General features: G+C 36.9%; 3 protein-coding genes and 1 pseudogene across 5 annotated transcripts; all 4 read left to right on the forward strand.

The window, feature by feature from the left end:
* Window positions 1-20625: 20625 nt before the first annotated feature.
* DSC1 (desmocollin 1) lies at window positions 20626-50781 on the forward strand. 2 transcript variants are annotated; one of them, XM_037806167.1, is made up of 16 exons: window positions 20626-20688; window positions 22873-22957; window positions 24239-24441; window positions 25654-25773; window positions 26591-26746; window positions 34875-35019; window positions 37096-37262; window positions 37737-37871; window positions 39313-39498; window positions 41395-41654; window positions 41806-41948; window positions 46172-46384; window positions 47483-47725; window positions 49033-49154; window positions 49464-49718; window positions 50584-50781. In XM_037806167.1, the coding sequence occupies exons 1-16, from the start codon at window positions 20626-20628 to the stop codon at window positions 50779-50781; spliced, it is 2694 nt and encodes an 897-aa protein (XP_037662095.1). The 2 variants fall into 2 exon arrangements, with proteins under 2 accessions (XP_037662095.1, XP_037662096.1); XM_037806168.1 differs by lacking the exon at window positions 50584-50781 and adding an exon at window positions 50457-50492.
* Window positions 50782-68005: 17224 nt separating this feature from the next.
* Window positions 68006-101281, forward strand: DSC2 (desmocollin 2). 2 transcript variants are annotated; one of them, XM_037806166.1, is made up of 17 exons: window positions 68006-68493; window positions 76054-76138; window positions 77620-77819; window positions 78758-78877; window positions 80173-80328; window positions 81295-81439; window positions 82377-82543; window positions 86378-86512; window positions 86761-86946; window positions 88368-88624; window positions 88753-88895; window positions 92988-93215; window positions 96075-96311; window positions 96713-96837; window positions 98046-98285; window positions 98824-98869; window positions 98957-99095. In XM_037806166.1, exons 1-16 carry the CDS (start codon window positions 68428-68430, stop codon window positions 98857-98859), a joined length of 2526 nt encoding a protein of 841 aa, XP_037662094.1. In that variant the 5' UTR covers window positions 68006-68427; the 3' UTR covers window positions 98860-98869; window positions 98957-99095. The 2 variants fall into 2 exon arrangements, with proteins under 2 accessions (XP_037662094.1, XP_037662093.1); XM_037806165.1 differs by lacking the exon at window positions 98824-98869 and having other exon boundaries at window positions 68007-68493; window positions 98957-101281.
* Window positions 101282-126130: 24849 nt separating this feature from the next.
* DSC3 (desmocollin 3) lies at window positions 126131-169330 on the forward strand. Its single transcript, XM_037806030.1, has 16 exons — window positions 126131-126199; window positions 134242-134326; window positions 135856-136055; window positions 136464-136583; window positions 140222-140377; window positions 141624-141768; window positions 144148-144314; window positions 146071-146205; window positions 146574-146759; window positions 155208-155467; window positions 155577-155719; window positions 157663-157887; window positions 159723-159950; window positions 162124-162245; window positions 166933-167190; window positions 169111-169330. The coding sequence occupies exons 1-16, from the start codon at window positions 126131-126133 to the stop codon at window positions 169306-169308; spliced, it is 2697 nt and encodes an 898-aa protein (XP_037661958.1). The 3' UTR covers window positions 169309-169330.
* A 105011-nt stretch (window positions 169331-274341) lies between these two features.
* Window positions 274342-279382, forward strand: LOC119511280 (annotated as a pseudogene).
* The last annotated feature ends 8976 nt before the right edge of the window (window positions 279383-288358 follow it).

A 288358-nucleotide genomic window follows, 5' to 3' on the forward strand; every position in this document is an offset into this window, starting at 1 on the left:
TGGATTTATTCTATTTGGAGTTCGCTGAGCATTTATGATTTGTGTATTTATGTTGTTTAGAAGATTTGGGAAGTTTTCCCCAACAATTTCTTTGAATACTCTTCCTAGACCTTTACCCTTTTCTTCCCCTTCTGGGACACCAATGAGTCTTATATTCGGACGCTTCATATTATCTATCATATCCCTGAGGTCCATTTCGAGTTTTTCAATTTTTTTCCCCATTCTTTCTTTTATGCTTTCATTTTCCATTCTGTCATCTTCCAGGTCACTGATTCGTTGTTCAACTTCCTCTAGTCTTGTACTATGAGTGTCCAGAATCTTTTTAATTTGGTCAACAGTTTCTTTAATTTCCATAAGATCATCCATTTTTTTATTTAGTCTTGCAATGTCTTCTTTATGCTCTTCTAGGGTCTTCTTGATTTCCTTCATATCCCGTACTAGGGTCTCATTGTTCATCTTTAGTTCTTTGAGTAGCTGCTCTAGGTGTGTCTCTTCTGGTCTTTTGATTTGGGTGCTTGGGCTTGGGTTATCCATATCGTCTGGTTTTTTCATATGTTTTATAATTTTCTGTTGTTTTTGGCCTCGTGGCATTTGCTGTCCTTGATAGGGTTCTTTTAGGGTTTGTAGACCAGTTGAAGTCCTTATCTCTAATTTATCAGATCTACAGCTTCGTGGAGTACACTTTCTCTAACTAACCAGCAGGTGGCGTCCACGAGCCACCTGTTCTCCACAAGCCAGATCTCCCCTGCTTAGCCTTTTTGGTGAGTGGGGGAGTGAGTCTTGTGGGGCCCAATTGGTGTCCCAAGCTTGCGTGTGTAGTTGGTGTTGCCTGCCCTGTATGTGGGGCGTGTTTCTGGGCAGTCGGGGAGGGGGGGTGGCCCTAACAATCAAATCTCCCTGATGATCCTAGAGTTTTAAAGCTACTGCAATAGTCTAATCCTTCAGTTCAGTCCTGCCACAGTTTGTCTCTGCCACTGACCCACAAGTCTTTGGTATTGGCGTATGGCTCCTGAGACTTGCAAGTGGGCCCCTCTTCCAGGCTGTGCACCCCGGGTCCTCTGTTGAGGGATGACTGTGCTATGTCACAGGTGAGTGCCGTCCCCCCAGGGCAGTTCTGGGCTGCTGGGCTGTGTTGGGAGGCTCCCAGTCTGCTCAAATGATGGCTGAATGGGGCTCTGTTAATTCACACTGCTCCCCCTTCCCAGCTCTGGGACATTCAGCTGAGGTTGCAGGGAAGGCTAATGTCCACGCCCAGTTTTGTGGTGTGTGCCTGTTATTTGAAGCACTTCCGTCACACTCGGTTGTCTGGGGCAGCTCTGGGCTATGGGGCTGGCGATGGGCAGGAGTGTTTCCTGTCCACCAGGATGGTGGCTGTGAGCGGACACCCCCCTTTTCTTGGGAAGTTGTGTTGTTTAGTGAATTTTCTCAGCCACTGGATTATTGCCTTTTGTCTCAGAGCTCTCTTATTTCTGCTCTTGACTTGACGTGCCCAAATTTCAATTCTTTGAAGCTTTCTGTATTGAGCTTCTTAGAGTAATTGTTTTAGAAAAAGCAAAAAGGATTTAAAAAAAAAAAAAAAAAAAAGGCCCTCCTCAGAGATCTAATGGGTTATTGAAATGCTAATAGACAAAGCAACCAGGGCCATTAAGGAAAGGTGCCCTGGGCAGAGAGATCAGCCTTGCTTCGGGATTTGCATATGCGCCTCAAGGCCTGATCTCCGCCCTTCCCCTTTCTGTGTTCACCAGAACTCCAAAAATCCTCTGCTTTTACTTTGGAGCTTCTCGTGTTGTTTTCCTTCTATGCCCGTCTCCTCTCTGCTGGGCTGGCTGCTCTCAGAGTCTCTGGTGTCTGGCCTCAGTCTATCTATGGTTGGAGTTTGAATCAGTAGAATGAGTTTCCGATGAGAGCAGCCACTGCAATTCTCCCTTCTCCTTCCCGGAGCTGACAGCCCCTCCTCCCCCGGGACTGAGCCTGGCAGGGAGGGGCGCGGGTCCCCTGGCCGCAAAAACTTACAGATTTCGCTGATCTCAGCAGTTCCACGTTTTCATGAGTGTTGTATGAAGTATGCCCAAAGACAGATTGCTCTGTGGTGTCCAGTCCACGCAGTTCCTGGCTTTTTACCTACTTTCCTGGAGGAGTAACTAAAACATACAGCTCACCAGTCTGCCATCTTGCCCCGCCTCCCGCATGTAAAGTATTTAACAGTGTCTGATACATAGAAACCGGTCAATAAATAATAGCTATTATGATTGTGGTGGTGATTATGATAATGGTAATGATAATTGTCCAATTCAGGCACATCACTTCATCTACTCTCTTACTTTTTGACCCTTGGGTTTCTGCTAGACCTGACTGATAAAACTCAAACCTGAATTTACTCTCTTCACCCCAGTAAGACTGTTGAGCAGAACTAGATTTAATAACCAAAAAAAGAGAGATTAGAGTTTATGCCTGTTCATGGTCTCCAGCTTTAGCTAGAGTGACTATTGTTTTTCACACAGCAGTTATTGCAGAGGTCTACTGCCACTGGCTTCTGTCCTTTTCTCACTTTTGGATGTGACGTACTTACTTATTCTGAGAGAGAATTGAAATCAAGGCCTATACTACCTCAAAGCTACCCTCTTCTCCTTGCTTCTATCCATATACTTTGGCATCTCCCTCCATCCTCCCCTCCTTCCCCGGTAACTCAGAACATACTTTGTGCCATTATCCAAGTGTAAGGATTCAACATTTACTCTGGAGCCCAGTGCATTCTGCCTCCTTCCCTTGCTTCATCAGATTGAGAAACACTATTGTTACAACCCAGATGTTCAAGGCAGTGGGGAAGAGCCTCCCTTAAAAGAGCCCTGGAACTCACTGCCTGGATTTAAATCTTTGCTGATCCGTGTAATATTTTGGCAAGCCATTTAGCCCCTCAATTTCTCAGTTTAACCTCTATTACGATGGATAATAATAGTACTTACCGTAGAGGGCGGTCGTGAGAATCAAATGAGTTAACGTATGTAAAGTGCTTAAATCAGGGCCTGGGATAAAATGACTGTATAAGTAACAGCTGTTTTCCTCTTGATCCTGTGAAGTAACTCACGTAATGTCACTAAACGCCTTTACTATTTATGTCAGTTGGTGTCTGTTTCTCTTTTGGCAGCCAGGGGCCCCGACGACTACAGTGACCTCTGGTCCTCCCGAAGCTTTCCCCTGCTTGACTTCTCCACAACACTCCCTTGTTCCAATCTGGAAATTCCTCAGACTCCCATTTTTATGACTTGCCTGTCAAACTCTTGAACTCTTTTTCTCTCTCTGTTGCTGGTTGGATTTCCTCTTTCTCTCATTCTGTACACTCCCTCCGATTGCCCTCATTCATGCTAATGTCTGTAAGGATTTCAACTCTGTATGCAAATGATCCCCATGTCTATTTCCACTTCAGCCTTCCCTACGAAGTTCCAGATGCAAGTTTTGATTTCCTACTTATTATATAACCTGGAAGAACTAACTGTCCCATCTTATACACCCAAATCAGCTCACGGCCCTGCACGCTCTCTTGGTAAATGCCACTATCCTCTCAGGACATAAACCAAAGTTATGCAGATGTCGTCCTTGTGTCCTTTTCCTCCTATTCTCCTCTCTTCTCCCCTCGCTGCTGCTTTACTTCAGATCCCTCATCGTCAGGCTGAACAACTGCAAGAACTTCTATAAACTCAGGCTTTTCAACTGCTAATTTCACGTTAGTCCCTTCCTCAACAGCTTTAGATAGTTCTATGCTTTCCTCCTGTCATGCCAAGTATTTCTAGTTAAATTATTTCAAATCAAAATGAATCATTTCAAGGACCTTTTTGGAGGCCTTTTAATGAAGTGGGAGGCAATAAAAATGCAAAGACACATAAAAATGATTTCTTATTCTTAGAGAGCTCAAAGTGTTTGGGAAAAGAAAAATGTGGTCCATCAGGCAAATCCTAGGTCTCACTTTAGATTTGTCCAATTCACCCTTCTCTTGTCTCTCCCCTAGATCTGCTTGGTTCTTGACAGACCTCACGTAGGCTCCTGGCCTCCTGCTACTTCCCTTTCCGATCCCAGCCACATACAGGTTTGGAGTGACTTCTAGCTTTTATATTGGGAAGCATCGTATTAATAAAATTCTCACAACAAACTCAGAGGATATTTTATTGAAATAATTACATCAAACAAATAAACATCCTAAGGATATTGTTCAACTATATTTATTAATGAGATTCCAGCAAGTCATTAAGTTAAAACTAGAGTTCAACATTTAATACCCTCAATAAAAGAAAAAGAAGCCAAATAATTTTTATTAAAATGTTCACTCTCTTACAAATGAAAAGGAAAAAAAACCCACCGGAATCTTTTGGCTTTACTTCAGAGGGCCTTTGCTGTGAATTGTGCTTACACTTAGGATCATCTATGAATAGTTGCTCACTACATCAAAATTCTTTGCCTATTTCGCTTGTGTGGTAACAATTCAAAAATGCTAGTCAATTGTGTCTATATTTCTTGGATTTAAAAAAATTTTGAAGTCTTTATTATGATATAATTTTAGACTTACAGAGTTCTCATACACCCTGCACTGACCTTCCCCTTAAAATACCATTCCTGAAAAAAAACTAAACTAAATTATGGTATTTTTTTGAATTTTGCCAATTTTCCCGCTAATGTCCATTCTTCTATTCCGGAATCCAATCCAAGATCTCATGCTGTGTTTAGTTGTCCTGTCACCTCAGGTTCCTCCAATTGATAACAGTTCCTTAGTCTTTTTTTGTCTTTCATTGCTTTGACATTTTGAAGAAGTTTGGAGAATTATTTTGTAGGATGTCCCTCAATTTGGGTTTGTCTCTTATTTTCTCATGATTAGAGTGGGGTGATTGCGTTTTGGGGAAGGATGCCAGCGAGGTGAGATTCCCTTCTCAGAACATCAAATCTAAGGCTCCCTGATGCTGACATCTATTATCGGTGCTGTTAACCCTGATCACATGACTAAGGTGTTTTCTGCCAGGATTCTTCACTTTCAAGTAACCCTTTTTCTATTTGTAATTAATATTTTGGGGGAGATACTTTAAAACCATGCAAATATGCTGTTTCTTCTTAAACTTTCACCCATGTGTCTTAGCATCCATCTGTGGGTCTTTCCCTGTTGCAGTTACTATTGTGGTATTCTAAAGGTGATTTTCTATTTCCCTCAGTCCTTCTACGTTTATTAATTGGAGTTCATCTGTAAAGAAGAATTATCTCTTTCCCCCCATTTATTTATCTGGTCACTTATATCAGCATGGACACATGAATTTTTATTTTATTCTTTGGGTTATAGCTTATTACATTTAGTTTATCATAGTATATTATGAAATATACTATAAATATATAATTATATCCTGTATAAAATGTACCATAAAAATGAAATATAATATAGTTTAATACATAAAACGTATTTAACATATTATATAATGTTTATCCTATTCTTTGGGTTAGTATGTAATATAGTTACATATTAAACCATGTAATTATTTTGTTACTCAAGTTGTTCTAACTTTGACTATTGGGAGCTCTTTCAGGTTGGCTCCTGTGTCCTCTTGGCACGCCACCTTTCCTTTTTCTTTTTTGAACACTTTCTTATTTTCTGACACCATAAGATGCTCTAGTCTCATCTTGTATTTTTCCAAGCCCAGCCTTGAAATCAATCAGTTTCCAAGATTTCTTGTTTCTTTTATTGGAGAGTGGTATTTAGAAACCAAGATCTGGGCACTAGGTATGCTCATTGCTCCTGGGATGGCAGAGATTACAGGAAAAAGATGGTGCAGAAGAGTCAAAAGGGACAAAGGAAATTTCCATGATAAAGAGATGTTTCAGGACATCAGCTATGCCAAGGGCCTAGAGTTCCATGAATCCAGCTTGGGGCTGAAGGATGGAAATATTCAGGAAATATGCCTATAGATAAAAATGGAACTGAGCAAGCAATCACTTGATATGTCTTATCTCCTTAACAGTTACAATAACACAGAGACTGAACATTGATTTAGCCAAAGTATGGGAAGGAAGTTTGGTAGGAAGTAGAGAATGGATGTGGGGGAGTGGTGTAGGTTGTAAGAGAGATAGACATTTTTTATAGTAGAAAGTCAATAAATATTTGTCTAAATTTGGACAATAATTCCTGTTTAAGCATATTATTTAGTAATATGGAATCAAATAGTAGAAGAAATAGTTACAATAATTGAGTATAGCTACTTCTAAGAAGAGAATTGTATTTGAGACCACACTCCTATATATTTTTATTAGCATATTTGATATTTGCAAACTACTTTGATATAAAAAATTAAATTTCAAAAGGGAAAAGAATACAAAGAAAGACACAAAAGTTACAATAGATAAAGATTGAAGGAGCTGCTTTTCTTGCAGGTAAAATAAATACAGAGACCCTCACTTAGATATACATTGGCAAAATTTTCAACTCCCAGATAATCCTAGACAAGTACAAGCAGAAATACATAAAAATTAAAATAAAATAAAATCATTTTGAGGAAAAATAAATAAGAGTATTGATCCTAACAAACGGTCTACCTTGTATGAACTCAATAATAATTTCAAATATTTTCAAATTCACCAATATTATTCATGTACCTACTCTGAAGAAAAATGTATTTTCAGATTTAATCTAGTTGAAAGCAAATTTCACAGATGAAGTAACTGATTTGCGGGGAAGTCATTTAACGTAAAGAAACATAGGCATAAGAGGCAGCACCACCATTTAAACTTGGGTTTGTTGGACTTTAACCATAATGCTAGGTAGTAGCATTATTCCAACAGCTTGGCAATTTCTTCTTTTACTTTTCCTCCTTCTTTTTCTTCCTCCTCCTCCTCCTCTTCTTTTCTGTCTTTTCGTCTCTATTTTTTCTGCTGAATAAAATCATAACAGATTCTTGGGCAAGGAATCCCAAACTGAAGACGCAAAAATCCTGTTAATCTTCTCTAAAAGTAGGAGGAGAGAAATAATGTGTTCATCTTTTCCCCCGAGTAAAACCACAGCAGCAAAAGGGACAAAGTGTGTGTGCTGGATAGTATGCTGGGTTCCAGGGATACAATGATGAAAAACTGACGTGGCTCTGCCCTAATAGAGGGTGGCATAGTCTAATGGAGGATATAGAAACAAATATACAAAAGTAAATAAAATACAATATTAGGTTGTAATAACTGCTATGGAGATACCAAAGGACCAGCAGGGAGAATAATGGAGAAAATGGTAATTACTTTAAATTGGGGGGCCGGGAGAACTTCTCTGAGGAGACAAGGTTTAAGTGGGCGGATTCATATTGGATGAGCATGAGCCATGTGCTAGCTGGGGAGGGGACATTCTAGACAGGGGGACAGGAAGTTGCCAAGTCAAGAAAAGATTGACTACCAGGGTGTTGATCCAGTGTGGACAAATTAATTTCTTAACATGTAAACTTGTTATTTTCAATCAGCAAACATTTATTTGGTTCCTTCCATGTGTGTGGCATAATTCCAGGCATTGGGGATATACAGTCTCTGAACATAAGGAGTTAAAGGTCCAGGAGGGAAAACTATAAGTCAACAGAACATAACTAATCAGACTGATGAGGACTTATGAGAAGAGCATGTAACTCTAATTTGGGTGGGGTAAGAGATGGAACAAAAGTTTGCCTGAGCACGTAATGTCTAAGCAGACCCTTGGAATTAAATAGAGGCTACATGTAACTGTATTAGTATAGCAAGAAAACTCAGAGGATGCAAATAACTTTTTGCATTGGATTGAGAGTTGAATGAATGACTTCAACATAACTCAGAAATACAGACAGCATTATATTAAATAAAATGAATGTACAAAAATGTATACCCTCATCTATAACTTGGCAATGCATCATAAAAACGAAAACTCAAACAAAAATGTTACATCTTGTTTCATAAAGCCTGTGAATTAGAAAAAGACATGAGAAATTTTAGAGTATATGAAGGCAAACTCAATCTTCTTAATTTACTAAGTACAGAGTTTGGTGTTTCTCCTCTGTCAAAGAAGAGAATCCCAGGTAAATATGTCAGCTTTGCAAGTTATATTCAGGAATTACATTAATTCAATATTTTATTGCATGAATGGTATTCACAATAAATAAAACACGAGATAAAAAAGATAAGGTTTCCTCAAACAATATTAACCCTATCCATGCCCTTTTATTTACCAGTTTATTTAATTATTAAAATTAAAGAGGATATTTTCTCTAAACAATTAGGTATGGAACGTAAAAGAAAATCACCAAATATCAAGTATATATTTGTATTCATAGCCTGTTTTCAACTCTAAATTGTTAGAATGAGTGAGATGTTGTCAGAGATTTTTAAATTCTCAAAATATACTTGAGAATTCTTCACCACGTTACTTCCTCCCTTCCTTCCTCTTCTCTACTACTCAAAAATGAATAAATGAAGTGACAAGAAGATGGAATAGATTCACCCCATTTGTGGTTATCAAAACATCCAGAAATCATCGAACAGGCTACTTTTTCTTCTAAAGTTCTGTAGATAGCCACAGATTTGACATGAGGCATTTTCTTATTATGATTTCATTGGTTCCTGTTTTAGAGTAGTGTCCAAATTTAGACAGGCCAGTGGTTCTCCATCTTGACAGCACATTAAAATCACCTGGAAGCCTTCTTAAAAATGCATGTGTTTGAGCTGCAATCCCAGAGATTCTGATTTAATTTGTCTGGGGTGGGGCCTAGACATCGGTAGTTTTTGTAAAACGCCCCAAATAATTGAAGTGTGTGGCCCAGGCTGAGAACCACTGATCAAGGCAGTGATTCTCACCTTGGCTACTCAACAAAATTTCCTGGGGCACTTGTAAAAATATAGATTCCTAGGCCACTCCCTCAAGAATCTGATTCAGTAAGTCTGAGGTAGTCTAAGGGAATCTGTGCTTTTTAACAAGCACCCCTGGGTGATTCTGATAAGGAGCCAAGTTTGGGAAACAATGATGTAGGGCAACCAATAAAAATACAAACAAGATAGACCGGTCTGTTTTTTGCTTAATGACAAAATCCCCTCAAGCTCATCTTAGTTCTGCCTATTTTTTTTTTTTTGTTTTGTTTTTTTTTTAAAAAAAAGGTTCCTTTTTAAATCTCCTACTGTTTCCCTGCATGTGTATGTGTATGTATTTGTGTGTGTGTGTGTGTGTGTTTAACTATCCATTAAATCCTTTCAGAGCATTCAACAACCAATTTGCTGTTCTTTACAATTATACATATATTGACACATGCACACAACATATAAAAACCAACTAAATAGTGTTAAAATATGTATGTATGTTTAATTACGCTGAACACTTAAGAATCCTTTTCAAATTATGTTATCCTTTGGGGATTATTTCTTTCTTTATAATCAGATACTACTTTCTTCATCAATTCTGAATCACCACATTCTATTCAGATTAATTTGGGATTCTTAATTGACATCCTTGGAGACTGGGTTTAGAATGCCAGATAATCAAGCACATTTCCTTCAAGTCTTTCCTGCCAGAATGCCTCGTTCTGATCTTCCTTGGGGAGATATCACTAACTGGGAGTGGGAAGGGAGTTCCACTGTGATGACCAGTCTTTTCCAGTGACTCTGCCCAGTGAGAAGCCCTTCAAGGCTGCCTCTTGTTAGATAGGTGTCTTTTAGCCAGGGATCACATTACAACTACAAAGTCAGGGCAGTGGGGGTGGAGGACAGGGGAGGGGGGTGTAATGCCTAATATACTTTCATAATTTAATATTATATGCAGTATTCTAATCTACAGTATTTGCTATGCACATTTGTACTTCTCAAATCAGCAGGGGGTTCTAGAAATACACATTTCACACAGTAAGTTCTCTTTGTAACCTATATTCAGGAGGTAAATTGCTACTTGCTGCTTTCCACTTTCAGCACACAAACAAATAAATAGAACAAACAAAAATTAATAAATAGATAGCAGCAGCAGCAGCCAGAACAAAACAACACATTTTCTTATAATGACTGGTGGGATTCTTGTTCTTTACTTTCTTTCTTCATCATACTCTTCCCTTATTTTACCCATGGGTATATTTTCATTTAGATCTCCAAATCCTGTGTGATCAGATTTTTTACTTAGGCTCAACATGTTTAATTCATTTGAACTTTTCCACAAGGAAGTAAAATATACTGAAGTGTTTTTTCCTTTTTTTAACTTGCAATTTGAGATATAATGAGATCTTTCAGGTCTAAAAACACAGCAAACAAAACAAAACAGAACAGAATAACTAGTTCTGTGCTGGTAAATGTTTAGCAGCAACTGACTCTCCAGAAAAACATAAAAATAATTTTGAAAAGCTCTGATTTAGAGCGTTTGATGGTTTCTGTGGTGCAAATATTCCCACCATAGCTAATTTCAACCTACCAACATGATGTCTCTGAGTGCAGATTTGGGAAGAGGTGTGTACAACAGGCTCTAGGGAAGCAGGATGAGCCGCTTCCGCATGCCACTGCGAAGGGGGAGGGGATTTACTGCATTAGTTCATTGAATCTTCATTATAAACTGATGAAGTAGGAAAAAAAAACCCCACTAAATTTAAAATCAGAAGAATTGGGTTTGAGTCTTGGCATGGCTACTTACTAGCCGTGTGAACTTAGACAAGTAAACTTCATTCTCTCTGATCCTTAGTTCTTCTTAACAATGTATTTTAGCCTTTCTCTTTAATTTCCTCCCTTTGGATAGTTTTTACTTCTTAGCATGTTTCCAAACAAGTGTAAGATAACTCATGTTGATACACATACCCTTGATATGATGTGAGGAAATGGCACTTTATACAGCCTAACCATGAGAAGAACCTCAGACAAACCCTATAGAAGGAACTTCTGTAAAATTCCTGATCAATAAAACTGTCAAGGATATCTGAAACAAAGCAAGTCTGAGAAACTGTCACAGCCAAGAGGAGCCTGAAAAGACACGATAACTAAATGCAATGTGGCATCCTATGAGACCTGGAAGAGAAACAGGGCATTAGGTAAAAACTAATGAAAACTGAATAACTATGTACTTTTGTTAATATTAATGTATGAATCTTGGTTCATTAATTATAACAAATGTGCCATACTAACATAAGATAGTAATAATAGTGCAAACTGGGTGTGAGGTGAATGGGAATTCTCCGTACTATCTTTGTGATTTTTCTACAAATCTAAAACCATTTTAAAACATAAAACACAGGCAACCAAAACTCAAGTGCAAGCTTTCCTTCATGTGGTAAACATTTGAAAACAGCTATTAAGTCCCATCGAATCTTCTTTTCTGGAGGATAAAAATTCTGTTTCTTTAAACATTCTTTACATGATAGAGTTTCAAGTTCTGCCTCCATCTTGGGTGTTTCTGCTCATTCCTTAAATTAGCTTTGCTCTTTCATCCTTTTGGACTTCGATTATATACTTCTCTGAACACGTCCTTCCTCCAGACCCCTTCACTCAGTTACCTTCTAGTCATCTCTCAAGAATCACTAAAATGCCCCCTCTTCCATTGTGACAAACCAACTCTAGTAACATCGCTTTCCTTATCCCCCATGCTGGATTAATTTTTCTCTTTCCTGCACTCTCACAGCAATTTGTCCATAGCTGCGACTTCATCTCATTGTGTTATTTTTTTCCCTCATCTGTCTCATTTATTACATTGTGAGTAGAGGCCCTGTCTATATCCCAAAAGCCTAGAAAAACGTCAGACACATAGAAGGGGCATGTTAAATAAGGGTAAATATAGTTGGTCCTGCATGGACTCAACCCTCTAAGTGATTTTGTTCAATCCCATGTTCACGTGTATTCCCATTTCTCTCCCATTCCAGGTGTCCTCCATCCTCCCTCTGCTCACCTAATCCCTACTTACTTTTCAAGTCTCCATTTACAGAAGAGACTAATCCCTTTCTGAACTTCAGTTTCACTTAGGCTCAGTGGGACACCATTGATTTTGTCTCTCATTAAAGAACTTTCAGTTTGTCTGAATTCGGGGCCTTTGACGTCTGCTATGATTGTGACACAGGTTATCTAGCATTTGACTCAATAGTACATGCAGATTGTCTGGTTTTCTGCTTCTGCCAGTGAATGCCTGAAATGCCTAAATTCTATACCAAAAAATTTAATATACGATTATATATTTCTTCTTCTATTCTCTAACTTGTTATAAATATACATTTTAATAACATAGTAAGCTACTTTATGGCATCATTGTTCTCCCCTATTTATTTATTTGCTTCTCTTGCATTCTCCAGCAGTATGCTAGATGCATAATAGATAATTCTTAATAAACAAGTAGTGGATTTCTTCTAAACTAGCACTTTTTAAAGGCATGGAAAAATATTGGGCCTATTGCAATCTGAATCCAAACTCTGAGAATGGAATCTAGGAACTCTTAAACTTAGCATTTTCTAGACTCATTTTCCCTGAATCATTTCTCTGCAGGGGAACTGTCTGTAACCAATTGATTGCAGACACACCTATAAGGGAATGATAATTTGAGGCCAGTGCTAAATGAGGCTATTTCATAAAGGGAGTATACTTTAAAATGTATAGTTTCTTTTGTTTAATGTTAATCACTCAATCTACACAGTTAACACAAATGTACGGTGTAAAAGTATTTTCTTAATAACATTCAGTTTAAAAAGATTCATGTGTTACTATCTCTCCTTTGTTTTTCCATCCCATGATTATTTTGCACATTATATACTATATCTGAAAGTTAAAAAAGTACTATACATTTTATCAATGAAAATTGAAATATAGAGGTATAAGAGAGAATTTCTTTCCATTTTATGTTTGTCTATTTGATACATGATACAACTGATAAATTAAAAGATTTTTCCAGTATTTGCTACTCCTTTTAACTGAAGTTTACTAAGAAGTTTGCAGAATTTAAAAATCCGAATAATATGATGAGACTCTATAGCACCTAACATCTAATTCTAGAAATTACTATCATGCAAAAAAAACCACTTATTTTATAGCATTAATTTGATATTTTCTTTAATTTATCCACTCAAACCAATAAGGTGGATACATGGACTTGCAGGCAAAAACCTGAATCTGGGCTCTGTCCAAGAATAATCGTGTAATCTTGGGCAAATCTGTTCTCTTCCTCATTTGGAAATTGGAAGATTAAAGGAGATATTTATAAAAAGGTACTATCAACTCTAATATGTTATCTTAACACTTTAAAGAAGATACATATTCTAAAAAATAAAATTTGAGGAAGAAAAAAAAATAATAATAAACCTGAATAACTAATAACCTTAGAGGTCTGGGTCTTTAGGATCAAACACCTGGGAAATTGATTCCACAGAGTTTACAGACCTTTGAGTTAAGGGTAATTTTAAGATAGTTTAGACATTACCAGGTGGGTTAGGTCATGGTTAAGGTGCACACTGCTGTGGGATTATTTCAGGTTGATTTATGGTATTTTCTTAATTGGCTTGGAAATAAACATACCAGTTTTATTGTTTACCTCTCTGTTCTAGCGAGAAGGGCTGCCTTGATCATTTTCTAAATCTCCCTCCCTCTCTATCTCTCTCCTTTGTGCCATTGTGTTTGTTGCTCTATCAACTTCAAATACTTTCCTCTCTTTCCTCTTATTTGACAGCACATCTTTCAAGACTCACTTCAAATGCTGTGTTTCTGGAAAGATCTCCCCGCCCCTTCAGCTCTGAGTTGGTCAACTCTCACTTCTTGTGCCCTCATCACATCCTGAGCTTATTGGGGTCAAGTCACTTTTCACTTTCATTTGAATTGAATCATTCTTCAGCCATCCTTATCTCTTCTTTGTTTTCTCATATCTTCTTTTTCTTGCTCCAATCTTTTATTTTACTTATTTTTACTATTTTAGTCAAGCATATTCTTTCAAAACTTATAATCTTGGGAATTTTCCAGTATTTTGTACACTATCACTATTGTCTCTAATTTTAAGCCACAGAATAAAAAATCCTGAGTGTTGTGGTTTTAATCGTTTTAGTACATTGAGGCATATACAATTATTTCATAAGGAAAAGACTAGAGTACTGAAATGCTTTATATTCCACTTTTTAAAAATAATACAGCTCAACTATTCCTTCATACTATATTCATATGTCTACATTTTCTAGCATGTTAGGTAAACAGGGCGTTTGTCAGGCTCCTCATGCATAAGTTACAGCCTGCTTCATTTCTGTGACCTGGTTTTCCTGGGTGTTTCTCTTCTTAGCTTTGGGCTCAAAATACACACACACACACACACACACACACACAAACACACATACACACGAACATGTATGTTTGTATATGTGTGTGTGTATAATTTTTTTACAACATAGGGAAAATTAAAGGAATTCAAAGCATGAAAATTCCTCTTAAGTCCAAGCAGAAGAAAGAAAAAAAGAGTCACAAGAAGCTGTTCATTGATCCTTTCTACTTCCTATCCTAGCCCAATACCCTGTCTTCAGTTGTTCATGTTGTGCATTTGTAATGCCCTTTCTCATTAGGAAAACTTATCTCCTAATACAGGGTTGAGAACAATCCAATATCTACCCTCCTAACCCCACCAGAGCAATCTATAAGACAGACGTACAACGATGCATTCCCTAGAATTCAAATTATTCAGTTTAAAATAACATGACCAGGGCATACTGTGCTTTCCACTTGGAATAGTCAGTACACAGACTAGAGCAAGCTGAGGCAAAGCTCAGCCTTTCCATTCTCCCTGAGACCCCTGATCTGTCTTAGAAGGAACACAAGTGTGCAGGTACCCACACACATCTACGGGGTACAGGCAAAAACTCTCAGAAACACTCCAGTTCAATTTCATATAAAAGAAGGGAAATTTTTACCGAAAGACAATACAATCTGCAAAGTGTTTCTCTGTCCACACAGGAAAAAGTGTTTTATTTGATCATGAAGAGCAGTTTCCATTTCTCATTCACATGTCTTTAATTACCTTCTAGTACATAAGAAATAGCAATGGCTTATTAGCAGCCATTGAAAAGACCGACAATCTAACCCCTATCTTTACGGTAAGACGTGCGAAGAGTCAGCAGGAGCATTAAGATTGCAGTTGATTTCTTTAATCTTGGGTAAGATCAAATTCTTAGGAGTATCTCATGAAATACTATACAGACACAGATCAATAGACTCATTTATTTTTGTTACATCTGAAACAAGCTGCAGGAACCTTGGAAGAATGCACTTTGTTTTAGTTCAAGAGCAAAAAAAATTGAGCCATTTCAGTAGAAGTGGTGCCTTGGAGTATGCACTGCATCTGGTAAGTAAATGACAACACTTATATTTCAACCTAGCCAACAAATGAATTTATAAACACATAGGTGAGTTTTTGTGGTTGTCATGCTTCAGAAAATACCATTAATTTCTCAGGAAAGATTAGGATTTCAATGAACTTATAAGGCAAACATCCTTTTGCCCTATCACCTGATTCAATCACGAAGAAATAGAAGACAAGAAAGTAAAGTATGTCTCAATTTTCTTATCTCAAAAAGAAGCCCCATTGAAGAGGGAGTTTTAGTTATTATTTGTTTTTTTCTAAATATGCTAATTTTCTCAAGGTTCCAAATACGTGCCAATATATTACAAGAGCATATATGTCATAAGAGGAAATTCAATGGCTTCACAATCATGGGAAAGTGCTCAACATTATCACTAGACAAATAATTCAGATTATAATAATTTCTTATCAAAATAGCAGTATTTTTTTAATGAAATGATAATACTCATTCCTAGCCAGGATACTCACTGTTGCATTCATTGTCAGAAAGAAGGTACATTGGTATTCTGCTTTTATGATGCAAGTTGGCTATATATTCCAAGAGCCATTGAAAGTCCATATATTCTGACCTAGAACTTTTGCTTGTGGGATTCTAGCTCAAGAAATAATCCTAAATCTAGAAAAAGGTTTCTATATAAATATAGTCTTTATAGTAATGAAAAATTGGTAACAGCTTAAATGCCCAATATTAGAAAGTGGTTAAATCAATTATGATGCAATTGTTTGAAGGAATTTGCTACCACTCTCTGCCACTCTATGACCATGTGATTCTGGCCCGCCCCTTGACTTTAGCTTTACCTACAAATTCTGGTTTAGCCAATCAAAGCACAAATGACTCAATCCAGGCCGATAATATCCTCTTTTGCTCAAAATAGTGGGAACAAGACATGCTTTTCCAACTATGACTTGCTTAAACAGAATGCAATCTTGGCACTCCGGGCAGCCATCTTTGCCTTGCCTGAGAAATTTGAATGGTAATCAGACCAACACAAAGAGAGGCAGAGCTAAGAGATAAAGGGATAATATCTTGGTTACATTTTTTTAAGCAACTGGCCCTGGCTATGCCTGGATCTAGTTTATCCCTGGATTTTCCCATTACATGTGGCAACGTATCCCTTTATCCTCAACAGGTTCTTCTTTTGTCTTGCTTAAACCAGCTTGAGTTAGGTGTTTGCACACTGAATAGAAGGAGTTCTAAAATATACAAAGATGCATGCTGAGATTTCTTTTTACAGATCAACAGTTTTGATAATTATGGGGAGTAGTCATTTGATGTCAAAATTATCCAGTATTCTGTGCAAAGTCTTAAGAAATCATCGTTAGTAAAAAATAAGTGCACACGAGTTGCTTAATATTTTTAATAATTCTTTCACCAAGATAAAAGACTTTGAGTCCAATGGAACTGAAGGAGTTTTCACTACAGCATAATTGAGCGCATGGTACCCAAGATGTCGTCTTTTATAGCTAAGACTTATTTTTCCTTTGTTCATGCATTTTTATCTTCTCATATTAATTTCACATGAAGTGCTGTTACTGCTGTAGATTCACAATCTTCATTCATGTGTATTGCACACAAAGTGCCTTGCTATGGCTTCATCAGTGTGGACAGCATTCCTACTAGACTGGAGTATTTTAGAAAAAAATAGGACCATCTGACAGAACAGCTTTATTGGTGAGTGGCTTTTCTGAGGCCTTGAATTTATTCATAACCAGTCATTTTTGCAAGTTAACCATGATAAACATCTGTTACAAAATTTCTCACTGTATTTCCATGATTCCCATTCTTTGAAATTCATAGGAACACGTTTTCTCTATATGCCTTAAGCTAGAAATTAAAGAAATTCAAAGTGATGGGGTCTTTAAACTTCAATCTTTCTCTGTATGACTATATCTGTGATGGAAAACAGATTATGCAATACTAGCATAAACAAAATAAACTCTTTTCTTCTACAGGAGTCTCTATAGTAAGAATTTAATCATTGCCTATTCTTAATTTCTCTCTAAATTGCTAAGAGGTATAATATTTGCTGAAGTACTTTTTTACCATCTCTTTTGAATTAGAACATGAACTGTATATTCTCCTCCACAAAGTGTGCTTTTGTTTAAACATAATATATTTGTCTTCTTTTTTCCTCCCTAAAACCTACATGGTTCTCCTCTCCTAAGCTGAGGTCAGAGCCCAGTGTATGGTCCCTTAAATATTTTTTTCATTGAATAAATCTGTCTATATGTCTTTGGGTGGCTTCTGCAAAAGAAAACTTGCTTTTCAATAATTCTATGTTTGTTTCATTTGAAATTCAGTCTCTTTAACTTTTTATTGCCCATGTGGGCAATTACAAGGTGTACAACATCAATGCTTACCATGAGCCAGACTCTCTCTAAGCTCTTTACATGTCATAACACATTTAATACTTGTAATAACATGAAACAGCAGCTATCATTATCCCCATTTTACAGTTGAAGAAACTGAGGCTCAGAGAGGTTCAGCAACTTATCTAAGATTGTATAGATAATAAGTAGGAATGCCAGGATTTGAGCTCAGGCAGTCTAGCTCCAGAATTCATACCTATTAATTTAGACACAGATTAAAACAAACAAATTGTAACAAACAAACATACAGATAAAAAAGTAGATTTCTTACCAAATAATCTGATGGGAGGCAATTGGAAGAAATTTATCTTGTTTTCATTTAACTTAATTTTTAGGTAGAGTCAATTTTATCATAATAATCAATTGTACTTTTCTTGTACAATCCTTAGGTCTTGGAAGAAACCTTTGTGTACAAGTAACAAATGCAGGAGAAATATTATTCACGTGACACACTTTCAGACCAAAGTTTTGGGGTTAGCTTTTGTATGAGTTTTTCTAGTGAGAATGAGACATAATGGGAGAGGAAAGTGTATAGCAGGCAGGCTAAAAGAAGTAGGCTCAAGAAAGCCAATTTTTTAGAAATAGGGAGAGTATTCTGGATTCACTTTAACTTAACAATGCATGGCATTTCTTCAACAGGCAATCCATCCTCTCTTTTCTAGTATCATCACTTTAATTTTTGCTCATGCATTCTTTTCCATTTCAATGGAAAATACCATATTATAGAAAGAGGGAATGCTGATTTCATTAGCTGAAAATGTACCTCCACTTCACAAGGTTTGTGAATTTAAGTCTTTTGTGTCTTTAATCTACAGGAATGCGCATATATAATTGGATATGTACTTAATTATGCTTAAATATACACAGAATTACACTTGGATCTACAAATACACTCTTAGATAGTTAACTCTTATTTCTGTGTTACCATTTTTTTCCTTCCAAAATATCAAATTTAAAGATATGACATTAAAGTGGTTTCATTTTCTGATTAATAAACCAAATGCCAATCCAGACACCAAATATGGAAGAGAGTTCTATTGGTGGGTAGGTACTAGGTAATCAAATGCTGCAAGATACCTTTTAGTTCTTGTTTCAAGGTTCTTTATTTCCCAAATCTTCCTGGTCTCTGAGTCTAAAGAAGCAGTTACACTATTATTTCCACTTCTACCTACAGGAAGGAATTGTTCCTACTGTCAAATGAGCAAATTGAAGGAAAATCTTTCGTCCCTCCTTTCTCAGCAAACTGGGCATTGGAATGTACCTTTACTTTTTAGTTGAGCATGAGGCAGAAATGTAATTGCAAGAGCAGGGAAAATAAGACCTTTTCAGAGTAATTTCATGTATAAAACTTCTAAAGTATTAGCTCAATAGCCATTTTATCTCAATGGCTCTCACAAAAGAGGCCAGAAAGACTACAGGATTCTAGAATGACTGGATGTTGTTAAGGGTTGTAGGTTATAACTGCTTCTGAACACATTAGTCTCAACCTGGCTATTTGTTTAGCAAACCTGAATTCTCGCCTACTTGACCATCATTTTCTGCTCTTCAATATATATTAGTTTCTGTGTGTCTTAGAAATGGCATAAGGGAGAAAAACCAGTAGTACTTTTGTGGCAAACAGACCTGGGTTCAAGTTCCTGCCTTCTCAATTTCTGCAGGCCCATTGGTGAAAGGTGATTACTTCCTCTCCCAGGGTTTCATCGTCTCATAAAGGGAGCCCCCATTGGGCTGTTGGGAAGGTTCACTAAAATGGCTGTCCTCAGTCCTGATTCCTAGCAGTGGCTCAGTAAATATGAATTTTAGTTCATATCTATGCCCAAAATTAAGTAATTAGCATTTGAAAATATTTATCTTCCTCCCCTAACTTCCATCACTCCATTTCAGTGCAATCGATCACTATTTAGCTCACCGAGTTGGGACAGAATCAATGATGCTAAAGTCCCCATTGCCAGGGTCATTAGTGTTTTTAAAAACACTTAAATTTGATGGAATTATTGTACTGTTAGGCTAGGATAACTTGCATGTGATGTGTGCAGTGATTTTGAAAAGACTTGGTTTCACAGATAGTTATCCTCCAATAAAACTACGCAAAAAGAAAAAAAAAAAAGACTTTATGCCTAACAGAAAGAAAGCAATTAGAAAATTACATCCCAGCTATTTCTTTATCTCTTACTTTGTTAATACCAACCACAGAACTAAATAGTATTTGGCTTTTATGAGGTCTTTGCACCCTGCAAAGTTCCTTGTTGATGTCCAGAGAACCAACCGTGGTGGACAGACACGCATCTCTGAAATTGCTGCTTTAGACGGGAATGCCAGATCTCCGGCAGAACTGCAATGCTCTAAGTGACAGACTACACCTCAATGCTTAGATCAGGAGATAACTCCAGATGGATGTGATTTCACATGTTTATGTCCCCTGATTTGCCAATCAACCAGGGAGGGAGGGTGATGACTCCAAACATCACTTCCTTGCACAGAGTTTGTGCACAGTTTATGCTTGTACCTGGGGGCAAGAAGGAGGGGACTATGTGGGAGTGGGTAATAACCAGGGAGGACTTCATAGCATCAACCTGGGGGAAAAGGGAGGAGGGCTGAGGATCGAGGGTGTTCCCTCCTGCTTCTGCTTATTTGTCAAGTGGAAGGAGAAATTTTGAAAGTGGCTGTGAGGAGGAGCTAGCGACTGGGTTTTGGGGTGTTGTGTACCCCACCCTTCCCACTTGTAGGGAAACCTCTTTACAAGAGGTGATAGAATTGGAAGGAGCAGGACGCCGGGGGGATAGGAGGAAAGCAATCCTGCTGTTCCTTCTCCTGTCTTCTATCTTTTGCTTCCTGACTCGCCTCCCAGCAAGCTCATCTGTGCCAAGCAGCCCCAGCAGTGGGCATCGGCTTCGCTGCCTCGTGCATCCCCAGCCACTCTGTTATCCAGCCATCGTCCCTGGCCACTGGGACTGCTTCTGATGGCTGTGGCCTCTGCCGCCCCAGGGAGTATCTTCTGTAAGCAGCTCCTTTTCTTGCTCCTGGTGAGTAACCATGAAAGGATTAAGGAATTCAAGCATGTTGCTACCCGTTTCCTCCCCCCCCAAGATTGGGCTTGAAAGAGAGTAGTGGTGGGGTGGAAGGCGGAGAAGGTAGCTTGGGAAAATGAAAACAGTTCTTAGAAAAACCCAAGGAAGAGTTGAGAGGCTTGAGACTCAGGATGGGAGGCGTGTAGCTTCCTCTTCCAGTGCCAACTGCCATGATGCACGAAGTTTTCAAGGGAATTCCCTGTTGGGTCTTGCTGTGATGTTTTTCTAAGGAGGAGGAGAGTGCGCTAACTCCTCAGACATTTAGCCCAGAAGGGTCTGAGGTTTCCTTTGCTAATAGTAAATAATCTGGTTATTGAATATGTTTAGCTTCACTGAGCCACAAGAAGAGGAAAAGAATTCTGGGTGAAGATGCGAATTATCCGGGCTTTCTTAATTTTACCCAGGACGAGCAAAGAGAAGGGCAGGGCTCTTAGTTCAAAATAAAGAAAAATGTGACAGCCATTGAAAAAATTACCATTAACTGGGCTTCCACTCAGATTTTTAAATTGCTTTGTAACTGTGAGCTAAGATAGTTATTTTTCTTTGGTGGGGGGCAGGGAGAGGGCAGTTGTCCCATCTTTCTATTTGGCACTTCTGAGCTGTGAATTTCCTTTTCTCTCTCTTTTCAATATTAATAAAAGATTTTAGCTTCTTATTATATTTTCAGAATGTTACGTTTTACTGCATGGAGAACAAATCCTTTCTCCATGTTAATAATATACATTGCAGGTTTCATAGTGAAGTTCTCAATCTGTAACTGACGGGGGAAAAGAACTCAAAGACCATCTTGGTTATCTATGAGTTAGTATTGATTAGGTAAAATGTGGTAAAAGCTCTCAGGGATTCACTCAGATTTCTTTGGCTTTTGTCTCTTGCCCTGGCCATCCATCAGCCTCACCCATGCTAAGACTGTCTGACTCCCATTTCCTCCAGATCACTTCAGCATTGACTTAACCTGAAGGCTGGAATAATGCTTAATGATTGCAAATCTTCATTGGCTCTGCAGCAAAGAAAGATGAGGCTGTGAGCATAGATGTACCTTAGGAGAATAAAGTGGTTGTATATATACATATAGATATATAGAGAGATTCTAATTATTTCTGATTACCAAATACTCTTTACAAAATACTCTTTCTGCATTATATATAAAGACCACTTGAAATTAGAATGCTAATTACAGAATTGGGCTGAGGTAGAAAAGAAGTGCACATCCCTTACAGGGATGATAATCCTTTCTCTTTCCTTCTCCCACACAATGGATCCCATAACTGGAGAAATATTTCATCAAAATAAAATTAATCAGAAAATTGACCAATCTTTTCCTGGGAAATCATGCTCTATTTTATATTTAAGTAATTAAAAGTAGTCATTTTGATAAACAGAAAGCATATATACAGAAAATACCAAGAAAAAGAGGGAAAATATCTTTTGAACTTACAGACACTTTTGATCTGATAGCTTTGTTTTTATTTTTCAGAGACTATCTGTCTTTCCTTGAACTTCTTAGCAATACTTGTATATTGAACTTAATTAAAAAGCTTTACTCTTTTGAAGATCATTCTCTATATTTTTTTTAGATTGGTTGTGTGATTTGAGATCATCTAGATTTGTATGTTAATGCCAACTCAGTGTAAAGAGTGATTTGAGTGCACTGAGTATGTCCAGGCATTGCTCATCACAAGATTAAAAAGAACCCTTGGATATTTCCTAGACTTTATCACCTACACCCTCAGATAGTTTGAGGCTGTGAAAATGATTATTTGAGAATTAGTACAAATATGTGATTATCATATTCCAGAGTTAAGCACTTTCTTCATGCTGAGAATCAGAATGACATTAATAAATGGACTTAAAAGAAAATCTGACTTAAAAGAAATAGTAACTTCTATATAAAGCCAGTGATTTGTAACACATTTTCTTGAAATAACACAATATGATTTAGGTTCCAAGATTCTAAATGACTGGGGTACCTCTAAAATTATTTTCTTTGTTGTTTCTTTTTAAAAATGAATATTAAAAAAAATGGAAGGATTGAAAGGTTAATTTGTTTCAGGAGTTGACAATATTTTATCAAGACAAAACTACAATGTGAAAATCTGTGATCAAATGTAATTCTTGATTTTTTTTCTTTCTTTTAAGGTTCTATTAATATTTTGTGATGCTTGTAAGAAAATTTCTCTTCGAGTTCCCTCTCATCTTCAGGCTGAAACACTTATAGGCAAAGGTGAGAAACTGTATTAAGAATTTCATAGTTGTAATTTCCTACATTTAGCTTTAGGCCATTCTTGTAAAGTTTGGGATAAAAATCATATAGTAGCTACCTGGCATTTAAATTGGACATACAATGAAAGATGGCTTTGCTTTTTGGTAGTAGTTAGAAACAAAGTACCAAAGTTAGTCACATGCTTTTCTTGCTAGAAAAATGAGCAAACATCAGAGGACTAAATGATCTTGGCTTAGTTCAGATGAAGCAAGGCATTATAAACAACAGTATATTTTAATCCATATCAATGAATATGCTTCCAAAACTCAAAGCCAAGTTTCTTTAATTTGTTAGACATGAAATGGAAATGTCAAATGTAAATGCCCCCAGATAAAAATTGCACTTGAGGTTGATTACAAACGAACAGCACCTACTAAAAATTGAATGTGATTTCACAGAATAACGTGTGTAATTCAAATAACATTTCAATGGGTCTTACCATTCCAGCCATCTCTGAATTATAGGTTGGTTGTTCTTCTGAGTCCAATGGTAACATTTCTTTCATCAACGTTTTTCACTGGCCTCCATTTTACATTTAGAAAAATACACCTTGAATGTAGAAGTGTTATACTTTCCAAAACAGACATTGTTTTGTCTCCCTCCCTTTCAACCCCTTACATCTTTTAAAAATATTTAAAAGATACAAATACTGTAAATATACATACTAAATATTCAAAATGTATTAAATACAAATATGTAGAGGAAATAATTTGATAAAATGACAATTTATATTAAGCATTGGGTTTACCAAACCTCAAAAAATACTATAAAAAGAATATTTGCAATATTACTGAGAAATATTATGTAGAAATAGACCAGCTTTATTATTTGTTGCAAGACAGTTTTAACTATCAAAAGATAATTGCGAATAAGTTAAATAAGTTCAAAATCTGTTAACTTTATACACCTATACTACATATGATATAAAACAACCAATTTATATAGATATGTATAAATCCATAAATAAGACTTAAAGTGGAAAGAGAATAAATCCAGCGACACTAGAAAAGATATCATATCTATTCATAGGCTAATTTATGGCAAAAGCAGTGGAAACATGACTCCATTAATTTACTTTTTAAATTTTTCATGGCTCCTAAGTTTTAGAATAGCAGATATTTAACAAATCCCAAGTTTAAGCTCTTTCTGCTTCTCATGCACTAACTCACAGCTGTCATTCCTGTAAAACTAGTTCTATTCCTTTTTCACCTTACAAATTATTGTGAAATGTCTTTCCTGCAGTGAATCTGGAAGAATGTCTCAAGTCTGCAAACCTCATTTTGTCAAGTGATCCCGACTTCAGAATTGTGGAAGATGGCTCAATTTACACAACACGCGGTGTCGTTTTGTCTTCCGAAAAGAAAAGTTTTTCCATATTACTCTCAGACAGTCAGAGGCAGGAACAGAAAGAGATAGAAATTGTACTGGCAGCAAGTGAAAATAAGGTATAACAGGCAAAGCCTTAAGAAGCTTGGCATGCTAATCTGCTTCCCTAGGAGCTTCATTTCACATACCTCCTTCCAGGCTAAAATCACTGCTCTTGAATGCTCACTTGCTTGTCTATTTGTCTACAACATTTATAATTTACATATGTAAATGCTGGATTGTTTTAAGGACTGTAGAGCTATTTACAAAATTGTATAAATGTGAGCAACTCTGTAGCAAACTCAAAATTTCAAAGGTTTCAGATAGCGTTTTGGGGTATGGCAGTAAGCACAGCCAATCTGGAGGGCAAGATGGAGATGTGGCACTCCACCCTGTGGGGCTGTCTCCCAAATGACTGTGGGTTTGAGTCATGTCTAGATGATATTGTCTAAGCTTTTCTCTCAATTTATTCAAAATTTCTATGGGTACCCACACTTCAGAGAGTGGCGGTGTGGCCAGGCCACAGGATTGTTTTGAGTGTTTTTGACACTAGGCTCATTTTCTTTCACTGAGTGGTGGTGATTGATCCAGGGAGTGGAAGGGGAGATGGTTACTGAAATTCACATAAAACTCACTGTAAGAAAATCAGCACAATGAATTTGGTTTTATAAAATCATTTATGAATAGGTGATTCACTTTATAAGAGGATTTCCCAGCAAAATTCCTTTTGATTACAAGAAAGCATCTTCACTGAAATTAGAATATGCTCAAAGCTTACAAAACATTATTTTATATACCTCTTGTAAAGAATCTCCACATTACACAAAATAAAATATACTTGAGCAAATACTGACCTGTGTTTTCATATAGGCATAAAAATGCTTTGCCTTCCAGCTACTGTTTCAAGAAATTTGACTGTCCTGCTTCTGATGGGATGAAATGAATTCTTAAATATTTGTTAATGGAGTATCTATTTTCCAAGGCTCTATAGCTCTCAAGGTGGCATCTTTCACCAATGTCCAATAAAGTGTGTCCAATGTCCAATAAATCAAGAAATTGGTGGAACTGGAGAGTAGAATGTATGAGGTCTTACTTATATGGGGGTTTATATGTGAATGAGTGCATGTGTATCATTACTAAAAAATAAAACAGTTTGGGGATTACCCATGACATTGCTATATGTGCCCTTCACTTGTTTTCTCCATGTTGATGTATATGTGAAAATCACAGTTCATAAAAAATTCATAAAGTGATAAGCAACAGTGTATTTCTTCCTCTCTCATCAAACGTAGGCTCGCAAGAAGAGACAGGCGAAAGAGAAGGTTCTCAAACGCAACAAAAGGCGATGGGCTCCTGTTCCATGCTCACTGATGGAGAACTCATTAGGTCCATTTCCCCAACACGTTCAGCAGGTCCAGTTCATCTCATTTTATTCTTATATGTGCTCATTTTTTATTGTTGTTTTGTTAAAACTTTCCACTTGAATTGCTCAGTTTATCAATCAGAGCTTTAGTCTATCGGTACTAATAAGGATCATTTATTCAACAGAACTAGAGGCATGCAGAAGTGAGCCAATATATTTTATCACTTTGTTTCAGAAATCATATTTAGACATTTAGAAATAAATTTTGTATTTTGAGTGTTTGATGCCCTTAGTTCTACCTCCAAATTTTCCTGAATGTTCTGCCAGACTTTGGCACTCGTATATAGAGGACATGACTAAAGATTTTGCTCAAATTAGCACTTATCCACCCAAAAGACAGCCTTCTGTTTGCCAAGTAAAGTAATGTCACTGTCCCATAGCTGGACTATAAATATAGGGCAGCTTTAAAATTAATGACTTCTTGAAGAATTAATTTCAGGAGGGGAGTTGCACTATTTCTACTTTTTAAAATCACACAATTTTCACTCCCAAATAATTTGAAATCACTGTAAATGTTATCAAACTATATATAAGAATAAGAATACATGGATAAAGATTTTAGAGGTGTATTCAACTCTACAAATTTATCATAAATAGGCAGATAACTCAAAAGGATTTGTGATCAAAGAGGTAACAGAGTTTGTAGCTTTGCACATGCAGAATATAAATATGAATTTGGAAAAAATGGGAGGTTGTAGGTGGAGGGAAGAGATATTAGGTGACTAGGAAAGAGAGGAAGTGACAAGTTTAAAGATGTTCATCATGACATATTTGTTTTATTCCTAAATTGTTACTTTTTGCTATAGATCCAATCTGATACTGCACAGAACTATACCATCTTTTACTCCATAAGTGGACCAGGAGTGGACAAAGAACCCACCAATCTGTTCTTCATAGATAAAGACACTGGGGATATCTTTTGTACACGAAGCATAGACCGTGAGCAATATCAACAGTTTTCGGTAGGATTATTAAATTATTTATTTAGATTTTTTTTATCAGTGGTTTAATATTTTCAATGCTTGCTTGTTTGAAGAATCAGATGTTTAATATTTTAAACATTGTTAATATATATTATATATTTCAAATTTCTATTGGTGCCATTGGTGACAAAAGATAGATGGTGGACATCATAAGGAAAGGAAAGAGGGAAAGATGTATAGAAAACACAACGACGGAATTTTTTTTTTTTTTTTTTTCATTTTGATCATTTATTCATCCAAAAAGTGCTCAGTAGGGACTAGACACTAGAGGAGATACAAGTAGATGACAGCACAAAAGTAAAAGCCCTGGCCTCATGAAGCTAGAGTCTGTTCAGGTAGATGGGAAAATTTACAAACAACAGTGAGGGCAAAAATAAAATGATACATGAAGTACAGGGTGCTGTAGGGGCACAGATTTTATGTCTGAAACAATTTCATAGAAGTGTTTTCTGGAGGAGGTATTGTCCTGGCTGAGACTGATATGCAGGAGTTAGCAAGGAAAAGTTGGTTGTGTAGCTAAACAGGAAAAGTGTGTGCAAAGATTGGGAAGACATGGACAAAGCCTGCTTTAGCTAAGTTAGTATAGATATCAGAGGGAGCTTCGGGAGTTGCTATGACCAGTATGGTCTTTTGGACCACAGTTGAAAACGGGAAAATGTGGTCAAGGATGTTATATTAACTCATGTCAGCTCATCATGATTTTTAAATCCTTATGTTGGGTTGTGGCTGGTATAAATCCCTGATCGTGTAGAAACATACTTTGGATCTTCTCGCTGAGAATAATAGACTAAATGTGATAATTTAATAATTTCTTATATCAAATATTTTCTATTTTTCCTTGTTTATAGCCCAAGGGAAAAAATACAAATAATACTGGATTCATATTATAAACAGAAAGCTGTTAGACTCACTACAAAGACATTATCTCTAACCACATAGATTTATGCTACCAAACTTCCCTTTTTTTTGAAAATTTTTTATTGAGATATATTCACATACCACACAGTCATACAAAACAAATCGTACTTTCGATTGTTTACAGTACCATTACATAGTTGTACATTCATCACCTAAATCAATCCCTGACACCTTCATTAGCACACACACAAAAATAACAAGAATAATAATTAGAGTGAAAAAGAGCAATTGAAGTAAAAAAGAACACTGGGTACCTTTGTCTGTTTCCTTCCCCTATTTTTCTACTCATCCATCCATAAACTAGACAAAGTGGAGTGTGGTCCTTATGGCTTTCCCAATCCCATTGACACCCCTCATAAGCTACATTTTTATACAACTGTCTTCGAGATTCATGGGTTCTGGGTTGTAGTTTGATAGTTTCAGGTATCCACCACCAGCTACCCCAATTCTTTAGAACCTAAAAAGGGTTGTCTAAAGTGTGCGTAAGAGTGCCCACCAGAGTGACGTCTCAGCTCGTTTTGGAATCTCTCTGCCACTGAAGCTTATTTCATTTCCTTTCACATCCCCCTTTTGGTCAAGAAGATGTTCTCCGTCCCACGATGCCAGGAATGACGGAATTTTAAAGGGCTGATTTGCTCTGCAGAATCTTGAGAAAACAACAAGGAATTGTACTGAGTCCAAAATTCTCTGTAAGAAAATAGCTCGATTATTCTCAGTTCTCACTTTTCATTGTAAGTCACCAGAGAACTTTTTTTAAAAATGCTGCAACTTGAGCTCATGCCCAATAATTCTGATTTAATTGTTCTGGGATAGGACTCAGGTGGTAGAAATCCTTTGACACTTTCCAAGGTAACTCTAAATGCAAAATAGTGTTGGGATCCACTGTTTAGCTTCTTGTACAGCATTGGGCTGGCTCAGCATGCATTCTTTTCTTCTCTTCTTTCTGGCTGTCATTCAGCCATGAGGTCCTTTGGAACCACTATATTTCTTTAATAATCCAGAATAAGTTTACCCATTTATCTTACTCTGTCTTATCCAGGCAATTGCAACTCTTCTGAAAATTAAACCCTCTTTTCTTTTTCCTATTTCAAACTTCACACATCTCTTTAGTGTTCTGATTTCTAATCTGACACACAAAAGAAATTCACAGTATGTGTTCGGGATGAAGGTGAATGAAACTAAGTATTTAAATCTTGAATTATAAAAGAGTGTAGTAAAGGTATTCTTTGCTAAAAGAGCAAAAAGAAAGATAAACCTGTTGTATGCTTAGGCAGCTCAGGGAGCAACATGGCAGACATTAAAATACGAGTAGTCAGTGGCCACGTATAGGCAGCAGTGAAAGACAGCGACTGGTGGGAGAGGGGGAACAGCTAAGTGTTTAAGGTAGAGGGATCAGCAATACAAAATCCAGAGGTTAAAAACAATTAGCAAGAACAACAAAACTCTGGCTGGAGTGCAGTTTGAATTAAAGGAAGGGTGTGAAATACAACCAGTAAAACACGAGGCGAAGGATGTTCTAGGTCATGCCAAGGAGGTGGGATCCAGCCTAAGAATGCCTGCCAAAACACGCTATGTGGCAGGGACAGTTTTGAAACAACATGAATGTTCAGTTTTATGGATTTCACAATTAAATACAATGGTGGAAGGAGTAGGACATATTTTCTTTATAATTCTATGCCACATCCCAAAGACTCTACGGTAAACATACAATACTCACAATAATACCAAATTGTTACTTTAAAAAAACGGCTTTCATAGGCTTTTGCAGGAGAAGTATATAAACCACCATTGTGACCATTTCTTCTTTCTACCATTTCATCTTTCTACCAATAAGCAAAATGAAGAATTGACAGGGAGTGTATAAGGGCTCTGTAGCTTTTACAGCTATTTCACCAGAGGAAAAGATCTAACAGTAGCAGCCACCCTTGCGATGAAATAAAAAGCTGCTTATTCTATATGCTGCAATGTACACTTCATTTCCTAATTTGCTGAGAGATTATTATCTTTTCTGTGGATTTTTGAGATCTTTGACTGCTTTTCACTGGTCAAACTGCTATCCATCTTTGCTTCTTATTGTTATAATTGCCAGAGAGAAAGGGGAGAGAATAGTTTAAAATAAAAAATAAGTTACTATGCGATTTTTACCATCTTTCAAAGGCTATGCAATTATAGAAGAGCTTGGAATTTTATACTCAAAGTTAGGCTTTTGAATGATTTTTCCTTCAGAATTACCCATGTGTCTGTAGTTCTCATTAACATGGCTATACTAAAGTTGACATTAAGTAACACCACTTGCAAATTAGTAAAATGCATAAAGGAAAGTATAGCAACCAATGTAAACCTGATGAAGTTATAAAATCACTTGAAGCAGTATGGAACAAAAGCCTTCTCTGTTGATGTAGAAGTTAACTAAAGTAATATGTCTTTGCTTTTTGATCAAATCAGATTTCACATTTTGTTTTATATAGGAAAGCTCATTTCCCTGGAAATTAGTAGATTAGTTTCTTCTGCTTTTCGTTTTAGCCTTGGACAAGTCACAACCTCCAAGAGCCTATTTTATTTTTGGTGTTTTGGGCTGCTATTCACTGTCTTACCTACCCCAGGATTGTTGTGATCATTTAATGCCATAATGTTGGTGAAATCACTATGTAAACTGTACAGCTAATTAAAAATATTTTAGCAGCAGATAAAAGAATGCACATCTTCCAGAATTTTGTCTGGAAAAGTGGAACATTTTTTAGGGATTCCCAGTTCTTTCATCTAACCCATATAAATGCTGAGCATTAATAATGGACTTTTGTTATTTGCTCTAATATTATTTCATATATTGTTTGAACATTAGCCATGGATCTAATTCAATGCATACCTTGAGTGTTTTCCTCTTCTTTCTCTTGGTCCATGTTGTATTATTTAATCTTGGCTTGTGAAGATTTTCCTGGTTAGTCTCACCATTAATGCAGTTCAGGGACCTTTATCTTAAACCATTAAATTCATCTACTGTTTCAGAGGTTGACATAGCCCATTTTCTTAGCTTTTCAATGGACAGGTGTATAGGAAGGGAACTCTCTTCAGTTATTCCAAGTTACTCTATGAAAGAAAGCAACTTCAAGCACTTCCTTTTTGAGTATTGGGTGAGAAACCATATCTTTTAAAAGTCAATAGAGAAAAAGCAATTTTAGTCTGACCCTTCTTACCTATTCATCAGAGCCTTACTATCTTATAACATGGATTTTCTTTTCCAGACACCCTGGTCTAGCCTTTGCCTTTATATATGTCCTGCTAATTCATACTCTGCATAGGCTCAGCCTTGGTGTCCCTGCTATCCTCATTCCTCTTCCCAGTCTACACCAGTCATGCCTCTCACTACAAAGCCAAACTCAAGTTCTAACTCCTATCTGCAATTCTTTGCATCTCCATAAAGTGCCTCGCATGGTGTTGCCACCATTCTTCTCGTTTAACAATTGCTAAAGAATTTTATTTAGGAATCATGAATGAATATTCTTGCTGTGCTAGGTGTTGTATGGCATTAAAGACAAATGAAAACGCTTTTATTGTTCTCTATTGGCTCTTAAGCTAGTTGGTCAAACAAGAAGTAAAAATCATTATAATATGGAGCAGGCTAATGTGTGAGGTGATTGATGTGTTAGATGTACCAGACATTCATGCAGATGGTTATGGAACTGAGGTTATGGAGGATGATATTCATAGCATGTATGGTGAGTCTCTAGGGATGGATTGGGATCAGAGTTAGATGTTGAATAATGAGTATAATATTGACATAACCGTGAAAAGTGAGGGAATTCCAAGTAGGAGAAACAACCTCAGGAAAAAAAAATACTGATGTTTGAAATGTATGCCAGCCCATGTGACTGGTGAGCAGGACATATGTGTCAGAGGTCAGAGAAGAACATAATGAGAGAAAGTAGGTGAACATATTATAGATACTATGAACACTAGACCAAGGATATTGAGTTTTTGTGTATATTCACATAAGGACATTAGAAGAGTAATTGAAGGTTTTATTAAGAAGGAGTGGCATAACAAGGTCTTCATTTTAGATGGATAACTGGAAGCAGTGTTTAAATTGGAGAAGGGTAGATCCTGCTTATAAGGACATGAGATAGGAAGCTGTTTCAGTAGTCCAGGTGAGAAGAGAGAAAAGGCAATGAGAAAGGGGGCAAATGTCATAACTATTTCAGTGGTTAACTCAACAAGATTTGTTGCCTGATAAAATGTGTAAAGTTAAAAGCATAAAAATATAGGACAGAAGATAGCTCTGAACATTAGAACTTGAAAACTGAGAGAATTGATGATATCCTTAAGAAGAGTAGACAATGAAAAATCAAGAGCAATGGAACTGAGAGCAGGGATTACCCTCCCGTCAGGTATGTTATGTTTGTGGCATAGCTGGGACATCTGTGTTGTCAAGGTCAATCAGACAATAGAAGTCTAAGAGTTGGTCAAGAGAAGTCAAGAGTGTGTATATTTGAGAGCTATTTGCACAGAAAGGAGAATAGAAACTTTTCGGGCAAGAACTTATAGGATAAGAAAAAGGTCAAGGTAGAACCTAAGGCAAATACCTACAGGCATGTGGTAACTAGAGAAAGGATCCAAACGAAGGAAGAGAGGTCTGAAAATTAATGGAGAATGGCAAAGGGCAGTGCCATGGGGACAAAGGGAATGGATTCAAGGCAGAGTGGCCAATAGCATAAATATAGAGAGTTAGACTTTATCTATATAGTTATTAGGATTGATTAGAAGTAGCATTCAGTGAGAACAAGGAAAAGGATGTTGGGTTTTAGTTTATTGCTGAGTATTTTTAGTAATATTATGGCATATTAAGGATGAAGAAAGAACAAAAGAGTGGCAATTGAGGCAGTGCATATAGACCATTTCAAAAATCTTTGAGCAAAAGGGATAGAAAAAGATAAGAAATTTCAGCAAAATGCTATATAAAAGGGGGTAAAAGAAATGAGGTATGAATATAGAAGAATTGAAGATGGAAACTTAATAGCACAATAACACACAAGAAATTTAAATAATGCTCTTCTTAAATATAGATCTAATTCTAAAGTATATTTTATATTATATTTACTATTATAATATTTAAGATAATATTACTTTTAACCTAGAATAATGGGAACTAGGCTGTAAAACCTTTATTTTTATTGAGTTCTTTGAAACTATTGCTTTAATGACTAAGAAAAATATTTATAATTAGAGTTCTTTTATTATATGAACCTAAGTGGATCATCCTAAGAACAAGGCTTTGCTTTAAAATTTAGCTACATTTCTAGTTTAGATCATTCTCTTTACAATAATGATTTTAATTTTGATTTACTTTGGAGATACTTGGCTCATTATTAGCAAAACAGTAAAACCAGAATAGTTCCTGAAAAAAAAATCACCAAATCTGAACCAGTAGAATTGGAAATAATGATATTTACTTATAGTTAAATATAAGGAAATATTATTATTTCAAATCCCCAATGATTATATGCTGGGAAGAGAAAAATTGGCAAGAGTTAGTGTAAATTATAGCAGGATGGACTCAGGTTAGTTAAGGAGACATTTTAATGTCAATGTGAAGAGGAAGCAGAAGGCATCATCACTGGTTCATTAGCATTTTTAGGACAATTTTTACAGAGGACAATTTCATGTGATTTCCTGTAGTTAATCTCAAAATGGCAGCAGTTTAAAGAAAGGAAAGTTCATGTCATCTACATGGGGGGAGGGGATAGGAGGGATTGTTAGGAAGAGTGAATAATCTAAGTGACATCTAGATGTGATGATGGTGATGATGACAGTGGTGGTGGTGACGTTGATGACAATGACTGTGGAGGTGGGTGTGGTGAAGTGGTGGTGATAACACTCCTGCATTCCGCTCCTGAGTTTAGAATCTATTGAGAAATATGAGATAGGGATAAGACTGATGGGAATCACAATATATATTTTATTACTGAAAAAGTCCACCTTTGAGTTTTAAGGACAACTAAGGGGGCAGAGAGAATGTAGACGGTTATTTCAGTACTTTCCATCTTAAAGAGTAGAGTGGAAATTCCTTCCCCTCCAGATTAGCATGAGAAACGAAATCAAAATCTTACCTTCTAAGACAACTGTGAGAATCTTGTGGTTACTTTGGGATCACTGGGGAATTTCATTAGGGAGTATCATGATAAAAGTTGAGCTTTATGGAAATTAATATGACTTTTCAGTGCTCCATAGATTGGAGAAGGGAAGTTGGTTAGGACAATGGCAGGAAGGCCAGTAGGAAAACATGCGGGAAACATTTAGAGACACACGAGTATGACAGTGGTGGTAATGGAAAGAAGACAGATGACGGAGACACAAACTTGGCAACTGACTAATAAAGCTAATGAGAGACAAGAGGAGTTAGATACCTGGGATTTGGGGCCTCGTTCACTTTGGAGGATGGTAACAATTGTGAAATCAGGACGTGCTAATTGTGAAGAACTGATTTAAACAGGGTTCACTTTTGGCAGGTTCAGTTTGTCTTATTAGTGAAGAAAATTTGTTTAATTCAACAGCTATTTAGGGAGCACTCACTATGCACTAAGCACATAAGAAGAGGGCAGAAATATTTTGATGGAATTTGAAAGAGAAAGGACATTAAATCCTGGCATTTGGGCCCAAGAGATATCATTTGAAAGAGGGGGGATTTAATATGGAGTTTAAGATATGTATATGCTTTTTTATTACACAAGAAATACATGCTTATGATAGAAAAATTAGAAAATTCAGGTAAATAGAGTAAAGAATCGACAATATAATCACCTGGAGATAATTGTGATTTACATATGGATGGATATATATACATATGTAAATAATTAGAATTATATTTTTTATAAACTTAAAAAAATACATGTTAATCACATAACTAGAGAAATTCTAACAAGTAGAATAGCCTACATTTAATTCAGGGAACGGAGTTGCCTCATTCAGGGGGAGTACAACATGCTTGGTGGGAGAATAATGAGAAATAATATGCAATTGAAGGCACATGGTAGGCATCTACTGTGTCCATGTGTTATCTTTCAATTGCATGATTTCTTATACATATAACTTCATGAATGATTTTTTTAAGCATTACATCTTTTCCCAACTACTAGGTTTAATTCTGTGCATGATTTGTCATTTAAGACAAGTTAATGAAGTTTTTCTCTTTCAGTTAATTGGCTATGCAACAACCCCAGATGGCTATGCTCCAGAGTATCCACTCCCCTTAGTATTCAAAATTGAAGATGATAATGATAACGCCCCATATTTTGAAAACAAACTGACTACCTTTAGTGTGTCTGAAAATTGCAAAACTGGTAAGTTTACATTTTAGAGTGGTATGATAAGTTTATTTATTACTTAATAAGTGTTATCATTTTTAAGTTTTTAACTTTATCATTGCTTTCCATGCTTTTTTGGTATTTCTAATTAAATACACATTTTCTATTATTAGAAATTGATGCTATTAAGGTCTTAAATTACTCTGAGCAAATTTTCTTAAATTTTGGCATATTTATAAGAAAAAATTCCTTATATTTTTCCCTTTATATCATGACTTTACAGTTCCAGTGATATTTATTTGACTCAGTTCTCAATATGGTGGGTTGTTACAGAAGTTGGTGTTTGACTTGCATGCATATGCATAGAAACTTTGTAGTGGTGAGAGGTTGCTCATTGTGGGAAGTTGTTCTATTATGGAAATTTAGTTGTTCAGTATAAAAGGGACCAGCCAGGATTTCGTAGAGATTATAACAAGGGGAGTTATGAATGGGCCAAGAACCATTTTGTCTTCTGGAGAAATGAGAGGTGATTTTTTTCATTGATTCATTCATGTATTCATTCATTCATTCCTTTGTATTTTTAATAATCATTTATCCTAGGATATATAAAAGGCTAGATTTAGGAAAAATTAATCTTTTCCAATTAGGGAAATAGTCCTAACAAGAATGATATAACAAAAAATATAGGAAAGTCCATTTTATGGTGCTAAACAATATTTTTAAATAGATATTTGCAATTCAAAGGACTGATTTTTCTAAGCTATATATGTATAATATCAGTTTTTCTTGAATTATTGCAATATGCATGTTGTTTTTCTGAATTCTTTTTATTGAATGACTGTTAGATATTAGCTCATGTTTTAGTCTAAGCTGATAACCAGTGTCCAATACGGTTGCAATTTTAGGGAAACATTGGATTTTTATTTCAGTTGCATTTCCTGTTAATGTTTTAATGCATTAGTGTAAAACATTTTAAAATACTGAATTTCAAGGATACACTATAAAAAAACTTTATAGTCATGTGAGGTCATACAATTTCAAAGACAAACTTTTTTGTACTTATTTTACTAGGCACATATAGAAGGCAGCTAACTGATACATATAGTTACTAACAAGTTAGATTAATCCACACGAATCTGTAGTATTTGACATTTGAATGCTGTTTCTATTCCCTTTATTTTTACCATGAATATATGTATCACATGGGTATTTATAGAACAATATATAGTTTGAATCTTTATAAAGAACTTCCAATACATTTTCACGAACTCATAATTATAGTATGGCATGGAAAGGCTTATCTGATTTATAACAAATACACATTGCTTTACTTGACGTATCTTCCAAAGAAATTTTAAAGTAGTTTAATAATTTGTGCAGTCAAGATGGTAGCCAAGCCATAACAAAGGACATTACAAGACTTGTCCAGTTTATTTTAAACATTGGTAAGAAATGTTGTTAGTTCTTCTGGCCCTCTCCATTCTATTACCATGTACATATGTATCTATAATATTGCTCTCCTCACAATAAGTGGTTTGCTAAAATAGCATTTCTAACACTTTGATATCTGGGCCATGAAGACTGCCCAAATGGTGCCCAGACTGGTATATAATAATGTTTGCATTATTTAAAAGTCTTTCCATTACTTTTAAATATTAACAAGTTAGCACATTTATTTTAAAAGTAAAAGCATAAAATCCTTGTTGCATATGCAACGCTCTGCTATTCCTCCAGTTAACATTATCAAGTTGGGCTGTAAAAGGCACGAGGTATACAGAGAAAGCCCTATCCAAAAAAATGGTCCATGAATTGGGGCAGGTGGTGAGGGGGAAGAAATTTGACCACTGTTACTAAAGGAAAACAACAAATCAAAACTCTTCTCCAATATGTAGAAATCAAATCAGGCAACAAATCGAAATTCACATATAAGATGGCGGAGCGACTTAGAGAAGCTTTGCAAAACATTTACAAACTTCTCAGCTTATCTGTAAAACTATTGTACATGTGGCCTTTGGGGAGAATTAGATACAGCAGTGCTTGGTCTTATTTTTGTTTGTAATTCAATTATATGACTTTTTCAAATTTTTGACACTATTGGGTTTATCTAAACAGGAACTTCTGTGGGACAAGTGACTGCCATAGACCTTGATGAACCTGACACTCTACATACTCGTCTGAAATATAAAATCTTACAACAAATTCCAGGGAGTCCAAAACATTTCTCCATACATCCAGATACGGGTGTCATCACCACATCTGCACCTTTACTGGATAGAGAAGTAATTAATTGATTAATTTCCCAGTCACTAAAATATATTTGAACTGATAATGGGCTCCCAAGAGCAGTGACAATATGGTCACTGGGATGTCCTCTCCAAGCATGCTTCTGTATGGCTGCGACTGGGGCTTCTGGAGCCTTCCTTTGTACCTACAGAGATGTTTGGAAGGTACAAGGTATTAGGCAAGATCTCACTTGAGATTGTTGTCCTTATTTGATGTGTTCATGCTAAAATAGCTTTAAAATTTGAAATGTTTTATTGGACACATCAGCTTTCAACTGTATTGATTGGCCAATCCCTTGTTCCTTATCTGTATTTATAGTGTTTTGTGTGTTTTTTTGAAAAAAAATAAAAATAAAAATAAATAAATAAATGCTTGCAAAATAACCAGAAGCTACACAGCAGCTATGAGAATTGCAAGTTATAGGAGATAGAAGTGTTCATCCATGTACCTTTTATCTTTTTTTTTTTCAGACATGTGATACTTACACATTGATAATGGAAGTGAGAGACATGGCGGGCCAACATTTTGGTTTATTTAATACAGGAACAATTACTATTTCACTTATAGATGAAAATGACAATCCACCATGTTTCACAAAAACTTCTGTGAGTATAATCTTTGTATTTGTTTATTTAGATTCATTTCCTTTTTTCAAAAATCAAATCTAGGAGTTGGTAACTGAGATCAAAAGCTGTTTTAAATAGCTACCACTTACAAACGACATAGGGGAAAATACGATTTCTGTAAAAATAATTGAAATGCCAACTATTGATGGATGCTAGAGAAATAACTCTTCTCTAAGCTACCTTGATGCAGTTTGTGTAATCAGTGTTTTCTTGGATGCCAACCTCTGGTATCTGATTCTTTGGACTTAAATTCCTTTTGAAGGGAGATGGAGAAGAGGTACTCTGTTCAGTGTTCTTTGTATTTCAACTTCTTAAGATGAAAAAGAACCTAGTTTTATATCCTGTTTTCATCTCCCCTGGTGGGAATTCAGTAGAACAAGTTGACCCACTGACTTGAACACACAGGCTCTTCCTGCACCATGTATCAACAAATATCCCAGTAGGCAGTACACAGTACAAGAAATACATATAGGATGGTACTTCTGGGAAACTATTCTTGCCTGAACTTTTAGTGAGTAACCTTTCATTTATTCGTTAGTCTACATGAGGGTACAAGTCTAAGAAGAAAGGCAATAGGAATTGTTGAAAACCTGGGTATAGTGATAGGCACATGAACATAATTTTTTACATTAATCTGAACAGATAACTTTTGAGGATGTATTTTATCCCATGTTTCATATAAGGAAGTAGAAGTTCAGTTAAGTAACTGTCTGAAGATCGCATACATGTAGGTCAAATGAGAGGAAAAACTAGAATTAGACTCTATATCTGTTGTGGTCCAATGGCTGTCATGTTTCTATGATTTCACCTTACATCTCTAGCAGATTCTGATTCACTTCTTTTCTTAGTCTTTTAATATCTTATGCTTCTGTAGCCATATTTCTTTTTTGGGGGAAGGGGCAGGGAGAACTATAATTTCTCAAAAAGGGGGCAAATTTTCCCATAAGGTATTTATCAGTGTGAATAAATGGAAATAAAAATAAAAGTAAATTTAAAAATGATTGCTGCGGTAAGCCATCCAGTAATAAGAAGAAATCAATACATGTTATAATTATCTAAAAATATTGAAGGCTTAATAAATATAAGGACATTTATTAAGTGCTTACTATGTCTAAAAAGGTCAATATTATAAGGGTTCAAAGTAGAGACAAATATGAGGGCTTGAATGTTCAGGAAAGTCTTCTTAGAGAAGTTGAGAAATTCAGACACGAATTAGTCTTTGAAGAATAAGTAAGATTTGAAAAAAAAAAACAGAATAGGGAGGAAAGAAAGAAGCTACCATTAAATTTGTAATTCTTTCCCAATATATGTGTACATATTTCCACATCACTTTATTTTACTCTTATTTAAATGCAAATTTTAGAACAGAAAATCACATTGTTAAAGCTATCAATTTATAATAATGAGACAATTGTTTCAGTATTTTTCAGAGGTAGAAGAAAACAGAATTGACGTAGAGATTTTACGAATGACGGTACATGACCAGGATTTGCCCAACACGCCTCACTCAAAGGCTGTGTACACAATCCTACAAGGAAATGAAAATGGAAACTTCAAAATTACTACAGATCCAAAAACAAATGAAGGGGTCTTGTGTGTTGTCAAGGTAAACAATAAAATAATCAAGCAACATGTTAAAGAATTCTGATTTACGTTTGGGAATAGATAATTTAAAAAGAACTCCTCTCTATATATGACTAGAATAATGCAGCATGATGCTGAAATGATTTACATTGGTTAATATAAAATTTTCTTTTCCATTAGAGGAAAGGTGTCATAGGTACATGTGCCGGTTTGAATGTATTGTGTCCCCCAAATGCCATTATCTTTGTGGTCTTGTGGGGCAGAGATTTGCTTGGAATGTGCCCCACCCAGCTGTGGGAGATGATTCTGATGAGATGTTCCCATGGAGGCGTGGCCCCGCCCTTTCAGGGTGGGCCTTGATCAGTGGAGCTATATAAATGAGCTGGCTCAGAGAGAGGTAACTCAGTGAGTACAGCTGGGAGTGATGTTTTGAAGAGGAGCAAGCTTGCTAGAGAGGAACGTCCTGGGAGAAAGCAGTTTTGAGGCCGGAGCTTTGGAGCAGACAACAGCTGCCTTCCCAGCTAACAGAGGTTTTCCAGACGCCATTGGTCATCCTCCAAGGAAGGTACCCGATTGCTGAGGTGTTACCTTGGATGCTTTGTGGCCTTAAGACTGTAACTGTGTAGCGAAATAAACCCCCGTTTTATAAAAGCCTATCCATCTCTGGTGTTTTGCATTCTGCAGCATTAGCAAACTAGGACAGTATATAACTCATTATTTAATACATGAGGAAAACCAAGGCAGAGAAATATCTAAGTAGTAATCTGATATTAGCCTTTGAAGGAGTCATCTTATAGGTGAAGAAAATAAGACAGAGAAATCAAAGAATCACCCTTTGAAATCAAACCTCTTGACTTTACACCTCCTTTCATGTTCATTTTATGTTTTTCTTTTAACTCTCCATAAGAGAGTTAAAGACAGACCATTGTGTTAAATATTCAACAGCTAGTCCTATTATCCAACACCCCCTCCTCCCGCCCCCATTTTCAAAGGAGCTAGTGCTTTGGATTGTTTTTGTTTTTGTTTTTTAATTTAATTGCAATTGTTGGCCCTAGAATGATTACTTTAACTGGACTTGGCTGCCTTTCTGAGTCCTTGTACACATAGCCTGCACTAACCTCTTGCATAGCTTCTGCCCTCCTTAATTTCTTAGAGACAATATATTTTCTTAGAAGCTATATGCAGAAATCGTGTTTTTCTACTAAGGTTTTTTAGAAAATATCCTATAATTATATTACCTTTAAAAAATTTTTTTCTAGGTTTCTTTCTCTAGCTTCTCCGTTTTTTATTATCCCAGTAGATTTTAGTGTCTAACCATTTAACTGTTGTTTCCGGGATTCTTTCTAATTACTCAGTTCAAAACTGAGGACTTTGATTAGGAACTAAGATGACCCAAATCTAGCATGTTTTGAAAAGTTTCATAGATGCTGTTAAATAATATTATTTTATCTGTTGACTCAAAATACTCAGAGTGTTTGCTCTATTCCAGCCAGACCCCATATCTTAGTAGTCAACTCTATTTATTTTATATATTTGACTTGGAGTGACTTCTGTTGTTTTGTTGTCAGTGTTATTCCAAATATTAAGTAATAAAATCATGAAGAATAAGTAGTTCATTTGAATTTTTTCAAACATTTATTCTGTGTTTCTCTTAATATTTAAACATGCATTGAAAAAATGAAGGCAGGATCTCCCCAAAGAAAAGCAAGAAGAAAAATTGGTTGAACCTTAAAATCAACAATTTTGCATTTAATAGTGTTTGCCATTATAGGAAGCTGAGTATTAGTCATTAACTATATTAGCACCAACTTCTGGTAACATTTTATGCACAAAAATGTTTTTCCCTTGTGCTAGATCTTGCAATCATGATCATAAGTAGTGTTATATGTTGACTAATAAAAGTATGTTTATTGAATAGGCATTGAACTTTGAAGTCCGTCATCAAATTGTTTTACAAGTTGGTGTACTTAATGAAGCACAGTTCTCTAAAGCAGCAAACTCAAAAACCCCTACTATGTGCACTGCAACTGTCACTGTTAAAGTTAAAGACAGTGATGAGGGCCCGGAATGCCAGCCACCAGTAAAAGTTATTCAGAGTAGAGATGGCCTTGCAGCTGGCACAGAACTCCTCGGATACAAAGCAGTGGACCCAGAATCGGGCAGTGGTGAAGGCTTGAGGTAACAGATTTTTTCTAAAAGGTCCTTATTTTTAATTGCAATGTGAATTGATTTCAAATTTAAGAAAGCTCTCTGTATTTTTTAAAATGACAAATTTTAAGATATGTCCCCTCTTTGGAATGACTGTCTACATTTGATTTCTAAAAATTAGGTATACGAAGACAGGAGATGAAGATAATTGGTTTCAAATCAACGAACAAACTGGCAACTTGAAAACTGTAAAAGTACTAGACAGAGAATCAAAATTTGTAAAAAACAACCAATACAATGTTTCAGTGGTTGCGAGGGATGCAAGTAAGTCCATTTTCTAGTAATAAAATAAAGTACAGGATATGTTTTTAAGGAAACCACGGAATGGAATCTACTTCCAGATCAAAACATAGTGCAAACAATGTTTAAAGTATGACTGCTCAATTAATTCAGAGCCATCCAATTTAGGTCCTAGTGCTAGTAAATACAAAGCCAGGGGTGGGGGGCAGGGACAGGGAGGAGGAATTGTCAAAGTCTAAATTTCAGGAGCCTCTGTGGAACGTGGTGGCAATACTCTGGGATTCCAATTTTCAGGAGAACCGGTTTAGCTTGTTATGATATGAACTTGCCGAAAGGGATCAACCCACCTAGAACTGCTGGCTTGTTCTGAGCCTTCTTAATTGGGAATAAAACATTTATCCAGTTCCTAAAGAAATGATAAAACTATGACTCAAACAAGTATGTTGCTGTGGTTTGCAATCTCTTTGCAAGGTTGACTCTAGAGCCTCTCTTGTTCTTCAAATACCCTTCAAATGTCATACAGGAGTGAGCTCAAAACCCTTCTGAGCATACACTCCTAGCAGGAAACTACCTTCAAATAAGTACCTTGATCTGTTTGCTTGCATGTTGATTTATATACATGTAGCACTAAGCTAATGTATTGTATATATAATTTAAAATATACAAAATAGATATTAAAAGAGGATGATAAGAAATACAGAGTTTTAATAGTTACTCACATCAAGTACGTGCACACTTGTTTGTGACAAACTGCCATCAGTTATAGAAATGAATGAACTGGCAGTTTTATGAGAGAGCCTATCCAACTGACTGCCGAATATACGAATACTTCCATTGTTTTTATCTGCATATGCTGGATGTTTAAAACAAACTAGCTGATTCAGACATGCTATGGTCTTTTTGTATAGAATCACTGAATTTTCTTTAGAAGGAATGGGTAAGTGTATGAATAAATACATGTCAAATTCCATGGGAATTAACAAAAAGTGGAAGTAAGTAGTGAACATTTTGTATTTGCTCATTTCCCACTGGATATTTTATATAATAAAGATAAATGTAGTCCTCACATATCACTCCCCTACTTTTTTTCTGTAGCTCTAACACTGAAAAGATGTTTCTCTGACAAGACAAAGAGTTAAATTAATGAAGATGTCAGCTGCAAACACTTTATATGGGCACGGCACGTCAATTCATATACATCTAACGCCATGCAGGTTTTTGCTTCCTCACTCAGTTTTTTCCCTTCCTGTTGCCCTTGGAATGGAATTATGGTGCTGTAGCTCCTTATCAGTTGGACAATCCAGCATTTTAAAGAATTCTCCCTATGAGCTGAAAACATTTAGGTTTCAAAATCTGAAACTTCTTCTGAAAGAAAACCTAAATATGAATATCACCACTTAATCACATATACTTATCTTCCATTCTTCTTGACACCTCTCACACAGACTATAATGTGGTTCTTTCAATGTAGGTAGGGAAAAAAAAAAAAAAAAAAAAACTACTGAAAAAGTAGGAAAAGAGTGGAAAAATATATTTAATTTTGCCAGTACTCTATAATCCTGGGTGATTTGCTGCTCTTTTATAAGTAATCTAAGTGGTTCTAGAACATGAATATTATGACAAACAAGGATTAATATTTCCTCCTCATTCATTCCACAAATGTTGACTGTTTATTAAGTTCCAAGTATGAGGGAAATTGCCATGGAAACAAGGATCCATAAGATAAAGCCAAATCCTCACATGATATCAATTAAAGGATTAACATATTCTCTTAAGAGATTCTAAAGGTTTGAAAACTTTCTTTCCCCATAAAATAATATGTGGATATCATCAGAAATGGAGATCAGTTAAGAGCTGCCCAAATTAAAGGATAAAGTGTCATGATTTCACAGAAATGCAGAGACTTAATGAAAGGATAATGAAATACTATTTGTAGAGAAGGAAAATAGAGACCAAAAATATAAGAAATTCACTTTGTCTCTTGGTGCTAAAAGATGATGTCTGTAAGCACTGTGAGCATAGTATAAAGAAATAAAAACCAAAGTCTTAACTGTCTGAGTATATACCCCAGGTCATGGATAACCTGGATGTGCTCAAAAAATAGTAAAGATAAGGATGTTACGTATGTTAATGGAAGACCATATGGTGACATGAAAGATTTTATTTCTTTGAAATTGAATCCAATAATATACACTTCCATGAGCTAAATACATAAGTAACTACTTGTAGTTCTGCATGAACATTTAGTTTTGATGCTCATAAATATTTCTGGATGATGATCTAGGTACTCTTCTAGCTTTCTTAGTAGCTCACTTATTTCATTTTATTTCTTGTGTCGAGCCTCTTTGTCCATCAGGCTGATTTCCTTGTTGGCATTCTAGAGGGTTTTGTATGCACTCTCCAGCTAGAATAGCATTGCCTCTCCGTTTGGAATCCAGGTCCCTCAGCTCCTTCAAATCATCTACAGTGACAGCATCCATGATTGTTCCTACTAGTCTTTGTTCCCTTCTTCTCTTAATACGTTTTGCATGCCTGTGCTGGGCATAATGTGAATTATCACATATGATGTATCCTCTCTATCAAAAGAAGCTTTCATTTTGCTTCTCATGTATATTCTGTTCCCCTAACTAGATTGATTGTGAACTCCTCTTGGTATAAGGATCCTTTTTCTTTGGTAGAGAGCCCCTTTACCATGCATCTGGGGCAGAGAATTTGGCATAGCATTGCTTAATGCAGGCTCTGGTCTCTTTCATCCCTCTGTGGTTTGGGAGTTCCCTGACTCTCCAAGTCCAGGCTGTGACTTCACTGTCAAGAGCTTTAGAATTATAGGGGCATAATTGACAGTTGAAACAATTGGCTTTCATATAGAAAATTGAGTTTAAAAGTTTAGAAAACACTTTGTTATATTTGGCTTTCTCTAAGAAATATTTTTCTTAAAATAGCAAACATTTAAGGGTTATCATGTGGAAGAGGTAAATATTTTATGTGTGTATAGTCCAAAAAGAATGTGAATGAATAGTTGGAAATTCTTAGGAGGCTTGTTGTGGCTTAATAAGACAGAATCTAAGAACTTTCTAACAATTAATTAATAAACTGTGCCCATGGAGTGGGCTGATTCATCATGCAGTGAGTTCTGGTTTCTGAAAGCATTTAGGTATTGGAAGGCTATTGGTTTTCAGAGTCCCTGTTGTGGACATGTTGCTAGGTCTAAGATGTGCTTTCCAGCTCTCAGACTGATACCTCTTATTTGCCATACGTGACATTTGCTTGTGTGCTTAATTTAAAGCAAGATTTAGAGGAAGTTAATCATACCCAAGCAGTTAACTTTTCACAGTCCTCAACCATTATCAGTAATTACTTGTTTTTTGCTTTCTTTCCTAGAGGTGAGATAAAAACTTAAACTTTCTTAGCTTTAGAAGCCTTCTAGGACTTTATTTTTAGCTCTGTCATTGACTACCATCCATTTTAACAATTTCAGGAATCACTCATTTCATTTTTAACAATATGCTTTAAGACTGCAATATAAAATAATAGTTATGAGACAAATGTTGATTGAATATAGGAATAAATGAGTGTTGATTTGCTTTCTGGTGGATGCCATGTTTCTTTATCAGATTTTTTTTTGAAGTGTACTTTCTTCTCTATTTTTCCTTAAAGAGAAACTGCTCCCTATTAAATTTTAAAAAGTACAATAAGAGCACACATGTTGACTTATATGTAGTGCCTTTAATTACATTTCTCAATACCCCACAGAAGCTTCTTTTTCACACTGCTCACTTTTTTGTTTGCAGATTTTGTAGCTTTACTTGTATTTAGAATTATTTGCAAATTCCTGGCAGTCTCAAATATTTATATGCTATTGCAGATTTCTTCTTATAGGAGCTAGATCTCTTCTCTTTCTAGCCTCTGTATTCTAAGGATGCATATATGCCCTTTAAGAAAGATGATGCAAGAAATCAACTTTATTTTAAACTGATTGTTCTGTAGTGACATTACTCAAAATTGCATACCTTTTCGTTTTGAAAAGCACCTCAAGAGATCAACTGATCCATACCCCAGTATTCAAGGAAGGCTGAAATGTCAATATTTTGCACTTGCAGCTATGGTGTCTGAGATCCAAGAAGTGTGTGTGTATGCCAAGCCGAGTTCACACAGCTGGTAGAAAGCAGATAACAATGATGTATTATAGAGAATGTTGTAAATAAATACGTTTTTAAGCCAAGAATTAACTTATTTGCTATTTTTAGGTGGCAGATCTTGCACTGGAACGTTAGTATTTCTTTTGGAAGATTTTAATGATCACCCACCACAAATTGACAAAGAAGTGACAATCTGTCGTCATGAAAACAATTTTGCTCTCCTGACACCTACAGATCTAGATGGGCCTGACAATGGCCCACCTTTTCAATTCTTTTTGGATAATTCTGCCAGAAAACTTTGGACTCTGAAAACAGAGGATGGTATGTAATTATGCTAAATTTTCTAATCAGTAGGAATTCAGGATGGCTGATGGTTTTGACTTTCACCTCAGTTGCCTTAATAAATAAATATTCATGTTAGGAGAAATTATTTTAATGATTTCAAAATAAAAGAAAGATAATACCTTGCTTTTTTTTTTTTTAATCTTCATTTTATTGAGATATATTCACATACCACGCAGTCATACAAAACAAATCGTACTTTCGATTGTTTACAGTACCATTACATAGTGGTACATTCATCACCCAAATCAATCCCTGACACCTTCATTAGCACACACACAAAAATAACAAGAATAATAATTAGAGTGTAAAAGAGCAATTGAAGTAAAAAAGAACACTGGGTACCTTTGTCTGTTTGTTTCCTTCCCCTATTTTTCTACTCATCCATCCATAAACTAGACAAAGTGGAGTGTGGTCCTTATGGCTTTCCCAATCCCATTGTCACCCCTCATAAGCTACATTTTAATACAACTGTCTTCGAGATTCATGGGTTCTGGGTTGTAGTTTGATAGTTTCAGGTATCCACCACCAGCTACCCCAATTCTTTAGAACCTAAAAAGGGTTGTCTAAAGTGTGCGGAAGAGTGCCCACCAGAGTGACCTCTCAGCTCCTTTTGGATTCTCTCTGCCACTGAAGCTTATTTCATTTCCTTTCACATCCCCCTTTTGGTCAAGAAGATGTTCTCCGTCCCACGATGCCGGGTCTACATTCCTCCCCGGGAGTCATATTCCACGTTGCCAGGGAGATTCACTCCCCTGGGTGTCTGATCCCACGTAGGGGGGAATACCTTGCTTTTTTAAAGCAGTGAATTTATTTCTCTTAAGCTGAGACTTTTGTTCCAATAACCTTTAAGAAAACGTGAATCCGTTAATAAGATGTTACATATAGATTAGTCTATTAAAGTATAAAACAATATCAAATATTTTTCCAGGAAACCAAAACCATTTTTTAAAAATAAAAATGAACTGCTAGGGTTTTCTTCTTAGCTAAAAGGTTTTTTCCAAGCACATCAAGTAGGAATGATATTGCTACTGAAAGGTCATGTCGATATTTTTTTTCTTTCTCTTTTCCTGCTAGGTAAAACTGCTATTCTTCGTGAACGGCAACCTCTTGATTATAACTATTATCCTGTGTCTATCCAAGTAAAAGATAGGCACGGGTTGGCTGCAAATCACATATTATCAGTGAGAGTATGTGACTGTACAATTCCATCTGACTGTAGAATGACTGTTAAAGATGAGAGAGATGTTAAGATGGCAAATGTAATTCTTGGAAAATGGGCTATTCTGGCCATGGTGTTGGGTTCTGCATTGCTGTTAGGTAAGTACAAATATCTACAATGTGCTAGCTAAGGTTTTACCTAATATTTCAAAGAACTTGTGATGGCTCTTTACATCAAAGACATTTGTAGCCTTTTCTATGGTAAATGCATGCCTTTTAAAAATCATGTCCCTATGACAAGACCTTTGGTTCTGAGTCACAGAAGAAAAAATCAGCAACAGCAGGTTAAATTTATAGTGAGTTGCAAAAGTTATAGTCTCAGGTCTTCCAATAATTAGCTGTGAGATATTGGGAAAATCATTTCCTCATCTTTGAGCCTAATTTTTCCACATGTAAAATGAAAAAGTTGGTCAAGATTATTGTGACGATTCCCTCCCCTATAAAACACTATAGTCTTTCAACCAGCCAGGTTGAAAGTGCACAAAAAGAATTAGTAAAAATCAGTAATTAAAAAATTTGCTTTGATGTTTATGTTCAATGTCAATGAACAACAACAAAAAAGTGATTTAGCATACATCTTAAGAAGGCTCCATTAAGTGGGAAATGGCCACTGAGGAAAAACTAATGCATGCAAAGCGTGTAAGATTTTGCATTCTACAAACTGTTGTTTAGAGATGGAAAAGTAATAGAAAACATTGTCTACAATTTTTTTTTTTTTAATTTTAAAATCTATCTGACTACACAGACCCATGAGCATTTACAGACTTTTTCCATAATCTTTACCATGTCCTATTTCATTGATTTGAATTTCAGGTTAAACTGGATGTTTATCTTAGCCCTATAATAGTTGATGCATACTTTCAAAACCATACACTGATTCTATGCAGTTGCCTTTCTTCTTTGTATTCATATCTAATGTGCTTTGCTGTTCTAAAGCCTTTTGAGTGCTGTATATTTTAAATACCAATAATACTAGCTTGTTGTATACCTTATTTAGGTGAAGAATAAGACATACGATATAAAATAGGAGAGGGAGGTCTGTCTGAGAGCTTAAACTTCAGTCAGATAAAGTTATCATTTCAATGTAGAAGAAAAAGAAACCTTTAAGTTAATTCTGAACCTGGGAAGAGAAGCTATTAATAAACTATGCTCATTTCATTCTTCTTACTTTACATTGATTTGTTTCTTGTGTAGCCTAATGATGTTATAGAGATATTCTCTATATAATATTACATTTGTTAACATCCTCCTTTAAATTGTTTAACCCAAAGTCGTCTCAATTTATAGAAAGAATTTTTTGAAGTGTTGTGAAGAAACTTTAGAAAATCCTATTGTTGAAATGATTTAATACACTCCGACATGAAAAAAAAATACTGTTTAATCTTAATCCTTTTATCTTTTTTTAGGTTCTCTGTTTACGTGTTTCTTTGTTACTGCTAAGAAAACAGTAAAGAAATGTTTTCCAGAAGATGTGGCCCAACAAAATTTAATTGTGTCAAATACTGAAGGACCTGGAGAAGAAGTGACGGTCAGTCAAATTTCACTTTCCTTCAAATTGTGTGGTGATTCACTGATGACGGTCTGATTGTAACATAATAACAGTAATAATAATAATAGCTAGTGTCTATTAAACATTTGGTATGCCAAGCAGAGTTCCAAGTGCCTTATGGATGTTAATTCATTTAAATTTCAAAGTCCTATTCGCATCCCGATTTTATGTATAGAGAAATGAGAGACCTGGCAATGAAGTGATTCACCTCTGGTGGGAAAAAGATGAAAGCAATTCATCAGTTTCAACTGGATTTGCTCCTTGTGTAACTCTAACTTTTATTTTTAGGAAGCAAATATTAGACTCCCCACACAGACTTCTAACATTTGCGACACAAGCATGTCTGTTGGCACTCTTGGTGGCCAGGGAATCAAAACACAACAAAATTTTGAAATGGTCAAAGGAGGCTACACTTTGGATTCCTGCAAAGGAGGTGGACACCAGACCTTGGAATCTAACAAGGGGGCAGGACAGTGTGTGATGGACACTGGCAAATACACATACTCCGACTGGCACACTTTCACCCAACCTCGGCTTGGTGAAGTAAGTTGCAGTTCCTTCAAGTTCAGGTTATGTTGTTCAAGCAACTAAATAGTTAAATACTGTTCATAATTTAGGAATACCCAGAAGTTTTACTCTTCATACACCTGGAAGGCAGAGTCTTTTTCATGTCCAATTATCATAGATGTGAATGTAGGGTCGAAGTTCAATTTTAAAAATCAAGTTTAGAAAACTATCCAGGCATAGCATACACAGATGCATTTAGGGAGGATAAAAAAAGATTGATAACTCTTTTCCTAAAAATTACCAGGAAAACCATCTGGGGTGAAATAGTCATTGTACAGTAATAAATAAATCATAAATTATAAATATTTTTATTGTGCTTAAGTCCTCTATGTGGTTATGAAGTCCTGGCTATCTAAATGGGCCACACAGACAGGATTTTATTTTGGGTTTGAGCTCCTCATTTTGTTTTATGTTCAGATTTATCAGTATAGGTTGATACTAGCCAGTTCAACAAATTACATTATTATAACTATATAATAGTATTTAATCATAAGAATCATAGCCTATATTATTTTACCCACATACATGAAGATGCTTCAGAGATAAAAATTTCAACTAAGCAAATCTTATGCTCAAATGGGAGATTTAAGTTAGTTGGGTGATATATGTATAGCTTTAATGTTCATGAATGCATTCACTAGGAACAAATATTTATTTGCTATATTTTAAGAATGAATATGATACAGACCAATCATGTGCATTTTTTATATGTAGGAATCCATTAGAGGACACACTCTGATTAAAAATTAAAGAGTAAAAGGTAAATCAAAGACATTATTTTTATGCTAATATATTAAGGTGTTTTTAAAAAAATAATAAAATGTGCTCTTTTTCACTACAGAAGGTGTATCTGTGTGGACAAGATGAGGAACATAAACATTCTGAAGACTACGTTCGTTCATATAACTATGAAGGAAAAGGGTCGATTGCCGGCTCGGTAGGCTGCTGCAGTGATCAGCAAGAGGAAGAGGGGCTTGAGTTTCTAGATCACCTGGAACCTAAATTTAGGACACTAGCAAAGTCATGTGTAAAGAAATAAATGTGCCTTCTAATAACAGTAATATCTATAAATGGATATGTAGGAGTTTATTGAATGTAAAATGATGGCAGCATCTGCTAATGTTTTTGTTTATTGGAGGTAAACTTTGAGTCATGTACAGATAAGATTTTAATAAATGCAAGGCTCCCCTAAATTTTCCTTGTCTGATAGAACATCCATGTTCTCTAGAAATAGAGATCTCATTTGCTAATTTTCTGTAATATGCATGTATTATTGCCCCTTTCAGGACTGTGCTATGTGCTTTCTTGTACCTTCTATTTGAAAACTTGAGTTACCTGTATGCTACAGAAGAGAATGTAGGAGAGCTGGGAATTGTGGAGGCTAATGAAAAATGAATTTTTCATGCTAGATGGGCAAATTAAACATTTTCTTCAAAATCTTGGGGAGAATTACGCTTTTAGAGATACTTTCTTTGGTGCCAGATAAATATTTCCTCTCTAAGCTAGTGGCTATAAATTGAAGGATTTTTAAGTCTTCTTAGGTGTAGTCTCTGATGGGTAAATACGAGCCAATTTCTCACTTCATTTTTCACCCTGTGGAGGTGTTCCCAGCACTATTTTCTTTCAAGCCTTCAGAGCCTGATCCTTGGATCTCTGCCACCTGGATGAGTTATCAGGTTCCTTCAGCCTCTAGAATTGTTGGAAAGACACAGACTAGAACAGGACACAACACCTTGAGCGGCAGAGGTTTTACAAGAATTAAATGAGAGGATTTCTAGGAAAGAACTGCAGCCCTGATGCCCATGGGTTGGTTGACTTAGGCTTGCAAATATGCTTTGTTTACCCAACATGATGTCCTGTTAACTTTTTAAAATAGAAATACCTTAGCAAGAACATGTACTCTCTAGGTTGACAAAGGCCCATGCATCTCTGTGGTTTCCACCTGGCATCTTCAAGCACTTGTACAATTAGCCAGGCAGGCTTCATGTTTACAACCCTGATATGCCGTGCTTAGCACTTTGAGTATGCCAAAAATTGAGTTGCCATCCATATTGGAACTTGATAACTCAGTCTACATTGGTAAATTAATTTAAGAAAATGAAATTTCAAAAATAGTGAGTAAATAGTGTATATGTTTTTTAAAAAATGAAACCTCTTAAAGCAAAACTTACCAAACTTCTCTTGAATGATGGACAAATGAATGGACACATGAGTAAATACATTATTTTCAAGGAATAAACTTTTAATAGGATATTATATTTTATTGATCAGAAATAATCTATATATTTAAATATTTTAGTAGCCTTTTGGGGCAGACTTTGTGTATCTATAACCAATAGCAGTTTACATCACAGAAATTTCTCTTCCAAACAAAAATTGTTTTCTTACATCTATTAACTATTGAGAAAAATGACTGGTTTCTAAAAATAATTGAGTAGTCTTATTGTCAGTTGCAGTTTCTAAGTAAATGGTTTTCTTGAATGAAATCAGAATTTGGAGCAGAAGGGAAAAAGTACTTTCAAGAAGTCAGGTTTTAAGGTATAATATGGACATAAAGTATAATTTGTGAGTAAAATAATAGCCATTGTGAGTAAAATAATTTATTAGGTAATGCAATTACTTCTGTCTGATGTGCATAAATTTATTCTGACAATGATACCAGTTCTGATATTGAATATATATTATAATAAAGTTGGAAATAAAACATCTTGATAAGCTATCTTCTTGAATGTAGGCTCAGAATGCTTTCAGAGCAATTAAAAGTATCATTAGCCAGAACATTAACTTATATGTTTGTGCCTTCATATTTCTCTTGCAATTGCTTAAATATGTAAAGGAAAATTTATATCTGAACAAAAAGTGCAATTAAATGCCAAAGGTGGATTTCTCAGTCAGTAAGAGAAGAAAGTCTAAAAACATTAGGATTATTGGAAAGTATGGGAAATGAATTTGTATTAGTCAGTTTCCGCTATTTAAAATGTTTTTGAAATATCATTAAAATGTATCTCATAGGGGGACTATGACTGCCTTTTGATTTATTTAGACAATTTAGTCATTCTCTATTTAGACCCAAAATTAAAAGTTAATTGTTTGATAGATGAAATTCATGCAACCCCAGCAGACTGTTCACAAATTCACTTTGTTAATAAAACATAAATAATTTGTTAATAAATTCATTTTGTTAATATATATGTTGGTGCATCTCTCTTGTCTCTTTTATCTGTTTTTTCTAATAAATATGAAGAAACATTGTGTTTGACCAGATGCTGTATTTGTCTTTCTACTTATGCAGGGAGAAGGGAAAAGAAGTACAGCAGGAGAAAACATTGCTGAGAATGGAGGAACCCTTGCATATTTTTGGGGGGGCAGGGCCAATAAAATTAAGTGAACACAATTTTTTAAAACTCTTTGAAAAGACAGTGCTGCATAATAAACTATTTTTATAAAACACACTTAAATGACCTCAAATCTATACTGCCAACAATAAAAGAATAACCACTTTCAAATATATGTGAAGAGACTAAGTGTATAAAAAGCATTATGAAAACAAATGTGCAAAGTTTATTCATAATATACAATTTCTGTGAAGATAAGCCAAATTATTCTAAAATCCCTATTTCTTTTTTTATCTTCATTTTATTGAGATATATTCACATACCACGCAGTCATACAAAACAAATCATACATTCGATTGTTCACAGTACCATTACATAGTTGTACATTCATCACCTAAATCAATCCCTGACACCTTCATTAGCACACACACAAAAATAACAATAATAATAATTAAAGTGAAAAAGAGCAATTGAAGCAAAAAAGAACACTGGGTACCTTTGTCTGTTTGTTTGTTTCCTTCCCCTACTTTTCTACTCATCCATCCATAAACTAGACAAAGGGGAGTGTGGTCCTTATGGCTTTCCCAATCCCATTATCACCCCTCATAAGCTACCTTTTTATACAATTGTCTTCGAGATTCATGGGTTCTGGGTTGTAGTTTGATAGTTTCAGGTATCCACCACCAGCTACTCCAATTCTTTAGAACCTAAAAAGGGTTGTCTAAATTGTGCATAAGAGTGCCCATCAGAGTGACCTCTCGGCTCCTTTTGGAATCTCTCTGCCACTGAAGCTTATAAAATCCCTATTTCTTATGTATAGTTTTTACTTGACGGGAATAAAATGCCTTTTGATAAAGTCAAACTACAGAGTAAAAAGTTGTTTATTTCCTAACTTCAGAGAGAAAAAGATTAGAAACCAATGTGGACTTCCATTAGTCTTGAGGTAGCCTGAGAATACATAGGATTTCAAAATGTTTCCAGTGCAGCAATTAATACCTCTAATTGTGGAGTTATTACTTGTCCATGTTTAGAGACTTTTAAATGATAGAAAGAGGCTTATTAACATTAAAAAAGAAACTTCAAGACTTCCTTTGAGAGATGTGAAGTTTTAGCTAGAATTCTTAATCAAATTCATGTAGAGTTATTTTCTACTGGGATTAGTTAAAGAAAAACCAAAAGCATCCCTGTGGTCCAGAGTGGAAATAAAAGAATTGACTTGCTCTGGCTTTGTCTGTCTACAATATATAGAAAACTTATGAATTAAGGTGGGATGACATTTATACAATTCAGTCTCCTGTAAAATCCAAGTTCACGACAGTATGTGCATGGTAGATATCCCAAGGGAGAGATGTCATACTGAGCTACTCCCATCACATTTCTTACCTCTTTGAGAGCCTAAATGCCTAAATCACTGGTTCTCAAAGTGTGATTCTGGACTAGCAGCATCAGTATCACCTGGGAACTTACTAGAAATGCAAATTCTTGGGCCCTCCTCAGATCTCCTGAATCATAAACTTTGGGGGTGGGCCCCAGCAGCCTATGGCCTAACAAGACTCCAGGAGGTTCTGACGCACCTGTCTTTGTTATGTCCTTCACCCCTAGCTCTTTGGTACTCAATTCTGTCTGCAGACCAATGGCATGAGCATCAACTGAAGTCTTGTTTAAAAAAAAAATGGGTCCTCAGGTTCCACCCCAGCCTGAGATTCCACACCAGATTCTTGAAACAGAATCTGCATTTTAACAACATTCTCAGGACAACCCTATGAACTTTAAAGTTTGAGAAGCACTGTGTAGTTGCCAGGTGGGAGGACAGGTAGCTAGTGCTAATAGTCAGGTGAGCAACAAAATTAGCGAATTAGCAGAATTAGCAACACAGCAACACAGGTAGCCTCAGGTAGCAGATCTACAGAAACCATATGGTACTTTAAAATTTGTCCCAGCTCAACTAGTAACCTCAATTTAAGACCCCTTCTCACACCCACAAAGCAGCAACCCCTACTCTGAACTTTTATGTACTTGGATCAGTATCTCTATAAACTTCATACCTAACAGGCCTATATATTGGAAGGTATAAGCTGACACATGGTGGAACTAAATTTAGATAAAGGTGATGCTCATTGTCACTTTACTTAGTAAATTTATTTTGCTAAAATTTATTAGCAAAATAAAAAATAAAATAAAAATTTATTTTGCCAGTCTACATAATTAAGAAAAATCACGTTTGACATTAGTTGTTTATGATTGGGTCTATCCAACAAAATTTACTAATTTATGTTTAAAAACCAACTTGAACAACTGGTAGTTTAAGCAACAACCTGCAGTAACCTGGGATAAGTTTAATAAATAGGTGCTGTCTTAGTTTGTTAGGGTTGCTGTAACAAAGTACCACAAACTAAGCGATTTAGAAAAGCAGAAATGTATTGTCTCACAGTTCTCGATGTCTCTAGGAAGAATCTGTTCCACTCCTCTATCCCAGCTTCTGGCACTCACCAGAATCCCCAGTGTTCCTTGGCTTGTAGATGCCTTCTCCTCTGTCTATGTCAAATTCTCCCCTTCTTGAAAGGACACTAGTCAGAATGGATTAGGGCCCACTCTTAACTTACTATACCTTCAAAGATCCTATTTTCAAACAGGGTCACTGTCAAGGAACTAGAAATGTATCTTTTGGGGACACCATTCAACCGAAGCAGGTGTCTCAGTGTAGCCTCTTCTTGAGCCAGTTTATCACCAAGTGCATTTTTAACGTTTCATTTTTGTGGGTGTAGCTGGGTTCCAGTATCATAGGCATAGCTAAGAGCCTGCCAGAACCAGATGTGTTATATTAAGTTAGCATATGCTGCCATAATCGTTTCTTTTTTGTTTCATATTGTGAAATCAGGTAGGAAAAAAATAAGACAAGTTTTTAGAGTTATTTTAATATTAAATCTATTTACAGGTAAACTTTTAGGTCTGCCACTGACAAACGCATGTCCCTTGGTATTTTGTGGGTGCATGGCAGAGACCACAGGCTGTCTACCAACTATCTCCTCACCCCTTTCTTTCTTAGACACGGAGTTTGGAATTTCACTCAAGGCAGCCATGTGTCTAGCCAAGAGGCCATTACTTCCCATCCCCTTTGAACTATGTGTGACTGTATCCTAAATTCTGGCCAGTGACAAGCAAGCGAAAGTGCTGTGTGTGAGACTTTTGTGTATATGTCGTAAAGGAATTTGATAGAGCAGGAAGATCTGTTTTTTTGCTCCCAACTCCACTTCATGATACCTAGAAGCTATCTGTGAACTTCCGAACAGAAGCCAGGTCCTGGGAATGGTGAAGGAAAGAGGTAGCAAAAAACTGCACCCCAAGGATTTGTGGATTCTTAAACCAGCCCTGGAGTTCCTGCCTCTAGACTTGTTTGTATGAGCAAATAAATCCTTATGTGTTTAAGCCAATGAAAGTTTAGGTTTTCTGTTATACATATTTGGATCTAATCCGCTACAGGGAGAGCACAGAGATTGAGTGGAAATAAACGATATACTCAAGTCATGATTCAATGAAGTTAATCCGCCTCAAGAACTCATTTTCTTTTGCCTGAGTGTTCTTCAAAAATTGTAAATCTTCATCATAATAACCATAGCTCTAATATAGTCCAGTGTACTCCAACACCTCAAAGTATGGGGAGTATTAATCATTTCATGGTAAAGAAAGAAATTATAGTAATGGGTCACTTGAAAATACTGTCTTCCATCCTCTTGAAAGTCAGAGGGCTGCCTTTGTAGGAAGCCAATGATCCAGGGGTTAGGAGAGCTGGATTACTCCATTAATCTACTGTGTGATCTTTATCAAGCCATTGAACCTCATTTATTTCAGTCTCTTCAACATAAAAGGGATTTTATTTGTTGCTTTTTCCAGACAGACTGTGATGTTCTTGAAAGCAAGGATGATGTTTTATGCATCATTGTATTCTCACACCCATGCTTGACAATCTTTTTTTTCTTTTAGTTCATGTACACAGCATTTAACATTTAACTGGTATATTAAATGAAAAATTGAAATGAAAACATCTTGCCTAAATGTACACATTTTTAAACAGAGGACACTAGTTCCATCATTTTGTTCTCTGTCCCTACTAATCATGTGATCAAAGAAAGGTGCTCCCTTATGTCTGAGATTCAATTTTTGGTTGCATTCTGATAGCTTCAAGGGTGTGTTCTCATTTTAAATTAGTCAATATAAAGGTAAATAAACCTAAGTAAAATTTATTTTTCCTATTAATTAATCCAATGAATTTTTATCACTATCTAAACTGCTGTAATTTTTTTTATGCCTACCTGAATAGACTTCAAAATGAGTAAAGCTGGGCTTAACAGACACACGGAAACAGAACTGTGGGGATTTCAGTGTGCGACAAAGAAGACAGTGACTTCACTGTATGACAAATGGTGAGTCCACATGCTAATTGAGTTGAAATTCGATTCCTCTACTTTATAGGTGACCTAAGAATGTATTGTTTTATAAATGATCCTATGAATCAGCTAGAACTTGCATTACGCTGTTGATAACAGAAACCCAAAATAATAATGGCTTAAACAAGGTAGACAGTTATATTTCTCTAACTTTTAAACTTAGAAGTTTAGAGTCTTGGGCTTATATGGAGGCTTCTGATGCCATCAGTATCCTCAGAGCCTTCTCTCTGCTCAATCATCCTTTGGACAGATCACTTTGCAGTCACAAGATGGCTACTACAACTCCAGCCATCACATCTGCATCTAAAGCAGAAAGGAAGAGGAAGTGGGAGGCCCTTCTTTATAAGCAGCTCTTCCAAAAGTCTCCCCAATGAGTTCTGCCTAAATATCCCTTGTCCTAATACACATGCCCACCACCCCCCACAACCCACCCCCCCATCTGCAAGGGAGAGTGAGACACATGGTTTTTCAGCTGGGCACACTGCTGCCCTAACAAAATCAGGGCTCTGCAACTAAGGAAGATGTTTCCTAGTAACATGGAGCAATCTGGAGGCAAATTTGCAGGAGGAATACTGCTTTTTATACATAACTAATATAACCTTGCCCCAGGACAATATAATTCTTACCAAAATAACTATGCCTTAAATAATAGTTAAGGGACTATATATTTATAGGGGAGAGATGTGCTCTTTCCCTTGCCAAGTTCCATAAAATACGGCAAACACTTTTGTTTAAAAATAATGTAAATAAAAAACTCATGCTCACCCTTTTCAGAAACTATAACCTGGTTATCAACAGGCTAAATGTGGCCTGCAAAACTATTTATTTGTTTGTTTGTATATTTATTTATTCATTTAGGTTTTTACAGTTTAAAACATCAATGAATAAATTTTCAGGAAATTTCACTTAAAATGAAAATTTTTACTTCTTTTGAAAAATTGGAAGGTCTGGTAACATTGACTCCATATTCCCAATGCCATCAATTGCTGGAAGTGGTAGTGGCCTTCCCTTTAGACAAGTCAAGCCCTGTATGGCTTCTCGTTCGTTTCCTAGAAAGGACGCCTGTCAATTACCATTTTATCATGACACTTGCATTGTTGTTTCCTGAAAGTATATTTAGGAAAAAAGAGACAGCATTTCTGTATTATTCTCTTTCTCCTAGTAGAATAATTTTTTAAAAATGGGGGAGGGCTGCTTTTTTCAACCTATTTTATTTATTTACTTTAGTTACTTTCCCGGCCCCTGCAGGATTGGAGTTTGTGACTACTTGCACTTCATGAATTTTCCATAGAAATGGATTAAGTTGCCATTTGGCAAAAAACACAATTTGCTTCTTCATCATGTTCATTGTCTGTTGTTTTCTCTCCCTTCCCTGCATTAGAGCGTAAGCTCGATGGTGGCAGGGATCTCTGTGCCTAGAACAGGACCCGGCCCATGCAAGGAACTCAATGTTTGTTGAAGAAATATGTGGAGCTCCTACTATGTGCAAGTATTATAGCATGTGTCCACAAATGTTATCTCTTTTAAAGCTATGAACAACATATTTCCAAGCTTAGGTGTTATTATCCCTATTACCAAAAAGGAAACAGTGGCTAAGAAACTATAAGTGACTTAAACAACATCAGAACTGCTAGGTTGTCACAGAGCCAGGATTTAAAATCAATTCTGACCAACGATTGACATCTGAAAAGTTCTTTGACATGGCCTTCTCCTATCTATAATTCATTAAGAAAAAAATGTACAGTTTCTGAATCATAAAAAAAGAAAAATATGCTTCCTAAAATTTTATGTTAAATACTTTACATACATTTTTCTACAATTTGAATTTTCATCTTTATGTGACAAGTTTCTATCAAAATTGTGCCAGGCCAATTCTCTCCATCCCAGAATCAATGAGGTCAGTCGATGGATTGCTTTTATTTGGAGTTGCACGACTATCTCTCCTAACACTAATCAAGTTTTCTCTAACTCTTTTGAATTCCACACTCCTGCTGCTTACTGATTTATTTCTACCTCGATGGCCTACAGAAATCTCAAACTCAGCATCTTGAAAAACAAATTAACACTCCATAAATGAGCACATTCTCTTGCTGTCCTCATCTTTGTTACTAACAATGTCATCCACCCAACTGTCCAAGCATATATCAAATCCAGAATTCTGCAATTTTCTGAGCATACAAAGAATAAAAGATTAATATGCTCCAGAGGAGACAGAGTTACAAATCATTATAACACTTTGATCGGCTGTTAACAACAAGGCACTTATCCAATTCTGTGACAAAGCAGCTTCCCCTGCCTGGGGCCCCCGGGGAAGGCTTCCTAGACAAGGCAGAAACAGGCGTTCTGGTTGAAATGGGAGTAAAGACACTCAAACCAAACGAAAACAAACCCAAGCAATCACAAGCGAAAAAAAACAAAGGAGTAACACTAAAGAGTTCCAAGAAGACAGATTGAACGCCCCTGTGGGGAAGGCTGGGATGGAGGAGTGGTGGAGCCAGAAAACCAGTTAAGAAGGTCCAGATGAGAGACGAATACAGAAGTGATTCTAGAGACTGTTTGGACGTGAGGGTGAGGCAAAGAAACAAAGAGAAGGTGCCTGGGATGACGCCCTCATTCCTTCTTTGACTACATGAAACCATGAACTATGATAAGGAGAAAAGCAAAGTAGTAGTTTTGTTATGGAAAGGGAATGGGTTCAGTTTGGAACATTTTGAGCTTGAGGTATTTGTGGGAGTTCCAGGCAGATACTTCATGTCTTAAAGTTGATGCCCCCTCTCTATTCCCAATATCCAATGTAATCCATCCCCTAAATACTGGAAGCTCTTTTTAGGGCAGGAACCACTTTTTATTTAGCTTTCTATCTAAGTGCCTGTGGTGTGAATACTTTTTTTCTGTGTGAATATTCACAGCATCTTTCATTTTTCTATTCAACATGGACAAGGCAGGCATTTCACCTCACACCTCTTTCCTTGTCCCCAGCCCCATGCCCACCCCACTCTAGCTTCTTGCTATGAGAATCAGGCTAATCACTAATAAAAGCTCCTATAAAAAAAGGAGGAGGAGGAGGAGGAGGAAAGGAGGAATAGAAAGAAGGGGTGAGAAAAAAAGAGATGAGCCCAGAGAAAGAGGAGGTAGTTTATTTTACTTTATTTGTTTTTTATTGTTCATCATTCATTTAGAAGTAGAAAGAGAGAAGTAGGAGACATGTAAATTTTCAGGAAGCAGCAGCAAACTATGTAAAAGATCTTGACAAGGTGAGTCATGGAGAAAAAAAAAAGATTTTAAACTGATTGCTGTGTATTAAGAATCCCTCCTGAAGAACCTAGGAAAGATTTGAAGTATTTGAACAAATTGTTGTTTTGCCTGACTGTGCTTCCTTGAAAGCCCACTGTGCTGAGACTGGATCAGGGAGTTGGGAGAAAGCTGGTAGCATTTAGGCAGGATCTGGCCTATAGCTCTGGCTCAGTAAATGTTTGCAGAATGGTTGGATTTGATCAATACCTAGGCCCTCTTGGTTTTGTCTACTGAATGCCACTTGATTCCATTTTCCCCACCTAAACCTCCTGCTCACAGCCTTATTCTAGGCCACTGTGACCCTTGGATTAACATCTCTACCTGTTCTTTACTCCTTCCGGACTCCCTCTTTTCCATGTTTGAACCTCATCACTCCAATGCGTTAAAATTTTTCAATGGCTCCCCATGTATGTAGCAGTGGTCAAAACTGGCAACTCTTTGGAAAATCCAGCCTATGGACAGTTTTTATGTGTTTAAATTCTTCTTTCTAATGCGATCGCTCTTAGGTGGTGCATGCATTCTTTATTTAGGCATGGCCCCAGCAAATTCTTCATATATCCTTTGCTTCAGTCACATGGTTAGCGACAAGAAAGACTCCTACAGACATTTTAATATGTGATTCCTTGGCATACAGGAAGAAGAAAGAAGGAAGAAATGAAATAAAGAAATAGAGAGGGAGAAAAAAAAAGGCAAAAATTCTATCTAATTTGGAAAGAATCAGTCTTTCATTAGGAGGTTTTTGATTAAAGGTGGCTGACTTCCTATAGGTAAGGCTAATGTATATCTGGGTTATATAATGTGTAGTTGAGCCACTACAAATTAATACAAATGATGCCAATTATCAGTTGTATCCTCAATATTCCTTAACAATTTGTTTATGGAATTTTAGTTACATCTCTTTATAAGTTTTCTCACAGCTATTCTACATTTTTTACCACACTTTTTAAGCCTCCACCTGCAATCCCACACACTTCCCTCATTTAACAGAAAACTTTGCTTCCTATTTCAGAAAAGAAAACACAAGATATCAAGTATGAACCACTTCCCCAAATCGGGTTACAGATTCACAATGCTGTATGCAAAATTCTGAAAACTTTAAAAAGCTCTAAAAACCTAAAGTTTTTTTTCCCCCTTTGGTAGTTTATTTGGCTGCAAAATCAGGCCTGAGCAGAACATAATTGATGGCAAAGTCTGAACTGAAAGGATGGGAGGGCATTTATGGTCTTTTTATTCCACTTAATGGAGTATTGATGTATTTGATAAAGAGGTCATGGTGGTCAAGAATGTTCCTTGCAAAGTATGTCTGGTTTCCTCCTTGGGAGCACAACACAGGACTCATTTCTCTGCCCCTTTGGAGTCAGACACCGCCACACGACTTGCTTTGGCGAATCAGTTGAAAAGAGAAAGAATGTGTTACTTTCAAGCAGAAGCTGTAAGAAGTAGGTCACCATTTGCCACTTCCCTTTCCCTGGTCTGACAATTTTGTAAGCATGTGCACAGTTGGAGACTCTAGAAATCTGTATCCTTGAAACTCTGTGCTAACCCTGAATTCTTTAATAAAAGCTAGTGATATTTTTGCTGATACAAAGGTACTGAACCTCAAAGGATGTGTGTTTTAATATAGAATATATATTCCTTATTACTTTTCCAAAATCAGAAAATTTCTGAATTCCAGTATATAACTGACCCTGAAGATTTTTTTTGTTTATCTATATTTTCCAAAATTTCTACAGTAAGCATGTATTACTTTTGCAATAAGCAAAATATCATTATTCTTTTTTAAAAAGTAGAATGTGACTAAAGGCTAGGAGGCAGTTAAATCTGTCCTAAGAGAGAAATACATAGCTTTAAATACATATATTAGGAAAGAAAAAAGACAATCAATAGTCTAACCTTTCTATCTTAACAAGTTAGAAAAAAAAAATTAATCAAACCCAAAGAAAGTAGAATAATGAAATAAATATTAGTTCAGAGATGAATGAAGTTCAACACAAATATAAATTAAAGAAAAATTTTTAAAAGCTCAAGATGCTATTTTAAAAAACTATTAAAATTCATAACTTACTGACAAGGAAAACCAAAAAGACAGAAAGGAAAAAAAATTACCCCTATCAGGAATCAAAAAGTAACATCCTTATAGGTCATATTGAAAACAAAAATATTAATGAGAACATTATAAACAATATTAAAGAAATTCATTAAACAATAGATGAAATCAATAAATTTCTTGAAATATCAAATCCAAATAGTCCTATATCTATTTTTAAATTTGAACTATAATTAAGAGCCTACCCACAAAGAAAAGCCCCTGTCCAAACTGCTTTACCTTTCAAGTCTTCCAAACCTTCAAAACTAACACCAACCTAACACAAATATTTCCAGAAAAATAAAAATAGAAAACAATTCCAGATCATTTTACGAGGCCAGCAAAAAGTTGTTATAAAAATCTGACTACAAGAATGAAAAATTCCAGAAAATTAATTTTGTGCACATAGATGCAAATAATTCATATAAAATATTAGCAAATAGAATTTATTTATATGTATACAAATAATAAGACATCATAACCAAATGGGTTTTATTTCAGAAATGTAAGAGTGGTATAATCAATATACCACATGAATATAAAAAAGGAGAAAAATTATCTTTTCTGCATGATAATTTCAGGGAAAGAATTTTATAATATGCAGCACCAGTTAATGATTTAAAAAAAATACAAAACTCTTCATAAACTTGGATTATATGGTAACATCCTTAACCTGATTTGTATATGTACAAAAAAGTCCACAGCAAACCTCATATATAATTGTGAATTTTGAAAGTTTCCCTTCTAAAATTGGGAACAAGATAAGGATATCTACAGATAACACTTTTTTTCAACATTGTGCAGGAAATCACAGCCAGGGAAATAAGGTAAATGAATGAATGTCATTGAAAAGCATAATAGTTGAAAACAAAGTAACAAAATTTTAATTATTTGTATGTGATATGATTGTGTATGTAAAAAAAAGATGAAATTAGAGATCAATGAATGAAAAAACATATAAAATAGTAGAGAATAATTCCAAAGCCTAAAGGTGGCTCTTTGTAAAGAATAATAAATTTGATGAATACTTACTTAGACCAATCGAGAAAACAGGAGAGAATTAAAAAATTACCAGTATCAGAAATTATATATTAAAATCACTAAGTATTCTACAGACATTAAAAGTATAAGGGAATATTATGCACAACCTCGTGGCAATAAATTCAACAGCACAGATGAAATGAACAAACTCCTTGAAAATTACAATTTACCAAAATTAGCATAAGAAATACAATATTCCATTAGCCATATACCTATCAAAGAAATTCAATTTGCCATTAAAATCTTCCAACATAAAAGCCTCTGACCCAGATACCTTCACTGACTAATTAAATCAAACATTAAAGAAAAAAAAAGACCCAATACAGACTCTTCAGAAAATAGAAGAGGAACTCAAGGAACTGTGGGACAAGAATTTTGAAATGGTCATCTAGATGTGTTTGAATTTTCTACTGCTGCTGTAACAAATTATCACGAACTTGACTTAAAACAGCATACATTTATCTTGCAGTTCTGAGGTCAGAAATCTGACCCAAATCTCAGTGGTCTAAAGTCAAGATGTTGGTAGGGTTGTGGTTCCTTTTGAAGGCTCTAGGGTAGAAAGTTTTCTTGCTCTTTTCAGCTTCTGAAAACTCTTCTCAGTTTTCTTGGCTCATAGCCCCATCCTCATCTTCAAAGTCAGCAACAGCAGGTCAAGTCTTTCTTACATCATACCGCATTGACACTGCTTCCATAATCATGTCTCCTCTGACTCTGACTCTTCTCCCTCCCTCTTCTACATTTAAGGACCCTTGTGATTACATTGGGCTATCCAGATAATCCAGGATAATTTCCCTACTTTAAAATCAGCTGATCAGCAACCTTAACTCCATAGACTATCTTTGCCATGTAAGGTGACATATTTATAGGTTCCAAGTAGGACGTGGGCATGTTTAGGAAACCATTATTCTGTTGTAAAAATTTACAACAATGTGCATATTGAAATCATCATGAATTACGAGAGGAGTGGTTTTAGAGAGTGTGACAATGAGGTAGGAGCTTTACCCTTTATGGACTGCAAGGCATGTGTCCTGGAAAAATCTGTAGCTGACTAAAAGAAATGGGGGCTGGGGGTGGGGGGAAGCTACAGTCTGGTGACATGGGAATCCATGCTGGGGAGGTGGCATTCAGGTGGTTGGAGGGAAATTATTTGGGAATAGAAATGAGAAAGCTAGGAGCACCCCTACATAACTTCTAGTTCAAAGAGTTGCAGAGAAGTTGTAGGAAAAGGGCCCCCCATGTGAGAAGGCTAGTCCATTAGAACAAGTTGCTGAGGGAACAAGAAAAAGTTGAGGATGTAAGAGATTTTGTTGAGTTCCAGAGTAACAGTGAAAGGATTTGGGGTGGGGTCAGAAAAAGGAGTATGTTTAGAGTCTTAGGGGGAATAGGGTCTAGGGGATGAGGGGTCCCTGGGGAACTAGGACTTCTTTTGAGGACTCACATGAACAGGATAAAGAACCTGAGGAGCTTAGGGCTATAGCCTCAAAATGGATAATGGTGGGAGACAGTGAGGGTTGCATGAGAGGGTGAAGATCTTGTCAGGGGCATGGAAATTTCTGCGACTCACACTTGACCCCTGCTGATGAAGGAGAGTAGAAATATGTAAAAATTTACAAATATACGTAAAGAAATAGAATATCTATGTATATATATATAATTTAATTCTACCTAAATTTTTTTGAACTAGATCATTATTACCTTCATTTTACAGAAGAAGAAACTTTCCTCATAGAAGTCATTGAGCATAATATTGATCAGACATGTTTTGAGGCACTATTTATCCTACTGCAACTATTTAAGGACTACAGACTCTCCATTAAGAAGTAGACTTGGAAATTGCCATTGTGTTCTAGGAGGTTGATCTTGGAGCTCTTGGAGCTGTACACACTTTAGATCGTACATTTACTCCAAAGATCAAATAACCAGGCAATAAGAGAAAGATAAGCTTGCCAACTCCATTTAGGAAGCATGGTAATATGTATGCCTATTACGTACTAGAATTCAGGCTAGGGACTATCCACATAGATTTGTCCTCCAGCTTAGGAGTTAGAGGCAGATTCTATACATTCAATTGACAGTGAGCAAGACCAAGAAAATGGGTAAGAAAAATAACTACAGCTTACATAACATATATAAAACCAAGCAGTCCTAAGATTAGGTCTCAATATAGAGTTGTATTTAAAAACAAAAAATGACAAAAACAAAAACAAACAAAAAGTCCAACAGAAATATATACTTGAAATAAGTTCGAATCTTTACTCAAATCTTGAGAACCTCCAAAAGGGGGTATTAATGATAAATACACATTTAAATATTAAAATCTTCCCTTACCCTTGGTTTCATGCATGTTTTATTATAGGACAACAGAAAATGAGTTCATGTCAGCAGAATTATCTTCATAGCCAAAAAACTATCATTTCCACCCATATTTCACTTCTCTTCAAATTTATGCCCAATGCTTCAAAACCTATGGAAGAATTCATTTCAAAGGCTGGATAGTCTAATCTAAATACATTAAATAATTGGGCCATTCATTTAGAGTAAGTAGTTTATACTTCAATCTTTGTTGTAAAAATGAAAAGATGTTCATGATGAATTAAAAAAAATCACCAATTTAATATCCCTCATCAGTTGCCCGGTGTAAAAGACGAAAATAAGTGTCTAAGATGAATTATTTTCAAATTGTTCCTCCACCCATTTCTGGAATGAGGAAAAGCATGAGATGTCCTTAAGGCATTAGAGGTTAAAGGCTAGACAATAGTTTGGAAATGTCTTATTGTCAAGAGCTATGATGACAGTTTGAGTAGATTTCTAGAACCTGAAACTAGTTAGCTTCTCTATCCTTGGAAAAGCGTCAGGCTGGAGAGCATGACATCATCGTTAATGGGATGAGGTGTGTTTATGATCATTGCTGGAAAAACATGAGGCTCAAAACGTGGAACCGGAAGGATGTCAATTACAGTCTCCTATGCCAACGGCCCAGGTTTAGTATTGGCAAAACTTAAATTATAATTTTATGGCTATGGAGATGACAGCACATGTGTGGCATTCACTAATAAAATAGCACAAAGGACTAATATCTAGAATATAAGGCATGTACCATTTGACACTGATTTTGAATTTAAATATATGCTCTATTAAAATAATTTTGATGCTGTTTAATGATATTAAGATAGTAAATGTTCTTAAATTGAAATAGTGTGTCATGGTTGGCTTTTCAAACAGGTTTCTCCAAACATCCTTGAGATTTAAATCAAACAAAGTAGAACTGACAAGTATCTCCTTTGTGGTTAGACTTACCTGGTTTAAATCAGTAATTGAAAAGAGGTGCAGGAGGATGAGTCAGAATGTAATGTCACTGCTTTCTGAAAACCTGAAAGCACCTGCTTTTATCATTTTCACTCTCCCATTTTAAGCACTGCAGCAATTCATCCAGTTAAGAACACTTCTAATCAAAATGGAAATTATCCCATTATTTTTCTTTACTCACCAAAAACTCTGGCGATGTCCGGATGTCTGAGAGTCTAAAATAAATTATTAGAAAGTCTGTGGTTCACCCACATTTAGCCAATGTCTAGGACCCCAAGACAATCATTTCCATACTAACAACTCACACTTGGTTTTATTATTTTCCCATAGCTTTGATTCCTTAACTTTTTTGTTTGTTTAATATGTATTTATTGCTTTTAACTTAAAATAATCTTCCTGTTTGATTGTCATATTGGCCACGAAATTTCTAAAATATCACTACCCCCCAAAAAAGGTGTGTGACAGATTATCCTCTCTGAACTTCACTTGCATGTCTGTAGTATGATGTATGAAATATTCTCCTGTAGTCAGTCCTCTAATACGTGGGCCACAGGCGGCTGTGCCATAAAGTCCCTTCTCTACAGCTCCCTGGCGGTCACCTGATGTGTAATTGACCCCACTGCTGGGCCCGCAGCTCTGGACAGGCCAAAAGGGCAGCGGGCAGGGCGGAGTCCGGCTGGGGAGCGCGCCTGGGCCCAGCACGCTGGAGAGTGAGTCTTTGTACAGTCAGGGCTTCTGCCGGGCAGGGCGGGCTCCTAATCCTTCCAGGCGGACACCGGGGCGGGGAGTAGGGGACATGGGGAATATAGGTGGCGTCCGCTGATGAGAAACACCTACCTAGCACAGGTAAGAAGGGTGGCGGCGAGAGGGAGTGCCCAGCTGCTGCATTCTTAAAGAGATGAAGACTTGAGAAAATACCAAGGAGGGGCCGTTCACAGCCTTTCGGACGCGCCTGGAGCCCCACCCCCGGTCCAAGGAAAAGCCCCTTGGGAGACGGGCCGGAGCTTCAGAAAAAACAGAGAAGAAAAGCGCTCTCACGCCGCTCCACCACCTCCGCCGCGCACTCCTCTGCTGACCTTTCCAGCTAGCGCCCGGTCGCGGCCCTTCTCCCGCCGAGCCCCCTTCCCACCCGGGCATTCCCGTGCCTCGGCCGGCGACCTGCCCTGGGAGCCCGCTCCATGGCGGCAGTCGGACCCGTAAGCTCCCCGAGCGGAGCCCTCTGCCGGCTTGTGCTGACCCTCACGGTGAGTGGCTGCCGGGCCACCGGCTCCTGGGAGGGAACACGGCGCAGGTGGACAGAGAAGAAGGGGCTTTGGCGCGCAGGGCTGGGATGGGCGGGAGAAGCTGGGGTTACTGGGCCTCGGGGAGGGCTGCAAAATGGAGTGGGTGGGGGTGGGGGAGCGCAGACAGGAAGAGGATACGACCCGCGCGCCTGGGTCACGGAGGGGAGGAGAAGGGTGGCTCCGGGAGATGTAATCAGCATAGGCATATGGAAGGCGGATCGAGCTGCTGACGCCCATTCCAAACCGTGGCCTCTGGGTACGCGCCGCCGAGCTGCGCGCTGGGGCTGCTCAGCGCCTCTACTCTAGTGCCTGGAAATTTGCAGACCGACCTCTGCCTCTGATCGCGATTCAGGCCACGGAAATAGGAGCTGCTGGGAAAGCGCCTGTCCTTGGCTGAAGAGAGGACTACCGGCCTTACGGAGATTGCTCTTGGTGGGGGGTGGGAGAGGGAAAATGGAGGTGTCTCGATCCTCTGCGCCTACGTGACCCTTTGTAGCGTGTCCATTGCTTGTCAGCCTTTGAGGTTCTGTCCCCTCAATCTTTGGGGAAATCATCATGCTGATCTCTTGTCCCCGGTGGCGTCTGGGTTCTTTCTTGCCACCCCACCCCGAACCCTCCCCGCCGCAGCTTCTCTCCCACTTGAAAAAAAAAAAAAAAAAAAAAAAAAAACAGAACAGAACGACTCCATCCAGTCAGCCCCTTTGCAGAGCTCGGAGCGAAAAGGGGTGGCCTGATTGGGACGGGGCAGCCCCCTACCCCACTACCCGCTAGCAGAAGGGAAGGCTGTCACCAGGGGCGGAGAAGGCACAGGAACCCGTGCGGGAGAGCAGCCCCTGGGGGAGTTTGGGATCAGTGGTGCCCCAGACTGGGCTTCCAAGGTCCCCTGAAAAGGGGAAAAGTTAAATCGACCAGTTGCAACAGCAGTGTCTACTCAGTGGTGTCCTTTCACTTTGAGCCTCAGGCGTGGAGGGGAAGGTCAACCTTAAATGAGGAATCCCGGGAAACAGCGGGAATGAGTCCTGGGGCTTGGAGAGACGGCGGCGCAGTACGTGTGCCCGAAACGCAGACTGTGCACCGCCAGGCGGAAGATCTGATTGCGCCGAATACTGGTCACTGGGGGTTGACCCGGCCCGCGGGCCCACGGCCCAGTGTGGGGACGGGTCCTCCGGAGTGAATAGCACTGAGAGGGCTGAAATATTCCGACAGTTTCCCTTTCTCTACTGCTCTCGTCTTACAGTGGATCCCTTAATTTTTTAAGTAACGAAGTTGTAGTTGTTACTACTATTAGAATGTCTCTCCCAAGGAACTCAGTGGACTTCAAACTGTTAACTGAATCTCCAGGGTTATAATATTAATAACATGGAAAGGGCTAGGGGCATAGCAGTTAACACTTTGCAGTTGAGGGAACCAGGAAGGGAATCAATAACCATCACCTAGTATGATGATAACAAAGCAATGAGTTTTGGTTAGATTCCTGATAAATTCGATACTTCTTTTTAAACGATTGATCATTATTCTTTGAAGGACAATAAATAGCATTGCCTGCTTATACTTACAAAACTTACTGTCACTTCAGATCCTTTTTAGAAGAAAGCAGGGTGTAAGTGAATAAACCAAAATGGCCTATGTCCCATTCTTTGGTGGGCCTTAGCAGGCCCTGGCTGCTCCCCTCATTCTGCTCCTTTCTGGCTGAAAGGCATGGAGTTGTACAGATCTAGGCCTAGCCCAAATGGGGGGTTGTGGTTATGAGCCTCAATGTGAAGACTGTTTAAGTGTAAGGTATTATTAAATGAGAATGGCTTTGGGGGCCGGGGGGAATCCCAAATACCCTTTCCATCTTCTGCTCCCCATACACCCAAGTAATACGTCATCATTCTGCAAGTCAGCTTTTCCTCACTTCCTAATATTGCCTCACCTCATCCATGTCTTAATCATCTGAATTCTGTCTTCTGCCCAATTACCTAGTGAAGCTTCTCTTTCTCAGGTCACCAGGAAACAATGTTGCTAAATCCAAACGATGCTTTTCATTCCTTACACAATTGCACTTGTAGATTGTGTCCTTATCCTTGAAATTCACTCCTACTGTTGTGTCTTTTGACCTCCATGATCACTCAGAATTTGACTCCCTGTCTAGTTCCTTTTCCTCCATTCTTAAATGTTCCTGCTCCCAGGGCTCTATTCTAAGCCCTATCCGCAGGACTTTGTACCCTCTCCCTAAGCCATCTCATTCACTATGGCTTACAATGTAATTTATTAGCTGACACCTCGTAAGTTACATTGTGAGTCCGGATGTCTGCCTTGAGCAATAGACCTTTGTATTTATCTACCTGCTATGATGTATCCACAATATTTTTTATTGTCCCAAACAATGAACTTTCTTTTAGTGTCCTGTATTTCAATAAATGACACTGCCATACACCTTGTTCCTCCAGTAGGAAGTGCAAAAACGATTTGTTATTCCCTGCTCACTGCTCGCTTTTGTCAGTCCATCATTAAGTCCCGATAAGTCCACCTTCAAAGTATCTCATGGGTCTGTTTACTTCTTCCCATCACCTCTGCTATCAATTTTTGTTATTACAAATAATGCCCAACAAATAAACTTCTATATAAGTCATTTCGTATATGGGTAGGGGTGTTAGTAGGATAGATTCCCACAAGTGGGATTGCCAGATCGAAGTATAAATGATTATAATTTTGGTAGATATTGCCATCTCCCTTTCCATAAAGACTGTAATTTTTACCCCCACCAACAATTTATGAGAGTTTCTGTTTCTCCACATTCTTGCCTATAGAACGTGTTAAACTTTTGGATGTTTGCTGATGAGAAATGACATTTTAATGTAACTTTTAATACACCTTTTCATATGACAGGTTGAAATAATTTTTATGTGTTTAAGGGCCATTTTTATTAATTTTTATGTGACTTGTTCATGGCCATTGGGATTGATGGAGTTTTTCTTCTTGATTTACAAGAGCTCTTAGAATCTTAGGGAGATTGACCTTTTTAAATCTGAGCTGCAATTATTTTTTCCAGTTTATCAATTAACATTTGACTTTGTTTATGGTGTTTTTGTTTATTTTGTTCTTTGTCATGTTTTTAAAATATACTTGATTTTTTTCAATTTTAATGAATTGGCTTTTGAAATTTGAGTCATGTTTAGGCCTTTTTGACTTTAAATTTATGTAGGAATTCATCATGTTTTCTTCTATTAGTTGGATGGTATATATTACATTTAAATCTTTGATCTGTTTGGAGTTTTATGTAGTGTTCTCTGTGTGATGTATAGATTCAACTTTATCTTTTGCCAATTTGCTGTCTAGCTCAAATGGTCTAAATACCATTCATATGTATATCTTCAAGATGTGAGATGCCATCCATCATAGAATAACTACTGTAAGTATTTTTTTCTTCTTCATCTATTCCTATACCAGTGCTGCACTGTTTTAATTATTGAGGTTTCATAGGATGTTTTAATATCTGCTAAGGCTAATATACTTTAATTGCTCTTCTTTTTCATAATTTTCCCTTCTATTCTTAATTATTTCTTTGTATTTCCTTATGACCTCTTGAATCAGCATGTCTAGTTTCTGAAAAAATTCTATTGGAATGTTTATGGGGGTCATATAAAATTCATAATTTAACTTAGTGAGAATTGATATCCTTATGCTGTTGATTTTTCTATTCAGATCACAATAATGTCTCTTTTTGTTCAAGTCTACTTTTGTGTCTTCAGAAATGTGTTCAGGTTTTCCTCAAATTGGTTTTGTGTGATTCTGGTTAAACTTACTCCTTGGCATTCTAGCTTTTCATTGCTTTGGAAAATTATTTCATCTCCTCTGTTATATTATCTAACTGTTTTTGTTTATGTATATGAAAACTAGTGATTTCTGAATTTTAATAGCTATTTCTTATACCTTACTGGATTCTCATATTGTTTTATAGTAATTTATTGGTTGATTTGCTTGAATTTTCCAGATAAACAGTCATATCAAACCCAAAAAGAGATTGCTTTGCCTCTTCCTTTGCAATATTTCTCTTGCCTTTAGACAATATTTCTCTTACCTTCAATTTAATGTTAATTATAAGTAGTGACCTTGGAAAGCCAGTCTTGTTTCTGTGTTTAGTGGGGCTGCCTCTAGTGCTTTTGTGTTGGGGTTGTGACTATAAAACATAAAAATCCTGTTACGGAAGTATTTATCAATTCCTATTTTTTGAGCTTTTTTTTCTTTTTAAAGAATTGGTGTTGAATTTGGTCATATGCATTTCTGCATCTCTGGAGTTGATTGCATACCAGACCTTCTTTAAACTAATAAATGGTTTGAGGTTTCTAGACCAAGCAGGTGAAGTGAATGTGGATCACAGATTCATGCAACGGCCAGTTTACTTCTGGCTCGACCTTACAGTGAGGATATAGCATTTGGAGTCCCCGATGAAAGTGAGAAGGGTCTTCTCTTAGACCTTGGGCAGGCCCTGTGCTGTGATTTCACTCTTCTTTTTTCAGGTCAGACATCGTGTCTGGGTTCCTCTTACCACTCTGTGTACCAGCACTATCTTCAGCTTTTACCTAGCATTTCCTTGCTATTTTGTCAGCTCTTTGATGCTTTAGGATGTTTATTTAGTATTTTGTCCATCAATTTTGGTTAGTTTTGGCAACGAGTTTGTCTGAATGACTTAGCCTGCCATTATTGGAAATGAAAGTTTGTTTTCCTGCAATCCATTCTCCATTCTGTTCAAAGTTATCTTACTCAAGCAAAGCTTTTTATGTTTTCTTTTTCTTTTTCAAAAAATCCTTGGTTTTTTATTATCTTTAGGAAAAAAGATCCACATTCTTTATTAACACTGCTCAGTATCTATTCCATACCTACTTCTCTGAATCCATTTCAGTCTTCTGTATGTGTCTGCCATTCTAGGTTTATTTTTCAGTCTGGGCCATATCTGGGCCTTCCCATATACTGCTTCCGTGTTTGGAACATGTAGGCTCTGTCTCCTCTTGACATCACTAACTTGTAGCCACTCTCCAGGTGACCTCACCTGTTTCTTGGGTTAGGCTGTTTCCTCTGCTCTGCTCCCCATAGCACCCTGTACTTCTCTATCTTAGTGTCTATCTTACTTGATTGAAGTTACAAGTATGTCTTATCCCTGGATTGTGTGTCTCATGAGGATTTTGTTTACTGCTCTGTACCAGCACTCAAGAAATATTTGTTGAATGCATGAATGAATGGGTATCCAGGGTCTGGCTATCCAAAGTATTTTGTTAATCCAGCTATTTCTTAACTTCTCCACTGTTATTATTTTATTCCGAGTCACCACCATCTGTCTCCTACATGCCTGTGGTAGCCTCCCAGTGGGTTCCTTGCTTCCCCTCTTGCTCCCTGACAGTCTGCTCTGCACCTTATCAACAGAGTCATCTTATGTAAATGCTCACCAGATTATGCCATTTCGCAGCTCCTAACCCATTTGTTGCTTCTCATTGCACTCAGAGTAAAATCTGCACTCCTTCCCATGGCCTTTTAGACCCTACGTGATATGCCCCTGACTGCTCTTTTGCTGTCGTCTTGTACCACTCTAACCTCACTGGGCCCTGCCTCTGTGGTCTCCATGTTGTTCCTCTAGCACTCCTGGCCAGGTCCTCTTTTAGGGTCTTGTTCTGTTTTATCCCCCACCTGGAAGAATTTCCCCAGTTAGTGAATTGATTTGCTTGCTCACTTTGTTCAGTTTCCTGCTCTTAACCTTTGTCACCTTCTCTCCCTGCTTTATTTTTCCCATAGCATTTGTCTCCGTCTGACTTGGCATTATGTAATATATGTGCATTTATTTATTTGTTGTGTGGCCCCCATTATGATGTCCTCTCTGAGAGGGTGAGGACATTGCTTTGTTCACTGCTCTAGCCTTCCGGCACTATCTAGCACTTCGTAAGCAACCAATAAATGTTTGCTGAATGAATAAGTGGGTGTATTTTTTTCGATCACCTGGAACTGGAATTCTCAGAATTATCTGATCCACTCCTGTTTTCTCTTGAATATGCAGCCAGTGAAAATCTCATTTTTAAGTGTACAATTCAAATAAAGACTCTTTAATGAATGCATTCCTTATTTCTGAATAAGACACAATCTCTCCCTTGCCAGATCCTTCCTACGTAATTTAAATTGGATAATTGAAGAGTCTTTAACATATATTGGAAATAAAAATTTTCATCCAAATTTTGATGATTTTAATTTAGTTTATAGACTGTGTAAATAATAGTATAAATAGTATAGTTGCCTCTGCAAAACTGTAGAAAAAAGAATATGAATCTTTTGGAAGCATACACTGTAAACTTTCAGAGAAAGCAGAATTAAATTTCAGCATGTTCAAATACATATTGTTTTGAAATTGGTTCACCATGAATCACCAAATCTTGTAAATATTTTTTTAAGTGAACTCCTTTCTAAAATGACTTTAACTCTTATTTATGAGTGGGTACACCTTCAAAAAAGTTCTTATTTCAAATCAGTGCGCTCATACAATATTTGTCCTTTTGTGTCTGGCTTATTTCACTCAACATGGTGTCTTCAATTTGAACAAGCAAATTCATAGTGACAGAATCTAGAATATTGGTTACTGGGGATGGGGTGGGAATAGGGAATGGGAAGTTAAGGCTTAAAATGTACAGGGTGTTTATTTGGAATGATGGAAATGTTTTGGTAATGGATGGTGGTAGTGGTAACACAGCATAGTGAACATAATTAACAGTAATGAAATATATATTGAATATGATTAAAAGGGGGAAATGTTAGATTGTATGTATGGTAACAGAATAGAAATTTTTAAAAATCCATGGAACTACTCTACACACACAGTGAACCCTAAGTTAAGCCATGGACTATATAGTTAATAGTAGAATTATAAAAATGTGCTATCACCACTTGTAACAAATATTCCACACCAATGCAAGGTGTTAATAATAGGGTGGTATGTGGGAATGCTGTATTTCATGCATGATTGTCCTATAAACCTACAACTTCTCTAATAAAGAAAAAAATTCATGTTTCAAAGTTATGTGCTTATTTGTGTGGGATAATATATAAATATGCTCCACATCACTCCACGGCAATAAATTAATGCATCTCTTTATAAGCATTGGGTTTTTGGTTAGGATGTTATTGATTTAGTACCATAGCTCACTTTCCTGTCTATTACCTGTCCTTCTTTCCTAAGGGTTTTGGGCTCTCTTGCATTTAGACTGTCACTTGTTCCTCATTGCACCCAGTAAATTTCTCAGTGAAGTTATTATTAACTTAATTTCACATAATAGCAAGGAAAGCCTAAAAGGGGAAGTAATTCTTGGAGCTTCGATACTTTGGGAAGGAAGGAGCCATGACTCTCAGTTTAGTGTTTTATTTTTCCCTGAGACAATTTTTTTTTTTCCAATTTCTTGATTCCAGTATATATTCATTTTATTTTGTTTTGCTCACTATGTAAATTGAAAGGTAAACTTTAAAAGAATCTTTTTTATGCATAATTGTGATTTTGTTTTTTAGATCTTAATGTTTGCCTGTGATGCCTGCAAAAATGTGATACTTCATGTTCCTTCCAAGCTAGATGCTGAGAAATTTGTTGGTAGAGGTAAGATACTGCCCAAAATATTTAATAAACTCATATTTGGCATAACCTTTTTTTTAAAAAATTCATTTTATTGAGATATAGTCACATACCATGCAGTCATACAAAACAAATTGTACATTCGATTGTTCACAGTACCATTACATAGTTGTGCATTTATCCCCAAAATCAATCCCTGACACCTTCATTACCACACACACAAAAACAACAAGAATAATAATTAAAGTGAAAAAGAGCAATTAAAGTAAAAAAGAACACTGGGTGCCTTTGTTTGTTTGTTTTATTCCTTCCCCCATTTTTCTACTCATCCATCCATAAACTAGACAAAGGGGAGTGTGGTCCTTATGGCTTCCCCAATCAGATTGTCACCCTTCATAAGCTACATTTTTATACAATAGTCTTCAAGATTCATGGGTTCTGGGTTGTAGTTTGATAGTTTCAGGTATCTACGGCCAGCTACCCCAATTCATTAGAACCTAAAAAAGGTTGTCTAAATTGTGCGTAAGAGTGCCCACCAGAGTGACTTCTCGGCTCCTTTTGGGATCTCTCTGCCACTGAGGCTTATTTCATTTCCTTTCACTTCCCCCTTTTGGTCAAGTAGATATTCTCCATCCCACGATGCTGGGTCTAGATTCCTCCCCAGGAGTCATTTTCCACATTTGGACATAACCTTTTTAAAGTTAATGAACATTTTTAGAAAGATAACTGTCTTAGGACCAATAGTTAAAATTAATATAGTACATTATCATTTGTAATACATGTAGTATCATTCCAATGAAAGGAATTTTGCTCTTCATTGAAAAGCATTATTATATGAAGTAGATAAGAAGGTTTAGTTTGAATAATAAAATTATTAATATTTTCATTAGGTGAAGGATATGATATGTATTATAAAATGCTTTTTTTAAGTTTAAAGTTACTATTTTTGGAATTTCATCCTAAAAAACTTTGGCATATTGTTGACATTTATTTCTACAAATTTTTCTTTAGCAATGAATGTTTTCACATAACTCAACTGTATGAGAAAGCACTGAACCGATGAGAATAAAAAAACTGATGACTATTTAGCAATAGATGTAAAGAGTTCAGTAATATTTTAATTTGTTACTACCAATTTTAATCAGCCAGATTCTGTTTAATTTACTCCAGGTGGTCTTATGTGTTCCTCTATAGCTTATTTCATTTAATAAAGTTAAACTTTTTTTCAGTGTCAGTTTAAATAATCAAACATTGGAGCTCAGGTGCCTTTTCCTCAGGACAAATGTCTCTTCCTTAAAAGGATGTTAAGTAGGTATTAGAAGTGATATTTATGTTTGAGCACAATTGAACCGTATAGATTCATATGTCCTTTTAAAATGCAAAATTTACAAGAATTAGTGTAATTAATTTTCAGTTTTGGGCTCCCCTTAGATTCACAGATTATTGGAAAACTATTTATGATTATGTTTTACCTTACAAATGATTTCTATGTATATTTTCTGCAGTTAACCTGAAAGAGTGCTTTAAATCTGCAAGTCAAATTCATTCAAGTGACCCTGATTTCCGACTTCTAGAAGATGGTTCAATTTATACAACAAATGCTATTGTTTTGCCTTCAGAGAAGAGAAATTTTACCGTATTACTTTCCAACACTGAGAACCAAGAAGAAAAGAAAATAGTTGTCCTTTTAAAGAATCAAACAAAGGTATACCAGCCTATATTAATGAAGTATAATGAAGTATTTTCTTCAGGTATATCTAACTTGACAAGGGAAGATGTGGAATCAAAAAGGATATGAGATAATTTAGCTTGAAGAAGAATGAAACTCATGAGGCACCTTAACTGTAGAAACAGAAAAGTGTTGCACAATGTAGGTTACTAGAGGTTGTTACTCTCTTTAATTTGAAATATGAAAAGAAGAATTGGGAGATGCTATAATATGAGAATTTGAAATTAGATGCAAAGAAGCATTTCCTGATCTTTACCTTAGAAAGGATTTCCAAAACCGGTTTTGAAACTCTTTATCTCTGGAGGTCTCATCCTATCTTAACACAAACTGTAGTGTTAGAAAATAGTTGACTATTTGGGGCTGAGTTTTGACCCTCATGGACACTTATGGTGCTCGGACACCAAGATCAAAATGATTTCTTTCAACCAGTGGCCGTCACTCACTGCAGCGGTTTGAGAGTTGTCACCTTGTTTCTCTCCTGGTTCTGACACACATCTTTCTTTGGGCTCCCTGCCTGTGCCTGGTTGCTGGTGAGTGGAAGACATTTGTGCTAAATTTAGAAGGGCACATGCTCTGCTTATTTTCCTTGCATATTTCTCCTTTCATGTTATTGCATGGCAATATGGAAATGGTAATTTCATTTTTTTCCCCCATTTTTCTTCTAGGCTTCCAATTCCATTTCTATCCCTTCCATATTACCACCCAGTTATTTTCTCGAGAGGATTTCTGTGGTAACAGTGTAGCTATCATTCCTCTTTTTCGTTTTGCAGTGTTGACATGTAGTTTGTGTTTTGAGCACTACCATTGTCCTACACATCCCAGTTAACCCTCATAGGAGAGGAAGAATGTGTCAGAGTTCTAACGTTTGAGAATAGAGTAGTCATTGACTTTCTTTTTCTGTCTTCTAAATTAAGGTACTAAAGAAGAGGCATTCTAAAGAAAAAGCACTCCGACGTTCCAAGAGAAGATGGGCTCCTATTCCTTGTTCAATGCTGGAGAATTCTTTGGGGCCTTTTCCACTTTTCCTCCAACAGGTACATTTTCATTTCATTCTGTGGAAGTCTATGATTTCCATCTTTTTTTAAAATTTGGGCACTGAGTATGTACTTACTTAAAAATAGTTGTGTATGGAATGAGTATGTGTATCATGCTTCAATACATGGGCATATATGTTTCTGCATCTGCATACATTTTGTGGCATAGTTTTAGTCATGCAAAGGTCATTTATAAAACTGTAAAGCATATCCAGTACTCTCAAGCACACGGTTCTTTAATGAATTCTCATATCAGCAAGGATATCACAGAGCCTGGGCATAGCCTAGAAAACACCCCAAAATACTACATAATAAGGGATGACAATTGCTAATAAAAAGCCAAATGCTATGAAGGAGAAAGATGCATACATCTTCCTATTGCTTATTCCAAAGTCTACTTCTCAAACCACATTGGATCTACATTTTCTCTCCCTTTTTCAACTTTTAGTGGAAACCCCAGCAATTTTTTCATGTCACTTTATATAATCAGAAGTCTATGGCTAGAGTATTTTTTCCCCTCAGTTTATAAAATGGTGAGCAAGAAACCTTCTTTATACCCCACCAACAAATTTAATGCAACTGAGAGAAGAGCATATTAAAGTTGAGAAAAAAGTTGTTAGAAAATACTTGTATTAGTAATCCTGATGTACAGAGAAGCAAGCTTTTCCTCAAAGGATGAACAGCTTGCTTTTTGAATCAAGAACCAGAATATCAACACTTGCCAGGATCTTACACTATTTCTACTCTCTCTCTCTCTCACACACACACATACACACACACACACATCCCACCTCCCATTCAGCTCCTATAATAGGGAAGTTGCTGACAAATAATAGAAACTAATTAAGGAAATAGCTTCCCAAGTTTATGCCCTGTAGTCAGTACACTTGATTCCCAACGTCTCAAATATTATGCCACATATGATAAAAACCAAGGTTTTATTTTAATTGCTAGGATCACTTTTTTTCCTATTCCTAAGGCAGAAGAGTGTCATCATTTAAAAACGTTTGTTCCATGTAGTGCTATTTACCCTTTAAAATGTTCCTCAGTTATTCCGGAAAACTAAGATGCCACTACATTATTTTTCACATGCCTTGATCTTTTAATTTCTCAATTCTTAGACTTCTTCATTCTATTTCAGCTTTTTATTTATACATGGTAATAAATGAAAAAAGGTAATTTTTTTCATGAAATTATTCATTGCAATAAAAATGGCAATGTGTTTGCCTAAGTATATAGGTGAAAGTTCTGCTGAAATAAAACTTTGTCTCATGTATATAATATCTACTTTCTAGGTTCAATCTGACACAGCACAAAACTATACCATATACTATTCCATAAGAGGACCTGGAGTTGACCAAGAGCCTCTAAATTTATTTTATGTAGAACGAGATACTGGAAACCTGTATTGTACTCGTCCTGTAGATCGTGAGCAGTATGAATCTTTTGAGGTAAAGTCTAAAATTTATGTATTGTAGTAGACATTATTAAGCTTGGCCATTTAGTCTTTCATTCTTAATTCATTTATCCTTTTCTGTTTCCTGAGTTTGTCATATCTCTGCTCTGTGTATATCTGATAGCACAGACTTAACTCAAAGCAAGGGAATTTTCATAGAATAAACAACATTAATTCTCTAGATTATTCCTGATATTATAACTTTTCTACTTTTTCTCAAGAAAAAAAGAGTACCACTTTGAACAGCAGCTATTTAGTTGGTAGAAAAGATCTGTGACTGCCTTTATGATGCAGAACTACCATAGGAAGTAAGTGAGACTCAGAAATTATACCTCAGTACCTTTGCAATATGAGAAAAAAATGCCAATTCGTGTTTATATTATAAAACCAAAAGAAATTACATTGCATGTGCAATTTACAGCCATTCATTTTATTTCTGAATCCCTCTTTTTATTTATTTAAAAAATTCTCACAAAAAGAATTTTCTACATGTAACCATCATTATGCCTAAAATCTTAATAAATAGAAAATAAAATAACATCTCAGTTAACTGTTCCTGGGGAATTTGGAATCCTAAGGAATCTGAAATTAATAAAGATGCCGAAAGTCATAAAAATCCACACATGTAAAATTTTCAAACAAAACAAAACAATCCTCAAGACTGTTTTGGGGAAATAATAATAAAAAATATTACAGTCATGAACAACACTAAAAACTGGTGAGGAACTAAAATGTCTATGCTATTATATTAGATAAATTTAAACATAAAATGCTGTCCTACACGATGAATTTAGCCACCTCTTTGGCATTAAATTTATGTCCACATCCAAAACCAGTAACAAATGGTGTGACTCTAACTGCAGTGTTGAACATTCTCCAAATTAAAGCCTAACAAATTTGACTATATCTTATTTTAATAGATTATTTTCCTTTTTTTCTCCTTATTTTATTTTCTTCACAGCTAATTGCCTTTGCAACAACTCCAGATGGGTATACTCCAGAACTTCCACTGAGCTTATTAATTAAAATTGAGGATGAAAATGATAACTACCCAATTTTTACAGAAACAACTTACATTTTTACCATTTCTGAAAACTGCAGAGTTGGTGAGTACCCACTTTAACAACATATGGCAACTTATAGTGTTTCCATTTGGCCAGTGGGAGGTAGCATATCCTAGTGGCAAGAAGGACTTGCCAGTCAGCTTGCTCTGGGCAGGGGGGCGGGGCGGGTTTACTCTGCCTTTCGCTAGCTATGTGACCCTGGGCAAGTTTCTGCATCTTAACAATCTCTGCAAAGTGAAATACTGATACACAAGACAGTGATGAATATTAAATGAAGTATTATATACATGAAGTACCAATCACAGTGCCTGAAAAATAGGAGTTACTTGATAATTGTTCCTTTGCCTTCCTGTGTGAGGCAAAACATAAATACTTTTAAGAGAAAATAGTTCAAAAGGAACAAGTCATTGAGCAATTGAAGACTTTGAAGATTGTCTACTAATAATCTATAGTGATTTAATGATTGACTACATTCTGGGCATTCTGATAAAGATGATTAAAAGTAATATGAGTATTTTCTCAATCGTGTGAAAATGATCCATTTTAGCTAGAAGTCAGAGTGAGGTTTTTGAGACTTCCTCTAGAAAGTTGTATCCAAACCAAGAATTTTCAAAGAAAACGGGCTCAAATGGCCAATTTAAGTACAGGCTTAACAGTAAAAAAGTTTAAATAATAATTATAATTCTTTAGTCTAGAAAGACAAAAGCCATGGAGGGATATGATCAACATTTTACAAATTATAAATTAAATATAGTAAACATGCATATGGTCATCAAATTCCAAAATGTTAGAACTTTAGAATATTTAAACAGAAGTGATACTTTACATAGCAATCTACAAACTTATAGAAGCCATTACTCTGAGGTATAACGAAGTGTTTCAAAACATTTTTGAGGCAGGTGGAGAAGAGTGGAAGAATGGGAAAAATTGAAAATGTTATAAAAGATTTGGAAATTAAAGAGGATTTTTCAATATATAGGTTCTACCGTGGGTCAGGTGTGTGCAACTGACAAAGATGAGCCCGATACGATGCACACACGCCTGAGGTACTCCATCATTGAGCAGGTGCCGGCACGGCCCACCCCGTTTTCCGTGCATCCTACCACAGGTGTGCTCACCGTGTCGTCGACTCAGATAGACAGAGAGGTAACTTGTAGACATTAATCTTAATAAAAACATGGGTATTTAATAGTATATGTATATCTCTTGATATAATGGATGTGTTTTTGAAAAGCATGTTGAATCCATTTTTAGAAAAATTATTTTAAAACCGTCAGTGGAGGTCATTAAGCAACCTTGTTTGTAGGAAACCAGTTTTGAAATGCAAACTTGCCTTCTCCTGATCTGTATGTCATATAAAGTCAAATCTCCTAATGTAAACATATTCACAATATAAGTACAGGAAAATAACAAATAAGAAAGTGAAACTTTTGGAAATGTTTGGAAATGTGCTATTTACAGATAAAGAAATGTTTCTTTTTCTTTCAACTCATCTAAATTCTTCCCCGTAGGTAGACGACAACAAAATCTTTTTCTCGCTAGTCTCTGCTTTTTCCCATTTTCAGTTGACTTCTAGTAATTCTTAATCAGATGTCTCAGGTACTAAGATGCAATCCATCGAAAATGGAACTCTTCTTTCATTCTAAAGTTGCTCCCCTTCCTATGTTTTCTGGTTAAAATGACATTAATACATTCTTTTCCTGTTAACTTTTCTATTGCCAACTTGGGTTTATGTTTTGGAAATTTTATTTGATATCTCCTCTTGCCCCTTAGATCAACTCATTTTTCAAGACATGTTGATATTACTTCCAGAATTATTTTGCATGTATATTCTGTCCATTTTCACTGCAGCTACCTTAGTTTAGTCATTCATTCACTTAATCAACTATTACTTCCTCCACCAAGCATTTATTCATCTGAATTCTTACAGCAATTTGTCTGTTCTATGTACTACATTTATAATCATTAATCTTAAAATATAGTAATGTATGTTTATCCATTATTTCTTTAATTCTTGAAACTTCATATTATATTCACTTTCCTTTCCTCTCCCTATTTCTTTTGGATTAGATCAGAGGTTCTCAAACTTTGGTTTCAGGACCCCTAACACTCTTAAAAATTATTGACAATTCCAAAGATCTTTTATGTATGCAGGTTATATATATAAATATTCACTCTGTTAGTATTTAAAAGTGAAAAAAGTCTGATATACATTTATTAACCCATTAAAAAATAATAAACCCACTACATGTTAACATAAATATTTTTATGAAAAATTAGTACATTTTTCAAAACAAGAAAAAGTTTAGCAGGAAGAGTGGCATTGCTATATATTTTTTCAAATCTCTTAATATAAGACGGCTAGATTCTCATCTTCCTTCTGCAATCTGTTGTAATTTGTATTTTCAGCCAAAGTACTTAAAGAAAATCTGGCCTGCTATGAAGTTAGAAAACAAAGATGTGTTTTAATAGTCATTTTAAAAAATTATAGATATTCTTCTTTGATACTATATAAAAATTTGACAAGTGGTAGCTTCCTGAAAGTTAGTTGCAATGAGGCCTCTGAAGCTGTAACAATGAACTTCTGTACTTTGTTGCATTAAGACGCATTGGTCTATCTTGTACTATGGGTGGATTTTTTTCCTGTTTATGATTTTGTAACAGCATGCATTGGTCATTTGGAAAACACTGAGTCACTGAGTTATGCAGATATTCTGAGCGTTGATACATCTCGTTAAACAATATTAAAAAATCATATCCTCATGTCCATGAATATCACAATGGTTGACTCCAAATTTTCGAGAATTCTCATTTTGCTTAGAAGCTCGAATTTGTCTTTGGCAACAAAGATCCGTTCCTTGAAGTGACACACTCTATGTTTTACAAAATGGCTCCTAAATACTCTGGTCTGAATAACCGTAATTGTTTGCCAGTCATTCTTTCAAGTAAAAATAATGGTGTTTCATGAAGAAAAAGCAGTCAGTTCAACTCACAAATCAAACCAAGTACTTTGCCTAGAGGTTTACGATATGATGGTTTACAGCACAAGTGCTTTATGCATACCTCCCATTTCTACACATAGAATATGGGTTGAAATTGACTAAAATTTACTAAAATTCATAATTTTTAGTTCTTTCACAAGGGCATTCTTAAGTGAAACTGGCATTTATTTTGTTACTTCTAAATGCATTTATTTTATTCAGAGTATGTGCCAGTGAAGAATACAATAGCTATAAGGGTAGTTTAGGCCACTGTCTTGATTCAATTGAAGTGCCAGCCCATTTCTTTTATACTGTCAGTGCAAATGTCAACATAGTGAAAAAGGCAGATAACATCTGAATATTATTATGAAAATAGTCTCGACCTCACAGACATTCCTATACGGGTTTCTAGGCTCCTCAGGGGTCTATGCACCACACTTTGAGTACCGCTGGCTTAGAACAACAGCATATACAAGTTTGCTGAATGAATGAATGAATGAATGAATGAATGAATGAATTGCTGCTGTAGCTCCCCAAATTGTACAGGCTCTTTTGGAATTTATATGCTCTTGAAAAGTAGATTATAAACCAAATCCTCTTTTGTCATGCAGTCTTGAATAGACCCTTCAGATAGAATCAGTTATAAATACTGGACTAATGAAGGGATCTTGGCGTATTTTTACCCAATAGTTCTTTGTGGCAACTTTTTGATCCCACGATTCTAATTTCCAGCTATTGCCTTCAACCCTTTAAGCCCTTTAAGCATTGGAATTTCACTTCTGTCTGAAGATATCACAAATTAGTACTTAAAGTTTCAAAATGTCATTTCTTTCTTTGTTTCTTCAGCCAATTGATTATTTCCAATAAATCTTAGTTCTCGACAAAAAAATAAGTATCCCCTTTTGAAAGTACACTAGCACAAGGTTTTGAAAATTTTTGAATGAAATAAGGCCTTATTTTTCAGCTGCATATGTGATTGGCTAAGAAGGAAGAATAAACAGGGAAATTATGCATGGAATAAATATAGAGATTGAGAGGAATTGTTAGTTTTATTTTAGGTAATGCATGACAACAAGAAAGTTTAGGAAGATATAGAATAAAGGGAAGAAATTGGCATTGTAGGAGAAGGGTCAACATTTAGAGGTAGAAGGTTAAGGATAGATTTTCATGTATTATTTTTTTTTTTTGTAAAGAGATGAATGAAGTAGGATAGGGGTTATCATTTTATAGAAGAGGAAACCAAGGTAAAGAGAACTTAAGTCTTCTAATGGGCAATCCGTAGGCATCATTAATTTTATTTTAATCCATCCATATCTCAGTTACTTATGATAGATGAAGCCATTATGAGGAGAAACACATTTTTATAGGTGGTGATGAACCCCCTGTAATCTCTGGGAAGGGCTGGGATGCAAAAATTGAAGATCAGTGTATTAGCCTATTGTATGTTGTAAGGGAAGCCCTAAGAGCCAGATTCTCTTTTGTTTAGAAAGAAAAAATTACATAGGCCCAGACCTTTGTTTTTATACTAGTTTAATATTTTTATAAATTTAATCTTTAAAAAAAAAAAATTTTTTTTTTTTTTGCAGAGGGATATTTCCCTTTATTGTCTTCATACAAGACTGGTATGAGTCACTTTTATGCATTTTTGGACATAAGGATGTACCTTGGATAGGGTGTAAGATTTTGATTAATTACCAGGGAATTTTAAATGTACTAATGGCTATAGCTCTTCTTTTTCTGTTGAATAAAGATAAAAGTAATTGACTCTCTATTATATGAAGTTGATAGCAAATGAACTTTGAGAAACTTCTCTTATTTTTATATATTACTTGAAAATTTTTAGCTGAGGAAATTATTCTTCTGTCATATACAAAAGCTATGAATTGTAATAATGTACCTCTTAAGTTATTAATGCACAGAACATTATATAGAGTATAAACAAATATTTCATTTATAATGTTGCTTTCACTCAGCAATTCAATTCTTACTTTCTTTTCAGGTAATTGATAAATACCAGTTGAAAATAAAAGTACAAGACATGGATGGCCAGTATTTTGGTTTGCATACAACTTCAACATGCATCATACATATCGAAGATGCGAATGACAACCTGCCAACATTTACCCGTTCTTCTGTAAGTGCATGGCATTAAAAAAAGAAAAATTGTAGTTAATATTCAGTGTTAACTGCTAAATATGCTTATTTTCAACCTTCCTCTATGGATTCAAATGAAGCACTGCCAATGACATGACAGCAGTTTGGTCTTAGAGTTTCAAGTTATATAAACATAGTGCTTTGGGAATTAGAAGAATGGGGCTTACTTCACATGGTGTTTGATTTTTGTGGGAGTTATAATGCAACCCTTTTTTTTTTTAATTTCAGTATGTGACATCAGTGGAAGAAAATACAGTTGATGTGGAAATCTTACGTGTTACTGTTGAGGATAAGGATTTAGTTAATACTCCTAATTGGAGAGCCAACTATACCATTTTAAAGGGCAATGAAAACGGAAATTTTAAAATTGTCACAGATACTAAAACCAATGAAGGAGTTCTGTGTGTGGTTAAGGTAAGAAGAAATTAGTTAATTAGTTAGCTGTAGTTTATAGTGTCATGGATTAGTGTGCTAGAGTTTAATGAAACAAAGTAATTCTGGTAAAGGTAGGAATAAAATAGATATATAGGTGCTATGTTCATCATATATGAAATGGAATGAATATATTCATTTTGGGGAATCTTTATAAGGGCATATTTTTTTTAAAATATCATTTAATATGTTCAATTAATATGACATAGTATCAGCTTTGTATTCAGTATCTCTTAACAATTCAAAAACTAGCACAGCTTTGATGCCAATTGGAGACTGCCCAGGTTCCATAACCCATATTTATAGTAGCTGGGGAAGGAAGCCTCAACTTACTGAATGGCCCAAATGACGTGTTACTTGTGGTCAGACCCCTACATAGGGGCTGTATATAGATCTGTCCATCTGTCAACACAGTATGTTGCGTCTTTGGCATCCAGGTTTAGAATGGAAATCCTCTGCCATTCAAAGATGCAAATACTTCTAAATCCTCTTTCTAATACTAATCTCAAAAGAGCTTGCTGTTAATTCAGGAGCATGAGTTAGCCCATGAAGTGATGTGAGCTTCTTTGGCCTTTGACAAAGTCATAGGCTTCCCTTTGTGGCATCTTTAACTGGAGCCTGATTCCAACATGGGTATAAGTGGTTTCCTTTTTGCACTTGTTCAGAGGAGTCTGAATCAAAAATGCAGAATCATTTTTTTCTTAACAATGATGAAACATACCACAGTTTATGGATTAATTTCTCTTTCAAAACAGCAAAGAAATGTCTTTCAATTCTTGTCTCCATCTTCACCCAATTCTTGCCCTAATCCTTGTTATTCTAACAAGGGAATTTGTCTTTGTGAAATACTAGAACTGATGAAATTTCCAGAGAGTGGCCTTACTCATTCTCATTACAACGACATATCTGGAAAAATAAACTAAAAACTTTCATCAAAGTTGGTACTGGGTACTACCAGTTTTTAAGAAAGTAACTGGGATGGAAGAGATAAGAAAGAAAGTGCAACCTCTATAAGCTTTTTATTCTCATGTCCCTCCCCTCTTAAGAACATTTTATAAAATTTTACCCACTTTTTGCACCCCCAAACAGGCACAAATAATACTATTCTCCCTTGGAGAGAGTTAGGACAGCTATCCTAAAATTAATGGAAAAGTAAATGACTTTTGGTTTTAATGAACTCACCAGGCACTTTCATTAAATACTTGCTGAAATCTTTATCAAGACAAAAAATGAGGAATCATTTTTTTCCTAACAATGATGAAACATAACCGCAGTTCATGGTTTGATATTCTCTTCTCAGCAGAACACTTTCATGTTTCCAAATGTAACTAGCCATGTACGCTAGTTAGCATTTCCAAATTTTAAATGACTTGCTTTGAATTTCAACACTTCTGCTTTTGTAGCCTCTGAATTATGAAGAAAGGCAACAGGTGACCCTGCAAATTGGTGTAGTTAATGAAGCTCCATATTCCAGAGAGTCCAGTTCAAGATCAGCCATAAGCATGGCGACAATTACTGTGAATGTAAAAAATGTGGATGAGGGCCCCGAGTGTAGCCCTCCAGTACAGACTGTTCGAATTAGAGAAAATGTCCCAGTGGGAACAAGAAATAATGGATATAGAGCATACAACTCAGAAACAAGAAGTAGCAGTGGCATAAGGTATTTAGAATTCTGTTTTATTTAACTTTGAATTTAGCTTGCTTTCCAAATGTATGCCTTGTTTTGATACCAGTATTATAATTTGGCTTAATATATTTTTTATTACCTTAATTAATCATTATTAACAGGTATAGGAAATTAAATGACCCAAGAGAGTGGGTCACTGTTGATGAAAATTCAGGATCAATCACATTACTCAGAAGCCTGGATAGAGAAGCAGAGACTATCAGTAATGGTATATATAATATTACAATCCTCGCATCAGATGGAGGTAAGAGCTTTGTTTTTAAGTCAACTGTATACATTCTCAGATTTTAAATCCATTGCGTATATTTTTAAGCCAACTGTATACATCTTCAGTTCTGTTTCTCCCCAAAATGATATTTAGCATCAATGAGAGGTTTGCTATAATTTATTAACTCAGGTCTGCTTTCTAACAGCATCTCAGTTTAAATGTAATTATAAAATATTTCATTCATGGAAATTATTGAAACCATTACTTATTAAAATTAAATAATCATTAAAAATTGATAAAATTACTTTAGTGAAATTAGCTTCAATTCATTCAGCCATCTCTTTTAAAATAGTCACTTTGGCAGGAAAGCTCATTACAAGGAGAACATGCTTATTTCCACATAGTGCACGCCTAGAAAACAGTTGTATCTTTTTATAGGAAACTAACAATACACTTGAAAATTAGGTTTCTCATTATGGACATTGTATAAAAACAATTTGTAGTCATGATTAGTAGTATCTTACAAATTAGAGAGACAAACTATGAATCCTTGAAATCATATAAAATATAAAATTATGTTCTGTAAGTCCTGTAAAATTGGCAGAAATATAGCACAGAAATGATTTATAAGACTGATTTAGTACATGAAATGTAATTTTAACATAGCATATGTTTGAACTTTGTACCTTTCTAAAATAAATATCTTAACTATAATAAGCCTAAATTATTACACTTCAGCTTGCAAAATTAGTTAGAAATGATTTTGGAAGATGTTTCAGGTATTCCAATTCTCTGTAAATTAATGAGAGATGCCTTACATGGTGCAAAATTAATGATGGTGGCTATTTTTTTCCATTGATTGAATTGGTAAAGTTGTAATCTTTATTGATTCACTTTCATCTACTTAAAGTTATCCTATAAGGGCTCAATTTCTTTTGTTCCTTTGCCATGACATACTTTTTGGTCAGGAGAAAGAATAACATGGACATCAAATCCATTATTTTTACATTTTTAATAACTGTTGGCAAATGGTTTGTTGATTGATGAGATAAAAATTTCTGTCTGAAATTGGAAATTTTAATTATAATTTTATTCTTCATCCTCCTCATTGCAATATATAATTGAGAGATCAAATACTTTTTTATGGACTTCAGATGCTGCATTTGGTAATCATCCTTGTGGTATATTTGTGCACTGGGGCCTTACAGGCTAATGTCCATTTGGGCCCTCCCTGCTTCTTCCTTATGAAAAATGCCCTCTCTTCATGCTATTGATATCCTTGGCCAATGCTCATGTCCTACCCTCCATCTTCTCCATGGCACTTGTCTCCATAGAGCGTTTCCCCTTTGTAAAACTCTCTCCCAAGGCTTTTATGTTTATGCTTTTCCATAGATTCCTCTCTTTTCTGCATGTTTTATGATTTTCTTTCTTCCTCTCCCCTAAACAGATATTTCTTAAGCTTCGAGTACACTTTGTCTTCTCTTCTCATTGCGGAGAGCTACTTTGGCAGTTTACCCAGTATCTTCTCTATAAATGAGTTTGGGGTTTCTACTTTTGTTGTGTTAGTGTGGCTTCTGGAGGGATAATTTAAAATATTTTAAAACATTTCACAATACAGTACCTTGTGAATAAAGCATGGAACCTTGGGTAGTGCACCTTATGTGACTTTATATTGGGAGCTATTGTGTTCCCATATAGAATTATATTAATATAGAAGGTGAGCATTCCATGTTTAGTATCCAGTGAATAAAATATTACCATTTTTTTCATCAACATGAAAAACACAGCTGCAAAACACTGTAAATTAGATACCTGAGATCTTTATTTAAATGTTCTATACCAGTAGTAATCAAAATGTGTAGAAAAACTGGAGTTTATGAGTAACACAAGACGTTTAATGTAAGAAAAAGTTAAACATTTAGAACAGTAGATGAGTGAACATTAAAAGAGTTGATTTTTGAAACAATGTGATTAACCAGATTTAAGAAATAAGACGTGCTCTCAACTCTGCCCATGAACCCAAATGGGAAGAAGACTGCATCCAGCAGTCCCAGTTATCAAAGAGAGCAAGAAAGTGCCATATAGCATGAACATAAGAGAGGTTGAGAGACAGATTATTCTACCCCATAAGAATGCCAGGTAGCTAAGATACATATCTCCCTGCTCCCATGTCTCATATAATACTCTTTATTTTTTTTTTTGAAGTTGTCCAAGGTGGGAGCTAGTTGCATTGTTTTTTGCATTTCATTTGTTCCCTCCTAGTTTCCTTTTCTTCTTGCACATCCGTACTAGTTCTTTCAAAGATGGAGTGTGGGTGATAAACTGTCTCAGTGTTGTTGTTCTAGAAAAATATTTTAAAAATTGGCCTCCCAATTAATTGATAATCTGACTTGGTTTAAAATAGTTCTGAATTGATGTCTATTTCCCCTCAGCATTGTACAGACATTACTTCCTATATCTTCTGGCATTTCTTGTTGATGAAGTATAGTCTACTTTCAAACTAGTTATCATCCCATTATGGGTAATTTGGCCTTCATTTCAGGTAGCTTTTATTCTTTCCTAAGTTGTGTTCTAAGATTTTAATACAACATGTATGCTGTGAATTTATTTTTATTTATCTAGCACCATGGTTAGAATATACTTTAAATCCAAAAAGATCCATGTTTTTCTTTACTCCTGGAATATACTCAGCAATGATCTCTTTAAATATTGCTCCCCTACCATTCTATCTGTTCTCTTCTTCTAGGATCCTTATTAGAGGAATGTTGTTGTTTTAGATATAGTAGAGTTTGAGCTGTAATTTCATTCTTGTTCAAGCAATTATCATTCTTTATGTCTTTGAAGACCATAAATATTCATGTTTCAAAGTCATCGTGCATAGAGTGAATTAATCTTCTGATTGGTGATTTTCTTGGCTTTCCTTCCTTCCAGTTAATCCTGTTTAATTTGGAGTTTTCATTTGCCAGTTTGCAAGTTGTTTGGTTTATTTTCTGTTTTTGTTTTTCTCCGTTATTCCACGTAACCCTGTCTTAGCAAGCAGTCTGTAGTTGCCCCCACCTGGTCCTTTTCTATGGCCCATGGTTCACAGCCAGTTCTTAACTTGGTGGCCTGGGCTCCAGGTCCATGATGACATTGAAAATATCCTAGGTCCTGTCACTAAGCCATAGTTACCCTGGTTGAGGCTGGGTCTGGTCCTCCAGCTTCCCTAGGTTGTCAGCTTCAAGGAAGATGTAGACCCAGGAAGTGGGTGGCACAGGGTTTTACATCCTCTTCCCCAGCCCTTGTGTTGGGCCTCTTTATTAAGGAGAAAGAGTAGAGAATTTAGAGACAGAGGTCCTAGATTTGTATTTGGCTTCAGACTTCGTAACCATTACTGATTCATGTCTAAGACCCAAGTCTGCTGTATCTTTTCATACCCCATATTTTGAACTACCTTGAGCAAGGTAGTTTTTCAGTAAGTTTTTATTGAATACATTGCAGAAAGATGAATTCCTTAGGCTACACTCCACAGTGACTATGTCAGTTTGTAAGCGATTTTCTGCTTCTGGAGTCTTGTGCCTCCAAGCATTTCCATGGACTATTTTTGTTCTAATCTTCCAAACATATAGCTTGTACCATTCCATTTCCTTGCCTCAAAACCTTAAGTGTTTTCTATATGTATATTAAACTCTAAGCTCCCTCAGCTGACTTTCAAGAACCTCAACCCTTCTTCCCAGTGTTAACTCCCACTTTCCTCTTCAGTGTCTGCTGATCACACTGTGCATATACCGTGCTTTCCTACTGCCTTGAATTTCCTAATGCTTTTAAATATACTAGAAATGCCTTGTTTGCACTCTCTTCCTATCTCCTTTTAGAGATGTCAAGACTCACCTCCAGAATAATGCCTATGTCTATTCCAGCTATTTAGTTGAATGAAAAAACCCAAATAGCAGTCATTGTCTATATAACCCACTTGAAAGTAATAACATCTTTCTTTAACATTTCCTGAGGACACAGCCTGTGACTGTGCTTGTCACTGTAGCTGACACATTATAGGTGCTTAATACATACTTTTAAACATTTCAATATATAATTTCCTGGTGAAAACTGAAAACATAAAAAATTATATTTTTATTTCTGTTTTTCTAGCTGGGAGAACATGTACTGGTACCCTGGGAATTTTACTTGAAGATGTTAATGATAACGGCCCATTCATACCGAGACAGACAATAATAATCTGCAGAACCACCATGTCATCTGTGGAGATTGTGGCTGTCGATCCTGATGAACCTACAAATGGCCCACCCTTTGACTTTAGATTGGAGAGCGTTTCCAATCCAGACATACAGAGAATATGGAGACTGGCAAGACTGAATGGTATGTGTTCCTTATCATTGCTTCGTCCTTTTCAACATAAGGATGGCTAATTTTTTTTTCATGATGCAATAGAAGAATAATTCACTGTGCGGGAACCACCAATGAAAGAAGGCAAGTTTCTCAGTTTTGATGTGGACGGAAGATGGCCTATGCAGTGTCTGTCTCTAATCACATGCCCTGTGCACTTAGATGTTGCATGAATTCTTACTCTCTGTCCCAGCACACACAACCCCTTAGACTAGATACAATCAGTTCCTGACCTGTGTACCTCCCACCTAATAGGCTCTGTACATATTCATAGCTTTCTAGGTCATAAGGGAATCCATCTGTTGCAAGTTTGGTTCCTCAGGAAGCAGACTCTGGGACAGAGCTTACTATGTAGATTTTTTATTAATGGATATGTTTGGGATCAATAACTATGAAAGGAAGGAAAAGCAGTACTGGACAGAAAGAGAAGTCAAGCTGCAGCTCAGGCCAAATGACAGCCTCAGCTAACCCCAGGGCAATCTGGTGCTCAAATGGCCCTTCAGAGTGATCCCTAGTGGAGCCTCTGTGCTTCCTCATTGTTTGGTCAATGGACTTTGGCTGCAGCCTTTGGCAAGAAGACACAATCACTGAAAGTGCTGAGAGCCCCCCAGCAGCTGGGGCAATCATTCCTTCATTGCAGGGGCATCTGGGCGTGCATGTCTGTCCCCCACAACACCTCTCCTCTGTCCCTGCATTGGTTTCTGATCATTTCTTCTCTGTTGTTAATACTTGGGAGTCTCCCCCAGCTTGGTTCCCAGTGCGTACTTCTGATTTTGGATCAGTCAGGATCTATAGGGGCAAGAAGAGCAAAAATGAAGTCTACTGGTCTCCAGCTATCACGGCTGCAAATCCAGTGTAAACTGAATGGGGTTTGACTTTGAAATGCTCTTGAGTGTTTTCCAACCCCATGCTTTCAATGAATGTGTCTCAATGTCTTCTTATGACAAATGAGAAAAGAAAGGTTGTAAAGAAGGCAAACAGAACAGGATGGGGAAGAAAAACAGGGGTGTGTAGAAGCTACAGGAACTACTGTGCCCCAAATCCTGCCCTGAGAAATGATGCTACTTTATGAAAACATTTTCAAAATTTTCTACAACAATCTTCCGGTGTGTACATGTGTTTGTGAGTGTGTGTGTAAGGTTGTCAACTGTTCTTTCTTGGAAAGAATTAATCTTATTCTTTGATTTTGCCCTTTCTACTTATTTGTTGTCAAAATATGGTTTCTTTTATAAATAATGTTAGAGACAGTAATTTTGTTTTTGGTTTTTTAGACTATTCCTACTTAGCAAAACAAAATGTTAGCTGTGTTACGCTGGTCAAAACTTAAGTATTTTAAAGTTCTACTGATCTGTGAAATAATTGGAAAGGCTGGGAAATACCAATTTCAGAAGAAGTTACCATAAAGAGGTTTTTGAAGTCACATTGTCTTGGCATTAAACCCCGGCTCCACCACTTCTTAGTCATGTAAATTTGGCTCTGTTGTTTACTTTCTCTGAGCATCAATTTACTCATGTGCAAAATAGGGTTCTTTGGAGGAATAAATGAAATAATAAATGCAATAGACCATGGCATATTATGAATCATAAGTTTTGGTTTTGTTAGTATCATTATTACTATGTCTTACACAATATGCTTAACAGATTAACCATGTTTTCTTTTAAAATTGATTTAATGGTATAATTTCTTTACCCAGATATTCAAATTTATATTTAGAGCTTCAAACACTATTGTAAAAAAATGGAAAAGTTACAGTGAGCAAGTGGGCTAGGGATTGTTTTCTGGCATGTGGCATCTGCATTCGGAATATTATTATATCTTTAGCTCTGTACCCTAAATAGAAATATCAAAACTAAAAAATGCAGTTTGTCCCCTCCAAGTGTCTTTGAAGACCACAAGATGGCATCCCAGCAGCATCGCTCATGGCCTGTGTCTGAGTTTTCCAGGGCTGCTATAGCAAATATTACAGACTGATTGGCTTAAACAAGAATTTATCATCTTACAGTTTTGGCGGTAGAAGTCCAAAATCAAGGTTTTGGCAGGCCAAGCTTTCTCCAAATTCTGTAGCATTCTGGTGGTGGCTTGCCAGGAATCCATAACTCAGTCTCTGCCTCTGTCGAGCAGCGATTTGTGTCCCCTTCTGTCTCCTACTACAACTGTGTCCAGTTTCCCCTGCTTTAGAGGTCTCTAGTCATATTGGATTAAGGCCCAGCCTGATTAAGGCCTCAGCTAAATAGGATCTTTGAAAATCCTGTTTACAGATGGGTTCACATCCACGAGACTGGAGGTTAGAACTTGAACATGTCTTTGTAGGGAACGTGATCCAGTCCCTAACAACCTGCTAATATCTTCAAGGGTGAACTGTGTTCCAAATTGTCAGAATAAATTTCTGGCAATAGATCACAAGGTTTATGGGGTTTATGTTTGTTTGGCATAATATATTAAATCAAAGTAGGGGAAATATCCAGAAATCCAGACTATTCCTAGCCACTGAATCATGTATAAAATATACACTGAATGGTTTAATTAAAAAGTTTTAAAAATAGGATAACAACCATTCTCTTAACAAGCCCATTACCTGTGATAGGAAGGACCTGTTTATGGACAGATAAAAATAACAATATAAAGCCAAAAGACTTTTTAGACAAACTATTATATGCAATATGTTTGGCAATGGTTGTAATTTAGTCCATTCTCATTTACAATCTCACAGCAGTTGTGTCATCCCAACAGGAATATCTATTTGTAAGGAAAAATGAGAAATACTCTACAGTTACTTATGCTTGGGAGAAAACTTAGTGACTTCATGTAATGGTTGGTTTTCTTTTCTTCCAGATACGGCAGCACGTCTTTCCTATCAGAATGATCTTCCGTTTGGACCATATCCAGTACCTGTCAGAGTTACAGACAGACTTGGCCAGTCTCAAGTCACTTTATTAACTGTTAATCTATGTGACTGCATCACCGAAAATGACTGCACACCTCATCCAGGTGCAAGGTCTGGCAGTGGAGAAGTAATATTTGGAAAATGGGCCATCCTTGCCTTATTATTGGGCGTAGCATTGCTGTTTTGTAAGTTCTCTTGTGAATTCAAATAAGACCCTTTAAAATAACTTTCAAGACACAATCTTAGAAACAACTTTATTAGCTGTAACTATTCATTTGCACTTAGCTATATTTCCACTCAGCACAAATGTATTAATTTATATGTCTTAATGTATTTGTTTATAGTCCTAGAGTGTTCTGAGTATATCCATAAAATTCAATGTACACATAAAGCATTTAGCGTGTGTTTGTTTGTCCCTATCGGTTTAGGGCAAACTTTTCTTACTATATACTACTTCTACACAAGCAATCATATTTATGTGCTCTTGAAAGCTGTCTCCTTTTTTTATGTTAACATTACTATTATTAGTATTTTAAATTCATAACTGCTTTTATAAGAAACTCAAATAATTTTTTCCTTCCTCCAGGTATTCTGTTTACTTTAGTCTGTGGGGTTTCTCGGACAGCCAAACAACCAAAAGTATTTCCTGATGATTTAGCCCAGCAGAACTTAATTGTATCAAACACCGAAGCTCCTGGAGATGATAAAGTGGTAAGTAATTTGCCTTTTTAAAGTAAATACAAAGATGAATTGGCCTTATCCCCTATAGTTATCTTTCTGACTAAAGTTCTTTTGATATCAGGTAACTTACAATATCTAAAATGTCATCCATCCTATGGAATAGATAAAATGACTTTGATTCTCATAGTGATAAATGTTGTTTCAATTTGGACATATGGTGTTATTTAATCATAAAAATCCTTTAGCATGTCATTATTATTTTCTACTTCAAATGTATTGTGGTTTCACTTTAGACCTGGTCTCTTGTATATTCCTAAACTGCTTATTCACAGATCACCAGCATAACTGCTTTCATTTTTTTTCCTGGCACCAGAAATAAAATCATGACAAGCTTTGATCAGTATGGAAGAATTTTAATGGATTCTTCATGGCCTTATGTGGGTTAGAAAGGAGATTGAAGTCAAACAGATGCTAGCAAGTGACTGCTTTGCTCCAACTTTTTTTCGAGCCCAGTGTGTGGAAGAGAAGCAATTAAATTCTTTATAAAGAACATAATCCAGGATTAGGGCAGGATAGATTAGGCAACAAAAGAAAGATGGCACCTAAGAAGAGAGCTAAAAAATAAAACTTAGAGTTTCCTACAAAAACACACCACAGAAATGAGAGGCCAAAGCTTTGTGGTCTTGTTATTTTCCCTACCTGTTTATCTTTGCGGAGGTTTATTATCGCAGTTACGATTTTTCTGGCAACTTTGTTTCTCTTCCTTTTATTGTAATCAAAGGGGAACTGGATTAGGCACTTAAAAAAGCTACTCATCGTTATTTGCTTCTGCCCTAGTCAGGTAAAGGGAAGTGACTTTAAGCTAAGCAGGGTAAATATATGTGAGACGATAGTGCTATGCTTCTGATTTTGAGTTGTGAGAAGCTGGAGGGATCTAAATGAAGTGCTACTGTATTTTAAGAAGGGTTTAAAGAAGTAATACACATCCAACTTTCTGCTCAGTTGAACTACAGACCACTTGACACCTGCAGTTTTTTTTTCTGTGTTAGCAGCTGTATCGAGTACTGATGTTCCAATAGTTAGGCACTCACAATTACCAAGACGTACCTGAGCCCTGCCTTCAGAAAGCTTACCTTCTAACACACAAAAAAATCACAGCATTATCTGCATGATGTTCTTCTTTTTCATAGTTCCTTGCTCACCTCCATCCTTTCCCAATGCAATCTGCTTCATTTCAGTGTTCCACAAATGACTTTACAACCCATGCTGTGGGCAGTTCTGCCCAGGGTATTGGTGGCATTATGGGATCAGGAGTCAAGACTGGAGGGCAGGAGACCATTGAAATGGTGAAAGGAGGACACCAGACCATGGGGCATCACCACACCCTGGATTCCTGCCGGGGAGGACACGTGGAGACAGACAACTGCAGATACGCTTACTCGGAGTGGCATAGTTTCACTCAGCCTCGTCTTGGTGAAGTGAGTTCGCCTAAGTGTTGCACAAACTTATTTTGATTTCTTTTAAACAGTCTCAATGATTACAATTTAGTGGTCTGATCTCTATTTCAACTAATTATTAATCTATTCATTGGAAAATTATTTTCCTTTACTGTTTGAGTTAGTCACTATTCAGATGTAAGTGGATATTTACTTTTCCTCAGATTTTGTTTTAAATTCTCTTACTGAAATAATGTGTGATGTTACAGAAATTAATTGTCTTATGATTTTGTGCTTGATTTCCTGCCTGACAACTCATGTCTTAGAAAACAAAGTGTGGCAGACACAATACCAGTATGCACAGTTGCAGTGTATGTCTGGAAATATCTGTGCCCACATCAGTTTGGGTTCAGTTTAATAGATCCATTTCAAATTTAGCTGTAATTTTGAAAGAAGAAGTAATGATTGCTTATAATGAACACTTGCATACTTGCTGGCACATATGTTAGAAACATGCTGTATACTGAATTTGTAGTGTGATTTATGAAATAGACCAATCATGTGCATTTTTTATATGTAGGAATCCATTAGAGGACACACTCTGATTAAAAATTAAACAGTGAAAGGTAAATCAAAGCAATTATTTTTATGTTAGTAAGTTTTGGTGTGTAAAATAATAATAATAAAATGTGTTGTGTTTTTCCTCTTGGCAGAAGGTTCAGCTGTGTAATCAGGATGTTGATCATAAGCATGCGCAAGACTACGTCCATTCGTATAACTATGAAGGAAAAGGATCTGTGGCTGGTTCTGTAGGTTGTTGCAGTGAACAACAAGAAGAAGATGGGCTTGAATTTTTGGATCATTTGGAACCCAAATTTAGGACATTAGCAGAAGCATACATAAAGAGATGAGCGTGTTCTATCTAATAAGTCTACAAAAGCAAGTGGCTTATCACTTTTTTTTTACAGTTACAAGCCAGGATTTTTTAAAACTAAAAGATGCTGTTTTGGGGGTTTCTTCTCCCACCCCTTATTTTGATGGAAGCTCTTTGGCCAAATGCATATTTACATAAAGACGTTGTAAATAAGTATACAAATTTTCCAATTTTTACATAGTTTTTGCTTCCTTGTCTTTGACCCAAAGAGATCTACAGATAGAAAAATTAAGGAAATCTACATTGTTGTTTACATTTACATTTGGATATAATGACAGCAGTCAGTTTATAGTGCAATAAAATTTAATTAATTCAAGTCTATTTTATAGACTTCTTGAAGTATAATCTACTAGAAGATTGCAGGGAACTTGCTTTAACATTATCTTCAACTAACCAATTAATTGATTGTGTGGTGCTTGAAAACTATATACTATATATATATATACACACATGTATATACTGCACTCTTGATATTGTTTTATTCTTGCAAAATGACCTTTCTTCCTCATGCAAAGGGACTATTCCAACCAGGCATTAACTATTAATACAATTCCATTTTGGTGAAGTTTAGTTTCTAAGTTTGATTCCATATAGAAATCCTGCACTGAATTTATATTTCCTTTTTATGCTGTTGGTGAAATTTAAGTTTCAAAAATTATTTTGGCATGTATTTCTACTCTTAGAAGTTTTTGGTCTCTGCAGTGCCAAGTGGCATCTCCCACTTCTTCCCCTCCCCCTCCCCTCCTCTCCCTTCTCTTCCCCCTTCCCCTCTTGTTCCCTCTCCCCTTTCCCCTCCCACTCCCCCCCACTCCAGCTCTCGCTTCTCCTCCCCCTCCCCCTCCCTCTTACCCCCACCCCTTTCCCTTCCCTTTTTGCTTTCCCTTTCTCTTTCTCTTTCACTCTCAATTTCTCTCCTTTCAGTCTTTAAAATGTCCATGTGGATTGGAGAAACAAAATATTTGTAAAAGCTATCACTTTTCTTCTCTTATAAAGTGAATTATTTCCTTTTGGTTTTGTGTAAGCATATGTATTCTTGGCTTTTCTTAAAATCAATGTAATTTTAACTTTAGTGTTTCAAATATTTTGGTGATTGTTTCATTAAGTTCTCAACAAAGAACCTTTAATTCTGTCATTGAAACTGTTAGGGTTTTACCAGAAGCAACATTCTATCTTAACAAAAGGAATGATGAATTAAAATTGGGATGTGGATATTTAATATATAATAGCACATTTACAGTTCATATCTTTAATGTAAGGATACAGTTTATAAATGCAAAACAGTGATGGTTTTTGAAATAAGCTTTGGAATAAAGGGGATCTTGAAAGCTATCAAGGGATAACTTTTATAACTTTTCAGATGAGATGGCTAGTCATATCTATGTGTTTGTAATGTTATTTTTTAATATTTGAAGATTATAGTTTTTTAAAAATGTAGAAATAGGCTAAACCATTTAAATTTTGAAATGATAAAACAAAATTATAATTAAAGCTAACAAAAATCCAGATCACATTTTATGGAAGATTTCAGCTAATGAACATTGTATGTATATTAATCATATTGGCTTTTAAAATATTTCTAATGTTTATGATTGCCAGTAATGTGCCTATCCTGAATTCCCAAAGACAGATAATAACAATTCTTTTTAATGATCAACACTGAGTAAATTATTCAGTAACCAGTTTTTTTAATAGTTTCATTATTGCCCAGTCAAAAATAAGTATTCCAAATGTTATTTTTAATAAATTGTATGCAAAATTCTTCTGTAATACTGTTTATGATAAAGTCATTCAAGCAGTTTTACAAAATTAGTGCGAGTTTGTTACTTATGTCTGATATAAGCTTAAGGGATTGTACTTTTCTTACTTAAAGAAGTGAGTCTTCTTCAGAATCCTGTATTATGCATGTTTTAGAACTTTAGAGTTTTATTTGGAGAGAACTTTGGTTCATTTTTATCACATTTATAGAATTATATATAATTATATAATTTTACTATTTTAAAGACTGATGTGATATGATAGTAGTTAAGTTACATAACTTTTCTGTGTATTTTTTTCCATCTTAAAATGGGGATAATAATAGAACTCATTTCACAGGGTTGTTGTAAGACACTTGAATAAAAAATGGTTTTTAAGTATGAAAGTCATACAGAGTGGTCCACCTAAAAAGCATCCCTTGTCATACTAAATGATTTTAAATAGGTCACAATGTACAGCACATTTCAAAACAAAATCAATTAAGAAAATAGGGTAATGGGAAGATTTTACTTTATAATGTTTGTCAGTGGAGGTCATATGTCTTTTCATACCGATCACTTGATGATTGGGTCTTATCTATCCAGTTATTCAAAACGAATATTGCAAATATTGCTGAAGCATCTGCATAGGATTGCCCAGTTTGAAGTGCCATGATGCTACATGGTTCAAATTAGATGGGAAGCAGGACATCCACTTTTAAAAATGGGCACCAATTCTAAAGCTCCATAAAAATATATATGATCAAGATTCATCCTGTCAAGCCCTCCTGCAGCTGTTCCTAGTTGGCCTGCTAGACCCTAGTGGTTGCTTGCCTGGGTATTTGGGACTCTGGCAGTTGCCATGGTAACCCTAAAAGCAGTGACTCTACAGTAAGCATGCTTTGATGCAAATTCCAGCTCTAGTTCCCTCACTTGTATGACCTGGGGTGAGGAGAGGTCAGGGAGAAGTCTACTTCACAGGACTGTTGCCTAAGTTAAAAGTCAATTCTTCAAAAGAGTTGGCACCAAGTTAGCACTCAGTCTATGCTAGCTGCCATGAGAAGAGAACACCTTAGTTAGGAATAATTGTAGCCCCGGTATCAACTCCACTTTACATTTGATGTCTTGTGATGATGCACCTGTTCATCTTTCCCAGAAGCCTGGCCAGTATTTCATTTATGATGGTCTTTGGGAACATCATGGCTTTTAAAATGGTTTCCAGGTCTCCCATTCTTGGGACTCAGGAAGCTACATCTTACTCAGTCGTAGCCCCCGAATCAGTGTGATATCTTGAGACTGAGCTGAAAGACAGGTAAAGTTCCCAAGGCAGGTAAAATTCATAATGGGCCATCTTTTGCCTCAAAATCTTAGGAATTGACCCTAAGAAATGGATGGTGCTTCTTCAATAGGAGGGAGGCAACAGGGATGTGCTGTTAGTACAATGCAGTTTGTATTTGGGGTTTCCCTGTAATCATTTTCTGCTTTTTTTTGTTTTAATCCCCATCTTAAGGCTGGTTTGTATCTTGGATCTCGGTTCTGTTGTGCAAAATTTGACTTTGACTGCAGGCTTGCCCTTTAAGCTCCACATCTGTCCTTTTTTCTGAGCTCGTTACTGAAGTCTTGTCCCAGACCTCTGCTATTCTCAACTCCTTAATTAGTTACGTTGGGAATTTTTTTTTAATGCTTTTTTTTTCCTTTGGTCCCCAAATCATATTTTAACCCTCTTTAAATAAATGAAGCCACAAAAAGTCTTATGACATCTAAGTAGATCTATAGCTCTTGTTCAGCTTTTCCATGAAAACACTGTTATCCTTCTAGCACTTTATATTCATTACTCAAAAAGACACATATATTATGTTCCTACATCAAGTCAAGTCCTCCCGGATTTCCTGTATAAATGGTGCCTTCCCTCTAAATATTTAGGCTTAGAACTGAAAATTCTTGATTCCTCTCCATTGTATAGTTCAAAACTGCCAAACTCTCTGAGAATTTTAGACACAAGTTCATTTGTTTATTTATTCTACAGGCATTTAATGCCTTCCCAAATGATCATGTAAGGCTTCCTTAACATAGATTGCTGGTATGAGGAGGTATAGGACAAATCAGTTACTCTCCCTGCACACACACTCTGGAACAGGACAAAATGTGGTGTCATTTTAAGTACATGGGCCAAGACATGTAAGGCATGTCACCTGATGCATGGCACATAGTAGGTGCTCAATGCACATAAAAATTTGGACCTCCAGTAGTTTTCGTATGAAGCAATTGCCAGAGAACTCAAAAGAGCTATAGGACTACAGTGAGTGAAAGTGTTCCTAAGGATGAGCATGCACCGCACTTTCTATCCCTTGTTCCTCTCTTCACCACACTTCTGCCAGCTCCCTTGACCAAAATCTCTTGGCATTGCTTAGCTCCAGTGACGTTTGTGTCTCCAGTCTCTTCCACTTACCTCCTTCCAGTTGCCATCAAAGAAAGGATGTGGTGAGAGCATTCTTCTGGTTAAGGGCTTTCTATAGTTTCAGAAGGCAGTTTCAAACTCCAAATCACATTCAAATCCTGATCTTGTACCCCATGCACGTTTTCTATCTGTGCCTTGTGCCTGATGGGTCCTATTTAAGGAAAGTCTTTACTCACTCTTTCCCTACTTTTCCTCTGTAAAAGTGTGTCTTTTTGAAGATCCGGCTCAAATACCATCTTCTGTAATGCGAAGACAGATGTGCATGTAGAACTCATTGCTTGTAAAGTGTTCACTTACAGGTTTGTATGTATGTTTATATGTGTGCATGTTTGTGTGTGTGTGTGTGTGTTTTCTCATGTGGAAAGCTCACTGAGGTCTAAGAAAGATGTTCACATTTTAAGGCCCATAGAATTCTGACCATGAATACCTTTTGATGAATCAGTTTGTATTGTCCAGGTCCCAAAGAGGAAAGGAAGGACTACAAAAAAACTAACACACTATAGTACTTTCTTTTGACAGGTTTTTCATTATAGACATGTATGTTAGATTCTGCATTGTATTTTTTTTCAATTTAGGGACATGGAATTCATAGAACATCAAACATTTGCTTTCACTATTAAGTACAAGAAAGTGAGCAGTGAGGTTTTGGAATCCCCCTCCCACCTTTCTCTTGGGGTGGTGGGGGTGGCAGATCCTGAGTGGGTATTGTGGTTTGGGTCAGCTCAACTCCCTCCTGCTATCAGTAATTGTACTCACTTGGTCCTTGTAACCAGCCACACCCCATTGAAATGTAACCACCAAGCGTCCTTGTCTGTCTTATTCACCATTACATGTGCAACTCAAGGAAAGTAGTCACTCAATATGTTTGTTGAATGATGACTGAATGAATGAATCACATATGTATTAGGTATCCAGTCAAGATCAGATTGCAGCTTTGCCAATAGAACCATTTTTTTTTCTCGGTGTAGAACTCAGTGTACATGAAAATCATATTTGTGTTCATCATCTCAGTATCACCATGTTCCAACACCGCAGTGAGAAAATTTTTACTAAAGGGTCCCTAACAACCTAAATTCTTAATGTAAAACAAACAGCATAATGCTAAAAAACAGAAAATAGAAGGAAATTTGTTCTTGGATATAGCTATCTACTGAGAGAAGAAGAGCACTTTGATCTTATTTTACTTTTAAAAATTCTTTTTTTAGCAGAATTTTATTGTTTCATGGCAATTTGGGCACATTCCCCTGGGGAAAAGCAACTAAAAATTGCTTATGTTTTAGGAATTCAAGAAATGATTCTTAAGGGTTTTCCAAAGCCAGGTTAATTATTTGTAAATTTGTGTGAGTCAGACCTTACTGGAAGTATTTTGAGAAACCAGAAGTCAAGGTAGGTGGCCCAGATCTAAGAGCTTCCTCCAAGTTAACATGGGAGAACACTATAAAGGTTCCCACAGTGCTCATGGATACAGTGAGAGAGGAAAACATCCAGTTGAAGACCAAAGGAAAGGAAGGGGATGTACAGCTGGGAAGGCAGTGACAGTATCATGTTGTGAGTTGATAATGCCACCTGGAGGGTAACACATAATATGGGGAGTTCTGCCCTGTTTTCTGACTTGCATGGAAAGAACAGGTCCATCCAGCTAATGGTGTGCAAGGCTTAGTAAACAGTGAACAACATGGTTATGCTTCTGTCCTATTTTTGGATAATTTGGATGGTCTCCTGTTATTTCATTTACCAAAGGTCTACATTTCTAGATCTGAGGACTGAAATCCCAAAGAGTGGGGTTCTGGTTTTCCTTCCTCCCTAACCACCTCATACTCCAGCAATGGTTAAGAGATATCTTAAATCACTTTTGCTCATTTTAAATTAAAACATGCAACATAGATTCTTAATGTAAAACAAAATAGCATAAATGCTAAAAAAATAAGAGGAAATTAGTTCTTTGATACAGCTAATTAGTGAGGGATATAGAGCATTTTGATCTTATTTTATTTACAAAATCTTGTATAGAGGAATTTGTTTCATGGCTTTGGGACATATCCTTTAATTTTTTTTTTTTTCATTTTTATTGAGATTGTTCAGATACCATACAATTATCCAAAGATCCAAAGTGTACAATCACTTGCCCCTGGGTACCCTCATACAGCTGTGCATCCACCACACTTAATTTTTGTTCAATTTTTAGAAACTTTTCATTACTCCAGACAAGAAATAAAATGAAAGATGAAAAAAGAAAAAAAGAAAAGGAAACTCTAATCCTCCCCTATCCCTAACCAACCCCCCTCAATTGTTGACTCCTAGTATTGATATAGTACGTTTGTTACTGTTTATGAAAAAATGTTGAAATACTACTAACTGTAGTATATAGTTTGTAATAGGTATATAGTTCTTCCCTATATGCCCCTCTATTATTAACTTCTAATTGTATTGTCATACATTTGCTCTGGTTCATGGAAGCAATTTCTAGTATTTGTACAGTTGATCGTGGACATTGCCTACCATAGGATTCAGTTTTATACATTCCGATCTTTTGACCTCCAACTTTCCTTCTGGTGACATATATGACTCTGAGCTTCCCCTTTCCACCTCATTCACACACCATTCGGCGCTGTTAGTTATTCTCACATGTTGCTACCAACACCCCTGTTCATTTCCAAACATGTAAGTTCATCCTAATTGAACATTCTGCTCATACTAAGCAACCACTCCCCATTCTTAAGCCTCGTCCTATATCTTGGTACCTTACATTTCATGTCTATGAGTTTACATATTATAATTAGTTCCTATCAGTGAGACCCTGCAATAATTGTCCTTATGTGTCTGGCTTATTTCACTCAGTATATTGCCCTCGAGGTTTTGTCATCAACCCATTTTTTTTTTAATATGGTTTTGTTCAGTCACCATCCATTCCATCCCAAGTAAATAATCGATGGTTCTCTGCATGGTCACACATTTATGTGTTCACCACCTTCACCACTATCTATATAAGGGCATCCACATTTCTTCCACAAGGCAGGAGGGAGAGTCAAAGAAGGTAGAGAGGCAAAAGAAAGAGGAAAAAAGACAGCTAGGAAGCAGCAAAAGGAAAAATAACCTTAAATCAAAGTAGAATAAAGAATCAGACAATACCACCAATGTCAAGTATCTAACATGCCTCCTCTATCCCCCCCTCTTATTTGCATTCACCTTGGTATATCACCTTTGTTACATTAAAGGAAGCATAATACAATGATTCTATTAGTTACAGTCTCTAGTTTATGCTGATTGCATCCCTCCCCCAATGCCTCCCCATTTTTAACACCTTGCAAGGTTGACATTTGCTTGCTCTCCCTCGTAAAAGAACATATTTGTACATTTTATCACAATTGTTGAATACTCTAGATTTCACCAAGTTACACAGTCCCAGTTGTTATCTTTCCTCATTTCTTGCGGTGTCTCACATGCTCCCCACCTTCCTCTCTCAACCGTATTCATAGTTACCTTTGTTCAGTGTACTTACATTGTTGTGCTACCATCTCCCAAAATTGTGTTCCAAACCACACACTCCTGTCTTCTATCACCCTGTAGTGCTCCCTTTAGTATTTCCTATAGGGCAGGTGTCTTGTTCACAAAGTCTCTCATTGTCTGTTTGTCAGAAAATATTTTGAACTCTCCCTCATATTTGAAGGACAGCTTTGCTGGATATAGGATTCTTGGTTGGCGGTTTTTCTCTTTCAGTATCTTAAATATATCACACCACTTCCTTCTTGCCTCCATGGTTTCTGCTGAGAGATCCGCACATAGTCTTACTAAGCTTCCTTTGAATGTAATGGATCGCTTTTCTTTTGCTGCTTTCAGGATTCTCTCTCTGTCTTTGACATTTGATAATCTGATTATTAAGTGTCTTGGCGTAGGCCTATTCATATCTCTTCTGTTTGGAGTACGCTGCGCTTCTTGGATCTGTAATTTTATGTCTTTCATAAGACATGGTAAATTTTCATTAATTATTTCCTCTATTATTGCTTCTGCCCTCTTTCCCTTCTCTTCTCCTTCTGGGACAACAATGATACATACATTATTGTACTTTGTTTCATCCTTGAGTTCCCGGAGACATTGCTCATATTTTTTCATTCTTTTCTCCATCTGCTCCTTTGCGTGTAGGCTTTCAGGTGTTTTGTTCTCCAGTTTCTGAGTGTTTTCTTCTGCCTCTTGAGATCTGCTGTTGTATGTTTCCATTGTGTCTTTCATCTCTTGTGTTGTGCCTTTCATTTCCATAGATTCTACTAGTTGTTTTTTTGAACTTTTGATTTCTGCCGTATATATGCCGAGTGCTTCCTTTACAGCCTCTATCTCTTTTGCAATATCTTCTCTAAACTTTTTGAATTGATTTAGCATTAGTTGTTTAAATTCCTGTATCTCAGTTGAAGTGTACATTTGTTCCTTTGACTGGGCCATAACTTTTTTTCTGTTGTCTAGGCATGGTTTCCTTGGTTATCCAAATCAGGTTTTCCCAGACCAGAACAGGCTCAGGTCCCAGAGGGAAGAAATATTCAGTATCTGGTTTCCCTGCAGGTGTGTCTTAGAAAATTGCTCCACCCTTTGATGCCTCAGGTCACTGTGCTTTTCTGCCCTGCAGGTGATGCCTGTTAGCCTATAATTCTTGACTGGTGTGAGGAAGTATGGCCATGTTCCCCCAGGCTCTGGGGTCTGGTTCTGAATGGAAAGGGCCCCACCCCTCTCCTCCTAGAGAAGACAGACCCCCCAGGTGGAGGTCATTAGCATTTCATTGGTCTCCCTCTCTGCTTGTGCTGTCTCCACCCTTCCCCAAGTCACAGCCCTGGAAACTGAATATGACTGGGGCTTTCTCCACTGAGCCGAAAAAGAAACAGATAGTCCCCTTCAGACCCAGTCCAAGGCGACCCTCCGGCTCTCCAAGGTCAGTCGTCACCCAAAGCCTCTGTCTGTTTTTTGGGGATGCGTACCTGTAGTGAGCAGTTCACACTCGCTACTTAAAACCCCAGTTGGAGCTCAGCGGAGCTGTATTCACTTGCTGGGAGAGAGCTTCTCTCTGGCACCACGAGTACTTTGCAGCTCGGGCTATGGGGGAGGGGGGTCTCACGACTTGGATCCGCAGGTTTTACTTACAGATTTTATGCTGTGTTCTCAGGCATTCCTCCCAATTTAGGTTGGTGTATGATGAGTGGATGGTCTCATTTGTCCCCCCACAGTTATTCTGGATTATTTGCTAGTTGTTTCTGGTTTTTTGTAGTTGTTCCAGGGGACTACTTAGCTTCCACTCCTCTCTATGCCGCCATCTTGCCCCGCCTCTCCATATCCTTTAATTTTAAAGCCATCATGTGTGTTCTAAATTCTATGCATATATTTGAAATTAGAGAAGAGGCTCTCACTGATGTCTCTCAGTATGGATAGTTGATGCATAGGAAAAGTCGAGGACTGTTCTGTGCCATCCTTTAACCCCCATGTGACTGTACCCTCAGGAACCTACAGAAAATCTGAGCATAGCTGAGAAACTAGAACTGCAGTTTCTGCTAGTTGCCTTTTTCTTTTAGTTAATATGTCAGGGTGCAGGAGAGAGGATCGAGCAAAATATTGTGGTTTTTGGTTTTTTTTCAGTTGACAGTTAGGTTGAACTTGCTAAAATATTTGTGTGTATGAGGGTGTTTCACAGATCACCTGCAGCAGAATCACCTGTGGGGCTTGTTAAACTAAAGATCCCGGGCCTATAAAATTAGAATCACTGGGAACTAGGGTAATGTGGGGATAGGGTACGGAAGACTTCCCTTTTTTGTTTCCTTGGTAATTTTTGCATTCTCAAAAGTTTGGGAACCATTGATTGGACTTTAATAACTGTAATTAGTTGGGGGGGGGCAGCTATGAAGCGTACATATTTTAAATGTGCTACTTCACATGAGATACATTAAGCAAAGTGCTCCGAAGAGTTGAAACACATTGATTAGTAAATTTCCACGATTTCAGTAAATTAGCCATTTTAAAATGTGTACTGTTTCCCATGATGTCTACTCACAAGACAGAGGTGAGCTGTGGCATAGACATAAGGGAGGGTGCTAGGAGTAGACAGTCTTTGAAGAGCACTTATGTAAGGCTGTCTGAGGGTATTGGCCAGAAGAAAAAGCTGATGTAGATGAAAGGAAGGAACAAATGTAAAAAGAATAAACCAAGACTAAAACTGTAGTGAGAATAAAAAAGTTGCTGGGGCACTTTGCCCCAAAGGACTAGGGGGCAGAATAAAGCTTAACATAAATACCAGTCAGTGGCAAGAGATATAGAACTAAGACAGAAAGTAGAGAGGGTTCAGTTCTTTCTGTGGGGCCCTTGGCTTATGCCAAGAGGGTATCGGAGGTTTCTTAAAAAATTGTGCTGAGATCAGTTGCTACCAGGTCTTTGCATTTTATCAAAATTCAAATAGTTTAAATGTGGTTTAGCTCCCCAAATCCAATATGGCTTGTTAAATTACACATACCGTATGTATCTAGTGACTTACCCAACTCACTCAGACTGTCACAGATGGTAGCATCACTAATGTCTAGGCCAGTGGTTCTCAAACTGGAAGAAACACCCTAGTCACCTGGAGGGCTTCTTAAAACACAGATTGCTGGCTCCACCCCAGAGTTCTGATTCAGGAGGGCTGAGGTGGGCCTGAGAACTGTCATTTCTAATAAGTTCCCAGGTACAGCAGATTGTGCTGTTCAGGGACAGTGATCTGAGAACCACTGCTCTACACAAATTGTCAGTATACAAGAGCCCATTCTCAACAGACTTAGAGTACATTCTGAGGTTTATGAGGGATGTTCAGTGAGAGCCAGTTTGAATTGTCATTTTCACCAATTTGAAAATCGTATGTTAAAGTGCCCTAAAACAAAATGCCTACATCTAATGAGCTATACTAGCACTAGAGCCAAAAAATAAAGGTGACATTTTAATAAGGTCTTGATAATAATATTTTTGAAATGTTTTTGTAAAACAAACTATAGGAATTCTGCTTCTTACATTTCCATCATCTAAGGTATGCTGGATAGTACAGTTACCAGCTCAGGTTTTGAAACCTAGTTCCATCATTTATTAGCTGTATGATCACTAGCAAATTACTTTGCTTCTCTAAGGCTTTAAATACCCATTTGTAAAGTGGAGATAATTATCTCTATTTCCTGGCCTGGTAGTATGGATAAAATGAAGTAATATTTCTGTTCACTTCCCAGAGTCAGACATATAGTAAACATTCAATAAATATTAATTTTGCCACATAAATGCTGCTAGTAGGTAAGACGCATACAATTTATGTTGCATGTATTCCAAAAACAAATCAGGATTCTTGAATCTGCGGAGACAAATAGGACTAGAAATGTCGATAGCAGGTGCAACAGGACTCTGCCCAGGAGCTGGCAGCTGGTGGACAGCTCTGGGCTGTCGTGGGGAAGCTATGTCAGGTCAGGTGACAGGTAAAGCTCACTGGGGTCCATGGTGGACAGGAGCTGCAGAAGGACCTTCAAAACAAGGAAGGGAAACAGGGGAAGAGCCAAGATTTTTCAGCTTGAAGAGGACCAACTGGAAAATTCCCAGGAACCAAAGACAACAAATGCACCCATAGAGAATGAGAAGCCCATAAAGACAGAGTTGAAAGGAGGGATGGGGCAATATACAGAGCTTTGATGCACAATCACAAGGCAGATCAGGAGAAAGGAATTGATCCTGAAGTAGGAAGAGAATGGTTCAAAGATTCCACACAGATGCAAGGATGTTTATCTCGGTGCCATTAAATATGCAAATAATTGGAAAAAAATTAAATGTCCCATGACAGGGAAGTAATTAAGGATTTATAATACATTACTGTGCTACAAAGTATCACAAGTGAGGATAGTTAGATATAATGGTTAAGGGCACTGATTTTGTAGTTAGATATGGATCTAAATTGTGACTTCATTTTCACTAATCAAGTAAACTTGGGAAGTCACAGAAGAGTCAGTTTTCTCATATATAAAATGGGAACAAAATAGGAATCAATATCAATATAGAGATAATTCATATAAAGATCCTAGCTTAATGCCTGGCTCATTAATATGTAAATAAATAAATGGCAGGCATCATTATTATTCTGATGATGATGGAATTTCATGGAATTGTTACTTTTTTCAAAGAATAGTTTTCGAAAAATATTTAATTAAATGGGAAAAACCATAAAAATAATGAAGGAGAATAAATTTCCAGATAAGTATAATCCCAAATTTATATAAAGATGACACTGTATGTGATATACTAAAATATTGATTGTTGATCACTGAGGGAGGGATGAAAATATTTTTTAATTATACATTTCTGTGTTTCCATTTTAAAATGAACATTTCTTGTTTATAAAGTCAGGAGAAAAATGTAATATAAATGAAATAAAGAGCAAGACAAAGTTCACAGGCTATACCATTTTTGGAGATTTCCTGACTTGTGAAGAAAACCTTTTCATCTTAGACTTAGCATGTAAAAACTACACTGAATATTTTATAGCTACAGTAAGTGATTGAATGTAAGCAAGAAAAAATATTTTATCATCTCATAATATTATAATTGCGTGCATTTAAATGCTTTTGGTCTTAAAAGTTTAACACAATTACTGTTTGTTCTCAATATCTTTTCGTGTACTGTCTAGTCAAAGAGTAATAAATTTACTAGAAAAGCCTAATTAAATATTTCAAACAATATTTGCATAATGAATGCAACTGTCAACCAATTATATTGTTTATCTGGTAGATAAAGAGAAGCTGCTCGCTGATTCTCCTGTCATAGACACAATCAGAGTTAACCTTTGCACAATGAATACCAAGCCGAGTCTCCATTAGTTTTTAAACATTTGCAGCCTGGTGGTCCAGTGTGAAGCTCGAACTTTTGAGCACTTGGAGATCAACAGGCTAAGTTCTATCACAAACTGTCTGTGTAACTTCAACCTCTCTGGTCTTCTGTTTCCTCATCTATGAAGTGGGGTAATTCCTACCTCATAGAATAGTGTGAGGAGTAAGAGAATTCATACAAATGAAGTCCTTAAAACAATAGCTGGAACACAGTTCTATATAAATGCTTGGTGTCATTTAAAATTTATTTAGTATCAATGACATGAGATAGAATATATTAAGTATCATATAAAAGATATTCAAAATATGGTTTATGCTCCCAAGAAATACATGGTCTCAGAAATGATATGAAATATTCATAGCACAAAGATGTACTATCAATAAGTGCCACAAGTAATTTGGAATGGAGAGGTCTGACGAAATATTTGTGTCTGTGTGTGTGTGTGTGTGTGTGTGTGTGAGAAAGAGAGACAGAGAGAGGGACAGAGAGACCGGGAGAGACAGAGGGAGAGAGAGAGAGAGAGAGAGAGAGATCTTCTTTAGCAAGAGTAGTACTCTTCTCTTCATAGTTTAAGCCAGGCCCAGATTCCTTAGGAATCATAGGGAATTGCCTCCCAGAGGAAGAGAAGGAGTACTGTGAGTAGCTCCTATTATTCAGCAAAGAGAGCTATGAAAAGAGCTTTCTTGTTTGCAGTTTTTAAATCGGGTTGTGACAGACATTGGTCATTTTACATCGAGTACTGGATTTTGTTTATTGTTAGACATTCTGGCAGGCAGTTTAAGTTACTTACTGGATCAACTGGATCCTTCTGAGGCTTGTCCTTAAGTTTTCTTAGTTCAGGTTTGGAATAGGCTTTGCTCTGGGGCTAATTTAGCTCCTTTACTGTGACTCTCCACCAAATGTCCGGAGGTTTCAGTGAGGAAAACCCTTCCATCTCCTCAGTTAGCAATATGTATGCTGCTCACAACAAAGCTTTAAGTGCTTGGGACTTTATTTGGAAAACAAGAGGCTCTGTTTCACATCCAGGGTGACACAGTATAGAATGGGGCACAGCACTCTAAGAAAACAAAATATTCACTCAATCGAACTAATAAAGAGGAAGGAAGAGATGAGAGCTGGGAGTGACTTGGAAAACAAGTAACTTTTTAGATTACCTACTGAATGTGGGAGGAAATCCAGCCTCCCTCTGCGCGTGGAATGGGACTACCTTCATTTGAATCTGAGTTACAGTAAGATCAACAGAGGTGGAAACCTGGGCAAGAAATTCCCAGGGAATTCTTCTCTGGTCATTAGCAAACAAAATTAACATTTGACGATAATAATGTAATTTTCTTCACTATAACTCTCCCATTCAGTGCAAAGGACCTACCTACAGTATAGAATGTAGTTATTAGGAAAGCTGACCTAGCTTTAGTTTAATTCAAAGGCCTGTTTACTCCAGTCTAAGGGCCCATCTCACCTTGATGTGATTCTAAAAGAAACATAAATTTATACCCCCACAATGCAGTTACTGGGAGTTTTTTAGGGAGTGGGGGGCTGGGAGCACAGAGCAATTACTATGCCTATCTCATAGCAAAGCTTCCTGAAAATCTGTTTTCCAGCAACAGAGGGGACATATGGATACCTTGGGGGAAAAATAATTTATTAGAAGGATATTTATTAGAAGTTTACAGATTTAATAGGTGCTTAATGAAAATATAAAGCAGAAAGAAGAGGTATCATTTTGTAAGAACGGTGGAATAGACCACCTTGTACTCTACTCGCCTTTCTCATAATGTTGCTTGAAATTTCTTTTGAAAAAAAGAAAAAGCATTTTCTTATTATTTTAATGTCTCCCTTATCTCAAAGTTTTTTATATTCTCATCAGTTAATTTAAATTCCAACTTGTTGCATAACACATATAGAAATTTTATGAGAACAGATATCATTATAAAAATACTTCTACATAAAAAAAATATTTCTAAAGCTCTGTATGTGGTTCATTGATTGTTCACAAGGTTTCAGACAAGTTCCAGGACAATGAAAGAATTTGGATAGTTTCCTAGAGGCCAGAACAGGATTTAACTTGCATTCACAGCTTTATCTCCTACAGATATTATTGAATGTATTGTTTCTTCCAAGAATAACATTAATAATTTAAATCCTGACAATACTTTTTAGGTTTAAGCAGAAAAGAAAGAAAGCAATACTAGCAGTATCAATCATTTAGGGTTTCATTAATAGATTAGTTTACCTCCATAAATTTTTTTCAGAGAAAGGAATAGGGGTTTAAAATTCTGGGGTTTTATCTCAGCCTTCTTAGAATTTGGCTCTGTATCTTTAGGTAGGTCTCTTCAACCTCCCTTTGGACATATATTTCATCAACAAGATGAGACCACAGTAAATATATCTGAGACTAAATATATAATCACATGTATTTATAACTTCCTATGTTTATGTTAAGTATGAGTGAAATGGTAATTAACTATTAGTATAGCATTGATTTCCAAACTTCCTCCAGGTCAAAGAGATTGTATTTCAAATGTCTGTGGTCTTTGGACTTGTGTGCCAAGGGTGGGGCAGGGATAGTTGGATGTGGTTTGGTGTTAGGTCCGTGCCTGCATGAAGCAGGAAGTGACCTTGATAACACATCTCTAATGTAAGTGACCTTGGTAACACATCTAACGTAAATGCAATGTTTTATCATTAACTCCACCACGAACATTCCAGGGCAAGCTACTTTGGCCTGAGCTACTACATTTCCCATTTTTTTGCTCTCTACAATCTGTTTTCCTTGAAGAAGCAACAAGTGATTTTAAAAACATATGCAAATCACATCATTACCCCACCCCTGCTCAAACTCTCTCAGTGGTTTCTCATGAACAGATGTAATCACCACAAAACCTAAACTCTTTAACAAGGTCTAAAAGTTTTTGTTAATCTTTTGTTGCCTCTTTTTACCACTTCACATCCTACTACCCCTAATGACCTCACTCCTTTCCAGCATGTCTAGGTTCTCTCTCTGTTCATTAAACCTCCCAAGATTGTTCTTGAATCAAGGCTTTTACACTGGTTGTTCTCTCACACAGGAATGCTTTTACTCTAGATCATTGGTGCCTCCTTTCACTCAGTTCTCCAATCAAAATTCACAAAGTTCACATCCTCAGGGAATCCTTCCTGCTTATTTCTAAAATATCCATTTCTCAGGCTATTTAAACTACCTCAGGTGACAGGGATATTTGGTCTTCCAAATGTATATGATGATCTCCTAGAAAGGGAGAAAACTTGTGGTTTCAGATATCATGCTTCCATGCTTGTCAAATATATGACCTTTCCCAGTTGGATGAGTGGGAAAGAAAGCCAAAAATTGAGCAAAGCATGAGGTAAAGAATAGATTTAAAAGCACACATGCACATAAACACAACATAACCTTCAAATGGAGATGAATAGAGCTATCTTCAAGAGAAGTAGGATTTTGCTTCAAGACTGGCATCCCCTTCTGAGAAATGGGATACTGTACTGCAGTGCTTGGTGTGAAGGCAACAGAACACTTATTTTTGTCCAAATTTTATAGTCTCACAATGCTAAGTATCTTACACGATAGTTTGGCTACTTCACTAGGAAAAGAACACCAAAATAATGGAGCACGTTTTGGAGCTAATTGCTAGGAATATAAAAAATAAATTGTGAGAATTATGTCTATTGCATTCAGAGGAAAACCTTAGCAACCTAGCCAGTTTACCTGGAAGCCATTCAAAATACAGAGACCATAGAAGTGGAACTCATATTCTTGCTTTTGGCAATGGAAAGCTTTCTGAGAATTCGTATCTCACCAAGGAAACACTGGACTTGAATGCATGTTTGGGAGAACAACTTCTTGACAGGTTCCTTTCGAAATTCACTTAAACTGAGGAAGAGACTTTGAAAGTAAGAATAATTATAAACAGATAACAGTGCAGGAAATGAAAAGATCAGTATATTCAGTATATATTCAATTCCTGCTTACCATGAAGGGACCTGACAGAATACATATGAACAGGTCTAAACCCTTCTTGTTAAAGCACAAAGGGGAGGAAGTGGAAGTCAAGTTGCTTTATCAGTGGAACTGGGGCAAAGGGGGCAATATTAATTGGAGAAAAGAACTATGAACTTGAAACAAAATTAAATATTTGGAGGAGACATACTTTTTTCTCTTCTTCTCATGAAGCCTAACATAAAACCCTGGACATTATAAATAAAACAAACATGAGGAGACTCTTAAAGATGGAGAGAAAAGGAAGACCAGTTAGGGACCTCAGAACTAAAGTATAACACAGTAGTGAGTTCCATGGGTTTTCCTTGCCTCATATAACGTAGACGTGAAGCTGAAGAAGCCTGCAACCCCCAAACACCAAAAGCACAGACAAAAAAGACCTCAACAAAAACCTGCTATCTCTAGCCGAAGGACCAGTAAAAGTAGTAGTGTAGCAAGACAGAAAACTTTAAAATAATAACCTCTCTACTCCAGTCAAATACCACAGAAAAAACTCTGGCACCACTGGCACCCATATCACCAAAGGCTGAGTGGGAGTCTAGACTTCCATTCTCACAAGGCTGTAATGAGGTGTCACAAACCCTACCCCCTTCTGAGGTGGTGTTAGTGAAGGGCCAGTAGGGGGCTCTTGGGGATTAATGAGGCAAAATCCCTCTGTAGTGTAAATGGAGACCATGTGGGGATCCTGGACTGCCCCCCACACCCTCTGAAATAATGAGGTGCCTTCCTCTCTCCCCTGAGATGAAGAAAAGTAGACCTAATGGAGAGTTAGGACTTTCACCACTGCCCTGGGGTCATGAAGACACACAAAAAGTGAACAGAGTCTCAGGGACCTGTGGGACTGCAGCAAAAGATCTAACAAGTCCCAGAAGGAGAAGAGTAAAAGGACAAACCTGGAAAAGTACATGAAGAAACAATGGCTGAAAATATGAGATTTAGGGGGAAAAAAATCAACCTTGAGATTAAGAAAGCTGAGCTAGCCCAAATGAGATAAACCCAAAGGAATACCAATACAAAACACTGTAATCAAACTTCTGAAATCTAAAGACAAAAAAAAATTTTGAAAGCTGTGGAAGAAAAATGACACCTTACATAGAGGGGGAAAAACAGTTTGAATGACTGTGTTTGTCATGAGAAACCATGGAGGCCAGAATGAGGTTGTACAGCATTTCTCAAGCACTGAAAGAAAGGAACTGTCAGTTCAGAAACTTATATACAATGAAAATATTCTTCAGGAATAAAAGGGAAATCAATACATACTCAGATGAAAGAACACTAAGAGAATTTGTCATTAGCTGACCTATCCTAAAGGAAAAGCTAAAGGAGTTTCTTTAAATAGAAAGGAAACAATACAAGAAGGAACTTGGAAACACCAGGAGGAAAGAAAGAACATGATAAGCAAAACTATGGGTAAACACAATAGGCTTTCCTTCTTGTCCTGAGTTTTCTAAAGTATGTTTGGCAGTGGAAGCAAAAATTGTAATACTGATGTGGTTCTAAATGTGTGTAGAGGAAATATTTAAGAGAATTATATTGTAAATGGGGGGATGAAAGGACATGAATGAGGTAAGCTCTATACTACACTTGAACTGGTAAAATGATAAAACCAGCAGACTATAAGGTATGCATACATAATGTATTACCTAAAGCAACAACTTAAAATGCTATATAGTGAAGATAAACTCAAAAATACAATAAATCAAAATGGAATTCTAAAAAATGTTCAAATAATTCACAGGAAGGAAAGGAGAAAGAAAACTGATCAATGAAAACAGAGAGAACAAACAGAACACAAAAAATATAAAATGGCAGAATTATGCCCAAATATACATATAATTACATTAAACGTAAATTGCCCAGATACACCAATTAAAAGACAGATGTTGCCGGGTCAATTTAAAAACATGACCCAACCATACACTGTCTATAAGAAATGCACTTCAAATATAGCAATATGGGCAGTCGAAAGGAAAAGGATGGAAAAAGACATATCATGTGAAATTAATCAAAGGAAACTGGAAGTAGATATATACGAATACATATATGATAAATAGACTTCAGAGAAAAGACGAAAAGAGACATTCTATAATGATAAAAGGGTCAATACACCAAGAAGACATAGCAATCTTAGCTGCACTAAACAACAAACATGCAAAATATGTGACGCAAAAATTGGCAGACCTGAAAGAAGAAACAGACAAATGCATAATTATAGTTGGAGACTTCAACTCCTCTTTCAACAATTGATAGGATAACTAGATAGAAAATCAGTAAGACTACAGAAGAATACATCACCTTCAACCAATAGCATTTCATTGGCATTTATAGAACACTCCATGTGTTATGGATTGAATTGTGTTCACCCAAAAGATATAATGAAGTCCTGTCTCCCAATACCACAGAATGTGACCTTATTTGGAATAAGGTTGTTGCAGATGTTAAGATGAGGCCACACTGGAGTAGGACAGGTCCTTAAGGAGGAATACTGTCATTACAAAAAAAGAGACAGAGATGCACAGGGGAGACCATGTGAGGCAGAGTCTTGAGTTACATAGCTACAATCAGTGGAATGCTGTGGATCACTGGCCACCACCAGATGCTCAGAAGAGGCAAGGAAGGATTCTTACCTAGAACCATTGGAGGGATTTTTTGATGGAGATGTTCTCTATCTTGATTTGAATGATGATAACACATATGTATATACTTGCCAAGACTCACTGAATGGTGTACACTTTAGTTCTATGGGTTTTACTGTACATAAGGTATACCTCATTAAAGAAATAAAAAGGGAGCCAGGAATAGCATTCTTTGACCAACTGGCTAAGTTGTGATCTACTCCTGTGGATAGATCATCTTAATTGGATCAAATAGAAAAGGCAAAACCTTTTCTGACCTTATATCTTTTGAGATTAGAGAGGTGAGAGAGTTAGAAAATACATGGACCTACCCCAAGGCACCTAAGTCACACAGATTAATGGACAACTTAAAACCTCAGTCAGTGTCTTCTAAACAGATGGGGTTAGAGTACCCAGGTCTGGTAGACTTGGATCCCTGTTATTTTTGGAGCAGATCTTTTTATTTCACTATTGTTATATTGTTGACAAAATAGCTTCTTTCATTTTGCCCCAGCAATGGCCAAATACAAAGATTTATCATGAATTAGAGAACATTGCTGCCACTTGTTCAAAATTAAAAGGAAGAATTGAGGGCAGGAATAGGCCAGAGACTCTAAGACAATCTTGGGGAAAGACACCTGGCATATTCCTGGCCAATTACTACAAAACAGTGCTTCCTCCATCTGTGAATAGAGGACTTTGGAAAACTGTTACCGGGAGATCCTGGTAGAGCAAGGCTCGGGTCATTTAATTCTCAGGGAACAATAGGTATGTTATAGGAAGGAAATGTGGCAGAACATAAGATCTTTATCTTACCCTATGCCATAAGAAGTTGTGCAGGCTTACTATTTTCCAGTATCTCTTTGGAGAGTAGAGGAAACCTGACTCTCAGAGATGCAAGTGAGAAAGGAAAAGCTGAGACTGGATGACATCAGTGTCAATTATCAGGAATATTATGAAAAGGCAGGTCACCATTAAGGAGAAAAGATGTGACCAGCCTATATCCTTGGTGTTTGACAATTCACAGCTTCTTTTTGTCCTTCTTTCTTAGGATGTGAGACATGGGAAGGAGCTACAGTTGCCAATGTCTGCTTAGACCTTTGGAACAATCCAGCAGTTGAGGGAGATAATGCAAAGTTAGAAAGTTGAGAAAGTTCTCCAGGCAATTTATAAACATTACTTAATGACATCTTGAGTAGGAAATAAAGAAGTCCTTCTGGCTGGTGTTTCTTTCTTTGAATTTTGATTCATTTATTCAGAGGCTTATGAAAAAAATCTATTATTACTTTGGGGACATGGCAGGGAAATTTTTTTTTCCCCTTATTTATTTATTTATTATTTTTTTTAATTAAATTCAGTTTTATTGACATACATTCACACACCATACAATCATCCATGGTATACAATCCACTGTCCACAGTATGATAACATAGTTATGCGTTCATCACCACAATCTATCTCTGAACATTTTCCTTACATCAGAAAGAACCAGAACAAGAATAAAAAATAAAAGTGAAAAAAGAACACCCAAATCATCCCCTCATCCCACCCCAGCTGTCCTTTAGTTTTTATCCCCATTTTTCTACTCATCCATACACTAGATAAAGGGGCTGTGATCTACAAGGTCTTCACAATCACACTGTCACCCCTTGAATCTACATTATTATATAATTGTCTTCAGAAGTCCAGACTGCTGGGTTGGAGTTTGGTAGTTTCAGGTATTTACTTCTAGCTATTCCAATACATTAAAGCCTAAGAGGTGTTATCTATATAGTGCATAAGAATGTCCACCAGAGTGACCTCTCGACTCCATTTGAAATCTCTCAGCCACTGAAACTATTTCATCTCATTTTGCATCCCCCTTTTGGTCAAGAAGATACTCTCAGTCCCACGATGCTGGGTCCACATTCATCCCTGGGAGTCATATTCTGCGTTGCCAGGGAGATTTACACCCCTGGGAGTCGGGTCCCATGTAGGGGGGAGGGCAGCGAGTTCACCCGTCGAGATGTGGCAGGGAGATTTTGATCAGAAATTCTTATTTAAAAAGTGAGGCATTATAGTTATGTCTAGAACTTTTCCTGAGTACCACCTAAGCATATCTTGTAATTTGGGAGAAACAGCGAATTTTATTATTGAAAACCAAGGACATTTTAACCATAGTAAAAAGGGACAACAAAATAGCCTTTCTGGTACACGCCTACATGCCTTCTAAGAATATTATTGGCCCCTCCCTAGTTTCTTTAATGTTTGGGCAAGATGTCTATTAGGGTTGTTTAGAGGATGAGGATCTGGTACAACCCTACATAAATGTGTGCAAGCTAAGGCTATAGGGAGTGATATTGCTTACTGAAAGGCAAGCAACAGGCATGATGCTTGAAAGTAATGCAAAAAGAGAATTGACTTGTTGGCACATTCGGTAGCCTAGTGAACACTATATAGCTAATTGGTGGAAATCTACTCCTCATCTAGTGACAGAAGAACTTGGGAAACTGGGCAGACTGAAAAAAAAGGGAAATGAAGATGAATAAATCTTGAAGTAAATAAAATTAACTAATGCATAATTGATAATTAATAAAACAAATTAATAATAACATTAATAAATATTGAATAAAGTAATTTCTGCCCATGGGGGACTGTGGGAAAAGCTACTTCTCCACTCCTGAGCTAGCTGACATGTATCTGAGCTGGAGGATGAGCCACTTTGCTAGGTTGATGCTGAGGGATGGTCTTCTGAAACTTCTGAGAAAAGAGCAGGCTGATGGAGCAGTGAATCAGAGAATGACGGGATAAATGACATAAGAGATCTGCAAGCCAGCCCACTCACACCTGTAAATCTCCAGGCTTGAGTAATAACCCTTGAATGACAGAAGCACACAGAAAGCTCCTGGGGTTATGTGACTGTCCAGGAGAAACTAGTGTCTCATCCCATGGGAAGAGATTTTCACCCTAAAGGAAACCCAAGTGAAGAATTATGGCGTGATTCCAAGATGAGGAAGACTAAAATTTCACCCTGTATGACGGCTTTGTTACACTGCTTCTGTTTGAACCATAAGGAGATATCATTCGCACAATGGGGAATTGTTTTCTGTGTGGAAATGATCATTCCTTCCAGGCTGGAAAGAAGTTACTGGGTGACTGCTCCACCCTCCTTAAAGGACTAGTTTGGAGAAGAGAAGATCCCTGTGAGGGAATCTGAAGACTTTAGTGGAGGAAGAGTAAAAACATTGTAATTGCTCTTGAATCATTACTTAAAAAAGGCAATACTGAAAGGGAACCTTTCTGAGCTTGAGGTACTCTATTTGGATTGGACTATTGCCATGGTATTAATCAGACTGGAAAATGCTGCACTGGAGATATGTACAAGTGTCAGACATTTTATGGTTGTTGCCAAGGCTAAAAGGAAAGGCCACACCTCTGAGGTTGGGAGTGAGTTTTCTCTTGTAGGGAATGGATAGTCCCACTGTCAATCATTCGGGGGCAAAATTAATCCTAGAACATTAAATGAGGACCTGAGAGACCCACCACAGACTGAGGGGAGGGGAAACTCCCCTTCCCTGGGAGGTCAGGGATCATTTTGGTCTAGAATCCCGGGCTTGTTGGTGTCCAGTGAAGGTGGAAGGAAGCCGGGGAGGGGGTGCTTGCTCTGTGGAGACAGAAGAGGACAGCAATGCAATATGTGTAGGTTATTTTTGGCTTAAATTTTCTATTTATTCTCTCCAAGCCTCCAGCAGTCTTTTTAAGTGGCCAAAAGTCAAGCCTTTTCTCAGTGGTGCTCTGGGAGATGAGTTAAGGGCCTCTTGTGGCACTTTGGGAGAGCTGGTACAAGGAAGAGTAGCATCTTCTCCTGGAGGCCAGAATGGCAGTGCGAGAGGTGTTACCAGTGGAGAAAAACGGCCTTTGGGGCGAACAAATGTGATGGCCTTCTTCCCACACGAGAAAAGAGCCCTCTCTAAAACAGCAAGTAGATAGATTTGAGGGGAGCTAATTTCTAAAACTAAAGTCTGTGAGAGCTGGTGGCGTTTGAGTACTTATTTGCATAGCATTCCTCACAGTTGCTTCCTCATGGTAATTTGTTAGATAACTGTTTATTACTATTTATCCTAAATAATATTCTGAAAGTGCTTCTGCATTAATGACCTATGGCAGAATGCTTTTTGTGTCACAGGAAGGACTTTTCAGACTAGTCTTTTACTTGGTTTTAATGTAAACTTCTTTTCCTAAATTGCTCTTTCCTTTCTAGTAAATTTGTATCAACATCACAGAGTTGTCCCGGCAGACATTTTGCCTCATCACCCTCCATGGAGGCCACAGGGATGAGACCCATGAGCACCAGCTGGGCAGAGCAGCCTGGCGCAGTGGGCCGAGAGCCAGCAACCACCCCCAAGGTCAGTTACCTTCTCCACTGCCAGGGAGACCTCCTGTGGACAATGATCTTAGGTTTGCTTTCTGCCCTAAAATTTTTATAATATGCCTGGAGTCTTACAGTCCTCTACTTCAGTCTAAAATCACTTCCCAGTTTTGATCCTTTATTATTACTGTGCATACCACTCAAACTAAGAAAAAAAAATGGGAAAATAGTGTTTCTTTTTCATTTTGGTACATTATCTTTTTAGCAGAGCCTTCCAACTGACTTCACAGCAAATATTTTTTGGGGAGAGATAAGGGATTAAAATAAAAACATTTCAGAAAAGCTTTTTATATCTGATTATATCAGAATGATTTGAAATGAATTTTATTATAGAAGGCATCCAGTTCAAATTACATTCAAACCAAAGCCCATATTTTAAATAAATTTTCACCAAATCGTTTTACATTAGAATTCACATGGGAAAAACATAAGCAATTTTAATTTATCTAAGTCACTTGTATTGTAACTATAACTGCCCATAAAGGTTCTTTTCTCAATTATAACCCTGTGTTATTTGGTATTAGAACTTAGGTTGATATACACATATGATGGGCAAGCACATACTATAACAAAACAGGAAATTCCAAAATAGTTATTAATACTACATTCAGTTATTATTCAGTATTCATATTGCACTTAGAATTTTGCAATGCAAATTGAAAATATTCTTGCCATAGTTTCTCGTAATATTTCTGCAATAGATTACTACAATTTTTATTTTGTAGAAGGTAAAAATGGGAGCTAAGAGCACTTGCCATATGGTCAGTATGCTTTAAAAATCCCCCCTTATCACACGGCATAACCTAAACACCATCATAGTCAGATGAGGCTGTAGTTAATCTGAAGATAAAGTTGAAATCTCAGAAAGAACAGGAATACATAGAATAAAGAAAAGTACTTCAAAGATGTTGATTCCCTAAGAAGTAAGGGAAAGCCTTATCAAGGTATATACAGGTTCATTAACAAAATGCAAACTCAACAGAAGTGACAACTCTACAACAGTGGTTAGTAAACATGTTGAGTGGATGGTTCTCCATGGGTCTGGAACAGGCTCCTTCCTTTATTGGCTCTTATCTCAAGCATCTTAGCTTCTGCAAAGCACTCTTCAGCTGAGTTAGATCCTCTACTTTATATAATACCTTAACACCCTTAACCCCTTCATATCTCTCTAAAAATGAGTTGGAAGTGGAGAGAAGGGAAGTGAGGGGTTGGTGTTTGCAATTCTTTTGCTTCATGTGTTTGGGGAAAGCCATGGCCCACTTGTGTTGACTTCAAAAGTCTCTTTGAGAAGTTTCCTTTGAAAAGTCCTGTTTTTTAGGCCACAGATGAAAGTGAGGGTTTGGCAGACCAGGGGAAAAGGACTGGAGCACAGAGGTTATGGAGGGCTTTCTCTGAGATGGGAGGGGACTCTTCCATGTAGAGACCTCCAGAGGTGAGACAGGTGATGGGGTGCCTCAGAGATAGGCTTGGGAAGTTCTGTGAGTTTTGGGGAAACACCAGAGTTTAGGGAACACATGAGTTTAGACAAGGAGAGTATTAGGGGTGATGGGGTGGGATGAATAATGGTCATTGGGCTCTTCTCTGGTTAATGTGGACTGTCCAACAGTTCTGACCTTGGAACTTTTTCATGGAGTTTGGGGAGAGGCAGCACATATCTGAGACCAGTTCCTCCCCAATCCAGCAGGTGGAGGCATGGTGGACATAAAATTCAATTTAGAGGGAAATAAAGGAATTTTATATAAATTGCCCCTACTTAGTTTTTGCCTCCTGATTTTAAAATTCAGCATACTGGGCTGTGATTGATTTTCTGGCCTTTCTCCTCTACTCGACTGAAGTGCTTTGGGCAAGAGCTGGGCTTTGTGCACTCACTCACGTCCCACACACACATCACACAATGCCTGACCGACACCCGGCCCTTGTAAATGTCTGGTGAGTGATACTAAATCTATAAGGCTCATTTTGGAGCAGACAAGCTGAAAAAATTTTATTCTAGTACAATTACCACGCAGGTACTAAATCAAGAATTTACATCTAAGGACAAATTCATTCTTAGAGGGCTCATCATATAAGACCACAAAATGGGCAGCAAACTTCTGAGTGTACTCACTCAAATTCTGGGTGCCTAAAAACGGTTAATTATCAGAATTTCTTATCCTGGCTTTTAATTTCTGGTATACAGAATGCTTGCGTATTAATGCCACTTGGGATAATTTTCCTTCATCGTTTATTTTACCAAGTTAGTCGAATTTAGAGAGAATAAATGCCTTTTCTTTTAACCTGGAGACATTGCTCCAGAATTTGGAGAGGACTGAAGGCAAGATCCGCCGACCCAATTACAAGGTGTTCCCGGCACCCAGGGAGCCCGTGTTGGGGCAGGGATCGCTGCAGGCGCATATGGGCTCTGCGGTGAGAAAGCGCAGTGCGGCCCGGCTCTGGAGAGGCCCGGGGATGATCTGGGAGGCGAAGGCCTTGCTGCGGGCCGGGCGGGGCGGGAAACAACGCGGGCGGGCAAGGGACGTGGGTGAACAGGCAGAGGCTGGGCCTGGGGCCGCTTTCCCGCGAGTGAGCGGCCGGCGCGGAAGGCGGGGAGCGGAGGACAGGCTAGGGCAGCTCCCCAGCTGCTCCCGCGGTGATAAAACTTGAGAAATAACAAGGAGGGGCCTCTCGGCGTCTTCTGGGTCCAATCCCATAGCAGGAGCGAACCCGCTGCGACGGGGCAGAGGAGTCTGAGAGCGCCTCGCGTCTTAAAAGAGAGCAGCCGCGAGGAAGTCCCCTCCCGCGCTACTGCGCTTCGCAGCTCTCGCTCTCCGCGAGTTCGAGCCCCGCCGCGCGCCCGGCGCCCGCGTTCTCCTGCCCCTTCCCAGCGCCCGGATGGCGGCTGCCGGACCCCGGAGCTCCCCGCGCGGGGCCTTCTGCAGGCAGCTGCTGCTGAGCCTCGCGGTGAGTTGGGAGCCCGGGCGAGGCTCGGAGCAGCCAGCCTCCCGGGCCCCGCCTGATGGGGTGTGATGGGGAAGGGGGGGATCCGCTCTGGTTGCGGAGTGGGGAAGGGGGCTGAAAGGTGACGTCCGTGGCTCCACTCTAACTTGGGGTACAGCTAAGGGTCTCACACAGCTAAGAGAGAGAAAACGAGTCTTTGAGGTCCGACTCCAGGCGGAGCTCTTTGTTGGAGTCAGCTCGTTCAATTGTTTGAACTGTGAGTCGCGCTCAGGCTTCCCTGCGCCGTCTCGGGGGGCCCCGGGCTTGGCATTTGCGCTCCTCTCTTCCTCTCTAGTGGCTTCTCATACTAGACTGGGGCTGGTAGGGGGCGCATTTCGGTAGAGAGAGAGAGGAAGAGTATTTGTTGGTCAGTTATTTCAGGAACCCCGAGAGGGGGAAAAAACAGTCGTGAAGATGGGGTTCGATGGCTGTTCCACTCCCCGATCCCCGGCTTCTGGGTGACCTCGGATGTGGGCGTTAGTAAGTGGAGAACTCGGAGCGGTGTCCCCAGATCCCGGAGTGGGATTGTCTCTGAGAAACGGGCTTTGCCACCTCTATCCAGCAGCTTTCCCAAGCCACCCGCTCCCGCGAGCCAGCGGGCGAGTGTACTGGGGAGCCGGAGTGGTGTGGGGTGTGGAAATGGGGGCGGGATGTAGGGACTGGATCCGGGTGCAAGAGGTCCGAAGTGGGGTTGGAGTCGGTGGTGGGTGGGTGGGTGGGTGGGATGAAGCCGGGTGCGATGTCGAGAATGACTGGGGGTGGAGAAGGTAGGGGCATATTTAGTCGGGCTCTTTGGACTACTGCGCTGACTCAGAACTCACCTGGGGTCTCCTTTGGGGAACCTGAGGCGGAGGACAAAATCCTTCTGGAGAGGAAAGTTGGAACAGTTCTCCAAGTGCCCGGGAGACGCGAAGTGGAAAATCAGGAAGGCTCAGTTGTGCGTTGCGCTTGCGAAGTGATCTGAGTTGCCTGCGGAACGCGTGGGAAGTAGTGACAGATCCGCTACATCCCCGCACCCAGAATGGGCTGGGGTGCGGGGAGCAAGAGGACAGGGCGGGTCAACTCTGGCTCTTGATGGCGCTTCCCCAGCAGGGCGAATTGAGTCCACGCTTTGTGCTCTCTTTGAATCAGCGAGTTGTGAATATTGTATTGGCATTTAACATCTAAGATCAGTTTACGACAAGAATTGTACAAATAAATTCGTCGACCTGCAAACAACTGCAATAACATATCTGAAGAAAGGACTTTTTACAAGTGGGAACTACATTAGTTGCACTCTTTCGTGACCTGTATGAAAGCGCAGCTTTGGTGTATTGTTTTTTCTCTGCAGAGGGGACTGGGAAACGGGGAGAAGAAACTGCTGAGGTGCTGTGTTCCCAAGATTTACAGTATTCGCTGGAAGGGTGGGCATGGAAGACTAGGAGCTGCCCCTTTTAAGGCCTGGGGTGATGGGGTGTGGTGAGACAAGATGGTGCCTGTAAATCTTAAGTAGAGATACCATCAGTTCTCTTTTATGAACTACTCATTTGGAATTATTTTTTGAAAACATTTCTCAAAGTTTAAATTAAATGGTTATATCTGGGGAGGCTTGAATGCTGGAGAGTGTATATAAAACGAATAGTTCCTTTCATGAGCAACCTCCAGTTTACAAACACTTTTACTTTCTATCCAGATGGGCAAATGTACACATGGCTCATACCGTGTCTGTATTTCCTTTTTGACTTTTACCATTTTCAAGTTTTTAGTATAATATTAATGACACAGCATTTTATAAACATAGTTTTCATTGTCTACACTTTAATGTATCTCTTAAAAACACTAGTTCTAACATGAGAGCTCTTCAAAGCAAGTCCCCAGCCCCCCACCCCACACACGGAATCCTGAGAATTTTAACACATTAGCCTTCCCACTGAGCTGTCCTACTGACTGTGGTTAAGGAATCTTCCCAATTTGCACTTTTCTCTTCCTGCATTCCTACCGCATCTTTCCCCAATCACAATCTAATCCACAATTGAAACAATCAAATACAGTTTCTAACCACTTCTCCCCCACCCCCGCCAAAAAAGGAAAAGAGAAAGGAAGGTGTAAGCTAGAAGAAACAGATTAGACCATTGCACTATGGTTGAAATGGCTTGAATGTTTCTAAAAATGTTTTTGTCCTCTTCATGAAAGGGAAATTCAGGGATGGTGAAAACTAATTTTCATGAGCTCAGCAGTGTTCTGCCCATTACAAATAACGAAATCCTTTTATTATTAGAGAATTTGTGGGTTTACAGAACAATCATGCATAAAATACAGGATTCCCATATACCACCCTATTATTAACACCTTACATTGGGCTAGGACTTTCCTTACAATTGGAGAAAGCACATTTTTATAATTATACCACTAACTATTGTTAGAAACAAGCATTATACAAAAAATGCTCACCCAGTTCTGGAGGAGAAAAGAATTTGTTTACGATCTTGCAAGAAAGGACACACAGCCAAAAACGTGGTAGGCTGGTGAGCCAGAGGAAGAGAATGACGATCTTTAAATCTCCTACTCCTAATGCACAAGTCCCTCCCCTGTTTCCCCGTTGACTGGGTACTGCAGAGATTACAGCTTATCCAAGAGAACTAATTAATTCATCTTTGAGATTTTAATTTGTACAGCCTATCCAAGAGAGCCAACTAGCCCGTTATTGAGATTTTGAACTGATCAGCCTATCCAAGAGAGTTCATTCAGTTTAAAATTTTTTTGCTGGGAGTTCCCACCTCTGATTTTACCTCATATCTCTTTACATTCCAGTAACCATGGTTACTTTTCCATATAAGGACCTGGCACAGATTTTCTCTTTCTTCCCTTTACCACAGGGCTTGTTTAAGCTGGTTCTTCCTCCATTTTCCTTATTTCATGCTGTTTCTATGTGAAAACTAAACTTATCCCTTTCTTACACTATAGTCTATGGAAATTGGGGTTCATGGTTTGTGTTGTGCCCTCCATGATTTTTTAAAAAAATTATTCTAGTAACATATATATAACCTAAAATTTCCGCTTTTAGCCACATTCAGATTTATAATTCAGTGCTGTTAATTATGTTGACAATGTGTGTGATCATCACCACCATCCCTTACCAAAATTTATCTGTTGTCTCAAATAGAAACTGTACATTTTAAGCCTTAATTCCCTATTCCTTGCTCCTACCCTATCCCCTGGTAACCTGTCTTCTAGATTCTGATCCTGTGAGTTTGCTTATTCTAATTATTTCATACCAGTAAGATCATACAATATTTATCCTTTTGTGTCCCTTTATTTCACTCAACATATTGTCTTCAAGGCTCATCCATGTCATCACATGTATCAGAATTTCATTCCTATTTAGGTTTGAATAATGTTCCATTGTGTGCATATACCACATTTTTTGTCCATTCATCAGTTGATGGACACTTGGATTGCGTCCATCTTTTGGTAGTGGTGTATAATGCCGTTATGAACATCAGTGTGCGAATATCTATTGAAGTCCCTGTTTTCAATTCTTTCGGGTCTTATGATAATTCTATTCTTGTTATGGGGAGCTATCAAACTCTCTGCCACAGTGATTGCCCCACTTTACATTGCCACTAGCCATGAATGAGTGTTCCTGTTTTTCTACAACGTCTCCAAATACTTCTAATTTTCCTTTTTTTTTTTAAGTAGTTGCCATTTTAGTGAGTGTGAAATGGTACCTCATAGTGGTTTTGATTTATAGTTCCCTAATAGTTAATGATGTTGAATAGCTTTTCATGTGCTTTTTGGCCATTTGTATATCTTCTTTGGGAAATGTTTATTCAAGCCTTTTGCCTATTTTTTTAATTGGGTGTTTGTCTTTTTGTTGTTGACTTGAAGCATTTCTTTATATATTCTGAGTTCAACTTTTTTTTGGACATGTGGTTTCCAAATATTTTCTCCCATTGTGTAGATTGTCATTTTACTTTCATGATAAAGTCCTTTGTGGTATTAATGTTTTAAATTTTTATGAGGTCCCATTTTTTGTATTTTTTTTCTTTTGTTACTTGTGCTTTGGGTGTAAAGTCTAAGAAATCATTGCCTAACACAAGGTCCTGAAGATGCTTCCTTATGTTTTCTTCTAGAAGTCTGAAATTCCTAGCTCTTATATTAAAGTCATTGATTCATTTTGAGTTGTTTTTTGTATATGGTGTGAGGTAGGGGCCCTCCTTCTTTTTTTTTTCGCAAATGGAGATCCAGTTTTCCCAGCACCAATGTTGAAGAGACTGTTCTTTCCCAACTGATAGGTGATTTTTCCAAAGTCATTTGGAACAGATAATCTCTGTGTTATATAATTTGTACAAAGAACAAAAAAGGTGGAACTCTTGTTAATTAATTTTATGAGGATTATATGATGTTGAAAAGTAGCAGCCTAATCTCACTATGGACATATGTGCAAAAAACAAATAAATAGCAGCAAACTGAACCAATAATGTCTCTAAAAATCATCATGTCTATGTAAGGTTTATCCCAGGAATGAAAAGGATATGATTTCCAGCTAGAAAATCTATTAGTATATTTTAATGTCATAACAGATATGGTTATTTCAATGTAAGTAGAAAATTGTGGTTTAAAAATTCTTAACAAATGTGAATATAAAGAAACAAACCATAAAAATGTAATGAATGCTACCTGATGAAAGCAACAAACCAAACCAAACCAAATCAAATCAAACCAAACCAAACAAAAAAACAAAACAAAACAAAAACCCAAATAAGTAAATGCAAGAAAGAAAGAGACTCATAATTAACTGTGAAATGGTAAAAGCATTCTCTCTTTAAAGTTAGAAATAAGAAGAAGATGTTCACTATAACTTTCTATTCAGCATTGTACTAAGGTCTTTGACAGCACACAAGATAAAAAATACAGCAATAATGAAAGAGCTACTATAAAGATTAGAAGGGAAGAAATCAATTGTCATTTTTCATTTGATACTTTTATGCACATATAAAATCCCACACTATCTATTGAAAAACTACTAGGACTAATAAAAATCAACAAGTTTCCTAGATACAAGATCAAAAGACCATTAGAGAAAATAAATTAAGAAGAACAGCAGCAAATTGCAAAAGGACACATATAAAGACATAGTACACACAATACCATGATATGATTTTATGGGCACTTGCATATATAATAAATGCATTAAAAAAAATTGCCTTGGGAAGGATAGTTCCCTGTACAAAGGAAACAGAAAAGGAATAGAGTATAGAAAACTAGCTATAGCTATAATTTCTTATTAAAAAATGGAGCAAAAATCAAAATGTTAATGTTTAAAAGCTCTGTGTGGGTTAATGAATGTCTATTATATTGAGTTCTATTTGATTGAAATATTTCATATTTAATTAAAAATTTTTTTAAATGTGATTAAAAAGTATTTGATACGGCTTTCTTTGGGGATTCAAACATATCAACTATAGAGTTAAAATATTGTTGGACCAATAAGTGCATTCTTGAAAAAACTTGTTTTTCACCTCCAGGTGACAACTATATATGCTTCAGAACAATATTGAATTGAGTGAATACAATATAGTTGAGGTTTTTTTTTTTTTAAGGTCAAACAACTTATTACTTGATTGTCAGTTAGCATTGATTATACTTTTCTGAAAATAACTTTTTGACTGATTATATTTAAATCAGCAATGCTATTACATGTTGACCTATTTTCCCATGTTTTTGAGTAATTTTTTTACTCTTATTAATTCAAGCCAAGGATAAGGTGGATCTTAGAGAAGTGCAATAAATACTAAACTTTAGAACAAATAATGGCATAATAATTTTCATTTATAATATGTATTTTCATATCTACATTTTTATAGTTATGTTATAATGAGCTAAAGATTTTAAATTTGTGCAGAAATATTTTTATATTTACATAAGAAATGAAATATTTCTTTAAGGTTATTATTCTCTTTTATTTTCCTGAAGTTACTAATGTGGATCTGTAATTTGAAATAACCTCTCACTGCCAATTTGTAGAAGTGGGTGAGGAAAGAATCATTTGTATATCAATGACAGATGTGCCCTTTTTAAAAAAACAGATTGATTGAGATATAATTTACATACCATAAAATTTACCCATGTTAAATACATTTTAACAATACATTTTAGCTTGTTTAAAGAGTTGGTACAACCATAACCATAATCTAATTTTGGAACATTTTCCATCACCTTAAAAGAAGCTTCAGACCCATTTAAAATCATTCTCATTCCTACCCCCAGCCCTGGGAAACCAACGATCTACTCTGTCACTATATGTTTGCCATTTTTGGACATTTCACATAAATGGAATCATATAGTATGTTCATCCATGTTGTATCTTATCATTACTTCATTCTTTTTTATTGCTTGTTAACATTACATTGTATGAATACACCATTATGTTTTGTTTATCCCCTCACCTGTTGTTAGACATTTGGACTGTTTCCACTGTTGACTATTGTGAAAAACAGTGCTATGAATATTTGTGTACAGGTCTTTGTCTGGACATATCTTTTTATTTCTTTGGGGTAGGAGTGGAGTTGTAGGATCATATGGTAAACCTCTGTTTCTAAGAAACTGCCGAACTGTTTTTCAAAATGTCTTCACCACTGACAATGCACATGGGTTCCAGTTTTTCCACATCCTTGCTATCACTTGTTATTGTGTGCCTCTTTTGTTTGAGCCATCTGCCTTGGTTTGCTATGTCACGGTGACAGATACCACACCATGGGTTGGCTTAAACAATTAAACAATAATGATTTATTGTCCCACAGTTTCAGAGGATTGAAGTCCAAAATTAAGGCATCAGCATGACTGTGCTTTCTCCCTAAAGTCTGTAGCTTTCTGGTGCTGGTTTGCTGTAATATTGAGGTTCCTTGGCTTGCATGTCTACCTCCAGTTACATGGCAATCCTTCTCTCCACGTGGCGTCTCTTCTGGTTTCCTCTGACTTCTGGCTTCTTCAGAAGCCTCCTCAGATTTTCTGCATCTGAATTTCCTCTGCTTATAAAGGACTCCTGAAGTAAGTTTTAAGGCCCAACCTGATTCAGTTGGGCCACACCTTAACTAAAAATTACATCTTCAAAAGATCCTATTTGCAAATGGACTCACATCTACAGGAATGCAGGCTAAAATTAAGAATGTTTTTTTTGTTGGGGCTCATAAGTCAATCTACCACACAATCTTAGTAGACATTTCATTGCGGTTTGATTTGCATTTTCGTAATGCCTAATGATGTTGAGCGTCTTTTCATGTGCTTATTAGCCATTTGTGTATCTTCTTTGAAGAAATGTCTATTCAAATCCTTTGCCATTTGTTAATTCTCATTTTCTTTTTATTATTGAGTTGTAAGAGTTCTTTATATATTCTGACTCTAAGTCCTTGATTGCTATACGATTTCCAATGTTTTTTTCCTGGTCTGTGGGTTGTCTTTTCACTTTATGGTGTCTTTTGAAGTGCAAATTTTAAAAGTTTTGAGTAACTCTTATTTATCAATATTTCCATTTTGTTGCTCTTGCTTTTGGTGTCATATCTATCAAAATCATGGTATTCTGAAACCTTGCTTTACTAGTTTATTAATTCTAGTAGTTTTTAGTGGATTTCTTAGGATCTTCCATATAAAAAATCAAGCTGTCTGTGAATAGAGACAGTTTTACTTCTTCCTTCTCAGTCCAGATGCCTTTAATTTCATTTTCCTGTCTAATTGCCTTGGCTAGAACCTCCAATATATTGTTGAATCGAAGCGGTGAGAAGTGGACATCAGTGTCTTGTTCCTGATCTTAGCATTTTGTCTTTCTCCATTAAGTATGATGTTTGTTGTAGGTTTTTTATAAATGCCCTTTATCATGTTGAGCAAGTTCCCTTCTATTCTTTGTTTGTTGAGGATTATTAACATAAATGGGATTTGGATTTTTCAATTGCTTTTTCTGCATCTGTTGAAAAGATATGTTTTTCATTCCTTATTCTATATTGTATTAATACATTCTTTTTCTATTCTAGGTCTTCAGTTTTTCTTGTGAAGCCTGCAAAAATGTGATATTTAACATACCTTCCAAACTAGAGGCAGATAAATTGATTGGCAGAGGTAGGAAATTTCAAAACTGTATTTTGGAAACAGAAATTTAGTTGATCTTCCTGAAGGCTGGAAAGAGGGCATGATATCTAATCTTTGCCTTTTGGAGCTAGCCTCAAACTACTCTTAAGTAGACACAGTTCAAGATAATTTTTAATATATATTTCTGTTCTTTATAACTCCACTGGCTTCTATAGATTATTCTAGGGAAAATGTTCTAGTCCGTGTTTTTGTAGTCATTCATTTATGTTTTAACATTAAAGATTATGTAAAGAATTACAGGTGAGACATGCCACTTTCATTACCTTAGAATTCTAAGCTTTAGAGAAGTATGGATAAGGAGCTGAGGGAGTCAGAGCAGTAGTTTTATCAATGCCATGGCTGCATTGGAGAAAACAACAAAGTGAGCCATCCCATTCAAAACCAAACTGATGCACACTGAGAAGCTGGGGGACCTCAACCTTTCTCAATAGCTGGGAAGCCCTGCTCAAGAAGGCTTTCATTTCTGTACAGGGAACATTGGAGGAAAGCATGATTTTTTGTTTCTGTTTTTTTTGAGGAATAGCTTGTCCCATATATTCCATATTTACTTTTTTAATGAAGTGTCCCATTTGTGGTTAAAGTGGCTCAATTAATTTTATTAAACAAATGCCAATATTCTTCTTGTGGAGATGAAGACAGGAGAGAATCTTGAGATGGCCTATGGGTGTTCCACCAGGGAAATAAACCAGATTATCATTCAGCTAAAAACATGAATATGAAAGACATGTGTCATTGTTCACTTCTGTGTGGCTGAAGGTTTCCACCTGTGATAATTTGGATTAAAGTAAAAACACTTTACATGGGTAAATACAATTTCTTTCGGTGTTGAAGAATGGGGTGGAACACAGGTACATTTTGATGCCTATCTTTAACTACCTTTTAGTAGAGGGCATAATTGGCAGGGAGGGATGTAGATGTAGCATTTTAGTGGAGGTCCTGGAAAACTGAGGCCACAGAACGAACCATGAACCATGGGGGAAATGTGTAAAGAAAAGTTCCAGCAGGAAGAATTCAAGGGTGGACTTTACTTACTTGGCTATTTTGCCTAACTCATACACTCCACCCCTCTTTGGGTTCATGTTAGCACTTGAAAGATTCTGGCTGAATGATAAGTATATCTGAAAAGACTCACACTATGCTGTTAAGGAAAAGTTTTCTGTTTGTTTATTCAAGAGTGTGGGGCATTGTAGCTCTGTTTGTCATGATTGGAATGCACACACCTCTCTAGTAGGAAAATCATGTTCATAAGCCTATTAGATGTATATACAGGTTTAAAACACCTTATTTTTAATAGAAATATTAATCAAGAATTACTTTTATCTGAAAAATTATCTTTTTTTAAACAAATGTAAAAAGTCTGGTTCAACTCTTTAGCAAATGCAAATTGGTTGGCTTATTTCATTCTACTTCATGGTTTTGAAGAAGACTGTATAAATTATTTTAACTTTTTTTTTCTGGTGTGTGTCTCTACTTTACAACTTTGAAATTTTTACTTGCAGTTAATTTGAAAGAGTGCCTCCAGTCCGCAGACTTCATCCTTTCCAGAGACCCTGATTTCAGAGTTTTAGGGGATGGTTCTGTATATACAGCTAGGGCCACTGAGTTGTCTGATGAGAAAAAATCATTCACAATATTGCTTTCTGACACAAAGAAACAGACCCAGAAAAACATCATTGTACTCCTGGGACATCAGAAGAAGGTATTCACACTACATTGATATTTTCAGGCATGTTTTATTTTTATTTAAATATGTTTTGATTAAAAATTGCAAAGAACATTCACTTTCTTCCTCTGGTTCACTTGATAGTATCTGGTTTTAACAAAAAGATCAGATCAGTGCTGTCCACAGATCGTTAAATAGAAGATATGTTTTCTCTCTTTATTTGGGCAGAGCAAGAAAAACTATGTTTAAGTGATGCTTTTCCTAACTTGAAAGTATGGTCAGTGCTAAAAAGGTATCCAAAACAAAATTCTCTGATTTCTGAAACCTTAAAAATCTGAATACATTTTTTCTTACTTTTCTAATGCAAAATGATCTCCTTATCTGGTCTTTAACCTTAGCTTGAAGAGTCCTTTGTCTTACGGCTTTTCCACTTTCTAAATTCAGGTACTGAGGAAAAGACATACTAAAGACAAAGTTCTCAGGCGATCCAAGAGAAGATGGGCACCTATTCCTTGTTCGATGCAGGAGAATTCCTTGGGGCCTTTCCCTTTGTTTCTTCAACAAGTAGGTTTCACATTCATTCTGTTTGGGAGTACTTTAATTCTGAGAGTTTTTAATTTTCAGGTGTAACAACTCTTAAGGCATGTACAAATAAACAGATCTGATTGGAGATGTTCATGACGTGTTATAGAAGTGAATTAAAAAGGAAAAGAAAACAACTAAAAATCTAATAAAACAAGAAAGGCTCTGCAGCCATGAAAATTATCTTTCTTGAACCCAACAATAAACAAATAAATATTCATTTATTTGGCAGACAGTTACTGAGCATCTATTATAGACGATGGAAGTCACTGTATTAGGACTGGGGATAGAAATAAATTTAGTCATGGTCCTTGGGTACATGTAGTTTATCAGTCTAGAGGGAGAGACAGAATTAGGCAAATAAGGACGATATTGAGTGGGGTGCTAAGATAGAGATGTGGTTGGGGTGATCTGGGAGGAAATTGCATGAGCACCAGGTCCCAAGATGAGATTGGGTAGGCAACCAGAAATGACTTATAAGAGGAGACATCTGAGCTGAGTCCTTAAGAATGGGAAAGTTTTGTGCAGGTAAATAATTGATGGAAGGAGAGGGAGGTGCAGAAGTGAGAGTGAGTTCCTCACTGGAGCTCTAGGTAGCTTATTATTCCTGTGTGTGATGCAGTTGGAGCAAGGAGATGAGGCAGAAAAGGCAGGTAGGGATCAAAGCACAATGGACTGTGTGTGTTCTGCTGGAAAGCTTAACTTTATCCTAAAAACAAGGAAGCATTTTTAAGCATGGCAGTGGCATGATCAAGTTCATTTTTATAAAGCTCTAAATGGAACATATGAAATGAAAATAATTACTGAAGTGTAGAGCTATAGTATTGTCCCCCACCATGTTCCTCTTAAATTTATTTTGCTGTAATTGGTGTTTAATGCTGTTGGTGTGAACTTTGTGCTACTCATTTAAGTTTTGAAACATCCATTCAGAGTCTTTCACAAATATTTTTTATTCTGTCCATTGTTAAATTCTTGTTTCTATCTTCTTTGTGAATATTGTACTTTTAACACTGGCAAGGCATGCTGTTTATTTGCTTTCCATTAAAAAATGGTTTCTGATTACCAAAGTTATACTGATTGAAGTTAATTTTAACTTTCTCATTGCTAAACTGGTATGCATTTCTCTGTTCTCATCTCCTTGATAAAAGCACATTTGACATAGCTTTTCTTCACTTGGCTCTTTGGACACCACTCACCAAGTTTCCACCTACCTCCCCGGTCATTCCTTCTCTGGATGCTCTGCTGACTCTTCCTCATTTCTGCAGCTTCCAAACTTTGTGGTGCTCCAAGGTACAGTCCTTGGACCTTGCCTTTTTTTTTTTTTTTTTTAATATATATCCTGTCTCTTGGTTATCTCATTCAAATTCATGGCTGTAAGTACCATTTGTACAATGGAGACTTCAAATTTCCTAGTTCCAGCCCAAGCTGCCTAGTTGATATTTCTACTTGGAAGTGCAACAGACATTTCAAACTTAACACCTGCAAATAGAACTCCTGCTTTTTCTCCTAAAATCAGCCCTCTCATCTTAGTTACTACAACTTCATCCTTCCAGTTATTCTACCTTAGAGTCAGGTTTCAGTTGTAGAGGGTGTAAGTCCCTTGAAGTCATTAAAACAGATAAGGATTTATTACAGTGTCTTAAACATTTGCTGAAATGTTGAGAAGACTGAAGAAACAAACTTGAGGTTGAACTTTTAGGAATGAATCCCCAAGGTTACACCATAGAACCAGCAACCCAGGGACATGCCACTCTTTTCATGGTGGGGAACCCACTAGTTCTAGGACAAAAGTGCCACGGCCACAGTCAGGAAGCCGCACCTACAGAGTAAGAGCTTATCTGCTCCAATTCATGTCGGCAAAAAGATTGAGTCATACCCTAACTATTGATATCCAAGAAGTCAGTGACTAACTACTGGAAACTTTGCAAATGCTTGCTGGAGAAAAACAGACACCAACAAAAAAAATAAGTCTAAGTTGTGATGCTAGTAAAAATAGCAGGAGGAGAAGAAATGAGACATCTATCTCACTTCTGTCTTCCAAATATGCATGCACCTCTGATTGGCCATATCTAAGTCCAGAACTCAAAGCTTCAAGAGAATCTGAAATTTGAAAGTGTTTGTTCATTTTGGCTTTAATCTCTCCAGCATCTATACTATGAGAGGACACCAAAGAAGGAGGGTGAAGGAAATATTCTCAATCTACCATATCCATCCATTCTTCCCACAGTTAAACTTTTAATTTCTGAATTATTATCAGATATTGGTATAGCTGCTGTTTACTGAGATCTCAAACACTAGTGACTTAAGCAAGACAAGGGTTATCTTTCATATGTTAAAGTATCTGGCTAAAAGTTTCTAATTTGAGAAAACACCAAAGGACCCAGGCTTCTTTGAGTTTGTAGGCTGGCTATTCCTACCTGGTTCATTATGAATCATCACTGTGTCCAAAAGGGAGAATGTAATCCTTCCCCTGCTAGAGCAGTCTAGATCTGCATACATTCCATTGACCTGATGTTCTCATGTGGCCATGCCTAATTGTAAGGGCAACTGAAAAATGTCTTTCTTCTGGGCAACCTTTTGTTCAGCTGAATCTCCAAATACTAAGGAAGATGGAGAGATTAGTGTTAGGAGATACTCCCATCCTCTGATATATTGTCATCCTTGATTTCCTTAATACCGCACGTTCAACCCATCCACAAATCCTGTTGGCTGTACTTTCCATTTGTATCCAGAATCTAAATCTAGATCCACTTCTCTCCACTGTTACTTATCATGCTATTCTTACCCACTGTGCTAATCTAACAAACCATCCTCCCCCCTCTGGATTACTGCAGTAACCTCTATATGCTCTCCTTGCTTTTTCCCTTCCCTACCCATCCAAGTCTAGTCTTAACCAAAAAGCAAGTGTTACCCTTTAAAATATAAATCAACTCATGCTACTCCTACTTAAACTCTCCAGTGGCTCCCATCTGACTAAGGAAAAGCCAGTGTCTTTGGAATCAATCACTTACGTGATGTGGCCACCATTTCCTCATTACCTCTTCATCTCCTACTCCCTTCCTCCTTGCTCACTTGGTTCCAACCACAGTGGCCTCCTTGTTGCTTCTTGAATACTCCAGGCCCATACCCCATTGGGTTCCTTTACATTTTCTGTTTCCTCTGCCAGGAAGAGCTTTCCATTGTTTATTACCAAAGCTTATTCTTTTTATTTTTCTCAGTTCCCCTCCGTAAGGCTCGTTCCAATGGCATTCCCTTCACCAGAGTCCCTGTTTGCCAACAATGGGTGGGGTTCTTCTTTTCTGTCTTTGCCCAATCAGTAGATGGGAAATTATGCCTTATCATTTTCAACTGGATTTTCTTTCATTACTATTTGCATTAAACATTGTTTTTATTAAATTTTAGCAGTTTTAAAAATCTTTGGCAAAATGCCTGTTACCCCCCCCCTTATTTATTTTTCCATTTGTGTGTTGGTGAGGTGACAGATATTATTATTATTTTATTGAAATCATCTCTTAAAATAATATATAAACACGCTGTCTACATTTTTTTTTTTAAATAGCATTTTTCATTGAATTTAACTTAATTTTAATTTTGTTACTTACATATTTTTTTCCTCTTAGGTTCAATCTGATGCAGCACAGAACTATACCATCTTCTACTCAATCAGTGGACGTGGAGTTGACCAAGATCCTTTAAATTTGTTTTTCATAGAAAAAGACACTGGAAATCTGTATTGTACTCGGCCTGTAGATCGTGAGCAATATGATGTTTTTGATGTAGGAATTTTATTTATATAAAACTTTAAATTATTAAGCTGTGTTTCTTCATATACTCTCTCCATCTATTCTTTCTTGCCTCCTTGGCCCCTCTTTTGGTAGAGTGTATTTTAGAGTTAAAGGAAAATAGAGAATACAATATTTTGCAATACTAGGTCTGCTGTTTTTCTCAACTTCTGCTAATAAGCCTGAAATGAAGCAAAGAGGTTTAATTATATTTGTATGTAAATTCGAGGAAGATGGCTTTGCTAATGAGATAATCTCTCTGATAACTGGTACTTTTCCTTTCTTCAAGCTATGTCTGCAGGTGATTGCAAGGGTCCTCTTTCCTCTTCTGCTCTAACTGCTTTTTTCTTCTTCCTTCACATTCGTGATTCTCTGACCATGTTTGAGAACTAGATAGGGAAGCAAATGTGGGAGACCAGACCCAAACAAGGAGTAATATGCAGCATCCGAGATATGGATAAGCTCAGTGGGGAATAGCTCAGATAATTTTCAATATCATATGGTAAATGCTATGGAGTCATGTGTCCATCCAGTCATGGAGGGGGAATGATTCCCCATAGGAAAGAGGAATTCGGTTGCTCGAAGAATAGGGAAGAGCTACTAGCTAAGTAAACCTTGACAGATATCCACAATATGACGTTTCTTTGCTTTTGGTTAGAAAAATTTCAACTCAATGTCAATAAAATACATTTTATTTGACATTACTTTGCCTTTGGTTAAGTAACAACAGGGAAGTTGTTAAATGTATATTGTTAGAAAAACTTTTACAAAAACGTGATCTATGAGGTAAAGCAATAAAAGGGGTTTGTAGGGACAAGATTGGGAATCATTGCTTTATTTAGGTGATTTAATGGGACTTTTCTCATTGCAGTGAGTTTAATTGTTCCCCAATATAATTTTCTGAATATTGGAATAATAACTATAATCTGAGTCTCTATATTCACATTTGAATCCTCAGTCTAGTGGACTGAGTAACCCCTGACTTTGCAGGACACCTACCTAAGTTTTGTTTGAAGTGTAGCGATCTCTCCAAAATACTGCATGCTCCTCTGCTGTAGTTACGCTAAAGTGTTTCTCCATTTGTTGCTGTGATAATTTGAAAAAGCACTAAGGAAAAATCTTTGAAGTGGCTCATTACTGAAAAGATTTTTGATGTAGGTAGTAAATAAAGCATCTTAATTTCTCTTGCTGGAATCTTACGTTAATGGTGTATTTCACTTGCTTTTTCCTGTTTTTATAGTTGATTGCCTATGCATCAACTGCAGATGGGTATTCAGCAGATCTACCTCTACCACTGCCCATCAGAGTTGAAGATGAAAATGACAACTACCCTATTTTCACAGAAAAAAAATATAATTTTGAAGTTTCAGAAAGTAGTAAAATAGGTAAGGCTACTTTTAAGAATAAAATGTATTACATTATATATGTTTGTGTACATTTTTTGAGACACTGAGTCTTTTGTTCTCGTGGTGATATCCTTCTAAGATAACACTGGATTAAGTATCTGTTCATCAAAATATATTTAATTCTATCAAGTCCATTCAATGTGTAATTTACCAGTTGTTAGAGGAGATTTTGGTATTGTCAATATGATATCAATTAAATATAAAAGTAGCTAACAATTATTCAAGCTTTGTGCCATATTTACTTTATATATTTTATTTTGTTTTCTTAGTCTGCAGTTTGTCATTCTCATCTTCAAGAGAGGACATGCAGTGTAGACTGAACGACAAATCTAAATCAGTATGGATATTTTTATTAGATTTCATTGATTTATATGAAGAACACTCAGAGTGTAGTTTTTTTTTTTTTTTTTTTAGGTCTTATTTATACTGTCTTCTCTTAAAACTACTTCCTCACTACCCCTTCCAATTAACAGTAAATGCTGGAAATAACTTTAGAGAAACTTTATTTGGGTGATTTTCATCTCAAACCCTTGCTCTCACACAGGGAAGCCAAATTGTTTTAGTTTAATTGGCCCTTAAATATGGCATTCATGATGGCTTCTGAGATTGGCAATATGAAACCTACCAAAGTATAAAGAACTGTGTTGCTAACTTGTGTATTAAAGTTTCTAATAGTTACTTAGATCTTCCCTGTATTATTATTTCTGCTACTCCCTTTTATATTTAACTTTGAAAATTTGATTTGATGGATGTTAACTTCTTTATTAAATGTACAATTAAAAACAATAAAAAAATCATTGGTTTGGGGTTTAGGAAAACTAGTTTTGACTTAAGATCTATTATTAATCCACTGTGGGAACTTGTGCAAGTCTCTTTGAGTTCCCTTACATGTAAAATGAGTTAATGACATTAGATGAGCTATGATATTTTCAGACTTACAATTTTATGATTGTATTTTCTCTTTACAGAAAGGGATGATTAGTTTCAGACTCTTTGTTGAGGGAAGAATCATGGGCAAACACTTGGATGCCTGTCGGGCCAGTTAAGGCTGTGATGCTCTGAACTAAGAGGTGTTCCTTGGGTTTGCCTTAACTCACATGCAAGAGTGCTCAATTAACACCGAAGTAGAGCACTCATGGGAAGGAATTTTCAAGTCAAGATTTCAGGAAGATTGTATTCTGTGATAAGTAAAGCAGTTCTAAATCCAGAGGATTAAAATAGTGCTTACAACTTCTTGGTCAGTGAAATTGTGGAAGGAAACTGTTATGTCTTACAAAGGTTATAAACTTGTTTCCTATGAAGAGAGAAATGAATATCGTTTATTTTTTTTTTACAGTAATAACATTACTTCATACTGATCTGCTGATGAAACCTTGTCATTAGTTATAAATATGCAATTGAACCTTCTCTGCAGTGATTGTTTTTTAACTCTAAGGATACATTTTAATGACAAAAACATTTGAAACTAGTATTTCCTTGCCTTAAGTGTTTTACTCTTCTTTTATTTCAATGAATATGTACATGTTAGCATGTGAATATAGGTGTGTATATATTATCCCTTGGGCCATCCTTAGTACAGGGTACAGGCACTGTGGATCTATGCACTATATTTTCATGGGATTGGAACACTTTCCTTAGATTATAAGAATGCCACCTTTTATACTCTTTGATACCTGAAATCCTTTACCAGGGAATTATTCCTACATTCCACACAGATGCCAAATATTAATAGCTCTAATTGATAAAAGAGTTGACTTAAGTTCACCCTGAGTGGTAAATAGTATGAAATCCTTTCCTGAGAATTCAGTGGATATGGGGCCATTGGGGTGTGGATACTATGCTGATGAAACGGAATGAAGCAAATTAGGGGCTAGCAAAAAAGATCATGGAAAAGATAGTCTGGGGCTACTACAGGTCACTTGACTATCTATAAAATTGTACCTGAAACCAACCTCTATTTAGCTATTAATCAAAAACCCAGTTTTAAAAATCTGAATTATGTAGAACGAGACATGGTTTATTCTTCCAGGTAAGTTTATTATTGCAAAATCTTGGAAAATGCATTGGAAATATGCTTGATTGCCATTTAAATAATTTTATAGTAGTTTGCTATCAAATAGTTTTAAACTGTGAGCAAAATAAGGTATAATTTAATTCTAAGCATCAAAGCATTTTCCATTATATATTTGAAGTCATGTTTATCAGTACTATCTAAACATGTAATTCTTATAGTAGTAAATACATTTTAAATTAGATCTCCAGCATCGTCCTTTAAATTGTAAAGCATAGATACAGTGAAAATTTCTAAACATATTTTGCAATTCTGGAAATTAAATATTATATATTTTTAATATGTAGGTACTACAGTGGGGGTGGTTTGTGCCACGGACTTAGATGAACCTGATACAATGCATACACGCCTGAAGTACAGCATTTTGGAGCAGAAACCAAGATCACCTGGGTTCTTTTCTGTGCATCCTAGCACAGGGGTTATCACCACAGCTGCTCATTCTCTGAACAGAGAGGTAGTTTTCACATTCTACAGAATATTATTTTACTGGGGGTCAAAAAAACTCCACCAATTTACTGTAGTCTGCAGGTCCTTTTGCCTGGTGAAAAAAAAACCTAGTGGGATTTTGTGGGAAACAACTACGGGGGTTGTTTGGGGGAACACCACAGGAAGTGAAGAATGACAAGGGAGATAAACAATGAATTAAGGAGAAGAAAAGACAGTGGAGCAGACAGTCTGGGTGGCTATAGGAGGAGAATTTCAGGGTGAGAATGCTGTTTTCCTGTGTGGAAGGCAGGTCAAAGAAAAGGATGACTGAGGGATGAGGTAATAGGGAAGCAGAAAATGAAGAAGAATGAAAGAATGAAAGAAGCAGCTAAAGAATAAGAAGATAAAAGAGAAAGGCACAAATCTAATGACTTCATTTCATGTTCACCACACCATCAGAACTCCACCTGCAAAAGTCATGAGAGACCTGTTTGCCAAACCATGTAGCTATCTTTAAATTCCTGTCTGTTGCTGGAACTAATCCAAACTCTTTCTTCCCTTGGATTTCTGGTTCTCCTGCTTCTCTGAGTTTTCCTTTTTAGTGTCCTTTGCTCAATCTTCTCATTTCCCCAGTCCTGAAATGCTGTTGCTCCTTGGAATTATATTCTGAGCTCTTTTCATTCTGTAATCTTTCCTGGATAATCTGATTCATAATTTCAGCCACCATCTATATACTGATAATGCCCAGATCCAGCATGATTTTCCCTTTAGTATGGGACCTTATGTGCAGATGACTTCTAGACCTCTCTCCTTGATTTCCCATAGACATATAAAATTCAACATATGCAAAACAAAAATTGTTTTCACCCCTTCTTGCCAACCTTTCTAGGGGTCGCTTTCTCAGAGAATCTGTCTGTCCCTCTGCATTTCCTGTATCTGTCTGTCTACCTTATCCAAGTAGGACACCTGACTAAAATTCTCACATCCTCTTTTAACTAGTGTATATAATCTGTTATCAAGTCCTACTCTATTCTACTTTCATGTAACTTTCCTATTATCCTTTTCTCCTGTTGGCATTCCTACTGTCTTAGACTTGGACTGTTACAGGACACCTTAACTGGTTGCTCAGTTCACTCCAATTTTGTTCAACCTTTCTTTAAGAATCATGTTTCTAAAATTCAAATGTTCTTATTTTGTGCTCCACCATGACCCCCGTTAAAACATTAACTATAACCTGTTTTCTTTAGGTTATTAAGTAATTTGTTTCTTGTACTGCATTTACAAGGAAAACAGACACCCAGGAGAAGGAATAAAATGTATGGTTTTGTATTTTTAATTGACAGGAAATAGAAATCCTTTAGTGAGATTGTGGAAGTTTAACAATAATTTAATTAAACTCAGTAATTATGTTGAGTTCTTGGAAGATCAGATTCTGCAGGCACCTCTTTTCACATCTTCCACATCATCTGGCTCCTTAAGTGATGGGAAAAAAGTGCTTAGTATAGTGAGAAAACATTTCCAAAATGAAGTTATAGCTTCTCTCATGAAAATTTTCCTTCATTTATGTAAAAGCATAAATATAAATTTTTTATTTGGCTCTTTATAATTTAACCTCTGCCTACCTTGTTGGCTTCATCCCTGCCTGGCAATTTCTTAGAGTATATACAATATGGAAATTGAATAAAAGCATGGATATGCAAAATAGTAGAGTGTACAATTGGGGTTTCATTTATATATCTAAACAAAAGATTTCAAGACTAATTAAATATTTGCTTTGTTTTCAGGTTGTAGACAAGTATATACTGACAATGAAAGTACAAGACATGGATGGTCAGTTTTTTGGATTGATGACTACATCAATTTGTGAAATAACAGTAAAAGATTCTAACGACAATGCACCCACTTTCAGACAAAGTGCTGTAAGTATAGAATATCCACTTCTGCCTCTACTTTGTTATTTAATCTGACTTAATAAAAATATCACACTTTAAACTATATGAATAGTATTAAAGTTTAAATAACTGACATAAATCTCTTTTAGTTATGCATTTATTTACACTATCTCCCTCTCATCAAGAACCAGTAACATTAGAGTTTTCATTTGTTGTAAAGTTTTTTTTTTCATTTAAAAAATAACCCATAATGAAACAATACTACTTGTAGTACATGATTTTAAAATATCTATGTAAAAGCTATAAGAACAAGTACTTTTGGAGTAGAAGAAAGATTTTACTTCCCTTGAAAAATTTCTCTTTATAAAGATTGTAATGAAGTCTTTCTCTTTCAGTATAAAACGACAGTAGAGGAAAACACATACAATGTGGAAATCTTACGATTATCTGTAGAAGATAAGGATTTAATTAACACTGCTAATTGGAGAGCCAATTATACCATTTTAAAGGGCAATGAAAATGGACATTTCAAAATCAGCACAGACAAAGAAACTAATGAAGGAGTTCTCTGTGTTGTAAAGGTACGGTAACAATAAATAATTGAAAATTTTGTAGGCAAACTCATTTTAGTCAACTAATATTTTAATCAACTAAATAATTTCAGATCAGAGACTCTACAAGTTGGAAGAGAACTTAAAATCTAATTTAGTCCAGTTGCTCCCATCTAGTGCCTGCCGTTCCTCTATAATTTTATTGCTGATTACTAGTCACCTTGCTTATACTTGAAAATTTTCAATTATCAGGATCTCTGTATTTCCATTGGAAGCTTCTCCTATATCTGGAGAGCTCTGATTCTCAGATCTTTTTACTTCTACTGTGTCCAGTGTTTTTCGCCTTATAACTTGTGCCATTGGTCCTGGTTCTATTTTTAATGTTATACAGAACTGGTATAATTCTTTTGGAAAGCTTGCTATGTCCATTTGAGACTTACATTTTCTGGGATAAATACTCTCAATTCCTCTAATTGTTCCTTGTGTGATACAGTTTAGAACCCCATACACCTCTCACTTCTTCTCTTGAACATATACTGCTTGTCTCTGATCCCTTTTAAGGGGATATTGAGGATGAAATACAGTATTACAGCAGAAAGCAGTGAAAAAAACATGTTCTTTGTTCCATATATTGTTTGTTTTGTTGCACAGTCTATGCCCAGGTTATGAGGGCAGGAAGATGCCTATTTGGAAAGGACCCTTGGTTTTATATTCCTAGCTCAGAACAAGGAAGAGGCTTGTCCTGTGGACAGGTGTAGAGGTCACTCATTGAATAAAGGAGGTTTATCTGTCAATAATAATTTGGTGCATCTTTGGTACATAAACTTATCTATTTAGTAGTTATTCACTCTGTAAAAGTTTCCAGAAATTACATATTAAGGCTTGGCAAGTTCTGTCCAGACACGAATTGTCAAATATATTTGCTCTGTATGACTCTTAACATCAAAACTCTCCACATTTCAGTTTTCTATAATATGATTTGCTCAAATTAAATAATATGGTTTTCCAAATACTAGATACTTTAAAAAACTAAAGCATTGTAATTGAGAGTAATAGTAAAGGAAACAAAGAAATGGTGTCAATTGTTTTCCCCTCTTCTTGGTCCAAATCAATCCAGTTTTCATTTGGATTCCTTCAGAAAACAGAGTCCCAAACAAGGATTTCAATGTATATGGCTATTTGAGAAGTGGCTGTCAGGAAGCCCTCTGAGAAGAGAGTGAGACATTCAAGAATGGAAAGCCAGTAAAGTCTGCATTATTGAGCTGGTCACTGATGCTGTTCAATCATGCAAGGCACTGTGTAGAACCTACCTCAGATTTATCTTTCAAAGATAGGTACCTGGGGTATTTGCCTATGAAATCCCATCCCAACATTTCCCCCAGGGAATCCCAACATTTCACCCAGGGAATCTCAACAACCCTGCACTTCTGGGTTGGGCTATGCTTCTGTCTGCTGATGAAACTCCCTGGCTTTGGAGAAACCCCTGAGATGTGAATCCATCCATATAAATGGGAGCCATCCACAGCTACAGCTGAAGTCTGGGTGGCAGAGAGACTGAGGTGTATAATTCTTTTGAAAAGGGCACTATGCATCTACTATAGTTTCTGGGGCTGGATATGTACATAGCCCAGGAATTCTCAAAATGGATGTGATTGGCAACAGATGTATTGTAAAAGGTTGCTCCTGGACACCTTTCCCTGCCCCTTGACTTCTTTTTGGAAATAAGTCAAAGTAGTGCTTGGGTCTTGAATGGATAGACCATGCCCAGCGTAGTAGCTCAAGTCAAGAGATTCTAGCTCAGACGTTTAGGGTGCTTTCTGCTTGCTCTGTGGTCAGAAGACTACTCCTCCTTTCTCTTCCATTGAAGGCCTTTACTCAAGACCCACCTGGAGAAACCTCATCATCATTATTATTTTATCTCAATGGTTTTGTCTTATTAAGGGAGAGAATATTTAAGTAATATCAAGAATTAAATTTTTATTGCTTATTTTTAACCAATACAAATTTATCTCTAGTAAACTTTCTCAAAAGAATAGATTCTAAAACAAGGGGTAGACTGTGTATATGTAAATACAATCAGTATGTCTTTATTCTAAGGAGTACTAATTACAGTGATATTAAAAATTTTTTCTTGGGAAGTTGTAGCCTATATCCTGGAATATTTCTCATTCCTAAGTGACTGATGAATATCTGTTTGATCTGTGGTTAACAGCATCTGGCATCATACCAGGATTCCCCAAGACGGGGAGTAGTTAGTGTTACATTACTGCTCCACCTCCGCTTTATTTACTTTCATGTAGGAAAGAATATAGAAACCCCCCAAATGTGTATATATTTTTTTCCATCATTTTTAAACATAAGATAATTGCACTTATATTAATCATTACACCCTACTTCTTACATCTTGGGCATACTTTTAGTGTGTTTAGAAATTGAATGTAATTGCCATGTACCAAGCACCTTATTTTGCCATAGGGAATGGTACTGGGCTTTTTATGTAAGATATCAAATTGTCTCATTCCCTTTACAGTAAGGTATTATTATTTTCTCCATTTTACAATAAAAGTAACTGAAACTGATGTAAGTAAATAACTTCCTCAAAGTCAAACATCCAGTAATTATCCATCCTGGACTACAAACCTGTTGTGAATAGCTCCAAAGCCATTGATTTTTCCATTATTTCACACCAAACCCATCAAACCCACATAGCAGCTTTGTCTTCCATACATCACTGAGTCCATTTGCAGTCCCCTTATGAAATCCAATTATATTCTTTTGTTCCTACCTTGAAATTAAACCAAAATTAACAGTAATAGCTGACATTTATTAGTTACTGAATGTCAGCCATTGTGTCAAATGCTTAACTTGATGTGTCTCATTGAATTGTTTTAAATGTCAAAGATTATCTCTATATTATGAAATTTATTGGCAAATTTATTATTTATTTTTAGTTAAGTTTTGAATAAGCAACATTCACAAAGTTCAAAATTCAAAAGAGACAGAAAGTATATATTATAACTTCTCCCTTTCACCCTGGAACACCAGCCAAGCAGTTCTACCATGAATTAATAAATGTTTCTGTTTCTTGTGTATTATTTCAAAGGTATTTCATTTATATACAAACATGTTTAAGTAGTCTTTTTCCATAATTCACTTTTAAACAAATACACCTTTCTTCACTTAACATAACTTTGAAATAATTACATATTACATCTGTATTTTTCAAGGTGTGAGCACAGCATATACTTTTTTAACCAGTCTCTGATCTATGGAAATGTAGGCCATATTATGAATATTCTATATACTCCCTGTTCTGTGTCTTTCTTCATTCAATAATTTAACCTCTGAAGTCATTACATATTAGTACATAAGTAATATGCTAATTTTTACAGCTGTATGAGATCCATGGTATGGCTATAAAATATTTTTAAACCAGGATCATAGAAGTGGAAATTTAGAACTTAGCAATATAAATTCTAATCTTTTTTTAATTTCAAAATAGGTTACAATGAATAACTTCGTATATATAAAATTTCACAATGTGCAATTTTAGTGTAGGATAAATTCTTAGAAGTGGAATTGCCTAGTCAAGGATGTGGCTTTTTGTTTAATGTGTTAGATTTATTGCCTAATTATCTTCCATAAAGGTTTACATTCTCATCAGAAATGCATGTGCATGTCTATTTTCCAAATTCTTGCCAACATGTCAAAATTTGATTTGTGAAGCTAACAGCAAAAAAAGACATTTCAGTATAATTGAGCATTTATCTTTTTACGAAGAGACTGAACATATTTTTATATTTTTAAGGCTGTTTATTTAGCTGTCTGATCATATTCTTTAGCCGTTTTCTGTGTTTTGTTGTTCTCATATGTCTGTGGGAGTTTTTATTGTTTTTGAAGTCAGCTTGTGGTATTTGTTGACATTCTGGGTTTTATATTTGGAGGGAGGAGCAGGAGGTGGATTGCTTAGTCAAGGGCAAAATATATGAATTGTTTCTTTTATGGTTGTGGAGCTTGTGTCATTATAATGAGATTGATATTATAAAAGAATGCACTCAGAATTTCGTTTAGTTTGTATGGGTTCCTTATTTATTTATGCATTTAAACCTTTGATCTGTTTGGAATTTATCCTAGTGAAAAATGTGTAATATGAAGCCAATTTAATTTTTTCTCTCTGTGCCAAAACGATTCATTGAATAATACATTTTCCCCTACAGATTTGAGATATTCTTTTTATCATTTATGTATTTATTTATGTATTTGAGTATATCCTTGACATTCCCTTTTGCTCTATTGATTTAGTTTATTAATGAGAAAATACATACTATTTCATTATTTCTGCCTTATAAGAATATAAAATGTACAACACATATTTTAGACTTTGCAGTGTTCCACCCTGAAGCCTTACCTGGTACTATAATGAATTTGGATTTTTTTTCCATGGATAGCATGCTGGTTTGTTTTTCCATATGAACCTTCAAATGGCCTTCTAAGTTAAAAAGTATTCTTCATGATTTTGTTTTGATCATGTGAAATTTGTAGATAAATTTGGGGAGAATTAGAATTTTTCTTATATTAAGTCTTTCTGTTGAATACTATAACATGTTTCTTTTTTTCAAGTGTTTTAAAGTTTTTTCATTTATATAATACATATTCCATAATAAGTTTATTCATAGACATTTTATTTTATTTACTATTGAAATGAAGCCTTTCATTATATCTTCTAACTGGTTGTTGTTTGGATACATGAAAGCCAATAATTTTTGTATATTCATTTTTTTATACAATCAACCTTGGATAAAAAGACTGTCAAAAGAATCAGTTGAAACAACCAGTCAAGTTAATAGGTTGGTTGTGTACAATCTCTGTTGAACTTTTACTATCAATTTTATGCTTGGTACATAAAAGAATTTATTTTCCTTCTTTTCCCATGATCTAAAACAGTATAAAAAACAATGGATGAGAAGATTTACTTAACCTTCCTAACAACCAGATGGTTGCTACTATGCTTATTCCCATTTTCAGATGAAGAGACTGAGTCAAAGAGAAGTGAAGTGACTTTCCCCAGGTCATACAGCTAGTAGGTGATAAAACCAGAATTCAAACCCAGGTTAACCTGATCAACCTGACATAGAGCCCCTTCCTTCCTCATAACCTCTGTAGTCCTCTCCTTTCGGCTTGGTATCCATGGGTCCTGTTCTCTTAATTCTCCTCCTTCCACACTTGGGTGACTTGGCTTGATACAGCCATGACTCCAGCCCCACAAGGTGCTCTTCTCTTATTGGAACTATAATTAATTCAATTCTTGCTTTTCTGAGTTTATTTTTAAAAATTTTTTACCTCCTTCCTATGTCATTGTCAGCCCCTTTGCTAATCTTATCTTCTGTTTTTCTTTGAGTTTCTCATAATATTCTTTAACATTTTGAACAATAAAACTTAAGTTTGGCCGACTTAGGGCTTCCTTTCTGTATTTTATGCAAATCCTTTAAAAATTTGAATTCATTAGAGAGCACCTGTGGCATCCACACTGGTCTTTAAAGGTACCTTGTCCTTTTTCTTGGAAAAGATTTGTGAGTATGTGGTTCATTTATATCTTTAAGTACTTTTCAACCTCAATGAGGCATCATCTCTTGAAAATCTCACACTGTACAATCAGGGTATTTTAAATATATCTTTCTGTCATCTAGAGTATGTGCTGGTTGATGACCAGCATTCTTGTTATTGGTTAAATAAAGAATGGCAACGTTGTGTTGTTTTCTCTAAAGGCATGCTTCTCTTTCCAATTCTGGGTTCTTTTTCGTTAGTTAGAATTAAACTCAGGATAGGAGTGCCCTTTATTGACTCCTTTATATCATAGTAATGAAGTAACAGACAAGTTAAAACAAGAATTGTTCATTATTACTTCTCTTAGCTAAACAAAACTTCTAAACATTGTCTTGTTATTTGGTGTCTCTAATTTTTACAATGGCTCTTAACAAATGAGTCACTGATTCCCTCCATTTGCCTATGTGGCAGCTTGAGAGATCACTGAATGTTATAGTGTAAAGTGCTTATTCTTTACCATGTTAAATGCCTTTCTTACAACAACCCAGTGAAGTAGGGACTCTTTAGCCCCATTGTACAGAGAAAACTTAGTCTCCGAGAGGTTAAGAAACTTACTCTAAGTCCCACAGCTAGTGGAGTCAGGATTTAAACCAAGTATTTATGATTCCAAGCATATGCCCTTAAATACTATTTTTTTTATTATTCATTTTATTGAGATATATTCACATACCACGCAGTCATATAAAACAAATCATACATTTTATTATTCAAAGTACCATTACGTAGTTGTACATTCATTACCAAAATCAATCCCCGACTCCCTCATTACCACACACACAAAAATAACCAGAATAATAATTAAAGTGAAAAGGAGCAACTAAAGTAAAAAAGAACACTGGATGCCCTTGTGTGTTTGTTCCTTAAATACTATTTAATAGCTTTATGTAGTTTTATGATCTTGGAAGGTTAGCCTCTTTATTGTCTCTACCTCCCAGGGTTATCAGCTTACTCAAATACAATAATAAAAGTGAAAGCAAATAAACTATAGGATATAATTATTGTATTTTTTAATACTTACACCATATCCTTGGGACTAGTGTTATACTTTTCCGTAATAGTTAACTTTTTGGTAACCATAGAGCATGAGCTGATATAGCCCTTAGTTGAATCTTGTGTAGTCCTTCAAACTCAGTGCTTCCTTTCCATTTCAGTAGCAGCAGTAGGGTGTGTGGGCTTGATTGAGGTTGATGATTGATGTTCTTGGTCATTTTCAACATGGAAGATTTTCAGTTCCATCTTCACAGTGATACATTTTCCAGAGAGTTATTAACATTTCAATTTTTTTTTCATTTGAGGAAAAAAAAGGTATCCTCAAGTAGGAGGAGTCCACATTCTTTCATTAATCATCAGGATTTCATACACCAGGTTTCTAATTTGCAGAGTTTTAAACCATTAAGGCAATATCCAGCTTAAACTTCTGAAAATTGCAGAGAATGTTTGGCTTTAGCAAGTGGCTTTGGGCCAAATAACTGCACCTCCTTTAGTGAAACAGCTGTTCCCTAAATTTCCATCCATTTCTCATTGCAATCAGATCCTGTCTGCATGATCACACCAATATGTAAGTTTTGAGATAGTGCTCAACAACATCAAATAAATATTAATACTTCCCTCTTGACTCTGGTTTCTGGATATTCCTGAAAAAGTAAAAAGAGATTCATATACATTTTGTGGATTCTAAAATTCAGAAACTCTCTTTGCTTCTCATGGGTCTCATATATGAGCTTCTCAGCCTGATAATACTAAATGTGAGGAAAGGTTTAAAACAAAAAGTTTACTCTTCAGTTTTGAATTTGTTCATTGTTTGGACAGTGCCTAATTGTTTTGGTAAGCAGGAAGAATCAAAGGAAGAGTTTTTCAACCTTAGAGTACAAAGCAAAGTGGTGTTTTATGGGTATTGCTTGATTTGCTGTCTGTGTTTTCGTTGGAGAATTTAATTGGATATGAGACTGTACTCATAGCCGTTTGTATTTCCTCCTCAGAAAAATGTCTGTCCATGACTTTTGCCCATTTTTTAATTGGATTGTTTGTCTTTCTGTTATTGAGTTGTAGGATGCCTTTATATATTTGGGATATTAAATGTTTATCTGATATGTGGTGTCCAAATATCATCTCCCATTGTGTAGGTTGCCTTTTTACTTTTCTGACAAAGCCCTTGATGTACAAAAGTGTTTAATTTTGAGGAGATCCCCTGTGTCTATTTGTTCTTTGGTTGCTCGCGCCTTGGGTGTGAGGTCTAAGAAACCATCTCCTATCATAAGATCTTTAAGATATTGCCCTACATTTTAGTCTAAGAGTTTTATGGTCTTGGTGCTAATGTTTAGGTCTTTGACCCATTTTGAGTTAATTTTTGTATAAGGTGTGAGATAGGCATCCTCTTTCATTCTTTTGGAAATGGATATCCAGTTCTCCAAACACCATTTATTGAAGAGGCTGCTCTTTCCCAGTTGCTTTGGCATGACTGCCTTTTCAGAGGCTTTACTCATAGGATAGACTAAGAGAGAAACAATAATGTTAAAGTATAATTAACAAATTGTCAAAAATTTAATTTTCATAAAATTGTGTAGTTGAGCATGGATCAAAGTTCTGCATTATTTCCAGGAGAGGATATTTTACCTTAATAAGGATGAATCATAAAAATAGTCCAGGAATTTCTTCTCCACAGCTCCACAAAACCACCACCATCTGTTGGACATTGTTGCTAAAGGCTTAGTACAGAGTCACCTTTCATTTTAGCAAGGGATAAAAGTCAGCATTGGCAAAATATGGACATAGAATTTATGTAGCATTGTTCATGTCGATAAAAGTTCACTTGGTATTTGAAATATCAAATGTATTTTTCCATTGATTCTGATCTACATATACTTTATTTTAAAGCCACTGAATTTTGAAGAAAACCAGCAAGTGATCCTGGAAATTGGAGTATGCAATGAAGCTCCATTTACTAGAGATGTTGCAACTGGTTTAATAACCATGAGCAGAGCTTTGGTTACAGTTTATGTAAAGGATCAGGATGAAGGGCCTGATTGCATCCCTTCAGTCCAACGTGTTCAGATAAAAGAAAACACATCGGTGGGGACAAAGATCAATGGCTATAAAGCTTATGACCCAGAAACCGGAAGTAGCAATGGTTTAAGGTACACAGAAATTTATAAGCACAAATTAATGTATTTATAATAATTTGGACACTTAGGTGCTTTAATACATTTTCTAATGTTAAAGATGATTTTTCTCTGTTATTATCAGGTATAAAAAATTACATGATCCTAAAGGGTGGATCACCATTGATGAAAATTCAGGATCAGTCATGACTTCCAAAACCCTGGACAGGGAGGCAGCAGCTCCTCAAAACAACTTATACAATATTACAGTCCTGGCAATAGACAAAGGTAAAAAAATTTTAATCAGGTATTTTATAAAGAAATTATATGCTCATTAGCATATAATCAGCTAAATTCTTTAAAAAGAAATGCCTTATAGGATAAAATAGAATGAATATTTACTCCTTAGGAATATCTAGATAGGGTTTAATTATTGGTAATAAACCTTAAAGTCTACATTATTCCTTCCCTACTAGTGACACAATTATTTTTCTGAGCATAAATAGTCATACTTTGATTCCTTGTCTTGTAAAATATAATTGTTCACCAATAACAATATCCTATACTTGTGTTTTTACTTATCTTTACACATTGTATCTCTAATGAATTTCATAATAACCTTGCAAGCTATTGCTCTCATTTTAAGAAAAATGCAAGAGAGAACTAGAGAGGTTAAGTAATTTACGATTGAGTCGAGAATCATTTTCAGTAAATAGTGCTATCTTTTCAAGAAAATGCCTATCACTTAAGCAGAAAGACTATAAGCTCTTTTTACCTGTTTGTCTCTTAGTTGAAAAGGATCTATGAGTGTGAGTGACTTATCATAAGTTCCATTTCTTCTTAAATGCTTGACTCTATTTGGTATAAAACTGTTCTTATTTCTGAAGACTCTCCACTTTCACATTTATTAAATATTGTGGATTTGTGTAGTTACAGAATTTCATATTTTCTTGTCTAAAATTAACAGTATTTGGATTCCTCACTCTGTTTGAATAATGAGGTTGGTTACATTATTTACCTTTTAGATTTAATGAGGCAAACATTTACTTTAAAGAATTATCTAATATTTATTTTTTATTTCAAGTGCCTCCAAAATTCACATTTTAATATTGAAAGAAGAAAGGATAGAAGATTAGAACCAACAGGGTCCTTGGATACTCTCTAACCTATGCCTATTTTTTTTTTTTTTAAATGGATAAATCAAAGCCCAGCTTCTTTGATGAATGGCCCACTCTGAATTAGAATTTAAGGGTTCATCCTCTGTCCCCTCTTAAATTAAGACAAGGAAAATACAAGTCAACCCATTACCTGACAAAATAACTATTCTAAAACCAAATGTAGATAGTATAAAATGCAATGCAGGTGATGAAGAAAGGGGACTAGGGTCACTTAACATTGCTTAGGAGCTAACTTCCATTAGCATGATTAATTGATAATTTATACTTTTTTCTTTTCTTCAAAATCACTTAAATCTGTGTTTCTCACTTGTTCACAGTCTTGTGCAGTGGGTAAGTATATGGAATTCTTTGAAATTACTTTAAAGATTCTACATTTCTCTTACTCATCTCACAAGGTGAAACTGCGTGGGGTTAAGGAGCTGTGTCTAGGACTGGATGAAATGGTTTCTGGAAGGTATCTTTGTGTCAAAAATTGACCCTTTACCTAGTGCAGCTGATTATTAGTGTAGATGTTATCCTTCCCTTGAATTTTGTTCCTTAAAATAACCCAGAGTTTCTCAACCCTGGCTTTATAGTAATATCATTTGGGGAGCTTTACAAAATATCAATATCTAGACACTACCGTAGACTAAGTGACTGAGACTCTCTGGGAATGGAGCCTGGGCATCATCCATATATTTAAAAAAAATCTCCCTAGGCGGTTTGAATACATAACCAGGGTTAGAATACCTGTGTGTAACCACTTTACTGCTCTTTAACGTCTGCATCAGAAGGAACCCAAGGAGATAAAAGAGTTAGAAATTCAGACGTTTATTGTTATTACTTAATAATTCCAGTAAAAGGTTTGTTGGCAGTGGTATCTGTTATCAGCAGCAGTGATCCTGTTGGATTACCCACAGATTTTGTTTATCCATTTATGATATTCTTTACCATGTTCTCTAATAATCAGAACTTATTTTTGAAATGACTATATACTATATTTAGAATCTGGCTGATTTTTTTCTTGAACTATAAAATAATTTTAAAAGTACACTGAACCTTTTTTTTTTCTAGATGATAGATCATGTACTGGAACACTTGCCGTTAACATTGAAGATGTAAATGATAATCCACCAAAAATACTTCAAAGTGATCTAATAATTTGCAAACCAAAGATGGGGTCTACTGAGATTTCTGCTGTTGATCCCGATGAACCAGTCAACGGTCCTCCGTTTCATTTCAGCTTGGCAAACCCTTCTCCAGAAATCAATAGAATATGGACCCTCAGCAAAGTCAATGGTATTTCATAAAAAATAATAATTTATATAGACTAAAATAACCAAGACTAACTAGAGAATAGATCTACTTGCTTACTTACACAAAGTATGAAGTGGATCCTCATGAACATATTTTAAAAGGCTAACAACCTTTTACAGTATTTCATGGGACTGTGTTTAAAAATGAAGGAGATCATAATTTTTATGAAGGCAAAACTTGCATTTACATCAATCACAGAAAAGCTTTATAAAAAATATTGGGCAGCTTATCCCTAAGGCAAACTGTTTTGCATGCATTTTTAAAGTAACTACTGAGAGAAGAGAAAAGAGAAAAGCTTGCAGTTTAAATTGTGTGGTTAGCAGACTCTGTAAATGAGGAATGTGGGTATATGGTATAAGCATTCAGTGGTATCCTGGAGAGGTAGTATTTTAGTTTCCTTGACTGTTTAAGCAAATACCATGTAATTTATTGGCTTAAACAATGGGAGTTCATTGGCTCACGGTTTTGAGGCTAAGAGAAGTCCAAATCAAGATGTCATCAAGGTGATGCTTTCTTCCTAAAGATTTGCTTTCTGGAGCTGGTGGCCAGCGATCCTCGGTTCTTGGCTCCTTTGTCACATAGCAATGCACATGGTGGCCTCTCCTACTCTCTCCCTTCTCTTTTGGGTTCAGTTTCTGTTCAGCTTTTTGCTTTCCATGACTTTCTATCTATTGGAATTTCATTCTGCTTATAAAGGACTCCAGTAAATATGATTAAGACCCATCCTGATTGGGTTGAGCCACATCTTAACTGAAGTAGCCCCATTAAAAGGTCCTACTTACGGTGGGTTCATATTCACAGGAATGGATTAAATTAAAGAACATGTTTTCCTGTGGACATAGCTCTAAACCACCTTAGGTGGGAAATGGACAGGGGCCTGGCATTGAGCTTTCAGGGGCAACCTCCTGTGATAGTGGGTTTCTGGGGGATGGGGGAAGTAGTGCATATTTTAGCCCCACCTTACTCTTCTGATTTGTAATTGTGCCATGCTCTTTCGTGCAACTGGACTTTTTTGATGCTATCCTTCTCATGTTGTATTATCATCCTCTGTTTACCACTGCCCTCCAATGCATGAACTTCCTAGAATATTCATCTTTGTGTTTTCTGCATCTCATCCAGTGCTTAGCAGATACTAATTGCTTAATAAATATTTGTTTAATAAATAAATGATGTATACATATACATAAAAGGAGGATTATACCAGGGGAACAAGTAAATCAGTGTTGTTAGAGCTAAGAAAGTTTTAGCAGGAGTGTCAGGAGTTTGGGTGGGAGGAAGGTGGAAGCTAGTTATAAAGTGCTTTATAGGACAGGCCAAGAAGATTGACCTTTGTCAATCTATAGGCAACAGCGGCTATCCATGGGGAGTGTACAAGTAAGGCAGTCCCATGTCCAGATTTATGTTTTACAAAGGTGAAGCTGATGACACCCAGAAGGACAATTTGAAGAGTGAAGAGTTGAATGGCCGGGAAAACCAGAGGCTGCTGTACTGCTATGAATGAATGAGACATGACTATGGCCTGTAGCTTATGGTCTTGAAGGAGGAGAGGGAACTGAGGAATTTCACCATAGATGTTGTATGATCCTAAAGATGATTTCAAATTATTTTTAAGCCTCTCTTCTAAAAAAATGTTATAATAGGCAATTCATGTAAGATAATATTAGTGCTTGAAAATGTTAAAGATAGTTCTCCATTTTTTCTATTTTCATGTGGCAAATAGTTCCTGGACAAGGCTACCTGTAAAATAAGAGTGGTGAAATGCACACTAAGTGGGGAATAAATATCATTAAACATGACATTCTTTTATTTTCTTTCAGATACAGCTACCCGTCTTTCATATCGGAATAATGCTGAATTTCAAGTGTATCATGTCCCTGTTACTGTGAAAGATAGAGCAGGTCAATCTGCAACCAAAATCTTGAGAATTAATCTATGTGATTGTATTCATCCAAGTAGATGTGTGTCGGATGCAAGGAGCAGTGGGGGAATAATTCTTGGAAAGTGGGCGATCCTTGCAATCTTACTGGGTGTAGCATTACTCTTCGGTAAATCCTTTTACTTATTTGAAGTTAAAATATGAAATGAAAGTAATGAAAGTAATCTTGTCCAGCCATCCATTAGGTCTGAATCCCCCTTACAAAATTCCTTTTGCATTAGTATCTGAATTTTGATTGAACATTTTCTGAGATGGAATTAGATCCTTCTTGAGATAAAAGATTTTATACTTGAAACTGCTGAAAATTCCTGAGATTGAATTGAATCATTGTTTTATGGCTTTTATTTGTTGGTCCTAGTGCTTCTCCTTTTAGGGCTAACGAACAATCTAAAACGTCTGCCCTGTGAAAATCCTCTAAAAGTCACTTTTATTTCATGCCTTCTCCTCACCATTCGGCCACACTTATGATTTGAGGTTCACATTTCAGCAATAGCTCTCCTTGGATATGTCTTGCCAGTTTTGAGTTCTGTTAACCTCCTTCTTGCCAGTTGTGTAGTTCTCAATGATACCACATTTTTTTTCCTTCTCTGGGTATTTCCATCCAGTCCTCCAGGCTAGATTAGTTGTTTCTCCTTTGTTCTCTGATAAGAGGGGTGGTTAAGAGCCCGGACTCCGGAGCCAGACTACTTGCAGATGTACCCAAGCTCTATCTCTTGCAAACCATATGATCCAGGCAACTGACTGAACTGTGCTTCAATTTTCTCATCTGTAAAAGTGGATAATTATAGTAGCCCACTTTATGAGGTAGTGTGAAGGATTAAACGAGCTCACACATGTGACATACTTGGAATAGTGCAAGTGAGTTTCTAATAAGTGTTCATTATTATTCATCAACTCAATAAAAGAAATATATATTGATCATCTACTAAATGCCAGAAACTACATTCTAGGTGCTTATTTAGAGTTCACTGGCAAACAAAAAATAGACAAAAACAAATATACAACTCTGCCTCTGTGACAGTAAAGTGATAAGTATGTTAACTGCTATTTAGGTAAACACACACACTTGAGCAACGTAATTAGGAGCAGTAGTGGCTGTAGAGTGCAGAGGGAGGGGGAGGGTTGGTGCTGATTTGGTGCTATTTTCAACACCTAATTAGGTCAGGCCTAACTGAGAAGATGATCTTTGATAATTTTTAGAAGAGAAGAGAGTCAGCCATGTGGAATCCCTGTGGGGGAAGAGTGTTCAATCAGAGGGGTCAGTCAATACAAAAGCCTTGTGGAGAGTGTCTGGAGAAACTGAGCAATGGCAGGGAGCCCAGTGTGGCTAGAGGGAAGTGGGTGATGGGAGAGGATTAGGATATGGACCCAGAAAGGTAAAAAGGGGCCTCATAAAGGAGAGTCTGCACACGTTTTTGGTAAAGGACCAGATAGTTAATGTCTTCAGCTTTGCAGTCCATGTGTTTGTTCTCTGTTATATCTGACCAACTCTGTCCTTGTGGGGAGAAAGCAGCCATAGGAGATATGTAAATGGTGTGTGTGGCTGTGTTCCAATAAAACTTTATTTATGGACACTGAAATTTGAATTTTATATAATCTTCATGTCATGAAATACTCTTCTGATTTTCTTTAACCGTTTAAAAACATGAGAACCATTATTAGTTCGTAAGCTATACAGAACTGTGGCAGGTCATATCTGGGGCCATAGTTTGCCAATCCCTCCCCAGTGTAGGGTCTTACAGGCCATTGTAAAGAATGGTTGCTGCTGCTGTGGTTGTTATTAATATTATTAGTTTTATTTTCATATATTTTCAATCTCCCACAATCTTGATGTAAAATTTAAATTTTGAATAGATAAGCTATAAGGTGGTTTGATTTAAGGTACATGGAGATACATCTATTTGGGGAAAAAAATCTGTTTTGTTACGTTTTCATATAGGCAAGCATCCTTTTGGAAATCAGTAAACCTCTTTAAAATCTTTGTCTTAAATAAATTTCAGTGATTTTTTACAATCTGTTTAACTCATGATTGTGAATACTTTAGCATTATAGGCAGAATTCAAACTCTTAATTAGAGAGGGATATAATAAAAATATACAGGTGATCCCTTCTATTTCAAAATCTAAGCTAAAATCATGTCTTAATTTAGAAAGACCAAGGTAACTAATGGGAAAGCATGCTTACTGACTTTATTTTCCTCCTGCAAACATTAATTCATAAGAAATAAAGGGTGATTACTTTAGTCTATGTACGTTAAACTAATTTTTTTTTTTTAAACTCAGGTGTATTGCTAACTTTAGTATGTGGAATTGTTGGTACCAGAAAAGGAAAATCTTTTCCTGAAGATTTAGCTCAGCAAAACTTAATTATATCAAATACAGAAGCACCTGGAGATGATAGGGTGGTAAGTATTTTTTCAAATGTGTATTTATATGTGAGAATATCCTATAATTTATTTAATTCATCCTCATGAAGCTTTTTTGAACTCTAGGAGTTAATTTATGTTTTTAATTGGGTCACATTTTGTAAGCATAAGTATTTTTATCAGCATTTTAAAACTTTTTAAGCCAGATTTATTGTTTTAGTTATCTTTTTTTTTTACTCTCTAATGTTATGGTTTTAAACCTATTTTTTGAGGTTGTAAGTTTATTATAATAATAATCTTGTTGGCTTCTCTCTACAATTTATATTTCCAGAAATTATTTGTTTTTTTAACTGTTTATAACAGAAAAAAATTAACTGAAAGTTATTAAGATGAAATGTGAAAATATCAAGGCAATAAATGTAAACAATAAGAGCAGGGCAGGGGGAGAATTGGAATAAATAAGATTTCTGACACTCTTTTTTCATATAAATTTCTAGGGAAGCTCTTGGATACTAAGTTCTAGGGTGCTTGTTTTATAGGAAGCACATAATAAAGCGACTTACAAGGCATGTTTTCCCCTCTAAGAGGTTTCAATTTATTTATGGGAAATATATTCTACTTTATAGAAAATATAAATGGGAAAATGTCAGTAAGCCATTAGCACCAATATGATACAGCACTGTTGGAGTTCAAAAATACTCATGTCATCTGGATCAAATAGGAAGGCCTGGTGGTAGAGCTTATTCATTGATTTAAAGAATAAGAAGGATTTGAGTGTGAAGAGATGGTGTGAATAGGTAAAGAGGAAGAAAGTAGCCTAAAGAGTAGGAAAGGAGATAACAAAATTTACGGTTTCCTTAGCAAGCAGTAAGCAAATTATTTGGAATGGAAGAAATTATGTTTTGTAATAGAGACTGGAAACTTACGTTAGGCATTGGGGCAAAAGGATATACAAGGAGAGGAATGGGAAATAGGGTTTTCATAGGCCAAGGCAAGGATTTTCAATTTATTCTCTTGATAAGGGAGAGCCAGACAAGGCTTTTCTGCTGGAGAGCGATGTATGCAGTGTGAGGCTGAACCAGCTGGATGATCAATGAGAGCAGGAAGGCATTAGGGTTGGGGACCATGATGCATTAGGATCTATTGATTAAGCAAGAAATAATTCTACTAGGTTAATGGTTATTGGAATATTAAGATAAGGGTGAATAAGAAATATTTTAAAGCTAGAAATGGTAATGTTAATGGCTGACTGGCTTTGAGAGACAAAGTAAAAAGTGGAGTCAAAGTGGCAGAAGGTATAGTTGGGAACAGTTACTACCTACTGTGCCATTTTGGTATCTCCAAAGAAGTATTTATTATCTGTTGTTTATATCTTCTGTCTCTTTCACCTCCTCCCCACCACCAAGCAAAAATCATCACCCATATTTGCTTGACATTTCTACATGTGGAACTCTGTGATTATCTCTTTAATTAGAAAGGGGTTTTAGAAACTTGATAGTCCTTGGCTCAGAGTACATTTTTGTTTCATATCTGAGTATAGAGTGATTGAACTATTTTTAATATTAGTTCTTTGCCATTTTATGCCAGAACTGATGGTGTTGATTGACCCCTTTACTATAGCACACCCACACATGTTCTCTGTTAAGAATACTATCTAAAAAGGGCTTGAGTTATTCACTTATTCCATAACATAACTTTAGAAATATTTTAAAAATATAACAGAATTTCATAGTGTAGATATAAACTCATTTTACTAATGAGTAAAGGTGATGACTTTAGTTTTTGATTGTGTTTAAGTTACAAGGCTTCAGTGCACTTAGGGATTGGGTAAAAAGTCAGGGCTGGAAGCAAATGGGGAAATCATTGATACGGATGAGGAGAGGGTGATACCTTACAAAGATTAACTTTGGGGAGTGCAAGTGGTGGTAGGCCAGAAGGAACAGAGACTAAAGAGTGTGAAAAAGAGCAGAGTGGGATAAGCCTCGATTTTAGTTTATTTTCAACTCTCCTTTCATTAGCTTAGAAATATGATCTCTGAACATGTATTTATTATGACCAATTATACCATCAAGGGGATTTGATAGTCAAAGAATTATTATTATTATTATGTTTTGTAATAGAATTTTACTGTAGCAGCAACCTGCAACAAAATTATAGAGTAGTACTGCCACCAAATGGCTATTTTTCACTTCCCTTTTTTGGTGTCTTCTGCCAAGACAATGAGATAGTGTACATTACTTTGGTAGATATATTTCAGGCTCAGCAAGTCATCTGGACTTGAAAATCTTACAGTTTAATGAATGACTATGCATATTAAATATAAAAATAATCAAACTGATAACAAAATGACACCTTGGAGCCTGATTATAATGGAGGTTCTTGTCAAGACAGTAACTGTTTTCATTAGAACTGTCATAATGAGGTTGCCCATTAAACTTTTACCTATGACCCAGAGGGTTGGTATGAGTTAATATTTAATCAACTCTTTTTCATTGGAAACATTACCTTGACCCCTTGTTCTCCTCCAGTTCCCTCCATATTTCTCTTTTTCTTTGAAACTGAATTTCTTGAAAGAAAAATGTATATTGACTTAGCTATGTCTTTACTTCCCATTCAGCACTTCTTAGAAATTCTTCTGATGAAGACCACCAGCGGCCACTTTGTTACTTGAATCCAATGAGTCCTTACTTTATTTGAACCCAGTTCTTATCCTACTTTGATTTTTTTGTACATGATTGCCAACTCCCTCCTTACTCATAACCCTCTCTTTGCAAAGCTTCAGAGTCATCTTTTCTTTTTTTTTTTAATTAAATTCAGTTTTATTGAAATACATTCACACACCATACAATCATCCATGGTATACAATCCACTGTCCACAGTATGATAACATAGTTATGCGTTCATCACCACAATCTATCTCTGAACATTTTCCTTACATCTGAAAGAACCAGAACAAGAATAGAAAATAAAAGTGAAATAAAGAACACCCAAATCATCCCCCCGTCCCACCCCATTTGTCCTTTAGTTTTTATCCCCATTTTTCTACTCATCCATACACTAGATAAAGGGGTGTGATCCACAAGGTCTTCACAATCACACTGTCACCCCTTGTAATCTACATTATTATATAATTGTCTTCAGGAGTCCAGACTGCTGGGTTGGAGTTTGGTAGTTTCAGGTATTTACTTCTAGCTATTTCAATACATTAAAGCCTAAGAGGTGTTATCTAGATAGTGCATAAGAATGTCCACCAGAGTGACCTCTCGACTCCATTTGGAATCTCTCAGCCACTGAAACTATTTCGTCTCATTTTGCATCCCCCTTTTGGTCAAGAAGATATTCTCAGTCCCATGATGCCGGGTCCACATTCATCCCCGGGAGTCATATTCTGCATTGCCAGGGAGATTTACACCCCTGGGAGTCGGGTCCCACGTAGTGGGGAGGGCAGCAAGTCCACCTGTCGAGATGGCTCAGTTAGAGAGAGAGAGGGCCACATCTGAGCAACAAAGAGGTACTCAGGGGGAGACTCTTAGGCACCATTACATGCAAGTTTAGACTCTCCTTTGCAGTAATGAGCTTCATAAGGGCAAGTCCCATGACCGAGGGCTCAGCACATCAAACCACCAGTCCCAATGTCTGTGACAACATCAACACCAGTCCAGGCAGAGTCATGTCTTTTTGGTTCTCCCTATTATCCCAATGGCCATTCCAGATCAATCCTGTTACAGCCCTATTTGCTTTATAACCACCCCTTAAAACTTGATATGTCCTGTGGTTCCATCCTCAGCTTTTCCTTTTAGTCTACAAATTTCCCTGGGTGATGTCCCCTGTTCCCGTGGTTTCACCTACCACCTATGTGGTAGTCACTCCCAGAAGTGTATCGCCAGCCCAGGCCTCTCAGCTGAGCTCCAGAATCACATATCCATGTCTGCCTACCCTCGGGAGGTTCTCAAATTCACTGTGTCCAGAATTGAATTGCTCACCCTCCTCTCCCCCACAAGCATGTCTTTCCTCTGTACTTCAGTGAACTGTACCATCTGTCTGATTACCCAAGCACAATACATCGGAACACTTCCTGACCCTTCCCTTTGTAGCTCATCTATCCAGCCACCAGTAAAACTCTATGTTGACCGTCTACTTTCAATCAGCACTGCTTCTAGCTTTGCTTAAGTCCCTGTCATTTCTCACCTGGAATATTTCATTGCCTCCCTCTGATCTCTATGATGCTAAACTTGTCTCCTTCTTATCTTCCACATCAATGCCCAGAATCTTATTTTTAAAATATATTTATACACATAAACATTATAAAATATGGTAAAAAAAAATGTGTTTTACCCCGTTATTAAATACTTTCATTCAGTCTCTATAATCTTCATGGTGAAGTCTAATATATTTAGCATGGCATCTGTATATCCTCTGGCCTCTTATAACCTCTTCAGCTCCACCTTTCTCTCTTTGAACTCTCTGCTCCTGCCATTCTTAACCAACTGATGTTCTCCTGAGTGTCACATTTGCCTTGGACTCCAAACACTCAATGCCACCAACATATTCTTCTTTCCACTCCTACTGATCTTCAGGACTATTATACGCATGGTTGGAAACTGATAAATATCTGTTGAATGTATGAATGAACAAAAAGTCAAATAAATGCTCTCTTTCTCTTGCATTCTGTGACTTTACCTGGAATCCATTTCCTCCCTATACAAGTAGTCTTATTTTATTTCAGTGTTCTGCCAGTGGATGTATGACCCAGACTGTCAACAACTCTAGCCAAGGATTTTGTGGCACCATAGGATCAGGAGTCAAAAATGGGGGACAGGAAACCATTGAAATGGTAAAAGGAGGACACCAGACTTTGGAATCCTGCCAGGGGGCAGGGCATCACCATACTCTGGATTCCTGCCGGGGAGGACATGTGGAGATGGACAACTGCAGATACACTTACTCGGAGTGGCATAGTTTCACTCAGCCTCGTCTTGGTGAAGTGAGTTCCTCTAAGTGTTTTGACTCAAAAATTTAAATTTCCAAGTGGAGAATATTAGGAAATCTTAAATTAGCATATATTTTCAGCAACTGTTTTTCCATATTCTTCCATGTGTCTTCTCTCTCTGTCATTGTTTTCTCCTGTTGTTTGATTTTGTTACATTATTTCATTTAAAAGAGATTTTATTTCATCTGTCAGATATTACTTAATTTCTAAAATTCCATCACATTGAAAGTTTCTAACATCCCTCACTAAAATTTACATTTTATTTTTAGGTTTGTGTTTACTCATGAACTCTTTTAATATAGAAGAATATGAAAAAAATTCTAATTCCTTGCAGTCAAGAGACACTCAAATCAAATCTGCATTTCTTGGTGAATATGCAAATGTAAAATACAATGAAAGGATTATGATTAAATAATACAATCTGTATGAAATATTTTAATACATAAAATACCATGCAAATATAAAGTGTTATTCAGAGGAAGGCCAGAATATGAATGAAAAGAGGAATTAAATAAGGAATTCTCAAAGCTAGTAGCACATCAAACCCCCAGAAAACCTTTAAAAAATATGAATACCTGTGCTCCATCCTGAAAGATTCTGATTCAATTGGTCTCATACTTAAAAAAAAAAAAAAAACCCATTAGGTGATTCATACGTGCTGCAAGAGTAGAGAACCACTGGATTAAATGCCCTTTCTGGTACTAAGATTTTCACCCCTTTTATCAGAGGATACTGGTAAAATACTAGGCCAGAAGCCCTGAATGCAAACAGGCATTATTCTGTGATATGAATAAAGCTTATCATATATCTATATATACTTTTTTTGGTCAAATTCAAATGTTTTCCAGGACAGTCAGTATTCACGTGAGCTCACGTGGAAAAGAGAAGCTTAAGAAACTTAAGTCTTAATTGTGTTCTTCAGGATACACATCAGGAAATGGGATGTGAGGCTAGAAAAGATCTTGAGGAAAGACCTTTGATAATGCAAGCATGCACATCAGCTCCAGTTTAGAAAAGGAGTGAGCACACAGGGGAGGAAAGGGAGTACCTATATGAGTTTGACAAGTTGGCAGACAGGTCAGGAACAGACAGCAATGGGGACAGAAGAGGCTGAATGCTTGGCCTGTACATTCTCAATACTCAGTTCCTGCAATGCCGTGCATGTCGATGTTTTAAAAGATTGAATTGTGCAGTTTTTTTTTTTCCTGGTTGTGCATCTAAATATTTTGTCATGTTTGGGCTCCCTTGGAAACTTGATTCTCCAGCCACTGCAGTGATTCTTACTTTATAATTGTATCAATCTTGCAAATTAATAGTAAAAAATGTGACAGTGCTATTAGTTAACATTTACTGTACGTTTACTTTGTGCTGGGCATAATAAAGGTGTTTCTCATGCATCATTATTTCACCATTTAATTTCCAAAATAATCCTGTAAGATGGTCACTGCCTGTATTCCCATTTTAGATGTGAGGAAAGTAGACTTAAAGATATTTAGTAACTTGCTCAGTCATTTAATTATTAGCAAAGCCAGAGCTATGACTCAGAACGAGGGCCATAGAACATCCAAGCTCAAAATCCTAACCACTCTGCATGTTGTCTTCATTTTGTGGACTAGCCTTTCCTATAAATAGAAAACTTAGGGATAAACATTTAATAATAACTTAAATGTACTGAAATATGACACTTGTATACCTAATTTTTTATTTGTATGGATTACTAAGAATGTAAAATATACTTACTTTATGGTATGGTTGTGACAGAGACCAATCATGTGCATTTTTTGTGTGTAGGAATCCATTAGAGGACACACTGGTTAAAAATTAAACATAAAAGGTAAATAAAAAAATAATTTTTATGTTCATATATTTTATTGTGTTTAAACCAATAATACAATCTATTTTTCTAATTTACAGAAATTGCATGCATGCAATCGGAATGAAGACTACGTGCAAGCTCAAGATTACGTCCTTACATATAATTATGAAGGAAGAGGATCTCCAGCTGGTTCTGTAGGTTGCTGCAGTGAAAAACAGGAAGAAGATGGACTTGACTTTTTAAATAATTTGGAACCCAAATTTTCTGCATTAGCAGAAGCATGCGTAAAGAGATAATGTCACTATGCTACAATTATGTCTTTGCCAGACATTTTGGAGGTTTCCAAAGGGATGTTTTAAAATTCAATTTTGATATACTAGCAAATCGATTTTTCTAAATTTTGAAGTATGCTGTTTACTAATTGGTATTTTTAAAAGCAATTTGCTACTTATTTTTTCCAAGGTGCAAAATGTTAAAAGAGATTTTGCCTTCTTTATTGCTTGGTATATGGACAACTAGTAAATCTCATGCTGTAACATTGTATTAAGGTCTATAAAGGACCTGGTCTTCTTTATAGATATTTTCTTAATAAATAAGTTGGGTAAGTATTAGTCCAACAGTCGTTAAGCTCTGCTTATTAGAATGTAATAGAAAAGCTATCTGGGCTAGAAATTCTGTTCTTGTTCCAGATTTAGATTTAAAAGGAATAGGATTATATCAAACATTGTGGTAAATGTATGTTGGATTTTTTAGCTCTAAAAAATCAGTAGCTCTTAGTCAGTAGCTCCTGACAAAGATGACTAGAATTTTCTTTTCCTTCTGGGTGGCAACAAGATCATAAAGAAAAGCCTTACCTCTTTGGTTAACCTAGTAAGTTTTCAAAAATACTTAGCTGCAAATAAAAACTATGCCAGGGAAGTGTAGACCAAAGAAAAAAAGTGTTGTTTTTATGTTTTTGAAAGTGCACTTATGGTTTACAAAAGAATTATTGAGGAATATAACTAAGTTTCCTTATTTTCAAGAACCAAAACTATGTTGCCATACAGATAATCATTGCCAGATTTTTAGTTTTTCTTAATAAAAAATACTGAAGCTTTTCTATTGAGGTCATGACCACAGTCTTAACATATTTTTCTGAGATTCAAGACAACTATTGATAACTTTCTAGGAATGAAAATTATGCTGAGGAAAAAGTGCTTTTCTTCTCTTGATGTGAGTACTGTAATTTCATATTGTCATTTGCAACTTTAGCTCTCATGGCTCTTTATTTTCTCTCAACAGTTGTCGTCTGCATTTATATTGTTTTGCCATTAGATGAGTTGTGGTTATAACTTTATTGTCTGAAAAAACAGACTACAGTAATAATTATGAGTAGCAATGAGGGACAAGCATGCATTTCCATTACTACCATCTTTAAATAAAATATTTCACTCCTTATGAAAGCAGATAACTATTACAAAATGCTACAAATAATCAAAAGAACACAGAGAAACTTAACACCCAGGTGAAATTAAGTATCTTCAAAAATCTTGCTTACACTAAGAGCTTTTCAGATTTCCTCACGTGTAGAGCCTCTGGATGACCATGGAGAACACCAGAAAGCACTGATTTTTAAACTTAAAATAATGAATACCTGACATTATGATAAATTCGATATCACATTATTGTACACAACATTCTAACACTTTAAAAATAGATGAGAAATATTAAGCATCGCTCACTATTTGAAGAAAATTTTGCCAGAGAAACAATTTAGACTAAATTAAATTAATTTTTTTTATTCAGCTTTGAAGAATTTGGCCCTTCTACCCAAATTCTTCATTTGAATTTGTAGGGAGTTTGTTGAGTAGCCTATGTAATGACAATTTTCTATGGAAATATAGTTTGAATACCACTATCAAAGCTAGAAATCTATGCAACATTTTAAATAAAATGCAAACAAAGAGGAAAAAAGGTAGTAACTTAAAATGAGGCTGGGGTCTGGTTTTTCCTACAATAAGAACCCAAGGTTTAAAAAAGAGAAAGCCTCTATCTAATGCCTAGTTGTATGCTGCACTATGGATGAGCCTCCAGGAAGTCGTTCATGTACCTGTGTGTAATATGTTTGAAACAGTATCGAGTGAAAAAACTTTTCTGATGTCAGCAGGGGGAAAAGAGAGATCCACATGGAACAGTACATTTGCTCCAAAGTCTATCTGAAGAGTTCTGCATCTACAATTTTGTAGTGAGCTGGGGAATGACTGTCCCAGGGGGGCTCCCTGCTTTCTGGTGGCCGGGTTTCAGATAAGTGTTATTCTTGGGAGCTAATACTACAAACTTTAAAAAAAAAAAATATGTCTCTGGTGAAATTAAATCTTCTGTCATCATTTTCTTTCTCGCTTCTGCCTACCAACACGTTTTATATTTAGAACCAAATAACCACATGCTCTCAGTCAGATTTTGGAGGATAAAGGAAGCTGCAGGGGTGGGGGGAGTGGTGGCAAATGTTAGTGAGGAGATTGAAGGGTGAATGGCTGCCCTGAGACCCAAACTCATCACCACTTGCCCTGGGTTCTAATCTAAATATTTGCCCTGGGGAGTACACGCATTTCCTTTCCTTATTCCCTGCCCTTTTAAAAAGTGGCATTGGTATGATTCAAAGAAATCCAACACTCTCATGGCTCCTCTTCTTTGATCTCGCCCTTAAAATATCTATAGCATCATGGGCCATAAACAATGCAATTTAGGTTGGGAATTGCAAGCTGTCAGTCGCCTCTCAGTGTGAATTAATTTTTATCAGATTGCTTTCATGTGAGGGCTTCTTAAATAATAAAATAAAAAGGAATTTCAGTTGCATGAAAGAAAAAGACAGGGAGTTAATTTTGCAACACAGAGCACTGTTGGGGAGGGTAAGCCCAAGTTGGGTATTTGGACACTCAGGAACAAATGTGCGGCGCTTGAGGACAGAGGCCAACAAAGGGCTTCAGCGGTAGGAAAGGCCACAGGGTCTGCTTCCTAATTTTCCCTTGGTCTGGTCCTGCCAGTGGCAGCTGCCATTTAATTCTCATGAAGCACCAGTCAGCCCTTTCTCCAGGTGTCACCTTATTTGGAGTGTTGAATGAAGAGGTAGAGCTGACTGCACACTGAGTCTAAAGGCGTTTACAGGACAGGCCTAAACTGGTTGTGCAGAACAAACAAAAAAGGCTTTCATGGGGCATTTTCCTTATTATTCCTTATTATTATTCCTTACTTTTTTGGGAACTAAGATAGAAAGTCTTCCATTAAATGTGTATCTAAATGTGTATGCTTATTTGATGCTATGTTTTTCTAATTTGTCCCTGAAATATAGGTTATTAGCCCTGGACTAAAAAGGGCAATTTTTGTTTTAAGGTCTCTTTATTGTAATATAATCATTTTACCACAAACTACTCTTCTCTACTTATATGTGTAAGATGAAAGTTTGACTATTTTAGTGTGAAAGTAAACGACTTTTTAAAAGTTTTCCTTTTTTTCCTAATGAATGGTCTTGAGTTTTTTTAATGTAAATGTACAGATTGTTTTTTCTTATTTTTTATAAGGAAGGAAGTAGTTAACTGTCTAAACTTCAATGAGATTTATTTTGCAATGTTTTAACAGAGGCTTTAATTTTGCTGTTATAAGAAGCTATTTTGCTTTTAAGGAAATGTGGCAAAAATGGGATGTGTAAAGTAGTATTTACAGATATAGGATGTAATAAAACAACTTTAACTTGGTGTTTTGTATTTATTGGCTCATGGTTTCGGAGGCTAGAAGGCTGGCTGGCCGGCAATCGTTAGGGTTCCTTGGTTTTCCCCTCACATGGCGATGCGCATGGTGATGCCGTCTCCTTTGTCTTCTGGATTCCGTTAAACTTTCAGCTTCTGGCTCCTCCCTGTGGCTTCTCTTTCCGTGACCAATTTCCCTAGCTTGTAGGGCCTTCAACCATATTGGATTAAGGCCCATCCTGATTCAATTTGGGCACACCCTAACTAATATGACATGTTTGAAGGTCCTGCTTACAAATGAATTCACAGCAACGGGACCAGGAGTTAGGACTAAACATGCATTTTGTGGGAGATATGAATCAATCCCCGACACTCGGCTTCTTGCCCTTGATGTATTGAGAGATTACATCATTCCAAGATGATCATGTTGCAAAATTGTGCTTAAAGCCTCCGTGGAAATAGATCCTCAATAACATCTTAGTTGTATTACTGGAGAATATTTTAGAGAATGGGTCTTCATCAAATTGTCATTATCATCAGTACGAATTAAACCATTTTGGTGGGGGGAGAGCATCATTTTAGGGCATAGCTTTTCAAAATATACATACTGGATTTTGACTGAGTAAAAGAAGTGTTAGAGAGTGGTTCTGATTGCAGAATATTCCCGATGTACTATACTGATGCAGGCTTCTTACTTTGGGGAATCAGTGTAGTCAAGGGAAGTCATTATGTGTTTAAAAAAAAAAAAACAACAAGTAATATGCCAGTCTTCGTTCTGCCACTCATAGGATGTATGACGTCCGAATTTTAATCACTGGTGACCCAACTCAATGAGGTGCTATGTGCTGCACAGTGAATCTTTTTCCCTTTTGTTTATGGATGCTTCCCCATAAAGGTACAGGTGGGCATTTCAAAATTTTATTAACTATATCAAAAGTGTTAAATTTTAATATAATGCAAACCATTATTCTAATTCCAGGAACTTTTATTGCGACTACAATTTTGTCTGTAAATATGTGGATTCAAGGGTGTTCTTTGAATTTTTGTTTATAATAACAAAACACTGGTTTATTATCAAGTGTTATGCGGTATTCATTTGGTTAAATACTGGGTCATAGGGACTGGGCTCTAGAGCAGATTGCTTGGGTTTGAATCCTGGCTCTGCCACTACTAGCTGTGTGACTTTGGAAAGGCTACTTTCCCCCTCTGTAAGCCTTAGTGTCCTCATCTTTAAAATGAGAATATAAGTCCTACCTCTTACGGTTGTTGGGATAATTGAAACTGCTAAAGTAGGTAAAACTCATAGAACATTGCCTGTACATAGTAAAAACTTTCTGTGTTAAGTAGGTAGTGAAATTATACTTCAGTGCAACACAAAACATACTCTTTCTAGAGAACAAAAGCTTATGTTTGTATAGAAAAAAAGGCCTGCACAAATTTTTTTCTAGACAATGGAATTAGGTTAATTTATATTTTCCTTGTTAATTTTCTACAATGAACATTTAAGACCCAGACATCTTTTTGGCTCTTGTGTTAGTTAGGATTATGGCTGGCTGGCTGGATAGAAAAGATGGCAGTGACTTAAACAAATGGGGACTAGAGGGAATTTACAGGCCTCTCTGCTCTGACAGTTTAATACCATCCCACAGGTTTGAACCTCAGAACTTTCTTCTCCTTTACTTTTGAAAATAAGTCCTAGAGTATCTGAAAGGACTTACTCAGAATTTACTGGGAAACAACTGTAGCTATCAGTCTTTTTTCAAATTCAAATGAATATTAGTTTGCAAAAATAAATGAGATAACCAAAGTAAAAGTAAATCTGATAATAAGTATAATCACACATGCTAATAGTTGTTTTTATCTTCTTGGCAATGTTTAGAGCTACCAAAATTGGCCAATGTAAATGGTCACAAAGAAACCTGACATTGCTGATGCTATAATTCGTAAAATTTGAGATAAAAAGCCAACTGATCAAATTAATCAACTTTGTATTGCAAAAAAAAAAAAAAATCAAAATGACTTAATTTTGAATTGGAAAATATTTCCTCAATGGAAATTTATCAATCTGGGCATAATTCTATTTATAATTTTTGCATTCAAAATACTGAGAAAAATCTAAAGAATTGAAACTATGGGCTGAAAACTTCCTTCATCCTTTCTTTTCAAATCCGAACAATTTAAATGAATATTATCATCTTTCTATCTTTATGCCAGTCAGCATGCGATCGAAAATGAGTCCATTCTCGAGTGTCCATGCTTGAGTGAAAACACACACTATATTTCTGTGCCAGAGTACTTGCTCTGTAACACCACTGAACATCTCCAGGGAGTCTATACTTTTTACATTTATGACTGAGAGGGGCCCATGCCAAGATACTAGCACCTGCTCAGTAATAAATTAATGAAAACAATAGCACCATCATATCTACTAAGAAGCTGTGATGTCTACTGGTTGCCCAATGCCATCCCTGGGCAAAGCAGAGAGGCCCATATAGCTCAGCTATGGTGCTGGTGGGAGGAGAACCCTCATTTTCCCACAATAACGTGCTTGAAATACACAAGAAAATTTTGTAACGTGCTCTTCTTGTAGTTTAATTTGTTCTTGCTCTCCAATTCCCATCCCAGTTAAGCAACAAAGTCTTTCTGTGTTCACTACATGCTCCACAAGAATGCCTTGGCAGCCCGAGAAAGCCCAGGTGACCACCTGTGTGAGTCAGTGACTAAGTCAGTGGCCAAGATCCAGGTGCTCTCTCCCCCCAGCATACCTCGGTACCCCACAGGAGTAGGTAGACCTTGCACTCAACCCCCATAAAAAAAGGGTGACAATAAAATCCCAGAATGACTGAGATTTATTTTCTACCACTCTGGCTCAATGAGAAATTTAAAAAGAAATCGAATACCAGAACAATAAAATAAGTTATATTTCTGGAACTCTATTTCTGAGACGTGTACTGAGATTCTTACCTACTTTCCCAACAAATTAGCAAATGGAAATTAATAAAGGAGAGGTAAGAACCATTTCCCTTCAAGATAAACTGGTTTTAAGTTGTTCTTTTGGCTGGATGAATTCCACACGATTCTTCAACATGGGAGCGGTTTGGAGTTCTGCTTTTGCCTCTGGCTTCCAGTGTCCGTGGCTCCTTTTCAAGTATCTACAAGAGTGTGGGAGCCACACCCTTCGGTGACTCAGACTTCTGTGCTTTTTGAAAAGCAAACAGCAGCAGACACCTGGAGCTGAGCAAACACGTGGGTAGCGCTAGAGAATCACAATATAACAGATGACTCAAAGGGAGAAAGATCTTCAGAAGCCAATTTCGAAGGAGCTAGAAGTTGGCAGAAACATCTGCAACATACATCTTCCATACTCTATCCCCTGTGCACAATGCAGCCATGGTGGAAGGAAACTGAATTTTGGATGTCATGAGCAATAAACAACAATGGGCCAAGCTAATAGATGCAGTATGATTGCAGAGGGAACCTGAGCATTTGTTACTGAGTTCTCACATAATTTATATTGATTTTATTGTTTGCTTTTTAAAAATAAGGTAAGTGTATACTGTGTGATATAAATATATGTACATTTATTTCATTGAAAGGCACATTTCAATTTGAACCTCAATAGATTGGCTTCCTGTGTTTCTGTAATCAGAGTCCATGTAGTTAAATTGCATTACTGGTTATAGAGTTGTGCTGAGACATTGAAATTATGGCTTATAAACTACACAAGTTTTTCTGACATGATATGACAGGTTCCAAGCTAAAGGGAAATTTCACAGAAATGTCTAACGCCTTGAAATTTTTCTGAGTGTTTTTTTTCCTTACTATGAATCATCACTGACAAGTTAAAATAGACCTAAAATAATATGTTTGCTTGGAGAAATACAAGAAAATAGCCTAAGCATATTAGGTATAGAAGGAGAAAAACCAAAGTAGGGAGAAAAGAAAAAGTGATGAGAATTTTATTGGAATCAAATTAGTTTTGTCACATTTTTGTTCTGTGCTTCTAACTTGGTGATGATGTATATATCTGATCACAATGGCAATGGTGTCTCAGAGTTAAGTGCCTGTATCTTTCTCACGCTATGTCTCCAAACATTGTATTCTTCAAGAGGAAGCCACACTCACCTCATTCTCTTAACCTAAGAAAGATAATACATCATTTAGAGGGAATTCTGTTTTATTTATATGTTGGCTTAGGCTATAAGTTAGTATCCCAGATCACAAATTTGGTTGTAGAAAATATATCTTTTTTCATAACTTAATTTGTCTTCATCTTGACATGTTCCTCCATCTCCCTCCCCATTTAGCTTGGTGGCAAAAATTAAATACAAATATAATTTTATTAGATCAAGTTTGGATTCTTCCTTACTGTTCTATTCATGAATTGTACTTCAGTTTCAGAGCGCTTGTGTAACTTCACATAACTGGGGATCAAATAAAGGATTTCTGCTCCTGAAACTTTTTTTTTTTGTTTGCTATTTTTCTTAATTCTTCAGAAATTTGCAAGCTCCTCTAGCCAAACTTTCTGACCGTATTTTCTAAGTGATTTAATTTAACAAATTATTATCTCAGCCAGCCAATTATACTAACTTCCTATCTGCACTCTACTCACCAACACGCATACCAAACCTGTAGTGGTGGAATAAGTCACCTATTAAGACTATTATCTTGATAGATGAAGATAAGACAACGTTAGAACAATGATCCAAAGAGAAGAATAAGAAAACAACATAAATGCAAAACATAAACATCAAATTTGGATGCACTTTAAGTTCTGAAAAGGCAGAACCATGTCTTTGGCCCAATATGTATATAACTGATATGCCAAGTAGTGTGGGCAAGCTACTTAATCTTTCTGTGCTTCACTTCTTTGTCTAAAACAAGGCTCTTCATTAATTCAGTCATCAAACAATATTTCTTGATCAGTTATCACAAGCCAAGCACATTTATAGATGCCAAAAATATAGCAGTGAACAAAGTAGTAGAAGTCTGTGTTCATATGGCAATTACTTCCCAAGAATGGATGAATGACAGATAATAAACAAATGTACAAATTTGTGTATAATATGGAATGCGGCAATAAGCGATATGAAGAAACATAAAACAAGGTAAGGGACATATAGAGAGTGATGGGAGATTTTTATTTAATCAAGTGTGGTCCAAGAAAGTTCTTTATCAAAAGGTATCATTTGAGCAGAAACTTGAAGGAGGTGAGGGAGCAAGCCTGTGGCTATGGGGTGGGAGGAGAACATTCTGGGTGCAGGAAATAGCTAATGCAAAGGCCCTGAGGTAGGATTTTGCTTGGCATGTTTGATGAACATTAATAAAGATAGTGCAGCTGAACCTGAGTGAATGGCAGGAAGAGTGGTAGGAGAGGAGTCACACTGGGATGCCAGAACCTGTAGGGTTCTGTGGCACGATGATAGTTTTGGATTTTACTTTGAATAAGGTAAGAATCAACTAAGGGTTTTAAGCAGAGGTGAGATATGAGCTATAATAATGATGCTACACAGTGGTTAAATAAGTTAGTGCATATAAAATATTTTCTTCTCCTTCTTCCTCCTCCTCTTCTTTTCTTCCTCCTCCTTTTACTTCTCTTAAAAAAAAATTCATTCTTATTTTTACTGTTTCCAGAGTTAAAACTGAATTTGCATCCTAGCTTTGCCATTTGCCAGATCCCTGGTCTTCATTTCACCATGGAGGCCCCCACATGACCGGAATATCACAGAGGATACATAAAACGGTATGAACCGGCAGGTGTTTTTGAGAAACCCAGTTGGCCAGTATCAGCGTTTTGGATCTTGTTTCTCTTCTAATGATGGGAACCTTTTTTGCAGCCATGAGCCATATCTGACTTCAGCTCTGAAGTTTGCCCTCCAGCCAGCTTTCATTACCTTTGACTATTTTAACGTCTCAACCCCAAGTCAGTCCTCTCTTGCTACAATGCATGCTACACACCTCTTAAACAGAATCCACGTGAATTTACTAATCTTATGCTATGTTTTGGTGCCCCTGTAATCACTACATAGCAAAATAACTAAGTAAATTTCGTCTTCCACACAGCACAATCCAGGTTTCCTATTCATCTCTGCACCAACATTCCTACAATTCCACGTTGTAAAATCTTTATGCTGGTAAGAAAGATAAAATAGCTAAATATTTATTGTCCAAGGAGCTTGAAAAACAAACAAAACAATCTACTTGATAATTATTCAGTTTAAGGCAAAGATCTCAAGGAGATTAAATTTGGCAATTTATCTCATTTTTATTATGAATTAGAGATCATCTAGATTGTGTTTACTAATATTCACTATAAAGAGAGATTAGGACACTTGGAATATTGGTTAGAACTATGCTTATTTTACCAATCTTAATTGTAAACCTCTGAGTTAATTTTTGTGTTAGAACAACATTTTAAAATGTCATCAAACATGACGAGGCTATGAGACAGTGATTATTAATACATTCTATTATTAATTCAGCTGTAACTGTATTCACATTACTTCACTATTTTTTTGTTTGTTTTTCTTTCCCCTTCCCTGTTTAAAACCAAGTGCTTTATTTCACAGGCCATAAAAGCTTAGTGCAATCCATGTGTTGTGGGAAGGTATTTATATGTGCTTTTGTTTCTTATACCAAATGTGAGTCATATAAATGTACTTGAGATAGTTTAAGTGAGAAGTTAACATTTTACAGACCTCAAAATTTCACATTAGGTAAAATTTCCAGTTTTGGGATATTGGCTATTTTATTCTATTTTTAATTAATGAGGTTAAGATTTCAGGATAGAGTCCAATGTCTTTTTTTTTTTTTTTAACTGCCCTTTATTTTCTACTTAAAATAATATTAGCCAAGTATGTAGATGTTAGCCACACTCATTTCATACCTGTGGTAGTGAGATGGCTTGTTTTTGTCAACAGTCTGAGCAGTTTCACAATCTCTGCATTTTGGAGGGTCAATGGGAAATTTCCTCAAAGGGAAGTTGTATATTTTATGAATTTCCTTACAACCCTTGAAGAAAAATGATGGACAATTATGATAGTACCAAATGTATTATTTTATTTGAGAGAGTTTTAATGGGTAGATTCCTTTCTATTCTTTAATAGCAACATTAAATAACAAGTTGGTCTGATTTCTGGACTAAGATTTCTTATAGGGATTTTGCAAGTATTACACGCTTTTTTTTGCAATGCAACTTAATTTTGGGGACATGACATAGAGCTCCTGTCATAAATATCATAATTGTTAGAGATTTTACTCTAAGGTAAGATCCCGCTGATGATTTTTAAGCAGAAGAGAGATATGAGCTATGATGTCAGTATATACCTCATTGAGTTGCTCTGCAGGTTAAAGGAGGCATTACATGTAAAGCACTTAGAACGCTGTCTGGCATGGAGCAAGCTTTCGAGAAATGTCAGTGTTCGCTCTGTTCATTACCAGATCTAAAGTGAGGTTTAAATTCCCAGCTTCACCATGTCTTAGAGTCCCTCATCTATATAATACCATAGTGGTTCTCACAGAGAATCTTAATATCCAAGACCTTATGGAAATATAGTGGGGGCCATGAAGCAACAGATAAGTCTTAGTGACTTAACCTATATCAGCATTTGGCATCTTTTTCCTGCTTGCCCAAGGGCCTAAACAAACAACAAACATATTTGACAATTAATCACCTCTCTGGATTAGGACCCTCTGTTTTAAGTAATCCTCTCCATGGTATTGTTTATGCCTTTATGATTTTTATGTGATTTTTATAAATTTTCTTTTATTAACCTAAAACATTCCTGACTCTTTCCATGCAATTTATTTTTTGTCCTCTCTGGGAAGAGTAAATCCCATTAGCAATCTCTTCATTGAATGAGATGTCATTTCTCGAATCTGCTGGTTAGGGAGGTTCCTGTGGGGTTGTGGGGTTGGAGGGAGACCACAAACACCATCCCAGCCCAAGGCCTTCCCTCTCTCTTCAGCGTCCTACAATTATGGTATGGTCATGCTTTGGGGGCAATATTTTTATTTTGCATTCATTTTTGAAAGGTAGATTTGCTAGGTTCTTGGTTTACAGTTTTATTTCCTCAAGTGCTTTGAATAATTTATTCCATTGCCAGCTAGCCTCCACTGGTTCTGATGACGTTGTTGATTCAATCAACCCAATTTATGTTGCAATTGTGAGACATGCTTACAAGTAGGCTTCAAAGTGGGGTTTACTTCCAATTATCTTTTCCATTCACTAAAAAGTGCTTCTTGGATAAAACTTTGTCCAAATAAGACCTTTGAGAATAAGGGTTGTTTTGAGACCAAGCACTTTTTTCATGTGTACATACCTAGATAAATCTCTAATAGTTTTCTGCTCAAACTGAGGACAAAATAATGTAGTATAAAACCAAGTACTTTTAAAGGATTTTTTTTCCTTTGCGTCTATAATTAATGCTTTTTTAAAAAAATCAGATTCAGTTTTATTGAATTAAAGGATTATTTTAATAACAAAACAAGGGTAGATGTTAGAGATGAGTTGCAATAGGGTTTTCTGTTTTTTGTGTGTGTTTTTTTTTTTTTTTTTACTTTTTTTTCTTTATTAGAGAAGTCTTGGGTGCAATAGGGTTTTGACTGCCTGTAAGAGTGCATCAAATATCAATGTTGTAGTGAGTCAATGACTGCTTTAAGCTCTTATAGCAGAGGCTGTTAATAAATATAGCTTCCAAGGCCTCGATCATGATGAGTTGCACATAATAGGCAGGATCAATCAGAAACTATTTTAAATTAACAATTAAAATCTCCATAATACCTGGATCATTTAATCAGTAATCCTTTATTTGCGTGCTATAGATAGGTGGATTTTTAAATCCATTCTCTATCAGAGTTTATGGTAAGAAAGGAATCATATTCTCACAGCAACTGTATTAAGGATAAATTTTGGCTCTGGGATCTGATACTCATTAAGAAGATTTACATAGCTAGCTTAGAAACTTTTTTAAAATTACACAGTAATTCTGTATGTGTAGAAAATTTGGAAAATACAGAAAACATACACAAAGGAAATATACATTAGCCACAATCAATGCATTCATGCAGATGTAACTTTTATTAACATTTTGTTTATTTCCAGTCATTTAAACTTGCAGTTTTTTAAAAACAAAACAGGGGACTTGCTCCATTAATGGATTAACACCCTGATAAACTTTTTTTGCATGTACGTTTTGTAAAATTCTCTGATTAGCCCATTATACATTTTCATGTTTCTGGTTCTCTAAAATAAATTTTGTTGTAATAAAAATTATAGGTATACATCGTTTAAAAATGTAAACCTTGAGAGAGAAGTGTAGATAATAAAATACACATTTCCCCCAAATTTTACACATTTACCCGAATTTTAATACTCCAGGTGGGGATCTTTTTCATTTTTATGATAGCAAAGATCCATCCCCTTCTCAGATCTACACCCTCTAAGATTAAAGGAAAAGCTGAACGGTCCTCCAGCCTGAGCAGAGGTCTCAAGGTGAAGCACAAGGACTTCTATGCTGCAGGTTTCTACTCTTGGTGGTTTTTCTCAATATTTGGGGTGTGAGGGGGTCAAAAGCTGTGCCACATGTAAAATCCACCAACCTTTATTTCTCTACTTTGGTGTTACTTTTAAAAGTTTTTGGCATAAGATTAAGCTTCATTCCTTGTTGGATTGCAATTGGTACATTTATTTTAAATGGTTTTATACTACATTATTTTGTCCTCAGTTTGAGCAGGAAACCATTAGAGATTTGTCTAGGTATGTATACCTGAGGATGTCATATTTAGCTTTATTTTACCAATGTCATTGTGTGATAAGAGGAACCTTTTACCCACATGCATTTTATTTACTTCATGGCAAATTATTCAGATGTTTTCAATATAGACATTAGAAATTATGTGCACAGGATCCATGAAAACATGGTAGTTTTTGGACAAATTTAACATAGTCATATTTTTAAGTATATGAAAAATGAGTTTACAGCAGAAAGCTTATTTGAATACGTCAATCCCTACTTAGTCTTTTTATTTTACCTTATTTTTAAATTTAATTTAATTTTTATTTGATTTTATTATTCTTCCCTGCTATGGGAAGCAAATTTTGGGCATCTATGTGAGAGGACTAAAGAATGTGTCACTAGGAAACAAAGTTCATTTTGGTGGGGAGAATGCTGGATCTGGAGTCTTATTTTTCTGGAGTCTCATCCCTGAGAGTGATCTATAGTGACATCACTGTCAGACTCATCAGCTGTCCCCAGCCCTGTGGCACATATTGGGGGAGACTCCCTGGCAGTAGGTAGATGTGCAGAGCGTGAGTGAGGAGATCACCTGCTATGTCCTGAGCCCTCACCTGTCAACTGTTCAATTCCCCTGTAAGTGGGAAACTCACCCTGCCTGGGCTGATAGAGCATGCATTCCAAGTTCAACCTGTGATTGGGATCGACAGCCTGCCCATGTCTCAAGGCTCCACCAAAGTCTTTTGGCTGTTCCTTTACAATTTTTACTTCCTAATGGCCTTAATGACACTTAAATCTCCAAGGAGACTCCTGGGACACCTGATAAAGTGGGTGTGTAGTTGAGGATGGACTCTCATATCTGTACTTTGTGATTGGACTGGTAATTTAGTGTATCCAATCTGTGGAAAATGGGGAGTAGATACTACTGGAATACAACAAAGCCTGAATGTCACTAACAAAAGGAGACAGAAATGGATAAATGAAAATTTTTAACTGGAAGAGATACATATTGAAAAAAAGTTCAAATTGAAATAGTTATAATTGACTTGTAAGGATTGGTGATATACATGTATTAATAACTGAATCTTAAGAGGTTGTCTTAGCTTTCCAGTGCTGTTATGACAAAGACCACACATGTTGGCTTAAAAAACAGACATTTACTGATTCAATGGTTTCAGAGGCGAGAAGCCCAAAATCAAGGTGTCAGCAAGTATGCTTTATCCTCGGAGTCCCTGGCATTCTGATGCTGGCTTGCTGCAATCCTTGAGGTTTCTTGGTTTGTACCTCTGCCACCTGTTACATGGCAATCTCTCTCTTCTCATTTCTGCTCCTCTGGTTTCCCCTGACTTTGGGCTTCTGGCTCCTATGTGGCCCACTCTAACTTCTGGCTTTTATAAGGTTTCCAGTAAAGCAGATTAAGGCTCATATTCAGTTGCATCACAACATAACTAAAAATAACATCTTCAAGAAGTTCTACTTTACAATGGGTTTACACCCGTAGGAATGTGTATTAAGATTAAGAACATGCCTTTCAAAGGGGTACATACCACGGAGGTCAAGCTCCTTTCTGCACTAAGTCCCTTGCCAATGATCTTTTTTTCTACTTGGAATTCTTCTGACTCCCTTTTATAAGCCTGATCCCATTTATCCAAGCTAATTCCTATTATTTATACAAGAATTGTCATAAATGTCATGGCCTCCAGGACTTTCAATATAAAATTAGATTTCCCTATTAACACTCATTTCAAGTGTATAATTGGAAGAGATTCACCCAAAATCCCTTCAATGCCACTGTCACCACCGTTGCTACCAGCACTCACCTCCAGTTGTTGCTTGGGTGAGAGAATGGAAAAAAGAATAAAAGATTTTCACTCTTATTCCCTTTTAGCTAAAGAAAGTATCAAAGAATGCTTTGTTCATGAATCCAAACCTGACATACAAAAACTCAGTACTATTTTAGTTTCAAAATGTCTACTGTGTCCTTCTGTGACTAAGAGACAGTCATCATAGGGTACATTGTTCTGCAATGGACTTGATTTACTATTTGCTTCATATTGTTATGGGCTGAATTGTCCCCCCAAAAGGTATGTTCAAGTCCTTGCCCAGTTCCCATGAATGTGACCCTGTTGGAAATATGATCTTTGAAGGTGTTATGACTGGTCTTTATAAGGAAAGGAATTGGACACAGATAGAAAGAAAGAAAGGAGAATACCACATGACAGTTGAGGAGAGAAGGTCATGAACCACTGTCAGAAGTCAAAAGAGGCCTGGAGCAGATCCTTCCCTATGGCTTTCAGAGGAACATGGCCCTGACGACATCTTGATTTTTGACTTCTAGCCCCCAGAGCTGTGAGATAATAAATTTTTGTTGTTTTAAGCCACCCAGTTTGTGGTATGTTGTTACGGTAGCAGTGGGAAACTAAGACATGTGCAACAAGAAGCCCTGATGCATAGATTTAAAAAAGAAAAAAAAGAGCAAATGGGAATTGCCACTCTTCTTTGGTACATGTAAAATTCTGCTCTACAGTGGGCAATTAAAGGAGTTGTTTGAAGAAAATGTACCATTTTCTTCTTGTGAATTAAAGCTGCACTATCCCTGAATGAATGTGTGTGTGTGTGTAATGCATGCACAAGATTCAATAGTAGTTACCAGCAAGGTGAATGAAATGTGTCTGCATGCCTCATAAGCAGCCTCCAAAGGGACCTGCCTGAAGGGCCTGAGTCCACTCTGAACTGTTTGAGATTGTGTCGCTGGAGGGTTGTGGTTCCTGGTTGAGCTGCTAATGGGTCTTAAGACAATCAGCCTCTGGGGGAGCGTGTGGGATTTCCCTAAATAGGAACAGAGGTTTATGCAAAGGATGGAAAAGCCAGGCGTCATCTGGGAGGGACATGGAGCTGAGGGCAGCACTGCTAGATATTTGGGTGCATCCAGAAGGGTCTGCCCCGGGCACTTTAACTCTTGGCATTTTTTTTTTTTTTTTTTGTGGACTGTGATGATGAGAATGGTTAATGCACAGTTTCTCCCTTAGGTTGTAATTCTTTATTATGTATTCCCAAATGTACAGTATTGTCTCATACACCCATTTAGTTTTTTGTTTTGGAATTTTGAGGAACAAGGGTACAGGGTAGAAAAAAAAATTCTGCTCTTCCACATTTACTGAGTCCTTTGTAGAGACAGCAACACCATATTGGGTAGGGAGGGGGTGGGGTTATAGGGTGTGACCAGCAGGGGTAGGGAGATGCAGGTGCAGGGTGTACAAACGAGTGTACACATAAAACCCCTTCTTTCCCCATATTCTAAAGGAAGGTGGTTCTTGAATGGATGAATTCATTCCTATGTTACAACTCCAATGAAATATATTTTGCATGCAATTATTTTGTTTAACATTTGTTTTCACTATTAGACTATAAGCTCCATGGGGCAGTACGTATCAATGCACAAAGTAGGCATTTAAAAAGTATTTGTCAGAGGCAGGGAAAGATGGCGGACTGGTGAGCTGTATGTTTTAGTTACTCCTCCAGGAAAGTAGGTAGAAAGCCAGGAACTGCGTGGACTGGACACCACAGAGTAATCTGACTTTGGGCATACTTCATACAACACTCATGAAAATGTGGAACTGCTGAGATCAGCGAAATCTGTAAGTTTTTGCTCCCAGGGGACCCGCGCCCCTCCCTGCCAGGCTCAGTCCCGTGGGAGGAGGGGCTGTCAGCTCTGGGAAGGAGAAGGGAGAACTGCAGTGGCAGCTCTTATCGGAAACTCATTCTACTGATCCAAACTCCAACCATACATAGACTGAGACCAGACACCAGAGAATCTGAGAGCAGCCAGCCCAGCAGAGAGGAGACAGACATAGAAAAAAAACAGCACGAAAAACTCCAAAATAAAAGCAGAGGATTTTTGGAGTTCTGGTGAACATAGAAAGGGGAAGGGCAGAGTTCAGGCCCTCAGTCTCATATGCAAATCCTGAAGAAAAGCTGATCTCTCTGCCCTGTGGAACTTTCCTTAATGGCCCTGGTTGCTTTGTCTCTTAGCATTTCAATAACCCATTAGATCTGTGAGAAGGGCCCTTTTTTTTTTTTTAATCCTTTTTTCTTTTTGTAAAACAATTACTCTAAGAAGCCCAATACAGAAAGCTTCAAAGACTTGCAATTTGGGCAGGTCAAGACAAAAGCAGAACTAAGAGAGCTCTGAGACAAAAGGCAATAATCCAGTGGCTGAGAAAATTCACTAAACACCACAACTTCCCAAGAAAAGGGGGGTGTCTGCTCACAGCCATCATCCTGGTGGACAGGAAACACTCATGCCCATCGCCAGCCCCATAGCTCAGAGCTGCCCCAGACAACCCAGTGTGACGGAAGTGCTTCAAATAACAGGCACACTCCACAAAACTGGGCGTGGACATTAGCCTTCCCTGCAACCTCAGCTGATTGTCCCAGAGCTGGGAAGGTGGAGCAGTGTGAATTAACAAAGGCCCATTCAGCCATCATTTCAGCAGACTGGGAGCCTCCCTACACAGCCCAGCAGCCCAGAACCACCCTGGGGGGGACGGCACTCACCTGTGACATAGCACAGTCATCCCTCAACAGAGGACCAGGGGGTGCACAGCCTGGAAGAGGGACCAACTTACAAGTCTCAGGAGCCATACGCCAATACCAAGGACTTGTGGGTCAGTGGCAGAGACAAACTGTGGCAGGACCGAACTGAAGGATTAGACTATTGCAGCAGCTTTAAAACTCCAGGATCACCAGGGAGATTTGATTGTTAGAGCCACCCCCCCTCCCTGACTGCCCAGAAACTCACCCCATATACAGGGCTGGCAACACCAACTACACACACAAGCTTGGTACACCAATTGGACCCCACAAGACTCACTCCACCACTCACCAAAAAGGCTAAGCAGGGGAGAACTGGTTTGTGGAGAACAGGTGGCTCGTGGACGCCATCTGCTGGTTAGTTAGAGAAAGTGTACTCCACGAAGCTGTAGATCTGATAAATTAGAGATAAGGACTTCAATTGGTCTACAAATCCTAAAAGAACCCTATCAAGTTCAGCAAATGCCAAGAGGCCAAAAACAACAGAAAATTATAAAGCATATGAAAAAACCAGACGATATGGATAACCCAAGCCCAAGCACCCAAATCAGAAGAACAGAAGAGACACAGCACCTAGAGCAGCTACTCAAAGAACTAAAGATGAACAATGAGACCATAGTACAGAATACAAAGGATATCAAGAAGACCTTAGAAGAGCATAAAGAAGACATTGCAAGACTAAATAAAAAAATAGATGATCTTATGGAAATTAAAGAAACTGTTGACCAAATTAAAAAGATTCTGGACACTCATAGTACAAGACTAGAGGAAGTTGAACAACGAATCAGTGACCTGGAAGATGACAGAATGGAAAATGAAAGTATAAAAGAAAGAATGGGGAAAAAAATTGAAAAAATCGAAATGGACCTCAAGGATATGATAGATAATATAAAACATCCTAATATGAGACTCATGGGTGTTCCAGAAGGGGAAGAAAAGGGTAAAGGTCTAGGAAGAGTATTCAAAGAAATTTTTGGGGAAAACTTCCCAAATCTTCTAAACAACATAAATACACAAATCATAAATGCTCAGAGAACTCAAAATAGAATAAATCCAAATAAACCCACTCCAAGACATATTCTGATCACACTGTCAAACACGGAAGAAAAGGAGCAAGTTCTGAAAGCAGCAAGAGAAAAGCAATTCACCACATACAAAGGAAACAGCATAAGACTAAGTAGTGACTACTCAGCAGCCACCATGGAGGCAAGAAGGCAGTGGCATGATATATTTAAAATTCTGAGTGAGAAAAATTTCCACCCAAGAATACTTTATCCAGCAAAGCTCTCCTTCAAATTTGAGGGAGAGCTTAAATTTTTCACAGACAAACAAATGCTGAGAGAATTTGCTAACAAGAGACCTGCCCTACTGGAGATACTCAAGGGAGTCCTACAGACAGAGAAACAAAGAAAGGACAGAGAGACTTGGAGAAAGGTTCAGTACTAAAGAGATTCGGTATGGGTACAATAAAGGATATTAATAGAGAGAGGGGAAAAATATATATGACAAACATAAACCAAAGGATAAGATGGCTGATTCAAGAAATGCCTTCACGGTTATAACGTTGAATGTAAATGGATTAAACTCCCCAATTAAAAGATACAGATTCTCAGAATGGATCAAAAAAAATGAACCATCAATATGTTGCATACAAGAGACTCATCTTAGACACAGGGACACAAAGAAATTGAAAGTGAAAGGATGGAAAAAAATATATCATGCAAGCTACAGCCAAAAGAAAGCAGGTGTAGCAATGTTAATCTAAGATAAAATAGACTTTAAATGCAGGGATGTTTTGAGAGACAAAGAAGGCCACTACATACTAATAAAAGGGGCAATTCAACAAGAAGAAATAACAATCATAAATGTCTATGCACCCAATCAAGGTGCCACAAAATACATGAGAGAAACACTGGCAAAACTAAAGGAAGCGATTGATGTTTCCACAATAATTGTGGGAGACTTCAACACATCAGTCTCTCTTATAGATAGATCAACCAGACAGAGGACCAATAAGGAAATTGAAAACCTAAACAATCTGATAAATGAATCAGATTTAACAGACGTATACAGAACATTACATCCCAAATCACCAGGATAAACATACTTTTCTAGTGCTCATGGAACTTTCTCCAGAATAGATCATATGCTGGGACATAAAACAAGGCTCAATAAATTTAAAAAGATTGAAATTATTCAAAGCACATTCTCTGACCACAATGGAATACAATTAGAAGTCAATAACCATCAGAGACTTAGAAAATTCACAAATACCTGGAGGTTAAACAACACACTCCTAAACAATCAGTGGGTTAAAGAAGAAATAGCAAGAGAAATTGCTAAATATATAGAGGCAAATGAAAATGAGAACACAACATACCAAAACCTATGGGATGCAGCAAAAGCAGTGCTGAGGGGGAAATTTATAGCACTAAACGCATATATTAAAAAGGAAGAAAGAGCCCAAATCAAAGAACTAATGGATCAACTGAAGAAGCTAGAAAATGAACAGCAAACCAATCCTAAACCAAGTAGAAGAAAAAAAATAACAAGGATTAAAGCAGAAATAAATGACATAGAGAACCAAAAAACAATAGAGAGGATAAATATCACCAAAAGTTGGTTCTTTGAGAAGATCAACAAGATTGACAAGCCCCTAGCTAGACTGACAAAATCAAAAAGAGAGAAGACTCATATAAACAAAATAATGAATGAAAAAGGTGACATAACTGCAGATCCTGAAGAAATTAAAAAAATTATAAGAGGATACTATGAACAACTGTATGGCAACAAACTGGATAATGTAGAGGAAATGGACAATTTCCTGTAAACATATGAACAACCTAGACTGACCAGAGAAGAAATAGAAGAACTCAACCAACCCATCACAAGCAAAGAGATCCAATCAGTCATCAAAAGTCTTCCCACAAATAAATGCCCAGGGCCAGATGGCTTCACAGGGGAATTCTACCAAACTTTCCAGAAAGAACTGACACCAACCTTACTCAAACTCTTTCAAAACATTGAAGAAAATGGAACACTACCTAACTCATTTTATGAAGCTAACATCAATCTAATACCAAAACCAGGCAAAGATGCTACAAAAAAGGAAAACTACCGGCCAATCTCCCTAATGAATATAGATGCAAAAATCCTCAACAAAATACTTGCAAATCGAATCCAAAGACACATTAAAAAAATCATACACCATGACCAAGTGGGGTTCATTCCAGGCATGCAAGGATGGTTCAACATAAGAAAATCAATCAACGTATTACAACACATTAAAAATTCAAAAGGGAAAAATCAAATGATCATCTCAATAGGTGCTGAAAAAGCATTTGACAAAATCCAACATCTATTTTTGATAAAAACACTTCAAAAGGTAGGAATTGAAGGAAAATTCCTCAATATGATAAAGAGCATATATGAAAAACCCACAGCCAGCATAGTACTCAATGGTGAGAGACTGAAAGCCTTCCCTCTAAGATCAGGAACAAGACAAGGATGCCCGCTGTCACCACTGTTATTCAACATTGTGCTGGAAGTGCTAGCCAGGGCAATCCGGCAAGACAAAGAAATAAAAGGCATCCAAATTGGAAAAGAAGAAGTAAAACTGTCATTGTTTGCAGATGATATGATCTTATATCTAGAAAACCCTGAGAAATCGACGATACAGCTACTAGAGCTAATAAACAAATTTAGCAAAGTAGTAGGATACAAGATTAATGCACATAAGTCAGTAATGTTTCTATATGCTAGAAATGAATAAACTGAAGACACACTCAAGAAAAAGATACCATTTTCAATAGCAACTAAAAAAATCAAGTACCTAGGAATCAACTTAACCAAAGATGTAAAAGACCTATACAAAGAAAACTACATAACTCTACTAAAAGAAATAGAAGGGGACCTTAAAAGATGGAAAAATATTCCATGTTCATGGTTAGGAAGGCTAAATGTCATTAAGATGTCAATTCTACCCAAACTCATCTACAGATTCAATGCAATCCCAATCAAAATTCCAACAACCTACTTTGCAGACTTGGAAAAGCTAGTTATCAAATTTATTTGGAAAGGGAAGATGCCTCGAATTGCTAAAGACACTCTAAAAAAGAAAATGAAGTGGGAGGATTTACACTCCCTGACTTTGAAGCTTATTATAAAGCCACAGTTGCCAAAACAGCATGGTACTGGCACAAAGATAGACATATAGATCAATGGAATCGAATTGAGAATTCAGAGATAGACCCTCAGATCTATGGCCGACTGATCTTTGATAAGGCCCCCAAAGTCACTGAACTGAGTCATAATGGTCTATTCAACAAATGGGGCTGGGAGAGTTGGCTATCCATATCCAAAAGAATGAAAGAGGACCCCTACCTCACCCCCTACACAAAAATTATCTCAAAATGGACGAAAGATCTCAATATAAAAGAAAGTACCATAAAACTCCTAGAAGACAATGTAGGAAAACATCTTCAAGACCTTGTATTAGGTGGCCATTTCCTAGACTTTACACCCAAAGCACAAGCAACAAAAGAAAAAATAGATAAATGGGAACTCCTCAAGCTTAGAAGTTTCTGCACCTCAAAGGAATTTCTCAAAAAGGTAAAGAGGCAGCCAACTCAATGGGAAAAAATTTTTGGAAACCATGTATCTGACAAAAGACTGATATCTTGCATATATAAAGAAATTCTACAATTCAATGACAATAGTACAGACAGCCCAATTATAAAATGGGCAAAAGACATGAAAAGACAGTTTTCTGAAGAGGAAATACAAATGGCCAAGAAACACATGAAAAAATGTTCAGCTTCACTAGCTATTAGAGAGATGCAAATTAAGACCACAATGAGATACCATCTAACACCGATCAGAGTGGCTGCCATTAAACAAAGAGGAAACTTCAAATGCTGGAGGGGATGTGGAGAAATTGGAACTCTTATTCATTGTTGGTGGGACTGTATAATGGTTCAGCCACTCTGGAAGTCGGTCTGGCATTTCCTTAGGAAACTAGAAATAGAGTTACCATTCGATCCAGCACTTGCACTTCTCGGTATATACCCGGAAGATCGGAAAGCAGTGACACGAACAGATATCTGCACGCCAATGTTCATAGCAGCATTATTCACAATTGCCAAGAGATGGAAACAACCCAAATGTCCTTCAACAGATGAGTGGATAAATAAAATGTGGTATATACACACGATGGAATACTACACGGCAGTAAGAAGGAACGACCTTGTGAAACATATGACAACATGGATGAACCTTGAAGACATAATGCTGAGCGAAATAAGCCAGGCACAGAAAGAGAAATATTATATGCTACCACTAATGTGAACTTTGAAAAATGTAAAACGAATGGTTTATAATGTAGAATGTAGGGGAACTAGCAATAGAGAGCAATTAAGGAAGGGGGAACAGTAATCCAAGAAGAACAGATATGCTATTTAACGTTCTGGGGATGCCCAGGAATGACTATGGTCTGTTAATTTCTGATGGATGTAGTAGGAGCAAGTTCACAGAAATGTTGCTATATTATGTAACTTCCTTGGGGTAAAGTAGGAACAGGTTGGAAGTAAAGCAGTTATCTTAGGTTAGTTGTCTTTTTCTTACTCCCTTGTTATGGTCTCTTTGAAATGTTCTTTTATTGTATGTTTTTCTTTTTTGTTTTGTTTTTTTTTTCCATACAGTTGATTTAAAGAGGAAGAACAGGTTAAAAAAAAAAAAAAAAAAACAAGGAAAAAAATATGTAGTGCCCCCTTGAGGAGCCTGTGGAGAATGCAGGGGTATTGGCCTACCCCACCTCAATGGTTGCTAACATGACCACAGACATAGGGAACTGGTGGTTTGATGGGTTGAGCCCTCTACCACAGGTTTTACCCTTGGGAAGACGGTTGCTGCAAAGGAGAGGCTAGGCCTCCCTATGGTTGTGCCTAAGAGCCTCCTCCCGAATGCCTCTTTGTTGCTCAGATGTGGCCCTGTCTCTCTAGCTAAGCCAACTTGAAAGGTGAAATCATTGCCCTCCCCCCTCCGTGGGATCAGACACCCAGGGGAGTGAATCTCCCTGGCAACGTGGAATATGACTCCCGGGGAGGAATGTAGACCTGGCATTGTGGGACGGAGAACATCTTCTTGACCAAAAGGGGGATGTGAAAGGAAATGAAATAAGCTTCAGTGGCAGAGAGAGTCCAAAAGGAGCCGAGAGGTCACTCTGGTGGGCACTCTTACGCACAATTTAGACAACCTTTTTTAGGTTCTAAAGAATTGGGGTAGCTGGTGGTGGATACCTGAAACTATCAAACTACAACCCAGAACCCATGAATCTCAAAGACAATTGTATAAAAATGTAGCTTATGAGGAGTAACAATGGGATTGGGAAAACCATAAGGACCACACTCCACTTTGTCTAGTATATGGATGGATGAGTAGAAAAACAGGGGAAGGAAACAAACAAACAAACAGACAAAGGTACCCAGTGTTCTTTTTTACTTCAATTGCTCTTTTTCACTTTATTATTCTTATTATTTTTGTGTGTGTGCTAATGAAGGTGTCAGGGATTGATTTAGGTGATGAATGTACAACTATGTAATGGTACTGTGAACAATCGAATGTACGATTTGTTTTGTATGACTGCGTGGTATGTGAATATATCTCAATAAAATGAAGATTTAAAAAAAAAAGTATTTGTCGAGTAAATGAAATGGCAACTATTTTTAGGACTTAAAGAGGGCACATCTGATCACTTCAGGAACTGAGAACAAGCTTAATCTGATAGCTGCAACTCACTGATATAGCATAACTATTATTTCCTCTGAAAGATGATATGACTATCACTAACATGACTTGATTAGAAAATTTGTATACTAAATGCATATGAAGAGTCAAGTGGAAATGTATATAAATAGGCAGGTAAAAAGTAGAATAATATTCAACCCCCTAGAAATAGTAGTGAACTATTATGCATACTTAGAAATACTCAGTAAATTTAGAAAAATAGATAAATGAAATGAAAATCAAATTTCCTGAAGAAAATGATAATTGTAGACTAAACTTGTATCATAATGGAATTATAATAAATTAATCAGAGTTCAGTGATAATTTACTCTAGAATTCTATTTCTGTATCTAATAACTTCATGATACCTTTAAATCAAATGGCCACTGGATTTTGACATTCCAAACTGCAATCTAAGAAATGTCCAGAAGATGGCAATATATATTGATATACCTCATGGTTTTTCATTTCGATCCAAATTATAGTAACCTGACGTGCAATCTTCACACACACACGGATTATTTTAGCTAAATTGAGTGATGTACATCATTTAAGGCACATAAATAATTTTAGAATTAAGGTTAAACACTTTTCTTTGAGGAGCTTTGGAATTTGATAGGGTTTTTACTGTTAATCATATCTTATGAGTTTACAATTAAGTGTATGGGATATTCAGTATTTACAGTGTTTTGTGTGTGGAAAATATTATAGACCCTGGAAGATAATCTTAATTTTCTTTGACTTATTCTTAATCAACATTTCTTAATGCATGTTAGTAGCAGGATTTAAAAGGCTGGGTTTATAAAAAGTACAATAAATTCTTTTGTGTAGGACTTTTCAGAGCCATACTAAGTTGATGTACATTATGTCTCTGCAAAAGGGAGACTGTGAAGAATTTACCAAATCAATTCTCTTTTATGAAACATTTCCTTAGGAAATATTACTCCACAAAACTTCTAGATGAAATTCTATTCTAAGTGACATTTCCAAGCATGACAAATGTTACCATTCAAAGTAATTTCAGTCATATGAGAAAATAGGAAATACATATAAAGTAACAAAAATAGAACTTGGGCTTCTAGACCTAAAGTGTTTTTTAATTGTAATTTTTAAATTGCATCCTGTTTGGAAGTAGATAACAGGCATGTAAAAAAGTCTTGGTTAATGAACCAAAATAACTTGATATAATAAGAGTAGATTTTTCCACATTTTCTTTTCTTCTTTTTAAGAGAGGGGAATGGAACCAAAGATAAGAAACTGTATAGATTTCTAAAAAGCAAATTTTAAAGCTGCCACAGACAGAACTTTTACTGTTTCTCTGATACAAATTCATGTTGAGATTGATAAGGGGTATGACCCTACAAGATACTATATATAGCATGAAAAACAGATTTTGCCATGCCCTTTCTACTGGACTCAACATCACACACACACACTTTACTGATGAATGAATTTGCTACCTGTTCTATGTGTTAGGCAAGGAAGGATTCAAGTCTGATTAATAACCTCTGGTGTGTGATTTTGAATTGAACAATCAATTTTGATTTATTGTTCTATACTGCCATCCTGTGGTTACTCAAGAAATGAATAAGGTGGCGGAATCTAAAGTTTAAATAAATGGTTTGAGCTATCTGCTTTTTGTGGAATAATAGAGAAAAGAGACTCAAGCAGACATATGCCTTCTGCCTCCAGAAAGAATGATATTCAGTGGCATTCCTTCATTTATTTTCTCCATCTCCCACGCCTAAGAGATAGGTCGAGTTGTTAAAAGTTGCTGCATAATGTATGAAGCAGAAAATCTCGAGAGGACTTAACGGTTCTGAGAAATAATTGTCTCTTATTCTTAAATAGTTTCATGGAGGGAGGGGGGAGGACATCTGTTTTCACCTTAATATTCATTTGATCAGGGGAACTCATTCCTTTCAGAACAGTTTGTCTAAACTAGCCTTTGAAAACTATCCATCATATCCACGTAGTAATGGAAAAGTTAAAGACGATCAGCAGAGAGCTGGGCTGATTTATTTTGGAATGCAACTACTTCAGGTTTTATCTTTTTTTTTATCTTAGTGAAACATGCTGCTATTTTGCAAATGGTGTTGCTATTACCTGCAGAATAATCTACCCTGTAATGGAATGAAAGTCTCTTTGAGGCAATTCAATGTAGAAATACTTTCATTTATTCATAGCAGATAATGTATTATCTCTGAAAAACAGTAGGATAAGCTTTTGATCACTTGTTCATAATTTAAAACAAATTCTATGCTCTTTCATAGTTGTGTCTAATGGAAAAAGTTAATTAAGTGAATGCTATACTAAGGATTAATTTAATAATATTAATACTTACCATTTTATTAATAGTCAAATCAGTTAAAGTCATTAGTCAGTATATACTTATCAGGAATTTTTCTGTTAACATTTCTATTTCAAATAATTAAATATGATGAGGTTTAGTATGTAGATCAAACTCATAGAGGAAAACAATTTGAAAGAAAATTAGAATTCTAAACTGTCTTCTAAACAGTTGATTCAGTTTTGTTTAATTTCTCATTCATAAAATCTTTGACATTACATTTCGCAAAACATTATACATTATAATTTTCTTGTTAAATATTTATTTCTGGCATCTTTATGTTAAAATATTAACAAACCACAGCTTTCTCTAATCAAAATAAAAGGCATTATGCTAACTTGCTAAAGTTTATTTTATCCCATTTCTGTCTTCTAGTTACCTACTAAACTAAAAACAATATTTGTCTAATATTACTGCTTTAAAAATTTAGTTGGATAGAACATTACCACGAAATAAGCCTTCTATCTTTGTAGTACACACTGAACTTTGTAAACATCATATTAAAATGCAGTCATTTTATCAATTATAAGTACACAGTTGCAATCATCATTTCAAATTACACTTAATTTCCTTCTGTAGGAGAAAAATAAACCATATGTATAACAAATCAATATAAAATGAAAGAGGTAAACAACAGCTTGCTAAATAAATATCATAAAGCAATTTTCCATCAAAGCCTCAGTAATTACTTTGTGAAACAGGCTGCCCTTAATACAACAATTAATTAATTTTTCCAAATGAATTATGCAAGGCGATATTTTTTCTTCATTAATGTTTTGTTGAAGTCATTAAGATTCATTAATGAATAACAAAGAAGCAATTGGGTCTTTATTCTAACTGATATATATTAATGTGCTTAACTTGAACTAAATGTGTTTCCAGTATGTAATCAAATTTGAATCAATCAAGTCAATTTACCAGTCAAATGTCCTTTTGGAGCTCCAGCTGCTTCACGTGGTTGGCTCTTCACAGAGAACATGCAGAAAGTGACCCAAAACTTCCAGGGTTCTGCAAAGTATCACCTCAGCTCCCAATTACAACCCATTTGATTTTTCTAAAGGAGGCCTCACACAGAACTCTATTATCTGATTTGAAATATGAAGAATTTGAATAAAAGCTTAAAATCATCAGTGTAAAATGAATGACTGTTAGCTGAGATGTCAGTTCTTTCTCCAAAGCTGTGAGAGGACAGATAAATTCAAGCTAATCTTAGTTCTGCAAGAGCATGAAAACAGACAAATATTATCATTCCATTTCCTCAAGAGGTATGCCCCATAATCATTAAAAACAGCATTTGAAGGCGAGCAGCAAAGTTCATCTTGCTTATATTTCATGTCTACATGAAAACAAAAAATATTGGTTACTGAATTACCTGGGTTAAGACATTGCAACCAATATCCTTACTATTGGGATAAAGCCCGACCAAACTCGAATGAAATGGATGAAACAGGAGTACATTCATCAAGATACCTGTATTTGTCAGTGATCTATCTTGTTTAAGTAGCAGTTTTTAGTCATAGCAAAGGCAGTTCTTCACTTGTACTTTTTTTTTAACATTGGATTTGGCATAGTTCATATCAAAATCCCAGCAAAGTTTTTATAGCCATAGAAAAAAATATTCTAAAATTTCTGTGGAAAGACACAGGTCCCAGAACAGCTGAAAACAATCTTGACAAAGAAAAATAAAGTATGAGGAATTACTTTAGTCAATATTAAGCATCACTATATAGTTACTATAATCAAGACAATGTGGTTCAGCTTAGAAGACCCAGAAACATACCCACAAATATGCCCAAACGATTTTGGACAAAAGTGGAAAACTGATTCAGTGGAGGAAAGATAGTCTTTTTCAACAAATGGTGTGGGAACAACTGTACATCCATAGGCAAAGAAAACGAACCTTGACCTAAAATGTACACCCTATACCAAAATTAATTCAAAATGAATCATACACTTAAGTCTAAAACATAAAATGATAAAACTTTTAGGAAAAATTTTAGGAGAAAATCCTAAGGAGCTAGGGCTAGACCTAGACTTGATACCAAAATCACAATTCATAGAAAGAAAAATTGATAAATTAGACTTCATCAAAATTAAAAACTTTTGCTCTGTGAAAGCCCGTGTGAATTAAATGAACAGATAAGCTAGAGCCTGGGAGAAAATATTTGCAAACCACATCTCCAACAAAGGACTAGCATTGAGAATATATAAAGAATACCCAAACCTAAAACAAAAGAAAAGAAAACAAAACAAGAACAACCAATCCAATTAGAAAATGGGTGAAAGAAATTAACAGACATTTCACAAGTTTGATATATAGGTAGCAAATAAACCTATGATAAGATGTTCAATGAGATATCACTACATACCTATCAGACTAGCTAAAATAGCTAACTAACTAAATAAATAGTGACAGCATGAAATGCTGGCTAGAATTTAGAGAAAATGGATAATTCATACATTGCTAGTGGGAATAAAAAATGATGCAGCCACTCCTAAAAGCAGTTGGCAGTTTCTTTTAAAATTAAACACACAATTACCAGCAATTGTACCCTTGGGCATTGGTCCCAAAGCAATGCAGGCTTACGCTCAAACAAAAACCTGTACATGAATATCTGTAGCACCTTTATTTGTAATAGTCAAAGCTGGAATCAGTCTAGATACCCTTCAACAGACATATGGTTAAACACACTGTGGTATACACGTACGAAGGAATACTACTCAGCAATAAAAAGGAATGAACTATTAATACATACAACAACTTGAACAAATATCCAGCAATTTATGCTGAGCAGAAAATAGCCAATCCCAAAAGGTTACATACTATATTATTCCATATAACATTTTTGAAATGACAAAATTTTAGAAATGGAGAACAGATTAGTGATTGCTTGGCATTAGGATAGGTGGGGTTAGAGAGGAGGATGAGGTTATAAAAGGGCAATTTTAAGGATCCTATGGTGTTGGAACTGTTCAGTACCTTAAGTGTGATGGGACATACACAAACCCACAGAGGTAATACACTGTATAGAACTTAATACACACACACCATATCCACACCACACACACACACAAATGAGTACATGTAGAGTTAGGGACATTTGTATAAAATTAGTGGATTGAATCAAGCCTCATATCCCAGCTTTGATATTATACTATAGTTTTGCAAAATGTTACCATTGGGGGAAACTGGGAAAAGTGTACAAAGAACTCTTGTATCATTTCTTACAATTATGTGTGATTCTACAATTATCTTCATGCAAATTTCAATTAAAGGAAAGAAAAAAAAGAATCTGAGAATACCTTGAGCTAGTTTTTTGAATTTTATACCATTTATTAAATAGTTGAGTCAAAGGTAAACATCAGTGTACATAACAAATTATAATTAAAATACATAACTAAATATGGAGATCATTTGTTCTTAACTCCAATATCTCCAATTAAAGCAAATGCTGAAAGCTTTATTTAAATGTTGCTGTTCTGGATTGCTAAAACTGCTGTTATGCAAAATACTAGAAATGGATTGGCTTCTATAAAGGGGATTTATTAGGTTACAAATTTACAGTTCTAAGACCATAAAAGTGTCCAAACTAAGGTATCAACAAGAGGATACCTTCACTGAAGACAGGCCAGTGGTGTCCAGAACATCTCTGTCATCTGGGAAGGCATGTGGCTGGTGTCTGCTGGTCCTTTGTTCCTGGGTTCTGGTTTCAAAATGGATTTCTCCAAAATGTCTCTGGGCTTCTGTCTCTCTTAGCTTCTCTCTCTCAGCTCCTGTGCATCCTTGCTTGTTCTCCCAGGGCATTTCTCTTTAAGCTTCTGGGGGTCCTCTCTTAGCTTCTCTGGGACAAACTCTGGGCTTCATCTCTTAGGTTAGCATCTCCAAATGTATTTCTGCCTGCATCTCCAAGCATCTCCAAGCATCTGGTTCTGTGTGGGCTCTCAGCTTTCTTAAGGACTCCGGTGATCTACTTAAGACCCACCCTGAATGGGTAGAGTAAAACTTTGATGGAAATGATCTAATCAAAAGGTGTCACCCACAGTTGGGTGGGTCACATCTCCATGGAAACAACCTAATCAAAAGATCCCACCCACCCATAATAAGTCTGCTCCTCCCCCCCACAAGATTGCATTAAAGAACATAGTCTTTCCTGGGGTACATAACACTTTCAAACCCACACAGTTGCTAAAGGATATATTTCTGTGCTGGCCCTCTATAAACTTTCTTCCTTCACCTGATTCTGCACTGCCAGGAGCTCTCATGTGCATCCTTTGATTATCCATCCCCCCCACCCCCACTGCTCCAGACTTTCTTTTATCAAGGCTATTAAGTCTACAGACCATTCATTGTAATTACTTCAAGTTCAAATTTAAAAGGACTGTATCTCCATTAACAGTATGTCCAAAGCTCCAGCTGAATAACGAATAGATGTAAGTCAGTCCTGGCGATGGGATTCTACTCTGAGACATATGCTTTGGGAAAATAACTCCTACAAGTTGGGAATGTGTGTCATTCTCCCCACTCTATGCTTCCTCCTTTTATCTTTTCCCCTTTCTCCCCTCTTTCTTCATCCATTATTAATTGTCCATTTAACAACAGAGAATAGTAACTTTTATACATAAAATACAGTAAACCCCAGTTACCAAACAAACAGAAATCTTAATGGTTATAGTTTGGCTGACTGCGGCTAGGATTTTGCTGCTTAATCATTTAATGCTTATTTGAGTGGATAACACACAATACATGCACAATATAATTTTGTGGATGTGATTTAACTAATGTGGGAGCTTTTTTTCTGTGTAATTTTAAGTTTGATGAAATTTCTGTTTTCCCTATTCACAGTGGTCAATTGGTGACCAATATCACTAAATGATTAATTTAATTAGCTGTATAGATGCCACAAATCAGTGTATGGTAGGGAAATATTTAGAAACATATAAGTAACATATTTTGGAAAACAATTGGCTTATATAAGAGTATATAAAAGTATGAATAATAGTATCTACCAGACAAAAAGCTTAGGAAAGAGCCAAAACACTTGTTTTGGAGATAAAGACAGTAAAACTGTCAGGGTAGTAATGCAGGGTTAGGGGAGGTGCTCTAAGAAGATTCTGGCTCATCAGAAAATTCTGTAAGCAAAATTTAATTCAAGCACCCCTATTCTAAGACATCTCAGCCAGGAATAGAGACCCTTGAAACAACAGTTAGTGGACAGTTTTCCTCAAGCACGTTGCTCTAGGCTTTATGCAGTCTCAGCATATGCCATATATAACTTTTTTGGAAAAAAATTTCTTAATCCTGTAGCTTTCCTGTCTATTATTTGCCTAGTAGCTATTGCTATTCATTGCTATTCCTTCTCCCTTGCTGTGCTTTGCCTTCAGAACCAGGGGTCTGGGTCTGTCTTGATCTTATTCCCTTTAGATCAGGGCATCCTTTGTATCAACAGCATCTCCTCAGTCCTAGGTAGGTGACTGTAACACTAGTGATATTTCTCATCTAGATTCCTTAGACAGAAATAAGCCACCACATTTCTCATTAACACAACTTTCTACTCTCTAGCTTTGTAGCCTATTATGATGTGGCATAGGATTTTAATTATAGGCATCACACAAAAGATGGTAGCATATCAAAATCAACATTATACATCCAGAAGAACAATGAGTGTTTTGAGGTCCATTTAGAAAGGCTTGAGCAGTTCATATTTGGTTGAGTTTATGTTATGACATTTATAATGACAAGCCATCTGGATGAAAAGTAAAAATTCAGCAAATCAACCAGATGTTTCCAAATATCTAAGTTTACAATATCACAAGATGACTGAATTTTTGTCTTGAGATAATTAGCTTCTTTCCTGACTTTGTGATTGGAGGATTATTATACCACCAATAGCCTGCATGACTCAAAAGGCATTTAGCAATTATCCTTTGATTGGGAAGAGTTAGTAGAGGGCAGTGTAAGAGTGGGACCTTGGGAGTTGGCAATACATGGCTTGAATCCCATTTCCCCTTCTTGCTAGCTAGGCAACCTTTAGGAAATGTTTAAATCTCACTGATCTCATCCATAGTTCAGAGATTTTAATCATTTTTACCCTATAGAGTTGACATGAGGATTAAAAGAGTTAGTAAAGACATTATCTGGCATAGAGTAATTATTAAATAAATATTAGGTACCATTATCATATGCATGCCTTGTTTTTCCAAGATATTGATGTGTTTAAGGTCAGGTACTGGTTTAGTATCTTCCATAGTGCTTAACATACAGGACAGACTCAGTCAGTATTTAATAAACAAATGTAACAAAATTTTCTTATGCTACCTCAATTTCCCATTTTAAAAAAGATTAAGATTTTAATTCCTCCAAGTTCTACTTCTGATAGCTTCCATCTATTGAGTGGGGTGTATCTTTTGGGTAAGGAAATCACAACTGATGACTTACTCACTACCAAGATTAAAAACAATGTCAAAAAGTACATCTTACTTTCATTTTTACATTATGGGATATACCCTTGTGTGACGGTTAAGTTCATGTGTCAGCTTGGCCAGGTTAGGGTGTCCAGTTTGGTCAAGCAAGCTCTGGCTTGATTGCTACTGTGAGGATATTTCATGGATTTAAATCATCAGTGAGTTTATTGTATCTGACTAATTACATCTACAATCAGCCGAGAAGCTTGCTTTCAACAATGAGAGAAATCTCATCCAATCTGTTGAAGGTCTTAAAAAGGAGAGGTGATGATTTCAGCAGTTAGAAGAGAGCATTGCCATCTCTACTTCAGCCAGCTAGCTTCTCCTGGGGAATTCATTGAAAACCTTCATCAGAGTTCCCAGCTCATGTCCTGCCCTATAGAATTCGGACTTGCCCTTCCCCACAATCACGTGAGCCAATTCCTGTAAAGACCTCATAATACTGACATTATATATTTTGGTTTTGTTTCCTAGAGAACCTAGGCTAATACAGATTTTGGTACCAGAAGAGGAGGTTCTGCTACTGCAAATACCAAAATTTGAAATGGCTTTGGAGTTGGGTAATGGGTAGAGGCTGTAGCAGTTGTGAGGCACTTGTTAGAAAAGGCCTAGATTGCTTTGAAGAGATGGTTGGTAGAAATATGGATGCTAAAATCTCCTCTGATGGTGTCTTAGAAGGAAATGACGAATGTGCTTTTGGAAATTGGAGAAAAGGCAATCCTTGTTTTAAAGTGGCAGAGAACTTGGTGAAATTGAGTTCTGATGGAAGGCAGAACTTGAAAGTGATGAACTTGGATATTTAGCTGAAAAGAATTCCAAGCTAAATGAGAAAGGTCCAGCCTGATTGCTCCTTGCAGCTAATAGTAAAATGCAAGAAGGGTAAGCTGAGAACTAAACTCCTGGGCACAAAGAAACCAGAAATTGATGGTTTGGAAAATTCTCAGCTTCCAGAAAGCAAATCCCCAGAGAATAGTGCTTCCTGTAAGGGTTTAGCTAAACATGGAACCAGTCAGCAATTTTCATGCAAATCAGAATTGGAGGTGCAGTTATCTAGGATGGATCTCTGGAAAGTCCTACTGTCTGATAGTGTGGACCCCTATGAACTACAAGCAAAACTGACAAGTTTTTTTTCGTGTGTGTATGTGTGAGTTTTATATGAATGGAACCACTGCCAGCCTAGACTAAAAGGGACAGAAAAGGGACAAATTGAAGGAAGAATGACTTCAAGGGCAGAATCATGGAAGCTGAGGTCTGGACCAAAGTTATCTCCTTGGGCCAAGAAAGCAGGCCCACCCATGTGTGTGGAAAGAGTGAGTCTGCCCCAGTGCTTGGAGAGAGTGGGCTTTCCACCCAGTTGTTCAGGAAGAGTACTGTCACCCCATTGCTCAGAGATGGTGGGGCCTGTTCCCTGGGGTTTGCAGAGAGACTGGCCACCATTCCAATGCTTGGAGAGGTTGAAGCCTTCACCCCAGTGTTTGGGGAGAGCATGGCACCCCATGAACATGTGGAAGGGGTGAGGCTGCTGCCTCATCAGCCCTAGATGACAAAACATCTATCTATATATGACTCTAAGACCCTGAAATTTAAGCGAGTTTGTCCTGCTGGATTTTAGAATTGTTTGAGACCTGTGATCTCTGTTTTCCTTCCAATCTCTCCCTTCCGGAATGGAAATGTTTATCCTACTCCTGTCTGTCCATTGTATATTGGAAGCAGATAACTTCTTATCTAGATTTCATGGGGAACCTAGAGGGGAATTGTGTCCCAGGATAGACAACACCCATAGCCAATACTGATGACACTTTGCACTAAGCATTGTTTTGGAAATGACTTAAGTCTTTTGGGATATGTGATGGAATGAATGTATTTTGCATATAGAAAGAACATGTCTTTTTAGGGTTTAGGGGGTAGAGTGTGGTGGTTTGAAGCTGTAGGTACCCCTGAAAAACATGTTCTTACATCTAATCCATTCCTGTGGATGTAAGTCCACTGTAATAAGACCTTTGGATTAGGTTAGTTCAGTTAAGGCGTGGCCCACCTCAATCAGGATGGGTCTTAATCCTATTATTGGAGTCCTTTATAAGTGAAATGAAATTCAGACATAGAGATAGAAAGCAATGGGAAGCAAGAAGCTGAGCATTAATGGAACCCAGAAGAGAAAAGAAAGACCAGGAGATGCCACCATGTGCCTTGCCATGTGACAAACAAGGGACCAAAAATCCCCAGCAGCTAGCCCCAGAATGCCATGATTTTCAGGAAGAAAGCATTGCCTGATGCTGCCTTGATTTTGACTTTCTGCCAGCCTCAAAACCGTGGGCTAATAAGTTCCCATTGTTTAACCTGACCCATTTCATGGTATTTGCTTGAACAGCCTACAACACTAAAGCACCTTGTTGTAATTATCAATTTTTTTTGTGTGCTGCCTTGGCATCCATCTTACTTTGGCTAAACCACTTTCCTCAACACTGACCTGTGGCCCAGTTAATAAAGAGCTTTCCAGCCCTGGGGCATAAAATCTCCCTGAGCCCAAACCTGCACTTGTGGCCTCACCCCAAATCCAGTGCTGGTCCCAAAAGATAAGCTAACCATTCCCACTGCCCTCAGATCCCCAGTCCCTTTCTCTTTTCATGTGTATTTGCTTTAAAATAACCAATCCTCGGCTACTGCAGGGAATCTATTAACCTCCACCCTTGGAGGTCCTTCTTGCTCTGCTTGTGTGCTCCCCGCCTCCTGGCTGAGCCATCCAAGTGATCATGCTTCCTGTAGACCACTCAAAGTACCCCCTCTCTCTCTGGGACTTGTGTGTAACAAATCATCTTTTCAACTGAATTATGGCCTCAGTTTCCCATTGTGTCCCATGTGACCTCTATCTAGACCCAAATTTAAAATCCACCTTAACTAATTTGGAACAACCCTCTTAACTTTAAAATAAGAAAATGTGAAGTATGAATTCTATTTTATTCCCTTATGTATGGATTCCATATGCGCTTATTGGGTCTCAAATATATACAAATCTCTGAAGAGACAGAAATAAGTTACATATGGTTCTTGCCCCAAGTGTGCAGATGGATCAAAGGAGGCAGGCATTGAAACAAACAACTATAGTGCAACTATAACAGAGTATATAGGCATGCCCCAGGTAAAGTGGTGGTGAAAGGATGGAGTGGTCAATTCTACCACTGTGTGGAAGAGTGGACCACGACAGACATTACACAGTATGATACTTAAAAGAGTATTCAAAGGGTGGATATTCATGATCAGGACCAGAAAGGGCAGTATGGATAAAGGGACATTAAGAGCAAAAACAAAGACATAAAACACCATGGTCCATTTGGTGAAATTCAAACAGTTCAGTTTAGCAATGATGTAGAGCACAAGGGGTAGAGAGGTTATGGTGAGAAGTGGCTTTGGATCAATAAGCAGGAGGCAGATAGTGGTGGGCTGTGTATGCCATGCTTCAGTGTGTGGGCTTAATGCTAGAGTCAACATTAGCCACTGAAGGATTTTAGGCACAGATTTTAAGAAAGATTGCTCCATTAGGAATAAGGAGGATTGCACACACTGTATACTTGGAGTCCAGTTTGGAGACTATTATAATAGTCTAGTTGAAAGATAGTTATGGTCTAGATCACTGGTTTTCAATGTTATCTACATGGCAAAGCAACTTGGAGAGTTTTTCAAAATTACTGATATCTGGGCTCCACTCTAGACTAATTAAAACAGAATCTCTGGTGGGGGTGGGGGTAGAACCTGGCATCAGTATTTTTTTAAAAAATCACCAAGTGATTTTAACATGAAGCTATTTTGAGAACTCATGCTCTAGATTATGATAGTAGCAACAGAGATGGAGAGCTCATATTGATTCTGAGAGGTTTAAAGGCATGACGAGTAGAGCAGTGCTCTCAAACTTTACTGTGTACGTGAATAACTAGAGGATCTTACAAAAATGCAGATTCTGCATCAATACATCTGAAGTAGGGCCAGAGATTCTGCATTTCTAACAAGCTCCCAGGTGATGCCAAAGCTATTGGTATTTAGACTATGCTTTGTGGAGCAAGGTTAGTATATTTTTAAAATATATTATAAAGAAGAGAGAAAAACCATCCAGAATGTTGTCTTTGTTTTGATTAGGATGACAAAGGGAGTCATAAATTCAGTTTTTAGTATTGAATATAACGTGCCCATGAAAAACATGACAGAACACACAATTTCTAGAGTTTGGGAGAGATGTCTGTACAGGAGGCAGAGAAGTGTAAATCATCAGCCTACTGAGAGTAGTTGAAACCATGGAGTTGATGGGAATGCCCAGGTAACATGTATTGTGTGAGATAGGGCCGAAGTCAGACCCCTGGGAAACACTATGGGGTAGTTAAGTGTTACAGGAAAAAAATAATAAGATGTTCCAAGATATAGGTGGATAACCAGAAGGATGGAACAGATACAGAAGGGAAGAGAGGAATTCTAGAAGAGTGGTCAGCTTGTTAAGAACTATTTGAGAGTCCCTTTGAGATTACTAAAAGAGAGCCATAGATTTTATAATAAATAGGTCACTGGTGATTTTGTTGAGGGTGATTTCAGAGTCTTGTGAGGAAATCTGCTCACAATGAGTGGATGTTTGAACTGGAAAGAAGTGGGGACAATATTTCTCAAAGATGCTGGCCGGGCCATGGAGGGGAAAGAGGTAAAGACAATTAGCTAGAGGCAATCAGAGGGGCCATAGAAGGTTTTTAATATTTTATTAACTTGTTTGCACATTAATTTTGATCATCTCTCTTTCTCAGAGTAGGTTTATTGTCTCTCTTTAACATATGAAAAAATTAAATTTTTTTATTGTTGTTGGCTTGACCCATTATTTCAGTTTACAGATTGCTGCCAGTTAGAGTAAGTAAAGTAGCTCTTTTATATATTTGTGTTACTTGATCTATTTCTAATTCTGAGTTTCTAATTGTGTGCAAGTGGCCTTTGAATCTGAGAACACATGTGATCTTTCCCATCCCCTGGTTCCCGGCTTCATTGTCTGTTCTCAGTTCCCTTCTGTCATCCAAGTCCAGCTCACAGCATCTGTTCTCAGCTCCCCTTTCCATCCATGGTGCCCAAGCTAGTACTAATATCCTTCCTCAGGGCTACTCTTTCTATGCAGACTGAGTGCTACAACTTGAGACTTTAAAGTGGGTATTTATCCTGAAATGTACATTAGAATCACTTTTGGACATTATTTACAGATGCCTGACCTCATCCCAGGTCAGGGATAAGAACTATGAACTAAGAAGGCAGATGGATAAGGAGGAGGCATCTAGAAACAAGATCTGAAGATGCAAGATTCTGTTTGGAGGGTGTTCTGGTTTGCTAATGCTGCCATTTTGCAAAATACCAGAAATGGATTGGCTTTTATAAAGGGGGTTTATTTGGTTACAAAGTTACAATCTTAGGGCCATAAAATGTCCACAGTAAGGCATCAACAATAGGGTACCTTCACTGAAGGATGGCCGTTGGCATCTGGAAAACCTCTGTTAGCTTGGAAGGCATGTGGCTGGCATCCGCTTGCTCCCAGGTTGCGTTTCAAAATGGCGTTCTCCAAAATGTCAACTTTCAATGGCCATCTTCCAAAATGTCTGTCTTGGATGCAGCTCTGAGGTTCTTCTGTTTGTGAGCCCCTTTATAAGGCTCCAGTGAACTAATCAAGGCCCACGCTGAATGGGTGGGGCCAACCTCCATGGAAACATTCAATCAGAGGTCACAACCTAACCAAAGGTGTCACTCACAGTTGGGTGGGTCACATCTTCATGGAAACACTCAATCAGAAGGTTCCAACCTAATCAATACTAATACTTCTGCCCCTACAAGATTGCATTAAAGAATATGGCTTTTTCTGGGGGACATAATATACATAAACTGGCACAGAGGGATACTAAAATCAAGCAGCAGGAACTAGAAGAGTGACAAGAGGGATCCAAGGGTAAGATGATTTTATGAGATTCTACACTTATAATGAGGAGAGTGGGAATTAGCAGCTTGGAGTGTCAGGTGGCTTTTAGGAGACCAGTTTCCACCTGAAATAAGTTACATCTGAAATACAAACAAGAAAACCTTGCTTTCATCAAGAACTCAAGAAATTGATACCCAGGATGGAGATAAAGCAATTGGAAATGAGAAACGAGGGATTGCCAAATTCTTAAAACTTGGCTCTTTCCTAGTAATTTGCTGACATTAATTCATTTGTGCCCTGAGAATCCACCACACCGGACTAAGGTAAGTCTTTAACTTTTTATGGTTGGTTGCTCCTAATGGAAGAGTAATAGAAGAGGTTGAAATGCTAGGCTGAGTCCTAAGGTGTAACTAAATAGAAGTTCTTATATGCCCTTAGATGGCCAAGGACTCTGAAGACCAGGAAGAATTTTCTTTAGAAGGGATGTTAGCATATCCTAATTTTTTGATACTTCAGAGAGCCTTTAATATATTTGCCTATGAATGAGAAAAATCCCTTATTTCAGAATATAATGATTCGTATTAATTCTGGGTTTGAGATGTGGATGGTTTAAGTGAAGAAATACTTAAACTCCTATTTTTGATTGTGCCTGTGACCACTGATTGATTTTAAGAGTTTATTTCTCCTGTGGGAACAGCTGACCAATCAGTCCGTTGCCAAATGATCACTGAAATTCAGATGCCAAGATTCAGAATTTTTTTAGTTAAGTCCAAATGACCATCTAAAACTCTAACTTTAAATGGCCTTTCGTGTCTGAACCATTGCTTAGTTCTCAGCGATATCAAATCTTTAAAAAGCACAATCAACCAGAAAAAAAAGTTAATACAGGGTGGAACAAATTGAGTGTAATTTTGCTCACATTGAGTTCAATTTTAGTACTTTTGAGTCTTTTAAAATTATTGAAATTAAAAACTAGAAAGTGTTTAAATTCATTTTAAGTTCTCTTAATAGCAATTCTACAGTGTAAGGATAGATGCTATTAGCGCGAACAATTAGTCCACATTTATCACAGTACTTATGAACTTGCTATTGTGCTTACTGTTACATTAATTCAGTTATAAAAGCCAAAAATAGATGCAATGAAATACTTATTTATTGGTAAAGACACATTTAGTTTGAGGTAATTATATTGAAACTTGATGATTTCTTATAACACTAATATGTAATCATTATAGAGTGAAAAGTTAATGCTAAGAAATGAACAAATATTAAATTTAAGGTATTAGAATTTATTAGATAGCTAATTGTAATTTATATTGACATAAAATAATTTAATTTAGATTAGTACAAATTAGATTGGAGGAAGGATTTTACTTCTTAGGTTTTATTTTTACTCTATCAAAATTTTATTTTATCTGTGAAAGAAACAACTTATTTAATGGCCTTCTTTTCCCCTCATTTGATATGCTTCTTGAAATTAACTACTTGGATCTCTAGAACTATGCTGTCCAACATGAGAGCCGCTAGCCACATGTGGCTACTGAGCAGGTGACATGTGGCCCATCCAAATTGAGAAATGCTGACACAGATTTTGCAGACTTCATCTGACAAAAGATATGTTAACTATCTTATTAATATTTTTATACCGATTACATGTTGAACTAATAGTATTTTGGATAATTGGTTTAACTAAAGATGAGGATGAGCTTGGGAGCAGGATAGCCATGAGAACAGTGGAGCCCTGGAGTCTTGGAAAGGATTTTGTATTTTGTCCTAACTGCCTTGGAAGACATTGACAAGTTTTGAGAAGGCAGTAACAAGATCAGTTTTTAAAGACCTCACTTGGCTTCTGTAAGAAGAACGGAATGGGTGGGTGAGATTGATGTAGACAAACTGGGAGTGCTGGTGTGGAGATGGGCAGAATTTAAGGTTTTATTTTAAAGATAGAATAAAATGAACTGTTGATAGAAGAAATAATCTAGAATGTGCTTGTAAAAAGGCATATTGGGTTAAAATCTCTATTTGGCATGCTGTGCCTACATTTGCACTCTATATTGGCCATTCCGGTTTGCTAATGCTGCTGGAAGGCAAAACACCAGAAATGGATTGGCTTTTATAAAAGGGGGTTTATTTGTTTACACAGTTGCAGTCTTAAGGCCATAAAATGTCTAAGGTAACACATCAACAATCTGATAACTTCACTGGAGGATGGCCAATGGTGTCCGGAAAACCTTTGTTAGCTGGAAGGCATGTGGCTGGTGTCTGCTCCAAGTTCTGTTTTCAAAATGACTTTCTCCCAAGACATTCCTCTCTGGGTCGCAGCTCTTCTTCAAACCATCATTCTCAGCTGCTCTTGGGGCATTTGCCCTCTCTTAGCTTCTCTGGAGCAAGAGTCTGTTTTCAACGGCCGTCTTCAAAATGTCTGTCTCAGCTACAGCTATCTCTCAGCTCTTGTGCATTCTTCAAGGTGTCCCTCTTGGCTTTAACAAGCTCGCTCCTTCTGTCTGAGCTTATATAGTGCTCCAGTAAACTAATCAAGGCCCATGCTGAATGGGCAGGGCCACACCTCCATGGAAATTATCTAATCAGAGTTATCACCTAAAGTTGGGTGAGTCGCATCTCCACAGAAACACTCAAAGAATTACAATCTAATCAACACTCATACATCTGCCCACACAAGACTGCATCAAAGATAATGGCATTTCAGGGGACACAATACATTCAAACTGGCATACTTACTGCAAAACTTTTTAAAGCTTGGTGTCTCTGGGTATACAACTCTGCAAGACATCAGAAACCCATTTACCTGGATTTTAGGATAGCAAGAGATCCCTCAGAAGAGCTTGCACCCTACTTGTCTTCTGAAAGCATAAGGTTGTCACAAAAACTCACTGAATCTACTTATTGGCCATTGTAGAGAGAACTGTATTTCATAGGAGTGAAGGTGATTTTGTGTCTATGCTATTAATCTTTATGAGTCCAAATTCAACAAAACAGTAAAGCTAATTATGCAAAGATGTGGGGGTTAAGAATTGGTGCCTTTCATGACTCTTATTCTGCCCACTTGGACCCTTTGGATAGAGACTGCATCCCACCCGTGGCATGCTTTAAAAATGAACACCACTCAGACATTTTACATTGAGTGCCTCAGTCACTATTTAACATTCCATTTTCATATACTGTCTACATTGGTAAATTGCCTGAAACTGCAGAGCAGTCAAGCAGTACTCAAATTAAGCCACAAAGTAATCGGATTTCATCACTAAATATTCACAGCTCAATTAAGTTATTTACTGAGATGTTTGTCTTAGCTGTTGAAATCTTTGCATATTTATAGCTACTTCACACTAACCTTTTTAAAATATCCTAATGTGAAAATAAAAAGCCCCATTTGTTTTATAAGGTAGGTTAAAGTTATGGCTCCAGGTGTTCAAAAATGAATAAAAAGTCAATTACCTTCAAGTTTTCCATGAGTATGATATGGTATCTATGATAGAAAGCTGACTGCAAATTGCCCTATTATGCTTTTGTTTCTGAAAAAGAATATTTTAAAAAAATGTGATTCTAGTTACAATCCAATCTTCTTTTCTTCCCTCCATTTTGCGATGTTATAGATGGATCATATTTCCCAGATTCAGCACTTCTAGCTTCTGCTTCATATTCAACCATAAAATTCTGAGAGTGGTTTTGTATAACTTGGTTCATTTAGACTTTCTAAATTCCATTTCCTTCACTGTGATGGGGGGATAATAATAGCTACCTAAGACAGGGTGGTTCCAGAGTTCATGCGATAATATTAAACAGCATTTTTAATTTTTTGGTGAAAAATATGTTTATAAGGAATATATTTATAATATGTGGTAAGTGTGGCTAATATTTGTAGTGAGGCCTAGCTAAGTGTTAGACAATATTTTAAATATTTTACAAATATATCTGTTAATCTTTATAAAAATACTCTGTTTTTATATTCATTTACAGATGTAAAAAATTTAGCTTGGTATGTTTGCCAGTTTGGATATATTATGTCACCCAACAAATCCTTATTGTTTGTGGGGGCAGACTGATTAGTCTGTTGATTAGGGTGGAAAAGTTTGATTAAATTATTTCCATGCTGATATGGACCCTGTCCATTCAGGGTGGGTCTTAATTAAATCACTGGAGTCCTATAAGGGAGCTCACAGACAGAAGGAGCTCAGAACAGCTGAGAGAGCCTTTTGGAGAGATGCTTGGGAGCTGACAGAGATGCTCATAGATGCTTGGAGTTGTGGACAGAAGAACATTTGGAGATGCTAAGCTAAGGATGTAGAGCAGCTGAGAGAGCAGCTAAAACACAACCTGGGACCAGCAGACACCAGCTACGTGCCTTCCCAGCTAACAGAGGTATTCCAGGCCATTGGCCTTTCTCCAGTGAAGGTATCCTCTTGTTGATGCCTTAATTTGAACATTTTTATGGCCATAGAACTGTAAATTTGTAACATAATAAACCCCCTTTATAAAGGCCAATTTATGTCTGGTATTTTGCATAGTGGCAGCTCTAGCAAACCAGAACATTGTGTTACTTGCTTGGCCTCCTATTACATAACAAGTGTCAGAGCCGAGCATTCTAATGGGTTGGTCTGAATCCAGAACCTAAGCTCTCACATATCACACTTTATTGATTCTCATCCCAAATGAGGGCTGGTAGATGACTACTAGGTGTGTCCAAGCCTTCCCCAACAAAGGGAGAGAGAGAGACAGACATCTGGGTATAATACACAGAGTCTGCGCCTCCGGTGCGTGGTTCTGAAGCCCTCCACCGCATCAGAGAGAGTAAAATAGGGGGAAAGAAATGACTGGGCCTCTCGATGTGAGGCTGAGGAGAAGAGGACCGACCTTTGAGCTAGGGAAGGAAGGAGAAAGGGTAAGGGTTTCAGAACCTCAGAGACCATGGGGAGGGTGCTGAAAAGAGTCAGGAACACCCCCAAAATGAGAAGCTCTAGGAGGCCTGAGGAATGGGACCTCCAATGTCACGAACCAACCCTACCTGCTTACCAGTTGAGGAGCAAATGGGGTAAACGTCAAGGATTTCCCGGCTAAGGAGGTCTCTCAGCATGCGCAACACGTGCCTTGCCCGTGAGGTTACAAACTCGTCTGCAGACTCTTCTGGACTTCCTCTGCGGATCGGAGGAGCAAAACTGAGATTTGCTTTTGTTATTGATTTGGTTTCTTTTTTTAGGAAATAGATGTGTTGTCCTGACTTTCTGATGTTCTGGGCATACTGAGGGGGTTATGAAAGTTTTGTATTTATTAGAAATTATATTCCAAAGAAAAAATACTTTGCATGTGAAGGACTTTGGACATGATTTGATTTGTTGGGGAAAACAAATGTGCTGTTGTCATATTTTCTTCATTGAGGCTACCAATACTGATCACATCCTAAAACACAAGAGAAGTGAAAGCTGAAAATGGATTCTGGTTTTCTGCACCCTAAACTGCTTCCTAAATTGCTGGATTATCTTGCTGTTGTACTATCCTTATGTTTTTCTGAGATGAGATATTAAAAAGTCTTAATTTCTTTCCAGGACAGATGAAAGTTCTTAATGGGAATGTAGAACCTTCTAGAATTCAGGGTAAATGTGTTTGTTTTGCTTAAATTTCAATAAAATAGTCATACCATTTATTATAATTATTTTCATTTCTCATATTTCATGCTTCACTATAATGAGCCATATATTTCCATGAGAAGAGTGACTCTATAGTTTTCAATTTCTTACATGTTTGCTTAGCATTATACTGAAAACTTACAGAAAATGCAGACATAGCTTGCAGTATTAGAGAAGAGAAACTTAAAGAAATCCCTTGACTAAATAATTAAAAATCAGTGATATTTTGTCATTCATAATTCAGTTGGACGAGTTCACAAATAGATCCTCCTCATAAAACCTTATAAATCTGACAGTCTAAAGGAGTATTCTTTTTACCAAGATTAACCAACATATTTTAGAGATGGGAGTTGTTGTGAACTTATCTCAGCCAACTTGGGGGTTTACATGTAGTGTATTCCTTTCTGCAGGTATCGGCAGCCTTTGATGATTGGTAGTAGATGATGGCTGTAAGTCTCCCCCACAATTCACCCCCAGGTTGTATATTAAAATAAAACATGACTCAGACCAAATTCTGCATACAGAAAAGCAGATCTTAGAGAGTGGGCACAAAAACAGACATTCATGTTGTTTTTGTAAGCTCAGGGAGGCTCAGCTCTCAGTCCTTTTGGGCACTCTAATGAGCAACTTCTATAAAAAGTTCACTCAAGGCAGATGCAAGAATATTCTAGAGTAGCTCTGTCTGACCTCTCTATAGCATGACCCCTTCAGAAACTGGCAGTAAGTGGTGAAAGGAGATGCTTGCTATGGGCTTTGACTGCCTCAGGCTGTACCCAGGAGTCCTGAGGTCTGAGGTTCAGAATTCTCTGTAAATTTTGAACACAGCCCTATGTTAGAAGAAGGTCTGCTGGGCGTGTTAGTTTTTTATACCATGTTCTTACCAGGGTCACGGGCCTAAAAAACGTTTCTAGTCAATCTACATATCCACTCATTCCACCAATGAAATATGATCTCTAAATCCCTTTTGGTAGTTCATACCCTTTGGTACTGATGATCAAGATACTTGAAGCTTTTGTACAAGCTACCTCTGGAATGAGAATTCTTGATAAGAACATTTAAAATGCTAACTAACCACCCTGGAGCCCAGAGTCCAGATGAGAGCACATCACATTTTATCTAATTGCTCCTAGCATGAACTATTATCTCAGCTATCATGCTATTTATGCTCAGGTATTTAAAAATTAATTTTAAAGCACTTTAGAGTTAATAGATTCATTTATTTGATAAATATTCATTGAACATTTACTATGTGCCAGCCATCATAAGCTATAAAGTGGGAATATGAAAATGTGTAAAATATATTTCCTGCCCTCAGGTCTCTCAAAGTCTAATGCTGAGAAGTATGAATGCTAAACGAGCAATTACTTGTGTTCTTGTATAGCTTTAGGAGAAGGGTGACTAATGTAAATGTGGATACAGTGCATGGAATAATTCAGGTATGGAGTCTTTATGGTATCTCTATGCAAATGCATTGCCAGCACCATTTGTTGACAGTCCTCAAATTTCCCAAATGCTCTCATGATAGAGTCTGGCTGATTTTTTGATATTTGACTGTTGTAAAATCCCTTCCAGTTGAGTGAAGGTATGACCTGTAACTGGCTTCTAACCAATAGAATGTGGCAAATGGGATGGGATGTGACTCCCATGACTAAGTACGGCAAAGTGAAGGATTTTGCAAATGAAATTAATGCCCCTAATCAGTTGACTTTGAGATAATCATATGGGAGATTATCTGGGTTGGGCCTGACTCAATCAGGTGAGCCCATTAAAAAAAGGTGTTGAAGTCATGGGAAAGAGAAGCAACAGCACATGCTTTCCTGTTGACCTTGAAAAAGCAAACTGCAGTGTTGTAGAAAAGTGTCTGGAAGGGAACTGCCAGTGACTTCTGGGTGCTGAGGGCCTCATGGCTACAACTGCAAGGAATTGAATTCTGGCAACAACCAGAATTTGGTTGTTGGAATCAAATTCCTGAGTTTGAACCAGGAACAGGAGCTTTAGATGGGATCACCATCCCGGCCCATACACTGAGCAGAGGACTTAGGCTGTGCCTGAACTCCTGATCCATGGACACTGTGAATTAATAAATGTATGCTGTTTTTAGTGCCTAAGTTTGTAGTAATTAGCTCAGAAAATTAAACCACATACCTATAAGAGCATATTGGCATTTTTAAAAGATACTTTGATAGCGAGGTGAAGTTTTAATCACAGAGATGCTCTATTAGTTTTCTATGCTGCCATAACAAATTATCACAAATGTGGTGACTTAGAACACTGCAAATTTATTATGTTATGCTTCTGTAGTTCAGAAGACAGACTTTGGTCCTCTTGGGCTAAAGTCAAGGTATTGTCAGTTCTGAATTTCTTTCTGGAGCCTCTAGGGAAGAATCTGTTTCCTTGCCTTTTTTAGCTTCCTTCTAGAGGCCATCCACTTTGTGATCCTGTCCTCCTTCTTGCAAGACAGTAGAGTGGCATCTCTCTGACTCTTCTCCCATCATCTCTACACTAGGAAAACTTCACTATTTTTAGGGGCTCAGATGATTAGATTGGGCTTACCCAGATCATACAGGATAATCTCCCCTCTCGGTGTCCTTAACCTTAATCACATCTGCAAAGTCCCTTTGCCATGTAAAGTAACAGATTCACAGTGTGCAGGTATTAGGATGTGGACATGTTTGGATGGCCATTATTTTGTCTACTATAGATGCACAGATGGAGGTGGGTACTCTGGATAGGAAGTGAATACAGGAATCTTAGCAAGAATTGATGGAAATGTAAACCAAGAAAGTTGTAGAGGCCAAAAAGAGAGACCAAATTCAAGAAACACTAGCAAATAGAATGCTAAAATGGACTTGTTTATGAAGAGTATAGAAACAGAAAAGACATAGAAGGTTCTAATATTTAGTTATTGGAATAAGTAGAATAATAGGTGGGTAGAATAATTTTACCGAACAGGCTACCAATGAAAGTGAGCTTAGTGTTTAATATTCTGAATTTAATTCTTGTTGGATAAAATTCTTGTTGGATGTCAAGTTTTAAATGTTCAGCAGATATCCCTTGAATGATAATAACCTCAGCAATCTGCTGGGCAAGAAGTGGAGGTCAGTGCATAGAAGCTAATTAGAGTCAACCTGGAAAATATAAAGTTGGATGTGATCAGCAAAAATGGTAGTCAAAATCGTAGAGTGAGATTTTGCAGCAAAGGCATCTGGTCAGAAAGAGACATTAGCCAGGCACTGAGCTCTAGGAACAGCTCAAATTATGGGTGATAAAGAAAAGAAAAGCCAGCTAAGTAGACTGAATTATAATAAGTAAAAATATAGGTGGCAAAAGAGCAGAGAGCACAGGCAATGTAGCTGAAAGAGAAACATGCTTTCTAGGAAGGAGTGGTCATGGTGTCAGTGTTGCAAAGAGATAAGGTAGGATAAGCACTAAAAAATGACAATCAGGTTTTACATTAAGAAAAACTTATTTTCCCTTATATCCCAGAGTAATTTCCGCACAGAATAAAAATGTATTTGGAAAGCCCCTTTGAGGGTCTGGGGAAAAATGTGGAGATATTAAACTTCCCCACCTCAGGAATTATGGATATTCTCACAAGCACTGGGGACTACCAATTTAGAAGGCTGAGCCCTCAATCTTGGGGCTTGCCCTTATGAAGCTTGTTACTGCAAAGGAGAGGCTAAGCCTATCTATAATTGTGCCTAAGAGCCACCCCCAGAGAACTTCTTTTGTTGCTCAGATGTGGCCTCTCTCTATAAGCCAACTCTGCAGATAAACTCAGTGCCCCCCCCACCCCACGTGCGACATGACTCCCAGGGGTGTAAATCTTCATGGTGACATGGGACATGAATCCCAGGGATGAGCCTGGACCCAGCACCATGGGACTGAGAAAGCCTTCTTGACCAAAAGAGGGAAGAGAAATGAAACAGAATAAAGTTTTAGTGGCTGTGAGATCTCAAATGGAGTTGAAAAGACATTCTGGAGGTTATTCTTATGTGTTATATAGATATTCCCTTTTAGTTTTTAGTGTATTGGAATAGCTAGAAGGAAATACCTGAAACTGTTGAACTGCAATCCAGTATCCTTGATCTTGAAGATGATCGTATAACTATACAGCTTATGTGTGACCCTGTGATTGTGAAAACCTTGTGGCTCACACTCCCTTTATCCAATGTATGGACAGATAAGTTGAAAAATGGGGACAAAAATTAAATGAATAATAGGAGGGGATGGGGAGGATGGGCTGTTTTGGGTGTTCTTTTTACTTTAATTTTAATTTTTCAGTGGGTAATGAGAATGTTCAAAAATTGTGATGAATGCATAACTATATAATCATACTGTGAACAACTGTATACTTTGGATGCCTGTATTGTATGTGAATATATCTTAATAAAATTGAATTAAAAAAAAGAAAAGCTTACTTATTTCAGTGGCGGTATTGTTGACTTCTGCTGGTGAAGATGTGTTGGGAGAAGGGTTTTGCTTCTGCAGTAGTTTATGTCTTCTCTCTTTAAAAAAGTTATGAAAATTAGATATATAGTTACCATTTGTTTTGCATGTGGGAATACACTTTTGATTTTCACATTAGAATTCAAAGTAAATGATGGGAAAGTTAATGGAAGGATAAATACATAGTAGAACTCAAAAGGGAAAAGCATGCCAGTTTTCAGCATCCTTATTAGTATAGCCAATATGGGTGTTTTAAGTATAAAAATTTAATTCAAATTTTGCCTAAGTGGGGGTTGCAATTATTTCCTTACACAAAGGGGTTCCTGCTTTCAAGAAATAACTTCTAATTATGTTCAGTTTAATTTGAATGTAAATGTGTTCCTGGCATTAGGACCCTGATAAATCTAATACCTGCTATCTCAAAAGGCTCATCAGTTGAAACTGTAGCAGCTTGAAACATCCCCTTTTCATAGCTCATGTTTCTGCAATGGCCATTTTTGAAACTCACATATTTGATATTCTAACTTTTCAAAATAAAATTAAAGATTTTTTTTTAAAAGTCACCACCATCAGCCACAGAATGGCAAAAAAAGTAGTTCATCGAAAAATTTTATCATTTTAATCTTATTTTTATTTTATTTACACACATTCCATAGAAATATTTTATTTTTAAAGGTAGAAAAATTCCTTGGGCTTCTGCTAAGTTCTAATAGGGCATAGCCTCTGGCCCGATGAGGTTGATGATGGGAGGAAAGTGGGAATTGAAGAGATAGTGGGAGCACCAGTCTAGTTTTGAGTGGACTTTCTCCTTAGTTACCCAGGAGACAATTGCATCTGCAAATACATTCTGATCTCTTAAAAGAAAAGCATATTCTGCCTGTTAACATGAAGCTGACCCTACAATACGTGGATCAACAACTCTGACACTGTTGCCTTAAGGACTGTTGACTCCATCCGGAGACTGGCCCTAGTTGCCCCATTCACAGTGAACGGGTTTGTGTTAGCCATCTAAGAGGGATGGCATAGGCTGCATTTGCATCTTCTGATTCCAGATCTCTCTTCTGATAGGAAGGGAGGTGGGTAGCAACTCATCCAGCCACAAAATAGATGAAAGATACTTGCTCTCAGATTGTAAGAATGTTCAGGGTCTTTCCTGGAAAACTCTGAAAAGTTTTTCATTAAATAGCAAATACCATGTAAATGAATGGCTTGAACAATGGGAATTTAATGGCTCGTGGTTTTGAGATTGGGGAAAAGTCCAAATCAAGGCATCATCAAGGTAATGCTTTCTTTTTGAAGACTGGCTTTCTAGGCTGTGATTATTGGTCCTGGGCTCCTCTGTCACATGGCAACACACATGGTGGCCTCTCTTGGCCTCTCAATTCTCTTCCAGATTCTTACTTCTGGTAGCTTTCTCTTTTCCAGCTTCTTACTTCCGGTAGCTTTCTCTCTTTCTGCTTGAATTTCATTGTTATAAAGGACTCCAGTAATAGAATTAAGACCCATCCTGATTGAGCTGGGCACACCTTAACTGAAGTTACCTCATCAAAAGGTCCTACTTACAGTGGGTTCACAGCCACAAGAATGGATTAATTATAAGAACACATTTTTCTGGAGTACATACAGCTCCAAACCACCACAAGCATTCTTTTCTTTTTGTATTAAATCGTCACCATCAATGTCATTATCATCATATCTGTCACTTATATAGGACTTACTATATTCTATACAGAGCCATTGTTCCAAATGTTATATGTATTCATTTAGTAGTTTTGTTTAAAAAGGTTCTGCTCTTGGATAGAAATAGAATTTCTTTTGCAGATAAGTAAATTTTCAGATGTGGTGAAAATGGTCATCGTGGCTTAAATATTATCTTGTACTTTCCAATAATATATATTTTCATCCCCACATGTAATTATTGTAATTTTTAAATTATTTATATTAATTGCATAAAGCAATTAACATGTTTATCTCACACAGTTTATCAGGGCCAAGAATCTGGGAGTAGTTCTAGCTTGGGGTTGCGGTCAAGATGTTGGCCGACGGTATAGTGATCTTGACTGGAGGACCTGCTCCAAGACGGCTCATGAACGTGGCCTCCTTTCCTTCCTGGGTGGAACTCTCCATAGTGCTGCCCATGACAATGACATGGCAGCTGGCTTCCCCCAGAACAAACAATGAGAGAGACAGAGACAGAGAGAGACAGAAGGAGACAGAGAGACAGAGAAGGAGAGAGAGAGAAGGAGACTGAGTGAAAGAGAGAGAACAACCAAGATAGAAACCACACTAGCTTTTATAACTTAATCTCACTTCTGCCACATTCTGTTGGTCACACAGACCAACCCTGGTACAATGTTATGAAGAAATGAATACCAGAAGGCGGGGATTCTGGGAGGCTGCCTTGGAAGCTGGATGCCATGCATAACCGGTAAAATGCCTGAACATAAGTGATAGAGGTTTCGCTCTAGAGTTATATGGCAAAATAATGAATATTACATTTCCAAGAGTATTCTTATTCCAGTATTGCTCTTATCTTCAAAATCGATCAGTTTCATAATATTAAATGTTAAAATGTATATTTTTATTATAAAGGGAAGTAACTGCATTTCCCATATATTTTACTTGCATTAATTTATAATAAATGGACTTAAAAGTATTTACGAGAGAATGTAGAAACAATAGGAATAGGGTCTTTGACACAGACACACACACACACACACACACACACACACACACACACTCATTTTCTCTGTTTCTGGCCATGGTTTGTCAGTTGTCAGATGAGAACAATAAAAGATCTATAGTGAACTAAGACTTCCATAAATCTAGGGCACTATTTATACAATGGGAAAATCTGGATGATTAAACATAAGCTTGAGTTTTAATTAGACTGCTTAAGAAACCTGTAGTTGAGATCTATTTTTCTTTCCTCACTGGTTTGTTTTTGCAATGATAGTACAAAGGACAATTTTCAAATTGCTAATATCCTATATATGCTTTTGGAGTTAGTGGAGGAATGAGACCAATAATAAAGCAAAAAGTAATAAGGCAATGAAGGTGTCAACACTGGGCATGCTTTATTTAATTATTCTACTAATATAATTTTTTTTTGTAACTCCCAGATGAAAAAGCTCATCTTTTCAAAAAAGAGATATAATTTGACATTCAGGTGACTGACAGCCATTTCTCTGTGTTTGGAATAATCCTAAATGGTTCTTGCTTTTGAGCAGGGCTTCTCTGGCCTTTTTCATAAAAGCTACTTTTTTGAAAATTAATCTGTTCCAAATATGATTACTAATGATTTTTTTATTTTAAAATGCATTAATATTTTATCAATTAAAACAGACCAACTGGTGTTGCATAAAATTAAGGGATTCTTTAGTCAGTACAGATTCCATCCTCCTTCATTAGTTGTATATTGTAAAAACATAAATGCAAGCAGGAGAGAGAGTCACCGTTAAAAGCCAGATGTAGCCTCAATCACAGGCTCTGTTTCTTCTATTTCCTTGCTGATGTGGAAGTAAATGAAGACCACCTGAATGAGAACAAACAGAAGCTATTTATTCAAAGCTTGTTATACCAAGTCAGTCAGCCACCAACCATTGCTTTTATTTGGCAGACTCACAGGCAGGCTGGGAAGTGCGAAAGCTTTATAGTAGAAAAAAAGGGAGGTGAGAGGGCTTCAGGTGTGCTCTGAATGGGGATCAGTGGTGGACAGTAAAAAATAGGAAAATAGGAAAACTGTGGTTATTGACCAAGTCCTTATCTATTGCTGTAGGGGTTATGGTTTGACTTCCAGGGCTGTTTGTTGCAGAAGGTTGTAGTGCAGAGTTCTGTTTGTCATATGTGATCTGACCATTTTCTTTTTGTATATTCGGTTTCTCACTGGAAACTTAGAATTAAGGAACCAAAGACTATTTATCCATCAGACAGTTGGTACAAGTTTAGGGCCTGTGAGATGTCAGGGGCCTGTGAAAATATCTGAGATTGGAAAAGAAATGCTGAATGCAAACCATGGAAGAGAGAACCTGAACAAATGAAATAAATCCACCTTTAAGTGTTGACAAAATGTAATATTACACTGTCTTCATAATTTGAAGACAATTTGTGGGTCACATTTTTCTCAATTGGTAACAATTGCAGAGAAATAATTGCCAAGTATAGTTAAATGAAGGACTCACAGACAAATAATTTTAAAGCAAATTTATAATACCTTTTGCAAAAACTCTTAAAGCAAACTCAATGTGGTTCTTGGGGGCATTTTGATAGGTTTGATATGTTGGAGGGGCAGGGACTCTCAAAGCAAGGCACCCTGGGAACTTGAGAAGTCAGTGAGAACCTGCAGTGGGGGCTCAGTCTATAATATGGATAATGGTTAAGGTCCAATTTCGTGTTTCCCAGGCTGATTCACTTAGCTCTGGTTAAAGGAAGAATTCTGCTACCATCAGGCCTCATTGTAATTTAGATTGTGAAGGTGGAGCCTTCTGGGATGCTTCCCTTGCATTAGTGTGCTGAAGACATATTGTGCAGTTAATTAACCTCACCGAAAGATGAAAGAAAACTACCCAGCAGCACAGACTTGACTTATGTTTATTTTTGTATTTGTGCTTTTGTCCTCATTTGGTTTTCCTCTCCCCAGCCCACCACCATATGCTGCTGGGACTCAGCTGTAATTATCATACCCACAGACGAATTGCAAAGTTAAACAAAGCAAACAGAAATGTAACAACCACTCTTCGGGCTCTGTTTTTTTTTTTTTTAATATATATACATACATGAATATTCATTTATTCTTTGTGACTGTGTACACAGTTCAGATACATGTTCATATTATTTGAAATGTCTTGGCCCAATGCTTTTTCTTCTTATTATTATTTTATTGAGATATATTCACATACCACGCAGTCATACAAAAGAAATCGTACATTCAATTGTTCACAGTACCATTACGTAGTTGTACATTCGTTACCGAAATCAATCCCCGACACTCTCATTACCACACACACAAAAATAACCAGAATAATAATTAAAGTGAAAAGGAGCAACTAAAGTAAAAAAGAACACTGGGCGCCCTTGTCTGTTTGTTTGTTTGTTTGTTTCCTTCCCCCACCTTTCCACTCATCCATCCACAAACTAGACAAAGGGGAGTGTGATCCCTATGGCCCCCCCCAATCCCACTGTCCCCCCTCATAAGCCACATTTTTGTACAATTGTCTTCAAGATTCATGGGTTCTGGGTTGTAGTTTGAGAGTTTCAGGTATCCACCACTAGCTACCCCAATTCATTAGAACCTAAAAAGGGTTGTCTAAAGTGTGCGTAAGAGTGCCCACCAGAGTGACCTCTCGGCTCCTTTTGGAATCTCTCTGCCACTGAAGCTTATTTCATTTCCTTTCACATCCCCCTTTTGGTCAAGAAGATGGTCTCCCTCCCACGATGCCGGGTCTACATTCCTCCCCGGGAGTCATATTCCACGTTGTCGGGCTCTGTTTTAAAGAAAGTGCCAGCATTTACCAGGAGACAAAACAACTCCTTTCATATGTAAGAAATTTATTGAGGCTTTTTTCCCCCACAAACCTATAGGTGTGGCCATGAGGAATCCATCACTCATTCTTCTGAACCTGTATTCAAACCTTTAGAGATTGATTGAAAAAAGCAATTATGTCTGCCAGGACTGCTCATGAGAAATACCTGGGCTATTTAAAAGCTCTTCAGCCCCCAGCCCCATTCAAAACCAAATAAATAAAAAATTCTGAAGGCAGAACTCAGACATTGGTAATTTTTCAGCCATGCCCCCTCCTCTGCTCCAGCCCCATCTATAGGTGATTCTAATATGCAGCAAAGATTGATAGCCACTGAATTGTATCTGTCATTGTATTTGAAGTTATAGTACAGCTGTGTGTATTCTCTATGGGCATTCTCATTTGGGGTAGTTTTTTTTTTGATGAGTAATTAATTAGTAGTCATTCTCTTGTGGAAGAGTTAGTGAAGATAAACTCTCCTGTTGATCCTCAGATCTAATTTCAGGGCTGTAGCATTTAAGTGAAATTGATACCAAACAAAATGCAGCGTTCTCTGCCCCTTGCACGTAACAGCCAATCTATGACACCAGGGTTTCAAAGAAAGAAAGAGTTTCTTGCTAAGTGGGAAGCGGGAGATCAGATGGCCTAGGAGCCTAAAAATCTCTGTCTCCAAATCTAAGGAGTTTAGGATTTTTTATGGATTCAAGCAAGGAGAGATGGAGTTATTACCATTACAATAGCAAGTATAAACAGGGCTGAGACTAGGCTAGAATAACCATCACAATAGTAAGTACACACAGGGCTGAGATTAGGTCAGCCAGTTTCAGTAATTTCAGGTTTTGTTGCCAGACAAAGGCAGTGGATTCTTTGCCTGATGCACTCAAATGACCAATTCCTAAGACACCAGGGTTTCAAAGAGAGAAAGAGTTTATTGCTAGGCACGAAGCAGGAGAGAAGATGGCCTATTGCCCAAAAATATCTCTCCCCAAACTGCAGTAATTCTGATAGTTTTATAGTATTAAAAGAGGGACAGGTTTTAGGATAATAGCACAATGGCTCCAGATTATGTAATTAGAGGTGATCTAATTATTGAGTATATGCAGATTGATTACACAAAAATATGTAAGGAAATGGCGGCCTTAGTATGATGATGAGCGTGATTTTTAGTACTATAATGAGGTATAGGTCACTTGTAAGTTGAAGTCTTAGCTACTGCGCATGTCAAGCAGGTCTATTTTGGTTAAATCCAGCCTTCGTTTTCAAGATAACTTTGGACTTGGGGTAGGTTAGTTCTGGGCTGACCCAAGACCCTTCAATAATAAACATTAGGGGCTGTCTTTAGTGATCATACGACTCTAAAGTTGAAAAACCAGATAAAATGAGTACAAGTGAAGTTAGTCACAAGGTTTTTACAATCACAAGGGCACAAGATAAAGGCTATACAATCAATATAAGAGATCAAGGCAGCTGGATTACAATTCAGAGATTAGGCATTTTTCTCTGTCTACTCTAATACACCAGAAAGTAAAATGGAATATCTATATAATTATTCAGTAATCATAATCATCCCTTAAATCCTAACTTCTTGGTTACAGTTTGGCTATTCTACAATATACTAGAAGAAAAAAAAGCATTTATATAATGATTCGGTAATCATATTCAGTTGTTAATTCTTAACTCTCAGTTACAATATAAAGTGAAATTTCTGTGTGGGCCTGTGTTGGTACAAGAGGCTCCTAGAAATTGGATTTATTTGCTTTAACTGAGGAGGTCAGTTGGATCAATATTTAGTAATATTTTCAGTGGTGTGTTTGTGTGGTGTTTTTACAGGTCTATGCTGCTTTAAAACAAGCCAGTAGAGGTGTTCCAATCCAGTTCTTGAAGGGCTTCGGTCGGTGCAGCTCTAAGTCCAAAGATCACAGTAGGCAGAGTCAAACATGAGTTTTATTGGGGCTTACAAACAGGAGAAGACTTTTCCCAGTGGCGACTGTCTAGAAAATGGAAGTAGCATTCCACAAAGGTGGGGGTGCAAGGGGCAGCTTATAAGGGTTTAGGACAAAGACATCTCATATGGTTTGAGTTCAGAGTTTTAGCAGAGTCTTGTGACACAGGGGTCTGGAGATCTGTTTTCAGCAGTGATCGGGGAGGGCAGTTTTAATGCTTTACAAGATAGTGGTTATAATACCATCTGAACATTCTTTCCTCCTTGAGGAAGTCTTTTGACTTTTTACTTCTGTCCTGGACATGTATACTGCTTCATGCAGTGACTTACTCTCAATATGGAGGGGGAACACAGGCCTTGGGTCTCCAAGAGAACTTACTTAGCAAATAGGTTAGAAGGTATCCATTTACAGCTTTATAAGGAATCCAATTTTGAAGCCAACTGCCAGGAATTCTACTTTTTCCAAGTCTTCAAGATAAATAATGATGCACGTTTAACATGCCAATGTTCCTTCACTGATTTCAGAATCAGAAAAACTTTTCCAAAATTTATTATCAGATGAGAAGAGAATGACTTTATTAAACTTTGATTAAATACAGTCAGTGACTGTTTTGAAGAGAGGTAGGAGACACCTTAAAGAAAACGATAAAGCAAGCCTTATGTTAATTGAGCTTTTGTGGAATAGACAACAAGGCTGCTGTCTCCGGGAAATTCTTTACGTTTTCTTGTGAATTTTGTTTTGATTTTTTAGTTCATGAAAGGTGAATATGATTTTACCGTATCTAATTCTCCTGAAATGTAAACAGTTTCACTAGTTTTAAAAATGGGCTCATTCTGTTGTTGGTTGTAGCTTTGCCAGCAGCAGTCAAATGAAAAAGATTAGATAGTCTTAAAATATGGGTATAAAATGGTTATGTGCCTTGTTTTAAATTAGTTCTTGTGGAAGTCTACCTCCTATGGCTAAGATTACAACTAAAATCAATGAAAGGGTTTATCTAATTTGTAAAAATTCAATTCACAGATACTTGCTTTGGAACAGGCAACTTCCCTGTGTTAGGTAAAGTAAAATATCTGCCTACATTTGGCATTGCTGGGAGGGTCCCTTTTCCAAGAAAGGATTTTCCAGAAGACAAAAACAATTGACCTGCAGGGGCTTTCCCAGAAAAGGGAACAAAAGAACCCACCCCTAAGAATTGCAGATAAATAAAACCTGGTGATAAACCAGTTTGGTCCAGTAGAATAGTTTATCAGAATGGACAAGGATACCATACTAGTCAATATGTATCTGCTCCCCACTTTGTAAGAACCCCCGGTGTAAAAAGGAAACTTAATTTGATCCAATCAGAACAATTCTTTGCTCTCTTCCCAGTTTGCCCTATATGCTTCCCCTTTTTCCACTCCTGCAGATCTCCTTACTGCTTTCAGCTTGACACTGCCTGATGTGCAAATCATTTGTTGTCTAAATAAACTTCAACAAAATTTTAAAAATGCCTTATCTTATCTTCAACATCTGAAAGTGAGGTATGTCTATACACTTTGGCGAAAATAAATTTTTTTCTACTTGAAAAATATGTCTGTTTGTTGTTTTTTTTTTTTTTTTTTTTTTTTTTTGGCCTGAGGGGCCTAGGCCTTGCCAAGGTATGTATTTGATCAAAACCTCTACTCTGAGCATTTGTTCTAAGCTCAAGTACTTTTTAAAGAGCAATGTCCAAAAAGCCTGTATCTCAAAGTCAAAAATAAAGTTGCTAAGCCATTTCAGGTTATATGTCAGCCTGGGCTGTGAACTAAAAATAAAATAACAATGAATATCATGACTTCTCAAAGAGAGTAAAGATGAAAACTGAAAGCAGAATGAAAACTTGGTGATCATTAATGTTGTAAAAGGGACATAAAGAATGGACTAACCTGAAATACAGAAGGCAAGTGCTTTGCAATCTTAACAAAAGGAGTTGAGATGCAGATAGAGCATGCTGAATTGGGCTGGCTTAGACCCTAGAATCCAACTCCCACAGACAAGACTGCTTACATAATTTGTGAGCCCAGGGCAAAATGACAATACAGAACCTCTTTTCAAAAGTTATTAAGAATTCAAGATGAATGCAGCAGAACATTAAACCAAGCATAGGGCCTGTCTCAGTGTGGGGCAAAGTGCACAGGTCACACAACCATGAAACCAGCCCCATCCACAGAAGATGGAACCTGGCTGGAGTGGTAAGTCTGTGCATAAGCAACTTGGTTGAAGGGGAAAATTTCTGCTGGAGAAATGATATTGGAGAACAGATATAAAATTTATTGGCCTCTGATTCTTTAGGGTCTTTGAAGAATAAGTTCTTTGCAGTTTATCTCCCAGATTGTAGGTAGGCAGAAAGTATTGCTTAGCAAGACTAAACTGGTGTTAGTGGAACTGTGTGGGATGAATGGTAATAGATGAAAGACCAAGGCAGAATAATATAAAATAAGGCTATGGCAGCAATCTAGGAATACAGTGAAAAAGATCTGAACTTGTACCCTGTTATTGAAAATAAAAGTAATACATAAGATGTGGAGAAACTAGAATCCTCACACACTGCTGCTGAGACTAGTAAATGGTGCAGCCACTTTGGAAAGCAGTCTTGCAGTTTCTAAAAATAGTAAATGTAGAGTTACACATATGACCCATCAGTTTCACTCTTTGGTATATGCCCAATAAAAATGAAAACATATGTCCACACAAAACCTTGCACATGAATGTTCACAGCAGCATTATTCATAATAGTCAACCCACATGCCCATTGATAAATGGATATATAGGATGAGGTATATCCATACAATGGAATGTTATTCAACAATAAAAAGGAATTGGGTAGTGATACTTGCTACTACACAGATACACCTTGAAAACATTAGGCTACATTAAAGAAGTCAGTCATAGAAGGTCACAATTGTATGATTTCATTTCTATGAAATGTCCAGAATAGGCAAATCCATAGCAACAGAAAGCAGATTAGCTGTTGTCAGGGGCTGGTTGGGGGTGTAGGGGAGGAGATGAACAGTGACTGCTAATAGGTTTCATTTTGGGGTGATGAAAATACTGTGAAATTAGATAGTGATGCTAGTTACACAAATCTGTAAAAAATCTAAAACCCACTGAATTGTATACTTTAAAAGGGTGAATTTTGTCATATGTGAATTTTATCTCAATCAAGCAGTTAGTTTAAAAAAGTTATACTTATGGTAAATTCATTAAATTGTATACTTTAAATTTGTGTAATTTATTGCATGCCCATTATACTTCAATAAATCTGTAAAAAAAAAAAAAACCTTAACAAAAATAATACCTATATAGAAAATGTAAAATGCAAGAAATAAAACTAAAGTTCTGAAATACAAAATATTTTCAACTATATAGAAAAATACAAGCATCAGTGTATGGATATTGAGAACTTTTGGAGTGGTGCAAAGCTAGGATCAATATTTAGAAGATATTCTTTTACATCATAAACTTGTTTTGTTTGATAATGTGAATACCTGAGAAAAAGGGGAACTCAAGTGCTTGATGACTGAGTGGGTCATAGTAGGTAATAAGGAACAAACCTGGCACAGTTTGCTGTGTATGCAGAGGAAAAAGTCTTTATTAGCAGGCATAGGTGAAGTACTCGTAGAATCTAAGACTGTTGAAGACAAGGCGCTTACCTTTTTCAGTCATTGCTGAATGTCCAGCTTCTACCACAGGGTTTGGTAAACCACAGTCTATGGGTCAAATCCAGCCTGTCATCAGTTTTTATCAGGCCTTTGAGCTAAGAATGGTGTACAAAAATCAAAGGAAGAGTAATATTTTGTGACACATGGAAATCATATGGAATTCAAATTTCAATGTCCACAGATACAGTTTTAGCATAACACAGCCATGCCCATGTTGTAGTTTTTGTGCTACAACAAAAGAGTTGAGCAGTTGCCACAAAGACCCATGGCCCACAAAGCCTAAAATACTGTCTGGCCTTTACAGGAAAAAGTTTACTGATTCTTGATCTGGTAGGAGTTCCTGAGCTGGCAGGTATTCAAAGATTCTTTGTTCACTGAAGAAATGGAGGGAAAGGAGACTGCATTAGGGAAGGGTGTGCTGGTTTGAAGTTGTTACATACCCCAGAAAAGACCATGTTCTTTTGATCCGTTCCTGTGGATGCCGACCTATTGTGGGTGGGACCTTTTGATTAGGATGCTTCCATTGAGATGTGACCCACCCAATTCAATGTGGATCTTATTCTTTAACTGGAGTCTTTTATGAGAGGATAAAGGACAGAAAAAAGCCAGAGAGCTCAGAGAGAGAAACACCCAGAGAGAGAGCTTACAGAGGGAGAAAGGCCTTGCAGATGCTAAGAGAAGACCCACAGATGCTCAGAGAGAAAGCCACTGGAATCAGAAGGTGAAAGCAATGGAACCTGGGAGTGAAGGACCAGCAGATGCTGGCCATGTGTCTTCCCACATGACAAAGGTGTCCCAGATGCCGATAGCCTGTCTTCAGAGTCCAGGTATCATCTTCTTGATGCCTTAATTGGGACATTTTCATGGCCCCAGAACTACAAATTTGCAAACTAATAAATCCCTACTGTAGAAGCCAACTCATTTCTGATATATTGCTTTCTGGCAGCTTTAGCAAACTGAAACAAAGGGTAATATGTTTTAATTGCAATATGATCAGTTTGACATTCCAGTGGACCTTCTACTGGCAAATATTTACTAGGCATTGGGAGAGGGAACATTGGAGCATGAAAGAGGGGAATGAGATGGAGGTATTGATTTGGGGGTCATTCTCATAAAATTAAAATTATGATATCACTAAGAGAAAGAATTTCAAGAAAAAAAAACAGAGGAGTAGAGGACTAGAATGGGGGGACACTATATTTTGTGGGGTTGCAAGAGATAAAGTAGGATAAGAGGTAGAGAGGGATTCGTTAGGTAAGGGGAGAATCTTTGACAAAAACATTCACATGGAAGCCCAGAGGAGAAAAGAGGTCATTCAGGAGGGTCAGTTTGCCAAGTGTGAATGCTGCAGGGGAGTCAGAGATAGAGGAATAAGACTATTCAATAATATGAAATTAATAATGACCTTGGAGGATAAAGTTGCTTTACAGAGGAGCAGACAACTAAAAGGCTTGGATAAAAATACTAATCAACCCCAGGGATGAATCAGGACCTGACATTGTGGGATTGAGAACATTTTATTGACCAAAAGGGGGATGCAAAATGAAACAAAATAAGGTTTCAGTGGCTGAGAGTTTCCAAATGGAGTTGAGAGGTCACTCTGGTGAGCATTCTTATGCACCATGTAGATAATAACCCTTTTTAGGCTTTAATGTATTGGAATAGCTAGAAGTAAATACCTGAAACTATCAAACTGCAACCCAGTAGCCTTGACTCTTGAAGATGATTGCACAGCAACGTAGCTTTCAGGGGGTGACAATATGATTGTGAAAGCCTTGTGGATCACACTCCCTTTATTCAGTGTATGGATGGATATGTAGAAAAATGGTGACAAAAAACTAAATGAAAAATAGGGTAGGAGTCAGGGGGAGATGATTTGGGTGTTCTTTTTTACTTATTTCTTATTCTTATTTTTACTTTTTCTAGTACAAGGAAAATGTTCAAAAAATAGATTGAGGTGATGAATGTACAACTATATGATGGTACTGTGAACAACTGATTGTACACCTTGGGTGATTGTATGGTATGTGAATATATCTCAATAAAATTGAATTAAAAAATACTAGTCAAAGGATTTTACTAAATAGTATATTGGTTAATGCTTTGTAAATCAAAAAAAGAAACCTTTTCAGATAGTTATATTGGAAGATCTGTAAAGGAAATCATGCTGCATTCAGTCTGCAGAGATGTATCAGTTCACCTGAGCATAAAGACACTGAAGTTAGTGATGCATCATTAGAACTAATATATTAAATTAATTTCGTAATAACTTGCCAAGAAGTTCAACACAAAACACCTGGCCACGTGTTTTTTGGAGTTTAAACGCCAGACTAAATAATGCATACATCTTAGGCTTTCTTGAAAGGAAAAGGAAAAAACCCATTTATGCAAACAGACATTTTCTTTAATCTTTGCTATTATTTTATCCTTTACAATAAATGGTTCAATAAAAATGAAATATGGCTTTTGCCATCATGCCATGGCTTTCTTCTGATGTTCAGGAAGCATGTTGTTACACACAAGTCATTTAACTCTCCCCTAAGATCTGCTGGAATTAGGTGGGGATCTTGATTGATAACTGCTTATATGCGACACTAAACCTTCTTGTGTTTTGCTTATTTCTAGTAAATGAAAGCAAGTCCCTCTAGACCTTGAGGCAAAATTTAAATCAGTATTTTACCTCATATCGCACTAGCTGGCCTCTCACTGAGCTAATACTGCCACAGCAAATGCTCTTTTTCTGTCGCAGCCGAAGTGATCAGGCACGTTTAATTGCTTCAAAGGTAATGCAATTGAATTTATACCTGTTGGGACTAATTTCCAGTTCCAGCAGTGAATGGCTGAACCTGATAGTAGAAACACTTGTTGTGGTTTATCCATAAGTCACTCGTTCATGGAGGAGCTTAGATGTGCTCTTTTAATTTTGTTCTTTAAAGTACACAAATGCCAGCATGTTCTGTTACAATGCCACCAAATAAAAGAGGTAAGAATGGGCATTCTTTAAAGAATTTAATTTATTTTTGATTAGATTCTATCATATCTTTTCACTTCAATCTCCATGAGTTATTAGAGGAATTCCATTATATCATTCTATTACAGTTTTGTTGCTTTGCTTGCAAGAACAGACCCATTAGGGGCAGTAGAACACAATGCAAAGGACTGGATTATAAAGATGCTATATCTTTTTTCACAAAACCACTTAGTTCAACAATGATTTGTCTGAAAGATGAATATTTCAGAAATAAGTTTCAATAGAAATCAATAAGTGTGTCATATATAATAAATGTAGGAAAGAAAATTGCATTTATCAAAGAGAATGCTTATAAGACACAGCATAATATAGAATTGACAGTGCCTTATGACTAATGTAAGATAATCTGCTTTTAATATTAATAGTGCTGAATTTTATATTCATTTTAATCAATTGCTCCCTCTTTTGCACGCCATAGATTTCCTACTGTTACTTTGGTGTGATATTAGGCAATATTTTCTGGATCCAAATGCAAACCAGACAGAATTAGCTCCTGAAAAGTGAAAAGGTGGGGATCAGCAGAGTCAAGGCCAAAAAAGAGAATTGACTTTCTTGTGCCATTTTTCAGATCAGAACACATTTCTAGCCATACATTTGATGGTGGTTTTCTTCTTTCAGCAACTACTGGGGAAAGGGAAAGCACAAGGTACTCTGAGTTTGACCTGTGGCTAAAACAAGGTACTTTGAATTTGTCTTGTGGCTAAAACAGCTTAAGAAGGTAGCTAGCAGGGGTTAGTAATACAAACCTGAAAAGTTCTTATGTAATGCTCTAAGCAGTCTTCTATCTTACAACTGGAGCTCTGAATACCTCCTTCATGCTGATTTTTTCTTTAATGGACAGGCAAAGCAATGGACTATTGCCTTAAGCAAATACACCAAAAAGTTCATAAGCAAAAATGGAGATGTGTGAGAAGTTGTGACTCTGAGTAGTTAAATTATCCTTAGTAACAATGCAAAATGTTTTTGTGCTGTAAGCAAAATTCCATCTGTATATTATGTTCTCTCTGGAGAAAAACATCTTTCTCAAAATACAGATCTTCATTATCCTGTGATTGTAAATTGTTGCTTGTTTTCTGGAGATAAATGTAGTTCTGCTTAAGATGTAGTGGGCAGAGCTTGGAAGAAAGACCTAGAAGACTGTAGGAGGAACCTGAGTCAGGTTCTTTACGTTACCTTGTGGGAGGGACCATTGACTATCTGTCTTCATGGAGTTCAACCAGGATATCAGTGTTGATGAGGACACTTTCACCATTACTTAAAGTTGAATAACCCAGACATTGGTTAATATAAAATGGGAAGGAGTTGCTCTTTCTTTTTATGTTTGGATGGGTGAAATACAAGAAAATCACCTTTTTGCTAGTGCAGCTCTTGTACAAGTATTGGACAATTTCATTATTTTATTATCCTACAAGGGCCGTAGGTTAAAGTCATAGGTAGAGGGTGAGATCTCTGCTGAAGTAAGTCTACATTCCAGTTTTAATCATTGTGGGAAGAGGGAGGTCCTCTGATGGTAAAGCACGACTTGGAATACATCTTGGGCTTCCTGGGTTTCCCCTTTCAGCCTGGATCCTGGCGTTTAGATGTGCTTGGAGTCCTCTGGGTGCTGGGGAAAGGTGATGGACCTCTGGGGAAAACAAGTTGGGGCCTGGCAGGAGGCGTGCTGGCGTGAGACAGGCAGGTGAGTGTGGAGACCACCCTTGGGCATGGCTAGCCTCTCTCCACTCTGGGAGCAATGTTTCTGGGAGCTGGCTGTGAGAGATGCTCAGGGTACATTTCTTTGCTGCCATCCTCAAGTCCTTTGTAAAATACTTGAAATGATATAGCTTGAATTTCTCTGTGCTGGGTGTTTTCTGTTTGTCTCTCCAGGTCTTTTCTACTCTTCTTCTTTGCTCTCTGTACCAGGACTGCATCCACCATTGCTTGCTGGTTTCCATTTGGGTAGACCCAATAGGAGACACAATTAGGAGATCAGAAGCTGGGAACAAACTAAGGTCAAGAATTTTATGACCCTGGCTACTTCCCTGCTTTCTGTTTTCTGAGGGCCATTGTTCTTTCAGATGACTCTCTCCACAGATCTATTTTTCCCCAGATTTAGGTAACTGTTTCTTCTCCTTGTCTCTTCCAGCCCAAGGGTTGTGACAGCGCCCCACTGTGGCTAGTCCTGGCACTGCACTATTCCCTGTTGGTTTCCCTTAACCCTGCCCATTACTTTATAAATAGTCAGTTACCCTATTTTGAGTTTGCTGTATCCTTTTGGGACGCTGAATGACTCAGCAAAGACTTGTGTAACCTTGGAACTGCAAAATAAAGGGGAAAAACAGCTTCCCTGACAGTATGGTGGTAGAGGCAGTGGCCTAAGGGAGCGTGGGCAGTCCTCGGGACTCAGACATTGCAAGGGGTGATCACACAGCATGTGGGCAGCCAGCAGCACACGGGCAGAATTAAACTAAGTGTTGAGAGATGATCTACCGTCTCTGCAGTCAGCCTGGGTCGGGTAGAGATGTGGTCAGGAGGTGAGCCAGGACAGAAGGCAGGCAAGGTGCTCAAATTATTAAAGAAGGACCCATAAGACATTGCACAGGTAACAATGGGAGCATTTAAGGTAAAAAGAAAACTCAAAGTGGTGTCTGAAACCCTGTGGCCACACAGGTGGGGCTTTAATCCATCATGCTTTAGATATTTAACAAAAAGATGTTTTTATTTTTATCATTTTTGGTATTTTGTTCTTGATTGGAGGGACCCAAGAATGCTTCAGTCAAGCAAAAGGCATCCTCTAGTATAGATATATTTAAATCAATCCTGATTTTCAGTACTTACTATGAAAGATAGTGGGTTGACCATCCCAATTTCATTATAATGAAAATAAAGAAATTTGAATGGTGTAAACCCAAAGTACAAAAGACATCAGGAGACAAGAGTGATAAACAGTTTTTTGGAAGATGGATACTGAAAGAAGGTGTAATAATTAACAGAAGAATGGAGAAAACTAGACAGCACATACAAGAAATATAAATAGAAGGGAGTACCCTACCCAGCTTGGAACACACAGAAGCTCCAGGGACACAGGGTATGTGAATGTGTGTACATGAGAACCTGGTGTATGTGATGATGGTTTGTCTTTGTGTGTGTGTGTGTGTGTGTGTGTGTGTGTGTGTGTGTGTGTAGGAACCTGAAAATCAGAACATGACTGTCAAATTCCTCTTCTTTTTCCTCCAGTGCTAAGGATGCAAACAGCTAGAAATGAACTTCTGAGACACCATTAGAGGTCTCTTCTATAGATAAATTAGAGAGACAACATGCTGGGCAGGAATTGACATGCCTCTGAAAACAGGGGAATTAAGTGTCCTTTTATCCACAGAGGATAAAAACTCCTGTTAGTGGGGTGTTGGAATGGAGCCCAATCCTGCCTGCCCCTGTTCTTAGAGCTGAGAGGGAGAAAGGGATCCAGAGTCTCACCATTCAGTGTGCACATTTTCACTTAATCTCCTTTTCTCTCTTGGCATCTCAACCCAGCTGTGTTAGTTTACCTGACATGTCATTACAAATACCACACAATGGGTTGATTTAAACAATGGCCTTTATTGTTTCACAGTTTCAAAGGCTAGAAGGCTTGCTTCTTCCTGGGATAACTGTTGGTTTGCCAAAATTCCTGGTGCTCCTTGGCTTGCATCTCTGCTTCCCGTCACATGGCAATGTCCTCTCCTTTTTTTTTTCCCCAGTTCCCTGATTTCCTAGATCTTTATGAGGGCTCCAGTAATCCAGATTAAGACCCACCCTCGTTTAATTGGGCCACACCTGAACTAAAAAGAACATCTCAATGGTCCTATTTACAATGGGTTTGCACTGACAGGGATGTGGATTAAGATTTAGGATATGCCTCTTTGGGTATATAGCTCATTCTACCACACCCTCAGTTCTACTCTTCATAGAGTAAATCTCCTCTCTCTTTTGGGGTAGGAGAGGCAGTAGCCTTGACTTCACATAGATTTTCCACCATTCTTCTGTTTTAAATCCCACCCTTGCTCTCAGGCTACCAATAGCTCACAATTTCGCAGCTCTTCTTCTGTTCTGTAGGGCACAATGAATTGCTTCTTTTTTATTGTTGTTCCCACTATTCATCCAGGCCCTGGAGCTGTCACATGGCAGAACAGAGGAAGCCAAATTTAAGTCAGTTGTATTTGTCCATCTATTTTCCATCATCTAAAAATTTGTTGACATCTCTTGCCTTTTGCATTCATCTCTTTCCATCTCTCTTTTGGGTATGTGTGTTTGTGTGATTCCTTTATTTATCCTTTTTCTGTGACTTTAATGGCATTTCTGGAAGGCATGAGGGTAAACTCAAATATCCACCCTGTTCAACCAGGGTCAGTCCAGTCCCTCCCCAGCTCTTTTAATCTCTTAAGGAGTTACTGTATTGAACATCCAGAATACATTGGGTTTTGGCTGCAGACACATCTTTAAAATTGGAGTTTCTTGGCCTTCATAAAGAACCCACCCAGTTTTCAAGGAGCTACTGTGAAACAGACAGGATAGGACTCAAAACCCACCCTACTCCATCCACATAGTGTGTGCCATTGGCAGGGACAGTAGACTCTTTGGGAACTGTGTGGGCACATGAGGATTAGGAGCTTTTTAGTCAATCATCAGAAGTCATAGTCTGTGACTTCTATGCCTGTGTGTCAGATGGCATATGTGGAGAGCATTTGATAGAAAAGTCTGTGTCTCTGAGGCTACTAGGAGGGGAAGGAAAAATGTGTCATCATTTTAATTATTGATATCAGGGTCCTTCAGTATTTGGTGGGACTTGTATATTTCCAACTCAATTTCTGGTACATTACTTTTACTTCTCAGGAATGTGAACTAAAATATACAGCTGATAAGTATTAAGACATGATGCACTTTTAAACTACAGGCAAGAATGTAATTCTCTTTTTTTCTGGTTTGACTTTAAAGATCAGCAAGGTGCCATGGTTTATACAACAACAAGCAGAAACTATGAGAGCCACTTTTAGAAAGAAGCATAGAAACACTGGAAGGATATTTGCATTATTATTTTTCCCCAAAATGCCTCCCTTACATCTTCCTTCCTCCCTAGAATTATCCCAGTAATCCTTCCAGACTGAGCCCAAGCACCTCCTCCTCCAGGAAGCCATATCATATTTTTTTCTACCTTCTGTCTCTCTTTCTACCTTTAGTTTCTCACTGCTTTCTGACTTTGGTGCTAATTCTTTACATAGTTTATCATCACTATATTGTAATTATCTCTTTATTTACTTCTTTAAATAATTAGACAGGAAGCTCCTAGGGTACTGTGTCTTTATGTATCTTAATTACTTCAACTTTGGAGAGTTTTTTCTTTTTTATTCATTACTTCTTTTTATAATAAGGGATACTTATTTCATGGAGAGTTGTAAATGTAATTCAGAATTAAAATGTTGAAAGATGACTAGAATGGGAACTGTATGAGTGGAGAAGGAAGGATCAGCATAAAAGGTGTTGCAAACAAAGCATCAAAAATTTGGTAATTGAATAGAAATATTATTTGGAATAAAAAGAGATGAAAGATATTGTAAAATGATGGTGTCATATTATTCTTTTAAAATTGAATATAATACCAGCAAGATATTGTTGTGCATGCAAATAGAGAAAACCTCCTGTCCAAGTTATAGACTCTGTCTTTAATTCCTAAGTTTAATGAGAAAATATATTAGTGTATAATATATTAAGTATGGTTAATATGTTAATATATTGTTAACAGTATTTTTAAAGTATATACATAGTACTGAGGAGAAATTGAAATGGAACATTAAGACATGTTTCAGATGCATTGTAACTAAATATATGGAATCTGGAATACTTGACTGGTAGTATGGACTTCACCTGTTGGAGAAGAGAAAGGTAAGCTTTGGAATATTTGAGTTGATGAGTGAAATGATGAAACCGGTATTTTAAGGCTATTGATCAGACTGTGGTTTGTAACATAGATTTGAATAGAAAGAAGCTGGAGGTGAACACTTGGATAGGAAAATGTTACACCAATCAAGTTGTATGGTGGTGAACACCAAACTCGGTTGGTATCGATGGAATATAGATGAAGCCCAGAGGCGAGAGACATTGAGGAAGAAAAAGCACGAGTTTGGTTTGAAGGGAGACCTATCTGGATTTGAATTCTGTCTCTGACGTTAGAGTTGCTTGTGGCCTTTAGTAACAACTCTAAGATGTTTTTATTATTATGCAAATCATGATATCCACCCAACAGTTGAGATAATTAGGGGTAAATTACTTAAGTGTCCTGTTTTTATCATTGCTGCACCTCAAGTTCTTGAAGTAGCTACAAAGCAGGTTCTCAATCAATATTGGTTGTATGAATGAGTGAATGGATAGTTAACAGTAGCTGTTCCCACTGTGCTCATTAATAATTATTGATGAAGAGATTTGGTATGATTGATTGCATTAGATGGATGGCAGGTAAAATATATTTCCGAAGTCAAAAGCCCTGGTATTTGTATAAGTGATGGAAGTATCAATAACCCTAGAAGAGCACGTTTTCTGCTGGTCTTCCATTCCCCTGTTGCTGTTAAGCTTCCCCTAAGGGCACACTAAGAGGATGTGTGATGTCCAAGACTATTTGCATTGACATCAGATTTTATTCCCATGCCAACTTTAACACTTACTAGCTATGTGATTTAAGACTAGTTATCTGAACTTTGATTTCATTACTGGTAAAACGAGATTGATATATCCTACATCACAAATGGTAATTATACTGTAAAACAGCATGTAAATAAAAGGTAATATAATTATTAGGGTAGCCTGGGAATAATATAATTATTATTCTAAATTGAAGAGGTCAATTGTAGTAAAAGGGTTATGTTAAATGAGAAAGAGAACATAAAATTTGGTTACACAAAACCATGTACTAACTTGAAGAACTGGAAGTGACTTGAATTGCAGACTCAATCAGGGCCATATTCCTGTTATTTTTTTCTCAGAAGAATCTTCAATCTTGAGATTTAATTGAAATCATCAATTCTTTTGGTTTTCCATATGATACAAATAGTCTCTATGTTCTGGATAGTATTGTGCAATCTAGAAATTATTCATTACTCTTCCTTGTACAGATGATTGCTAATGTTATACATGGGGTATTTCATTATAAAACAAGTCCTTGATGTAATAAGTAAGGATTTCCTGACAAAATAAACTTTCAGCATCAGTGCTCTCTGTCAGAAAGTCTTGACTCAATATGCCAAACCTCTAAGAGTGTCAAATAATCCTTTAATTAGATTACAAAATGCAGCTATTATATGTCAAATATCTATTGATCCTAGAAAGAAAATGGCTTGAGGTTTCTTAAGTATGCAGCACCAAAGTTCGTTTGCCATGCAATTAACTCCAAATTACTTCCTTGGGAAATTAATATTGGAGAGAATGTTTAGGCTTGTGGAAGCATACAATTGACATTTAGCAAAAAAAAACCTTAGTGATGAATGATACTGGATTTTTAAAACATTTATTGCCAATGTATATACAATTTAGCATTTTGCTCAGTAATACCTGATTTTAGCATGCATTTACCTAAAGTATTTGTAGGTTGGGTTGCAAATGTAAAATAGTTTGAGCTCTGGGAAGAAGGGAATTTTTTCTTCCAACCCTATAAGCCAGTACACGAACATTTGTGTGTCAACCCTAGAGGTGCTGAAGGAAGTTAAAAGGGACTTGCCATTCTGATCGCTTCATTCCTGTCTCGGGGCTGAGTGAGGCAATGCCTTGGGAGAAGTGAGTGACAGTGGCTTGGCAGGGTCAGGGCAATGGAGGAAGCACCAAAGGAGAGGGGGCTGTCTATAGCTAGGAGTTGTCCTAGATAACCTCCCATCCTCTTTCTGGTTTCTGGCAATTTAGTCTAACTGTTAAACTTTACTGCTGTAGGTAAATGGGTGAGGTACTGAATTCAGATCTACCTGCTGAGAAGAGATGGGGGCAGCATTGGTTTCTTTGGAATATCCAAGACCAGTCCATAAGAGAAAGGCAAAGACACAGAAGATAACTGAACTTGCGGGTAAGACGTGAGCAGGAGACGGTGCTTCAGAAATTACCTGTGCAGGAACCTATACCTACCAGGAAGCAGAACTACAGAGACAGCAAAGCAAAAGCAGGTTCCTGGGTTCACAACAGGAGGCTGGGGCTCAAGATAGATATTTTGCCCCTTGATTTAGTGTGAGACTCAGAAGAGTCAGAGGAAAAGGAACCTGTTCTGATTATATGATTTTTTTTTTTTTGCTATCTTGAGAAATATTTAATATATGGCATTCTTAGCTCTTTACTGAGTAAATAGTGGCTATAACATTCTCCTTTCACACTGTATAAATTTAATAGCATGGTAAGTATCAGACTGCCCTACAGACTGATCATCTAAGTTTCTGGGTGGAAATGAGAGTGACTCCCTAAAAGGTAACCCTTCTTACTATGATTTTTGGCATCTGATGAATTAAAAAACAGTTATGTAGCTCTCTACAAATATATAGTAAGCATTTCACAAAATCCATTTGGTTGCATTAAAATAGAGAGAAAAATAAATATATATTTTATGATATCTACAAACACAAATGAGGCAACCAAATTTCTTTGGAGACTCTGCAAACAGGAGTCCTGGGAACATGTGCATTCAGTATTTTAAATGCTATGAAAGTCAGATGCCCCAAGGAGATAAAGGACAGGGTGATTCATATAAGAAGAACTAAAATGATGAATAAAAAATTGTGCATAGGAATCCTGTATTTTATGCATGATTGTTCCGTAAACCCACAACTTCTCTAATAAAGAAAAAATTAAAAAAGTAAACAAGAAACAAAGAGAAGGTGGGAAGATAGAGAATATTCTCAGCAGCAGTGGGCATGGATTATCATTGTTGAATTATTTCCCAGAAAAATTCTGATCAGCTTTCTTAAAAAGACTAAGAGCAAGGAATTTGACAATAGAAGAATAAGAATGAATAAATAAATCAAACCTCAGATATTTATTCATTTCTTATCTGTAACATATTTGCGATACCCATGTAATAGATTAACAATTTAAGTTTTCTTTTTTAAGTAAATAAAGCACAAAAAAGAGGTATGAATTTAGGAAGAGAGGAAGAGTGAGGAGGAGAAAGAAGAGCAAAGACATTTAAAATAGTGTTATGCACTAGCACTGAGGACCCCACGTGGAGGTGGTTCAATTTCTGTTGACTGTTAATCAACTGCACATACCTGGAGACCAGCAATGCTGAAAATTAAAAGCTTCAGAACTGCTGTGAGGGAGGTGATTCATGGCAATATTTTGCTTCCTTCTCCAGGCAAATCTCTATTTATCTCCTACAGAGTTAGATAGTTTGGCGCTGACTTTCAGACAGGCTGTCTTTCCCAATAGATACCTAATGTTTCTGAGAATCCAGTGCAGTTTTTTTTACAGATGATGTTTACATTTGGGGGCTGGGATTTATGTTAAATATTTGATAGTTCTAGAAGGTTTTATAAGCAAAAATTATTTCTTTTTCATATTTATAACCTATGATCATATTACTTTAGCTCCTGATGAAAGTCTGTAAATTTCTTAAAATCTGTGGGGAGAATAAATGAAATTTAAATAGGAATTTTTGCAGTTTTCATTAGAATTATAACCTGAACCTTGTTATTTAGTAAATAAGTGAATTTTGAAGTAAATATAAAATCACATGTTAAACAGTGATATATGTTTAATCCGTATTAAACCTATCTTTTAAAACAAGTATTTGGTAAATTTTTTTGTGGTTTATCACTGACATTTGTTAGGAAGTGAATTATAGAGTAGGACAGCTTAGGAGCTAGTCCTGGCTCCACCTTTCCTAGCTATATAACTTATTCTTCCAAAAAAAATTGGTTTACTCATCTGTAAATTGGGGTGACAATATTGCTGTGGTAATAAATGAAGGACATCCAAGGGAGATTGGACAAAGGCTTTTTATTCAGAGATCTGTTATAGCAAGGGAGGCAGCTGTCCTTACTTGCTTTTGACAAAGACTCAAAAGCAGACAGAAGAGAGGGAAAATTTTATAGTGGATAAAGGGAAGACTTCCAGGTATGCATGGATTAGAGGTTGTTGGTCTGGGGAAGCTGGAGGTGGGCTAACTAGAAGTGGGGGCATCCTGTGTGATTGGTCATGGGAGCATATTTGGCTTTCTCTGGTGGGTTCTAAGTTGGAAGGAAGTAGGAGCAAAAGTCAGGGGAGCTGTCACTTATTTATCAAGTCTCGGCTATTCTGGGCCAGTTATTATGGGGATTGTGGTTTAATTTTTCTGGACAGGTTGCTGTAAGTAGTGGCTGGCAGAATTTCTTGGTCTGGTTGCTGATGGTGTTGTGTCACAGTTTCCTGTGGGTACCCACCTCATAAGTTGCTTTGAGGATAAATGTAAAGCTCTCACAGGAGTTGGCATCAAGTAAGTATCTGCTATTAGCTATCAGGTTATCTATTTAGTATCTATATTTCTATCTATCTAAATGCAATATTATTTTTCAGAAAGGGTTATTTGAAAATAAAAGGGGCAAAACAAAGGATAACTTACATCTATTCTAAATGTGTACTTATGAAAAACGTATTGTCGTATTTAATTCTCAAAATAGGCTTTTGTGTCCCTGCTGTGTTGTGTCCCTGAAATCAAGGTGGGTCATCAGCAGCTCTGCTAGAGTCACTCATGAAAATTCAGCCAAGGTTCCCACTCTTTCCACACCTGCTCACATGCCACGGTCAGATCTGCAAATTCAGCCTCAATAATTGCCATGAACGCTTCCACCACTAGGTTATGATACAGGCTTCCTGGCATTGGACTAATTGATCTTATTTGAGTGGCTTATCCTAGAAATCTACCTGTCTAGGAAAAATTGTGTGTGCTTTGTATATATCATTAAACAAAACTTCAACTGTAAAACCAAACAACCCTCCCTTGCAAAACAGTCTTTTGAGGTGGATGCGTTTTATTCTGTTACACAGCTGAGAAAGTAAGATGAGAGAGATTAAGTAATTTACCAAAAGAGAGGGTTGGTAAAGCCTGTCAGTGGGATTTGAAACTATTTTTTTTCAATCTTTCTAGCCCGTGCTCTTTCCATCACAGCATACCACATCTCTTGGGCATAATTGAGAGTGATTATGTATATAGAGAATAAATAGACTTAATATGAGAACTAGATACTTGCAACATACACTCATTACTGCTGTCTTGGTTAGTTACTCCTACTGAGTACCTAATGTGATAAAACATCTGTTCTTCTGTTTTTATAGAGAAAATGGGTGATAATTTTAATATAAATAAAATGGTGAATTAACAGTATAATGGGAAATTTTTGTAGTTTTCCAGTTTTCTTTTGAAATACAATGAATAGAAATTGACTTCAATAAAATTGGTAAAAAATCATTGTTATGTTAAAGCTCAAAAACATTTAGACTCAGTTTAAATGTAGACATTCACATGGTTTGGAATTAGGGGGCTCAGAAGGTAATATCTTTGGGCTATCTATGGGAGGTATAGTCACGGCTATTCAGATGACAGCAAATCGTCATTTGGACCAAGCACAGAAAAGAGATTTAAATGTGGATCCAACGTAGTGGATCTTCAAGAGAAGATTTAGATTGTTAAATTCAGAAGAACCATGATTTAGTTAACTTTGTGAAATCACATTACTCATTGTCTTTTTAGGAATTTGGTTTATTTCTATCCACAGTCACTAACAGATGCTATTTTAAGCACCCAGAGGAAAACCTGAAAATGTGCTGAATTTTGTGTATACTAAAGCTTAAGATTTAGACATGTTACACTTTTGAAAAATACTTATGGCATGTGGTACAATTAAGATCTGTGGCCCAGGGACAACATAGAAGTTGCTAAGGAAACACTGTGGGATATAGTATTACATTCTTAATAGTAGCTTTCAAAAATAAAGGTAATATAGAAAATATGTAGGAAGGAGCAGATGAGAGAGCAGATGAGATCAGGATTTTGTTTAGATCAATTCTTGGGCTTCCTTTCAAGTCTGAGAATTAATAAAGGAAACTTTGTTGCAAGAAAAGATTATTGTAACTGTGAAAGATAATAAGCCAAAGAAAAGTTATGTACAAACTGAGGGCTCTGTCAAAACACAGTGAATAGTTGGAACAATTAGATGGATAATCCTGGCGTTAGTATTGTGGGTTGTAGGCTTTAACCCAGAGTGCCATTTTAATGTTTTTCTCAGAATCCACATGCAAAATATTTGGACTGAGTTTGTATAAGTTTCATCTCTTATTCTTCATATCGTTCTCTCTTGCTTTCTCTCTGTGGTACTGAGATGTCTTGGGCCTAAGATCTGAACTTTTTTATTGTTAATATTAATTTTGGAATTTTTTTTTTTTTGTGTGTGGTAATTCTTGTCTGATATATATTTTATAAACCTACGATTTCCTACTGTGCACTTGTATACCAAGTGCCAAAGTCAGATAATAATGTTACATAGGATTTGAGAGTGTTTAGGCAATTTAATTTAAACGAGCTTTGAAATGAAGAATAAAAATCTGCCTACCCTATTTTTATGTGATCATCATGGCACCATGGCACACGGATAAGGTATCACTCTGTTTACAGCACCTAATGCAAAACTGTAAACAAAATGATTGAAACATAAAATAGTACATCATGCAAAACCATAAATAAATGCTCTTTATTGATGATGCTGCACTATTGAACTTAACTATCCAGATGAACTTGTGATTAAACATTGAATGTAATTTTAATTTTAATTTCAAGTAGGGACTAGACAAGGAAATAAACACAGATGCGTAATTCCATATACTATTGAAAAGGCTAATTTTGTTTTTTATCTGAGCTTGCTTTTCATTTTGAGAAAACGAGTGGTCAATAATAGAGAAATTGTGGGAAAACGAGGAAAGACAAATGTGCTAGAGACAAAAGTTGTTATCATAGAAGCACAATTTGTGGAACACTTATTTTTCTTATTCTTACACTCAAATAAGGAACAGAAACTATTAAATCACACTCTCTTGGTTTTTAAAAAGTAAAAGCATCCCCTCTTTGGTTTTAAAATAAAGGTTATTTTTATTTTAATTCCTTCCTTACAAAGGTAACTTGCTATATTTGCAAATCAATTTTATTACCAGATATACAGCATTCATTTAGACTTATATCTTTGTTTCACTGGTTTCAGAGCTCATCAATTTAAAAAAAATGCCTGAATTTCCTATCCTTGAGAGTTGAATTTTGCTTCATATTTTTAGTTTGAAGATAATATGTCTTCAGCACTTAAAAAAATATATTTTTTCAGAGCTCTGTTCTTCTTGTTTCACACGTAAATAACTTGGCATAGTATGATATATGCAGTTCATTAACTTTTTTAACCTTTTTTTAAATCAGAACTTTTACTTTGAGATCATTGTAGCTTCAAATGTAGTTGTAAGAAAGGTTCTCTATATCCTTTGTCCAGTTTCCCCCAATGGTAACATCTTGCAAATCTATAGTAGTATGATATCACCACCAGATAATTAACACTAATATAGGCAAGATACAGAACATTTCCCTCACCACAAGGACCCCTTATAGTGCCCTTTTATAGTTATACCCATCACCTTTCTGTCCCATCCCCTTGTCCTTTTATTCAATTCACATGGGCTTTCACACAGCAAATATTTTTATTTTGATGAGATCCAATTTATCAATTTTTCCTTTTATGGATTGTGCTTTTGGTGTTGTCTAGTCCAAGATCTCAAAGATTTATCTTTTTCTAAAAGTTTTAAAATTTTATGTTTCATACTTAAATACATCATCCATTTTGAGTGAACTTTTATGAAAGGATTAAGTTTTAAGTCAAGGCTCCTCTTTTTAGCCTATGTATGACCAATTTTTTGAGCACCATTTGTCTTCCATTGAATTCTTTTTGCTCCTTTGTCAAAAATCAGTTGGGCATTTTTGTGTGGGCTTATTTCTGGGAACTGTGTTCTGATCCATTGATCCATGCAGCTATCCCTCCACCAATACGACAGTGTCTTGATGACTGTAGCTCTTTAGTAAGACTTAGTGTTGGTTAGAGTAGACTGACTCCACTCATTTTATTCTTCCTTGTAAAGACTGCTTAATATTCTAAGGCCTGTGATTTTTTTCTATACATTTTAGAAGAATCTTGTCTTTGTTTGCAAAAACCCTTGCCAGGATTTTGAGTAGGAATTACCTTAAATCTATTGACTGATTTGGGTACAACTGACATCTTTACTATATTGTCTTTCAGACCATGAACTCAGGCATGGCTCTCCATGAACTCAGGTATGTCTCTTTGATTTTTTTCACAAGTGTTTTGTAATTACCAACATATGGATCCTGAACATGCTTTGTTAAGTTTATTCCGAAGTATTTCATTTTCTTTTGAGTGATTATAAATGGTATTGCTATTTCAATTTCAGCCTCCTACACATATTCATTATTAGTATATACAAATGTGGTTGAGTTTTGTGTGTTTATGTTGAATCCTGCGAACTTGCTGAACTCACTTGTTAGTTTAGGAGTCTTTTTGCACATTCCTTTGATTTTCAACATAGGCAACCATATTGTCTGCTAATGGGGACATTTTTATTTCTTCCTTTCCAATCTATATGCCTTTATTTCTTTTTCTTGCCTATTCAATATATAGAATTTCCAGTACTATGCTGAATACAACTGGTGAGAGTTGACATCCTTGCCTTCTTAGTTGGATATCTTAGTGGGAAAGAATTCAGTCTTTCATTGTTAAGAATGATGTTCACTGTAGGTTTTTTTGGTAGATGATCATTATCAAGTCGAAGCAATTCGCCTCTATGTACAGTTTTCTTAAAGTTGTTTTTTTTTTTTAAACTTTTATAATTACCTTTATTAGTCAGGGTTCTCTAGGGAAACAGAACAGGAGATATCTGTAAATATGAGATTTATAAAAGTATTTCAAACAACTGTGGGATGCACGAGTCCAAATTCTGCATAGGGCAGGCTGTGAGCTAGCAACTCCGATGAAGTTTTTTTTTTTTTTTTTTTACTGTTTAAAAAATTTTTTTATTGTGGTAACATATATACAACATTAAATTTCCCATCTTAACTTTTTTTTTTTTCATTTTTATTGAGATTGTTCAGATACCATACAATTATCCAAAGATCCAAAGTGTACAATCACTTGCCCCTGGGTACCCTCATACAACTGTGCATCCATCACACTTAATTTTTGTTCAATTTTTAGAAACTTTTCATTACTCCAGACAAGAAATAAAGTGAAAGATGAAAAAAGAAAAAAAGAAAAGGAAACTCTAATCCTCCCCTACCCCTAACCAACCCCCCTCAATTGTTGACTCCTAGTATTGATATAGTACATTTGTTACTGTTTATGAAAACATGTTGAAATGCTACTAACTGTAGTATATAGTTTGTAATAGGTATATAGTTCTTCCCTATATGCTCCTCTATTATTAACTTCTAATTGTATTGTCATACATTTGTTCTGGTTCATGAAGTGATTTCTAGTATTTGTATAGTTGATCATGGACATTGCCCACCATAGGATTCAGTTTTATACATTTCCATCTTTTGACCCCTAACTTTCCTTCTGGTGACATATATGACTCTGAGCTTCCCCTTTCCACCTCATTCACACACCATTCGGCACTGTTAGTTATTCTCACATCTTGCTACCAACACCCCTGTTCATTTCCAAACATTTAAGTTCATCCTAATTGAACATTCTGCTCATACTAAGCAAGAGCATCTACATTTCTTCCACAAGGCAGGAGGGAGAGTCAAAGAAGGTAGAGAGGCAAAAGAAAGAGGAAACAAAAAAATGACAGCTAGGAAGCAGCAATAGGAAAAATAACCTTAAATCAAAGTAGAATAAAGAATCAGACAATACCACCAATGTCAAGTGTCTAACATGCCTCCCCTATCCCCCCCTCTTATCTGCATTCACCTTGGTATATCACCTTTGTTACATTAAAGGAAGCATAATACAATGATTCTATTAGTTACAGTCTCTAGTTTATGCTGATTGCATCCCTCCCCCAATGCCTCCCCATTTTTAACACCTTGCTTGCTCTCCCTCGTAAAAGAACGTATTTGTACATTTTATCACAATTGTTGAATACTCTAGATTTCACCAAGTTACACAGTCCCAGTCGTTATCTTTCCTCCTTTCTTGTGGTGTCTCACATGCTCCCCATCTTCCTCTCTCAACTGTATTCATAGTTACCTTTGTTCAGTGTACTTACATTGTTGTGCTACCATCTCCCAAAATTGTGTTCCAAACCACACACTCCTGTCTTCTATCACCCTGTAGTGCTCCCTTTAGTATTTCCTGTCGGGCAGGTGTCTTGTTCACAAAATCTCTCATTGTCTGTTTGTCTGAAAATATTTTGAGCTCTCCCTCATATTTGAAGGACAGCTTTGCTGGATACAGGATTCTTGATTGGTGGTTCTTCTCTTTCAGTATCTTAAATATATCACACCACTTCCTTCTTGCCTCCATGGTTTCTGCTGAGAAATCCACACATAGTCTTATTAAGCTTCCTTTGTATGTAATGGATTGCTTTTTTCTTGCTGCTTTCAGGATTCTCTTTTTGTCTTTGACATTTGATAATCTGATTATTAAGTGTCTTGGCGTAGGCCTATTCATATCTCTTCTGTTTGGAGTACACTGTGCTTCTTGGATCTGTAATTTTATGTCTTTCATAAGAGATGGGAAATTTTCATTAATTATTTCCTCTATTATTGCTTCTGCCCCCTTTCCCTTCTCTTCTCCTTCTGGGACACCAATGATACGTACATTATTGCACTTTGTTTCATCCTTGAGTTCCCAGAGACGTTGCTCATATTTTTTCATTCTTTTCTCCATCTGCTCCTTTGTGTGTAGGCTTTCAGGTGTTTTGTTCTCCAGTTTCTGAGTGTTTTCTTCTGCCTCTTGAGATCTGCTGTTGTATGTTTCCATTGTGTCTTTCATCTCTTGTGTTGTGCCTTTCATTTCCATAGATTCTACTAGTAGGTTTTTTGAACTTTTGATTTCTGCCGTATACATGCCCAGTGCTTCCTTTACAGCCTCTATCTCTTTTGCAATATCTTCTCTAAACTTTTTTTTTTTTCTCTAAACTTTTTGAATTGATTTAGCATTAGTTGTTTAAATTCCTGTATCTCAGTTGAAGTGTACATTTGTTCCTTTGACTGAGCCATAACTTTGTTTTTCTTAGTGTGGGTTGTAATTTTCTGTTGTCTAGGCATGGTTTCCTTCGTTATCCAAATCAGGTTTTCCCAGACCAGAACAGGCTCAGGTCCCAGAGGGAAGAAATATTCAGTATCTGGTTTCCCTGCAGGTGTGTCTTAGAAAATTGCTCCACCCTTTGATGCCTCAGGTCACTGTGCTTTTCTGCCCAGCAGGTGACGCCTGTTAGCCTATAATTCTTGACTGGTGTGAGGAGGTATGGCCGTGTTCCCCCAGGCTCTGGGGTCTGGTTCTGAATGGAAAGGGCCCCACCCCTTTCCTCCTAGAGAAGACAGACCCACCAGGTGGAGGTCATTAGCATTTCAATGGTCTTGCTCTCTGCTTTTGCTGTCTCTGCCCTTCCCCGAGTCACAGCCCTGGAAACTGAAAATGACTGGGGCTTTCTCCACTGAACCGAAAAAGAAACAGATAGTCCCCTTCAGGCCTAGTCCAAGGCAACCCTCCGGCTCTCCCAGGTCAGTCATCACCCAAAGCCTCTGTCTGTTTTTTGGGGCTGCGTACCTGTAGTGAGCAGTTCACACTTGCTACTTAAAACCCCAGCTGGAGCTCAGCTGAGCTGTATTCGCTTGCTGGGAGAGAGCTTCTCTGTGGCACCAGCGGCTCCGCAGCTCGGGCTATGGGGGAGAGGGTCTCCCGACCTGGTTCCGCAGGTTTTACTTACAGATTTTATGCTGTGTTCTCGGGCATTCCTCCCAATTCAGGTTGGTGTATGATGAATGGATGGTCTCGTTTGTCCCCCCGCAGTTATTCTGGATTATTTACTAGTTGTTTCTGGTTTTTTGTAGTTGTTCCAGGGGGACTACTTAGCTTCCACTCCTCTCTATGCCGCCATCTTGCCCGACTCCCTCCGATGAAGTTTTTGATCTCTTTTTTTTTTTTAATCATGAATAGGTTTTCCTTTATTTTATTTTTAAAGCAGTTTAATTGAGGTAAAGTTGATATACAATAAGCTACACATGTACAAAATATACAGTTTCTTAGGTTTGATGTATCCATATGTCTATGTGCTTGTGAAGTCATCACCCCACTCCTGCTCCTTGTGATTGCTCTGCTTTACGCATCCCCACTCCCTCACCCCTTCCATCTCCAGGCAACTGCTGACTTGTTTGTGGTCACTATAGGTTTGTTTGCATTGTCTAGAATTTTGTTCTAGTGAAATCATACACTTTTTAATCTTTTTTGTTGTTGTTGCTCTGTCTTCTTTCACTCAGCATTTTGAGATTCTTCAAGGCATCATGAATTTTGTGGATCACCCATATTTTTGCATATATCACTTGTTTATTACTTTTTACTGCTGAGTAGTATTCCACTGTATGGAAATCATGAAAATTTTTTTATTCATTCACTTGTTGATGTATAATTCAGTTGTTCCAGTTTCTGAGTACCACAAATAAAACTTCTATGTACATTTGTATATAAGTTTTATATGACATGTAAACTTTCATTTCTTTGGAGTTACTTCCCAGGAGTGGGGTGACTGGATAATACGTATGCATATGCTTAACATTTTAAGAAACTGCCAAACTGTTTTCCCAAATGGCTGTAACACTTTATATTTTGACCAGTAAGTAGCATATGAAAGTTTTTGTTCCTCCACATTCTCACTAAGACTGGTGTGGTCAGTCTTCTTAATTTTACACATTCTAATAGGTGTGCAGTGTTAGCTTGTGTTTTTAATGTGCAGCTCCCTGATGGCTAATGACATTGGGTCTCTTTTCATGTGCTTTTTTGGTCAAATATATGTTCAAATCTTTGCTCATTTTGCTCATTTTTTTTTCCTCTAAGTTATGAGTGTTATTTATATATTCTGGATACAAGCCTTTCTCAGATACATGGTTTACAAATGTATTTCTTCCAGTCTATGTTTTATTTTCCCAACAATGCCTTTCAAAATTCAGAAAGTTTTAATTTTGATGAAGCCCATAATTGGAAGACAATTTCCCCTTCGTTTTTTGTATTTCTGCACATCTTCTGAGAGAGGTATTGACAGTTTTTAATCCAGATTTTCCCTTCAAAGATGTTTGTATAGCAGACAGCCTTAGAAGACAGGTTAATTCCTCCTCCAAACCAAAGATGGGTAGGTTTGCACACAGCACCTTTAAATGATCGGGGTTTCCAGAGCATACATACAGAGATTTAGAATATAGAGATTTATTTTTTCCATAAAGATTAGTAGTCTGTAGGGTTTTTTTTTTTCCTTCTTGTAATTTTTTTGTCTTGTTTTGGTATCAAAGTAACAGTGGCCTCATTGAATGTGATGGGAAGTATTTCCTCTTCTTCAATGTTTTTGCAGAATTTATATAGAATGTTATTATTTCTTCTGTAAATGTTCAGTAGAATTTACTAGTGATGCCATCTGGGCTTGGGGTTTTTGTAATAGGAAGGATTTAAACTACAAGTTCAATTTTTAAAATAGATATAGAAATATTCAGGTAACCTATTTTATCTTGAATGAAATTTGGTCATTTGTGTCTTTATTTGAAGACTTTATTGAAGTATTTATTTCCTTCAAATTGTCAAAATTTATTGGTTTGAAGTTGTCGATGATATTATCTTTGTATCCTTTTAATATCTACATAATCTGTAATGATATACTCGCTCTCATTCCTGATTTTGGTAATTTATGTCAGTTTTTGCTTTACGCCTGTGCTAGTTTGAATCTATTATGTACCTCTGTGTTCTTTTGATCCAATCTGGTGAAGGCAGACTCCTTTTTGTTGGGACCTTCTGATTAGGTTGTTTCCATGAAGATGTGACCCTACCCATTAGAGGTAGATCTTAATCCCCTTGCTGGAATCCTCTAAAACCAATGTGGTTTTGGTAAGAAGATAGGATTCCAGGTCCTGTGTAATTTCTGAATACTGTTTCCCCTAATCCTTTCAGGTGATTCTTTTTCTGGCCATGGGTAATGTTGCAGTTTGCTAAAGCTGCCATTATGTAAAATACCAAAAACGGATTGGCTTTTATAAAGATTTATTGGGCTACAAATTTATAATTCTAAGTCCATAAAAGGGTCGAAACTAAGGCATCAACAAGAGGATATCTTCACTGAAGGAAGGCCATTGGTGTCTAGAACACCTCTGTTAGCTGGGGAGGCTTGTGGCTGGCATCTCTTGATCCTTTGTTCCCAGGTTAAGTTTCAAAATGGCTTTCTCCAAAATGTCTCTGGGCTTCTGTCTCTCTTAGCTTCTCTCAGCTTTCTGCTTGGTTCTCCTGGAGCATTTTTCTCTAAGCATATGGGGTTCCTCTCTTTGGTTCTCTGGGGCAAACTCTGAGCTTCATCTCTTAGCTTAGCATCTCCAAATGTCTTTCTGTCTGAATCTCCCAGTGTCTCCAAATGTCCGTGTTGGCTCTTAGCTTCTCCTGGGGGCAAACTCTGGATTACATATCTTAGCTTTTCTCCAAAATGTCTCTCTTAAAGGACTCCAGTGATCTAATTAAGACCCACCTGGAATGGGTGGGGTCACATCTTCATGGAAATGATCTACTCAAAAGATCTCACCCACAGTTGGGTGGGACACATATCCATAGAAACAACCTAATCAAAATGTTCCACCCTAATCAAAAGACTTAATAAGTCTGCCCCCACAAGATTGCATTAAGAACATGGCTTTTGTGGGAGACATAATAGATTCAAACTAGCACAGGTAATTTTCCCATGTGATTTGTTTTCTGCTGAATCCTGTGGTGGTTCCCCTGCAGATGTCTGGAATATTGCTCAGTGTGGTTCTATCTTCTTCAGTTCTTGGCCCTGCAAACTCCAACATCACTGGTCTCATCAGAATCTACCTGCATTCTCTTTCCCTGAACAATAGCCAGAAAACTCTCAGTGCCATGAACTGGAACAGCAGTGGGGCTCATCTTGTTTGTTTCTTGTTTCTTAGAGATCACTTTTTATTGTTGCCTGATGTGTAATATTTTGCATTTTCTGTTTATCCTCTCTTTTTCCGCAACCTCATTTTCTTTCCATTCTACTGTCTTCTGTTTCATCTTGTTGCTTTCTCAGAGATGCCATGACTTGTAATCTATTATTATCAGTTTTCTAACATTTTCTTCTGGATCCTGGACTAAATAGCACTCAGATTATATTTCTTCTTCATGATTTCTTATCTTTCCATTCCCTTTTATCCTGAATTTTCTAATAATTAAAAAAAGAATTGTTTCATGTTGCTTTTGTCTTTATTCTTTTTTATTTGAGGCAAGATTTTTCCTGACTTAGTAATTGTCAAATGAAAGCCTGTTTTTCCTGATCTTGGTTCTGTGTTCTCTGTACCTAAGGATGGGCAAATTATATTCCTGGCTGTATAAATGGAGGGTAGATGTACACACCTCATAATTCTAATTTTTTAGCAGTCATTCCACAGTTGGGCTTGTTTTACTGTGGTGTTATTTTCTCCTACCTATATTGCTTTGTTCTGTGTAAAGAGAAGGTGTAGTAACATGTATGGCTACCAAGGACCTTTCATTTTCCAGCACCATTAACACACTTTAATTTTAGAGGCTATAGCTCTTATAAATCAATGCATGACTGATAGTCTCCTGTACTAAACCTGCCATTTGTAAATATGTCAGTGCTTTGCAAATTAATTTATGCATCAACCATAATTCCAATAAAAATCCCAATGGGATTTTTCTGGAACTTGTTAAAGTGATTGTAAATTTCATCTCAAAGAACATAGACAGGTATATATAATGATTTTCTTTGAAGAATTGTATTCAACATGAAATAATGCAGAATAGTCTGGGTACCCATTAAAAAGTGGCTGGCTAAATAAAGTATGATAATCAGTGTTATAGATATCATTTTTGTGGGTTTTGGGGATTTGGAATGAAATGTGTGTATTCAATCTCCCATCTTTAAGCATCTTGCAACCAGAGGCCTCATCCATCTTTTTAGTTTCCTTAGAGATAGAGAGATACCTAAGGAGAGATTCTCTGTTGCCTATTGGTTTTTTGGGAGTTGGAAAGATACTAGGAGCTAACTGACACAGCTATTCTTCACACTATTCCTTAATACAGAAACCTGACAACTTCTCATTTCTCACATTTGCTCATTGTTTTTTGGTAACTATAAGCTTGGAAACTTTCCAAGGTTTGACCAGGAAAAGTGTCCCCTATACAATTAGTCCCTATCTACATGGTCTAAGTTTCAGATTCTTTATCTCCTTTCATCTCTTAATGTTATTTTATCTATCTTTGCAAAATTATTCAAAATCTCTGGTCTGCTAATTCCCCCTTCCCCTCTGCTGTTTTTAGTGCTCCTATGATATTTTCCCTTTATGTAATTATTCAGTTTCATTTTGACAAGATTTTGATAGGGTTGGTAAATAATGCATGTGCTCAGTCTACTACCTTAAACCAAAGTTTCAAAGTTACTTTTACAAGTAGAAAAACTATTGTTTTGAGAAAAAGAGCATATAAACCAGAAGGTATTGAATATTAAAGTTATATCCATTTTAGAAAAAATAATCTTTCGCTAAAAGTTTCTGTCCTAAATTTTAAAAAGTGCTGTGTATTAAAAGCTTTAATATTTCAAAAGGAATCAGGCAAGTAATGTAAACAAATGAAGCTGAGTGTGAAGATAAATGGGTAATGGTGGACTCCAAGGCATTCAAATTCATATGCAGTCCAAACCACACATGCCTGCTAGCTGGATTCTGTGTGCGGACAGCATGTGATCCGTGGTGTTCTCAGAGGTGTAGCCAGATGCTGACGCCAGGGGACAAGCACCTGAGGGTGAGGGCAGGCTCTGGCTATGCGGGGGGTGCTTAGGGCCCTTAGTAGGTGTGGGAAGGAGCACATCAAGCACCTTCTCTAAGTATCACACAGTCTTGCTTCCACATTGTTTCTTCTGCTGTCTTTTATCATAAAAAATGTCATGTCAATATGTTACTCTAAAAAACACTGTTGAAACAGCTCTTATTTCGGAGAATGTGCCTAGGAGAAACACCTTTTGTTGAGGGGGAGTATGACTATACTAGGCTATTTAAATTAATTACATAGTTGTCAGAGCCATATTCTAGAATATTTTAAATGGCATAAATTGTTCTTGTAAACAAGTATTAGCATTTTATATGTAAAATCATTATAAAATATGTATTAGTGGAACAAAGTCATCATTAGTACCATAAATATACATAACAAAGTATAAATAGAGTAATTTGGGGGAATATTTAGAAAATAAACCAAAAAAGATCTTATTATTTCTTAACATTTTCAGAAGACCTTAATATCTCCAGAATGTTCGTCCAGTTAATAGAGAAAGTTAATTGTTGAATTTGTGTAGAGAGGCAGGCAATTGATCTTCAACTAAGGAATTAAAATTAGGGCAGAAAAAACATATTCTTTTTTTCTTTTTCAGTTTTTAATCAGGAAGTATTAATTAGAAAGGCTTTTGAAAACACTCAAATACAGAATGCCTGAAATGTATAGCTAAATGCATTAGCATATGCTCTAGTTTGCTAATGCTGCCAGAATGCAAAACATCAGCGATGGATTGGCTTTTTTTTTATTTTTTTATTTTTTATTTTCCTACAATTTTATAGAGTTATATTCACATACCATACATTTATCCACAGTGTACAATCAGTTGTTCATGGTATCATCATAAAGTTGTACATTTATCACCACAATCAGCACTTGAACATATTGATTACTACAAGAAAAAAATTTTTTTTAGCAATAAGAAAAAAATGATAAAAAGAAAAATAACATGTCATACAATACAATATACTAGTAAGGGCAGCAAATAACACCACTACCAAGAAGATGGACTGGCTTTTATAAAAGGGGGTTTATTTGGTTACACAGTTACAGTCTTAAGGCCATAAAGTGTCCAAAGTAACACATCAGCAATCGGGTACCTTCAGTGCAGGATGGCCAGTGGTGTCCAGAAAACCTCTGTCAGCTGGGAAGGCACATGGCTGGCATCTGCTCCAAAGTTCTGGTTTCAAAATGGCTTTCTCCCAGGATGTTCCTCTCTAGGCTGCAGTTCCTCAAAAATGTCACTCTTAGATGCACTTGGGGTATCTGTCCTCTCTCAGCTTCTCCAGAGCAAGAGTCTGCTTTCAACGGCCGTCTTCAAACAGTCTCTCATCTGCAGCTCCTGTGCTTTCTTCCAAGTGTCCCTCTTGGCGGTAGCTCCTCTCCAAAATGTCACTCTCAGCTGCACTGAGTTCCCTCTGCCTGTCAGCTCATTTATATGGCTCCACTGATCAAGGCCCACCCTGAATGGGTGGGGCCACGCCTCCATGGAAATATCTACAGTTAGGTGGGGCACATTTCCATGCAAACAACCTAATCCAAATGTTCCAACTTAATCCCCACTAATATGTCCGCCCCACAAGATTGCATCAAAGAAAATGGCTTTTTCTGGGGGACATAATACATTCAAACCAGCACAGCATATAACCCCAACATTCATACAAAACCCTTTTTCCCTCCCCTTTAATCTTTGCTTTTGTTTGATCACAGTTCATGATTGTAGTTAGTATTCAAAATAATTTGGATCAGGTATATTGGACTATTAACTCTAAAAATAGAATCTGAGGCCTGTGTGTCAAATTAATATCAACCTTATCGATACTTAAAATTTTACTTTAAGTTAAGGTTCTTTCTCTCTAGACAACATAACATAATATATTTAATTATAAATTGCAGAGTGCTCTCAGATTATGAGAAGGTGCTACTTAAGTCAATTCAGCCCAAAATGCTTTCTAAATATCTCCAGCTTTTTTGACTTTTCCCTTTCAACAAATTGCTCAGTGCAGAGAAAACAGAGTGGGTGGGATAACTGGCAGACAGGAGAGGAGAATATATGCCTCACCTGAAGGCACACTTGTGCCTATAGTCTGGTTCTCATGGCCGTGCTTCCTCTGATGACTTAACCATCAAGTCAATATATTATCAATATATTATCTTTAAAATTTTGTTGACATGTCAATTTTGAAGAATCTTCTCGGGGAAGCATTTGGAGACCGGCTGGAGTCATGGAGAAGTGGGACACATGTTCAGTGGTGGATTCAGTGGAATGCCACTTTCACACAAAACCCTTTCTCTGAGCTTCACTGCTTTGAAACTGCCTTCTTGATCATTCTTGCTTCCTCTTTCCAGGATGCAAAACTCTTTGAAAGATTTTTAAGAATCATTTCTGCTCCACTATGCATCCTGTTATCATGTTGTCTTTGTTGTAGAAACTTGTAGGATGCAGAGAAATATTAATGAATGAGATCGTATTTACTATTGCCTATTTTCTAAATGAAATTTCTTTGCTTTTAATTTTTAGTAACTCTTGACTCACTCCTAATCAATTCTATCCTCTTTCTCTAATTGCATTCTAGTCCCTGTCCTGATTGATATATTACCATAAACTCAATAATTAACTTATTGCTGCTTTAATCAAGTGTTAGCAATTACTGTTATAACTTAATAATACAATTAGCCCTATTAAAAATGCTACAATAGTTTGCTTTTTCACCGTTCAATTCCAGAATTGAAACAAGTGGCTCAGTTCTTATACTAATGGTTCCTGTGCCAAGTGTTGGAATTTCCTTTTTTTCCTTGCAATCTCAAGAACACAAAATTTCTAAAAGCTTTGAGAAGAATTTTTCTATAGGCTACAAAATAGAAATGCTTTATGAAAACATTTTATCTAGAGTCTTCTGAGTCTGTTTTCTTTGTCTCTTTGTCTTTAAAAAAACCTGAATATCCCTCTCACTGTTTCTTACTTTGTCCCTTTGTATCCCTTCACTATTTGGTCATAATACGGAACTGAATTAAATTTTAAATGCATTTTTAATAAACTTTTATGATCTCGGTAATTTATTTTAATTACAGTGTTTCTTTTTTCTTTCCAGAAACAGACCAAAACTCAAACAGTGTTAAAGTCCAAATTAGGTTAGGTTTTTCTTCGTGATCTGCAATTGATTTTTCTCTCCTGTGCATCAAAAGTTGTATCCTTTAGTCCCTGTAGTACAAGAGCTTTTTACTTTGTTCTTGGTTCATTGTTGACCGCTAGTGAACTTCTATGTCTATTTGATGCCAAAAGATGTTTAGAGATGCCAAGAAATGGCAAACGTGGTTAGAAAGTGAGCACTTCAAACTGTTAAGAGTTGTTAAATATAACATGAACTTATGCTTGGGCAGAATCATTGCAAGTGGTTTGTTATGGAGCCTGACACTTTGGCAACATGAATGTATGCTGTGGGTGTAAAGAAAGAATACAACTTGATATTCTCAATTCATTTTAGGGAAACACCTGTCATGTGACTTCATAAGCAATTTTCTGTGTTAATAATAAAATTGATTTGGACAGGCATCTCTAAGTGAATTAACATAATTAATATGATTTTTATTAACACAGCCAAATGTTTTCTCCCAGAAAATTTGACAGAACCTATGCCTAGCAGCAGTTGGCCACTGGCAAAGTGCAACTGTCTCCCTCCACACTCCTGTGCCACATCCCCATCAGTGTTGGTCCAGTGAGTTTTTGTAGGCAGAACTGTTCAGACAGGTGTCAGATGGTGGGGAGGTGGGAGACCCCAGTAAAGTGAATGTGACAATGAATAACTCTCATCGAGTGCCCAGCTTGTTCAGAGCCCTAGGCACTATAGATGATCACAAAGAAACAAAAGGAAACAATCTCTTTCTGCCTCTAAAGGGTTTATAGTCCTGGCAAAAAGAGGTCACATATTGGGCTCCTGCAATAGGACAGAGCCCAAGGAGAGCCAGGAACCAAAGTTGTTCAAAGAACAAGTCAGAACTCAAGGCCCCAGAATGGAGTTGCCACTGGAAGGGTAAATGTAGTGAGATTTTTATATTTCTAAGAAGCACTGTGACTCACCACTTCTGCAACATCCAAACCCTTTGTGATTTGTAAGTCTCATCCCTATTAAATTTAATTCAGCAAACATTTATTAAATCTATGCTGCTATGTCTAATATACTCTGCTGGGTCTCCTTGCTGCCACAATTGTAAACAGAATTTTTACCTTTGTCTTCAAAACTTAGTTTTATTTCTCTCTTTCTCTTTCTTTTTTCATCTCCCCTCCCCTTCCCTACTTTCCCCTCTCCTTCTCTTCTCTCTCTCTCTCACTATATAAATATATATATATACACACACACACCTATACTTATACCCACATATATAATGCAGATGTTGACAAGAAGAGTATGTACCATTACAAAAAAAGAATATGGTTGCATAGAGAAAGGAACAATTACTTTCAGATAAGAGAATTAAATTTATATTGTGAATGCTTGTGTTTATGTTGTTGTTTAGAAAACTTCATGTAAATATTTAATACTAAGGACAGTTGTAACCATAAAGTCATAAGCAGAAATGATCATCAAAATAATAGAACAGAGGAAAAGTGAATCAAAATCTGATCTACTGAAAGCAGAACAATGTTAAGAGAATCTAAGTGACAGATGGAAAGGTGTGGTGTGGTGTGGTTTGGAACAATTGATTAACCAAAGCAGGGGAAGTGACAGAATAAATACAGAGGCTTCTGAGGAACTACTCTGTGCCAGCTGGGCACGGTGCAGCTCTAACTCTTTACGTCTCTTGCTTAAGGTAATTCTCCTAACAGCCCTCTGACCTAGGAATTGATACCCCCTGTTTTATAGATGAAGAAATAGCTTCCGAGTGTTTTGCTTGGCCAGGAACACCTATAAGATGATATAGAGGCTTTAATGGCTGAGAAGCCAGGGTACTGTTTCCAGTACCTAGTAAGAAAAGAATGCTAGATGAAAAAGGGAGAAGCAACTGTTTGTTATGGTTAATAGAAGTAGTTTAAACCTACATACAGAGTATAACTTGAGTAATTAAGCAGAGACAGACCTGGAGTTGGAAGGAGTTTTGGGAGAATAGAATGAAAATAATCTGAAGAAATGAGAATATTAACTTAGTTTCTCCTCTATATTCTATAGAGATGAATCTGGGCTCTCCATTTATAGTTTACATGTGGCTTCCTACCATTATGGTGAAATAGCATTTTTGTACTCCATTGGTTGGCCTGATGATATGGTTGATGACCAAATTATTAAGAAAGGGATTGGGAATAATTGAAGTGCTGTGCTGTTAAAACTGTTGATAAATAAAGGGTCTTTATTCTTCCCCCAGACTAGGAGAAAGCATCAGAATTAGCACTAGAGGACAAGCAGGATATCTCCTCTTTGGGTTTTCTTGTCATTTCATCTTCGCTTAGTGTAGAAATTAGTTCATCTGGTACTTCTTGTAGCTGCTTCATTATTCATGTGGCCAAAATTGTGTCTCTAGGAATGATTTTCAATGACACTAATAGCAAAAAAAGGAAATTGCAGAAATGTCAAAATTCTCAGCTTGGTTTACTTGGCTATAAGCTCCAAGTTCAGATTTTTTGATGTGTATCAGTTGTAAAGTTTCAAGACTTGGGTATGATTTGGAAAAGTGGCTAAGCATTCAGAGTTCTCAAGTATTTATACAGACTTGTTTAAACTGAAGCTCTTCAGTTTTCACTATTAGCTCAGCAATTTCAATGACAATAGACAGGATACTGTCTGTGGCGCAAATAAGCAAAAAACGAAGGTTTTAGCATTTTTGTTATTGGGCCAAGGCCAATTCTTTAAGATATATCATTATAATAAAATGCAAGTGTCAAAGCATTTTCTTACCATTTTCAGGCATTGGTAAGAGAAAAGGGTTTATAGCAATCTGAGCATATTTGGCTCAACTCTGCATCTTTGCTTAGATCATCTTCAAAGAGTACAATATTCCTTGGCACTCTATAAGACTCTTCATGAATTTAGAATTAGAATACAAATTACTTTATTCCTCTATAGGCTTCAGGAATTTACTATTAGCCAGGCAGTCTGTACATGCTCTCTAGTGTATTTAGGCATGGAGATTTTTTTCTACTTCTGTATACATTGGGTCAGGCAAATGGAAGCTGAGTAAAATCACTCCCATGTTTGTCCACATGATTTCTGAGGGATAAATAGACAACAACGATAAGCTCAAATGCAAGATAAGGAATTGTGCTCATGAACTTTTGTTTCATCTTTAATCCTTCTTTTCTGAATTTAAACTCCTGAGGTCGAGATTTTTACCTGTGTGTTCACGGTTCTTTCCCTAGTGCTAATGACATTGCTAAACACAGAGAAGCATTCCATATGTGTTTTGTTGAATAAATGAATATGAATAAATTTATGTTAGTCATATGTAACCCATAAGGATGATGATGAGCCAAATAATTAATGAAGAATTAACTTTACTGAAGACTTAGCGAATGTAATATAGATAATAAATTTGTTAAAAACAATGAAAAACAAAGAAAAAAAGAGAATAATATTGAACCAGATCTGTTGATAGAAAAAAATATAATGATTCTCTTAATTTTATTAATAACTTTAAATTACTGTCTTTATTTTCATCTGTAGCTTTCATAAAATTTCTGAATATCAAAATATCTAAATTTTGAAGTCTTCCAGAAGGTCAAACAGTTTCTAATGATGGGAGTGATAAAAAAAGGAAGATTTTGGCTTAAAAAAAACTAGAGCTCTTTATCAATTAGGCAATAAAAGTTGACTTAAGAAGGATTTCATGTTGCTGGATGTTCCAAATGGTAACTTCTAAGATTCCTTTTAATTAGAACATTTTCTGAGTCATGATTCTTTTCCTAGTTTCCTTGATCACTATTTCTTCTGAATGCCTACAGATTTCAAGAAACCAGAGAATAATTTAGCCCTAGCTTTTTAACTGTCCATCTTCACAGTATGCCCCAAAGAGCAGGGATAATGCCATATACTTATTTGGTGTTGGTGTACAAAGTATGCCCCTGTGTACCTATTGATTATTGGGTAGTTGAAGAGGATATGAGAGAATCTTGCTATTGTTTGCAGCACTATATTGTAGGTCCTTCACTTAAATTAACTAATTTGATCCTGAGACCAGAATCTAAGGCCTGTCTGAATTTGTCTCTGCATAATCTGTAAAGTGTAAGTGATTGTCTGTCAGCATTTTAAATTCTGAAGTCTTGAATAAGAGCTCTGCTTTTATATGATAAAATAGTTCTCTTTAATTCTGTGGTTTGTTCAAGTCATGTATAGGACTTTTGATATATTTTGTTCTCTCTAGGCATTTCTTGGGCATTAGTGAAGTAATATTTTTTATTACACACTGGTTACATAGCTGGAGGAAAATCCTAGATAGAACATGTATTAAAACTATGAATTTTGACTCAAAATTATTATGAATGCCACCAGTTGTCACGCTAAATGCTTTAATCTCTCCAAGTTCCTTGGATTGAATACAACTAAGATTTGGTCTGGCAAAGGTGAAAGACTATCTTTTTAAAAGTCTGTTGTTCAGTATTCCTTATTTTTCTTATTTTCTTATGTTGCTTTAATTTCTAAGCAACATAAAAGAAATTAAACCTATTTAATAAATGATTCAGGAATACTTAATATAAATACTTGGTGTTTTCAACTCACATCCATTTTTTATTACTTGTAGAATCGACTAGTTTGTATTCTAGGAATTACTGAAAAACAAGTTTATGTGGAGTAATAAGGCTAATCATCCTTTATAGGAAAATAAATGACCTCCTTATTTTTTGCTTGGTTTGGTGCTGGTAGACTCTTGCTTATCATTTTATCATTTTTTTCAATGTGACCCTGAGATTTCACTAGCAGGTTTTGCAAACTCTTGTCGTTCTTCATTTAGCAAATGGTCATTTATGTTATTATGCTAATAAGTTGAATAAGTTTAACATTGGCCTGCTAGTGGATTTGAGTAAACTTCTGGGAAACCTCTGCAAATTCACAAAGTTAATGACTTGACCTCCCAATTCTCCAATGTAAAATATGCTATAATGATTTTTCAGGCTCTTTGCTCCCCTGATCTAAAAAAAAAAAAAGAGCTTCCGTTTACTTCAAATGACTTAAATCTCTTTATAATCTAATTGTAAATGAATAATCTCTTATTTATCTTCTAAAATGATTCACTTCTGAGTTTGGTTGAAACTCTCCTTTATGACAGAGAAGGAAAAATTTCTTAGCAGATGTTCTGAACAAAGTCAGTGAATTCTTTAGAATTTATGGTATCAGGAGGGTATTTCAAAGTGGCAGCTCATATATTTGAGCAAATACCCAAAGAAGAAATACAATAAATACTTTTAGCTTTTATTTACAGAAAGGTGGTAAAGTAGGAGGGAATGTCTATTTGCATGTATCATTTTAGGAACATAAAAAGGAACAGTGGATTTTAATTTCTTTAGCATCACTACATTCTAAGCACTTTTTTTTTTTTTTTTAAACAGAAACTGAGCTTACCTACATTACATTTACATCTCTGGTCTTAATGAACAGCTACTCTTCACAGCTAATAATTGGGTAAACTGGTGACAGCCTAAATTGGGTTTTACTGTTTTTCTGCAGTTCAGATTAGTGCAAATAAGGAAAAAAAAAATAGCAGGGCAATGTTAGAGTTATTGTAATGTTGGTGTGAAGGTATATTTTTGCTAAACAAACAAAAAGAATTACTATTAAACACAGAAGCTTATAATTTAGGGTTTTAAAAATAAGATAAATAATTCTCAAATGTGGTAAGAATCAGTTTCAATACAATTAGTGATATTCCTTATATTTATTAAAAGGATAGTTGTAAAACCTTGAGTTTAAGGCTCCTTGGTTGCAAATGCCAACATATTCCTGGAACAATAACATTGTAGGCTTTATTTTGATAGGCTTCTACTCTTTTTTTCCCACCCCCTCTTGCTTTAGGAATGTGCAAAGCAACATACAGATTACTGAATTAGAAAAGTCCATGGCTATTGATGTGTCCTGATATTAGAGTAGAAAGGGAAGACTGATTGTCTTGCTTCTTTTGGACCAGAATCTCTCTTGTCATGAATGATTACTTGAAGTTTGTTCCCTTACTCTAGTGGTTTTTACTCAGCATCTTTATTAGTTTGGGGTTTTAGGAGGCAGGTTCTGAAGAGCTGGTTTCATAAAACCACTTGTCCAGGTATGAGGGCTTATTCAGAACTGATGTCAGTATTCTTAGTACTGTGAATTCTGTCCTGGTTGTGAACCGAAAGAGTTCACACACCTAATTTCTTTCCAGTTCTGTAACAGCCAATTAGGGCAGTGGTGGAATAGAGTAGAGACGTTAGAAACTAAGCATTTTGCCTTCTGTCCTGGATAATGGGACCCTGATGTCATTTCACATTAAGAATCTGATTAAAATCAAAGGAGGACAAGGGGCAGCTTTGTATGAAAAGCTGAATCTCTGTCTAAAATGGCCTGCTTTCTTTGGACTGTCCTTGGTAGGGAGCACAACAAAGGGAGAGACTAAAGCGAGCTGCCTAGAGTCTGGATAAGAAAGCATTAACTTAAAGACAGCTTACAGTACTTTTATAAACCATATGGCTCTGCTGCCTCTGAAAGATCATTGTATTTGGCTGAAAGATTCACTTTTAAGTCTACAATGTAGGCAACTATACTGAAAAAGGTACTTGTTAGGATATATCAGCTGTAAAAACAAATGCATGAATTTATTTCACATTTTATGTTGCCAGTGGTTAGCTTGAAAATGTTTACTCTTTGAGAAACATAAGTCATATTTCCTTAAAACATTCTTACTTCTCATTAGGAATGTCTTTGAAAAACAGTTATCTTAAAGTGATCTTTACATTGAGAGTACTTTGACTGGGGGCAGGGTTAATTTAAGAGGGAATCTAAGAAATTATGGTATTATGACTGCTGGTTCTGAGAACTTTTTAATGAGCTTTAAATGCAGACTGGGAAAGATTAAAAAGAGATACAAAAATTATGAAAAACTCAATGGGTTCTGTAGCCAATAGTTTTTAGAGATTGAATTGCAATGAGCTAAAACATTTGTAAGCATTTATATTTCGGGAGAAAAGTGACTTGTTTGCCATTGAAATGACATTAAGGACACCTGAATTCCTATATTTGGCACACATTTGGTTAGTATAGTGCATACAAGCATAACAGCACTGTGGCTTGGTCCTTTGGAATCAAGGACTTTGGGACTTGGCTGGGATTTTGCCACTAACTTTGGGAAACTTATAGGCTTTCATTGGAAGGCCTTTCTGTAGGAAGATTTATCAATATAATGAACACAATCATAGCGGTTATTTAATCTCTTCTATGTCTTCAGTCAGGTGAAAACATAACACTTTAATAATTTCAAGGTCTATTTATCTAGCCCAAACTAAATGGAGAATTGTGTAACTTTCCAGTGAACTTTGTGTGACTTCACAGCCAATGTAGTATTCTTAGGGAAAAAAAATTCCATTTCTGCTTGAAGAATTCATCTTAATTAACTCATGACTTTCTACAATACTTTGACTAGATGTAATTAAAAAGGCTAATTAGATGACTTGAGAAACATTAAATATCAATATCAATGAAATTCATCCTTTTCTTCTTTTTTTTTCATCTCAGAACTGAGTCTGTGTTCATACCTGGATTCTGTAAGCTCACCGGTGGGAATGATAGTAGCAGTGATATTTGATGTTGCCCATTTTCTTCTTCTCTCTCTTTTGATATTGCTTAGCCTTTCTATCCCTGGCAACCCCACCCCACTCCTTACCCCCTTATGAATCCTTCTTGCCCATTCTGGCTACCTATTACAGATGTCCTACTAGGATGTGTTTCAGATGGATTCACCAAAAATATCTTCTTTTACAAAGTTCTCTCCCCAGGCACCTGGATGAACTGCAGTTCATCCAATTCCAGTATTGTGCAGTGGCATGTAGCAAGTCTGGAGAGAAAGCCTCTCTTCTCTGTGTGTGATGTTCTTACAGAGGTAGGTCTGCCTGTGTTCCCATGGGTTTCAGGTTACAGGGTTTAGTGATACAGCTCTCCGTTATTAAACAGATTTTTTCTGCTCTTCAAAAGAATGATTTGGGAGGCACATCTGAGGACTGAAGTCGTGCTTTCAGAGTTGTCTCATTCTCTATGGTTTAAGATCATGATTGGTGCAAGTTCTTCTTACTTATATTCACTTAGCCTCAGGATGAGCACTTGGAAGAGTCGTCCTGAAGACAGACTCCTGGAGAAACTATGTTCCCATTTTATGGACTTGCCCAGCTATATCCCAGTACCACTGAGCCCCCTGTTGTGACCCCTCTCCATTCTCCACCTGCATTGCTATTCGTTGCATTACTTCATGCATTTTATGGATTTAATAGCAAATTAACTTTTCCACTGTAATATTGCAGTTGCTCAAGACTTCAGTTATGTTATTTATCTGGACAGAGCACAGATAAGAGTGACCCTGTGTGTTTCATGTAGCTTTTCATTTGGAAGGTATACATACTTAAAGGGGTTGTGATTTTATTCACATCTAGATCTCTTTATTCCACCCCCCGCCCTTGCTGTAACATGCAGATGGAGGCAGCGGCAGCACCTGAGGCATGGTTTTCTAAATCAACCCTATTGTAACAAATGGGAGTCTTGTTGTGTATTGATATGATATTAATGATCTTGGATCCCAAAAGGCATTGTAAACAAATTGAGAAAAACCCCAAAATATTGTAAACCTGTTGACCACAAATAGAATGTAATCAAATGGAGGAAAACATGTTTTTGTAATAAGTGATAACCAGACATTTATGCAAAGAAATGATATGCACTGGCTTGATGGAAACCAGCGGGGCACGTCTTATAAAAACCCAGGGCAGACACAGCTTCGGTGAGTGACAGGTTGAGGCAGATTGACACCCGGTCACTGACTCCCGGCTGCAGCCTTGTGAGCAGCGCCTCTCTGCCATCAGCTTTTTAACCTCTGCAGAATGCTGCCTCGAACCTGGCTCCTGAGACCCCTCGTTAAAGGTCTCCACCTGCAGTGCATTGGCTCTCAGGTTGATGGACTTTCCAGGCTGGTGTCCTCCACTTTTAAATGCATTGTGTGATCCTGATCTAGCTATTGGGCATCGATTGTATTGGCTGCTTGCAATGAATCAAGCAAATAAATTGCATTGAGCATTCAAACTATTGTTATGTCCTCTGCTTTCAAGTGCCGAATTTACTTTTGATTACACTCAGCCGATCTTTTCTGTAAAACCCATGAAATTTGCAGTTTCTTTTGGAGAATTTCAGTGTGGTAAGAGTAGATAAAAGAATACCTGGAGGAGCATAGCAGTTCTAGCAGAAATATATTGAAGCTGTGATGCTTCTTTCCATGTGTTGTCCAAAGTGGAAATTTTAAAAATTTGTCCTAAAATGCAGCTTGCACTATTTAAAAAGGAATTTGACTCCATTGATGTAAAGATAAAGCGGAAATGGAATTTATATAATTTGCCTAAGCCCCCAAATTCGGCTGCCACAGGGCAGAGTGAGTTATCCTTTCAACAGAATGTGACATCTGCAGACAGAAGGTGGTGCTGTTGACCAGGAACAGTGCACAACCAGACGTTTTTCTATCAAACTCATGATCAAGTTGTTATCACCGCAGTCATTCTTTCCTGAACAGAAAAAAATCACAGCAAACTGTAATGCATTCTGGCATTTGACTTTAGTTACTTCACTGCTTAAAAATGACCGGAAGAGTGCTCCAAACACATTATTCTTCCTACTTTATGTAAATCTAAGAAACAGTGTGAAAAAAAATAAGTTCTAAAATATCGTACATGTTGTTTCCCTTCATGCAGGGAGGTTTAACATTATTTTCAATGACTACAAAACATCCAGGGGCCGGGATGACTCACCAGTTACAAGAAAAAGCTAGGTATTTAAAACCTGGGCGATATTGTTATTTTTGAATATTACTGTTTAGAGTACAGAGAATATTGAAAAAACGTCTTCTGACTATGGATTGCTCACCAGATAAATGCTCCTATGGCATGGTATTCAAGCAACTCAGGTGCTAGGAAAAAATGCTGTCTTCCTCTGCTCAGAAAATATTCATGGTCTGTGGGGAGCCGCTTGCCGGGTTAGGGCCTGTTGGACACGCCGCGACCTGCTCTGGAGTAGCCCCCGCCCATCGAGTGAGCCAAGATGGCGCCTGCACCCCGTTTCCGCATATGACGCATGGGGCGGCGGTTGCTGCTAGCCTATTGTACACGCTTACGTAATGCCAGCACATTGGTTGTAACTATTGTATATAAGAAATTGCCCGGGCTAGCCTCGGGGAGACAGCCCACAGGGAGCCGTGCCTGACGGCCGCATAGAGGTTGTTCTCCCACGGGGTGTAAAGCCTCGTGTGGAATATGTAACAGAGAAAGTTTTCTTCCTGGCTCCAGTAAAAGGCTTGCATTCACTGCCACTGTGTGCCTCAAGTGTCAGTTTGTCTGTGTCTCTCCCTCTTTCCCTCTGTTCTCCTTGCCGGCCGAGGACAGGACGCGTGGGACCGAGCGAGAGGGCGCCGGACAATGGTCAAATCCCAAGACCCTTGGTTAAAGTTCTGGGAAAACATAGATAGTACAGCAGAGGCTACGGGCTAATGTTCTTAAATCATGGTCAAGCCCTGAATGACCCAGAGAAGGGCAGGGAGGTTCCCAGGTCCTTGAAATAGAGGTCAGGACATGTGAAATCATTTGCAATATCATGGGAGTAAATCAATACTGCAGAGTGGTTTTAAAGTATAAAAATAAGGGTCAGGACCATAGGTCAAATCTAGAGAATCATGGGCAGACTAAAAATCCAGGCAGCAAGAGCTGAGGCACATCTGGTACCTATTACAGATGTCCTACTAGGACGTGTTTCAAATGGATCCACCAAAAATATCTTCTTTTTCAAAGTTCTCATATTTTATACAGTTACTGAAGGAGGGTCCAGGTGCCTCCCATTAGCAGGTAAGTTGACACCAATTTGAGAGAACTGTGTTTAGCATGAAAGGTCTGTTTATCTCTAAGTGATATATGGTGACATCCTTTGAAGGAAAGCTCAGACAAGGAGAGAATCTTAATTAGCAAAAACTGTAAGCTTGAATCTTTCCTTTGAACTTGAGAATATGTAGGTTTCTCCTTTTTCACAGATCCTTAGAATTTTTTTTCTTACTTTCCCTTTCTCCCTGAGTTGTATCTCGTCTCCTAACTGTATCTCATCCTGTAGAAGCAACCGGCATAAAAATCTGTGCTAGGAAGTAATATAGTATACTGGTTTCTAGTATACTGGTTTGACAGCTGGCTTTGAGGCCAGATTGCTTTGCATTTGAAATCAGATTCCACTATTTGCTGATTTCTCCTCTGTGACTCAGTTTCCTCATTTTGGGATGAGAGTAGCTAACTCGTGGGGTTATGTTGAGTCAATGAATTTAAATAGGTAAAGCATGAAGAAAATTATCTGGTTCCTAGTAACTGTGGCAAAAGTGCCTGTTATCATTATTGCTAAAGAGAAATAGTTTTCTTTCTTTGAGAAGACTGTGAAAGGTTGTAGAGAGCAGATTCCAGAGGTTTGTCAGGGAACATGCTTTCTTTCAGATGGTATTCAATTTCTCTGCTGGGTCATGATTCCTTTTTGGGATATGCCTGGGACTTCTGACAACACAAAATGAACAAATATGTCAGTGATGGTGATGATTTGCCACATGATGCCTAGAGACAATAAGCTTATAAGTTTTATAATTAGCTAGGCTCCTCAGTGACTTTCCAACAAAATAATTTTAGAAAGAATAAAAAAAAAGATGTTTGATGTAGTTATGCTGAGTGATTCTCACTCTTAAGTGGACATATATATGTGATTTGAAACAGTTAACAAGAACTAAGGCATGTGTTTGGAAATACTCTGAATGCTAAAGTTCCTTTTCAATGAGTAGGCAAATCTGATACTTACCCATCAAATTTCCCACAAGACGATTTTCCTTTTCCCAAAATGCCTCAAACTGCTTCTTCCAAAGAGGATCCTAAAGATTTATGTGTTTTGCTTTTGTCTACTTATTTCTGATACCATTCTGTGGTGCATTGTTGTTTGACTTAGACTTAAGTTTTTTTCCTTTAATTATTTAAAATGCATATCTCTTTCAAATACTTGCAAATTTTAGATACTTTAGTGTTATGGGATAGGAAATAATGTACATATACTTTAGAAGTACATCATTTATGTGAACACTAAGCCCTTCAGAGAATATTTGTATACATTATCTATTGAGAATCTCAGACTTTTGATTTATATGATTCCTCCTCAAAATTCCCAGATTGGGCTATTTTCCTTGCCTATGTATTCCCATCACACTTTGTTTTACTATCTTTAAGAGAATAGCTTTATAACTGAATAAGTGCTTTAGATTTTTCCACTAGCGCTATGTGTGTGTAAAAACTGAATCTTGTTCACTGCTATTCCTGTTAAATTTAGCAAGGTGCTTGACTTATTGTAGACACTCAAATATTTATCGAATGAATGAATGATATTGTTGAAGGGGCACTTCCCAAATCTGGGTTCATCGCTTGGCGTAGCCAATAGAAGTCACACCGAACCAGGCTGAGAAGGAAAAGATGGTTTATTTACCCCGGTGAGAGTCAGAAGCTCTCTCAAATCTACCTCCTGCATATGAATGGTAGAAGGTGGTCAAACACATGTGCGTATGTGTGTGTGAGAGAGAGAGAAAGAAAGAGAGAAATGAAATCGGAATGGGAGGCACAGATTATCTGAGCTTTTTAGGGAAGGACAGTTGTACAATTAACTTGTCTGGTTTCTCTCTAAGAATTTTCAAGGGATATGGGCCCAAGTTCTTTGCCAAGCTTCTCCAGGTGTTTCAGTGAATTTACAGAAGTGCTGTGGGACATTTTAATTTTTCAAGACAAATGAAAGTATTTGACATCTGTTGAATGCTGAGAGAACTACTAGCTTGAGTTAGTTCAAGATTCAACATTAGATCACGCTACCTTCTTTCCAGTTACAACATGTCTTGGAGAAGTTGGTTTTTTTGGCAGTTCTTGCAATGAAAAAGCAAGTGCTGAATAAAAATTTGTGATATTCAATCTGATTGCAAGGTTTGAAAAGTTGTGCAGTGCACAACAGGGACATGCATCCCACCTACCATTAACAAGAAATTGCAGTTATTTAAGAATGAAATAGCACATTCTTCTATTAATATATGTGTATTATCTCTTCAAACAGCTACTACATTGTTAGGGCATAAATAGTTATTAAGTCGTGTGCATCCAACCCTTAATAAATGGAACTTTTAGATATTTATTTTGGCCTAGGGCCACTGTTAAAAAATTATTGAGACACTAAAGACACTGTGAACTGGGAAAGTTTGGGGACCACTGCTCAAGAATAAAAATGGAAAACTGGAAATTAGGTCTAGGATGAGCAGAATCTGTTTTTTGAAGATGGGACACTGTAGTTTAGTTCCTGAACATTAGTCTACAATTGAAGGTCAGGCCAGATAATTAAATAAAGACCTTCGATTCAAGTCTAGGTAAAAAATTTAATTATTTTATTGGTTAATAGAATTATTACTACATGAGGCTTGGTTTTATTTCCTCATAGACCATAAAGCCTTCCCAATGAAATGTATTTTCATTACTCATGGATCAAATATTATAGAACATAGAAATATGGCAGGTAAATACAAAAAAATTTCTGAATATTTTCTAGAAATACAAGATATTGCTTTTTTAAAAATAAGCCTTCTTTTAAGTCTACGGCAAAATTCTAAAACAATGATTGGTAGTATTGCTTCACTGAATTTTACTGGTAGTGGATGTTAGCTTTTTTCAGCATTCTATTAGTCATATTAATGAAATTGATGTAAGAGTTTCAAGTGTTAGTATGACTTTGAGCACCAATCAAAATTGAACAATTAAAAAAAAACCTTTATATAGCTAATTAATAATCTAACATGACAACAGTTTTTTTTTCCTGAACTTATCTTCAGAAGAGATCATAACTCAAGGGACTTTGGAAAACAACATAATTCTGAATTTTAGATTCAGGTTTTAAACAAGGAATATGTTTTGTAAACTCATCTTTCATAAAAGCTTTTAGATGACTCTCTAAAAGCACAACAATGCATATAATTGTCTTAAATATTTGCTACTTGTGACACACATAGGAAATGTTTCCAGAGTCTGCATATTTATCTTGTGATTTCCTCTACTTGAAAAGAAAAGGAATATGCATGACCTGGCATTCAATCTGAAGGCAGCATTTTCCCTTGATAAATATCTCATCTTTTTTTCTTCAGTGCTGCACAGTACTTTTGTCCTTTATTTGCCACTAATGCTTATGATAAAAAATTGAATTACTGTTCATCCTTTCAATATATTTTCCTCAGAGGGTCTCTGCTGAAGAACAAACATTTAAAAGAGGATATGGGAGGTTTAGTTTTGTACACAGCCCTGCTATATTATTCATTCCAATGCATTTTTAATGTTAGAGAAAGAAAACTAAAATATATGTTAATTTCTAGGGTAAGACAGGCAGTGATCAAGGGAATGATTAATTCACAGAGAATGGAGATGTGTACATAATATTAAAATAAGAAGGTTTCTTTCTTCCAGATCCTGGATTTGATTTCTGTGTGTAGGTGGGAAACGTGAGGTTTTTGAGTGAAAATTAAGAGACATCATTGCTGTGGTGGCTTGGAGATATATACCCAGAAAAACATGTTCTTCCTCTTAATCCATTCATGCCGGTGTGAACCACTGTAAATGGGACCTCTTCGTTAGGTTACTTCAGTTAATTTGTGGCCTACCTGAATCAGGATGGGTTTTAATCCTATTACTGGAGGCCTTATAAAGAAGACCACAGAGAGAAAAGCTACAAGAGAAGCAAGAATCTCAAGTCAACAGAACTTGGAAGAGAAAGAAGATGCTACCATGTGCATTGCCATGTGATAGAGGAGCCTGGAATCAGGGATCATCTCAGGCAGCCAGTCCCAGAATGCCACGGTCTTCAGGGAGAAAGCATTACTTTGCTGATGTCTTGATTTTGGACTTGTCCTAGCCTCAAAACCATGAGCCTATAAATTCCTGTTGGTTAAGCCAACCCACTGCATCATATTTGTTTTAGCGGCCAGAGAACTAAAAAGTCACCAACTAGCTAAAGTGTTGGACTCTTGAGAAAGACACTTGAGAAAGAGATCACCAGAGCAAGAGTATTAAAAATAAAACAGAAGTCGTAGGAAGTGCTGGCTGCCCCACGGCTCCAGGAAGCTGCTGCTGGCCTCTTCGCAGATGTATCGCTATCATTGAACATTGGCCCATTTGAACATGCCAGAGAAGCTCAGCCACAAGTATGACCACGTATAAGCTTATTATGTTAAGACATGGAGAGGGTGTCTCGTGTTTGTAGCTGGGTGGACCAGAAACTTAACAGTGAAGGAACAGAGGAAGCATAGAACTGTGGGAAGCAACTGAAAGCACTAAACTTTGAGTTTGATCTAGTGTTCACATCCCTCCTTAATCGGTCCATCCACACAGCCTGGCTAATGCTGGAAGAGCTGGGTGAGGAATGGGTTCCCATGGAAAGCTCCTGGTGTCTAAATGAGCGTCGCTATGGAGACTTGATTGGTCTCAATAGGGAGAAAATGGCTTTGAATCATGGTGAAGAACAAGTGAGGCTCTGGAGAAGAAACTACAATGTGACTCCACCTCTCATTGATGAGTCTCATCCTTACTACCATGAAATCTAAAATGACTGGAGGTATAAAGTGTGTGATGTGCCTGTGGATCAACTGCCATGATTTGAAAGCTTAAAGGAGGTTCTGGAGAGACTCCTTCCCTATTGGAATGAAAGGATTGCTCCTGAAGTATGAAGTGGCAAAAGCATTCTGACATCTGCTCATGGAAATAGCAGTAGAGCACTCCTGAAACATCTGGAAGGTATCTCAGATAAAAGATATTATCAACATAACCCTTCCTACTGGTGTCCCCATTCTCCTGGAACTGGATGAAAACCTTCATGCTGTTGGACCCCACCAGTTCCTGGGTAACCAGGAGGCTATCCAAGCAGTCATTAAGAAAGTAGAGGATCAAGGAGAAGTAAAACAAGCTGGAAAACAAAGTTTTTTTCAAGTGCTAGTTAGGAATAGCTGCAGATGGAGTACATACAGTGTGTTAAGGATGCTGATCTCTTGCTTTCTCCCTCTTTTTAAAATGAATTTGCTTTGTCCAGGAGTAGGCTGTGAGATAGTTTATATAGGTAACTTATCTTGGTCCAGATAATGATTTTAGGATGCCTGAGTGCTTTTGTCATAAACCTTATATGAGTTACCTCTCTTGCTAGCCCTGCTTGAATTAGACACCAAACTAGTGACACTGGGGCTTGATCAAGGTCATAAGTTTCTGAGATGGGTAAGTAATAAGTGGGGTGAAGTTTAGGGTGTTCATCAGTCAATAAGACTTTATTGAGTTACCATTGTCAGGCACTATTCCAAGGCTGAGGTTACAGAAGTGAATAAAAGATAAAAATCCTTAAAAGTTTGCATTGGACCTCACTTGGTAATTAAGGATTTCACTCTTATATTTACTGAGATTTTCTCAGATTCTAGTGAGAGATATTACGTAATATACCATACTTAAGTATTTATTACTAGTCATTTCCTCTAGGAAAAGGAATGCTTGGTAATTAAGACCAGAGGGCCATTAAATGGGAAAGAGCAGGATTTCCTCCAAGAAAGCAAACACCAATGACAACAACAAAAACTCTTTAACTTGTCTCTAGTTCAGGGACATCATTTGTTTGGCATTTGTTAAAATTCCTCTTTAGCCAGTAGAATAAGCAGCGCATAGACAACTATAGGTGTTTATGTTCTCATTTGTTTTGTTTTTGTTCCATGAGCTTTAATCTCTGAGTACTTTAAATTGATTTAGAAATAAAGTTCTGTGACTGAAAGGAATACTCCCCCTCCCCCCCAAAAAAACAACATAAAGACCCTCAAAAATGTAGGGTCTGAAAACATAAGTGCTAGGATTTTGTTAAGTCCAGTATTGGATCCCCAGCTCTCATCCCTCTGTTTCATTTTCCATTCCTCAATGAAATTTACACTCTTAGTTGTTCATAAATAAGCTGTTTTTTTTTTCCCTGAAAAGGTGAAAGGACTAAATGTGAGCATCTTTTGACTTTAAAAACCTGCTGCGATTTTACAAGAGCAGCGAATGAATAATGTCCTTTACTTTGTTTATGAATTGTAGTTTTCTTTGTATTGTATTCTTTTGGAATTCAACAATTTATCTTCAATCCAAAAGAATTACAGCGTCTGGGTAAGGATTCAATTTACAAACTTCTCACAATGTGAGAGAGCAGATTAAACTTTATGGGCTCTGTTCTTCAACCTCCCACAAGTCTTCTCTGTTCAAAACAAAGGGAGAGGCAGCCCTGTTTGATGTAAACAAGACAGAGAGACAGCACAGGAGTTCTAGGATTTTTCTCAAATTCTCCAAAGCCATATTCAATCTGTAGTCATCAGAAAGCACATATTTTGAACTTGGAGAGGATGAATTTGCAAAAAAGGAAAAAAAAAAACTTGTCATGTGTTGAATTGTCTGTTCTTCTTGGTGGTCTGCCAAATACTAACTGGTGATTGAGCCAGTAGTTTAAAAAAATAAAAAGAGAGGGATTTTGCATTTTCTTTTGTTGAACACAGATGAATAAAAATGAAGGGAAACCGTACATTTGTGGAAAATGTATATGGTGATGTGGATTACTTTTTCAAAATATTTAATTTTGTAATCTCTGGGGGAAAATTCCTTTCTTGTATACTCTTTTTTTTTTTAAATTAAGTTTTATTGGGCTATATTCACATATCATACAATCATCTGTGGCATACAATCAACTGTTCATAGTACCATTATATAGTTGTGCATTCATCACCCCAATCTATTTTTTTGAACATTTTCTTTTACAAGAAAAAGTAAAAATAAGAATAAAAAATTAAAGTAGAAAAGAACACCCAAATCATCCCCCCCACCCAATTTTTCATTTAGTTTTTGTCCCCATTTTTCTACTCATCCATCCATACACTGGATAAAGGGAGTGTGGTCCACAGGCTTTCACAATCACACTGAACCTCTTGTAAGCTACATTGTTATACAATTGTCTTCAAGAGTCAAGGCAACTGGGTTGCAGTCTGATAGTTTCAGGTATGTTCTTCTAGCTATTCCAGTACATTAAAACCTAAAAAGGGTTATCTATATAGTGTGTTAGAGTGCCCACCATAGTGACTTCTCAACTCCATTTGGAATCAGCCACTCAAACTATTTTGTTTCATTTTGCATCCCCCTTTAGGTCAAGAAGATGTTCTCAATCCCACAATGTTGGGTCCATATTCATCCTCAGGAATCATATTCTGCATTGCCAGGGAGATTTACATCCCTGGGAGTCAGGTCCCATGTAGGGGGGAGGGCAGTGAGTTCACCTGCCGGGTTGGGTTAGCTAGAGAGAGAGAGAGGGCCACATCTGAGCAACAAAGTACACAGGGGTAGACTCTTAGGCACAATTACAAGCAGGTGTAGCCTCTCCTTTGCAGTAACGAGCTCCATGAGGGCCAGCCCCAAGAAAGAGGGCTCAGTATACCAAACCGCTAGTCCTCGATGTTTGTGAAAACATCAGCAACAATCCAGGTGAGGAAGTCCATCACTTCTGTATTTTTCCGTCACTCCTCGGGGGTCCCTGCATGTATATTTTTATTCTCTGCCTATTACTTTCAGATGTGTTGCTATTTCACACTAATCTGTACAAACCTACCAGGTCTCACTTCCTGTTCAAGCTTCCATGTAATTAGTGGTATTTGAACAGACTGTATGAGTTAAATTGTTTAGGAAATATAGATCCTGCACCAAATAAATATTTCTTCCCTTGGTCTCACATGGAAGGTGAAGTTTTAAAACACAGTCAGTATCGTCCTTTACCCTTTGGCCCAATTTGCTCTAGTCCTAACTAGATCTGCTTCAATATACTCTTAACCAGAGTATAGAACATCTTTTCACCTCTTTCGAATGCAATAGTGTAAAATTGTAAATACCTACCACTTAAGGTTAATGGAATTTTATTTCAATGCTTTAACAATATACAAAGTAAAAAATGCTTACTTTTAGAGTGTTACCTCATTGATTTTACTCTGGACATACAGTGGTCTTAATCATATTTTACTCATTTTGTAATAGCTATCACCATAGCAACTAGGAAGATTTTATCAAAATGAAAAAAAGAAAGACATTCATTATAGTAGCTATGAACAATGATTTGCGATAAACTAGCTAGATACAAATGCCAAATACATGATAAGGAAATTCAAATTATCACTCACAATCAAAAAGGAACAAAGCCAATCACCCCCAAAATATGTTGCTTTGTCTAATTCATTTCTACTTCTTTGTTTTCTTCTGTTCTATTGCCATGGTACCTAGACACTTCATTAATTTAAATTACAGAAACCTGGAATTCTTGGAGTAAAATTTCTCTTAAAAAAAAATTGCTACTCTTACCTAAGTCTGTTCAAAGTACATCTGATAGGATGTATGTGTTCCATGGAAGAGAAGTACTTAATGTGACTTGTCCCACTAAAAGTTTTTAGTATGGTCCCAATGTGTCTGTACCCCAGACACAATGTTTATATGAGCACAAAATGTTCTGGAAGGCACAGCGGTGTCGGGTCTGTGACTCTTGTGAGCCTGTCGTTGCTGGCTATGTGACCTTAGACCATTGCCTTGAGAATCCTAAAGCTCATCTTTTTCATTTTAAAAAAACGTTTTCTTCCATAAATAATTGAAGTAGTTTTGCATATATGTACGCACAATACCAATACATGAAAACTGCTAAAAATACAAACTCTGTATTTTGAAGAGGACGTTGATGATATTTTAATGATGGAATAACTACTTCCCCTATAAGTGTATCTCTTCCATCTCAAACCATACCCACTTGTATTAACTTGTGGAATTAAAGTTAAATTTCTTAAACATTTGTTGCCAAACATATTTATCAAGTCTCCCTTCAGGAAAGCCCATCCTTGCTGTCAAACATGGTATGTAATAACATGTCAGGCCGCAATGCCAGCATCTAATAACATGTCAGTCTTCTAATTTATCTGGGAAAAACATTCACATGAGCAAAAATGAACTGGTTCTTTTCCTCTATAAAACTCATATATTATTTACAATTACAAAATATTACTTTGAAACATTCAACAGTGTTTTCTTGAAATAAACAGTTTTTTTTTTTTTCCTGTAGCTCTACTGGACTCTGGCCAGACCCTAGAATCCTTTTTCCTCAGCTTTACTGGGGTCTCACATTGCAGATTTGAGTACTGTAGCTTAGCTCAGAGAGAAGTGGACATTCTGGGTTTTCCAGGTATTTACCGATTATGAGCCTTTTATGGTTATTGCACCCCAGTGTAAGACATAAGTCAGAATTCAGTCACTTGGAAACTTACTTCCATCTAGAAACTACTGTCAGAGGAATGCAAAGGCCAGACTTTGGGTCACATCTAAGGTTTGTGCTCATTCTTTCCTATGTATCTTATCATTTGATGCAGCTGGTGAAACACACTCATAAACTCTGAGAAGATACAGAAAAGATATAGGCAATAGATGTTTGGAGTTGTCTCCAGCTCTGTTACAAAGTTCATCCCCCTCCTAAATCCTGAGAAATTAGTTAAATAGTACCTACTTTTTGTTGTGTACATTTTATTTCCTGAGCATGGTAATAAGCACTTCAAAGGCATCCGCTTATTTAATCACCACAACATTTGAGAGTAGATATACTGCCTGTGAGGCTCAGAAAGGATAAATAGCTTGCTTACAGCTAGCAATGGCACTGAACCCTTGTATCAGGGACTCCAAGGTTTGTTATTTAACCACTGCAATGCTGGCTCCCCAGAGTAAGCAGAAACTCAACCCTTGAGCAATGAGAGAAAGAGTATCTTGGTTTCCAGGTGGCTATGACAAATACCACACTATGGATTGGCTTAAACTACAGGAATTTATTGTCTCACAGTTTCAGAGACTGGAAGGCTTGTTTCCTCTGGGGGTCGGTAGCGAGCTGGTAACTGGCAATCCTTGGGGTTTCTTGACTTTCCCACACATGGAGATGTCCTCTCTTTTCTCTTCTGGGTTCCCACTGACTTGCAGCTTCTGGCTTCTTCCTGTGGTTTTCTCTGACTCTAGTTTCCAATTAATTTTTCTTTATAAGGCCTCCAGTAATCTGGGTTAAAACCCACCCTCATTCAGTTGGGCCACACCTTAATTTAAAATAACATCATCAAGAGATCCTTTTTACAATGGGGTCATACCCACAGGAATGTGGATCAAGGTTAAGAACATGTCTAAATTAGAGTATCAGGGGGAAATTTATTTTTTGCTTTAATTTTATTTTGAGAGCTAGCACTAGATACCTTTTGGAAAGAGGTGATTTTCATTTGGAAAATACTTTGTATGCATTTTTAGGATAAATGGGCCGGCAAGGCCTGAATGTTGTCAGATATAAAAATGCCCCACAGGTAGAGGAAAGCAGCTGTCCATATCATAATGCCAGGAATATGGAATTTGTAGGTTTTGCTCCAGTAAGGGAGGGTAAGAGAGGATTAAGGAGAGATAAGAAAGAGGAGGTAAAGAGGAGCTAATAAGATGGGAAGAAACTGGAAGGATGGGAGATTAGTAAACTATCAGGTGGTGGGTAAGTAAAAGGGCAAATAAAAATGATTCATGTTCTCTTGAAGCTTGTTTGCCTTAATATTCCAGAAAGCACTCCTCCATCTCCCCTGCTGATGAATCCATTGTGGAAGCAGATTTTGGGGTTACCTCAAAAAGATTCTTCTGTGTTTCACATCTGAAGAGACATGGTGAAACCCAGAGATAATGCACACAGAAGCAGAAGCCCAGAAGGGAGAGTAGGCCATGAAAATGTGGATGGCTAAGACATTTGTAGATATTTTGGATTTTAGTAGTCCAGGGTATTGGAAAAATTCAAGTCAGGTTTACCTAGCTCACAAGGGCAAGCGCTGATGCCTGGTGACTCTTTTGAGCAACCGTTCTCTTCAAAGGCAAGGCCAGAATTAGGGTTTCTTAACAGCCTTTTGCTCCTCAGATGTTGATGCAAAGTAGAGGCTTATTTACCACACTTCTGGAACCCTTGGACGTGTACCGTATGCTGACACTGGTAATTAAGCCACATTCCAATGCCATTCATCAGTTGTCCATTCTCCCTTGTTACCTATGAGGTCCATCACCATTGTTTATTTTCTCCACCCTGTTCCTGCTCCTCTTTTAGGAGAATTGTGGCTGCTGAAGAAAACCTGAAAGCTATACTACCCAGGGACTTCAGCTCAGGCTATATGACCTCAAAAAGAAGAGCTTGCATTTGCTAAGGCCTCCTGTTTATCAGATAGTATCAACACAGTTTACTAATTCTCACAATGGCCCTTCCTGTGAGACTTTGTTATGTAACTGGTTAAGGATGACAAGATTAATATGGGTAGAGCATGCATTAAATACCAAGCAAGGACAACAAGAACAACAACAACACAGCATGTCTGTCTGAAGTCTGGCTTGTGCCTCACAAATTGCTGTCAGATGGGTTAAACCTCGTGCTCTTATCTGCAGTCTCACTGTCATTCACCAATATTTTGCGTCAACTTCTACTGAGTCTTCATTTTATTCACTGCATTTTCTGTTTCCAAACTTCCATTTTCCAAGTCCTAATCTCACCTCTGTTCCTTTTACTCTCAGCAGAGGTTTCAGACTAGTACTTGACTGAGAAAATGGTAAAAAAACAGATATAAAACTGCTCCAGCTTACTTCTCATTTGGCAAAACTTTTATATCACAACATTTTCACCTCTACATCAAAATTTCTAATCATCTCCATCCATTATTATTTCCTTTTGTTTGTCTCCAAGGAAACTAAATTCCTTTTCTTTCTACTATGTACTAACCTCTCCACATGTACTCTTGATCTCACCCTGTTCTACTTTCTCAGGACCTGGCTAATCAATTTTATTCCCATTTTCATAATCAATCTCCCTGCTGTTCCAACATCAGAGATTTTCTCTGTGCCTGTAAACATTCTCAGATCCAATTCTCTTAAACAAAACAAAATAAAGCACTAGAAAAGTACCCATTTCAGACTTAGAACATGATCACCACCCCCATGTGTCACACTGCCATCCTAATTTTCTTCTTACTTTCCCAAATGCATGTTGTGGTGGCTTGGAGTTACATGCCCCAGAAAAACATGTTCCTAATCTCAATCAATTCATGTGAATGTGAACCTACTGTAAATAGGACCTTTGGATGAGGTTACTTCAGTTAAAGTGAGGCCCAACTGAATCAGGATGGGTCTTAATCTCATTACTGGAGGTCTTATAGAGAGGAAGCCATGGGAAAAACAAGAATTTGGAAGTCAATGGGACCCTGAAGAGAAAGGAAAAGATGAGGCCATGTACATTGCCATGTGACAGAAAAGCCAAGACAAAGGATCACTGGCAACCAGCCCCATAATGCCAACAGTATCTGGGGAGAGAGCATCGCATTGCCGATGCCTCGATTTTGGGTTTCTCTGAGGTTCAAAACCACGAGCCAATAAATTCCCATTATTTGAGCCAACCCATTGTATGTTACTTGTTTTAGCAGCTGGGAAACTGAAACACATGTCTTGAAACTATTATGCCTACAGATTCTCACCTCAATTTCATTCTCGTACTTTCTGTGGTCTGACCTTTTCTATCAAGTTTCACTTTCAGAGGTCAACAGGGACCTCATATAAGGAGGTACAGAGGCAATACAAAACTCTGAAGGAAAATCGAATCATTGTTTTGGCTTAGGCATGACAGGGAGCAGGTGAATTGTTAGATAACTGGTATTCAAAGTTAATTGTAAAGAGTCTTGCATTTTCGTTTAATGTTTTGAACTTTATCCTGAAAAAAAAATGGTGATGCGTGAAGGGATTTCAATCACCCTGTAATAGGATTAGTTTGTGGTATCAAAACTCCACAGATCTTTGAAGAGTATATTAAAATAGGCAACAATGAAGAGTTATCAGTTCAGAAATTATTCCAATTAATCGGGAAAGAAAATGCTGATAATTTGAACTAAGATAACAAAAGTGAGAAAGGAGGTAAGAGAATAGGTATGAAAACTATTTTATGGGATAGAAGAAAGGGTCAGTGACTGATTGAATGTGGAAAATGAGGAGGAGTCAAAGAAAAATCTCACTTTCTTAGTTGAGTAATTAGGTGATGCAATTCATCCAGACAAATGAAAGGGAAGGATGCATGTGTGTGTGTGTGTGTGTGTGTGTGTGACAGGAGAGTAATAGTTAATTTTTGTCCATGTTTGAGACACTTCAACTATCTTATTATCATCCTACCACCAGCATACCACCCAGCTGCATCTATCAGTCTCTCCTGCAATGGTGCGAGAGTCCTTGCTCCAAAGGACAAACTTCAGAGGTGGTTGGATTTCAAGCCCTCTTCCTATTTCAATAATTTTATAGGATTGTCTTCTCTAACGGATCATTGTCATCAATATTCCCATAAAAAAATAGAGATTCAAAAGTGTGAAACAGCCTCCTCCCTCCCAATTCACTGCCCTCATATCTTCCTCTAACAAATATGTTCCTCTTTTTTTTCTCTTTTTTTTTAGTAAAACTTGTCAAAAGACTTCCAATAGATGCTGTTTACATTTCTTCACATCTCTTCATATATCATCTCTTCTTTACTGTAATTCATGGTTACTCAACGTCAGTACTATTTTCGACTGGGTAATTTTTTGTTTTGGGGGGCTGTCCTGTGCACTATAGGATGGTTAGTAGCATCTCTGGTTTCCACCCTCCCCCACCAGTTGTGACAATCAAATATGTTGCCAGACATTTCTAAATATTCCCTGGGAACCAAAATCACTCCTAGCTGGAGACCAATGCCTTAATCCAATTATGCTTCTGTTCCCGCCACTCTACAGAAACTGCTTTTGTCCAGTCATGTGCGACTTCTATGTGATCCAATCCAATGATTAGTTCTGTCTTTATCTCGTTCGATTTCTCAGATACAATTCCACAAATTTGATCTCTCCATTCTTCCGGGCACATTCTCTTCTTTTACATTCTATAATAATATTCTTTTCTGGTTTTCTTCCCATTGCACTGATTACCCCTTCTTGGTCTAACTTACTCTTTCCTCCTTCTTTTCTGCTCAAGTTTTAAATGTTAAAATGATACAGGGCTTAGTGCCAGACTACTTATCTCTTGCTGTGCTTCCCTTTAGGTGATTGCATATAGTCCCAAGTATTTAAACACCCTCTATTTGCTGATGACTCTTGTGCCGGTTTGAGTGTATTGTGTTCCCCAAATGCCATTATCTTTGTGGTCTTGTGTGGGGCAAACGTTTTTGGTGCTGGTTGGATTTGCTTGGAATGTGCCCCACCCAGCTGTGGGAGATAATTTTGATGAGATGTTCCCATGGAGGCGTGGCCCCACCCATTCGGGGTGGGCCTTGATTGGTGGAGCTATATAAATGAGCTGACTCAAAGAGAGAAAAGAGAGTGCAGCTGGGAGTGATGTTTTGAAGAGGAGCAAGCTTGCTAGAGAGGAATGTCCTGGGAGAAAGCCGTTTTGAGGCCGGAGCTTTGGAGCAGATGCCAGCTGCCTTCCTAGCTAACAGAGGTTTTCCGGAGGCCATTGGCCATCCTCCGGTGAGGGTACCCGATTGCTGATGTGTTACCTTGGACGCTTTGTGGCCTTAAGACTGTAACTGTGTAGTGAAATAAACCCCCGTTTTATAAAAGCCTATCCATCTCTGGTGTTTTGCATTCTGCAGCATTAGCAAACTAGGACAACTCTCAAATTTATATCTCTGGCTGGAATCAAGATCAATATATGTACAACCAATTTGCTTTCTCTACTTGGCTCTCTCTATTCTCTCTCTAATAAGAATCACCAACTTAACAGAGAAACAACAGATATACTTTTTCCCGTTGTCACCTGGCCCTGAGCCATACTTGGGAATTCCAAGATGCACTTTTCCTCATCATGTGTTAGCAATTTTCAGAACAATTCTATGTCCAAAATATATCCTGAATCTCTCCACTTCTTCCCATCTCTGCTGCTGCTACCCTAGTTCTGAGCATCATCACCTCTCACTTGTGTTGTTGCAATAATTATCAAACTGATCCATCTACCTACTTCAACTCTTGCCCCGCTAAATCCAGTCCATGCTTACCAAGCAGGGAGGTTTTTAAAATCCTAAAGGATATCGATTGCTTAAAATCTTCTAATGTCTTTTGTTGTGCCTAAAAACAGTCTAAGTGCTGTCCCAGGGCCTGTAAGACTCTGGTGTGGGCAAGCCCACCTGACCTGACATCACCTACAGCTTTCCCTCCCCTTCACCATGTCCCAGGCACATGTGCTCTTCTTGTGCTCCAGGGCACCCACTTAACTCCTCCCTGAAGGCATCTCCTTGATGATCCCTCTGCCAGGACAGTCTTCCTCAGATTTTCTCCTTTCTAACTCTTATTTTATTTGGGCCTCAGGTGAAATGCAATTTTGGCTTTTCCACCTCATCTAAATTAGTACCTCCTGCCAGTAATATTTTTTCCAATCATTCTGTTGCATGTTTTTTTTTCTTCTCAGTCCATGTAACTATCTGAAATTCTCTATCCTTTATTGTGTACATGTTTACTGTCTTTTTCCACTAAAACATCAGGCCTAGAAAAGCAAGTGCTGCATCTATCTTGTTCAACAAACATCCCTTCTGCATAGATCAATGCTTACAATCCAGGAGACACTTGGTACTGAAAGAATGCATCTCTGCTTTGGGTTCTGAACTGCTAACCCTTGGCCTGTTCTCTCTCACATGTATTTTCCTGTCACTGGATTTTTCATCTGGGTTTCCTATTCATTGACTCCTGCAACAAGGCCTATTACTCTAAAGTTACTCTCCCCTCTTGCCCAAACTAGGTCCATCATCTGACTTCCTGGATCCTTGAAAAGATCACCATTCCTTTAAGTGTCTAGACCTGATATTTTAGAGACATCACGGAATTATCTACCTTATTTACCTCATCCAATCAATACCCAAGTTTTTAAAATTTTTCCTTGGCATGCCAATAACATTAATTCTGTCCTTTCCATTTCTATAGCTACATATATAGACTTTAGGCCCTTATTCCCTCTCCAACCATTAGTGCATTTATTCTCAAATGGGACTTCTTTTTTCTAGTATTCATTCTGATCTCTCCCATATGTAGTCAAAATTAACCTTATTTTAAAAGAACTATAATTTTAACTCTCCCCACCTCAGTGTTCTTCAATGATTCAATATGGCCTACCAAAGACAGCCTCAATTCTCTCTCTGGAATTTACATTCTGTAAATCTGATTGCTCTCTACCTCTCTACCTTTATCTTTGCTCATTCTGTATGTCCTTAATTCTAGCCAAACCAGAGAGACATTTTTATTTCATTACTTACTCCTTATTTGGCTGAGTTGATGTGGACTAGGAGAAAAAAGAAACATATTTAAGATAGGGCTAATAACATTATCCACTCTTCTCAGAATAGTTTTCTTAAAACAAGCCCTTCTTAAAGTTAATCTTTATCTTCAACCAAGAGTTTTTGAGGAATTGATTTTGTGGATATTTTAAAAACTGAGACATTATTTTTCTGTGTAACCAAGTACATATGTATCTTCTGATGCTGAAAACAAGGAAAATAATTTGCATCATTTAAATGTACATGAAAATTCAGTGTAGTTTTAAAATGAGACAATACTGAAGTATTTTTACTAGGATGATGATGATATACTTTTACTGTGCTTTGTAGTACTGAAGACAGTATGTTGGGTGATTTCTAGCTCAGAAATTAAAAAAAAATTAGAGTAACATTTTTCTTTGCTATTAGAGAAGTTGCTAATAGTCTTTTGACAAAATAAATGGATAGTTCTATCAAAACAGAAATTATAACCAATTATTTTTGACTAATATGCTATACCTTATAAAACAGTTCAACCATAACTATAAAATATAAACAATATTTCCTTTCCATCTTTTCCATTTCAAATTCTTCATCTGTTCCTGTAGGTCACCCCTTGATAGATATAGATCATATGGGGATTTGGTAACAAAAATTGAACAAAACTGTACCCCAACTTCTTGTCTAGAACCATTTCAGAAGTTAGCATTTCAATTTTTTTATTTAGCTAAATGAGGATTTTTTTAGCCGAAATGAGAAAAATTAAACACATTCTACTTTTAGCTTGTATCTCACTTTTTTTTATAGCTAAGCAAATAATTAAAATGACTTTATGTCTCAATTTAAGAATAGAAATAGAAGATTTTGAGAAGATTGAGAAAACAAAAATAAAACCAAGTCATTTTCTCTATGTATACTTTCCCCTAAAAAAAAAATGAGGCCATTTCTCACATATTTATACAAGCACTGTTCTCCAGCCCCCTGGATGCTGCCCACTTCTTCAAGTCCTGCAGCAGAATAATGACCGACTGTTTGATACATTAAAGGAATTTGAGGAATTGGTCCATCTCAAATGTCCATCAGAATTCTTTCTAGTTAAGGCACTGTCTACATTAAGCAGCTATTCAAATATGTCTTTTTTCAGAAAAGATAATACATGACAATGAACTCCATTTATATTTAGGTGAGAAAGGGTGTCAAATTTGCTGACTGGACAGCTGAAACAGAAAATGGGTCCTGATCAAAAAGAAACTCTGACCAGGTGAGTTTTGATGAAGACATGGGAAGAGTAATAATGGTTATTGCACTTATTTATTTTTTCCATCATGTGCCACAGTTTATGCTTGAAGCAAGTTACCCCCTTCCTCTGCCATCTTTACCTTCCACACCATCTGGTGGCTTGGATGACTCAGAATTCTTCCTCTCTGGGATAGGAGAAGTATGGTATAATCTTACTGCTATGTTTTTTTCGAGCATCTAGACATATAGTTTGGATATAATGAATTACTGTTCAACAAAAGAACTTGCATAATTTGGAATACCAAGTAGCTGTATGTTAAACATACAAGAATCCTACAAATTTCAACTTATGCTTGCTTTGTGACATCTATGCAACAGAATTCTCCAGCTGGGATATGAATCTGTCCTTGCCCTCAGGTGGGCTGTTACTTGATTAATGAGTAATGGAGCAGTGAATTTCACTTTCATACAAATATCCTCATTTAGGCTCTTCTTTCAATACCCCAATACTATATTCCTAAGATTGTGTGTTACATGCAATATCTTTATTATCACTTCATGAAATAGTGGACTGAGTAATAGCAAAATTGGGGCAAAGGCTTAAATTGGTCATAAATGCTTTTTCTGGATTATCTGATGATGTTATC

Source organism: Choloepus didactylus, chromosome 16 (genome assembly GCF_015220235.1).
Source record: "Choloepus didactylus isolate mChoDid1 chromosome 16, mChoDid1.pri, whole genome shotgun sequence".
NCBI lineage: Eukaryota > Metazoa > Chordata > Mammalia > Pilosa > Megalonychidae > Choloepus > Choloepus didactylus.

Coding starts and splice junctions, on each gene's coding strand:
- DSC1 (XM_037806167.1), top strand. CDS start 20,626: ATGGCTGTGGCCTCTGCCGCCCCAGGGAGTATCTTCTGTAAGCAGCTC. Junction 37,872..39,312: donor CATGTTTCACAAAAACTTCT/GTGAGTATAATC, acceptor CAATTGTTTCAG/TATTTTTCAGAGGTAGAAGA. Junction 41,949..46,171: donor AGTGGTTGCGAGGGATGCAA/GTAAGTCCATTT, acceptor TGCTATTTTTAG/GTGGCAGATCTTGCACTGGA.
- DSC2 (XM_037806165.1), top strand. CDS start 68,428: ATGGCGGCAGTCGGACCCGTAAGCTCCCCGAGCGGAGCCCTCTGCCGG. Junction 80,329..81,294: donor AGCAGTATGAATCTTTTGAG/GTAAAGTCTAAA, acceptor TTTTCTTCACAG/CTAATTGCCTTTGCAACAAC. Junction 86,513..86,760: donor CAACATTTACCCGTTCTTCT/GTAAGTGCATGG, acceptor TTTTAATTTCAG/TATGTGACATCAGTGGAAGA.
- DSC3 (XM_037806030.1), top strand. CDS start 126,131: ATGGCGGCTGCCGGACCCCGGAGCTCCCCGCGCGGGGCCTTCTGCAGG. Junction 155,720..157,662: donor AGTCCTGGCAATAGACAAAG/GTAAAAAAATTT, acceptor TTTTTTTTCTAG/ATGATAGATCATGTACTGGA. Junction 159,951..162,123: donor GGGTGTAGCATTACTCTTCG/GTAAATCCTTTT, acceptor TTTTAAACTCAG/GTGTATTGCTAACTTTAGTA.